General features: G+C 43.1%; 3 protein-coding genes across 4 annotated transcripts; 2 read left to right on the forward strand and 1 right to left on the reverse strand.

Moving 5' to 3' along the window:
* Positions 1-68732: 68732 nt before the first annotated feature.
* trpm5 (transient receptor potential cation channel, subfamily M, member 5) lies at positions 68733-139273 on the forward strand. Its single transcript, XM_078415613.1, has 26 exons — positions 68733-69059; positions 75464-75531; positions 84164-84338; positions 87525-87705; positions 88854-89020; positions 90686-90857; positions 94059-94123; positions 95247-95432; positions 96210-96312; positions 96431-96549; positions 99412-99780; positions 102490-102630; positions 104891-105014; positions 107060-107205; positions 108990-109102; positions 110620-110718; positions 116445-116697; positions 119198-119316; positions 122780-122912; positions 125441-125615; positions 126713-126887; positions 130747-130925; positions 132432-132564; positions 134168-134240; positions 135268-135358; positions 139170-139273. Exons 1-26 carry the CDS (start codon positions 68733-68735, stop codon positions 139271-139273), a joined length of 3990 nt encoding a protein of 1329 aa, XP_078271739.1.
* Positions 139274-144307: 5034 nt separating this feature from the next.
* ptdss2 (phosphatidylserine synthase 2) lies at positions 144308-200089 on the reverse strand. 2 transcript variants are annotated; one of them, XM_078415129.1, is made up of 12 exons: positions 199707-200089; positions 186451-186552; positions 179054-179136; positions 174059-174126; positions 160114-160248; positions 157083-157133; positions 155820-155933; positions 154175-154293; positions 150603-150717; positions 149644-149789; positions 148857-149042; positions 144308-147452 (listed from the first exon to the last, which is right to left on the reverse strand). In XM_078415129.1, the coding sequence occupies exons 1-12, from the start codon at positions 200057-200059 to the stop codon at positions 147311-147313; spliced, it is 1614 nt and encodes a 537-aa protein (XP_078271255.1). In that variant the 5' UTR covers positions 200060-200089; the 3' UTR covers positions 144308-147310. The 2 variants fall into 2 exon arrangements, with proteins under 2 accessions (XP_078271255.1, XP_078271256.1); XM_078415130.1 differs by lacking the exon at positions 179054-179136 and having other exon boundaries at positions 199707-199844.
* On the forward strand, positions 199734-234324 carry LOC144602257 (testis-specific serine kinase substrate-like). Its single transcript, XM_078415131.1, has 10 exons — positions 199734-200196; positions 205153-205326; positions 206882-207014; positions 207753-207836; positions 211070-211416; positions 222718-222912; positions 226589-226747; positions 229884-230019; positions 231753-231877; positions 234178-234324. The coding sequence occupies exons 3-10, from the start codon at positions 206928-206930 to the stop codon at positions 234317-234319; spliced, it is 1275 nt and encodes a 424-aa protein (XP_078271257.1). The 5' UTR covers positions 199734-200196; positions 205153-205326; positions 206882-206927; the 3' UTR covers positions 234320-234324.
* The last annotated feature ends 38176 nt before the right edge of the window (positions 234325-272500 follow it).

Consider the following 272500-nt stretch of genomic DNA (forward strand, 5'->3'; position numbering starts at 1 on the left):
TTTCTCCCTGCGATTTAATGGGATTCAGCGTCACAGCCGAGACTGTGGTTTCCTTCCTCGCGACTGGGTGGATGGATGTACATAAAGTTCAAACACAAAAGTCCTGCTTGCTTTCTCAAGGAATCTCGGTCCGCTACAACCGGACAGTCAAACGTCGCAGTGGTCTGTTAATTGAAATTGATTTACGTTCAAACAACGTGGCCTGTCCATGATATCCCACAAGCTTTCGTTCCGTTTATTGTCGCGTGTACCGTGCATAGATAGGTACAGTGGAAGCTTTTGTGGCGTGCTCACCTGTCAGCGGAAAGACAATAAATACATGATTACAGTCGAGTTGTCTGGAGTCTACAGATACTTGATAAAGGGAATAACGTTTCGTGCAAGATAAAGTCCGATCAAAGATAGTCTGAGGGTCTCTGATGAGACAGATAGTAGCTCAGGACTGCGCCTGAGTTGATGTTGGGATGGGTCGGCTGCCTGATAACAGCTGGGAAGAAACTGTCCCTGGATCTGGAGGTGTGCATTTTCACACTTCCATATCTTTTGCCCGATGGGAGAGGAGAGTAGTAGGAATGCCTGGGGTGTGTTTCATCCTTGGTTATGCTGGTGGCCTTGCTGAGGCAGCGTGAGGGATAAATGGAGTCAGTGGAAGGGAGGAGGTTGGTTTATGTGATGGGCTGGGCTGCCACCAATGGAAGAGACTGTGATTGCCCGCATTTATATGGCACCTTTGTAACTTGACGTTTTATTTTACGTTGTGCTTTCATCTTCGAGGGCGGTCCCTCAGATGACTTGTTGCGCAATATTTCTGTGGTTTCTGAGGGGCTTGAGGCCAATGTGAGCCCCAAGAGTGCAGGTAGCAGTCCCATGAAGGTGGCGACACAGGTGGACGATGAAGAAGGCGAAGGCACACGAAACTGAAGATGTCGCGAGACACTTGAGCTGAACTCAGGATGCTGGAGGATCTCAGTGGGTCAGGCAGCATCTGTGGAGGGGATGGGCAGACAATGTTTCGGGTCAGGATTCTTCCTCAGACTGAGAGTAGTAGGGGATAGAAACCCGAAAAAGAGAGATGGGGCAAGACAAAGTCTGACAAGTGATAGGTGGATACAGGTGAGGAAGGGTTTGATTGGCAGAGAGGTGGAATAAGTGATAGGCTGGAGATGAAAAAGAGACAAAAGGATGTCAGATAAGGGGAGGTGAAATATCACACTGGAGAGAGAAATTTAGGCGGCAAGGACAAAGAGAGGGTTTTGCACACTTGCCTTCATAGGTCAGTTTTGAGTACAGAGACTGGGGCATGTTTAGGGCGGCACAGTGGCACCAGGGTAGATTTGCTGTCTTACTGTGTCAGAGAACCAGGTTCAATCCTGACGATGGGTGCTGTCTGTACAATGTTTGTACGTTCTCCCTGTGACCACGTGCTCCCAGGTGCTCTTGTTCCCTCTCACACTCCAAAGACACGCAGGTTTGTAGGTTAAATTGGCTTCTGTAAATTGTAAATTGCCCCTAGTGTGTAAGATGGTGCTGGTGTGTGGGGTGATCCCTGGTCGACACAGACTCGGTGGGCTGAAGGGCCTGTTTCAGTGCTGTATCTCTAAAGTCTAAAGTTACAGCTATGCAAGAGGTCGGTAAGACGCTGTGTACAATTCTGGTTACCCTATGATTGGAAGGATGTCATTAAACTGGAAAGGGTGCAAAGCCTGAAGAAGGGTCATGAACTGAAACACTGTCTGTCCAATTATGGAGCAGATCACCAATGAGGCAGCTGATGGTTTAGAGAGATATGGCATTGAAACAGGTCCTTCAGCTCTCTGAGTCCACCCCGACCATTCATCTCTTGTTCACACTGATTCTATGTTACTCCACTTTCCCATCCATTCCATACACACCAGATGCAATTACAGAGGCAAATTAGCCTGCAAACCCACACGTCTTTGGGATGTGGCAATAAATCAGAGCACCCATAGGAAACCCATGCGTACACAGGGAGAATGTGCAAACTCCACACAGACAGCACATGGGGTTAGGATGGAACCTGGGTCTCTGGCGTTGTGAGGCAGCAACTCTACCACCCGAGCTCAACATCTATTCTAATCAGCAAGATTTGTGGGAGATTCTCTTTGATCCCAAGGAGACGAAGGACGAAAGTGGTCTATAACTACCCTGGCTAAATTCTGAAGAAGGGTCCCGACCCGAAATGTCACCCATCATTTTACTCCAGAGATACTGCCTGACCCGCTGAGTTACTCCAGCACTTTTTGTCTAATCGTCAAATTGGGTGCATCCCCAATAAATGGCACAATCGATGCACCAAATAATTGTGGAATTATGCAATGTGAAAGTGAGACATTTGGTCTTTAGCCAGTTATTTGAACAATACTTAGACTCATTCTGCACTTCCTTCCCAATAGCTTGCTATTTTACCCTTTTCAGATATGTATCCAGTTTCATTCTGAACAATATCAAAAAATTGTTTCACCAGGGGAGTGTGATTCACGTTATTAAATACTCGAACCATAACAATAAATTCTCAACTGTTTATTGTCCTTTTGTGTTAATCATAACTGGAATGTATTCATATGGACCATTAGATCAGCATCATTAGATCTGCTTTATTTGTCATGCATACAATGACAATAGATACTTGGGATCACTGAGGATTGAGTTAATTTTCAAGGCAGTGAATGATCTGGGTTGAAAAACTAAGAGCTTTGCACGTCAGGCAGCATCTCGGGAGAGAAGGAATGGGTGACGTTTCGGGTCGAGACCCTTCTTCAGACTGAAGAAGGGTCTCGACCCGAAACATCACCCATTCCTTCTCTCCCGAGATGCTGCCTGACCTGCTGAGTTACTCCAGCATTTTGTGAATAAATCGATTTGTACCAGCATCTGCAGTTATTTTCTTATATATATATATAAGAGCTTTGCAACGTGGCGGCACGGTGGTGCTGTGGATGAGTTGCTGCCTTGCAGCGCCAAAGCCCCGGGATTGATCCTGACCACGGATGCTGCCTGTACAAAGTTTGTACATTCTCCCCGTGACCATGTGGGTTTTCTCCGGGTGCTCCTGTTTCCTCACACACTCCAAAGACGTACAGATTTGTACGTTAATTGTCTTCGGTAAATATTATAAACTGTCCCTGGTGTGTAGGATAGTGCTAGTGTACGAGGATCGTTGGACGCTGTGGACAAAGGGCCTATTTTCACGGTGTATCTCTAAACTAAATAAACAAAACTAAATATATATTTAGGAAATGGTTGCTGTGATTTCAAAGAATGACAACAAAAAAAGCAGAAAAGGGTCAGCTTTAGAATATTGATAATTTGTCTCGTATATCACATCAGTTATGAAGATTGTTAAATTGATGATCAAATTTGAAATCAGGAACCAAAATAAACAGATGCTTCTCCCTGGCCATACACTCATTGCTGGGACATCTAGACAAAAAGGAGACCTACATCAGACTTCTATTTATTGACTATACATCTGTCTTCAGTACCATAACCCCAACCAAACCTCTCTCTTAGTAGTCAGCACACCAGTCTGCAACTGGATCCTTGACTTCCTGACCCATAGACCACGATCATTGAGGATAAGCGGCAAAACATGGTCCACGATAATTCTCGATGCCAGTGAGCTGCAGGGATCTGTCTCAGTCCCTCACTATACTCCCAACACACTCACAGCTATACGGCCAGATTCTGCTCTAACTCCATTTGTAAGTTTGCAGATGACCCTATCACAGTGAGTTAGATCTCTAACAATGACGAGAAAGAGTACAGGAAGGAGATGGAGAGCCAAGTAAACTGGTGTCAAGCCAGCAACCTCTCCCTCGAGACACAGGAGCTAGTTGATGACCAGGAGATTAAGAGGCGATCATGCCCCAGTCAGAATCAGTGGTGCTGAGGTGGGGATGGTTGAGAGCTTCATGTTTTGAGGAATAATTATCCTCAATAATATGTCTTGGTCCAACCACATCAATGTCATGGCCAAGAAAGCACACCTATGCCTATACCTCCTAGAAGACTATGGCAGTTTGGCATGTCTCCAATGACTTACCAACTTCGACAGAGGCACTGTAGAAAGCATCCAAGTGGGAAGCATCACAACTTGGTTTGGCAACAGCTCTGCTGAAGACCACCAGAAATTACAAAGAGTTGTGGATACAGCCCAGTTCATTACACAAACTAGCCTCCCCTCACCCATTGAACCCCTCTGCATTTCACACAGCCTCAGAAAAGTAGTAAACGTAATCAAGGTCCATTTACACCCCAGTCATTCCTTCTTCTCTATCTCAATGTGGGGAGAAGATACGAAATCTTGAGACCACTTACCACTGGATTCAGGAACGAGTTATTCCCCGCCGACTAACTTTCGGACCTCTCTTAATCGAGACGTGTCCTCCCGATCTCCCAACCTACCTTATTGCGGCCTGTGCACTTTTTCTTTTTTGATCTGCACTTTCACTATAGCTGTAACACCGTAGCACTATATATTTTGTACTCTGGTTATTTTTCTTCTGGCGGAAGAACCTGCTGTATTTGTGCATAGCTTCATTGCATTTGTGTTTGGTATGGTTTGACTGGATAGCACGTAAAACAAGTTTTTCACAATACACAGGTATTGCTGTACACGTGACAAAATAAACCAATAGTAATATTTAAGTAAGGAAGTAAATATGTTGGAAGCAATTCAGAAAAAAAGCTTACTAGATTGATTCCAGAAATGATAAGTAAACTTTACAGTGGAAAGTTGAATGGACAAGCTTGTGCCTGATAAAGCACAGACTCACCACACGCTGCCTCGGCAAGGCCAGCAGCATAAGCACGGACAAGTTGCACACTGGCTACTCCCTCTTCTCTCCTCTTCCATCAGGCAAAAGGTATAGAAGTGTGAAAACGCACACCTTCACATTCAGCTGTTATCAGGCAACTGAACCAACAACTAGAGAGCAGTCCTGAGCTGCTATCTACCTCATTTGAGAGTCCTCGGATTAACTTTGATCAGACTTTCCTGGACTTTATCTTGCACTAAACGTTATTCACGTTATTCCCTTTATCCTGTATGTGCACTGTGGATGGGTTGACTGCAATAATGTATTGTCTTTCTGCTGACTGGTTATCATGCAAAAAAAAGCATTTCAGTGTACCTCGGTATATGTGACAATAAACGAAACGATTTCATTTTCAGTCAGAAGAATGAGAGAGAAAATGTGAATATATAAGATTCTGAGGGTTCTTGATAGAGTAGATGTGGAGAAGATGTGGAACTAGGGATAACTGTTTGAGCAGAGGTGATTTCCCGTTTAAAGTAGAGATGAGAGAAGTGGAGTCAACACCAACATTTCTTCAAACAAATTGTTGATAAGAATAGATCATGACTCTGGGCCATGGTGTCATGCATTGAATTTTGCTATAAGTCATCAAACAGTATTGCATTTACATTTCAAGGATTGTCCAGCATGCCAAAACGATCAATTGGTAATCAATGGCCTGTGGCAAAAATATTTTCCAATGCAATATATGTTTTGTTCTCTTGGTTTATTTAAGACAATTTCAGAAATCACATGCTTACCAAGGTTTCTAATTGGGGAACATTTTTGGAATGCATTCCTCCACACACTCTCACTGAAGTCTGTGATGGCAAAGGCTTATTCATTCAGATTGGCCACAGTGACTGAATATGAAGCAGTCCACCGACTCAAAGCAGACGCAAAGGATCTCATCTGTTTCTCTATAACCTTCTGTACTGGATCTTCCTGCTTTAGTTTTTGCATGTAACAGGGAGTAGAGGCTCAGTCAGATGGTCAGATTTTCGAGGGTTGGTGCAGTTAGGTGTCTTTGACGTGTAGGAAGGAATTGCAGATGCTGGTTTAAACTGAAGATGGACACAAAATGCTGGAGTAACTCAGCGGGACAGGCAGCATCTCAGGAGAGAAGGAATGGGTGATGTTGCGGGTCGAGACCCTTCTTCAGACCAGGGTCTCGACCCGAGACGTCACCCATTCTTTCTATCCAGAGATGCTGCCTGTCCCGCTGAGTTACTTCAGCATTTTGATGCCTAAACAGCACAGGGATTTGATTAGGAAGCAAATACTTCTGCCCCTAAACTTGTCCGAGAACACTGTATGGTGGATCTGGTGAAGTGAGAAGCCCTCTGGTTGTGAGGCACAGCCAAGTGAAGCAGGTGTGAGCCATGTCTCTGTAAAACAGAGCACGTAGCTATCTCTCAGCTCTCTAAGTTGGGTGAGTTTAGCATTAAGCTCATCAAGCTTGCTTTCAATAGCTTGAATATTTGCCAGGGGTATGCTCAGAGTGGGGACCGAAGCATAAGCTCCTTATTTTCTATACTCAATTTCTTTCACAATAAACAGTAGCATTCTGTGAGTATTCCTCATTACTTGCTGTACCTGCATCCTAACCTTTTAAGAACAGTTCACTAGGATACTCCAATCCCTCTGCATCTCAGAGGTCTGTCATCTCTCACCAATGAACTGTATGCAACTGGCTGACTATTTTCTCAGGTCTACCTGTTACAACATTACTGAACTATAATTGGACCATGAGGCTGCGATTGATGCTGCATTGGACTTTTTGTTGAGATTAAATTTTGTCCGTTCATTTACTGCGTTGACTTCACTCATTTGACATCAATGGAACAGAATTTTCGGAAATAGTGCAATGTGTTATTGAAACCACCTTGTGTGTACAGTCAGAGGATGAATTTCTCCAGAAACTTCTTTTATTCATTCAGATTGATGTGGGGAACCCATAGACATTGTCTTTATTGACTTCAGTAAAGCTTTTAGTTTAGTTTTGAGATCCAGCATGGAAACTGGCACATTGGCCCACTGAGTCCACACCGACCAGTGATCCTCGTACACTAGCATTATCCCACACACTAGGAACAATTTGCATTTTTTACCGAAGCTGTACAAACCTGTACATGAATGGAATGTGGAAGGAAAGCAGAGCACCCAAGAAAAACCCCTTGCGCTCACGGGGAGAACATACAAACTCCATACAGACAGCACCTGCAGTCAAAAACGAACCCGGGTCTCTAACGCTGTAAGCAGCAACTCTACTGCTGTGCCACTGTGCCGCCCTACAAAGTTCTGTGTGGTAGGCTGCTGTGGAATGTTAGGGATGCGATCCAGAGCTATCTGACTGTACAGAGAATTGGCTCAATGGAAGGAAATGGTAATGGTGGAAGTTTGTTTTATGGGCTGGAGGCCTGTGACTAGTAGGGTGCCTCAGCAGGGATTGGGTTTGGACCTTTGCTGTTTGTGATGGACACCGATGATTTGGATAAGAATATAAATGGCATGATTAAATGTAAGATAAGAAAATAACTGCAGATGCTGGTACAAATCGAAGGTATTTATTCACAAAATGCTGGAGTAACTTAGCAGGTCAGGCAGCATCTCAGGAGAGAAGGAATGGGCGACGTTTCGGGTCGAGACCCTTCTTCAGACTGATGTCAGGGGGGCGGGACAAAGGAAGGATATAGGTGGAGACAGGAAGATAGAGGGAGAACTGGGAAGGGGGAGGGGAAGGGAGGGACAGAGGAACTATCTAAAGTTGGAGAAGTCGATGTTCATACCACTGGGCTGCAAGCTGTCCAGGCGAAATATGAGGTACTGTTCCTCCAATTTCCGGTGGGCCTCACTATGGCACTGGAGGAGGCCCATGACAGAAAGATCAGACTGGGAATGGGAGGGGGAGTTGAAGTGCTCAGCCACAGGGAGATCAGATTGGCCAACACGGACCGAGCGCAGGTGTTGAGCGAAGCGATCGGCGAGCCTGCGTTTGGTCTCGCCATCTGGAGCAGCGGATGCACCTGCACCTCCTCCAACCTCATCTATTGCATCCGCTGCTCCAGATGTCAGCTTATTTACATCGGCGAGACCAAACGCAGGCTCGGCGATCGCTTCGCTCAACACAGTGAAGGCGAAGTTGTGGAGCAGATGGTTCGAGGAGTGTCGGTACATAATTCTTTAAAAAGCAGATAGCTGACATTTTGGGTCAGAACCCTCCGTCTGAAGAAGTATCTCGACCTGAAACGTCACCTATCCATGTTCTCTAGAGATGCTGCTTAACCTGCTGAGATATTCCAGCACTTTGTGTTCTTTTGGAGTATTGAGTTCAGTTTTGATCACCCTGCTATAAGAAGGATCTTGTGAAGCTGGAGAGAGCACAGAGAAGATTTACAAGGACCTTGCCAAGACATGAAGGCCTGAGCTATTAGGAGAGGTTGGGCCGACTTAGACTTTTTTCCTTGGAGTACTGGGGGTGATCTTATAGCAAATAGGATCATGAGGAGAAGAGATAGGGTGAATCCACAGTCTTTTACCCCATGTAGGATAATCAAGGACCAGAGGACAAAGGTTGAAGGTGAGAAGAGAAAGATTTAATATGAACCTGAGGGGCAACTTTTACACACAGATAGTGGTGGGTACATGGAACAAGCTGTCAGAGGAGATCGTTGAGACAGGTACTATAACAATATGTAAAACATATTTAGACAGGCACATGAATAGGGAAGGTTTATAGGGAAGTGCAAATGGCGTAGATGGGGCATCTTGGTCGGCATAGACAATAGACAATAGGTGCAGGAGTAGGCCATTTGGCCCTTCGAGCCAGCACCACCATTCAATGTGATCATGGCTGATCATTCTCAATCAGTACCCCGTTCCTGCCTTCTCTCCATACCCCCTGACTCTGCTATCCTTAAGAGCTCTATCTAGCTCTCTCTTGAATGCATTCAGAGAATTGGCCTCCACTGCCTTCTGAAGCAGTGAATTCCACAGATTTACAACTCTCTGACTGAAAAAGTTTTTCCTCATCTCTGTTCTAAATGGCCTACCCCTTATTCTTAAAATGTGGCCCCTGGTTCACTGCATCGCCCACTCACACAACCTGTCCAAGTCACCCTGCAACCTCATAGCATCTTCCTCACAGCTCACACTACCACTCAGCTTTGTATCATCTGCAAATTTGCTAATGGTACTTTTAATCCCTTCATCAAAGTCATTAATGTATATTGTAAATAGCTGCGGTCCCAGCACCGAGCCTTGCGGTACCCCACTAGCCACTGCCTGCCATTCTGAAAGGGACCCATTTATCCCCACTCTTTGTTTTCTGTCTGTCAACCAAGTCAGGTCATCCAGGTCAGTACCCTTCCCCCAATACCATGTGCTCTAATTTTGCCCACTAATCTCCTATGTGGGAAAAGGCTTTCTGAAAGTCGAGGTACACCACATCCACCGGCTCTCCCCTGTCAATTTTCCTAGTTACATCCTCAAAAAATTCCAGAAGATGAGTCAAGCATGATTTCCCCTTCGTAAATCCATGCTGGGCCGAAGGGCTCGTTTCTGTTCTGCGTGCCTTTATAATTCTATTATGGGTGTCTATTTATTGCTGGTCTCAGATTGTCCTGATTACAACATGGTAGGAAAAAATCAAGACTAAATCAAATAACATAAAGTACAAACAGTATGGAAACAAACCACTGGGATTCAGTCAAATCTCTCAGAGTTGCCGTTAAATCGATTAGTATTGCAGACAATAAACTGGATATTTTCAGATAGGCACAAAGTGCTGGAGTAACTCAGTGGGTCAAGCAGCATATCTGGAGAGAAAGGAATAGGTGATGTTTTGGGTTGGAATCCTTCTTCAGAAGGGTGACCCATCCAGAGATGCTGCCTGCCCCGCTGACTTACTCTGACACTTTGTGTCTATCTTTGGTAAAAAACAGCATCTGCAGTTCCTTTCTACGCACCGAATGTCCTCATCAACTGTTACTAAACCATTATTTAAAAACAACACATCGTAAACAGCTCGTTCAAAATGATCAGGTATCAAAACAGAAGTTAAGCCCAAGGCACCAAGTTTACAAAAACTCAGAAAATAAACTGAAAGCAAATCTTTGAAGTGTGACAAATGCATTTTGAAAACATTTAAATGGTGGGACAAAACTATATTGGGTGGGGTTAACAGTAATCTTATGACAATAAGCTGATCACATTGTCCTGGGCAATTAGTGACTTTCAAATTTAACACAAATTAAACGGGGCTTGGTATACTAAGGAGAAGTGCACACAGGGCACACCTCTATGGGAATATAAACCAGCTACTCAAATTTCCATCAGTTTATAGGTTAGTTTAATTTAATTTAGAGATATGGTGAAGAAACTGGCCCTTCGGCTCACCGAGTCCGCGCAAACCAGCGATCACCTCGTACACTAGCACTATCCTATACACTAGGGACAATTTACCATCTTTTTTTTAACCGAAGCTAATTAACCAACAAACCTGTACGTCTTTGGAGTGTGGGGGTAAACCGGAGCACTCGGGGAAAACCCATGCGGTCACGAGATACGAACTCCGTACATCAGCACCCGTGGTCAGGATCGAACCGGGGTCTCTGGTGCTGTAAGGCAGCAACTCTACCGCTGCGCCACCGTGCCGTCCCTCTCTTAAAAGGTCTACATCAGAAGCCCAAGTACTGACTATTTTTTGAGCAGTAGGTTCAATGTTCAATGCCAGTGGTAATTAATTATCGTAGGTTCAAGATGAATAATTATAATTAGAGTTATAAAGTTATGAAAAGATGCCAATCGGCCCATCACTTCCATCAGTGGGCATTGTAATCCCATGTTCCAGTGCCTCGCCGGTAGCCTTCTATGCTTAGATGATTTAAATGCTCATCTAAACGCTTCTTAAATACTGTCAGCGACTCTGCTTACAGCATTCTCTCTGCCAGTGCATTCCAAGTACTGGCCACTCTGTGAGTGGAATCAATCCCCTCTTGGAAAGCTTCTAAACATTTTACCCTTATCCTAAACCTATGTCCTTTGGTATAAGTCACCTCTGAACATTTCCTCCAGTCTACTGAGTAAAGAAGTTGAGAGGTCATGTTGTTGTTGAACTGAGTAAAGAAGTTGGGAGGTCATGTTGCAGTTGTACAAGACGTAGGTGAAGCCACATTTAGAGTATTGTGTTCAGATTTGTGCACCATGTTATAGGAAAGATGTTGTCAAGCTGGAAAGGGTGCAGAGAAGATTTATGAGGATATTGCCAGGGCACGAGGGCCTGAGCTACAGGGAGTGGTTGAGCAGGCTGGGACTCTATACCTTGGAGTGCTGGAGGATGAGGAGTGATCATATAGAAGTGTACAAAATCATGAGAGGAATCGATCAGGTAGATGCACAGAGCCTCTTGCCCAGTTGGGAAATCAAGAACCAGAGGACATAGTTTTAAGGTGAGGGGGGAAAGATTTAAGAGGAAGCTCTTTTTCACACAAAGAGTGGTGGGTGTATAGAACGAGCTGTCGGAGGAGGTAATCGAGGCAGGTACAATTGCAACAGTTAAGTAACATTTAGACAGGTACATGGATAGGTCAGGTTAAGAGGGTTGTGGGCCAAATACAGGCAGGTGGGACTAGTGTAGATGAGGCATGTTGGCTGGTGTGGGCAAGTTGGGCCGAAGGTTTCCATGCTGTAAGACTCTTTGACTCACACCCTTCATCATTTTATATATCTCAACCTCCTCATCCTTCGGGGCAGCACAGTGTTGCCTTACAGAGTTGCTGCCTTACAGCACCAGAGACCCGGGTTCAATCCCAACTACGAGTGTTGTCTGTACGGAGTTTGGACGTTCTACCTATGACCACGTGGGATTTCTCCAGATGCTCAGGTTTCATCCCACACTCCAAAGATGTATAGGTTTGGAGGTTAATTTGGCTTTGGTAAAAACAATTGTAAATTGTCCCCAGTGCGTAGGATATTGCTAGGGTATGGGGTGATCATTGGTCGATGCGGACTTGGTGGGCCAAAGAGCCTGTTTCCGTGCTGTATCTCGAAAGTCTAAATCTCCAAGGACAACGGATCTGGCTTCTCCAGTCTTGCTTCATAACTGAAACACTCTATCCCAGGCAACAACCTGGTGAATCTCCTCTTTATCTTCTCCATGCTTTTATTTCTGCCCGCTAATGAGTTATAAAGTCAGAGTACAACCTCCCCATCTCTTTACATGAAGGCTATTGCCAGAGAATTATATAGACATTAACTGGGATTCAAGGTCATTAGGGTTAGACCAATAATTCACCAGATCCATTCATGTACAGTCACAAGGATGGAGTGATATTAATTCACACATTTTATTTTGAAGAACATTTTCTCTTATCCATGAAATGTTTTGGATGTGGAATTCATTAACACAATGGCCTAGCATATATGGAAGGCCAGAAGCAATGACAAGGGAATAAAGGTGGAGAAGGTTATGCTGATAGAATCAGATGAGGAAATAGAGGAGGAAGACCAAGTGGAATGTATAAAAGATCTTATGGTACTATTTTGAAGAGGACAAGAGGAGTTGTGCCCTGTGACCTAGTCAACTCTCTCGTTGAACTAATATAATTGAAACAGATTGTTGCTTGTGAGAAGATAGACACAAAATGCTAGAGTAACTCAGCGGGTCAGACAGCATCTCTGGATAAAAGGAATAGGTGACGTTTCAGGTCGAGACACTTCTTCAGACTTGTGAGATTTTGTATGCCAAATGGATATTATCTTGTGACTATTGCAGTGACTACATGGCAAAATCAGATGCAGCTTCTCATAAAATAATCGCAAGTTTAAGGTGTCTTAATTTTTCCCCACACGTTGCAGAAATCCCTGGGTTCTGTGGCCTATGGATGTCTGAGACACTAAGGCATAGGAGTGAAATTCGGATCTCGTGTCCCTCCATGTCAATGGGAGTTGACTTTATCGTAATCAGTGCTTCTGCACTTTTGTCAGATTAATCTTTTTTTTCCCCCTATAGGAAAAAAATCATGGACATTTCTCTAAACACATAAGGCTGATTAAATGACATAAAAGAGAAGAGTGCAAGCTCTCTATCTGGAGTGACAACACCTCTTATTTGTGAATGATGATTCTTCAGTGTCAACATACCAGGACTGTTCCTGTTGCTTCATTCAGGGCTGTTGCTTATTCGAGCTATCAGCAAGTGTCTAACAGTGGAAAGTGATAACAGTATATTATTTTTGGAGATGTGTTATCAGTGGCCTTATTCTTCCCAATTAATTTAATTGTGGACGACTAGCATTGGACAGATTAAACTAAGTTAGACTTTAGACTTTACACTTTAGAGATATAGCGTGGAAACAGGCCCTACGGCCCACCGGGTCCACGCCGACCAGCGATCGTCCCATACACTTGCACTATCCCACACACTAGTAATAACTTACAATTTAAAATTTCTGATTTTTAATTGCTCTCTAACAACCAATTATGAGACCCAATTAATATTTGGTTAAAGTGAAAATCTGAATGAGCTGGTCCAACTAAAATTAAAGGGATCAGTTGACCAGCATTCATCAATGGTCAGGGATGTGGAGAAATGATCAGAAGCCTGAAATATTGCTGCAATTCATGTGCAATTAACATGCTTAACTATGACTACAAATATTGTGTTCTGAATTTAGCAAAAATCACAGTGGCGCAGCAGTATAGTTAATGCATTGCAGCGCTAGAGACCCAGAATCGATCCTGACTATGGGTGCTGCCTTTACGGAGTTTGTATGTTCTCCCTGTGACCGCGTATGTTTTCTCTGGGTGCTCCAGCTTCCTTCCACACTCCAAAAATGTACAGGTTTGTAGTTTAATTGGCTTTGGTAAAATTGTAAATTTCCCCCAAAGTGTCGGACAATGCTAGAGTGATCGCTGGTGGGCTGCATTTCTAAAGTCTAAAGTCTAAAACAGTACTAGACACAATTCGTGGTAAGCCAATGTCTCATACATCAAGTTAGCAAGAAAGATGCATTGCTTCCATTGCAGAGATACGGCAAACATTTAAAAAAAAGTAGATTCTTATTTAGTTTTGAGGAATGCGGAGAAACATGGATGATTTTTTAAATGTTGTATTATTTTGTCTACGGCACTGCTTTGTGTGTCAATTCTCATTCGGTCTCCATTGCCTCTTTATTCCCTGTGCTAATTTCCCATTGTTTTATTCCAACCTTTGCTCCCTTGGTCTCATTCAGAAGAATCAAAATGGAAAAGATTAGATCAGCCATACTGTCACACTTGACATTGCGTTTATCTCCATATATCTGAGCTTTATCTGTAGAGTTTGTTATTTTTTGCTTCTGTGTCCTGAGTCAGCCTTGCAAGTGATAGGGGAAGTGAAAGCGACCTACTGGATTTTATTAAAGACCAACATTGTCAAAGTTGTGACCTGGGGCTATGGAATTGGGGCTTAGTGTTGAGTTATTCAGACTTTAAACAGCTACAAATGGAGGAAATGTGACAAATGTATTTAAGAAATATAAGCTTCCTGTCATATTAAAATAGTCCAATGTTTTACAGTCAATTTCACAATTTGTAGGCACTATTGCTATGTACGGAAAGCAGACTATTTTCTCCATAGCAAAATGCCACAAGCACAAATGTAAGTAAACTACCTCAGTAGTATTGAGTAGGAAGGAACTGCAGATGCTGGTTTACGCCGAAGATAGGCACAAAATGCTGGAGTAACTCAGCGGGTCAGGCAACATCTCTGGGGAAAGGGTCTCGACCCGAAACATCACCTATTCCAGGGATGCTGCCTGACCCACTGAGTTACTTCAGCATTTTGTGTCTACCTCAGTAGTATTGGTTGAGGGAGAAATGTTGACCAGGAAATCAGCTGAACCTCCCCCCTTTTCTTCAGATAGTTGCAAAAATCTTCAGGCAGACGGCCTACATTCTTAATCGACAACGAATGGTCTGGAAAACCTCGTAAGTTTATTCCTGACTCCCAACAATGCACCCTCTGAGAATGAGCTCTGGCTCCCTTGTTCAATGTGTGGACAATGGAACAATCAGGCATTTGCAGTCATGCCAATGATACGTGCGGTTTTGACTTAGGTGCAAAATTCTTACATGGAAATAAACCTGGAACTGTACACCTGACCAGACATTAACCAGAAGGTTGAGATCTAATTTGGCATTAGTTCTAGGACTTATGCCTTTAGAGATAAGGCATAAAGGACGAGAGACTTATGCCTTTAGAAACAGGCCCTTCGGCCACCTAGTCTGTACTGACCAGCAATCACACCGTACACTAACACTTTCCGACACATTAGGGACAATTTACAATTTTTGACGAAGCCAAATAACCTACAAAACTGTATGTCTTTGGAGTGTGGGGGGGAAGCAGAGCACTCAGGGAGAACACACGCGATCATAGGGAGAACATACAAACTCAGTATATACAGCACCTGTAGTCAGGATGGAACCCGTGTCTCTGGTGCTGTGAGACAGCAGCTCTACCACAATGCCACTGTGCCACCCAACTGCTGTTAACCTTGACTGCTCTTTGGGCAACCTCCAATTAATTCTCTGGAAGAAGATACAGGAGCCTGAATACCGTGACCTCCAGGTTCAAGAACAGCTTCTTCCCAGCAACCATCAGGCTCTTAAACACTGCACAACGCCAAACACTATCTCAGCAACTTTGTTCTGGTTACACTACGAACCTCAGTTTTGCACTATTATGGTCTGGTTATCTAGTATTACCGAATATTAACTTATTGTATTATTGATTATTATATATCTATTTGTGTGTTATCGCATTGGTGGACTTGTAAAGCTGCAGCAAGCAAGAACTTCATTATTCCATTGCCGGTACACATGACAATGAAACATTCTTGACTCATGATATGGAGACAACCTTGTTAAAATAATTCAAATGTAAGTGGCAATTGTGATCAGTCTTGGAATCACTTGAAGGAAGTTGCTAACCACAAAGTCTAATCTCTGGGAACATAATTAACGGAGTTGCTGAAAACCTGTTTGTGTGACCAACGTATGAACCTTAACCACTAAAACTCACCACAGATGCCAACTGTGTCCAATGCCTCCATACAAACTGCAATTAAGCATGGTAGCGGACTATCTTGTACAACCACTCAGTCACCAATGCACAATTAGTTGACGCTCGGCACAACTGAAGAAGGGTCTTGACCCAAAACGTCACCCATTCCTTCTTTCCAGAGATGCTGCCAGAGATTGCTGAGTTACTCCAGCATTTTGTGTCTATCTTCAGTTTAAACCAGCATCTGCAGTTCCTTCTGAAACAACAGCAGAGGTTTTGCTTGAGCTATGATAAATGCTGCCCAATCTTTCTTCTTATGGTTTTGAGGTAATGCTGTGGTAGCAAGGCTACCATATGAGTGTCCCAGACTTCTCTTTATTCCCTGCATACCTCATCCACCTCACTTTACATTTTCAATGCCAGTTATTTCATCATCCATCTGCCCTGATTCTCTGTCCAATCCCACCCCCATCCTCTGCCTGTGAACCCTTTCCAATTATCTATTTAACTTACTTTGACCAGACGCCTGGCCATCTCCCAATCACTGAACCCAACGAAGAATACACAGAAACTTTAAGTCCACCATTGCACAATTTCCCCCAGGCGTCCTTCAATATGCCTTCAGAATGAGTTCATCTTACTGAGAGGACACAAAGCGCTGGAGTAATTCAGCAGGTCAGGCATCATCTCCGGAGAACATGACAGGTGACATTTCCGGTCGGAACCTTTATTCCGGAAACGTCACATATCCATGTTCTCTAGAGATGCTGCCTGACCTTCTGAGTTACTCCAGCACTTTGTGTCCATTGAGTAAACCAGCATCTGGAGTTCATTGTTTCTATATTTTCACTGAGAGATGCAAATATTGACACTTTATTTCGAAGATTCTATAGTTGTGCTACAATGGCATCCTTTAAATAGATTAAACCATTAAACGATAGCCACAAACACCTGAGAAGAGGAAGAATAATGGTAAGATGAATATACACATTGGACAGGAGTTTGTATCAGTACACTGTGCAGCCCAGCGGTATGAACATCGATTTCTCCAACTTTAGATAGTTCCTCTGCCCCTCTCTTCCCCCCCCCCATCCCAGATCTCCCACTGTCTTCCTGTCTCCACCTATATCCTTCCTTTGTCCCGCCCCCCTGACATCAGTCTGAAGAAGGGTCTCGACCCGAAACGTCGCCCATTCCTTCTCTCCTGAGATGCTGCCTGACCTGCTGAGTTACTCCAACATTTTGTGAATAAATACCTTTGATTGTAACCATGTGTTGTCTTTCCACTGACTGGATCGCACGCAACAAAAACGTTTCACTGTACCTGTACCTGTAAGCGTTTCATTGTCACTCTACGTGACAATAAACTAAACTCAACTGGTCAGAAATAAAAAAGCCTGGACTGAAATGCTTCATACAATGATCAGTGGAAAAGGGATCTTGCAGATGTCTTTAATATTGAGAACAGTAGCTATAATAGTTTCAGTGAGGCCAGTCATGGGGCTCATGAAAGCACTGTACCTCAAATCCTTCTGCATCTGCAGCCCATAAAGTATTTACTTCTGGAACCTGGATCACAGTAAACAATGTGTGCCTGGCCTCTCTGGGGACCCAAGTAATCCGAAGGGACACCACTATCTCATGCAACTAAGACAATGAGATTTGAATGTATAGTTCTGCTCCTTATTTTTACTTTATATTATCTGAATTTCCATCCATTAATACTGTGAACAGTTTACAACAAAAAGTGATGTAGGACGACAGAATCATAGCAAAGCGCAACCTGACCATCTCCTTACATGATTGCAACTTCATCAGTTCATCTACTGATGGGTTTACATTTTGATGTAAACAAATTGTTTGGAAACCTCGGACAATCTGCAGACCTTGAGAGGGTAGCTTTAACCAACCTACCATTGGTGACTGATGGAAACAGATGCTTTAACAGCGCATCCCATTTCACTCTCCGCTGAAGTCAACAGAGAAAGATATTGGGAGGTGTTTAAGTGAACTCTTCCACCTGGTCCCTTGAGCTGCTGAGGAGCTGGGTTACAGAGTCACAGTCAGTGTTGTAGAGCATAGACACAGGTCCTTTAGCACACCGTGTCCATGCCGATCATTATGCCTATCTATTGTAATCCCACTTGCCTGCATTAATTTCACGTCTCGCTAGGCCTTGCTCATTCAAACACCTGTAAAATGCCTCTTAAATGTTACTATTCCTGCCTGCAACACTCCCTCTGGCAGGCCATTCTAGATACCGACTACTCTGTGTGGAAGAATTTACTCCTCAGATCTCCTTTTACACTCCCCACTTTTACTTTAAACTTGTGTTATAGATTTAGCCAATCTCATCATGGGACACAGACATGAGCTATCTACCCTGTCTATGCCTCTCATAATTGTATACACATCAGTCTGAAGAAGGTCCCGACCCGAAACGTCACCCATTCCTTCTCTCCAGAGATGCTGCCTATCCCGATGAGATTTACACCTCTATTATGTCACCTCTCAGTCTCCTTTGCTCCAGGGAAAACAATCCCAGCCTATCCCATCTCTCCTGATAACTCGAACGGCCCAATCCCGGTAACATCCTTGTGAATCTTTTCTGAACCTTCCCCAGATTATGTCCACACTCTCTTCCTATACTGTGGTGACCAAAACTGCACATGATACTGCAAGTGCAGACTAACCAACAGTTTTGACAACATGGCATTCCAATGCTCATGATCAATGCCCAGGTTGATGATGGTAAATGTGTCGTACGCCTTTCTCACCACCCTGTCTACCTGAGTTTCCATTTTCAGGGAGCTATGTACTTCTACTCCAATGTCTCCCTGTTCAATAAGACTCCCTGGGGCTCTACCATTCACTGCGTATGTCCGACCCTTGTTTAACTTACCAAAATGCACCAGTTCACACTTATCTGAGTTAAATTCATCTGCCGATCCCTTGCGGACTTTCCCAATCGATCTGTATGTTGTAATTTCAGACAAGCTTTTTCACTATCCACTGTACGAGCAATTTTGGTGTCGCCTACAAACTTACCAATCATGCTATCCACATTCACATCCAAATGATGAATTAAAACTTTCTCAATAGAATGTCACACTGCCTACAATGGCCACTGCTACAGCCACAGAGCACAAATCGCAGCCAGGGTCAAATAAAATGATTGCCTGGACTGTTTTCCTCCTATTTCTTAAATCAGGTCTCTCCTGTTGTGTAGTCACACTTTGAAAGCAGACGATGAATCCCGACGGACAATCTCAGCTTTTGAATCAGCCTCAACATAAATCGCCACAGAGAAATGCAGCTAACAGTAAACTGAACTTTGGTGAACAAATAATCCTCCCTGTTTCTTAGAGGTACGAAGAACCGCAGACGCTGGTTTACAACAAAAAAAGCCATAAAATGCTGGAGTATCTCAAGGGATCAGGCTGAAGAACAAGGTCAGGTGATGTTTTGGGTTGGGATCCTTCAGACTATTCGTAGTTGGGGGAAGAAAGCTGGAAGAGAGGGAATAAGCTTGGGGGAATAAGCTTGTCAAGTGATAGGAGGATTCAGGTGAGGTGGGGGGGGGGGGGGGGGAGGGGAGGGTGTTGATTGGCAGATTGTTGGACAAAGGCCAGAGACATCTCTGCCTTTTCATCTCCAGCTTAAGTTGAACCATGTGCCAATCAAACCCACCTCTTCACCTGCATCCATCTATCACTTGATAGACTTTGTTCCACCCCCACCTCGCTTCCAGCTTTCTTCCCCCTTGCTACAATCAGTTTGAAGAAATGTCCCACCCCAAAACGTTGCCAATCCACATTCACCTGCCTGCATTTGGTATGTATCCCTCTAAACCAGTCCTATCCATGTACCTGCCTAAATGTTTCTTAAACATTGCAATAGCACTTGCCTCATTTACCTCTTTTGGCAGCTCGTTCCATACACCTACCTCCCTTTGTGTAATAAGATTATCCCTATTAAATCTTTCCCCCCTCACCTTAAACCTGACCTCTGGTTCTCGATACCCCTTCTCCAGGCAAGAGACTATGCGTCTACCCGAAATATTCCTCTAATGATTTTGTACACCTCGATAAGAACACCCCTCATCCTCCTGTGTTCCAAGGAATAAAGTCCTAGCCTGCTCAACCTCTTCCTATAGCTCAGGCACTCGAGACCTAGCAATCTCCTCATAAATCTTCTCTGTACACATTCCAGTTTCTGATATTCAGCTGAGAACAGGATCATGGATGGGCATAAGAAGGACGTGTGATGGGGTTGAGGGAGCTGTGAGAACAGGTGAGAAGGATCATTCTCATGACCATTCAAGGGTCATTGTGAGGGTCCACGAATCACAGCTTAGGGCAAGGCGCCTGATAGGTGGGGGTGTTGTTGGAAATCATGGCCTACATCAAGGGCCTTCTGAGATTGAGGGATTAGATACTAGGGCAGCACAGTGGAGCAGCGGTAGATTTGGTGCCTGACAGCGCCAGAGACCCGTGTTTGATCCTGACTCCGGGTGCTGCCTGTATGAAGTTTGTACGTTCTCCCCGTGACCGCGTAGGTTTTCTGTGGGCGCTCCAGTTTCCTCCCACACTCCAAAGACGTACAGGTTTGTAGGTTGATTGGTTTCAGTAAAATTGTAAATTGTCCCTAGTGTGTAGGTTAGTGCTAGTGAACGGGGTGATCGCTGGTCAGCGGGGCCTGTTTCTGCGCTGTGGAAGTGCAAAGGAAATGTTTGTCTTGACAGTGTAAGCTTTGAAATGATTAAGTATGCTTGTTTGAATTGCCAGTTATTCTTTGGTATCTTAGGGAAAGACACCGAGGAAAAGATTGGATGTTGAAATGTTGAAATTCAGAAACTGTGCTCCAATGACAGACCGCATAGAATGCATGCTAAGATAACTAGCTGTACAATTCGGCTGCAATAGTCCAAACAAAGCACCCAAACTCCAGGATTTCTCAGTCGTGTCGCACAGGAGTAGGTCCTTCGGCCCACAATGTCCATGCTGACCATGAAGCACACACCTGCTTTTCATCTTTCCAGTTAAATACTCTGTCAAAACTGTGCACGGAAGAGTTCACACTCTATATCAAGGGCATAAACGGCAGATAAGCCAAAACCGACTAACGTAAAGACGGGTAGAGATACAATGCGGAAGCATTCGGTCCACCGTGTCCTCGCCGACCAACGATCACCTCTTACACTAGCACTGTCCTGTACACTAGGGGCAATTTTACAATTCACAACCTGGAAACCTGTACGTGTTTGGAGTGGAGGAGGAAACTGGAGCACCCAGAGAAACCCCACGTGGTCACGGGGAGAACGTACAAACTCCGTACCGACAGCACCCGTGGTCAGGATCCGAACATCAAACCTCAAACCTTTCCAGTCACCTTGTCAAGAACCATGTAAAGAATCCGGACAATGGACTACTGATTCATTTCTAGTCAAAAATCATTCTAGTTTTGTAGATTGGTACGATTCATTCATCAGAGATCAAATCGTTTACTGGAATCCGGATGTTCAGTCTGAATGACAGAGTAAACTCCAGCAATGTTCATACATTGATGTGAAACTTAAGAGCCAGCCATACCCAGGCCAAAAATGTTGGATGGTGAAAATTGGGTTTTCACATATTGCAGGTGTACGTACTTGCCTGCAGCAAGAGCACATTTAACTCAAATTAAACAACATTAAAAGGATCAGAAGGTAGTTTTCTGTCCTACGTACAAATATTAGGTGGAATGCATGCGTGACTCATGCCCAGAGATGCCCCATTACATTTCCAGAGTGAAATGTGAGGAGTAGACCTGCATGTTCTTGTGTTTCATTCTGGAGCAGAACTTTTTTAAATAGCATAATACTGAAGAAAGCATTGAATTTCCCAGTGAATTTCCCTACAGAAATTTGTTATGTGGATTAGTTTACTACATTAATCATGACACTTAGTAATTCATTTAGTCTTACTATAATGAATGCTACTATTCATTAGGTTTCTGAATATGTTCAATTTATAGACCATTCCCCAAGGGAAGCCTTCTTTGTCCTTGACCCACAATGAGTCTTTATTGCTCTTCATCTCGATAATTTCTAAAAGAATCGGCAATTGGACAGGAAATCCTCATTGGTGTAGTCCAATTCACAGATTAGTTATTTCCTTTCAGGAACTTGTGAAATAGCTATTTACTTGGTTTGTAGTTTAGCTGATCAATGTCAAGCAAATATATGAATGAGTTTATGGATAAACATAGAAACATAGAAAATAGCTGCAGGAGTAGGCCATTCGACCCTTCGAGCCTGCACCGCCATTCAATATGATCATGGCTGATCATCCAACTCAGTATCCTGTACCTGCCTTCTCTCCATACCCCCTGAGAGGAATCAATAACATGAGACCTAGAGTTACAATATGGCTAACTCACTCTTGAAAGAAGATAGACATAGACATTTACGTAGACCTAGACATAGAATTTTACAGCACTGGGATGGGTCCTCCAGCCCACAGTGTTTGTGCCGAACATAATGCCTAGCTGAACTGATCTCATCTGCCTGCATACAATCCATATCCCTCCATTCCCTGCCTTTCCATCTGCCTATCCAAAGCATCTTAAATGCCACTAATATCTGCCTCCACCACCACCCCTGGCAATGCGTTCCAGGCCCCCACCACCCTCTGTGTAAAAACCTTGCCCAGCACATCTCCATTAAACTTTCCCCCTCTCAGCTTATACCAATGCCCCCTAGTGTTGGACATTTCCACCCCGGGAAAAAGATTCTGAATGTCTACCGTATTTATGCCTCTCATAATTTTATATACTTCTATCGAGTCTCCCCTCAACCTCTGATGTTCCAGTGAAAACAATCTGAGTCTATCCAACCTCTCCCTGTAGCTGAACCCCTCTAATCCAGGCAGCATTCTGGTGAGCCTCCTCTGCCCCCTCTCCAAAGCTCCCACGTCCTCCCTGTAATGGGGCGACAGGAACTGCATGTAATACTCCAAATGCGGCCTAACCAATGTTCTACAGAGCTGCATCATGACTTCCTGACTCTTGTACTCAATGCTCCCAGCAATGAAGGCAAGCATACCGTATGCCTTCTTTACCACCCGATCTACTTGTGTTGCCATCTTTAGTGACCTACGAACTTGGACTCCTACATCCCTCTGCACTTCAATGCTGTTAAGGGTCTTAACAATATGAATGATATCCAGCAGTTACTTATTCACAAAATGCTGGAGTAACTCAGCAGGTCAGGCAGCATCTCAGGAGAGAAGGAATGGGCGACGTTTCGGGTCGAGACCCGGAACGTCGCCCATTCCTTCTCTCCTGAGATGCTGCCTGACCTGCTGAGTTACTCCAGCATTTTGTGAATAAATACCTTCGATTTGTACCAGCATCTGCAGTTATTTTCTTACTCCAGCAGTTACTCGCACTGAACAAAACTCTCATGTGACTCAGAATTCCAAACTGATTATTCATAGATTTGCAGAATTATGCAGCATAACTGTGGGCAGCACGGTGGCGCAGCGGTAGAGTTGCTTCATTACAGCGCCAGAGACCCGGGTTCGATCCTGACAATGGGTGCTGTCCGTACGGAGTTTGTACGTTCTCCCTGTGACCACGTGAGTTTTCTCCGAGTACTCCGGTTTCCTCCCACACACCAAAGACATACAGGTTTGTAGGTTAATTGGCTTCAGTAAAATTGTAAATTGTCCCTAGTGTGTCGGATAGCGTAAGGGTGCACGGGGACCGCTGGTCGACGCGGACACGGTGGGTCGAGGGGCCTGTTTCCGCGCTACACCTCTAAAGTCTAAAACGTCTAAAGGATGAATAATAAAGAACAGTCCCATGGTTAGCATGTGCACAAAGTTATAATGTTCCAGTGGTTAATCTGTGAACCAATTAGCATATTTTGTCTACTCTATTTTCATCTTCCTGCTGCGTGTTTGTGTGTGCGTGCGTGCGTATATGTGCTGTGTGTCTGCGTTTTTTGCTGTTGAAATCAATTTCTTCATGAAAAATGGCTCAGCTTGTTTTATCATGTGCAATTCCATGGATTTAACTGTTACATTATTTAATTAGAATAGAAAAAAATGACAGGACACATTGACCATAAGAGATGTACCCTTATTTCTCCTTGGCGGTAATATTTTGCAATTTGTCTAAAACTGATCAGACCATCTAAAACTATTTAAAAACCCTGTACACTGTACACCCTGTACAATGCTGACTTCAGGCACAGCTCTGCAGACTCCTCTCTACAGAAGTTCTCTGACGACTCTGCCATCGTCGGCCTCATCACGGGCGACGAGGACAGGGCGTACAGAGAACTGGTTAAGGAGTTTGTGGACTGGTGCCAGTGGAACAGCCTCCGGATCAACGCGGGGAAAACTAGGGAGATGGTGGTAGATTTCCGCAGGCGCAGCCAGGTCCCCCCGACACCGGTGAACTTCCAGGGAATGGGCATCGAAAGGGTGGATTCTTATAAGTACCTGGGTGTCTACCTCAACAATAAACTGGACTGGACTGAAAACACCGATGCGCTATACAGAAAGGGCCAGAGCAGACTTTATCTGCTAAGGAGACTCAGGTCCTTTAGAGTGCAGGGGGCACTCCTAAGGACCTTCTACAACACGGTGGTTGCATCGGCCATTTTCTATGGAGTGGTCTGCTGGAGCAGCAGCATCTCAGCGGCAGAAGGGAAGAGACTCGACAAGCTGATCAGGAAGGCCAGCTCTGCCCTGGGTTGCCCCCTCGACTCAGTGCAGGTGGTGGGAGAGAGGAGGATGATGGCAAAGCTAACATCGCTGCTGGACAACGACTCCCACCCCTTGCAGGACACTGTCACTGCACTGAGTAGCTCCTTCAGTGACAGACTCCTTCACCCCAAGTGCGTGAAGGAGAGATATAGGAGGTCCTTCCTTCCCGCTGCTGTGAGATTGCACAACCAGCACTGCTCCCAGCAGACGAGACAACAATAACAGCTAAGGACACACAGAAATCTGATGACAATTTATGTATCTTTTATTTATAATGAATGATCTCTTGCTCTCTTGCTATCCACTTTGCTGCTGCAACACTGTAAATTTCCCCGGTGTGGGACGAATAAAGGAATATATTATTATTTAAAAATATAGCAACTCTACCGCTGCGCCACCGTGCTGCCCACAGTTATGTTGCATAACTCTGCAAACCTATGAATAATCAGTTTGGAATTTTGAGTCACAGGAGCTTTTGTGTTTTGTGCATCTCTGTGCTCAGCTACTTCTGCCTTTCATGGAGGGTGAAAGCCATCCTGTCATGGTGCACTTCACAGCCCAAAGCAGACTCTCGACTCTGCACTCCGTCACAGCAAGGGATTGTCAGGTAGACAGGGCGTAAGTTTCAGTATTTTCCCAAAGCTGCCTTGAAAAATGGCCACATCTTGACTGTATCCTGGGAATCCCTGGCACATGACGGCTCGAAGTGGATGAGAGGCATCCAGGATGGGGTGTAGAACACGGAAAAATACAGCACAGAGACAGGCCCTTCTGCCCACAATGTCTGTGCTGAACTGCAAGTCAATGCACAAGGTGTACAGAGAAGCCTTGCTCCCCACACAACTCCACCCCAGCCATTATGCACCTCCTGCCCCATCTGTAGAAGCACTTGTAGTTCCCATATTGGCTTTATCAGCCACCCCAGAACCCACAAAACTGGGTCACGATGAGCTGCCTGAAGGCCAGAGAGACATTTCAAGGTTACAGATAGAGACTTCAGGCAAAAGGTATTAGTTCCCTTAATCATCATGCTGAGAATCCAAAGTCAATTTTCTATTCTTAGTGAATGACATGAATGAACAAATATGGGATTGGTATAGATGGGTGCTGGATGGCCAGCAGGGGATTTGGTGGGCCAAAGAGCCCATAACTGTGCTGAATAACTCTTTATCTCTGATAAGTAGGAAAATATTAAGTTGAATTACCTACAACAATATACAAACTGTGTTAGTGAAACACTAAGACGGTGATTGGGATACCACGTGGACTTTCACCTCTCTTTTCCTTCTTCGGATAGAACTAAAAATGGAATTTGAGTTTCTACGAAGTCAATGGCAGAAAAAGCTTGGTTGCAGAATCATAGAGAGACACAGCATGGAAATAAGATCCATGGCTTGCCAAATCGTCCATCCCATTAGATCCTCAAATGCTGCACGAGCAATGAATGGAGTTGGCACTGTAAGCCTACGTCAACATTATTCTCCCCATATTGCCCTCAACTCCCTTCTGATCCTGCCACTCACTGACACACCAGGGACAATCTACAGTGGCCAGACTTGCCAGATGTTAGTTAATCAAATAGAGTCACAGAGTCATACAGCAAGACAACAGGCCCTTCGGACCAACTTGCCCATGCTGAAACAAGATGCCCCATCTACATGAGTCCCACCTACCCACGTTTGGCCCATAAACCCTCCAAACATTTCCTATCCATGTACCTGTCCAAATGTACTTTAAATGTTGTCATAGTACATACCTCAACTATCTCCACTGGCAGCTTGTTCCATATGCCCACCACCCTCTTGTGAAAAAGTTGTTCCTCTGGTTCTTATTAAATCTTTCGCCTCTCACCTTAAAGTTATGTCGAAGATACAGACAAAATGATGGAATAACTTAGCGGTTCAGGTTGCATCTCTGGATAAAAGGAATGTGTGACGTTTCGGGTCGAGACCCTTCTTCAGACTGGTGAGGGAAACTAGAGGTATGACAAGGTTCAAAACAATACAGACCCGAAACATCACCAACTCTTTTTCTCCAGAGATGCTGCCTGACCTGCTGAGTTACTTCATCCAGCACTTTGTGTCTATCTTCATTGTAAACCAGCATCTGCAGTTCCTTCCTACACATTAAACCTGTGTCCTTTGGTTCTTGATTGCCCTAGTCTGGGTAAAAGACTATGCATCTACCACATCTATTCCCATCATGATCTTATACACTCTGCAAGATCACCCCTCATCCTCCTATGTTCATACCGATTAATCAAGAGTAGGCCCAGCTGATTCCTCAATCAGCCCTCCATAGAACTAGTTGTTGGAGCATGCCAGTTCGTAGAAGTATCAGACAACCAAGCTTTTACTGTATTCATTTTGTGTAGGAAGGAACTGCAGATGCTGGTTTACACCGAAGATAGACATAAAATGCTGGAGTAACTCAGCGGAACAGGCAGCATTTCTGGATAGAAAGAATGAGGGACGTTTCGGATCGAGGCACTTCTTCAGACGTTTGCTGTATTAATGTATGTTGGACATTTTGCTCATTTTGTGCATTGCATCAGATGTTGGTCTCCCTCAGACAACATAACCAAAACTGATTTGGTTATTCATCCCATTTTTACAGGAGCTGCTGTTCATTAAATGAGGGCTGCGTTTCCTCCATGACACCAGGGATGGCTCGGTGCAAAGTGATTCATTGCCCTGTGAAGCATTTGAGGAATGTTGGAAGTAGGAATAAAGGCGTTGACTATTTTCTAAATGGGGTGAGAATCCAGAAATCGGAGGTGCAAAGGGACTTTGGGAGTGCTGGTGCAGGATGCACAAAAAGTTCATCTGCAAGTTGAATCGGTAGTAAACAAAGCAAACTCAATGATTTTGCATTGATTTCAAGAGGACTTGTATACAAAAACAGGGACGCAGTGTTGAGGCTCCATAAGGCGCTGCTAAGGCCGCATTTGGAATATTGTGAGCAATTTTGGGCACCATATCTGATGAAGGATGTGCTGGCTCTGGAGAGGGTCCAGAGGAGGTTTACAAGAATGATCCCAGGTATGATTAGGTTAACCTATGATGGGCGTTTGTCCGCACTGGGCCTGTACTCGCTGGAGTTTAGGAGAATGAGTGGGGACCTCATTGAAACATATGGAATAGTGAAAGGCTTGGATAGTGGATGTGGAGAGGATGTTTTCACCAGTGGGAGAGTCTAGGACTAGAGGTCATAGCCTCAGAATTAAAGGACGTTCTTTTAGGAAGGAGATGATGAAAAATTTCTTTAGTTAGAGGGTGGTGAATCTGTGGAATTCTTTGCCACAGAAGGCTGCGGAGGACGTCAGTGGATATTTTTAAGGCAGAGATAGATAGATCCTTGATTAGTACAGGTGTCAGAGGTAATACGGAGAAGGCAGGAGAATGAGGTTAGGAGGGAGAGATAGATCAGCCATGATGGAATGGTGGAGTAGACTTGATGGGCCGAATGGCCTAATTCTACTCCTAGTCCTTATAACTTTATGAGGTTGTGAATGACAGAATGTACATGCAAGCAAGTGTGTCATGGATTTGAAAGGTCCACACTACAGGCATTTTCTTAAGGTGTACTTCACATCATCTGGCGATGTCAGCCTGGGATACTGTCTTTGATGAAGGGCCTCGACCCGAAATGTCACCTGTTGCTATTCTCCAGAGATGTTGCCTGGCCCGCTGAGTTACTCCAGTATTTTGTGTCTATCTTCGGTGTAAACCAGCATCTGCATTTGGGGAAAATGGTATGTTGGCCTTTATTATGAGAGGGGATGAGTACAAGTGTAAACAGTCTTTACACAACAATAATAATAATAATAATAATACATTTTATTTGTCATATGTAGGTATGCACAGGGTCAACGGTACAATGAAATGTATTTGACAAGACAACGGGTCACCTCAGCAGTAATATTACAAGGATAAATAAGAAAGTGGAAAGTCTTCAGTGAAGTCTGAAGAAGGGTCTCGACCCGAAACATCACCCATTCCTTCTCTCCAGAGATGCTGACTGTCCCGCTGTTTACGATCAGTATTTGGTTACAAGGGGAGAGGTGGACCGTGGCCTGCAGGAGGAAGCCACCGAGTCAGTCCCCTGCTCGATGGACCCGGCGGACCACCGGCGGAAGGGGGAATCCGCCAGGCCGAGCCCTGCTCGTTCCCCGGAGACCAGGTGGATGGAGCCAGTGACGACGGACGCGACAGGTGGGGTGCAAGAACTGGGATCCGGCCTGGTGCGCCTTCATGGTCGGCAGCGTGAGGTACCTCTGGGGAACAAAGATGGACGGGCGAGGAGAGGGTCATGGTGTCCATGAACAGGGATGGCTGGAGGCCCGCAACAGTCTGGGACTTGTCTGGAGCGATAACTTTGTAAATGGCGCAAAAAACATGGCGCCTCTTGCATGCGGGCTCAGTAAACTATTGCTAATCGGGGATCAAGGGAATGGCAATACTTTACTGGACTGTTTATAAGATAAAGAATTTCACTGTGTTAGTAATTTGCTCATGTGACCATGAAAAGCACCATCGAACCATTGAATTGTTCCACGTTATAGACCTTCCAATGAGACCCTGCAGAATGCATTACAAGTACACTGCAATCTTCCTGGAAATTAAATAGCTGACTTTTGCAAGTTATTTACCCACAAGCGGGAAGAATCTTTTGATGTTTCCTTAATAGAACCAGGTTATTTAGCAATAAATTGTGGTTTAGCAGGCTTGAAGGACTGGCTTGTCAGAGTTTGGACTATTTGTGGAACACAGGAGTCCAGCCTGAGGGAACAGCTATTACGTGAGACGGAATTAAGCGCACAAGACAGAATTAACCCTAGATTAAACCCTCTGCTGGGCGGGGGCTTCAATGTCGGGAGCCACGACCGCCCCGACGTGCAGCGGCAGCGTGTTCGCCCGCCCCGGATCGAGGGGCTTGGGTCGGCCCGATGCGGACCTTTCACCGTCCGGCGCGGCCTGCAACCACAACAGCCTGACCGCGGGAGAAGACGGCAGGGGAAGGGAAACGACATTCTGGCCTTCCATCACAGTGAGGAGGTGACTGGAGGAGACTCACTATGATGGATGTTTCTATTGTTTGGGTGTTGGTTGGGGTTGTGTAATTTGCTTATTTTATTGCTTTTATTGTTGAATCTTGTTGAATCTTGTTGAATCTTGAATCTTGAATGAAAAAAAAAAAGTCAGAACACAAGCAAAGTTGCATAGCTACCCAAAAACCACGTGACAAATGGACAACAACGTGAAACGAAGCAGTCGATGAAAAACAGTCAAAGACACACGCTGACATGGGAGCTAGCATTCAAGCATTGCTGATCAGTGTCATTTCACTCTGTGAGTTGAGAGGAAAGGAAAAAAAGCTTGAACAATGTAGACTGGCAAATTGCTTCTACAAGGCATACACATTGAAGAGAACTCGAATGGATTTCACAAATAATCGAATCTCGGAAGACCCCGATCTTCAGGTCTGCCAAACTACAATTATCTGCAAAAATGCCAAGCTCCATTAAGGAAGAATCTAAAGATTCACTCCCCCCCCCCCCCCACTTTCTGTTTTTGTGTAAATAACTTTGAAACAGTCAACTTTTTCATGGTACTTGCAATGCATTCTTCGTGGCCTCATTGGGAGGTTTATGACATGGTACAGTAAGTACAATAAGGTATTATTAAAGTGGAGATTGACAGGTTTTTGATTAGGAAAGGTATCAAAGATTATGGGGAGAAGGCAACAGAATGGGGTTGACAAGGAAAGACAGATCAGACATGATTGAATGGCGGAGTAGACTTGATGAGGTGAATGGCCCACTGCTGCTATGACCTATGAACTTACCATGGCAACAACTCATCATCAGTAGCATAAAACTACCATGTCTCACGTCAGTCTAAATAATATATTCCTTTATTTGTCCCACACCAGGGAAATTTACAAATTTAGCTCATGTTCCCTAATAGAAATATTCTGGCCACTGCATCCTGAATAACAATGTCTGGAGCATTTCATATTACACGTTTGGCTTGACTACTGTGTTTTAATGATCACTCATAAGCACCTCCTATGAACTCGTTCAACCATGATCGAATGACAGAGTGGACTGGATGGGCAAAATGGCCTAATTCTGCTCATATGACTTATGAGGAAGTTCAGATGCTAGTTTACAAAAAAGGACACAAAGTGCTGGAGTAACTCAGCAGGTCAGGCAACATCTCTGGATAACATGGATATGAAACGTTTTGGGTCGGAACTTTCTTTAGACTGGTACAATAAGCCTTGGTGGGACAAAATCAAGGGTCAGATCCAGTTGATAACAATGTACTTGGTACCAATTATCCTCTAGTCCTTAATGAGAGGAAGAAACCAAAGCATGTTCCAGTGGCTCTCAATGATATACTTAGTCAAACTGAAGAGACTGATTATGACAAAAATAAATGTCCTCGTAAACATGCTTATCCCCTGGGTATCCAGTTGTGTGTGCACTGACAAATCAAGCAGCAAGCTGAGAAAGTGTAATGGAACTCTGAAGAGCCCTACCCCAAAAAGATGATAGATGTTTTGCCAGATCTAAGTAGAAAAAACATTTTCAGCACATTGGATACAAAGAACTAGTTCTGGCAAGTAGAGTTTGATAAGGAGAGTTCACTTTTAACCTGTTACCACACATCATTTAACAGATATTTCTGGAGATGAATATTAGGTAGAACTGGTAGAGCTGCTGCCTCACAGCATTAGAGACCCTGGTTCAATCCTAACCTAGGATAATGTCTGTGTGGAATTTGCAAGATCTCATTGTGATGGTGTGGGTTTTCTTCAGATGCTCCAGTTTCATCCCACATCCCAAAGACGTGTGGGTTGGTTGGTTAACTGACCTCTGAAAATTGCCCCGTGTGTATTGAGTCGATGCAAAAGTAGGATGACAGAATTAATATGAACAAGTGAGTCATGGTCAGCTTAGACTCGGTGGGCCGAAGGGCCTGTATCGTCCAATAAATCAATCATTTGGAATCAACACAATGGCAAGGCTTACAAGCTGCACGTGTAATGTTTCAGTGGAGAAAGACCAGAGCAGGTTGGTCTTATGTACAGGGAAAACTATTGAAAAGTGTTTAGATGTCCCGTGACCATAATTGATATCCCTGATGAGCAGATGCACAAAAATGCTTCTGAAGTTAAAGCAGAAATAAAAATTCAATATAACGTAAATGTCCGTCATTGACTAGTCGATGATCACCTGGGATGATCTGAGGCTGGAACCAGCTAATGTCAAAGCAATGGAGAAGGTGCTAAACCCAACAGATGTTACAGGAGTATAACACCGTTGTTTATAGAGACAAAATGTTGGAGTAACTCAACGGGACAGGCAGCATCTCTGGATAGAAGGAAGGGTGACGTTTCATGGTGAGACCCTTCTTCATACTGTTTATTTACAGTGTACTATGTTTACATGTCTGTTGTGCTGCTGCAAGTAAGAATTTCAGTGTTCACTTTCAGGACATCAACATACTCAACCTCTTGTTTGTTTGTTCCTGAACTACAGCCAAAACAGTACACGAGAGGGCGACAATTTTAGGCCCACCTTACTCACCGTCGTCCCTTTGGTGCTAATGGAAAAAGTTTCATTGAAACCGGTGTTATATTTTTAAAGTTATTCACATATTAAAGTTTAAATCTATCTCCTAGGGAGGGAGGGGGGGGGGGGAAGGGGGGGAGGGAGGGAGGTAGGAGGAGGATAAAGGGGGATGGAGTAGGGGGGAGGGGAAGGGGAGGAGGAGGGGGGAGTGGGAGGGGAGGGGGGGAGGGAGGGGAGAGGGGGGTAGAGGAGAGGGGAGGGGGGAGAGGGTGCTGCACCAATGTAGGAGAGGTTTAGGCCCAACAGGTCCATTTGGTCTAATATGACAATAAAACACGACTATTGACTACTGTTAGATAGAGCTCTTAAAGATAGCGGAGTCAAGGGATGTGTGGAGAAGGCAGGAACGGGGCACTGATTGTAGATGATCAGCCATGAACACAGTGTATGACGATGCTGGCGCAAAGGGCTGAATGGCCAACTCCTGCACCTATTGTCTATTATCTACTACAAAGCCAGCGACTCCCACAGTTATCTGAACCACACCTCCTCCCACCCTGCTGCTTGCAAAAACACTATCCCCATTTATTCCGCCATCTCATTTTTTCCCTCCGCCACATCTGCTCCCAAGAAGAGGCTTTCCATTCTTGGATATCGGAGATTTCCTCTTTCATTATTAAACGCAGTCTTCTGCCTGCTGTCATAGATGGATCACTCACCCGCATGTCCTCTGTGTCCCATTGTTCTGATCCCACTCCCCCTCACCCCCAACGGAACAAGAATAGAGTTCCCCTGGCCCTCAGCTATCACCCCACTTGCCTCCACACCCAACACATCTTTCTCCAATAATTCCACACCTTCAACGTGATCCCACTATTGGTCACATCTTCCCATCTCTACCTCTTTCCACCTTCTGCAGAGATCGCTCCCTCCGCCATTCCTTGGCTCACATCCTTTCCCACCCAAACCACCTCCTCCCCAGGTACTTTCCCTTGCAACCGCAGGAGATGTAACACCTATCAATATACCTCCTTCACAGCCATCCAGGGACCCCAGTAGTCCTTCCAGATGAGACAGAGGTTCAGATGCACCTCCTCTAACGTCATCTTCTGCAACCCGTGTTCCTGGTGTGAGCTCCTTTACATTGGTGAGACCGAACATAGACACTGCGACCTTTTTGCCGAACACTTGCACTCGGTCCACCAAGGCCTGCTAGATCTCCCAGCTGCTAACCATTTTAACTCCCCTTCCTATTCCCATACTGACCATATCTGTCCTGGGCCTCCTGCATTGCCAGAATAAGGCGACATGCAAACTTGAGGAACAGCATCTCATATTCCACTTGGCTAGCTTACAGCCTAATGGTATGAACATTGAATTCTCCAATTTTATGTAACTAACCTACAAAAGCCTTCTCTCCCCCCATTCCCTCCCCCTTCCCTGTGCCCCACCTTATTTCTCCCATCCACCTGCCCTTCCTCCTAGATCCCTTCATCTGTCTTCACAATTCGTATCTGTTCTACCCTTATCTATTGTCTTTTCATCTCTGGCTATATTCCAACTTTCTGCCAATTAACCCCCCCCCCCCCCCCCTCTCACCAGTATCCACCTATCACTCGCTAGGCTCTGCTCCTCTTCCTGCTTTCTTCTCCCCCCTCCCACCACGATCAGTGTGAAGAAGGGTCCCCACCCAAAACGCCACCTATCCATGTTCTCTAGCGATGCTGCCTGACTCGCTAGTTACTCCAGTACTTTACTCCAGGTCGGCCACAGTGGCGCAGCGGTAGAGTTGCTGCCTTACAGCACTTGCAGTCCCAGGTTCGGTCCCAACTACAGGGTGTTTGTCTGTACGGAGTTTATACATTCTCCCTGCATGGGTTTTCTCCGAGATCTTCTGTTCCCTCCCACACTCCAAAGACCTACAGGTTTTTAGGTTAATTGGCTTGGTGTAAGTGTAAATTGTCCCTAGTGTATGTAGGAGAGTGTTAATGTGCGGGGATCGCTCGTCAGTGCGGACCCAGTGGGCCGAATGGGTCCGTTTCCCGCGCTGTATCACAAAACTAAACTACAGTTCCTTGTTTCTTCAGTCGCCGTGATAGGTGAGTTGAGGCAACTTTATTTTACTTTCGGGTGGTTTTGCATCTTGGAACTCTCTTCCCCCTAAGGGGTGGAGGAAGCAGAGACTCTGAGCAGTTTAAGCAGAGCTAAATATATCTCGATGAGCGAGCGGGTGAAAGGTTACTCGGGATTATAAAAATGTGCAGCTGAGGTTACAATCAAATCAGACGGGAATTTATTGAATGGTGGAGGAGCAGGTTTGTGGAGACACGAGGCCTTCTTTGTTCCCAATTTGTATCTGTAATATAGGTTGGGAACAATCATCGTCTCTCCAATGTTTTGGCTCAGTGTCAACTTGTTGTCTGATTACTATTTTTGGAATGTTTTACTGCTAATGATGATACATGGAAACAAGTTTACTTGGATGATGAATGTTCTTCACGCCCTGTAACACTGCCAGGGACGTTGAACCTTGCAGGTGAGAATGATTAGGTAATTCCTGGGACACATTGCTTTTATTTGCTGTTGGATGTACCTAATGGGTGGTTGAGAAGACAGCTTGCAATGCAGTCTCTTAACTGTGCACACAGCTACATGCATGATTCCACTGATGATATCTACTTTTTTCACTGTTTCACATGATGCACTGAGATGAAATGATTTTACAACCAATGGCACAGCTGCTGCCTCACAGCACCAAAGACCCGGGTTTAACCCTGACCTCGGGTGCTGTCTGTGTGGAGTTTGCACGTTCTCTCTTCGTGACCCGTGTGGCACAGCTGCTGCCTCACAGCACCAGAGACCTGGCTTCAACACAGACCTGGGGTGCTGTCGGTGTGAAGTTTGTACGTTCTCCCATGTGGATTCTCCTCTGGGTGCTCCGTTTCCTCCCACATCCCAAAAACGTGTGGGTTTGTAAGTTAACTGGCCCTCTCGCAAATTTCCCCTACTGTGTAGGAAGTGGATGTAAAAGTGGGATAACATGGAATTAGTGGAATTAGTGTGAGCGCGTGATCGATAATCAGCATGGACTCGGTGGCAGAAAGACCTGTTTCCTCAATGTATCTTGGCATCAATCAATGAAAGGAACATGAACAATGTCTTCTTCTTCACCCCCCACCTCCGATTCGTCTTTTCTTCTTTTTTCAATCCCCTCCTCTCTATCACCAATTTCCATTGTACTTCTGCTTGTGCTCTCCACTCCACTCTCCTCATTGTACCTCTCCTCATTGTACCTCTCCACTACACTACACTCTCCTCTCCAACTAAAGGCATTAAGTTTCCATTGTACCTCTGCTTGTGCTCTCCACTCCACTCTCCTCTCCAACTAAACGCATTAAGTTTCCATTGTACCTCTGCTTGTGCTCTCCACTCCACTTTCCTCTCCAACTAAACGCATTAAGCCACATTTTTATGAAATGATTCTGTAACCTCCATAACTTTGCAGTAAAGCATTGAAATTATTGCTATACTCTGTTGGAGTCAAAGTGATCAGTGCAAGCAGTCTGTTCAACTTCAAAAGGCATCACGGTAAAGCATGATCCTCTTCTCAACATAACATACGCACGTACTTGATTGCTTGATTAACATTGTACCAGGCAGATTTTTAACTTAACTGATGCCACCAACTCCATTTGTGGCATCCATAATGATTCCCTAACCTAATGAGAAATAACATACTGCAGATAGGGGAAGTCTGAAAATAAGAACAGAAAATAGTGTTCATTTTACCGACTCTCCCAATGACAGTCAATGTCAACTTCTATAGTTCAGGTAACTGAATGAGCCGCGCCTGTGGAAATCAGCAAGTTCACTAAGGTGCTCAGGTAAACGAAAAGACACAAAAGTGCATGGGTATTTCAACACGTCAGGCAACATCTCTGGAGGATATGAATAGGCTACGTTTTGGATTAGGACCCTTCTTCAAGATTCAAGATTCAAGATTCAATTTAATTATCACATGTACCAATTAAGGTACAGTGAAATTTGAGTTACCATACAGCCATACTAAGTAAAAAGCAACAAGACACACAGCAACATAAAATAAAATTTAACCTAAACATCCTCCACAGTGGACTCCACATTCTTCACTGTGATGGAAGGTAATAAAGTTCAATTATCATCCTCTTTGTCGGGGCTGTTGAACCATCCGCAGTCAGCGCTGCCGACTGTCCAAGCCCTCACGTCAGGATGATCGAATTCCCGCATCGGGATGGTTGACAAACTCTCCGCGGCATTGAGCTCTCGAGTCGGCCTCTTCTTACCAGAGGACTGTGGGCTTCCCGATGTTAAAGTCCACAGGCCCTGCAGTTAGAGCTCTCCAGAGTCAATCCTCGGCAAAGGATCGCAGCTCCTGATGTTAAAGTCCGCGCTGTGCCCGCGGCTTGATGCGCCGGGCCGGTCTCCAGGAAAGGCCCGCCAACTCCTTGATGTTAGGCCGCAGTGGGGACGGGAATCCAATACGGAGAAAAATCACATCGCCATCGAGGTAAGAGAGTGAAAATAATTTTTTGCCCAATTCCCCCGACCCGCCCCCCCGCCCCAAAAACAAACCAAGAAACACTAAAACATACTTATATCACATGCTTAAAATAACAAAAACAGAATAAAGGACAGACTGTTGGCGAGGCAGCCAGTGCTGGTGGGCCACCCAGTGTTGTTCAGGCTGATTGTAGTAGGGGGGGGGGGGGGAAGCTGGAAGAGAGGTGGTGGCTGGAAAGAGCCTGGTGAGTGATAGGTGGGATACAGGTGAGGGGTGTGCCTTTGGCAGAGGGTTGGACAAAGGCCAGAGATGAAAAGACAAAAGGTATAAGATAAGAAGTGTGTCAAGGGAAAATTTTTTGTTTTGGAACCTGAGCCAAAGTTAATTTGAAAACAAAACAAATTTAAAATGGTGGCTGAGAAACCAAACATAATTTTTTAAATATTGAAAACAATTTATAACCAAGTTTAATTAAAATTAAAAGATTGAATCATTCATCAGTTCTAATATATGATATCCTGTGTGTATTTTCATTTGCTTGAACAAATGCAAGAAAGAATTGTTATATGGCATCTATCGCATGTACCAGATAGGGTCACCTTGCAATATTTTGAAATTGTTTTTTAATCAGGAGTCTGTGAATCAGATATTCACTCTCCCACATTCACAACACACAAAACCATTCACAGCACACAGACACATATAAAATCTCATTCACTTAGAGGGAGAAAAAATGTTTTCTGTTAAGCTAATTATCTATTCATTAGCACATTGCATTTTGTAGGAGTCTGCTGTGTTTGAATTGAATGCCAAATTTTCTATATTATAATAGCAATTATTTTAAAAATCCTTCAATAGTTTTAAAACACTTGGGAATGTCTGAAAGGAATGTGATAGATGCAATATAGCATCAGCAGATGCCAACACATACAGGTTTTCATGTATCAAAACTGCCAAATAATTAAACCTAATTAACACTGGTTTTAATTCCATCTTTAATTGTTTTCCTTATGGTTAATTTTGTGAGTAGTTGTCTTATCCTCATGACATTTCCAGTAATTTTGTTTTGATAGTCGTGGTGACAGAAAAAGTTTAGCCATGTGATTGGAGAGAACTTGTGAATGGAAATCATCATTCTTCACTCAGGACAACAGAGGCGCAGCAGTAGAGTTGTTGCCTTACAGTGCCAGAGACCCAGCATCGATCCTGACCTCGGGTGCTGTCTGTGCGGAGTTTGCACGTTCCTCCCTGTGATCACGTGGGTTTTCTCTGGGTGCTCCACTTTCCTCGAACATTCCAAAGACCTGCTGGCTTGTAGGTTAATTGGCTTCTGTAAATTGTCCACAGTGTGTAGGATAGAACTAGTGTACGGGTGATTGTTGGTCGGTGCGGTCTCGGTGGGCCGAAGGGCCTGTTTCCACGCTGTATCTCTAAACAAAACTAAACTACGAAAATGACAAACACAGGTGTGAATTTACAAGATCCTGGTTTCACGGTCCTCATACAGGATTTAATGATTTGGCAGCCAGAACCCAGCTATCATAACATTAACCTTCTACATTAGAAAATTACGCAGGGAATCTATACCGTGTTGGATATGTACATACACTTAGCAAACTATTGATGCTTCTTGAGCTGCTAATCGAGACCTGGGTGTCGTGGTACACCAGTCATTTAAAGTAGGCATGCAGGTGCAGCAGGCAGTGAAGAAAGCGAATGGTATGTTGGCATTCATAGCGAGGGGATTTGAGTATAGGAGCAGGGAGGTTCTGCTGCAGTTGTACAGGGCATTGGTGAGACTACACCTGGAGTATTGCGTACAGTTTTGGTCTCCTAATCTGAGGAAAGGCATTCTTGCCATAGAGGGAGTACAGAGAAGGTTCACCAGATTGATTCCTGGGATGACAGGACTTTCATATGAAGAAAGACTGGATAACGCTTGTACTCGCTGGAATTTAGAAGATTGAGGGGGGATCTTATAGAAACTTACAAAATTCTTAAGGGGTTGGACAGGCTAGATGCAGGAAGATTGTTCCCGATGTTGGGGAAGTCCAGAACAAGGGGTCACAGTTTAAGGATAAGGGGAAGTCTTTTGAATCTGAGATGAGAAAGTTATTTTTCACACAGAGAGTGGTGAATCTGTGGAATTCTCTGCCACAGAAGGTAGTTGAGGCCAGTTCATTGGCTATATTTAAGAGGGAGTTAGATGTGGCCCTTGTGGCTAAAGGGATCAGGGGGTATGGAGAGAAGGCAGGTACGGGATTCTGAGTTGGATGATCAGCCATGATCATATTGAATGGCGGTGCAGGCTCGAAGGGCCGAATGGCCTACTCCTGCACCTATTTTCTATGTTTCTATGTTTCTAATCCAGCATTGTAGGCTGCTCCAAGATTCTTACAAACTCCAGCATATTCCCCCAGCTCTGTCAGAAGCAGGTCAGGGGCTGCTCAGTACAGAATCAAAATCTCTTACACTATTCAGGATACAGGACTACTGCTGTACCCATTACTGGAGTGCAATGTGATGAGATATTTCAAAAGCTTACTCCCATCTTGTTGCAATTGTATCTTGTCATCAGTGGTAGAGATGTTCTTAATAGGTGATAAAAGGAGCGTACGATGGGTCAAAGTGAAAACCTTGCGATTTAAAAAAATGTTTAGGAGGGAAAATTACATTTTGTTGGTGTCAGAAACTCAATCGAATGACAAAGTAAAAGGGGAGGCCAAAGTAAAAGTGGAATGTTCTGCTAACGCTGCATTTGAAGTGACTTTGACTGACTGGAATCAACACTGATAAATGCTCGAATACTCTCCATTCTTAGTCTTGTCCAAAGGAGTAAGAATGGCTCTGTCGTCTCTTATCGGGCATGACCATATGGAAAATGTCACTGATTACAGTGACATTACAGTCATGGTGCGTTAAAAGGATGGTCCAGTGATGAGAAGAGCTACTTCTTGTGATGTTTATTTGTGGTACTCTTAAAGGGTGCAAATATTTTAGGAATTTCTCTTGCCGAAGTACAGTTTGACGCATTGATATTCCTGACATGAACTTGGCAACAACTCACACTCTGCAAGTGACCTTTAGAGAAACAGCCAGTAGGATTTATCTCTTGACTTTTTCTTTTTTACCCTTATCAAGCTTCTTTAACAGACTGCGTACAAAGCTCTACAAAGTATTTCAGGCCTTGCAACAATTATAAACAAGGGCAGGCTTAGAGAGAGGATTCTATCTGAGACCATGGCTGTCTTCTTCACGACAGCACGGTGGTGCAGCGGTAGAGTTGTTGCCTTACAGTGCTTGCAACACCGGAGACCCGGGTTCGATCCCGACTATGGGTGCTATCTGTACGGAGTTTGTACGTTCTCCCCGTAACCTGCGTGGGTTTTCTCCGAAATCTTCGGTTTCCTCCCACACTCGAAAGACATACAGGTTTGTAGGTAAATTGGCTTGGTAGATGTGTAGATTGTCCCAGTGTGTGTAGGATTGTGTTAATGTGCGGGGATCGCTGGTCGGTGGGGACTCCAGTGGTGCCGGAGGGCCTGTTTCCGCGCTGTATCTCTAAACTAAATTAAGATGCAAAGGCACAACCCCTCCATCTGATGTTGTCAGCTGGGAGATGTGATTACAGTGAGGACATCTTGGATTAACTTTGCAATCATTCACATCTGCTTGAATGGACAGAATGCCACGGATACGAGAACGAACCTGCATTTAAATGGCGTCTTTAACAACCTCAGCTGAGCTGGAGTAACCATGGAATACTTTTTATCACCAAAAGGAACTGCAGATACTAGTTTACAAAAAAAAAACCCACAAAGTACTGGAGTAACTCAGCAGGTCTAGCTGAGTTTATAGATACTGCGTGGAAACTGCCCCTTCGGCCCACCGAGTCTGCGCCGACCAGCGATCTCTCTATAGACTAGTTCGATCCTGCACCAAGGACAATTTACAGAAGAAAATCAACCCACACAAACCCGCACGTCTTTGGAATGTGGGAGAAAATCAGAGCACCTGGCGAAAACCCATGTGCTCACAGGGAGAATATGCAAACTCCGTACAGACAGCACCTGAGGTCAGGAATGAACCTGGGTTTCTGGCGCTGTAAGGCAACAACTGTACCACTCACTGCGCGCTGTGCCGATCACTAGGCAGGCAGGGTTAGGCATCGTCTCTGTAGGGCATGAATAGGTGACCGTGCTAGTTAGGACACTTCCTCAGACTGAGTGTAGTAAAGAGGGAGGAAGCTGTAAAAACAGCTGGGGGTGGACAAAGCTTGGCAAGTGATAGTTGGATACAGATGAGGGGGAGGGGGATTGATTGGTAAATGGACAAACAAAGGCCAAAGATGTAAAGGGGAAAAAAAAGGATGCAAGATAAGGAGAGAAATGGAGTGAAATGTAAAGCCAGAGGAAGGGATACAGATGGAAGGGGACGTGGGCAAGGGGAAAGCAGGGGCAGGACAGTGGGAGAAATAGGTGCCGGGTGAATACATTTTATAGTTACTGTTGCAAAGAAGGGAATGCAATGAGCAACTGGATTCCCTGAGAGACAAGCACTGCACCCAAAGACTGCACCTGGGTGGACTATCTTACAAATTAAATATATTAATATGGATCACAGAAAAGGTGCAAATTAATTAATGTCAATGGCAATAAAGAGAGGTCAATGCAGACTGCCAACTCTCTATCCTGTTTTACAAGATCTATTCTAAATCAACATCAGCCAACTCCTTCAAATATTCTGAAAAAAGAGCTTGTTTTGATTTGTAGATTGCAGTCGATGTTTGACATAACTTTATTTCAACATCCAATGTTGTGGTGCAGTGCATTTGGACGATTTATTGTGTCACTTGCCCAGCGAGTGCTCACTCACTCCCATTGTTATACCCTCACTGTGAGTGATGTTCATCTTCATCCTTTACGCAATCAGACTCAAATGCTGCACGTTAGACAGCTTTAAAATGGGCAGGAAGGAGCTGGTGGGAACAAAAATGTCAGACTTCTCTCGAGGCAGTGGTAGAGACAGAAGCGGATGTATGAAATATGAGCCCTCAAATCTTCCTCACCATTCGATAAGATCATGGCTGATCCTTCACACTGATACTTTCCTCTCTTATCCCTATATTCCATGTTTCTCCTGGATTCCAATCTCTCATCCTTCCTACATTAGGCAACTGAGCATTCACAGCCCGCAGTTCAACGTATTTCCCAGAGTGAGGAAATTCCTCCTCCATCCATCCCTTATCCTCATATTTTTACACTTGTTCTTTGAATCTCCACAGGATGGCAAGCAAACCTCACTAAATGAACTGTAGGAAAATAACTCCAGATGCTGGTACAAATCAAAGGTATCACAAAATGCTGGAGTAACTCAGCGGGCCAGGCATCAATGCTGTATGAACTGTATGAACTGCTCATCTTCTTTCAGAATGATAGGTGTTTTAATGTTTGCCTCTCATTCCTCCCAGCATCATGAGCCCACTCAACACTCGATCTTTGGACAACCCCTTATGTTTGCAATCAGTCAAGATTACATGGGAGGATTTAAACCTTATTTGACCGTGACCACCTAGAAGGACATCAGCTTCTGATGCCCAATATCACCTTTATCTCCAAGTTATCTTGTATGTCACAAACCATATGGACCTCATCACCAATGGATCAAAGTTCTGGAATTGCCCACCAAGCAGAATGTGAGAATATCTTCACGACACCGATTGTAGCTTATCCCCAAACCATCAAACAGTGACCTTGTCAGAAAAACCCACATCACAGACTTTTAAAGAGTACTAGACCAAGTGGACCCGTTGGACCCAAAGCTCTCCTGCATTGGTGCAGCACCCTCTTCTCCCCCACTCCCCCCTCCCCTCCCCCACTCCCCCCTCCCCTCCCCCACTCCCCCCTCCCCTCTTCCCCCCCTCCCCTCCCCCTCCTCTCCCCCCTCCCCTCCCCCTCCTCTCCCCTACCCCAATCTCTGTCCCACCCACTCCCCTGACATTAGTGTGAAGAAGGGTCTCAACCCGAAACGTCACCTCTCCAGAGATGCTGCCTGTCCCGCTGAGTAACTCCAGCATTTTGTGTCTACTAAGATTTCAAAGTTCTCAACCACAAGACCCACTTTTATTCCCTGGCCTGATTCTCTGCAAAGATGTAATATTTGAAACCAAGAGTTAAAAGTCATGGAGAACTAAGGAACTGCAGATGCTGGTTTACCAAAAATAAAAGATACCGAGTGCTGGAGTAACTCAGCGAGTCAGGCAGTATTTCTGGAGAACATGAATAGAGTGGATGTGGAGAGGATGTTTCCACTAGTGCGAGAGTCTATGACTAGAGGTCGTAGCCTCAGAATTAAAGGACGTTCTTTTAGGAAGGAGATGAGGAGGAATTTCTTTAGTCAGAGGGTGGAGAATTCTTTGCCACTGAAGGCTGTGGAGGCCAACTCAATGGATATTTTTAAGGCAGGGGTGGATAGACTTGATTAGTACGGGTTTCAGAGGTTATGGGGAGGAGGCAGGAGAATGGAGTTTAGATGGAGAGATAGATCAGTCATGGTTGGTGGATTAATAGGCCAAATGGCCTAATTCTGCTCCTACCACATATGATCTTATGAATAGGTAATGTTTCAAATTGGGACCCATCTTGAGACTTTTCGTCTTTTCATCTCTGGTCAATGTCCAACCATCTGTCTATGAAACCCCCACCCACTTCATCTGTATCAACCTATCATTTGCCTGGCTTTGACCCATCCCTCCTCTTTTCCCGCAATCTCCCCCACTCCCTCCCCCCAACCACAACAATCGGATGAGATACTGGTTTATGTCAAAACACTGATCAGCCCCATAGTACTGAAAAATCAGGAGCTGCATGCTGGTTTAAAATAAGCAAACTTTCCCCTGCTGAACAAACATGAACCATACAGGGTCCCAATTAACCTGCTGATTAACCTGCTGAGAGACTTTGTTTCGATATTGTACAGTGAATACACAAAATATTTCATTGGGGCAGTAATTTGTAGTGCTGATGAATAAGTCCCCCCATTTCCTTGCCCACCACAAATATACTGGAGTGAGTTCACGATCTGAGCCCATGGTATGGGAGGTTCGGTTAGATAAAAATATTCTTGGGAATCTTGCAACAGTTACAGAGCCGGTGTGCAAGTGATCTGGGATTAGTTCTGATCCCGTTCACAGAATAGAAGGAAGACAACAGGAAGGGTCTGGAAATGCAAAATAAAAAATGAAGAAAACAGAATTAATCTTTTAGTTAATTGCAAAATATCTTACTATTTGCAAACGCAAAAGGAAGTAAGATCTATTTCAATCAGACTACACGCACAGCTTCAGGCTCTGCTGTTGAGAATCCATGTGCCTAACTCCATTGATACATTGCATAATGCCGAATAGATTATTGAAGGCAGTGCCAGAAATAGAGGCTTCTCAGATTACAGGAACTCATTTAAACTGCACTGTCACTTCTGTAACCTTAAGGAAAATTCCTATCATGAATGCACTTTATAATTGCTGGAAAAATAGGGTAGTTCAGAATATAGGTTCATGTGACAAAACAAGTATAACTGGTAACATAACATGGTTTTGTTTTTGAAGCACATATTAAATGTTACTGAAATTGCCATATAACAAGAAGTCCTAACGCTTCGATTTGTATTAGACCATGGGCCGAGGTGCCTTTTCATTTCATGTCGTGACCCACATCCCATATCTACCTGTATTTATAACATAAAGTGTGAAAATATTATAGAAATTATATCTGAAACTCGTCGAGAACAAAACCCGCACATATTTTTAAAACATGGAAAAAAACACCAAGATCTTGTCAATTTTCCGAGTAGTATTTGTCCAATCAAAGCATGTTTGTCATTGAGTCGGACGCCAATTGACCAATCACGCGCTTTGTTTCAGGCTAGCTAGGCAGGGAGCCCACTGGGATCACGGCAGAGAGTATTTTGTCTATCTTCGGTTTAAACTAGCATCTGCACTTCCTTCCTACACACTAGCACAAAGGAAGATGGTTGTGGTGATGGGAGGTCATCTCAGCCACAGAACATCTCTGCAGGAGTTCCTCAGCTTCGTGTCCAGGCCTCAGCCACATTCAGCTGTTTCATCAATTACCTTTCTTCAGTCGTGAGGTCAGAAGGAGGGATGTGCGCTGATGATTGCACAACGTTCAGTACTATTTATGACTCCACAGATACTGAAGCCATTCCACGTCCAAATGCCGAAAGACCTGAACCATGTCTAACAATAGGCTGATAGGCGGCAAGTAAGATTCACCCGCACAAGTGCCCGGCTGTGACAATAACAAACGAGAAAATCCAACTATCATCTCCTGACATTCACTGGGATTTACTTAACCGAATCCGCAACATAGATATCTGGGGATTATAATTAACCAGAAACTGAACTAGATTAGCTGTTTACACAAAGTGGCTAAAAGAACAGGTTAGGGGCTAGTAATCTTGCAGCAAGCAGGGTGGCATGGTGGCGCAGCAGTAGAGTTGCTGCCTTACAGCACTTGCACTGCCAGAGACCCCGACTACGGGTACTGTCTGTACCGGGTTTGTATGTACTCCCCGTGACCTGCGTAGGTTTTCTCCGAGATCTTTGGTTCCTTCCCACTCTCCAAAGACGTACAGGTTTGTAGGTTAATTGGCTTGGTATAAATGTAAATTGTCCCTAGTGTGTGTAGGATAGTGTTAATGGTTTGGTATAAATGTAAATGTAAATTGTCCCTCATGTGCGTTGGATGGCGTGGAGGAGCGGGGATCGCTGGGTCGGTGCGGACTCGATGGGCCAAAAAGCCTGTTTCCACACTGTATCTCTAAACTAAACTAAACTAAAGCAAGCAACTCCCCTCCTAACTCCCCAAAACCTGTCCCCCATCGATAAAGCTCAAGTCAGGGGCGTGATGGAATACTCTCCATTTGTCCAGATGAGCCCATCTTCAACAATACTCAAGAGCCTTGATACCAAACATGACACAGTAGCTCTCTTAATTGACACCCATTCACATTCATCCACTCACCCCACCCCTGACACAGAGTGGCAGCAGTTAGCGCCATCTCTTGAGAAGGCACCTTCCAAATCCATAAGAAAGACTCGGGCAGCCAAAGCCTGGGGCCACCACCACCTGGACGTTGCCCTGCGAGCCAGACACCATCCCCACTTGGAAACGTGTCGCTGTTCCTTCACTGTTGATGGGTCAAAGTCCTGGAACTGACTCGCTCACGAACAACACAAGGATTGCAGCGATTCAAGAAGGCAGCTCACCTGCACCTTCTCAAGAGCATCCAGAGATGGGTAATTCAATGCTGGCACAGCCTGTGATGCTCACATCCCTAGAATGAATGTTTTAAATAAAGAGTGCATTCACCGATACCAATTTAAGAACGCAAATTCACAGATTAAGAAGTTCTCTGTCCAATTTAGTTTTCATATCAACACAAACAGAATATCTCTGCATAAATCCTGGCAAAACCCTGCAGTGCGTGTTCAGAATTCTCTCTCTGAGCGCCCGGAAAGCCACAGAGAAGCCGGGACCGGAGCAGGCCAGAGCGGGATCTCGCGGATCGACAGAGCCCGGCGCTGACTTTTTCTAATTAGTTTAATTAATTAGTGTGCAACCTTTTGCACTGACGAGTTAGGAATTCCGTCTCAATGATTTTTAATCTAAATCTGTGCTAAATTTCAGAATCAGAATCAGAATAACCTTTATTGTCATCCAAAAAAAACAAGTCTTTTGGATGAGATTTTGTCACCCACAGTCCAACAATAAGAGAAATAAAAATAAGCAATTACACACACAATCACAAACCAACACAAAAGTAGATTTCAAGTAGATACCAGAGATGGGTCACGAAAGTTAAAATTTAGACACATTTTCAATGTTCGGAACATTCTTGGAATGCACTTCAGCCACAATACTGAATGTCCCTACAATCTTCCAAAAGCAATCCAAATTCTCTGCCTCAGAAGGCAGTGGAGGCCAATTCTCTGAATGCTTTCAAGAGAGAGCTCGATAGAGCTCTTAAGGATGGCGGAGTCAGGGGGTATGGGGAGAAGGCAGGAACGGGGTACTGATTGAGAATGATCAGCCATGATCACATTGAATGATGTTGCTGGCTCGAAGGGCTGAATGGCCTACTCCTGCACCTATTGTCTATTGTCAAATGCACACAGGTAGACAGAGTGATGAAGAAGGCGTTTGGCACACTTGCCTTCATTGGTCAGGATAATGAGCACAGGAGTTGGGACATCATGCTGCAGCTGTTCAAGATGTTGGTGAGGCCACATTAATGGTAGTGTACAGTTCTGGTTCTGGGTGGTCTTTTGCAGGAAGGATGTCATTAAACTGTAAAGCGTGTAAAAAGATTTATGAGGATCTTAATGAGACTGGAGTGCTCGAGTTATAATGAAAGGCAGGATAGGCTCTGACTTTTTTCCTGAAGCTTAGGAAGCCGAGGGGTAACTTAGTTGAGGTTTATAAAATGTTGAGGGTCATAGAAGAAAGTGAATAGCCACAGTCTTTTCTCCAGGGTAGGGGAGTTTATAACCATAAGGCCATGCGAAAGTGTGAGGCGAAAGATTTAAGAACAACTTTCTTTCAAAACACAAGCTGAGTTAATGGGCCTGTTTACATGTCGAAACAAGGAACTACAGATGCTGGTTAATGCAAAAGGACACGGAGCTGGAGTAACTCAATGGGTCAATCGGCATCTGTGGAGAAAATGGGTAGGTGATGTTTATATGCTATCTAGCTCTATGACAATGATATATTATCAGAAGAGCATTCTTCACAATGCTCATCTTGGATGTTTTTATAGTCAACCTTCGCGTAAATTTATCCGTTGTGTTATTGGGAGATACAATGTAAACCCATCATGCATTTGGGGAATTTAAATCCAAACAATAAAATAACAGCCAGAGGGTGGTGAATCTGTGGGACTCATTACCACAGAAGGCTGTGGAGGCCAAGTCAATGGATATCTTTAAGGCGGAGATTGACAGATTCTTGATTAGTATGGGTGTCACGGGTTATGGGGAGAAGGCAGAAGAATGGGGTTGAGAGGGAAAGATATATTAGCCATGATTGAATGGCAGAGTAGACACGATGGGCCAAATGACCTAATTCTGCTCCTACAACTTTTAATCCGTGATCTACAACTGGTCTGACCTACTTGTTATCTGAGGTGCAAAATAATGTGGTTGAATTTTAACTTTCCTTAAACCTGGAACACCTCTGATAAGTATTCAGCTCACAATAACCTTCTCAAGGGCAACAGGTAGATAACAAATCCTGATGCCAGTGATACCCACATCAATGAAAATGAGTGAAAATGTTTGGGCCAGAGCCTTGTACATTGCAAGTATGAACTCATCTTTTGGGGATTCATTGTTATGACCATGTTCTGATCTAATAAGACCCCCATAATAGCAGTCTTGCCATCATAGGTGGGGTAGGAGGATGGAGAGGGTAAGACTAGCCCTGCCCACAATACAGCTGGATATACTTTTGGCATCCATCCAAATTACATGCCCAGTTTAATTGACTGTCAAGCCAGCCAAGGTCTACGATTGAAAATAATCTTAAGGTTTTATGGGTCATATATCGACTTCTGAGAAAGATTCCAATGGCTTCTTGAAATATCGATTGGGGAGGTGTTGCAAGGTAGTTTAGTTTAGTTTGGAGATACGGCATGGAAACAGGTGATTATGACCACCGAGTCTACGCCCACCATCAATCGCACCATTGCTAAGTTATCCCACTTTCTCATCCACTCCCTACACACTAGGGACAATTTCACTGAGGCCAATTAACCTACAAATCCGTACGTCTTTGGTATGTGGGAGGAAACCGGAGCACCCAGAGAAAACCCACATTGTCACAAAGAGAACATGCAAACTCCGCACAGACAGCACTCGAGGTCAGCATTGAAGTCGGGTCTCTGGCACTGTGAGGCAATAACTCTACCAACTATGCCTCAAGTTTCAATTAAGGTGGAGGTCAGTGAATCATGGCCTTTGGTAGCTACTGATCATAAAATCCTAGTTCACCTAGTCTGTCAGGTAGTTCGTAGGCAAGAGGTACCCAATAGATGGAACAGGGAACTATGATGGTTGTAGGCTTGGATCAGGAAAATTACATATATGTGTGTATGTGCCTATGTATAATCCAAATGTGTACTCCTAATCTTTGGGACACCATACTACATTAAAGATGCTATATAAATGCAATTTGCAGTTCATTATTACGATGAAAGGTCATACAAATATCACAAAATTCTTCCATTGGAATAATTTGCAATACAAGGTTGTAGCAGTATTTACCCAGGACCATTTGTGTTAGCGAGCCAAGAGATTTGATTGTGTACCTCAGTTATGATTTGTAATGTTGGATTTGGCACGTGGCCTTCTGAACGTTACATCTTTTGACTTCAACGTTGATTCCGAGTGGAAAGAAAATAAAGTTATCAGCAATGACTTACGCAACTCCTGTCCCATGACATAGGAAAGTTCACGTAGTTTTTCCAGTCAATCAGAAACATTTCCCGCACGATAAGCCGACTGTTACAGTCAACACTTAATTATGATGACAAGTCTCCATCACCAACCCAAAGCTATGCAGCCCTGTGGTTCTCTTATGCCCCTCACAGGAGGTAAGTAAGATTGCAATTACCCAAGGTTAAACTCGTCACGGGGAAGGAGGATTACTTTAGATGCAGAAGCATCTGTGAGGAAACCAAACGATTAATGCATCACCAGGTTTCCCAGAAGATAGACACAAAATGCTGGAGTAGCTCTGTGGGACAGGCAGCATCTCTGAATAGGAATAGGGGACGTTTCGGGTCGAGACCCTTCTTCATACCCGACGTCACCCATTCCTTCTATCCACAGATGCTGCCTGTCCCGCTGAGATGCTCCAGCATTTGATGTCTATCTTCGGTGTAAAGCAGCATCTGTAGTTCAAGATTTCAAGATCAATTTATTGTCACATGTACCATTTAAGGTACGGTGAAATTTGAGTTACCATACAGCCATACTAAGTGAAAAACAACAAGAGACACAGCTACATAAAATAAAATATAACATGAACAATCACCACAGCGCATTCCACATTCCTCACTGTGATGGAAGGTAATAAAGTTCAATCAACTTCCTCTTTGTTCACCCGCGGTCGGGGCTGTTGAACCGTCCGCAGTCGCCGCTGCCGACTGTCCAAGGCCCTCGCGCCGGGATGATCAAAACTCCCGTCGGGACGTTTGAAAAACTCTCCGCGGCATGGAGCTCCCGAGTCGGCCTCTTCTTACCAGAGACCGCGGGCTTCACGATGTTAAAGTCCACAGGCCCCGCAGTTGGAGCTCGCCACAGTCGATCCTCGGCAAAGGATCGCAGCTCCGCGATGTTAAAGTCCGCGCCTCGCCCGCGGCATGAAGCGCCGGGCCGGTCTCCAGGAAAGGCCGCCAACTCCTCGATATTAGGCCGCAGTTCCCTCCCACACACCAGCTTTCCCAATTAAATATGCTGGGTGGAAGTGATAATTTCAACCCCAATGCAATTCCAGTTGTATCATTTCAAGGCATGTCGCAGCTCTGAAATTTCATGGTCTGGAGTTGCCCGCATTGCAAAAGAGAAGATAATGTAAAGTATTGAGCGTGTTTCTCGTTGGCCAATGCTTCATTGATGCCGTCACAAACTGGGAGGAAGAAGCCCGTAGGCGACTCGAACAAGGCATGGCTGGAGGTGACCAGACAAATTGGCAACAATGCTGTGTTCCCCATCTCCTGGATTAAATGCCATACTGCACTTAAGGACCTCATCAAAATGAGGAAAAGTGAATAAGGTGGCACTTCCACTATATTCCGTTGTGAATTCTCATCCTCCCATAACTTTATTGTAATATAAGAAAATAACTGCAGATGCTGGTACAAATCGAAGGTATTTATTCACAAAATGCTGGAGTAACTCAGCAGGTCAGGCAGCATCTCGGGAGAGAAGGAATGGGCGACGTTTCGGGTCGAGACCCTTCTTCAGACTGAAGAAGGGTCTCGACCCGAAACGTCGCCCATTCCTTCTCTCCCGAGATGCTGCCTGACCTGCTGAGTTACTCCAGCATTTTGTGAATAAATAACTTTATTGTAGCACTGAAGTTGCATTCACAGACCTTGCATGCATCTTGATCGTTTTAATCAGCACACAGAACATAGAACAATACAGGAGCTGGCCCGATGGCACACAATGTTTGTGCTAAACATGATGCCAAGTTGAACTGATCTCACCTGCCCGTACATGGTCCACATCCCTCCATTCCCTTCACTTCCATATGGCCATCTAAAAGTTTCTTAAACGCCACTATCGTATCTGCCTCCACTCTACCACACAGAACGTCATGTATCCCTGTTCCCCAGCGATGCTGCCTAACCTGCTGAGTTGTCAAGCAGGATCTGCAGTTCCTTGTGTCTATATTGCTTTACATTTCTGTTTGGACTCAAAATATATTTTTTTCACAACACTTTCTGGTTGAAGCAATTACGATTGTTGAATGGAAAGTGGAACACCATGAACTCATGCTGCAGGGAGGAGAGTGGATGGTATGTAAAAATGTTTATAGGACGCTGATTTGGCAGAAGGGGGCCAGGTGAAGTAGGTATTCCTAAATGTTAGATGATGACAATCCTACGGGTGAACTTGACCTCACAATTATGATGTTGCTCAAGCACCTGAACTGCATCCCGTGACATTCCTTGCATCTTCCTTCTTCAACCCCTTCCTCCTGTCCCCAATCGAAAGGGGATCATCATCTTTGGTATCTGCATCCAAACCTTGCAGCCATTTTATAAATACCCAATAACTTGGCCTCCACAGTCATTCGTGGCAATGGATTCCACAGATTCACCACCCTCTGGCTAAATAAGTTCCTCCTCATCTCCTTTCTAAAGATACGTCCTTTTATTCTGAGGCTGTGCCTTTTGGTCCTAGACTCTCCCACTAGTGGAAACATCTTCTCCACATTAACCCTGTCCAGGCTTTTCATTGTTCAATAAATTTCAATGAGCCCCCCCCTCATCCTACAGACCCCAGAGCTTAACTTGCGTTAACCCAATCATCCCCGGGATCATTCTCGTAAACCTCCTCTGGACCTCTCTCCAACACCAGCACATCCCTCTTCAGATATGGGGCCCAAACCTGCTTACGATACGGGGTCCATAATTGCTCACAATATATAGAACTGCAGATGCTGGAATCTAAAACAAAAAAAACCCCAGAAATGCTGGAAGAATTCATCCAGTCTAGCAGTATCTGAGGAAAGGGAAACCTGTCAACATTTCGGATCCTTCGTCAGAACAGGGGTGAGAGTGAAGGGTTTACAGTTATCAAAGTAGAGCTGGGGTAAGGTAGAAGACATAAGACCACATGGGGATGGATTAAGACAAGTCAAGTGATAAGGAGCACTAGCACTGACCACTAGCAAGCCTTTTTAATGAAATGGGATGAGAAAGCACGATCATAGGAATTGATAAGAAAGTAGATTACCTGAAGTAGGAAAACTCAGTGTTTATTCCAGAAGATTGCTAAATGCCTATACAGAAGCCAATATATCTCTTAGAGGTTGATACGATCGTGAGACTTTAAGAAGTGTAAGAAAATAACTGCAGATGCTGGTACAAATCGAAGGTATTTATTCAAAAAAAGCTGGAGTAACTCAGCGGGTCAGGCAGCATCTCAGGAGAGAAGGAATGGGTGACGTTTTGGGTCGAGACCCTTCTTCAGACTGATGTCAGGGGGGGGGCGGGACAAAGGAAGCATAAAGGTGGAGACAGGAAGACAGTGGGAGATCTGGGAAGGGAGAGTGGGAGAGGGGAAGAGAGGGACAGAGGAATTATCTAAAGTTGGAGAAGTCGATGTTCATGCCACTGGGCTGCAAGCTGCCCAGGCGAAATATGAGGTGCTGTTCCTCCAATTTCTGGTGGGCCTCACTATGGCACTGGAGGAGGCCCATGACAGAAAGGTCAGACTGGGAATGGGAGGGGGAGTTGAAGTGCTCAGCCACCGGGAGATCGGCAGCATTTCAGGAGAGAAGAGATTTTTGGATAGGTACATGGATATGCAGGGAATAGAGGAATATGGATTATGTGCAGGCAGATAGGAGTTGGACTTGGCATCATATTCAACACAGACATAGTGGGCCAAAGGGCCTGTTTCTCTGCTGCATTGTTCTATGTTCTGGTTTACCTTCAACCACACGACGGCTGCAGACAGACATCGGAATGGGAGTGGGATTGAGAATTAACGTGGTGCGCAGCGAGAAGCTCAGGATCAGCCCTGCAAACTGAGCGTGGGTGCAACACGAAGCAAGGGGGAGGGGAGGGGAGGGGGTGAGGGCAGGGGGGGAGGGGGGGAAGGGGGGTAGGGGAGAGAGGTGGGGAGGGGGAGGAGAGGGTGCTGCACCAATGCAGGAGAGGCTTGGGCCCAACGGGTCCACTTGGTCTAGTGGGAATATAACATTGGGCCAATAACTAGCATGGAGCTCAAAAAAGGGCAGTATTAGGTATAGAGCATTTTTGATTTTACCTTAATTGTGGTCACACCAAGGGTTCATTGATGAGTTTCTGGAAGCTGAGGAAATCCCTGAATTCACAAACTGCTGCTGAACCCATTCCTAGTGAACATTTAATGCATTTATACTGCCAACCTGGCCCTCACTGAAGGGGTTCCCTACACCGGGGGCCCAGAGTTAAAACCAGAAGTTGGTAGATTCACAATGGGTTGCCATTTTTCGACGTGTAATCCCTTTTCTCTGACAAAATCTTCTTGAGTGGGAGGGTTAAGCTACACCTTGCCTGGAAGGGGGAAAACGCAAACTCTAATCCATTTGAGAATCATTGGCTTGAAAAAGATCTCTGTGAAATCTTTGCCAGGGCCAAGCATAAACAAACTGAAGCATGTGAGAGATGTAAATAAGTCACAAGTCAGAGAGTAACAAGGTATTTTTAAACCCTGGCAGATTTTTGTTTCTTGTGATACTGGTGCAAAACATTCCGAGATACAGTATTCACTGTTTACAACATGTAAACAGTTTTTTATCAGAACTAAATAGTTCACATGATCTCTATAAATAGCAATGCTGATGCAGATTCTAATCTATTGGAAATTCCCCTGTGGGTGGGTGAAAGTGTATGGGGGAGTCCTTTGCATCAGGGATCTTCCCATGTTTTGCACCAAGGTTACCTAAATCCCTGCTGATTCCTACAAATCCCTCGCACCTGCCTTGCTGTGATGGGAGACTTCAATAATTTATATAATGAAGGGGAAAGCAATGTGTAAAGCAGAGCAATGAAACAATAATGAAGATTACACAGGCAGGCATGTCAACCCAAGCAAACAGCTGTATGTTTAGATGGTTTAGTTCAGTTTAGTTTAGTTTAGCTGAGACACACAGCAGGGACACAGGCTCCTTTGCGCACCAAGTCCACACCGATCAGCGATCACTTGTTGAGTGTAGGAAGGAACTACAGATGCTGGTTTAAACTCAAGATGGACACAAAAAGGTGGAGTAACTCAGTGGGCGGGACAGGCAACATCTCTGGAGAGAAGGAATGGGCGACGTTTCGGGTTGAGACCCTTCTTCAGACTGGTTAGGGATAAGGAAAACTAGAGATATAGGCGATGATGTAGAGAGATAAAGAACAATGAATGAAAGATATGCAAAAAAAGTATCGACGATAAAAGAAACAGGCCACTGTTAGCTGTTTGTAGGGTGAAAGCGAAAAGCTAGTGCGACTTGGGTGGGGGAGGGATAGAGAGAGAGGGAATGCCGGGGCTACCTGACAGTTAGAGAAATCAATATTCATACCACTGGGCTGCAAGCTGCCCAAGCGAAATATGAGATGCAGTTCCTCCAATTTGTATTTAGCCTCACTCTGACAATGGAGGAGACCTAGGACAGAAAGGTCTGTGTAGGAATGGGAAGGAGAATTAAAGTGTCTGGCAACTGGGAGATCAGGTTGGCTCACACAGGCTGAGTGAAGGTGTTCCGCGAAACGACCGCCCAGTCTACGTTTGATCTCGCCGATGTACAAGAGTCCACATCTGGAACAATGGATACAGTAGATGAGGTTGGAGGAGGTGCAAGTGAACCTCTGCCTAACCTGAAAGGACTGCCGCGGTCCATGGACAGGGTCAAGGAAGAAGATATGGGGACAGCTGTTGCATCTTCTGCAGTTGCAGGGGAAGGTACCTGGGGAGGGGGTGGTTTGGGTGGGAAGGAATGAGTTAACCAGGGTGTTGCGGAGGGAACGGTCTCTGCAGAAGGCGGAAAGGTGTGGAGACAGGGCCGTTTTTACAGCATTATGGGCCCCCGGGCAAAGCAGTGTACTGGGGCCCCTACCGTTACTCTCCCCCACCCCCCTTTCCCCCTGTCGTGCCGGCGAAAAGCACTTACCGAAAAGCACTTAGCGATGGACTTAGGGTGCTACATTGTTGCGAAAAGCACTTACAGATCGCTGTGAGAAGCACTTAGGGACCGAAAATGTTGCGAAAAAAGCACTTATTGAACCTACATTTTTAAAGTAGTATTTATTTATTGCAAGTCACTTAACATACACAGATCAGCATGGGGCCCCTATGCTCGTGGGGCCCCGGGCAAGTGCCCATCAGGCCCATGCGTTAAGTCGGCCCTGTGTGGAGATGGGAAAATGTGGCTAGTGGTGGGATTCTGTTGGAGGTGGCAAAAGTTTCAGAGGATTATGTGTTGTATGCGACGACTGATAGGGTGAAAGGTAAGGACTAGGGGGACTCTGTCTCTGTTGCAACTAGGGGGAGGAGGAGCAAGGGCGGAGCTGCGAGGTACTGAGGAGACACGAGTGAGGGCCTCATTTATGATGGGAGAGGGGAACCATTATTCCCTAAAGACTGAGGACATCTCGGATGTTCTAGTATGGAACATCTAACCTTGGGCGCAGATGCGGCGTAGACGGAGGAATTGGAAGTAGGGGATTGAGTCTTTGCAGGAAGCAGGGTGAGAAGAAGTGTAATCGAGATAGTTGTGGAGGTCAGGGTTTGTAATAGATGTCAGTCGATTGTCTGTTTCCTGTGATGGAGACTGTGAGATCAAGAAAGGGGAGGGAAGTGTCGGAGATGGTCCAAGTAGATTTGAGTGCAGGATAGAAATTGGTGGTGAAGTTGATGAAGTGCATGGGTGCAGGAGGTAGCACCGATACAGTCATCAATATAATGGAGATATTGTTGGGGGATAGGGCCAGTACGCCTGGAACAGGAATTGTTCAACGTACCCTACAAAGAGGCAGGCATAGCTGGTGCCCATGCGGGTGCCCATGGCCACGCCTTGGACTTAGAGGAAGTGGGAGGAGTCAAAGGAGAGTTTATTAAGGGTGAGGATTAGCTGTGCAAGGTGGAGTGGAGTGTTAGTAGAGGGGAATTGGATGCTTCTGTGGTCGAGGAAGAAACGGAGGACTTTAAGGCCTTCCTGGTGGGGGGATGGAGGTGTAGAATGACTGAACATCCATCGTAAAGATGAGGGTGTGGGGGCTCGGAAAGCAGAAGCTATTAAAGAGACGAAAGGCATGTGAGGTATCTTGGACATAGGTTGGGAGAGATTTGACCAGGGGTGATAGGATGGAGTCGAGGTATGTGAAAATCATTTCTTGGGACAGGAGCAGGCGGAAACAATGGGTCTGCCAGGGCAGTTGTGCTTATGGATTTTGACTTTTTCAGTCAGAGAGTTGTGAATCTGTGGAATTCTCTGCCTCAGAAGGCAGTGGAGGCCAATTCTCTGAATGCATTCAAGAGAGACCTAGATAGAGCTCTTAAGGATAGCGGAGTCAGGGGGTATGGGGAGAAGGCAGGAACGGGGTACTGATTGAGAATGATCAGCTATGATCACATGGTGGTGCTGGCTCGAAGGGCCGAATGGCCTCCTCCTGCACCTATTGTCTATTGTCTATTGACAGTGGCAGGCAGAAACAATGGGTCTGCCAGGGCACTTCTTCATACTAATTATATGTCCTACACACGAGGGGCAGTTTAAAGAAGCCAATTAACGTACAAACCTTCACGCCTTTGGAACATGGGAGGAAATTGGAGCACCCGGATAAAACCCACGCAGTCACTGGAAGGCCATGCAAACACAGCACAGACAGCACCTGAGGTCAGGATCGAACCCGGGTCTCTGACGTTGTGGGGCAGCAGCTCCACCACTGTGCCACTGTGCCGCCATTGTTGTGATCATGCTCGTGAACAGTTAAAGTCTCCATCTGAGCAATCTTTAATTTTATCCTCAGCTAATATCTTTATATTCAGCAAATTAGGGAGAGAGCCTGTAGGTGTCACCCTTTCCTCAATACTTGGGGTTTCATTTACATTGCACTAAGCCTCATCGTACACTTGTTTATAAGGTGCAGCTCAGGCAAGCAATGAAGCACCCTCCACTTGGTTTTTATGAGTACATCTCAACAGGATTTTAGAAGCTTGGTACCATCCAGAAAGCCACTCCATTGGCCCCCTGAGCTCTTACCTCCTCCACCCCCAGCAGGCAACAGTGTGGACCATCTACAGCACCGTAGTTACCTACAAAGACTTCTTCAACACCTCTTCCCAACCCCATGACCTTCACAACCTACAATATAGGTGGCAGCAGGTACTGGGGTAAAGCATGTTACCTCCTAGTTATGCAACATCATATTGTGGATGTAAATCACTATTCATCACTGGTCAAAATTATGGACTTTCTACATGACAGCACACTGATGTACTTTCAACAGCATTTCAAGAAGGTACAGGCCAGCACTTTTGGGTATACACTGTAAGGTATAACTGAGCTTCATTCTCTCAACCTCTTCTTTGGGTGTTTATAAAATCTTATCCGACACCAGGTTGCCATTTTTACCCTTTTCTATCTCTGTTTTTCCTACTTTACCTGATTTTCTTTGGTATTCTACATCTAGAGATATCATGTAAAGTGCACAGTTCACTTAGTTAACATCTAGAAAATACATCTTCACTGAGCATAACTCTTGTTGAACATTGTACAATTGACAGACCAACGTTCTTCATTTTGGGGGCTTTCCTATAATTATCTTGTCCGCCATTTTCTCCAATTTATCTGAAATAGTGCTCTTTTTTCTGATTGAACTAATTTTTCCTCAGTCAATTACTTTTATGTTTTTTTCCTCTTCCCTCACTTTATTTTACGTCCTGTAGCACCGTGTGAAGGATGAATATCTGGCTGTACTACACTACCTACACTAATGGTACTGAGCCCTTTCAGTCTGAAGAAGGATTTCGACCCCAAAATGTCACCTATTCCTTTTCTCCAGAGATGTCGCCTGACCCGCTGAGTTACCAGCATGCAGAGAGTCGCCATCTTGTGCGAAATATGTACGGTCTTGGAAAATCAGCCAATAAACATACACCAAACAAGACCCACAATAAGCAGGAAAGGACACAAAACACATGATACTTTCAACATCGTGAGACCATGAATTTGGTCTTTTGTTCCTGATACAAACGGATGCTTCGGTTACAACAGATTTTGTCCACTATAACCAAAATCCATTATAAAGAGGTCCATAATAATGAAGGTAGACTGTAGTCTGTTGCTCATGAACTCGGGCATTGATAATTATGGCACGATCTATGTTATTGTGAGCCATCGTGCTCAGAGAGGATGTTTTCCTCTGAAACAACAGGTGTCAACTGTTTTTCACTTTGACTTCCATTGTTCCATCACTTATTTCAAAACTTCCTCACAAACAGTTTACCGGTGTGGCCACGAGAACAAGTCATGAGACTTATCGAGAGTCACGAATTCAAGACTGAGGAAGGACATTCTTGCTATTGAGGGCGTGCAGCGTAGGTTCACTGGGTTAATTCCCGGAATGGTGGAACAATTGAAAGCAAAAAGATGGCGGAGAAGTTGGATGCCTTGGAAAATTATAGCAGGAGAAATAATGTTAAAATTGTTGGTTTGCCAGAGGGAGTGGAGGGGGAAGACCCAATTAACTTTTTTCAAGATTGGATAGTGACCATTCTGGGAATAGATAAACAAGGTCGGATGGAAATAGAAAGAGCACATAGGGCTCTAAGACCGAAACCCTCGGCTAATCAAAAGCCAAGATCTGTGTTGATTAAATTTTTAAGATACCAAGATCGAGAATTGGTTTTCAAAACAGTCGGGAATAATATAAGAGAGGGAAAACCAATAGAACATGAAGGCACTAAAATAATCTTTAACCCAGACATCAGTAATGCCTTGTTGAGCAGAAAAAAATAAGTTAATAAGGCAAAAAATATTCTATGGAAGAAAGGCTATAAGTTTATTTTACTGCATCCGGCTACTTTGAAGATTATGATCAACACTGGAGAAAATAATTTTTTTAAAGACTTTGTCAAAGCAGAAGAGTATACGGAAGAATTGCCATCGAGATATGCTTAAGAAGATTCATGAATGAATGATTATTAATAAGATCTCTATACTATAGAGGGGATTAACTGTATTAAGGATTGTTAATTTTTAGAAGTACTTGATATATCGGGGGGGTTGGAGAATGTGGATGCTCCACCATAATCATGAGCACAAATGTGGTGCGGACCACACCTCGTATAATAGAGGGGGGTAATAGACAATAGACAATAGACAATAGGTGCAGGAGTAGGCCATTCAGCCCTTCGAGCCAGCACCGCCATTCAATGCGATCATGGCTGATCACTCTCAATCAGTACCCCGTTCCTGCCTTCTATTTATTAACAACATTAGAGGGAGGGTCTATTTCTCTATCTTTCTTATTTCTTTTCTGTTTTTATACCTGGACTATGGAGGGGAGCACACTGAAATACGGCACAATGTAAATACCGGAAGAGGTATCAAGGTAAGGAAAAAGGAAAAAAAAATAAGGAATGAATGGATAACACATAAAAAAATTTAAGCTATAATGTGAATGGGTTAAATGGACCGATAAAAAGGAAGAGAATTTTAACACAGATGAAAAAATTGGAAGTAGTTATAGCTTTCTTGCAAGAAACACATCTAATGGAAAAAGAGCATCAAAAGTTAGAGAGATTGGGTAGGAAGTATGGTCGCATCTTCTTTTAACTCAAAAGCAAGAGGGGTTGCTATCCTATTTAAGAAAACGCTACCAATTAAGATACAAAATATTGTAAGTGACCCAGTAGGTAGATTTGTAATGGTACATTGTCAAATTTTCTCAGAATTGTGGACCTTAATGAATATATATGCACCAAATATAGATGATGAGAAGTTTGTGCAGGGTACCTTTTTAAATCTGGCGGAAGCACATGAAAATATATTGATAGGGGGAGATTTCAATTTTTGTTAGATCCAGTAATGGATAGATCATCAAGGACAACGACAAGGACAAGAGCAGCGAAGACAACCTTGAATTTAATGGAAAATTTAAATTTAATAGATGTTTGGAGGAAAAGCCGTCCCAGGGAAAGAGACTACTCCTTTTATTCCAATAGACATGATACATATTCTAGAATAGATCTATTTTTGATTTCAGCTCAATTAAGGGGTAGAATAATACAAATAGATTACAAGGCTAGATTGTTATCGGATCACTCACCATTATTAATGAAAATTACGATGCCAGATAAAGAACAGTCAGTCTATAGATGGAGACTCAACTCTTTACTATTGAAAAGACATATAAGATTATTAAGGGGTTGGACACGTTAGAGGCAGGAAACATGTTCCCAATGTTAGGGGAGTCCAGAACCAGGGACTACAGTTTAAGAATAAGGGGTAGGTCATTTAGAATGGAGATGAGGGAAAACATTTTCAGTCAGAGAGTTGTAAATCTGTGGAATTATCTGCCTCAGAAGGCAGTGGAGGCCAAGTCTCTGAATGCTTTCAAGAGAAAGCTACATAGAGCTCTTAAGGATAGCGGAGTCAGGGGCTATGGGGAGAGGGCAGGAATGGGGTACTGATTGAGAATGATCAGCCATGATCACATTGAATGGCGGTGCTGGATCGAAGGGCCGAATGGCCTCCTCCTGCACCTATTGTCTCTTGTCTATTGTCTTCTCCATCTTGTCACTTCAGCAATATCCGATTGTGAATAAGACAATTAGAGAGGATGTATTTGAACAAAACAACAGATACCAACTGTTTTTGATCTTGCGTTCCATTGTTCCACTCTGTACTTCGAAACCGCCTTGATCCTTAACTGTTTAACGGTGCGGCAATGAAAACTGGTGACACCAACCTTAGACATTCCAAACATCCAGATGAAAGCATTCACCATTCTCCACCAAATCCCCCCCTCCCCACTCCACCTCATCTTATCCAACCAAACCGTACAGCTCTCTGGGAATAAACCACTATCCACAATGATAATGTAAAAGAAAACAAAACCCCTCAATTACTTGAGATTAAACCAAACTCTAATCATATAGTTCATAGCCAGGTTATCTTTTTGCAGGATATCCCAAAGCACCTTACAAACAACTTCCCTAGGAAGTTTGGTCAATGTTATTCTGTGAAAAATACAACATCTACATTGGTTAAACCATGGTTCCAACAAACAATAAAGAGATAATTACCAGTCTCCACCCCTGTCATGGTTATTTCTAGACAAAAGGCAAATGTTTATAATCATTTACTATTGCATTTTATTATTTATTTCACATGTGCCAATTTATCAGTGGCCAATCTTTTGGAGGAACAGTCCCATTTTTAATCCAAGTTTATTTCTACAGGCCAATCACAAAAGAAACATTTTATTTTAACCTGATATAATCTGAAATTGATGTTCATCATTATGTTCAAAGACAAATGCCAGAGTACTCTTGCTTCATGTTGTTGCCTCTCTGCTCCATTTGTTATCCTCCCAATGAGTCTCTTTTCGACATCTCCATTGCTCCTTCCTGCCTTGCCAGATGGGTACCTATCTGTGCTGTATCCCAGTGAAAGTGTTCCACCTATGCCTAGTGTTGTATAGTGGCAAACCTTTGTCTGTACTGTACCCCACCTTGTACTCTCACAGACACGTGCCACCAGTACCGTCAACCAGTTTTGTACCATCTTCACCAGTATTACCAGTACTCTACCTCGATGATTGTAAATGACAACTCTGTACTGATGGCACAATGGTGCTGTTTGTAGAGCTCTTGCCTCACAGCGCCAGCGATCCAGGTTCAATCCTGACCTCAGATTCTGTCTGAGTGGAGTTTGCACGTTCTTCCTGTGACCTTGTGGGTTTCCTCCGGGTGCTCCGGTTTTCTCCCACATCCCAAAGAGGCGCAGGTTTGTAGGTTAATGCAAATTCCCCTTGTTCCCCAGTGTTAGGTGAATGGAGGAGAATGCGGAATAAAATAGAATGTGTGGGAATGGGAGATTGAAGATCAGCATGGACTCGATGGGGTGGTGAGCCGAAGGGCCTGTTACCATGCTGTATTTTTCAGTGATTCTGTCCTCAAACTTGATTATCAACAACATTTTTACATAACAGTTGAATCAACATTTAATCAATGTCAACTGCAATGTCATCACGATTACCCATAGTATCATGTCTTTACTCCCATAATTAAAACATTGTATTAATGATCAGACAATTTCTAGTCACCCCTCCCCACCTTCAAAATAGATTTTCTCAAATTGCCCCAAGTGTGTAGGGTTGAATGAGTAAGCGGCAAAACATAAAACTAATGTGAACTGGTGATCGATGGTCAGCGTGGACTCGGTGGGACAAAAGGTACGTTTCTATGCTGCATGTTTCAATGAATTAATCACTAGTCTACCCCACCATTATACTGTACATAGACAAACATATTCATCAGTCTGCAGAAGGGTCTTGACCCAAAACGTCACCCATTCCTTCCATACAGAGATGCTGCCTGTCCCGCTGAGTTACTCCATCATTTTGTGTCCATCTTTGGTGTAAACTGGCATCTGCAGTTCCTTCCTACACATATTCATCAGTACTGTACCTTGTTATTATAACCTTTCAGACCTGGACTCAACCAGTACTTTATCTATGTTTTACTACAGCAGACAAGAGCCCATCGTTACTTTATAGTGATGGACCTACACCTTCCAGCACTGTTCTTCAGTGCTACCGAGTGACAAACCAATACCCACCAGTACTATTCCCCAGTGTTAAACAGTGACAAACCTGTACCCGCCAGTACTATGCCTTAATGTTAAAACAATGGCAGACCTGTGCCCACTGGTACTATATGTACCCTGGTGTTATACATTGAGAACCTATAATTACACACATGCCTGATGATGTCAAGGGCGTCTCCTTATGTCCAGGTGTCCAGGAAATTCGCAGGAACTGTTGCAGGGCAGCAGCAAGGCAAAATGGCAGGTGGGATGAAGTGGAGATGGTGAGTTCAGTTTGGAGGGAGCCATCCTTCCGTTGGTACAGCGCAGGTCTATAACCATATTAACAGCGTCATCATTTGTACAATATTGCCCACAAAATTGAATCTTTTTTTTATTACCCACTAATAAGTGCTTCTTATTGCCCACGTCTAGATTGCTCACGTCGATTGCCCACGTCTAGATTGCCCACGTCTACATTGCCCACGTCTAGATTGCTCACGTCTAGATTGCCCACGTCTAGATTGCCCACGTCTACATTGCCCACGTCTACATTGCCCACATCTAGATTGCCCACGTCTAGATTGCCCACGTCTAGATTGCCTACGTCTAGATTGCCCACGTCTAGATTGCCCACATCGATTGCCCACGTCTAGATAGCCCATGTCTAGATTGCCCACTTCTACATTGCCCACGTCTAGATTGCCCACATCTAGACTACCCACGTCTAGACTGCCCACGTCTACATTGCCCACGTCTAGATTGCCCACGTCTAGATTGCCCACGTCTAGATTGCCCACCAAATTGCAACTTAACAGCATCATGATAATAGTGTATGTACATATTGCCCAGTAAATTGCATATTTTTGGCTTTGCCCCAGCAGTCTCTCGTAACACAGAGTACCATAGATACCGGGAATCTGAAATAGAAAATGCCGGAAACACTCAGCAGGACAGATTGCTTCTGCGGAGCGAGGAACAGAGTTAACATCTCAGATCAACTCATCTAATAGTGGAACCCTGAGGATTTGGTATGTTTGTCCCTGCATTAGATAAAACAATACCTCCCTCCTGAGGAATTGATGAGTACTACAATTGTGAAATTCATAGCGGAGTCATACAGCATTGAAACGGGCCCTTCGGCCCAACTTGCCCACGTCGACCAAGATGCTCCATCTTAGCTATTTCCAGTTGTCCACGTTTGACCCATATCCCACTCAGTCTTTCTTATCCATGTACCTGTCCAAAAGAAGGCAAGGGCAATGATGGTCACCAGGGTGGCCACAAGAACAAGTCATGAGACATTTATTTCAAGAGGGCCAGAATACAAAAACAGGGATGTAATACTGGCTCTATAAGGTGCTGGTCAGGCCGCATTTGAAGTATCGTGAGCAATTTTGGGCACCATATCTGAGGAAGGATGTGCTGGCTCTGGAGAGGGTCCAGAGGAGGTTTACGAAAATGACCCCAGGAATGAGTGGGTTTACATATAATGGGCTTTTGACGGTGCTGGGCCTGTACCCACTGGAGTTTAGAAGAGTGAGGGGGGGGGAGGGGATCTTATGAGTTATGAACTAAACCATGTTCTCCAGAGATGTTGACTGACTGAGTTACCCCTGCACTTTGTGTCTTTTGTTTTTGGTAAACCACCATATACACTTGCCTCTGTACTTTAACACAGCAAGCTGAGTATTTCCAGATTTTTGTTTTTTTATTTCAGATTTCCAGCATCTGCATTTTGTTTCCCCCCTCAGGTACTTAAAAGGGATCAAGATATTCCCGAACGTGAACCCTTCAGGAACCTGATGAAAGGATTCTTGTTGTACAGATTAATGCCCAGTCTCACCCCGCAGCCTCGTACACCTAGTTCAGGGCGGCTGTCGGTGTTTCCTCTCTCTCTCTCCCCCTCTCCCTCCCTCCCTCCCTCTCTCCCCCCCTCCCTCCCTCTCTCCCCCCCTCCCTCCCTCTCTCCCCCCCTCTCCCTCTCTCCCCCCTCTCCCTCTCCCCCCCTCCCCCTCCCCCTCTCTCTCCCCCTCCCCCTCTTCTCCCCCTCCCCCTCCCTCCCCCTCCCCCTCCCTCCCCCTTCCCCTCTCCCCACCCCTCTCTCTCCCCCTCCCCTTCCCCTCTCCCCACCCCTCTCTCCCTACCCCTCTCTCCCCCCTCCCTCTCTCCTCCCCCCTCCCTCTCTCCCCCCTCCCTCTCTCCCCCCTCCCTCTCTCCCTCCCCCCTCCCTCTCTCCTCCCCCCTCCCCCTCTCTCTCTCTCCCTCTCCCCCTCCCTCTCCCTGTCAAGGTGAGTGCCGGTGGACCAGTGTGCCGAGGCGGTGACAAAGCAGGAGGAGGAGGAGGGCTGGGAGCCGTGGAGTTTGCTCTTGTGCCGCACAGTCCAGACCAGGGGGCAGAGCTACTGACATCACTCCCAAGGCAGGGCCGCCACAACTCACCGACCTCCAGCGCACATTGTGGAGAGAAGTTGTCAAAGAGGCGAGATGACCAGCCTGGAGCATTTACACCCGGTGAGAAATGTTCACAATGTTTCATTGTAAACACTTAGCAATATTGAACGTATCAAGCATTTTGTTTTGTATTTTGTGCTGACCTGAATTTAAAAGAAATATTCAAATTGTTTCCCCCCCCCCCCACTCAAAAGCAAATCTCTGGAAGAAGAGGTTACCAGTTGCTACTTGTGTGAAGTGAGACTGTGGGAAAGGGATTATCTTTGAAAAAAAAATGTTTTCCCACTTCGAATCAAAACTCTCGAACAGAAGGCCATCAATTAATTACTTGTGTGAAGCGAGACTGTGGGAAAGGGATTATTTATGAAAAAAAAATGTTTTACCACTCAAAAACAAATCTATTGAATTGGTAACTTGTGGAAATTGAGTTTAGTTCGGTTTATTGGCACGTGAACTGAGGCACAGAGAAAAACGTGTTGCATGCTCACCAGCCAGTGGAAAGACTTAGTGATTACAATCGAACCATCCACAGTGTACAGATACATGATAAAGTGAATAACGTGAATAGCGCAAGACAAAGTCCAGTAAAGTCTGATCCCATGTATCTCCAATGAGAGCTCGGGACTGCTCTCTAGTTGTTATTAGGGTGGTTCAGTTGCCTGATAACAGCTGGGAAGAAACTGTCCCTGAATCTGGAGGTGTACCTTTTCACACTTCTATGCCTTTTTTCCCAATGGGAGAGGGGTGCGAATGAACCTTGGTTATGCTGGCGGCCTTGCCGAGGCAGCGTGAGGTGTAGATGGAGTCAATGGAAGGGAGGTTGGTTTGTGTGATGGTCTGGGCTGCATCCATAATTCTCTGCAATTTCTTGTGGCCTTGGGATACAGTTGTTCCCAAACCACGCTGCGATGCATCCCGATAAAATGCTTTCTAAGGCGTGTCTGTAGATGTTGGTGAGAGTTGTGGGGGACATGCCGAACTACCCAAGTTCTCTGGAGGAAGTAGAGACGACACGGTTGGAAACTGAAGAAGTGATATTGTGGGAATGGGAAACTTTCTTGCCTTGTCGACAGGAGGAATAAATAGAACAGCTCCAAGAATTTGTTGAAATCCACTTGTACAAACTCTCATTTCAGATTAAATGATTTAATAAGGGGTGGTTGCATGTTTCACAATCACTATTGCAGCTCATTCAATGTAAATATTATTAGTATGATTAGTTTGCCAAGTAGGTATTGTACAGCCCTTTGGATGGAACCAAGGTCCAGCTATGTTCAACATAAATCTATATGTACAGATTTATTTCAGACTGACAGACCCAAAGAACCTGGGGAGTTAAGGCAACTTGTTACATAGTTATGGCAATTAAGTTTGTATTGCAGTGGTATAATGGACAAACAACAAGGGGCTAAAAGTATTTCACAGATAAGCAACAAAGCATTGGTTGAAAGGTCTAAAATCTGAATCTATTACTTTCTGACTATTAGCACATTGTTTGGAGGCGGTGTAGGAGATCGAGATTAAAGTTTAGGAGACATCAGAAACTGCAGATACTGAAATGGTGTGCAAAATACAAATTGCTGAAGGAACTCGGTGGATCAGGCAGCATCTGTGGAGGGAAATGGACTGAGAATGCTTCAAGTCACCACCCTTCTTCAGACTGATGGAATAGGAGGGAGAAAGCTGGAAAGCTGGAAAAGAGTGGTGCCTTAGCCAATAAAGTGAAGCAAGCTGTTGGCCTTTTGACTGATCTGTTCACCAGACCCATTATCTTTCAGGATCTAATGGCATATATTCCATTGCCCACCTGTTTCTCTGCACCTCCCAATATCCTATGTGTTCTATATTCACTTGCCTTAATGCAATTGCCCAAATACATAGCCTTATGCTTCTCTGAATTAAACTCCATTTGCTTTTCTTCTGTCCAACTGATCAGATCACCATCATATTCCTGCAGTTTAAAGCTTTTCTCCTTAGCGTCAATTACATTACCGTTTTTTAAAAATCATCGGCAGACTTCTTTATCATGTTCTGCACATTTAACTCTTAAGTTATTGTGTACAGTTTTGGTCTCCTAATTTGAGGAAGGACATCCTTGTAATTGAGGCAGTGCAGCGTAGGTTCACGAGATTGATCCCTGGGATGGCGGGACTGTCATATGAGGAAAGATTGCAAAGACTAGGCTTGTATTCACTGGAGTTTAGAAGGATGAGAGGGGATCTTATAGAGACATATAAAATTATAAAAGGACTGGACAAGCTAGATGCAGGAAAAATGTTCCCAATGTTGGGCGAGTCCTGAACCAGGGGCCACAGTCTTAAAATAAAGGGGAGGCCATTTAAAACTGAGGTGAGAAAAAACTTTTTCACCCAGAGAGTTGTGAATTTGTGGAATTCTCTGCCACAGAGGGCAGTGGAAGCCAAATCACTGGATGGATTTAAGAGAGAGTTAGATAGAGCTCTAGGGGCTAGTGGAATCAAGGGATATGGGGAGAAGGCAGGCACGGGATATTAATTGGGGATGATCACAATGAATGGCGGTGCTGGCTCGAAGGGCCAAATGGCCTCCTCCTGCACCTATTTTCTATGTTTCTAAGTCATTAACATGCATTACAAAAATCAAGAGATCAAATACGAAGCCCTGCAAATAGTCTTCTGGCCTTTAGAACACTCTTCAAACCTTTGCTTCAAAACTGGATTGGTTTTGGATGCAGTTTGCCACTCTTCCTTGAATCTCATCAGCTCCCATTTCCTGACCACCTTAATATGTTTGACTTCATCAAAACACCATTGTTAAATTGCATCAAATGCACTGTCCTCATTGACCTTTCTTGTTATCTCCATTCCTCAACAAATACATGATGACTATTCTTGATTAACCCTTCGTTTATAGATATAGATTATACTATTCCTGAAGAAGGGTCTTGACCCAGGACATCACCTATTCCTTTTCTCCAGAGATGCTGTCTGACCCGCTGAGTTACTCCAGCTTTTTGTGTCTATCTTCCTATTCCTGAGTGGAGCGTAATAATCCAGTCCATGGATTGTAATAATTTGCCTGCCATTGAAATGTAACTGACTTTTTAATTAACTAATTTCACGTGAGTTTTGAAGTCTGCATGTTCTCCCTGTCATTGTGTGGGATGCCCCCTTCTTCTGATTTCCATCCACATCCCATCGATGTGCAGCTTGGTAGGCTCATCAATTATCTGTAGCGTAGGAGAGAAGGAGGACATTCACGTGGGATTGTTGAGCATTTGTGGGAGGTTGGGTTAAACGGGAAATACATTGGAGGGAGTAGGATGGATGGGATCACCCTGAAAGCCAGCCTAGATTCCATGGGCTGAGTGACCACCTTCAATAGTGGAATGAAAAAGAGAATTTCTAAGTCATGCCATACCAACGTCCATTACCTGGCCAGTGGAAACTGTGTTGATGGCCAATGGAGAGTACTGTGAGGGGTCTGGTGGAATGGCCCTGATCGCCTCTGGACCAAGGGCATCAGGTTTTGGCATTCACCATCTCGGAGTTATCGGCAGCAGCCTGTTCTACCTGTTTAACTGGCAGCTGATGGGATTGTGGCTGTCTCCCATCATGAGGGTTTGTACTCAACAGATCACTGTTACTCCTCCAGGGCAGTGGCTCATCGATTCATCGTGCAGGGTCACTCAGAGCTTGTCCAGAGCCATGTTGACAGTAGTTGAGCAAAGGTTTGCCCTTGAGCCGGTCATTCCTTATTCTCTCTTTCCCATCCAGCCGAAGGTACAGAGGCTTAAAAGCTCACACCACCTTACTCGAAACAGCTTCTTCCCCTCTATCAGGCTTCAGAATGGTTGTTCTGGCTGATTCACCTCGACCCCATTGAAAACATTGGACTGTGTCTGTGGAGCTGATGTGCTGTAATGCTGTGAACTATATTCTGTACTCTGTACCTTCTTCCCCTTTGCTCAATCTATTACACTTGAATTTGAACTGATTGTATCTATGCATGATATATCTAGTCAGTTTGAATAACATGCAAAACAAAGCTTTCCACAGTACCTCGGTACGTGTGTCAATAATAAACGTAAACCTAAAGTTGATGCTTCGACTGCAGAACTCAGACATTGCGGAGCTTCTACTTACGCTCCAGTGGTAGCTGACTGGCCAATCATCAGAGATTAATTGATGGTTGAGACCTTGAGTGTTGACTTCATATTGGACAGGATAACTTCTAAGCTCTGCAGGAAGCCCAGTTGATGTGGTACTCCTTCCATGTTCCTTGACATTGATAGTAGGTTTCCAGCAGATTTGGCAAAGTATCTTGCGTTTCATTGCACACTATTGAAGTCCTTATCTAAGTCTTTCCGGCAATTTTCTCAAGTGACCAGGCACCTCTGTCATCTCGTGTAGGATGGAACTGCAGATGCTGGTTTAAACCGAAGATAGACCCGAAATGTCACCCATTCCTTCTCTCCAGTGGATGCTGCCTGTCCCGCCGAGATACTCCAGCTTTTTGTGTCTAAACTCTGTCATCTGACTACACATAGTGTCCATCTGTAAACCAACATCTAGAGCATGGCAAGTGCTCATACCCAAGGTGGCGGCTACAAATGCCCTGTTATGATTTCCTCCTGCCCCTCTGCCACTGTTTGCCCAGGATACTTTATTTGGTGATATGATCGATAAGGAAAAGGGGATGGCATTATGGTGGGAGAATGTTTAGACATGTTTAAGGAAGAGGCACATGTTTGTATGTTCAACTGTTTCCAAATGGACTGTGGGATGAGAATGCGGCATACAAGAGAAAAGGTACCAGCATATCATCAACTACCATCAGTTCCATTGCTAACCATGGATCGCATAATGGCCAGTGATGCTGTGCACCTATGATCTCTGGCAGTTAGCTGCTTCTGCTAATACTTTGGTATTGCCTTGGCCAACAAGAGAATGGGCAAGACTCAGTGCTGTATGTGTTTTTGTTTGATGTTCCTGATATGAGTGCATTGAGTGAAGTACGTGAAAACTGCAGGATGTAATGTTTAAAATAGTGTATGGGGATGTCAAGGGTCACTGAATGTTGGGTCAGAGTTCAGTGTGACAAAGACTGTAGCGTGGCTGCATTAATTGAGCAGCATTTGAAGCTAGTGCTGTAGGTGAAGGGGTATTCTATTTGGAGCTGTATCCATTGACCACAACCCCATAAGCAACCCGACTGCTTAATGATTCTCGGATCCTGACTGTTGGATCTTGCTGCCTTTTGAGCATCTCCTGCCTCCTCTGTTCATACAGGTCACCTCTTCATCTTCACCACCAAGGCTTCCAGCACAGTGTCTGAACTGAGCAGCCCACAATTATCTTCCTCACCTCCTTAGTGTGTCTTCTCCTTCATGAGGGACAGGCCTTGTTTCAAGGTCTAACTGAGATTGATCACTTGGGGGAAATGGAGCATTGATGATGGGCAACCAACAAAAATATGAAATTACTTCCCTTTATATATGGTCCATTGCAATCCTTTCTGACAATCCCAAAGTATTTTGAACAGAGCTCCTTCCACTGTGCCGAACATTTAACAGCCAATCTGTGAACAATGATTTGCCAGAAAGATGTGCTATTGACCAAATACTGTTTTTTTGTGCTTGTGATGTTGGTGGAGGGAAGAACTATAGCCTGATCAATGGAAGTCCGCTCACGCCATCAATTGAACACCTCATTGAGCAGTGTCAGCATTATGGCACTCCCACGGGACTGCACTGAAGAGTCAGGCTGGATTTTGTACTTAATCGATGGGGTGCAATCTGATCTAGGAAGCATACGGCTCTGTTGTATTGATTGTTTAGTCTTTATTTAATGGCTGTTTATGTGATCTTGATACGTGCAAATTGTCTAAAAGCAGCATTAAAACTGGTAGCCAGGCTTCATTACATGAACAAGAGAGTTCAATTCCCTCTACCATTGCAACGTTATTCTCTCTACCGCCAACACACAGTGGCTACAGAGTGTTCCAGTTACAAAATGCACCAGTTACTCCGATAGCACTTTCCCAAGGCCTACAACCTCGAGCACTAGAAGGAATAAAGCAACAGGAAGAAACAAGGAAATGCTAGGAATACTCAGCAGATCAGGCAGCATCCATGGAGGGGAAAAGAGACTTCACATTTTTGGTTGATATCCTTTTATGAAAAGCTGGTAACGGGCACATGTGAAACTCCATCACCTCTAGGTTCCCATCCATGTTGGACATTTTTCTGACTCAAATATGTTGCCGCTCCCCCTCCATCGCTGGGTCTAAGACCTGTTACACCCCAACAGCACCTTCCCCATGATCTCTGCAATGTTTCATCACTGAACTTGCTGCTTAAAAGGTGATTTGGGATAGGCAATAAATATTGAACTTGCCTCCAACAACTTTAATGAATGAATGAATGAATGAATGAATAAGTTTATTGGCCAAGTACGTGCATATTACAAGGAATGTGCCTTGGTGCTCCGCTCACAAATGACATCACAAACATGGAAGTTAGAGGATTAAACTCCTGTGGTTTTGTGTTCCAGGAAGGAGAGCTCCCTTCCTTAAGTGGCTTGGCTTGCCATTTTTAAAAATCAAATTTAGGTGAAATATTGTAGATCAGTGACCACGAGAAACTATAGGGGTATATTGATAAATTTAGATTGGTCCCCCATATAGAAACGGTGACTATATATATATATATATATATATATATATATCCATAAGAGAAACTATATGGGTATATTGATTACATTGGACTCTGTTTATTTTCTGGTTTGTAATATAACATAGAAACACATAAAAGATGTATTATTGGTGCAAACACTTAGGGGAATTTTTACTTTGTTAGAGGTGCTGTATAAATACAAATTGTTGACGTTTTTAGTTGCACATGCGAATCAAACAAACGGCAAGTGTGATTCCAATCGAACGGCAGTGCATTAGAGACTCACGTCTGTGAATGCAAATGCAGTCAGTCATTTGGTTAGATGACAACCGGAATTATTATGTATAGTAAAATCCAACCCCATCAATGTCAGTGAGGATTAGTACTATTCAAATATCAGAGCGCAAAAATAAACAATAAATAAACAGATGGCGGAAATCTGAAACAAAAATGAACACTGAGAATCCTCTGCCTCTGCAGAGAGTTGGACAGGAGTAGTAAACACAAATAGAGAACAGGGAAACTAATGTGGAAAAGGAACATCAATGCAGATAGTTGTGACCCAGGCACCCTGCAACCTAGTCCGTATGCTGACTGCTAGAATTTCAGACATCTTTCAATGCTCATTCTCAGTTGGATTAGTTTTGTGAGGGAGATGCTGAGTCTCCAGTCTCGCACTGCATAGCATGAGGGGTGCCAACCCTGGTTTCATTCCTGGAGGCTTCATTACTTAACCTCAGTAGACTCAATGACCCTTTGTTGCCCCGATTTGCAAATGTTTTTGTAATAAACCACAAGCCTAAATGGCTTTTCTCTTTAGCAATACATAAAATTGAGGGAGAGTTAGGGGCAGCACAGTGGCGCAGCAGTAGAGTTGCTGCTTCACGGCGCCAGAGACCCGGGTTGGATCCTGACTACGGATGCTGTCTGTATGGAGTTTGTACGTTCTCCCTGTGACTGTGTGAGTTTTCTCCGGGTGCTCCTGTTATCTCCCACACTCCAAAGATGTACGGGTGTTTGTAGGTTAATTGGCTTTGGTAATTGTAAAATTGTTCCTTGTGTGTAGGACGATGCCAATGTACAGGGTGATCGCTGGTCAGCATGGGCTGAAGGGCCTGTTTCCGTGCTGTATCTCTACACTAAATAAGCTAAGTTCAATAGAGGCTTCTTGTAATCCTGAAGGTTTGGCAAACCTATTTATCTCCTCTGACAACACTGACCAGATCCATACACCTCATTATCCTCAGGAGTCCAAACTCACGGCCATGAATCCACGTTATGCTTCACAACAACTGCCCGCCATGTTCCATTCTGCCTTCAGTAACGGTCCTAGCAAGCTTGAGGACCAGTACAATATCTTTCCATGAGATCGTCTTCTTGTAGAGTGGTTGATTCGTAGTGACGGAGGGAGGTGACTAGCCTATCCCTAGCTCTAGGAAAAGATGTCCTGATTCTGTTGAATGGGTGGGACCACGCTCGAGGGTGGAGGAGCTGAGGAAAAGCAGGAGGTTGGTGTCCGGTTTCCAGGCATGGTATTGTGAAGGGAAGGGGACCCTCTCAGATGGGGTGCAGGGTGGCAACAGGCTAGGGGAGGTCAGAGGGAGAGCTGCTCCAAGGGATACAGTATGCTTTAAGTTTAAGTGGACCTGACTCCGGCCATTCCCCAGTGCTGAACTCTCCCAGACTGAAACCTACTCCCTCGAACTCTCATGTAAGCAATGTATCGTGGATAGGCACAAATTGCTGGAGTAACTCAGCATTTCAGGCAGCATTTCTGGAGAAAAAGGATGGGTGACGTTTTGGGTTGGAACCCTTCTTCAGACTGGGTTAATCTTCATGTAAGATTGTCCACCAATGCTGGCATCTGCAGTTCCTTTCTACGCGGTGCATTGTGGAAGTCTACTTCCTCTTGAGCAGTCTGCACAAGCAGACCACCAAAATCACCGAGGTGCTGTCAAAACCTTGGATAGGACAAAGTAATATACGATCTAAACTTAAAAAAAAAACTATTTCAGGAATGATAGACATTTCAATGTTTCAAAGCAGTCAAACACAGAAACTGTGGTTGACTTTCATCTGCCCTCTCAGACCTCAGTGGGTCAGGCAGCATCTCTGGAGAAAAAGGATGGGGTGACATTTCGGGTCTGGATTTCTATGGAAACATTTGGAGCTTGCACACCCCATGTCACACTATGGCCACAGTTGGAACTTCATTCATCTGGTGCACAGAAGATCTGGAAAGAAAGCCTCTGGCTTTGAGGACCTACATTGTTCTGCTAAAGAAGTGGTGTGGTGCTGCACGATGGAATATCTCTTATTTTAAGCTTGTTTTCAGCTTCCTTGATGGTTTGAGGAAAAGAATGATTTTCCACAGTGGTTCCACCACTGGAAGAGCTTCGTGGGTCGGGCAACAGCCATGGTGGGAAATGGAGAGACGATGTTTCATGTCCTGACCCTTCTACAAGCCTGAGTAGAATCTGGGTAGAATAGCTGGTCGAATCTGCAGTTGGGGGTTCACCCTCTGAACAGGCCTTTTGCCCACAACATCATTGCTGACCATGATACATGTTTAAACTGCACACATTGCCTGCAACGGGTCTCTATCCTGAGTTTCCTGCCTCATTGTCTCAGCTCCTATAGACAATAGACAATAGGTGCAGGAGTAGGCCATTCAGCCCTTCGAGCCAGCACCGCCATTCAATGCGATCATGGCTGATCACTCTCAATCAGTACCCCGTTCCTGCCTTCTCCCCATACCCCCTCACTCCGCTATCCTTAAGAGCTCTATCCAGCTCTCTCTTGAAAGCATCCAACGAACTGGCCTCCACTGCCTTCTGAGGCAGAGAATTCCACACCTTCACCACTCTCTGACTGAAAAAGTTCTTCCTCATCTCCGTTCTAAATGGCCTACCCCTTATTCTTAAACTGTGGCCCCTTGTTCTGGACTCCCCCAACATTGGGAACATGTTTCCTGCCTCTAATGTGTCCAATCCCCTAATTATCTTATATGTTTCAATAAGATCCCCCCTCATCCTTCTAGATTCCAGTGTATACAATAGACAATAGACAATAGACAATAGACAATAGGTGCAGGAGTAGGCCATTCAGCCCTTCGAGCCAGCACCGCCATTCAATGCGATCATGGCTGATCACTATCAGCCTAATTGCTCCAGCCTTTCAACATACGACAGTCCCGCCATTCCGGGAATTAACCAAGTGAACCTACGCTGCACGCCCTCCATAGCAAGAATATCCTTCCTCAAATTTGGAGACCAAAACTGCACACAGTACTCCAGGTGCGGTCTCACCAGGGCCCGGTACAACTGTAGAAGGACCTCTTTGCTCCTATAAAACCCTTCTTCAGACTGTTTAAGAATGTCTATTTTCCGTCCTTACCCTAGAGTGGTTAATATAACTTTGATGTTCTTATCAGGAATACATACTTACGTGATGATAGACCCGTGATCTTAGGTTGCCACTGTTCAATGCTATTTTTGTTTCTCTTCACAGACCTCTATTGTTAATAAAGAAGAATGTAATACAGGTGAGAAGAGGTTAAAGTCACAATTCAGCATGATGTAAGTAAAATATTATATTTCCTAGTATTTTTTAGCACTGCTAAAAGATGTGGCAATTATACTGACATTGTTCAGTGTCAGCTGCTGAAACCACTATTTATCCTTCCATATTTAGTGGAAGGGAATTCCATATTTATTGGCTTTAAGAGAAATGTATCTCATTGTTAAAGAATTCTAACCTTGAGATGTTAGACTGACTGAACTAATTTCACCTGGTCTTTAGACTTTAGAGATACAGCGCGGAAACAGGCTCTTTGTCCACTAAGTCCGTGCGGACCAGCGACCACCCCATACACTAGCACTATCCTACACACCAGGGAGAATTTACAATTTTTATTGAAGCCAATTAAACTACAAACCTGTACGTCTTTGGAGTGTGGGAGAAAATAAGAGCACTTGGAGAAAATCCATGTGGTCACAGGGAGTACAAACTCTGTACAGACAGCACCCATAGTCAGGATCGAAACTGGATCTCTGGCGCTGTAAGGCAACAACTCTACCACTGCACCACCGTGCTGCCCTATTGTGATGACCTTTGCTGTGATGTGGCATGCATGCATTCTAATTTATTAGCACATAGAAATTCTAGCATTACTATATAATATTTATATTTCTCCTGCATCAATGATGTAACCTTGATGTAACCTTGATGTATTCTTGCTATTGAGGGCGTGCAGCGTAGGTTTACTAGGTTAATTCCCGGAATGGCGGGACTGTCATATGTTGAAAGACTGGAGCGACTAGGCTTGTATACACTGGAATTTAGAAGGATGAGAGGAGATCTTATCGAAACATATAAGATTATTAAGGGGTTGGACACGTTAGAGGCAGGAAACATGTTCCCAATGTTGGGGGAGTCCAGAACAAGGGGCCACAGTTTAAGAATAAGGGGTAGGCCATTTAGAACTGAGATGAGGAAAAACTTTTTCAGTCAGAGAGTTGTGAATCTGTGGAATTCTCTGCCTCAGAAGGCAGTGGAGGCCAATTCTCTGAATGCATTCAAGAGAGAGCTAGATAGAGCTCTTAAGGATAGCGGAGTCAGAGGGTATGGGGAGAAGGCAGGAACGGGGTACTGATTGAGAATGATCAGCCATGATCACATTGAATGGCGGTGCTGGCTCGAAGGGCTGAATGGCCTCCTCCTGCACCTATTGTCTATTGTCTATAACCTATCTTTCTTTTCCCCAGGGAACCGATTTTTGTTTCAAGTTTTCCTCTCAGTAAGCTTATCATTAACATGGCCAAAGGATTAAAAAAAAATTCAAAAACAAGATTTTAAAATTAAAATGTATTCATCAAAGGTGCGATGCGATTAGTAATTGAAAGCTGCACACTGCTATAATTAAGTTGCTCAAATTCAAGATTTAGTGTGGAGATCTGGACACCCTGTTACAGGAACGATGTGGAGGCAAAGAGAAAGAGCAGAAGAAATTTACCAAGATGTTGCCTGATTGACATGGTATCAGCTATATGGAGAAGTTAGACAAACTTAGATTGTTTTGGCATTGGAGGCCTGACAGAAGTATATAACATTATGAGAAGCAGTGGTAGGGTAGACAGTCAGAACCTTTCTCCCAGAGCGGAAATGTTAAAGACTAGAAGGCATAACTTTAAGGTGAGAGCGGCAAAGTTGATTCTGACCTCAGGTGCTGACTGTGTGGAGTTTGCTCGTTCTCCCCATGACCGTGTGGATTTACCCCGGGTGCTCCAGGATGTTCCCACTTCTCAAAGACGTGCAGGTTTGTAGGTTAATTGGCCTCTGTAAATTGTACCCGGTGCATAGGAAGTGGATGCGAAAATAGAAACTAGTGTGAACGGGTGATCGCTGGTCGGCGTGGACTCAGTGGGCCGAATGGCATGTTTCGATGCTGCATCTTTAAACCAATCAATTGCGATTCACGATAAAGTGATTAGATTACCAGGGGTGGCACAGCTGTAGAGTTGCTGCCTTATAGCGCAAGAGGCCCAGATTCAATCCTGACCTCGGGTGTTGTCTTTACTGAGTTTGTACTTTGTTCCTGTGACTGGGTTTTCTCCGAGTGCTGTGATATCCTCCCACACTCCAAAGATGTGCAGGTTTGTAAGTTAATTGGCACATGTTTTTTTAAAATGTCGCTAGTGTTATGTACCGTCCGGAACAATAACATCTACAGAGTAAGTAATTAAATAGTCATTTACCAATTATCTTCGAACATGGTACATCACCCGAACACATTAAATGGCTGCAGCTTTACAAACTGTGTCCCGCGCAAGTCCCGCGTCACTGTCCTCTGGACAGTTTTCCTAATCTACCGCGCACCCATGACATTCCTGGCCGGCAGGGATGCCGGCGAGACTGCGCAGCAGTTAACCGATCAGGACGGGTCATCCAGTGTGTAGGATCGGACTACTGTACAGGTGTTCGGAGCGGACTTGGTGGGTCGAAGGGCCTGTTTCTACACTGTATCTCTAATCTAAACGACACTGTTTCTCCCAATGCACAACATTAAAAATGGCACCTTATCTTGCATTGGCCTGCGTGTAATTTAGCGCAGATATGTGGATGGTGTTTGTTTGAGGTGGATTCATCGTTCTGATTATAATCGGTGACGTGTGGAAAACAAACAGTTACTCAAGACTACGTAACATATGTACATGCAACACTTCTTCAATGGTTACATTTAGCAGCTTTTCGTGAAGGGAAGGAGTGGTTAAGTCCAGAATATCTTGAACATTTCCATCGAGTGATGCATTTTAAAATATCCCTTTTTTGGGTGTGATTCTTATTGATGAAGCTTTTTGTCAGCCGACTCGAGTTGGCGTTTTCAAAACAGTTGGTTAACATGCTTGATCAGATAGTAATGTAGTAGTTTAAGACTGGAGTTAAACAGAGGGCTGACCAAGCAAGGGTGGCATTTGTGATTCAGTTGTATTTTCTCAGTCTGCTCTTTATTTCCACATGCAACGTGTTAATCATTTTTAAATGGCCATGGAGGGAGCTGAACTTGTTTCTTGATTTACTGAGCCCAAAGGACGAGTATTGTGGATTCACATCATTGCAACATCCTGGTACTCCTTTTCCTGTTTTCCAACCTGTTTCAAGCCGGCATTCCACTTTCACTCGTTCACATCGGCCTCTATTCCCGTCCTGGTTCCACTGCTTCCATGGTCTACCCTTTCCCTCTCCTCCTCCATCTTCTCAGCTTCCCTTACTTCTTCACAGCTGTTCTCTATTCTCTTGGTTCCATGCCTTATTTGAGCTCTGCGACTGATGTTAGAGGGGTGATTCATTACCTCTCCGTGATATTAGAAACATAGAAACATAGAAAATAGGTGCAGGAGTAGGCCATTCGGCCCTTCGAGCCTGCACCGCCATTCAATATGATCATGGCTGATCATCCAGCTCAGTAACCTGTACCTGCCTTCTCTCCATGCCCCCTGATCCCTTTAGCCACAAGGGCCACATCTAACTCCCTCTTAAATATAGCCAATGAACTGGCCTCAACTACCTTCTGTGGCAGAGAATTCCACAGACTCACCACTCTCTGTGTGAAGAAATGTTTTCTCATCTCGGTCCTAAAAGACCCCCCTTATCCTTAAGCTGTGACCCCTGGTTCTGGACTTCCCCAACATCGGGAACAATCTTCCCGCATCTAGCCTCTCCAACCCCTTAAGAATTTTATATGTTTCTATAAGATCCCCCCTCAGTCTTCTAAATTCCAGCGAGTATAAGCCGAGTCTATCCAGTCTTTCTTCATATGAAAGTCCTGCCATCCCAGGGATCAATCTGGTATCAATATCGCTGTTACTCGTTGGATATGTGTCGGCAAAGAATGCTTTCCATTAACCACATAAGCGGCATATATGGGGCAGGACCAGTAAGCTCCTTCATTGATAACACTATTCCACATTGAGGGAAAGGGAACACAGTCTAAATTAATCTTTGCTAGTAAAGGTCAAGGCACTGGCCATTGCCCAAAGTCTGCAGTAGATGGGCAAGCCCTCCAGTCCATTAGGCTTGTGCATAAGATCCTTTGCATTGGATTTTCACTCCCTCCTGTGCCTGTGCCTGTACCTGAGATAGGGTATTTTATTTGATTAGCCCTATGTGTAGAAATGTGAATATCTGATCATGCTTTGTTCTTTCAGTGACCTTCTGATGTCCTTAATTTAAAAAAAAATACTTTACATCAGTGAAACCCCTCAATATTTTGATTGCGTCTATCAAAGTCTTTAGTACAACTAAAAAGTGTTTAATTGTCATATGTACCAAAAATGGAACAATGAAATTATAACTTGCAGCACCAAACAGCTCCATAAACACAGTGCTCATAGATAATACGATAAATAAAATTCAGTAACTCCAATAAGTCCGTAGTGCAACCAAGAAAGTTAGTAGTTTGTAGTATTCAAGAGCCGGATGGTTATTGGGAAGAAGCTACTCTTGAAACTGGAGGTGACAGTATTCAGACTCCTGTACCTTCTTCCCAATGGCAGGAGTGAAACGAGAGTGTGGTGTGGGTCTTCGATGAAGCTTGGTGTCTTTTTGAGACAGCATCTCCTATACATCCCCACATTGGTGGGGAGGTCAGTACCCGTGATGGACTGCACAGTGCCCTCCACTTTTTATGATCTCCTTCGTTCCTTGGCGTTCATGTTGCCCGACTAGGCCGGGATGCAGCCAGTCAATATGCTCTCCACTGTACACCTGTAGAAGTTCAAGAGAGTATATATCGACATACCAAACCTCCTAAATCCTCTAAGGAAGTATAGATAACCCTCATTATAGTCGATCATGGGGGTGGAGGTTCTGTTATTGCCTATTGTCCACTGTAACCGAGTAAGGGTTAGTTGCCCCATTGACATCAAGGCCCGAGCACCGGGTCAAAGTCCTGGAACCACATCACTGAGAGCACAGTGGGACCTCCCTCACCACACGGTTCGGCGGCCCATGAAGGTCGCCTTGACGCTCACCACTGCCATCCCATTGATGAAGACAGGTTGATGGATCTTATGCTTTCCCTATCTGAAGTCAACAATCTGCTTCTTAATCTTGCTGACATTGAGAGCAAGATTGCACCATGAGTAACTTGTGAATCAACTTTTTCTTATTTGAAAATATGAAAGGTTTCTTCTTTTGAAATCCCTTACTTGGTTATAGTAGACAATGAGCAATAATGTACACCATTACCCCCCTCCCCCATGGTCCATTAAAACAAGGATTATAAAATATTTGCAAGCAACCTCCACATTATGTCAGGTAATGGAAATTTGTCCTTCTGGAATTCACAAATCGACACATAGACCAGTAATAAATACACAATAGTAAATACATTTTTTTTTAAAATTTCAACTCTCATTTCTTAACGGGCACAGCTTTGCTTTACTGAAAATCACAACAAGGACTATTTCCAGGAATGCAACCCCCAGCTCCAATAAGACAGGAGTCACCTGCACAAGAAATACAAAATGCCCTCTGCTCCAATTTCCTTGTGAAAACGAGGTGGCAAAACCTAGGTATTCTAATTATCAACAAAGCGTATTGCTTCCACAATTTTTTGAGTGTAATCCGTTTCCTAGTAAATGCAATTGGATTTTCAAAACATGGGTTCCAGAAAAATTATGAAACCACTGGGCTCTATTGTCAGAACATTGCGGGAAGTGACAGCAAAGGGCAAACAAAATGGATGCAAATTTATTTCCCCAGGCAGTGGTCAGCTGTGCAATTTATCAGAATCGCACAACAAAATGCAAATCCTTGGGTACTTTTTCTTTTTGCATCTCATATGCATAGGTTCATAATACAATGATGGTCTTATTGCATGCACTTTCCTGCGTGCATAAGGGTGTGTTTGCTTGTGTGAGATCACGCTAATTCCACAAACGCATTTGAAAGTCAGCTTCCGAAGCAGGGGTTGGGCATATGGATATGCGGGGAATGGAGAGATATGGATCACGTGCAGGGAGAGGATTTAGTTTAATTTGGCATCACGTTCGGCATGGACAATGTGGGCTGAAGGGCCTGCTACAGTGCTGCAGCTGACCTATATCCCACTGTATACTTTAACACCCTTCCTCATTGTCCGAAACTCCATCAATTTTGGTGTCATAGTCATACAGCATGTAAACATGCCCTTTGGCACCGCTTCCCCATGCCAACCAATGTGCCCCATCTACACTCGTCCCGCTTGCCTGCATTTGCCCATATCCCTCAATCTTTGGCTGCAAACCAGCCAATCTACATTTACGCCCAAGTCGCTGAGATCCATCACAAACAACAGAGGTTCCAGCGCTGGTCCCTATGGAAATCCACTGGTCATAAACTTCCAGCAAGAGCAAAGATTAACAGAGAGATAATCATCCCCTGATACTCACCAAAGCCAACATCCTCCTGCTGTTGCTTAGCCACTAAGCCACATCACTATCTCAGCCTATTCACCAGTCATTATTCCCATCCAGCACAATCCTCCATCCCAAGCAAGCAGGAAGTGGCACCCTGAGATTCTGTTAATGCTGTGTATACATGCTGATACATTACACCCTTTGGCTATCAGGAAAAGATAAAGTAGCAATGCCAAGCACTTTGCGGAGGCTTCGCCCATTGTTGATCAAAAGGGATGGGTGTGCAGCATTTCCTACATGAAAGGAGAAAACAAGCAACACACACACACACAACCATTTAACATTAGTCAGTGAAATAAGCAACGATTCATTGTGCAGTTTATTCGGGCTACTGAAGGGACTGCATCACAGATGGCAGTGAACGTAGAACTAGGACACAGGCAAAGATAATAGAGCAGAGGAAGATAGACCACTCGGCCCTAAAAAACATAGTATCTCACGGAGCCATTTTAGTTGGCAGAAACTTGCAGAAACATTTTAAAAGAAAAATAACAAAAATCTGTGAATTGATAGACGAGATATATTCTGCATTTTAATGGTATCATCACACATACTGTTCCCCCAAAACACTGATTACACTGCGAGAGGCATAACGGACGGCAGGGTTTGCCTACTAAAATGGCTCCTTTGCGTACTACACTTCAGTATAGGTGGTTTTGACGGAGTGGTCTATCTTGCTCTGCTCTATTATCCTTGGACACAAGTCTATGGGCTCCTCCAGTGACTGTTAGTACAATAGACAACAACACATCATTCCACTCAAGGGAAACACAGTGGTCCTCCTTGATTTCAGATAATCACTTAAAGCGTTTCTGCAGAATATCGGGGATTCAACAGATAACAGAGACCTGTTAGAAGCCTCTGGGGTGGGGGGATAAATGACTACATTGTTTTTTGAGAATGTATCGATTGGTATTGGTTTATTGTCAGTGAAATGCAGTGGAGAAACCTTCTTTGCGCTTCTTTGAAACCGTAGAATAAACACGAGTGCAATCCATACACAAGGACAAAGAGAAAAACACCAGAGTGCAGAATATAGTGTTACAGCATTATAGTACTAGTTACAGAGACAAAGTCAACAGTCCACGGGGTGATGTCGGATGGAAGAACGGGACTACACCCTGGCTTAAGGGAGGATCATTCAGTAGGCCGATAACAGTGGGGAAGGAGCTGTTCCTGAATGTGGTGTTATGTGCTCTCAAGCTTTTGTGTCTTCCGGCTGAGAAGAGGGGAGAAGAGGGAATGACAAAAGAGTGGACAAGGTCCTTGATTATGTTGGCTGCTTTCCCGAGGCAGCGGGAAATGCAGGTGGGGTCAATAGTGGGGAGGCTGGTCTGTGTGAGGGACTGGACACCAACCACAACTCTCTGCAATTCCTTGCGGCCTTGGACAGAGCCATTCCCAAACCAAGCTGCGATGCATCTATACATTTTTATAGAACTTGAAATAAATGCAAACAGAACAACATCATGTTAGATGCCAAGTTGGAACCCAGAGAGGTTGATCCATCAGTGGAGGGTGTACCTATTCTCTTCTTCCCACTTGGCTGTGGACAGCACTGCCCCAGGTGATAAGGAACGGAGATAAGGAAAAACGTTTTCACTCAGAGAGTTGTAAATCTGTGGAATTCTCTGCCTCAGAAGGCAGTGGAGGCCAATTCTCTGGATGCTTTCAAGAGAGAGCTAGATAGCTCAATGATGGCGGAGTCAGGGGGTATGGAGAGAGGGCAGGAATGGGGTACTGATTGTGAATGAACAGCCATGATCACATTGAATGACGGTGCTGGCTCAAAGGGCCGAATGGCCTACTCCTGCACCTATTGTCTATTGAGATGGTCGGCATCTCTGTTTTTTGTTTTGACGCACATTACACAGAGTGATGGCTCAAAGTGAACATCAGACATCCATCTGATCAGAATCAAAAACATTCTAGGTTCCAGGCTGAAAATTAAAAGCAGTCTTCAAAATGTTTTCATTTGGGCTCAGATAAACGCGTGGTTGACACACTCTCTGGTATGTGCCGTTGTCATGGGAGTTAAAATGACAATGTCAAATGAAGCAACCTAGGCGTATGAGGTAGTCTTGTAGTAGGTGTCTGAGGATGTAATGTAATGTAATGGTCTGTAATGTAATGGAAGGCTCTCGACCCGAAACGTCACCCATTCCTTCTATCCGAAGATGCTGCCTGTCCCGCTGAGTTACACCAGCATTTTGTGTCTATCTTTAATGTAATGGTCCATTGTATCTTTCAGTGGAGACAGCGCATATCAATGTCTACAGTCTGGACTGGAAGAAATAGACACAGGACAGGAACTAACAAGAAAGAACATCTACAATGGTTGCAGTGTTGAAGAGCCAGTTGAAAGGGAATCCACCTTTAGTACCGGAGAAATTGAGTTTTTTGGATTTGGCAAGAAGTATGGCAAGGTATGGAAAAAGAACAATCTGAAATGGAGACGTTTGGGTCAACCTTTAAAATCTCATCAGATGACTTCTGTTAGTAGTGGTACTGGTTTACTATTGTCAGCTGTACCGAGATGCACTGAAAAACTTTATTTGTTTGCTATCCTGTCAAATCATTCTCTACATGAGTACAATCAAGGCATTGCACAAGTACAGCCAGTAGCGCAAAGCGATAAATACCAGCGTGCAGGGTATAGCGTTCAAGCTACAGAGAAAGGGCAGATAAAAGAAAAGTTCCAAGGGGCGGATTGGGGTAGGTTGGGAGATCAGATCTATACTTTTAGTTTATGAGAAGACTGTTCAGTCTGATCACAGCAGGGGAAGAAGCTCTTCCTGAATGTGGTGGTATGTGCTGTCAAGCTTACCTATCTTGTGCCCAACGCGAGAGGGGAGAGGGAGGAATGACCAAGGTGTAAATGGTGCTTGGTTATGTTGCCTGATTTCCAGAGGCAGTCTGAATTGTAGATGGAGTCGATAGGGATGAGGGGGAAGGCTGGTTAGTGGGCTACATTCACAGCTCTCTGCAATTCCTTGCAGTCTTGGACCGAGCTGTTGCCAAACCAAGCTGTGATGCATCCCAGAGGTAGTCACAAAATGCTGGAGTAACTCAGTGGGTCAGGCAGCATCTCTGGAGAAAAGGAAGAGGGAGGTTTCTGGTCGAGACCCTTCTTCAGACTTTTCCTCACGTTAAAGATAGTATGTGAACGTAAGTGATTTGGCTGCTGCATTTTTGCCATTTAACTGATTAGTATTTAATGAATCTGAAGAAAGGTTTTGGCCTGAAATGTCCCTATTCCTTTTCTTCAGAGGTGCTGCCTGACCCACTGAGTTACTCCAGCATTTTTTATCTATCTTCGGTGTAAACCAGCATCGGCAGTTCCTCCCTACATGTGTAATTTAACCTTAACAGGCTAATGATTCTTTTAAAGAGTGCATGGTGGAATGTCATCTGCCCATTCAGTTCAACATCAAGGCCATACTCCGCTTATAACCCATGTGGCTTCCCAATCTATCAAGATTTCTTCAGTGGGTAGTTTGAGATAAGAAAAGATATAAAGATGTCACATGGCCGTTTGGCACAGGTTTCCAGTGACAACCTTGTTACTTTTAGACAATAGACAATAGGTGCAGGAGGAGGCCATTCGGCCCTTCGAGCCAGCACCGCCATTCAATGTGATCATGGCTGATCATTCCCAATCAGTACCCCGTTCCTGCCTTCTCCCCATACTCTGCTATCCTTAAGAGCTCTATCTAGCTCTCTCTTGAATGCATTCAGAGAATTGGCCTCCACTGCCTTCTGAGGCAGAGAATTCCACAGATTCACAACTCTCTGACTGAAAAGGTTTTTCCGCGTCTCAGTTCTAAATGGCCTACCCCTTATTCTTAAACCATGGCTTTCTGGTAAAAGAAACTCAGTTTAGTTTATTGTCACATGTACGAAGTACTGTGAAAAACTGGTTGCGTGCTAACCAGGGAACGGAAAGACAACACGTGATTACAATCGAGCCATTCGCAGTGTACAGATACATGATAAGGGAATAACGTTTAGTGAAAGATAAACCCAGTATTATTTTAAATTGTATTAAGGAATGTCTAGATTACATTATTCGAAGATGAAATTAAATAGGATTTTTCCTAGTATCTCTCCTATTTGTGATAAATGTCAATTTCAAGAAGCTAATTTAACTCATATTTTCGTAACTTGCATAAAAATGCAAAATTTCTGGTTGGATATTTTTTAAATAGTTTCTAAAGTTATCGACAAGCAATTGGATATGGATCCAAAATTAATTATATTAGGATTATCAGAACATACTACAAATTTTACAACAAGTCAGGTACATTTTCTTGATTACAGTTTAATAACTGCGAAAAAATTAATACTTAAATTTTGGAAAAAAACAATAACCCCCACTATTAAAATGTGGACTACGGAAATGACAGAGACCCTGCATTTGGAAAAAATAAGATTTGCCTTAATTGACAAACCTGATTTATTTTTTTAAATATGGTCTCCATTTATTGAATTTTTAGAAAAGTAAATGGGTTTGACACAGGACTAAAATAAAAAAAATTAATTAAAAGTTGAAACTTGAGTTTAGGGTTGGATGTACAACTGTGGTTATTGTCTCCCGGATCTACCCCCTTTAATTTTTATAGTTATACCTTTTTTTAAAAAAAATTAAATTCTCTATTTCCAATAGTTTATAGTTTTTTTTCTTTCTTCTTTATTTTTTATTTTCTCTCTTTAAAAATTTAAAAATTGAAGCTATGTAAGAACTTTGTAACAAATTTGTCTTTTATTTCTATCTGTACATATGCTTTTCAAAAAAAAAGAAGAAAAAAAAAAAAAAAAAAAAAAAAGAAAGATAAACCCAGTAAAGTCTGATCAAGATAGCCGAGAGTCACCAATGAGGTAGATACTAGATCAGCACTGCTCTCTAGTTGTTGGTATGATGGTCCGGAGGTGGTGAAATGAGCAAAGATAGTATTTCACTGTATGTTGTGTTTCATGTACCAGCTCTGAACAGGTAAACCAATCCTATTAAGGTTCTTGGTGTCAAATAGATCCTACTATTTGAATGAGGGCCAATGCCAAATTTAACTGTCCCAGGAACATTTCACAATCGATCAACACCACACTCACGACGACAGAACTATGATAAAGCTCCTACATAAATACAGAAAATATAGGTCAAGGTAATGAGGTTTAGTGGCCTGGATTCTGGAATTGTCATATGATTTTCCAGCTTCAAAAATGATCTTCTTGCTTACCTTTTTAATAAAGTACATTCTGGTGTTTTGCTTTTTATTGGCCCATGCCTTCAGTAATCTAAGCCAACCCACTGAATTCCCTCCACCACCTACTGCCATCTCCATTTAGTCTCTCCATCTTCATGCCCGTCCCTCTCCTTCAAGTTTGCAGTAACCAATCTAGTTCTCAAACTGACTGCATGTTTTGGGTTAAATCAGTCTGAAGAAGGGTCCCGATCTGTTTTCTCCAGATGTGCCGCATGGCCCCCTGAATTACTCCAGCACTTTGTGTCTGTCTTTGCTTTGGGATCTTTTGCCACTTTAGAGATACTGTGTGAATATAAGTGCTTTGGCTGTTGTGTTTTTGCCAATTAACTGAGTAGTATTTAATTGCAGTTTGTGCAGGTGTCTTCCAACACACCCCCACGTGCCATATTTGAGTTGCTGACCAGGGAATGGAATGTGCCCGTCCCAAACCTCGTTGTATCGATCGTTGGAGGAGAGGATAATATTTTGTTAAAGCCATGGCTTCGGAATGCTATTCGGAAAGGTCTGGTGAAAGCTGCTCAAAGCACAGGTAAATTTACTCCTATGTGTCACGGAAAAAGGGGCAGCACGGTAGAGTTGCTGCCTTACAGCGCCAGAGACCCAGGTTCGATCCTGACTACGGGTTTGTTGGTTAATTGGCTTCGATAAAGGTTATAAATTGTCCCAAGTGTGACCATAGATAGTAGTCCGAAGGAAGAATGTATTCAACGGGTCATAGAAACATAGAAAATAGGTGCAGGAGTAGGCCATTCGGCCCTTCGAGCCTGCACCGCCATTCAATATGATCATGGCTGATCATACAGCTCAGTAGCCTGTACCTGCCTTCTCTCCATACCCCCTGATCCCTTTAGCAAAAAGGGCCACATCTAACTCCCTCTTAAATATAGCCAATGAACTGGCCTCAACTACCTTCTGTGGCAGAGAATTCCACAGACTCACCACTCTCTGTGTGAAGAAATGTTTTCTCATCTCGAGGTCAAGCAGCATCTATTAGATCCGTTGATTATTTCCAGACTTTTCTGCTCTTATTTCAGATTTTCAGCCTCTGCACTTTGTTTTTGCTCTTTATCATTATAGACCACACTCATGGACACTAAGGCAATGTTAATTCTCTTGGAGCAGCTTCCATTTGTTAATCAAACTGACTGACATGATCATGTTATTTAATGTTGCATGCTAGGATTTCCAAAGACACTTGATATTGTGCTACACAACAGACACATGGTATTAAAGGGTCTGTGGGAACATGACTATGGCTGAGTGATAGAAACCAAAACCTCCACCATCCCCACCCACCAAAACGTGGAAGTCACCTGTATGTGTAATTGTGGTAGAATCTGATTGTGTTGTAGCCTCCATATTTCAATTGCACATGTTTGAAGAGGGCTAATCAACAGCCTTAATGGGAAAAATCTAAACAAGAGCCAGCATAGACACAAAGGGCTGAATGAGTTTCTGCACAATGAGGTTTGACAGTTCTCTGCTTTGAGGGGAACCACATGGTGAGGGGTCACACAGGTGTAGAGAGAGGTTAAAGTGGGAGGGTGGGGCCGGGGGGGGGGGGGGGGTGGGGGGAGGTGAAAATCCTTCCAGTTGTGAACCTGTGGGTTCTTCAATAATGAAAATAATTTTGCTGCTTGAAGATTGATGTCATTATTTCCTATGATTCCCATACAGGGGCCTGGATTATTACAAGTGGCCTGCGGGCAGGGATCACCAAACTCATCGGGGAAGCAGTCCGTGACCATGCCTTTGCCAGCACTTCCACCAAAATCAAAGTCTTCGCCATTGGAATCTCGCCATTGGGAATCATTTCTGACTGTGAAGCCTTAGACGACGTTAAGGTTAATTCTCAAATCGTAAACCTTCTTTCCCCTATCCTTGGCTTTTCAGTTTTTAAGGAACTCATTTCTAGTTGTGAAAGATGTTCGTACATTTATGTTGACTTCTCTGTTTGAATCAGGAAGGCAGGTGTGATTTAGGGCTGGGCATTGATTTGTGTTCACCCATGTCATGCCCCGGCCTTGCTATCTTGGTACTTGGGCATTCAAGCCTGTCACAAATGGGGTCATCCACACCAATAGTGAGTGTCCAGTGGAGGCAGCTCCCGTGCTGGGAGATTGCTCAGAACGTGCCTTGAACCATCCTAGTGAAAGCACTCTGACTTGTTTGTCGACTTAGCTTAAGCTGTGAAAAAGGAATGGTTTATTGCTGCAAGGCTTCACTCAAATGGGAACGAGGATTGGTTTGATGAGCAGGCTGGAACATGAAGCCCCTTCCATATTTTCTAACCCTTCCCTCAACCCCTGACCAAACATGCCTGGTGGTCAAGGTTTGCCAATACTGGTGAGACCACAATTGTACATGTGTTGGCAACGTCACTGCTGGAGGGTCCAAGCAGTCGAATCACTACACTTTTAGTCAGACTTTGCAGAGAGTATTCAGGGCAAACTTTGATATTTGTTCTTCTGCAAGTACACTTAAAATTCAAAAATACTCGGTGCCTTGCTTTGTTTGAAGAAAATATTTATTTCCTAATTACAGTATCAGGTAATAAATGTGAGCAAGATGTTGGAACCCGCTGTCAACTGGATCTTCAAGAGGCACTCTCGCATCTGCTCCCCGAGCCTCCTCCCCACGTCAGCTTACAGTCTCGGTTATTTGGAGCAGAGCCGATAAATGGAGATGGAAGTTGGCCTATCCTCCCTCACAACTATTGCTGTTCTTCAATGCGAGATAACATAGGAAATGGATCACATTCCCTCTTCCTCAGATGGGAGATGGAACATGGTTCCAAACTTTAAAAAAGGACGGCACAGTGGAGCAGCGATAGAGTTGCTGCCTTACAGCACCTGAGACCCAGCTTAGATCCTCCCTACGGGTGCTGTCTGTACGGAGTTTGTACATTCTCCCTATGACCGCACAGGTTTTCCCCCGAGTGCTCCGGTTTCCTCCCACACTCCAAAGACTTATGGGTTTGTAGGTTAATTGGCTTTGGGAAATATCGTAAATTGTCCCTTGTGTGTAGGATAGTGCTAGTGTACGGGGATTGCCGGTCGGCTTAGACTCGGTGGTTGATGGGCCTGTTTCCGCGCTGTATCTCTAAACTAAACTAAACAAAATGTTTACATTGAAAGAAAACATTGCAGTACCTTAGGACATGCCACAACAGTTATAACCGTTATAAATGTATACACCACCAGTTTTACACCACCAATTTTACAGCACCTTTTTGAAGTGTGTAACGAAGAAAGTATCTAATTTGTGCATAGCAAAAAAATCCAGAAATAATAATAGGGTTCAGTACATTGATGCAGGATTTATATATTGGTAAGGATACTCTAGGGCAGTGGGAAATGCGTACGTGTGTGATAATCTTCTGACCCAAAGATAAGAGTGTTGTCAACTGAGCCATGGTGGACAAAAAATGCAACTGCAACAGGCGAGGTTTTGGCCTGCTTTTTCTCTCGGACTTCATCTATAATTACATTGTATACGTCTTTAATTAGAAGCACAGTCCAGCAGTCTACCGGGTTGATGACACAGCACAAGGTCCTCTCTACTCCTTGGACAACAACCACTCCCACTTCATACTGGTGGATGAAAGGACTCCCAATGGCACCACGGAGCTTTGGCTGAAACTGATGAATCATATTTCAGAACAGCGAACAGGCTACGCAGGTAAGTGCCAGAAGAACATGGCTAAGAGTGGGATCTCCATCGTGACCACAGGTTAATGAACAGTTCCCATAGAAGGCCATAAGCCATAATCACAAGTGAGAGTACTCGCACAGCCCAGCTTGTGACAACAGGTAGGGCGGCACAGTGGGCGCAGTGGTAGAGTTGCTGCCTTATAACGCCCGAGACCTGGGTTTGACCCTGTCTGTACGGGTGCTGTCCGTATGCAGTTTGTACCTTTTTCCTGTGACCATGTGAGTTTTCTCCGGGTGCTCTGGTTTCCTCCCACCCTCCAAAGACATGCAGGTTTGTATGTTAATTGGCTTCTGTAATTTGTTAGTTGTCCCTGGAGTATAGGATAGTAGGGGGTGATTGCTGGTCAGCACGGACTTGGTGGGCCGAAGGGCCTTTTTCCACGCTGTATCTCTAAAGTCTAATGTTAGAGGACTGTATAGTCCCCACAAATCTTGCATGGGAATCCATTGTCATTTTGATCAAGATAGTTGAACAGTGTTAAAACATGGGAACATTTTTGTTTATTTGTCCTGCCAGTTATTTAAAGTTCACGGGCCAAACAAGAGGGCAATGAGGGATAGATTTTAAAATACCACCTCCAACCCTGCTAATTTTCTTTTTCCTCAGGTTTGTTTTCAATAAATACATGGAAAAATTCAATTTCTAAAATGACCCCATTATTGTGAGTGGAGTTTATCACCTTGCGATTGCATGGGTTGCCTTGAATGTCTGATTTTCTCCCACATTCCAACTACATGCTGGATAGCGGGTTAATTGACCATTATTAATTTCCCCTTGTATTGCTGGCTGGTGGGAGAGTCAGGAATAGTTGAATGGCGTGTGAGAAGAAATAATTTGTAGTGAGAAAAGCAGGAGGGATGAGATTGATGGGACTGATTTCAGTGCAGCTATAATAATAATAATAATAATAATAATAAGCATTTATTTTATATAGCGCCTTATCGGGTGCTCAAAGCGCTTTACAAAAACAATCAACATAAAAACAAACAGACAAACTATCCTAACGGAAAAGCGGCGAATAAACAATGCCAGCGTCCTCTCACGTCAGGGTCCGGCAGTAGACAACAAAAAGCACAGGACACACAGATACAATTTTTACACAAACAGCCATCACAGTGATTGCTCTAGGCACATCCTCACTGTGATGGAAGGCAAAGTCTTATCTCCTCCTCATTCTTCTCCCGTGGTGCCACGAGGTGATCGAGGCTCCCAACTTTTTGAAGCCCCCACCGGGCGATGGAAAGTCCCAGGGCCGAGCTGAGCAGGCCGATGAAAGTCCTGAGCCCCCACTGGGCGATGGAAAGTCCCAGGGCCGAGCCGAGCAGGCCGATGAAAGTCCTGAGCCCCCACCGGGCGAAGGAAAGTGCTGCGGCCGAGCCACGCAGGGTGATGAAGGGCCTGCGAGCGGGTCGATCGTACCTCGCGCTTCGGGGCGGTCGAAGCTGCTACGGCTGGAGCTCCCAAAAACCGGTCGCCAGCCAGGGACCTGCGAACGGGTCTGCAGGGCCCACGGCCGAAGCCTCCGAGATGGTAAGTCCAGGCCCTGCGACCGGAGTCTTCAAGGTCGATCCCAGCTGGAGGCCGCCGACTCCACGATGTTAGGCCGTAGCGCGAACGGAGTTACGACACGGTAAAGGTCGCATCTCCGTTGAGGAAGAGATTAGAAAAAAGGTTTCCCCCAACCCCCCCACCACCCCCCCCCCACATATACAGAGTTAAAAATAGAACAAAACATACATTAAACGATGACAATAGACAAAAAACAAAAAAAAGACAGAGAGACTGCCGGTGAGCCGCAGCTGCAGAACACAGCCACGCCCCCTCCCTATAGAATCTATAGCTATAGATTCAATGGTCCAAATAGACTCCATCTATGTTGTTAGGATTTATGAAAAATGAAACACTCCCTTATTTATCTAAATGACAAAGTACTATTGTCTGCAGATTTAGTTCACCATACATTTTCACACACCAAAGGGAGATACTTCAGAATGATACATTTTCGGGCTCTTGCTCTTCAGCGGAATACTTTTCATTTTCCCAGCATGAAACATGGTGTTATATATCTGCTGCACATTACAGGAACCATTTAACTATTCATGTGTTTCGCATAATTTAATGGTGGTACTCTTGTCTGAATGAGGAGTTTGTGGGTTCATTCTAACTTTGGTCTGAACAAGGGTCCCGACCCAAAACATCACCTATCCATTTTCTCCAGAGATGCTGCCTGAACTGCTGAGTTACCCCATCACTTTGTGTCTAACCTTGGTTAATTTTGCCACTCCTGTATGGTGCTGAGGGAAAACAGCCCCTCATGTTGGAAGACTGGCGATCTTCAGGCAGATCCCAGGGCATTTTCACCTAGTTGACTGCAGTTGGAGTTTGTCTTGATGCGTGACCCTGGTTTATAAGGAGTGGCCATTTTGCAATGTTGGTTTTAGAACATGGATACAAGTTGAAAATCGAACTGTCTGAAAAGTATTCCAGTATCAAGTTCTACTCATCAATTTTAACAAATTGAAAGGTATTTTGTTCTCACTACAAGCCACCCTTGCGGCCTCACTTTGTCAACTAAATGGGAGACACATTGCCATATGTGCTCTCTTCCCCATGATGTTCATTTAAAAATTACAACAAATTGCCTTTCCTAGTCTCCTTCAGCAGGGAGAAAGGACAACTTGGTCAACATTCCTAAGTTGTTTCTTGTACACCCGCCTTTTGCAATACAAAATACATAATAGCAAACCTTCAAATTGTTACATAACTTTGAAAACTATGTCAGCCCAGATCTACAATCTGTTGACCAATTCTCTGAATACATTCAAGAGAGAGCTAGATAGAGCTCTTAAGGATAGCGGAGTCAGGGGGTATGGGGAGAAAGCAGGAACGGGGTACTGATTGAGAATGATCAGCCATGATCACGTTGAATGGCGGTGCTGGCTCGAAGGGCCGAATGGCCTACTCCTGCACCTATTGTCTATTGTCTATATAAAATAGATAGCCAAGTTGTCCAGTTTCACCAACCATTAAATAGAATGGAGCAGATATTCTTATCTGAAAGGCACTATCTCCCGAATCATCTTTTACAAGTCCAACTGATGTCCTTGTCATTAGAAACATAACTTTCAAAATTGTAGTTTGCTTTAATTCTGCTTTTATCTTTTGCAGGGACTGGCAGCATTGAAATACCTGTGCTTTGTGTTCTTGTATGTGGCCACCCAGAACTGTTGCAGGTAACGGCCATCTTTCTTGACTGGGCAAAATAAAATTAATCTGTAAAATTAAAGGAGAAATTATTTTAAAAGACATTTTCTCTATCCAAATGTGAGGAACTCATTATATTGAATCGTGTGGAGACCTAATTGCCCCTCAGATTGATGTCTGGATGAGGAAATAGTGTATAAAACAGGAGGCTTCATTGATGCACATTAGTTTTTTTTAGTTTAGTTGACAGATACAACGTGGAAACAGGCCCTTCGGCCCACTGAGTCTGCACCGATCCCCACACTTATACTATCCTACACACACACTAGGGACAATTTTATAATGAACTGAAGCCAATTAACCTACAAACCTGTAGGTGTTTGGAGTGTGGGGGGAAACTGGAGATCCCAGAGAAAACCCATGCAGGTCAATGGGAGAACACGCAAACTCCACACAGACAGCACCATAATCAGGATCGAACCTGGGTCTCTGGCGCTGTAAGGCAGCAACTCTCCCGTTGCGCCACCATGCTGCCCACGTGTGAAGAATAGAGATGCACGCATGCATATGCATCTGCGATTGAAAAGGTTGATGCTGCTCCTGGCGGGAGGTGTGCGTGTGTGTATGTGTTTTGTCTTCAGGTCAGCGCCGTGCTGTTGGCTCACAGTTCCCTCAACATGGATTAGATGCTGCCTGTGTGGAGTTTGCACGTTCTCCTTGTGACTGCTTGAGTTCCCCCTGTGTGCACCAGTTTCCTCACACATCCCAAAAACTTGTTGGTTTGCAGGTTAATTGGCTACCAAAGGTTAACAACGAGGGTAGATGGATAGAAGAGCATCACGGGGAGGTTAATGGGTATGTGTGAGAGAGCATAGTTGTTTACCGGGGAAAACTGGTGAAATGGGACTAATCTGAGAGCCAGCAGAGACTCAATTCTACGTTGTAAGGGAATTATGAAAAATATGAAACATGGAAGAACTGATAAAGATATGTAAAGCACAGGAAAAAAAAGATAATTTTCTCTGATATTTCTGTTGGCACAGGACCTTTTTTTCTGGTTCCTCGCCTCAGCAGTAGTTCAAGGTGGACATTCCTGAGTGTTGTTAACACATCATTAATGGGTTGATAAGGATGCTCTGATTTATGTTACAGAAAGTGCACCAGGGGATAGAAAATTCTGTCCCATGGTTAATCTTGGCCGGATCAGGGGGCATTGCTGATGTCATTGCTTCATTGATGCATGGACCCGTGGTACCCGAAACTGTGGAAGAGCAGCTTAACGAAAAATTCCCCAGAAAAACCTTTACCAGAGAAAATATTCTCGAATGGACCAAACTGGTAAAAACAATAACACACTCATAACCTTGCAATTTACACTGATACAATTTATCTGGACCAAGGGGTTTATCCTCATTTACTTTGGTTAATTTATAAATTAGCTTCTCCTTTCTGTCACTTTTACGATCTTGTCTTCTAAAGGCCGCTCATTATGTTAGTCTTCCTTACTGAGGCAATAATTACTTCTGTCATTTTCCAATCATAACCTGTTGAGTTTATAATATCATTTCATTAGCGACCTTAACCCTATCCTAATATTTTTTGATGTTCGATGAGAATTTAATTGTCAGGATTCTGTCCATCTAACCACCTTTTTGACTTTCCTAACCGTTAGTGCTTCCATTGTCTCTGTACTTAAAATGCCTTGTGCTTTAATCTCACTTTTGCATTCATATCTTTTATCGTATGTTTTATTGTATATTGGCTCTTCTCCTGGAGATGGTGACATCTTCCACAGTATCAAAGTATTTGAATTCTCCCTTTTACAGAACACCAAAACTTTAAAATTTTCCACAAATCCTATTCTACTTATTTTTCTTTACATCAGCTTTTTGCATTACCTGATCTTCATGGATTATTTTGTTTAGCACTATCCTACACAGACTAGGGACATTTTTTACATTTATCAAGCCAATTTACCGACATACCCGTATGTCTTTGGAGTGACGTGACCGACATAAACCTTTGATGTGACCTACCTAAACTCTGACTTGCAGGCTTTCATTATTTTTGGCACCTTAATCAAAAACAAAAAAGGCAGTGACTTTTCTTTTTTAGATTCAAAATATTATGGCCAAAGAGCATATCTTAACAGTGCATAACTCAGAGCAGGAGAACTCGGAGGAGTTGGATACCATTATCCTGAAAGCCCTTGTCAAAGGTAGGGAGGTTTTCCCATTTATTTTGGTTACATTTGGGCATCGATGTGGAGAAGCTACGCGTCACTTCTGGAATTGCACATTTCATATTCAGGACAATTTTCTTCCTTCTCCTCACAGCCAGCAAAAGTCAAACCAATGAAGCGCAGGAGTACCTGGATGAACTAAAACTCGCTGTTGCCTGGAACAGGGTTGATATTGCCAAGAGTGAGATCTTCAACGGTGATGTGGTGTGGAAGGTACATTTAATTTCTCTAATTTAAAATTTGTCAAGTTGGAAATAGCAGCTGGATTTCCTCCTTAGTGTTAGTAATAAAATAGGATCAATATTAAAAGTATTGCAAAATGCTGGATCAAGCAGCATCTCAGGAGAGAAGGAATGGGTGACGTTTCGGGTCAAGACCCTTCTTCAGACTGATGTCAGGAGAGGGGGCAGGACAAAGATAGGATGTAGTTGGAGACAGGAAGACAGTGGGGAACTGGGAAGGGGGAGGGGAAAGAGACGGACAGAGGAACTATCTGAAGTTAGAGAAATCAATGTTCATACCGCTGGGGTGTAAGCTGCCCAAGCGAAATATGAGATGCTGTTCCTCCAATTTGCAGTGAGCCTCACTATGACAATGGAGGAGGCCCAAGACAGAAAGGTCACACTGGGAGTGGCAGGGGGAGTTGAAGTATTGCCATCTTTTGGGCATATCTTTAGCCATTGACCTTCCTTCCTCTACGCACACCTTGGGCGAGATTGGAAGTGCGACAATGACCAAGACAAATATTAGCATGCCATTTGTGTAAGAAGGAACTGCAGATGCTGGTTTAAACCGGATAGACACAAAAAGCTGGAGTAACTCAGCGGGACAGGCAGCATCTCTGGAGAGAAGGAATGGGTGACGTTTCGAGTCGAGACATTTCTTCGAACCCTTGTTCAGCATTAGCATGCCTTTGCCACGCCAGTTTAGCTAACCTATTTGTTGCACTTGAATTTCCAGACACACATCATAATGTTCCTGGCCATAGTCAAAATCATTTCCCCATGGTAGACGTAGGAAAAACAAGAGGAATAATGTGAGGGAAAGAAATTTTATCAAAATTTGACGTGTAATTATTTTACATAGAGAATGGTTGGAACACAACGCCAGAGGATGTGGTGGATTCAGATACAATCATAATGTTTAAGAGCCATTTAGGCACCTACATAGAAAAATGCAGGCGAATAAGATTGTAGATGCGCAGAAAAGGTCAGCATCTGTGTAGTGGTCCAAACTCTGTGACCCTGTGTTCCCAGAGAAGGAAAAAAACGCAATTATTTCAGAATTCCTCACCCTGTCTTTTGGACACATCTGGAAGATTTACACGACAGGAAATCTACCACTTATGGACTTCAGTTGGAACAGATCTTCAATTGGCAATCACAATATCAGCTGTCCTATGGTTCCACAAGCTTACAATGGGGAAAAAAGAACCAGTAAATAGTCAAGATGATGGCAAAATGGTCACCACAAGAGACTGGGAATACTTGGAAGGTCAGATGATATCCACCCAGAGAGCTGCCGGTCAACTGCGGGCAATTGGTGTTCCATCAGAGTGGAAGAATGTAACAAATGTAGGCTCAGGATGGGAGGAAAGAACAATGGGTCGGGTCTGTTACAGGGTTAAATAGCAAAAGGGATAACGGTGCAAATGTGGCATTAAAACGATCAGAGTCAAAAAGTCCAACAGCACAGAAACAGGTCCTTCAGCTCAAGGAGTGTCCACTGACCATCAAGCTCCCATTTGCACTAATCCCATTATAGTCTCCTTATAATGCCATTGACTCCATCTGCATGAATAACGCAGCAGGAGATAACTAGTACTGTAACAGAAGGTTCATTACCAATATCTTCTGTCATTTAAAAAAAAAACCATTGGCAGCACTAGTTTTGATCTGAAATGTTTAACTGCTGCGGAGTCCAAGCAGCTGAAAAGTACTTTATTGGCAAGAGATGCCAATCCTGGAGCTCGCGATGGTCTTCCAGATTCAGAATCAGAAACAACCTTTATTGTCATCCAAAAAAACAAGTCTTTTGGACAAAATTCCGTTACCCACAGTCCAACAATAAGAGCAATAAAAATAAACCAATAACACACACACACAATCACAAACCAACACAAAACAAAAAAAAGAGACATCCATCACAGTGAGTCTCCTCCAGTCACCTCCTCACTGTGGTGGAAGGCCAGAATGTCTTTTCTCTTCCCCTGCCGCCTTCTCCCGCGGTCAGGGTGTTTGAAGTTGCCACGTCGGGGCGGTCGTGGCTCCCGACACTGAAGCCCCCGCCGGGCGGAGAAAAATCCCGCGGCCTATTCCAGGCTGCGCCGGACGGTGTAGGTCCACAGCGAGCCGACCCAAGCCCTGCGATTCAGGGACGGGCGAAGACGCTGCTGCTCCGATGTCGGCCCCCACCCAGGGGCCTGCGGGCATCCGATATCCACGCGGCCCGCGGCCGAAGCCTCCGGAGCCTCCGCAGGCGAGTCACAGCCGCACTTGCAGCGCCACCACAGCCTCCGAAGGCAGCCAGCTCCGCAGGTGGTGAGTACAGTGCGGTCCGCGGGCTCTGCGAACCAGAGCCCCAGTTGGTCCCAGCTGGAGGCCGCCAGCTCCAGGTGTTTGGCCGATGGTAGGCCGCAGCCTGAACGGAGACACGACCCAGAAAAAAGGTCGCGTCTCTGTTCGGAAGAGACAATTTTTACAGGTCCCCCCCCCTCCCACACGTAGTACACAACCACAACAAACACTACATCACATCTAAACACTACAAGTAAGATAAAAAACACAAAAGACAAACGGACTGCAGGTGAGCCGCAGCTGCTGCGCAGTACTGCCACTTCCTAATATTCCAAGAACATTATTGCTGATGCAATTTATCTGGTGATGACCACATTGTTGTGTGTTAATCTGGCATTTGCGTGCAACGTTAAGCATTATAGGCATTATAAATTTGCTACAGTAGTTGTAAAGCTCTTTGGGGCGAGCTAAGATGGGTAATAGAAAGAGAAGAATTTGTTTTATTATTATTCATATCAAGGACTTGCACAGCGGTACAATAACGTGCTCTTCTCTGCAGTCTTGTGACCTGGAAGATGTAATGATGGATGCCTTGGTGAATGACAAACCGCAGTTTGTTCGGCTGTTCATTGATAATGGGATGAACATGTACGACTTCCTCACTTATGGCCGGCTCCAAGACCTTTATCGTTCCATCTCACAGAAGTGCCTTCTCTACGAGCTCTTGCTGAGAAAGCTGGAGGAGCACAGGCTCACGATAACAGGCATCAACACGCCTTCGCTTCGGGACTTCCCAGAAAATAGACCCAAGTTCACCCTGTGTGAAGTGTCCAAGGTTCTGAAAGATTTCCTGCACGATGCCTGTAAGGGAATTTTCCAGGCATCCAACACCTCTCGCAAGCACACCGGCGTTAAAAAGTCAATAGCAGTAAGTACAACCAAATAACTGAGGGAAATAATTACTGTAAAAGAAAATCATTTCATTTTCAAATGTGGGGCGGCACAGTGGTGCAGTGGTACGTTTAGCTGCCTTACAGCGCCAGAGACCCGGGTTTGGTTACGGGCAGGGCCGTTTTTACAGCATTATGGGCCCCTGGGCAAAGCAGTGTACTGGGGCCCCTACCGTTACTCTCCCCCACCCCCCTATCCCTACCAGCCCTCCCCTGTCGTGCCGGTGAAAAGCACTTACCGAAAAGCACTTAGCGATGGACTTAGGGTGCTACATTGTTGCGAAAAGCACTTACAGATCGTTGTGAGAAGCACTTAGTGACCGAAAATGTTGCGAAAAAAGCACTTATTGAACCTACATTTTTAAAGTAGTATTTATTTATTGCAAGTCACTTAACATACACAGATCAGAATGGGGTCCCTATGCTCGCGGGCCCCCGGGCAAGTGCACATCAGGCCCATGCGTTAAGACGGCCCTGGTTACGTGTGCCATCTTTCTACGTCTGTACGTTCTCCCTGTGAACCCGTGGGTTTTCTCCGGGTGCTCCGGTTTCCTCCCACACTTCAAAGACGTACAGGTTTGTAGGTTAATTGGCTTCAGAAAAATTGTAAAATTGTCGCTAGTGTGTAGGATAGTGTTGGTGTATGGGGCGTTTAGTTCAGAGATAGTTTAGAGATGCAGCGCAGAAATAAGCCCATCGGCCCACCGAGTCTACTCCAACCAACGATCCCCACACGCTAACACTATCCCACACACCAGGGACAATTTACAATTTTACCAAGCCAATTAGCCTACAAACCGGTTCGCCTTTGGAGTGTCGGAGAAAACTGGAGCACTCGGGGGGAAAAAAAGGGTCTCGGGGAGAATGTACAAACTCCGTACAGACAGCATCTGTAGTCAGTATTAAACTCAGATCTCAGGGGCTGTCAGGCAGCAACTCTACCTCTGTGCCACTGTACCATGCCTTCCAGGTGATTGCTGCTCGGTGTGGACTTGGTGGGCCAAAGTTGCCTGTTTCCATGCTGTGTTTCTAAAACTAAAGTAAAGTCTAAAGTGCTTACAGCTGCTAATGCCAAGAATGTAACCAAATAGGAGAGGTGAAAGGCCATTCGGCCACTCAAATCTGCCGTGCCATTCAATATGATCATGGCTGATCTACCCAGGTTTCTGTTCTATAAGAAAATAACTGCAGATGCTGGTACAAATCGACGGTATTTATTCACAAAATGCTGGAGTAACTCAGCAGGTCAGGCAGCATCTCGGGAGAGAAGGAATGGGCGACGTTTCGGGTCGAGACCCTTCTTCAGACTGATGTCAGGGGGGGCGGGACAAAGGAAGGATATAGGTGGAGACAGGAAGATCGAGGGAGATCTGGGAAGGGGGAGGGTAAGAGAGGGACAGAGGAACTATCTAAAGTTGGAGAAGTCGATGTTCATACCACTGGGCTGCAAGCTGCCCAGGCGAAATATGAGGTGCTGTTGCTCCAATTTCCAGTGGGCCTCACTTTTCTGTTCTGTTCTGTTCTAGTTCCCCATAACCTTTTACTTTCTATCCTTTTAAAAATCCACTTCCACTATAAATACCCCCCAAAATTTGGGGCTTAATGCACTGATTGCTCATCCCAAGATTCCCCAAATAAGAACAAACGAAACAAAAGCATTAGCAGGCCTTTCATCTCCTCATGAATGCTCACAGCTTATCCTTTACCTCTGCCACATTCTAGCACAAACTACACATTCCTTGATTCATTTTATTGTCCAATAAAGTATATTGTCTAATAAAATTATATTCAGTTGAACTAAATCTGCATTGTTTTCCACAGCACAAACACCAGGCAGCTTCTAATCTATTAATCTCAACGTTATTAAATATAATTGCGATCAGTTAAATGTTTCTAAAAAAAAGGGTTATTTATGATAATAAATGTAAAGATTTCCAAAGAAAGTCACAAGGAACTGCAAATGCTGGTTTAGAAAAAAGTGCTGGACTAACTCAGCAGGTCAGGCAGCATCTCTAGCGAACATGGATAAGTGACGTTTTTGTCACAGTCTGTCCTGTTCACTCACCTGCCAGCCACGCCCACCACGTTAAGCCAACTCCCCTCACCTGTTCACTCACCTGCTCCAGATCACCAATCAAGCCAGCATATAAACCCTTCCTGCACACGCGGCGCGGACACGATGGGCCGAAGGGCCTCTTTCTGTGCTGTAGGACTCTATGACTCTATGACACACACACTCTTTGCCAGATTGTTCTTAGCCCTCACGCAAGACTCTCCAGCATTCTCTCGGACTGATTTCCCGTTGCCGACCTTGCCTGCTCCCGACCTTCATGCTCTTCGTCGCCCTGGTGAACGCCTCAGTCTTCTGTCCCTGACCACGAGCAGGTAGAAATAAAGCTCATTCTAAAACTATTTCCTTGGTTCCGTGTGCTGCATTTGGGTCTACCTGCGGTCCGTTACAGTTTTGGGTCAAGACCCTTATTCAGACTGATTGTAGTAGAGGGGAGGCGGCTGGAAGAGAGGTGGGGGCAGGGCTAAGCCTGGCAAGTGATGGATACATACAGGTGAGAGGGGTATCTCAATATTGATTAGCAGATGGTTGGGTATCTGTTCTACAAAGGTAGTTTAACTTCCGTTGGACTGGCAGTTAACTTGTTTAGATGTTCTAATGTAAATGATTCTTTCAGGAACTAAACAACAAGTTACGTGGTCAAAGACCTTTCACAATGCCTGCCCTAAGCCAAACCTTTGAAAATCCCTGGCGGGACCTCTTCTTGTGGGCTGTACTACAGAACCGACAGGAGATGGCCAACTATTTCTGGGAAATGGTGAGTACCGTTCCAGAGGAACCTAGATCTTCACACCATTGCGTTCAGGGAAGGATTGTTAATATTATTACTTTACAAATTTAGTTGAATTTAAAGATACACTAACCGAGTCTATGCCGACGAGAGCACCTGGAGAAACCCCACGCAGGTCATGGGGTGAAAGTATAAACTCCGTATAGACAGCGTCCGTAGTCTGGATCGAACCCGGGTCTCTAACGCAGTAAGGCAGCAACTAAAATCATAAGATCATAAGTGATAGGAGCAGAATTAGGCCATTTGGCCCATCAAGTCTACTCCATCATTCAATCATGGCAGATCTATCTCTCCCTCCTAACCCCATTCTCCTGCCTTCTCTCTATAACCTCTGACACCTGTATTTAACAACTCTACCTCTAGGCCACCATGTCACCCCATTTGTTTAATTATTTTGTATATTACTGGACTGGTTGCAAGTACATTGACATCCTAGTTAGAAACTGTGTTTTCTGTTGTCAGCATTTCATGGTGACTTCTTGCGTAAACCTGTCAGAGAGTAATTCAATCCTTGGGCATTGTTAGGTATACGGTTTTGAGTCTCCCTATTTGCCACTAAACTCTAATGTTTCAAACCAACTCTGCCTTTCAAATTAGCACCAATTTTTCCATTTGACCACAGCACTATATACACAAGGCAACAAGACCGACGGGATGAATTTCTTGGCGTTCATCACTTCACTGGTGCAACCCCACTGTCAAGCAAATATGTGGGACGCCATTTGTCAGAGGAGGCCATGGTAGCCCAGTCTTGGATCCCCATTTCCAAATTCCACCCACCAGACAATTTTGATGAGCTCCCATTCACCAACAAAGTAGTTCAAGTTAACAATGATAAGTGGCCTTCTGAAGATGTGCACAGCCAAAGTAAAAAGATCGGAAGCATTTTCTACTTGAAGAAATCATTATAATTGGCAGACAGTGCAAAACTCTTTGCATTTCATTGAACAAGTACTGGTTAACCATGCGTTGTGATCTAAGTATTTGCTTTTAGAGGCTATCCAATTTAGTTCACTGTCTGTGAGAAAATAAATGTGTAGTTGCAAGTTGCGTACATGTGTTCTGCAGAAACATTGGATGTTTGGGGCAAGGCATTTTAACATAAGCTGATTCAAATTTTAACTAAATCTTCTCGCATCACAGAGCGGTTGGTCATCATCATCGTGTGTTGGTCAATATTTTTGGTTAGAGCAAAATATTATGCAAAATGGGAGGAGGAGTAAGTAGGTCAAGCAGCCAATTGATCTTGCTCCACCATCCAATAATGTAACCTTGGCCTTCACTCAACTTTCCTGCCTGCTTCTCATTACACCCCGGGTAACTCTTCAGACCAACATCTTTTTATATCAGCCTGGAATATCAGCACTGTTCATGCTTCAAACCTTTAGGGTAGAAATTTTCAAACATTTGTGATTCTAGATTCCTCCTCGATGGCCCAACCGCCCAGTGAAGAAACAAAAGGAAATGTTAATTAGTGCCATATTTTCTTTTTAAATCTGTAGGAACATTTTCCAAATCGTTTTCCCAATCCCTGCAGGCTTTTCGATCTTCCTAACGGATTTCCTCCTTGCTCGCTACGATTTGTATGCCACATAAATGTAAACAGTAGACACAAAGAACTGCAGGTGCTGAGCAAGAAAAAACACAAAGTGCTATGGTAACTAAGTGGGTATGCTAAGTGGGTCAGGCAGCATCTTTGGGGAACACGGATAGGTGATGTTTCATAGACCATGAAGCAATACAGCACAGGGACGGGCCCTTCAGCCCACAATGTTTGTGCTGAACATGATAAACTAAACTAAAGTTAAACCGATCTCATCTGTCTACATGTGATCCATACCCTCTATTCCCTGTATTTCCACGCGCCCATCCAAAAGCCTCCACATCTTTCCTATAATGGGGCAACCACAGAATTGCACTTTTCAGTTCAGGACACCCTCAAAATCAAGTGTCGGTCTGAAGAAGGATCCCTGCATGAAATGTTGCCTATCTCTTTTCCCCAGAGATGCTGCCTGACCCGCTGAGTTACACGAGCACTTTGTATGTTTTGCTACCTGAATGTACGTTGAAAGTGGCTTACGTCTCCATTAGCATGTTACATTTCTGGTTCAATCTGCGCCTATGTTTAACGAGATGATCTTTGAAATGACAGAATCAACCTGTGGCCCAGTGGTTGACAGTCGCACAAATGACTGATTCCCGTTACCCCCCCCCCCCCATCCTCCAGGGTCCAGAAGCCGTGCCCGCAGCTCTGGCAGCATGCAAGATTTTTAAAGAAATGGCTCGGCTGGAGTCGGACACCGAGACCGCTCGGAGCATGAAGAGGGCGAAATTCGATCAACTGGCAATAAGTACGGATTAGAGATAAAATGCACAAACTCGCCCTTCACCCCACCGAGTCCGCGCCCACCAGCGATCCCCGTACACGTAACACAATCCTACACACTAGGGACAATTCACAATTTTTACCAAAGCCAATTAACCTACAAACCTACACGTCTGGAGTGTGGGAGAAAAACGGCGCTCCTGGAGAAACCCCACGCCGGTCACGGGGAGAGCTTACAAACTCCGTACAGACAGCACCCGTAGTCAAGATCAAACCCGAGTCTCTGGCGCTGTAAGGCAGCAACTCTACCGCTGCGCCACCGTGCATTTCGAAAAATCTCAAACCTCGACTCTCAGGCAGAAATTAAATTAAACGCATTTTAAAACATAGAGCAACATTCACGCATTGAGCTTTCTTCCAAGGTTGCATTCAATAGAATCAAACTCTGGGAGTGGAGTTCAATGCTTATATCGGTGCAGTGTAGGTTCACCAGGTTAATTCCTGGGATGGTGGGACTGACATATAATGAAAGAATGCAGGACAAAGGAAGGATATAGGTGGAGATAGGAAGTTAGAGGGAGAACAGGGAAGGGGGAGGGGGGGAAGAGAGAGACAGAAGAACTATCTAAAGTTGGAGAAGTCAATGTTCATACCGCTGGGCTGCAAGCTGCCCAAGCGAAATATGAGGTGCTGTTCCTCCAATTTCCGGTGGGCCTCACTATGGCACTGGAGGAGGCCCATGACAGAAAGGTCAGACTGGGAGTGGGAGTTGAAGTGCTCAGCCACCGGGAGATCAGGTTGGTTAAGGCGGACTGAGCGAAGGTGTTGAACGAAACGATCACCGAGTCTGCGTTTGGTTTCGCCGATGTAAAGAAGTTGACATCTAGAGCAGCAGATACAATAGATGAGGTTGGAAGAGGTGCACCTGGAAAGACTGTTTGGGTCCTTGGATGGGGTTGAGGGGGGAGGTAAAGGGACAGGTGTTGCATCTCCTGCGGTTGCAGGGGAAAGTGCCCGGGGATGGGGTGGTTTGGGTAGGAAGGGACGAGTGGACCAGGGAGGTACGGAGGGAACGGTCTCTGCGGAACGCATAAAGGGGAGGGGATGGGAAGATGTGGCCAGTAATGGGGTCCCGTTGTAGGTGACGGAAATGTTGGAGGATGATTTGTTGGATACGCTGGCTGATGGGGTGGAAGGTGAGAACGAGGGGGATTCTGTCCTTGTTACGAATGGGGGGAGAGAGAGCAAGAGCGGAGCTGCGGGATGTAGAAGAGACCTTTCCCTTCCCCCTTCCCAGTTCTCCCTCTAACTTCCTGTCTCCACCTATATACTTCCTTTGTCCCGCCCCTTGACATCAGTCTGAAGAAGGGTCTCAACCCGAAACGTCACCCATTCCTTCCCTCCTGAGATGCTGCCTGACCTGCTGAGTTACTCCAGCATTTTGTGAATAAATACCTTCGATTTGTACCAGCATCTGCAGTTATTTTCTTATACTATGATGAAAGAATGGATCGACTGGGCTTATATTCACTAGAATGTAGAAGGATGAGAGGGGATCTAATAGAAACATATAAAATTCTGAAGGGATTGGACAGGCTGGATGCAAGAAAAATGTTCCCCATGTTGGGGAAGTACAGAACCAGGGGTGAGAGTTTGTGAATAAGGGGTAGGCCATTTAGGACTGAGATGAGGAAAAACCTTTTCACCCAGAGAGTTGTGAATCAGTGGAATTCTCTGCCGCAGAACGCAGTGGAGGCCAATTCACTGGATGTTTTCAACAGAGAGTTAGATATATCTCTTAGGGCTAAAGGAATCAAGGGATATGGGGAGAAAGCAGGAACGGGGTACTGATTTTGGATGATCAGCCATGATCATATTGAATGGCGTGCTAGCTCGAAGGGCCAAATGGCCTATTCCTGGACTGATTTTCTATGTTTCTATATTTCCATCGTACATTTAAAGCATACACTGCAGGAGGAATTTCCACCTTTTGTTAAATCATGCCAGTGAGATGGCTGTTCGCTTACATTGTGGCGTTCTGAAGTGGTATGTTGTTTTCTCTTATTCTAGACCTGTTCAGCGAGTGTTATGCCAACAGTGAAGACAGAGCATTTAACTTGCTGATTCGGGAGACTAAATACTGGGGCAAGATCACCTGCCTGCAGTTAGCCACAGAAGCAGACGCCAAATCTTTCTTTGCACACGATGGAGTTCAGGTATCAATTTGAGACGTTTCAAAATGTATCTTTTATCTTGTGGATGCAGCCCAGGCCATCACGCAAACAAACCTCCCTTCCATTGACTCCATCTACACTTCACACTGCCTCGGCAAGGCCACCAGCATAACCAAGGACCAGTCTCACCCCGGTCACCCCCTCTTCTTCTCTCTCCCATCAGGCAAGAGGCACAAGCATGTGAAAACGCACACCTTCATATTCAAGGACAGTTTCTTCCCAGCTGTTATTAGGCAACTGAACCATCCTATCACCAGCGAGAGAGTGGTCCTACTCTACCATCTACCACATTGAAGAGACTATCTTTAATCAGACTTTACTAGACTTTATCTTGCACTGAACGTTATTCCCTTTATCATGTATCTGTACACTGTGGACGGCTCGATTGTGATTACAGCTATCTGCTGACTGATAGCATGCAACAAAAAGCTTTTCACTGCACCTCGGTACACGTACCAATAAACTAAACTAAAGCCTAATAGAGTTGACAAAATAAATGTCATCTCCAGGAAAACAAGCAGCAGATTGTGTTGGGTTGTTTTTCTGATTTTGTGGTAATTGATTGGTGCCATCACCCCCTTCCCCTATAAAACTTGTTTTCTCTGAGCACAGGACATCTGCTACAACCTTCTCTGAGCCACAGTATACCATCCTTTATTTCCCCACCCCCACTTTTTTCCCTCTCTCTTCCCGGGGACCCACTCAGGTGCACACCCAATTCTCCCACAATCCTACCCTCCCTCCATTCCCCCCCCCCCCCCCTCACACCTTCCTCCCTGCCCCCTTCCGCCTGTGTCCTTTCCACTGGCTTCACATTACACCCCTCTTTTCTCCTTATCTGACACCCCTTTGTCTCTAATGTAGAAACAAAATACTGGAGTAACTCAGCAGGTCAGGCAGCATCTCTGGAGAGAAGGAAAGGGTGACGTTTCGGGTTGAGACCCTACTTTTTTCTCTTTTCATCTCTAGCCTTTACCACCCACCTGTCAATAAAACTGGTTGACCACACATTGTGATCTTTGCATTTGCTTCCAGAAGCTATCCAATTGAGTTTGTGAGAGAAAAAAAAATAAATGTGCAGCTGCATGTTGTGCACTTGTGTACTGCAAAAGCATCGGGATGTTTGGTGCAAGATATCTTAACATGTAAAGCAGAGATTGATAGGTTCTTGATTAGCAAGGATGTCAACATTTACAGGGAGAAGGCAGGAGAATGGGGTTGAGAGGGGAAAACAGAGCCTGTATAAAACCACCCATCACCCAAATCCACCTATCACTTGCCAGGTTTTGCCTTGCCCGCGCCTTCTTTCTAGCTTTCTCCCCCCTACTAGTATAGGTCTGAAGAAGGGTCCCAACCCAAAATGTCACCTACTCATGTCCTCTAGAGATGCTGCCTGACCCGCTGAGTTACTTCAGCACATGGTGTTCTTTCTTGTATATCAGCATCGGCAGTTCCTTGTTTCTCTGTATCATTGTTTCTGCTCCTCAGTCACCCCCCTCCATCCACCATTTGCTGTGGCAGGCCACACTGTCCTGATTCATCACCGGCAACTTGAACAATTGTTCAACTGGAAGAACTGTTCAACTTGAAGAACGGCCCATCGCTCCCGTGCCATCTTCAATTCTTCAACATCATCTTTTCTATCAGGCGGCTGATCCAATGTCCAAGCTTAAGGAAACCACAACCATAGATTTTCATGTTCTCCCTAAAGTGGGCGTAGACCTGTTCATTTTAGAAACTGACCAATTTTCACTTCATCGTTTTAGGCTCTACTGACTAAAATCTGGTGGGGCGATATGTCTACAGATACTCCATTCTGGAAGTTGCTCTCAGGATTCTTTTGTCCTCCACTAATATTTACAAACCTTATCACGTTCAGGTAAGAAAATGCTGAGCAAACCTTCCTAAAAAACGATGGTCTTTTAATTTTATGATTCTTCAGCCAGCATGTCTCACATTATAAATTACTCTTGTAAAGAAAGGCAGTGCACTGCTGCAGCTTCGGTCACAGTGGTAGGATTTACTTACTTTTCGGCAATTCTGGATGAGGGCCGAATGCTTGTCCTGAAGAACTTAACAAGTCGATCTTCATGCTGTTTAGATTTTAGAGATACAGCATGAAAACAGGCCATTCGGCCCACCGAGTCCACGCCCCATTTACTAGCAGTATCCTACACATTAGGAACAATTTAGGGCACTACAGTAGCACAGCAGTAGATTTGCTGCCTAATAGCGCCAGAGACGCAGGTTTGATCCTGACCATAGATGCTGTCTGATTGTACTTATTCACAAAATGCTGGAGTAACTCAGCAGGTCAGGCAGCATCTCGGGAGAGAAGGAATGGGTGACGTTTCGGGTCGAGACCCTTCTTCAGACTGAGGCATCAGTCTGAAGAAGGGTCTCGACCCGAAACGTCACCCATTCCTTCTCTCCCGAGATGCTGCCTGACCTGCTGAGTTACTCCAGCATTTTGTGAATAAATCGATTTGTACCAACATCTGCAGTTATTTTCTTATACTGTCTGATTGTACGTTTGCCCTGTGATCACGTGGGTTTTCTCCGGGTGCTCCGGTTTCTTCCCACACTCCAAAGATGTACAGGTTTGTGGGTTAATTGGCTCAAGTAAATTGTAAAATTGTCCCTATTGTGACTCGGTGGGCCGAAGGGCCTGTGTCTGTACTGTATCTCCGAAGTCGAAAGTCTAATTTACAATTTACAGAAGCCAACTAACCAGTATGTATGAGGAAACCGGAGCACCCAGAGAAAACCCACATGGTCACAGAGAGAACGTACAAACCCCATACATACAGCACTTCAAACATTTCCGAATTGATCGTAACACCTGACATCCATATAAAAGAAATTAACAATATGTTTTTCATGACCTCAGCTTCAAATGAATTGCTTTTCAGTGTAGTTGCCATGGTGACATGAAACTGCTAATATGTGAACAGTATGATCCCATAAATGACCATGGACATAGAACAGAACAGCACAGGACGGCACAGCAATAGAGCTGCTGCTTTACAGCGCCAGAGACCCAGGTTCAATCCTGACTACGGGTGCTGTCTGTGTGGAGTTTTTAATGTTCTCCTTGTGAATGTGTGTGTTTTCTCCGGTTTCCTCCCACAATCCAAAAATGTACGGGTTTGTAGGCTAATTGGCTTCTGTAAATTGTAAATTTTCCTTAGTGTGCAGGATAGTGCTAGTGACAGGGGTGAACGCTTGTCAGCGCGGACTCAGTGGGCCAAAGGACCTGTTTCTGCAAAGTATCTCTAAACTAAACTAAAGGAACAGGCCCTTTATCCCATAATGTCCATGGTGAACATGATGCCTCGTTAAACTAATCTCCTGTGCATGCATGTGATGTAATCCTCTTTTATTTTGCCCCAGCAGTGCCTATGACCACATGTCCACAGAGGAATCTGACCAGACAAGAGAGCAGAACAGTTTTGACATGGAAAGGACTTTACTGCTCCAAGACGAGGCCAGCAGGTTTGCCCATTTAGAACATTTGTAGGGCAAAAAGGGTGAAGAGTGGAACAGGGCTAAACAAATACAGATTCCAGTGATACAAAAGATTACAGTAATGAATCCAAGATGGCTTATCTTTGCAGTGCAAGGCAAAAGCTAAACCTGCCAGGCAAAGTCGCTATCAGATTAATTACGTTGCATCCCTGCGTAACAATGCATTTATAATCTATTTTTAATGTCGTGAAGGGTGACTCAAGGTAACGGGAGTGGTTTGAAACAAGATTTGGCTCTAAAGCCGTATGGGAAGATGTTACGTCAGATAACAAAAAGCTAGGTCAAGTGGTGGGATTTAAGGTGTAGGGAAGAACTGCAGATGCTGGTTTACAGTGAAGATAGACACAAAAAGCTGGGGTAACTCAGCGGGTCAGGCAGCATCTCTGGAGTAAAGGAATAGGTCATTTAAGGATCATCTCAAAGGAAAAGGGGAATGGAGAGGTAGTGATCCATTTCAGGGTTTCCAGAGTACAAGACCTAAACAGCTGGTAGTGCGGATGCCAATGGTGGAATGATTACCAGAAGGGACAGGCAAAAGACGACAATCAGAGATATGTTGAGAATGGCCGACTGGCTGGGAACTGGCAAATCCTGAGGTAGTGAGGAGGCTTCCAGCAGCAGAGGAGCTGAAGCAAGAGGTATCGGTCAAGAGTGAGAAAGAAACAGTTATTAGGATAAGACATTTAAAAAATGAGGTTGTGAAGATCAATGAGTGAAAGGCAACTGGCCGAAAAGGACTTGCAGTGTATTAGGGAACCAGGCTGGAGAGTTTTGAATGATCTGTAATTCCTGGAGGGTTGAAGCGGTTTAAGTTAACAGGCTGTGTGATGTTACCCATTTAGGTCAAGGATAGATCCTGGTCTTACTTCAATAGTGAAAAACTATCATTAATACGAGTTCATAGGAGGTGTATATGAGAGATCACACAGTAGTCAAGCTGAACGTGTGATGTGAAATGTTAAAGATATTTTTATTGAGGATGCAGTGCCTAGAACATTTCTAATAGGGAACATGAGCTAAGTTTAGACTGGCGAGAGACATGTTAGTTCTGTGCTGCTGATGTTGTGTTGCTGTGTTGTTACATTCGGCCCATCAAGTCTACCCAGTCACTCAATCATGGCTGACCTATCTTTCCTTCTCAACCTCATTCTCCTGCCTTCTCCCCATAACCCTTTACACCCTTACTAATCAAGAAATTGTTAATCTCCACCTTAAAAATACCCAATGACGGCCTCCACAGCCATCCAGGGCAATGAATTCCACAGATTCACCACCCTCTGATGAAAGAAATTCCTCCCTATCTCCATTCTAAAGGTACGTCCTTATATTCTGAGGCTGTGCCCTCTGGTCCTAGACTCTCCCGCTGGTGGAAACATCCTCTCCACATCCACTCCATCCAGGCCTTTCACTATTCAGTAAGTTTCAATGAAGTCTCCCTTCATCCTTCTACACGCTTGCTCTTAAAATCTGTGGAATTCTCTGCCACAGAAGGCAGTGGAGGCCAATTCACTGGATGTATTCAAGAGAGAGTTGCAAAAGGAACCACAGGTTTGGACAGTTGCCTGAGGAACTAATGGTGCGAAGCTACACTCATGGGACTATGATGTGAGCATCTCTTTAGTACTCAAAGACTAAAATGGAGATATTATTTGCATAAAGGTTCTCATTTGGACAACAACGATAGCGGAGTGAACGGTTCTGGATGCTGTATCTTACTAACAACAATATAACATCACAGAAGGAGTGCAGTGCACCAAAGCTCACGTGATGAGTAGACGTTGCATAATCTGGGTAGACTTTCCTTTTAATATAAAATGTTAAGAGATACCATGATTGAGGTTTTGATGATTTAGCGATAGATTAGATAGAAACTTTCCCACAGGACAGATGGATATCACTTTAAAATCGGAAACAATTTTAAGAGAGAAGAGAGAAGTTATAAAATACTTTGTTTGAAACCTAATGGGACTCTCACACTAAAAGCAGCTGCTGATTGCTCAATCAATGTTATTTTTGCATTCTTTAAAAAAAATAAATTATATAGGACATAGAAACACAGAAATATAGAAAATCGGTGCAGGAGTAGGCCATTCGAGTCAGCACCGCCTTTCAATATGATCATGACTGATTATCCAGAATCCCATTCCTGCTTTCTCCCCATATCCCTTGATTCCATTAGCCCTAAGAGCTGTATCTAACGCTCTCTTGAATACATCCAGTGAATTGGCCTCCACTGCCTTCTGTGGCAGAGAATTCCACAGATTCACAACTCTCTGGGTGACTGTACTAACACAGCGGGTGGAATTGATTCAAAGACGTACAGGTATGTAGGTAAATTGGCTGGGTAAATGTAAAAATTGTCCCTAGTGGGTATAGGATAGTGTTAGTGTACGGGGATCGCTGGGCGGCACGGACTTGGTGGGCCAAAAAGGCCTGTTTCCGGCTGTATATATATGATATGATATGATATGATATGATTCAGAACAGCCATGGTGTCAGTGAATGGCCGGAAAGGCGAGGGTGACTGAACTACCTAGTCTGGGAATGCACGTCCTTCTCTTGGTGGGGAGACTTCACCACAGTGAGGGTCGAGAGCAAAACCATGCATTCTACATTGCGATCATGCGTGTTGGCATTCTAGCTTTCTGAACCTAGTTAAATGTGACTAGAATATTATTGCTCTGCAAAACCGAGCAGTAAAGATGATGATCAATGGTGGAGGATAAAAATATTGATGACAATGAGACGAACGACAGAGGAAAGGGAACCCAAACCGGACCAACCTTGTATAGTGTAGGAAGGAACTGCAGATGCTGGTTTAAACCAAAGATTGACACAAAAAGCTGGAGTGACTCAGCTGGACAGACAGCGTCTCTGGAGAAGGAATGGGTGACGTTTCTGGTCGAGACCCTTCTTCAGTCTGAAGATGGGTCTGGACCTGAAACGTCACCCATTCCTTCTCTCCAGAGATGCTGCCTGTCCCGCTAAGTTACACCAGCTTTTTGTGTCAATCTTTAGCCTTCAGGAAGTCAAAATTATTAAATAATATTTAAACTTTCAGCTACTCGTGTGTAAAAATCAAAACTAAAACCCTGCAGCCTGTTCCTCAACAAAGACCACTGATTCTTCCAAATCCCTTGCTTATTTGTTCAAATTATTTCTTCAATCATACACTCTGCTTTTATTCTATCTAAGTGGATAATGGATCCCATTATGAATTGAAGCTGGGTCACAGAGAGCATTTGAGAAGTACTTAGATGAGCACTTGAATTGTTTAGGCATGGAATGCTATGGACCAAGAGATGGGAGAATAAGGAAAGGTTTAGCATGGATGAGTTGGGGTGAATGGCCTGTTTCCACTCTGACCAATGTCTTGACTCTAAATTGAGTGAAATGTTAATGGGTCGGAGTGGGAGGAGCTGGTGGTGATGCCTGGGCACCTGTTGGTTTTCCATTTCCATATTTCTAGTCTTTTGTACTCTCTCTCCTCTCCCACAGCACTCCTGGTGAGTAACTGACTACAGAATGGGGACCATATGTCACCAATATTCAATGGGCAAAGGCAGAGAGAAACCACACACCTGTTTAGAGCATCTGGTGTCTCTGGCAGGAATGTGTATGGCACAGTGGCAGAGTTGCTGCCTTACAGCACCAGAGACCCGGGTTAGATCCTGACTACGGGTGGTGTCTGTACAGAGTTTGTACGTTCTTCCCTTGACCGGGTGGGTTTTCTCCGAGTGTTCCGGTTTCCTCCCACACTCCAAAGACATGCAGGTTTGTAGGTTAATTGGATTTGGGTAAAATAAAAATTATTAATTGTCCCTAGTGTGTCGGTTAGTGCTAATGTGATCGCTGGTCGGCGCGGACACGGTGGACAGGAGGGCATGGTTCCGCCCTGTTTCTCTGAAGTCTGAAGTCTGATCGAGTGGAGAACAGTTGGCTGTGGGGCCAGCCACTCTATCCAGGCAAATATTCCCACGACTACCTGTGAAAATAGTTCCACTCGAGTTGCAACCGGAATGTTCTTGCGCCACGGTGCGGACTACATCGCCCATTTTCCGATGCCTCGTAATCTTACCTGTGGCCCTCCACCTCAGTTGTAGTCCCGGAGTTTAGCATCAGGGTCCTGCTGAGCCTCTTCCTCATTGGAAAGCTATGGATGAAATCAGGATGCTCTGGATATGAATCTGGTTGCTAAACACTTTAATTCTCCTTCCCATTCCCACACTGACCTTTCTGTCCTAGGTCCCCTTCATTGTCAGAGTGAGGCTAAACGCAAATTGGGGGAACAGCATTTTTCGCTTAGGCAGCTTATAGCCCAGTGGTATGAATATTGATTTCTCTAACTTCAGGTAGCCCCTACATTCCCTCTCTCTCTATCCCTCCCCCACCCAAGTCACACCAGCTTCTCGTTTTCACCCAACAAACAGCTTACAGTGGCCTGTTTCCTTTATCATTGTTACTTTTTTGCGTATCTTTCATTCATTGTTCTCTATCTCTCTACATCATCGCCTATATCTCTCGTTTCCCTTTCCCCTGACTTTCAATCTGAAGAAGGGTCTCGACGTGAAAGGTCATCCATTCCTTCTCTCCAGAGATGCTGCCTGTCCCGCTGAGTTACTCCAGCTTTTTCTGTCTATGCTTTGTCTTGAAGGTTGCTGTGTTTGGATCCTGACGTGGATTATATTCACAAATCACAACATTTTCAGTTAAGGCCTGGATAGGTTTTGGGATTTGGGATCTTTCCAGTAGAGGAAGAGCCAAGGACCATACTGCACAGCCTCAGAATAAAAGGGTGCACCTTTAGAATGGAGATGAGGAGGAATTTCTTTAGCCAGTGGAGGCCGAGTCATTGTGTATTTTTAAGGTGGAGGTTGACAGGTTCTTGATTTGTAAGGGCGTCAAAGGTTACAGGGAGAAGGGAGCAGAATGGGGTTGGGAGGGAAAAGTAGATCAGCCACGATTGAATGGCAGAGCAGACTTGATGTGACCAAATAGCGTCGTTCTGCACCTATGTCTTATGGTTCCCTTGATCCAGTGCAGAAATGCTGAGAATGTTCAACAAACCCAGAAAATGCTGGAAACACAGCACGTCAGGCAGCATCTGTGGGGGACGGAAGTGGGGCTAATGTTTCAGGTGAGACCCTTATCAGAAATGGGAAAGGGAGAAGAAAAAGGTGGTTGTAAGTTGGGGAGATGGTAACGGGAGGAATGGTCGGGACAGGAATATCGGTGGTAGGGTGAGACTAGATTTGTCTCACCAGCGATGGGCCAGATAGGGGAGGATTTATGGACGAAGGGTGACTGGTTCATTATTGCAGACAGTATTAAAAAAATGTGGACTTGTGCACCAACATCTCTTGGGGGCACCAAGTAAGTCTTGACCATCCAGAGGCTAACCATAAGACACACACCCAGGTCTGATCACCCTGCATTGGGCCTGCCTCGACTGAGGGAGTCTTGTGATAAAAGACCGAAACACCCAGTGACGTTGAGGTACGCAACTGAAGATGTGTCTGAATGGTAGCAACATCCCCTAGTGGTCATCCCCAAGAACAACACCATGCAAGTCAATTGTAGTGCAAAACTTCAGTGATTATAACAGCCAGTCCTACTAATCAATCTGAAAGCAGCCTTGATTCATGCTCCTGATGTTTAAAATTGTAACCACTTGTTATTATATCATTTGACAGCATTGAGGCGGATGGAAAAAGACTTTGCCAAGGAAACGAATACTGGGAATTTATTATACGAAGATGGATGAAATTCTGGGGTGCCCCTGTAACTGTGTTCCTGGGGAATGTGATTCTGTATTTTGCATTTCTGTCCCTTTTTGCGTATGTTTTGCTGGTGGATTTCCAGCCTCCACCGCCCGTCGGTCCTTCTATGGCAGAGATAACACTCTACTTCTGGGTCTTCACCCTGGCCCTGGAGGAGCTGAGGCAGGTGAGCACGACAGGCCTATGTACCTTTGTGCGGCACAGTGGCGCAGCGGTAGAGTTGCTGTCTTACAGCGCCTACAGTGCGCGGGTTCGATCCCAACTGCGAATGCTGTATGTACGGAGTGTGTACGTTCTCCCCGTGACAGCGTGGGTTTTCTCCGAGATCATCGCTTTCCTCCTACAGTCCAAAGATGTACAACTTTGTAGGTTAATTGCCTTGGGTTTGGATACTTGGTTTAAGTGTAAATTGTCCCGAGTATGTGTAGGCTTGTGTTAGTGTGCGGGGATTGCTGGTCAGTGCGGCCTCGGTGGGCCTGTTTCCAAGCTATATCTCTAAACTAAACTGGACAGATATATTTCAACTACGTTGCCATCTAACCGTGGGATGTGGAAATGGGCACACAGAGTGGAGTGAGGAGGGGATGGAGACTGATGACCGTTCAGTGGTACTGACGTATATGAGCACAGGTGTTGAGCTGTCGACACTGAAAACAAAATGGCAGATTTGGGGAATTCGTAGCCAGTAACAAAATCAAAACTCCACACTGCGTTTTCTGTAAAACATCATATTTTCAGTGGCAGATGCTGTAAAGTAATGCAGCCCTAGGTTCATGTTGGTGACTGCATGGAGCAGTGATTCTCCTGTGGATCCCATCTCTGTCAGCGCAAGAGACATCTCTATCTGCAGAGGGCTGATAAATAAAAAGTATGACGATTTTTAGTTTAGTTCAGAGAAACAGTGCGAAACGACCCCACGCTGACCAGCGTTCCCTGCACGCTAACAGTATCCTACACACTAGGGACAATTTACCAAGTCAATTAAGCTACCAACCTGTACGTCTTTGGAGTGTGGGAGGAAACCGGAGATCGCTTGTTGCCTGACAGCGCCAGAGACCCGAGTTTGATCCTGACTTAGGGTGCTGTCTGTACGGAGTTTGTACGTTCTCACCGTGACTGCGTGAGTTTTCACCGGGCCCTCCGGTTTCCTCCCACGTTCCAATGACATACAGGTTTGTAGATTGTAAATTGTCCCTAGTGTGTAGGATAGTGCTAGTGTGTGGGGATCGCTGGTCGGCAAGAACTTGATGGGCCATATCCTGTTGCCTGTTTCTGTGCTGTATCTGTAAACTAAACAAATTAGTGCAAAGATGTAACTTTGAAGTCTAATAAAGTCCGATTTAACAATAGTACAAAGGTCTCCAATGATGTAGACAGGGGTTCAAGACCTTTTTGAATAGAGTGATATTAAATAAAATGAATCTTTAACTGCAGAGCAAGCTATACCAATTCATCCATCGCATTAATACCATCAAATTTGCATATTATTGACTGTGCCACAAGACTGCATCATTCACCACATGCTATCTTATCCAGCACTATCAATACCACCATATTAAAACTACCACAACAGCTCATAGTTTCAATTCCTGGTGCCAGCAGAATAAAGCAGTACAGAAACCCTCGCAAAATAAGAGCAAGGGTCAAGCACGAGCTCAAGAACTTTGAAATAAACATAATTTTAACATTACCTTATAAAAGTTCCCAAGTAACTAATACAGTGAATAACATCCACAATAAATGATCACAGGGGCAGGCAGCCGACTGGCACAACTATTAGAGCTGCTGCCTTACAACTCCAGCGACCCATATTGAATTCTGACCTTCAGTGCTGCCTGCGTGGAGTTTGCATATTGTCCCTGTGTTTACACCAGATTCTTATAAGCGCTCCAGTTTCCTCAAAGATCTCCAGGACATTTGGATTGTGAGGTTAAGTGGTTGAAGATAGAGTTAATGAAAATGTGAGACGAGATACCAGGAGAAATTAGGGGAGAAATGGTATTGCTCTGAACTGGCAGTCTTTATGAGTTGAAAAGCCTCATTTTGTGTCATAAGGAAATTAGAACTAAACTTCACACTGACTTGCACACTGACATCATTTTGTTTTGACACTGGAGGAGTGGTGTGAGTTCAGTCGAACTCATATCCAGGAAAATTCAACTGTAATACCCACAACCGCCACGAGATGGAGTTGGTCACTTGTTTTTAATAGTGAATAAAGTTATAGACAATAGGTTCAGAAGGAGGCCATTCGGCCCTTCGAGCCAGCACCGCCATTCAATGTGATCATGGCTGATCATTCTCAATCAGTACCCCGTACCTGCCTTCTCCCCATACCCCCTGACTCCGCTATCCTTAAGAGCTCTTAAAGAGCTAAGAGTTAAAAGACAACATGCTCTACAAGGGCTATAAAATGGGCAGTTCCAGCATCACTTAATTACACATACTTTGTGCACAACCTCTACCCAATACACGTCCTTAATTTTCTCATGACTTGCTATAGTTTTCAAAGCAGTGCGTTGATACGGCAAAAGCTGCTCTAGGGAGAAACTTCAACACACCGCCAACCCTGTCACGGCAGCTGAAATGAATGCACAGTTTAAATGTAATCAGTGTGATCGCACCATTCACTTCCTATAACTAACTGCTTTCTACTCTCGTCCCAGAGCTTTTTCACTGAAGGAAACACTAACATTGTGAAGAAATTTAAACTGTACGTGGAGGATTCGTGGAATAAGTGTGACATGGTGGCCCTGGTATTGTTCATAGTGGCAGTCACGTGCAGGTCAGTGCTGGGATCCCTGAAACATCCTCGTCCCTCTGTCCTTTTCAATCATTATCTCAAATCTTTTGCTGCAATCCACCCCGGAGAGAATGCGGATCCAGAACAGTTTTAACAGAAATGTGAAAGGATTTAGGCAAAGGGGGCCTATTGATTTGAGCCAGAAAGGAAACAAAGGGTTAAATGGCCTCATTTCATTTGAAAATCATTCTAAATTTGTGTCCGGAGAAGGGTCTCGACCGGAAACGTCACCCATTCCTTCTCTTCAGAGACGCTGCCTGTTACTCCAGCATTTTTTGTCTATCTAATCTGTACTTCCTCAGGAATTCCCCCTCCTCCCCTTGCAGTCATTTTGTTACTTCAAATTCACTTGTATTTAACTGCATAACTAGGAACTACTTCAATAAATGTTCATAGTTGAGTTGAGTTTATTGTCACGTTGCCGATGTACAGTGAAACGCTTTTGTTGTGCCCTAAGCAGTCAGTGGAAAGGCAATACATTGATTACAATTGAGCCAATCACTGTATACAAGTACATGATGAAGGGAATAATGTGAGTAATGTTTAGTGCAGTTTAGTTTGGGGTTCAGGCTTGTAAGTAAGCATGCCTTGTATATGTACACCCCTTATCTAATCCCAGGATTCCAATCTGGCCACCGGCCCAATTCCAGGGAGCAGGCCACCAGCATTCTTTAGTTTACTTAATTATGCATCTCTTGGTGCCTATTCATGTCTGGAATGCACAGGAAGACAAAGTGAAGTGGTTTTCGTTTTTCTGTTCGTATTGTTGTAGCAGCTTCATGAACTTCTTCATGCTTGTTCAGTCACCGTCTACTTCGGATAATAGCTATCTCTGTGTTTAAGGCTGGTAGAGCAAGACACATTAATGTTGAGTCTCGAAAGATACAAAATACTTGTGTTTCACTTTCACGAGGATAGAAATTACTCCTCTAACTGGTTTCACCTCTTGGGTGTTATCCTGGCTGTTGGTTATCACAGTGCCATCTGCTCTTTAAAGTAAATTCAAACTAGTTGTTGGGCTCCTGCATTTCCTTACTTCCCAAGCTGTCTCTGCGGAGTTCAATCCTGACCTCCCAAGCTGTCTCTGTGGAGTTGTCTTCTCCCTGCAACCGTGTGGATTTTCCCAGAGATGCTCCAGTTTTCTCTCAGATATCAAAGGCCCGTAGTTGGCAGCTTAATTGTGCACTGTAAATTACCCCTTGTACAGTGAACAGGTAGGGTGTGTCGTAGAGCAGAGAGATCTAGGAGTGCCGGTACATAGTTTGTTGAAAGTGGCGCCACAGGTAAATAGGGTGGTCAAAAAGGCTTTTGGCACGTTGGCCTTCATCAGTCAGAGAACTGAGTAAGTATAGATGTTGAAAGGTCATATTGCAGCTGTATAAGATGTTGGTAAGGCTGCATTTCGAGTATTGTGCTCAGTTTTGGGCACCATGTTATAGGAAAGATGTTGGCAAGCTGGAAAGGGTGCAGAGAGGATTTACCAGGATGTTGCCAGGACCCGATGATATATAGGGAAAGGTTGAGCAGGCTGGGACTCCATTCCTTGGAGTGCAGGAGGATGTGGGGTGATCTTATAGAGGTGTACAAAATCATGACAGGAATAGATCAGGTAGACAATAAGTTAATGTGATAGGAGCAGAATTAGGCCATTCAGCCCATCAAGTCTACTCTGCCATTTAATCTTGGCTGATCTATCTCTCCCTCTCAACCCCATTCTCCTGCCTTCTTTCCATAACACCTCACCCTAGTGGAAACATCCTCTTCACATCCACTCTATCCAAGCCTTTCACTATTCTGTAAGTTTCAATGAGGCCTCCCCACATCCTTCTAAACTCCAGCGAGTACAGGCCCAGCACTGTAAAATGCTCATCATATGTTAACCCACTGATTCCTGGGATCATTCTCGTAAACCTCTTCTGGTCCCTCTCTAGCGCCTACACACCCCTTCCTCAGATATGGGCGCCAAAATTGCTCACAATATTCCAAATGCGATCTGACCAGCACCTTATAAAGTTTCAGCATTACATCCATATTTTTGTATTCAAGTCCTCTCGAAATAAATGCTCACAAATAAGTTTGATAATACTTTCTCTTATCGTGTAGAGGTGTATACGATCATGAGGGGAATAGGTAGGGGGAATGCACCATCGTAGGGGAATCACGAACCAGGAGACATAGGTTCCTATTAAATTTTTCCCCCTCACCTTAAACCTGAGGGGTAACTTTTTCACACAAAGGATATGAAACGAGCTGTCAGAGGAGGTAGTTGAGGCAGGTTGTACGGCAATGTTTAGGAAACAATTCGACAGGTACATGGCAAGGACAGGTTTAGAGGGCAATGGGCCTAACTTTTGTACACAGAGTGGTGGGTGCTGGGAACTTGCTGCCAGAGGTGGGGGTGCAAGCAGGTTCGAGAGTAGCATTTAAGGGGCTTTGATATGCAGGAAAGCAGGGAAATGGTCAAATGCAGGCAGAGGAGAATGACTTAGCATTATGTTGAACACAAATATTGTAGGCTGAGGGGCCCTTTTCCGCGCTATGGCTTTCTAAGAGTCACGCTGCAATTTTGTAAAGCATCAGTTAGTTAGGTGACAGTTAACGGTATATAGTTCTCAAACTAGAGGGAAGAGGCAACAGAAAATTGAGGGGAAAGGTTGACAGGCTGAACAGTTGAGGTGCCCTGCCTGGAACGCACTGCTTTACACGTGAAAAGCTGCAACCCTTGACTACAGACTGAGAGCTATGTGTCATTTAATGGACAGTAGTTTTGGTTGGGATGGGCTGTATCTACATGTTAGGCTGAATGGCCTCTGTTTGCTGCAAATTTGAATCATTATTTCAATCGTAAATTTCAAAGATGCCATGATTTGTTATGATTGATGAGTTGCTGGTGGATCTACGATTATTTTGAGGTTGAATGGTTGTCTAAATTATTCTCATGACTAATAGAATCACACGTGTTGTGCGATGTTTATAGTCTCAATATTCAACTGAAATAGCTAAATTGTGTAGGAAAACTCCTACCTTGGGTAGGTTTGCGAAATGTCCCGTATTAGCCGGGACATCCCGTATATTGGGCTAAATTGGTTTGTCCTGTACGGGATCGCCCTTGTCCCGTATTCAGCCCGGGGGGCGCTGTTGGCCCTTTAGGCCTGGACAGTGTAGGCCCGGAGGCCTGTGCGCTGCCTAGCAACCTGCCTCCCGGCCCGGGCAGCCGCCATTGGTGGAGCGGGAGCATGTGGCCGCTGGCTGGGTGAGGTCACGTGGGGCGGTGACGTCACATTTTGTCCCTTATTTGGGAGTGAGAAAGTTGGCACCCTAACTTTGGGCAACTTGAAGATGTGTTGTGGTGGGCCAGTGCAGACCGTACTCCACATTATGTGGGCCTGTGGCCTTTTCTGCAGCGGTGCTTTTATAACCAGGGGCGTGTTCCTTTCTCTTACAGAATGTTTTCCGTTACGTATGATGCTGGCCGCACAACATTGTGTCTGGATTTCATGGTGTTTGCTCTGCGACTGATTCACATCTTTGCCATCAATAAGCAGCTGGGGCCGAAGATTATTATCGTGGAACGAATGGTAGGTGTTTGAGACCAACAATGTATCTCACAACCAGAGTTAGTATCAGAAGGCTATGCTATTTATGTTTCTATTTCTCTTTATTGAAATATGAAATGGCCAGTTTACAATGGACAAGAACTCGAGGCTTGAATTACTGAACTTCTACACAATGCCTTGGATAGTTCCGGACTTGTTGCCCTTTCAATGTATCAGGGCGTGTTATTAGATGCATGTGCACAACAGCTGAGTGAAAGCAGGATTGGGCATGGTTGCTAGCTTGTCCTTGTACATTCATGTGTCTATCTAAAAGCCTCTTAAACACCACTATTGTACATGGCCTGGCAGCGCTTTTTCCAGGCACCTATTACATTTCCTTTCAAACTTTCTTTATTGTCTACTCAAATGAGATCCCCAGTTACAGTATTTAAATGTGGCGCCTCTGGCAAGGCAATGCCAGAGGTAATTAGACTCTCTTATTGGATATGGTCCTAATACTTGTGCGGTGCATGTAGGAGCCATTTACACTTAAATTAGTTACTGTCATTATATTATGGTCATGTTTAATATTTCTAGTTTTTGTCTTTTTTGCATGCCTGTGGGTGTGATTTGATACGTAATGGGGAGTGTCTACATCTGAGGAGGCTAACGTAGCGAAGGAGAGTCATAGGTAGTGTAGCCACGGGGTCAGTTTAGACGGAGGATGGAGAGAATAGCTTTTCACCACGACCACACAGTAACGACCACAAGGTCTCAACTGTATTGTTTGAAGAAGAAACAGTTGATAAGAACAAAAAGTTATGAATTACTCTTTTAGACAATAGACAATAGACAATAGGTGCAGGAGGAGGCCATTCAGCCCTTCGAGCCAGCACCGCCATTCAATGCGATCATGGCTGATCACTCTCAATCAGTACCCCGTTCCTGCCTTCTCCCCATACCCCCTCACTCCGCTATCCTTAAGAGCTCTATCCAGCTCTCTCTTGAAAGCATCCAACGAACTGGCCTCCACTGCCTTCTGAGGCAGAGAATTCCACACCTTCACCACTCTCTGACTGAAAAAGTTCTTCCTCATCTCCGTTCTAAATGGCCTACCCCTTATTCTTAAACTGTGGCCCCTTGTTCTGGACTCCCCCAACATTGGGAACATGTTTCCTGCCTCTAATGTGTCCAATCCCCTAATTATCTTATATGTTTCAATAAGATCCCCCCTCATCCTTCTAAATTCCAGTGTATACAAGCCCAATCGCTCCAGCCTTTCAACATATGACAGTCCCGCCATTCCGGGAATTAACCTAGTGAACCTACACTGTACGCCCTCCATAGCAAGAATATCCTTCCTCAAATTTGGAGACCAAAACTGCACACAGTACTCCAGGTGCGGTCTCACCAGGGCCCGGTACAACTGTAGAAGGACCTCTTTGCTCCTATACTCAACTCCTCTTGTTACGAAGGCCAACATTCCATTGGCTTTCTTCACTGCCTGCTGTACCTGCATGCTTCCTTTCATTGACTGATGCACTAGGACACCCAGATCTCGTTGAACTCCCCCTCCTCCTAACTTGACACCATTCAGATAATAATCTGCCTTTCTATTCTTACTTCCAAAGTGAATAACCTCACACTTATCTACATTAAACTGCATCTGCCATGTATCCGCCCACTCACACAACCTGTCCAAGTCACCCTGCAGCCTTATTGCATCTTCCTCACAATTCACACTACCCCCCAGCTTAGTATCATCTGCAAATTTGCTAATGTCATCTGCAAATTTCCTAATGCTACTTTGTGCTACTTTAATAAAGGCCAATTAATCAAGAAACAGCATTTGGAAGATTTGTTTTTGTTATCCCAGAGTGCGGTGTGTGTGTAAGCTATACCTCCACCACATTCCCGAGCAGTAATGGCTATTGAAGTTGGACTTTGAGAAGGTATCGAAACTGCCATTACAGTGCAGATAGACACGAAGTGCTGGAGTAACTCAGTGGGTCAGGCAGCATCTCTGGAGAAGAAGAATGGGTGATGTTTCAGGTCAGAACCCTTCTTCAGACTGAAAGATAGAGAAGTGGAGAAGGAATGATCACTGATTACAGGCAAGTGTTAGGTTCTATTTGGAACTCTTCTGAAAATGAAGCAATCTATACTCATGTATTCATCCAAGAAATTGAATGGTGTAAATAGTTCTTGAATGAAGAAGTCTGAAGAAGGGTCTCGACCCGAAACGTCACGCATTCCCTCTATCCAGAGATGCTGCCTGCCCTGCTGAGTTACTCCAGCATTTTGCTATCTTCCGTGTAAACCAGCATCTGCAGTTCCTTCCTACACATTCAGTTAATTCAGCAATGATTAGCGAATGAATAATAGTCTCCCACATGTGAGAGGTTGATGTTGCTCATAGAGCTATACCAAGGGAGAAATGCATGTCCACAAACCATTCATGCCTGCAGCGACACCATAAAACACTCAGCAAGCAGTGGACATTTTAAGGTTTTGTGTGTTGAGTCGGGTCCAACTGACACCTGTCTCCTTTCCTCCATCTCGACCACCAGATGAAAGATGTCTTCTTCTTCCTCTTTTTCCTGAGTGTTTGGCTTGTTGCCTATGGGGTGGCCACTCAGGCACTGCTGCACCCCAACGAGACTCGTGTGGATTGGATCTTCAGGAACGTTCTCTACAGGCCTTACCTTCAGATATTTGGCCAGATCCCACTGGATGAAATAGATGGTAGGTAACTAAATTCTGGTTGCGTCATCAATGAAGCCTAGCAGTGAGAGTGTACGCTGATTCAGTTGTAACTTGCCAAAACGGAAATGATGCACATGAGGGGGGGGGGGGGGAAATAAAGTACTGGAGAGGCAGGGAAAGATTACTACTTGGACCATTCCTTCGAGGAACTGGTACACACATTTACAGACAAAACTGAATCATAAGCGATTTCTGCTGCCCAGCCCACTTTTTTAAAGTTCTTTTGAAAACAAAGTTGAGGGGTAACTCAGCAGGTCTGGCAGCATATCTGGAGAACATAAGGGAACATAGGATATCTTATTCATCCCCAATTCAGAATGGATTCCTTACGATTCAGTGGAAATACAGGGAGCTGAAGATGATGGAGCCTGATGCAGAGTCCTGACTCAAAACATCACTTGACCTGCTGAATGACTCCAGTACTTTGTGTTCTCCACCAGTTTCCAGCATTCGCTGTTCCTTGCACCTCCACTGAATCATAAGGAACATTCAGAACTGGGGCTTTGCAAGAGATCTCAAAATGTACGCTGCAAAACAGAAATCACTCTTACATTTGAAAATCCTTGTCCAGAAATTGATCTGGCATTAAGGTTGCTTGCCCTTCCTTCCAGATGGCACGCTGTCCAGAATCAAAGGGTTTTCAGGCTACCGTGCTTCATATCTGACCTGTATAGTCAAAGCAGAAATGAAGCTTTTCAAATAGTTTTTTCAGCATTAAATTTAAGGAACCTTTCTTTTAACCTACTACTCGTCCTACTAGTTCCACTGTTTGCCTCCTTGTACCCCTCAGTTATCACCTCTCCCCCAGCCAACAATGGGCCATTATGGGCTCAACCCGTCCTTGGTCATCTGTTGCCGGTCCTGCTTTGCTCTGGCCTTTTCTTACCTCCAATTCCCTCGCCTCTACTTTCAGTCTGAAGAACAGTCCCAACCCAAAGCGTCACCCATCCTTTTTCTCCAGAGACGTTGCCAGACCCACTGAATTACTCCAGCACTTTGTGTCTATCTTCTCTTTTAATCAACCTCATTTCCAGTTTTGGGCATCAATAGCGACAATGATTTCTATGTCATTTTAGAAATTCGGATGGTTAATCGAACATGTATCGGCAACGACGCCAACGTAACAATGACAGGAGTTAACTTGCCCCACTGCATTAATCGCTATGCAAACTGGCTGGTCATCATGCTTCTAGTCATCTTTCTGCTGGTCGCTAATGTACTGCTGCTGAACCTTTTGATTGCAATGTTCAGGTAACATAAAAGAACACGCTCTTCACAAGTTTCAAGGTGCGCTGTTCTGGTTCGGGAGCTTTTGAGGATTTGGGGAGCAAATGTAGAAAAGCATAAATGATCAAGTTTATCTGCAAGAGAATGGGAGGACCCAATGGGATAATGATCGTTTATGAGCCGTGTTAGCTCTCAAGTATTTTCATGAAACACTCTTAACAAAATCCTCCTTTTCGAGTCAACCACATGAAGTTGGTCTACACTTTTTCCGAGGCCAGAGACAGACAACCTTACCGAATGTACATTAAAGAGGGGCGGCACGGTGGCACAGAGGCCCGAGTTCATTCCTGACTATGGGTGCTTGTCTGAAAGGAGATTGTCCATTCTCCCCATGAGCTGCTTGGGTTTTCTCCGGTTTCCTCCCACACACCAAAGACGTACAGCTTTGTAAGCTAATTGGCTTGGTGTAATTGTAAATTGTCCCAGGTGTGTGTAGGATAGTGTTAGTGTGCGGGGATCGCTGGTCGGCACAGACACGGTGGACCGAAGGGCCTGTTTCCGCGCTGTATCTCAAACTAAAACTAAATTGGTTTACACAGGATATACGGTGCCCTCCATAATGTTTGGGACAAAGACCCATCATTTATTTATTTGCCTCTGTATTCCACAATTTGTGATTTGTAATAGAAAAAAAATCACATGTGGTTAAAGTGTACATTGTCAGATTTTAATAAAGGCCATTTTTATACATTTTGGTTTCACCATATAGAAATTACAGCAGTGTTTATACATAGTCCCCCTCATTTCAGGGCACCAGAATATTTGGGACACAGCAGTGTCATGTAAATTAAAGTAGTCATGTTTAGTATTTTGTTGCATATCCTTTGCATGCAATGACTGCTTGGAGTCTGCGATTCATGGACATCACCAGTTCTTGGATGTCTTCTCTGGTGATGCTCTGACAGGCCTGTATTGCAGCCATCTTTAGCTTATGCTTGTTTTGGGGGTTAGTCCCCTTCAATTTTCTCTTCATCATATAAAAGGCATGCTCAATTGGGTTCAGATTGGGTGATTGACTTGACCACTCAAGAATAGAACATTTTTTAGCTTTGAAAAATGCCTTCGTTGCTTTAGCAGTATGTTTGGGGTCAATGTCTTGCTGTAGAATGAACCGCTGGCCAATGAGTTTTGAAGCATTTGTTTGAACTTGAGCAGATAGGATGTGTCTATACACTTCAGAATTCATTATGCTACTACCATCAGCAGTTGTATCATCAATGAAGATAAGTGAGCCAGTACCTTCAGCAGCCATACATGCCCAGGCCAGAACACCCCCACCACCGTGTTTCACAGATGAGGCAGTTCCTTCTCTCCTCCATACTTTGCTCTTGCCATCACTCTGATATAAGTTAATCTTCTTCTCATCTGTCCACAAGACCTTTTTCCAGAACTGTGGTTGCTCTTTTAAGTAGAAGTACTTCTTGGCAAACTATAACCTGGCCATCCTATTTTTGCAGCAAACCAGTGGTTTGCATGTTGCAGTGTAGCCTCTGTATTTCTGTTCATGAAGTCTTCTGCGGACAGTGGTCATTGACAAATCCACACCTGACTCCTGATGAATATTTCCGATCTGTCGGACAGGTGTTTGGGGATTTTTCTTTATTATAGAGTAATTCTTCTGTCATCAGCTGTGGAGGTCTTCCTTGGCCTGCCAGTCCCTTTGCGATTAGTAAGCTCTCCAATGCTCTCTTCCTTCATAATGATGTTCCAAACAGTTGATTTTGGTAAGCCTAAGGTTTGGCTGATGTCTCTAACAGTTTTATTCTTGTTTCTCAGTCTCATAATGGCTTCTTTGACTTTCATTGGCACAAATTCTGTCCTCATGTTGATAAACAGCAATAAAAGTTTCCAAAGGTGATGGAAAGACTGGAGGAAAGACAAGGTGCTGATTGCTCTCTTATACCTGCATTAAGGAGGCAATTAAACACACCTGAGCAATTACAAACGCCTGTGAATCCATGTGTCCCAAACATTATGGTGCCCTGAAATGGGGGAGACTATGTATAAACACAGCTGTAATTTCTAAATGGTGAAACCAAAATGTTAAAAAATGGCCTTTAATAAAATCTGACAGTGCACTTTAACCACATGTGATTTTTTCTATTACAAATCTCAAATTGTTGAGTACAGAGGCAAATAAATAAATGATGGGTCTTTGTCCCAAACATTATGGAGGGCACCCGAAGTGCTTATGTACAGTGATACCTACATTGAATTGCTTACATAATGAATTTCAGTGTATTTCAGTACAATGAAGTACCATTGAACCATGGATTAGTTGAAATTGTTACAAATTATCAACAGAATCAATACAAACAAAAATACCAATCACCATTTCCTGTCCCCTTTCATCCATCTTCTTCACCTCACATTCCCATTACTTGAGCGATCTAAAGATAAACACAAATGGCTGGAGTAACTCAGGGCAGGCAGCATCTCTGGAGAGGATTCCTTCTCTCCAGAGATGCTGCCTGACCCGCTGAGTTACTCCAGCTTTTTGAGTCTATCTTCGGTTTAAACCAGTTCCTTCTTACACACTTGAGTGACCTTTTGAACGGAGATGAGGAAAAACCTTTTCACTGAGAGTTGTAAATCTGTGAAATTCTCTGCCTCAGAAGGCAGTGGAGGCCAATTCTCTGGATGCTCTCAAGAGAGTTAAATAGAGCTCAATGATAGTGGAGTCAGGGGGTATGGGGAGAGGGCAGGAAGAGGGTTCTGATTGTGGATGATCAGCCATGATCACATTGAATGGAGGTGCTGGCTCGGAGGGCTGAATGGCCTATTCCTGCACCTATTGTCTATTGTCTTGATCCTGTGTTAGAAGAATGAGCGTTTCTGTTCTCCCACACTGAGACCAGTACATGAACGAGCACGAGGTCCAGGTCCACTGCTGAGTATTCAAGTGCATGTCAGACTTAATGGAATAATATCATTCATGGTTTTGTCACAAGAAGCCATTTTGGCAATCCACCAAGTCCCAAAACGTCACCCATTCCTTCTCTCCAGAGATGTTGCCTGCCCCGCTGAGTTACTCCGGCTTTTTGTGTCTATCTTTGGCAATCCACCTGTCAACTTGCCCTCTTATGGTAGCTTTACGAAGGAGCAGGAACAGTCACTTTGCAAACCAACGCAACTCGTTGTCAGTCAAAGCCGACACCTCTTAAGCAAAGGTACAGCCAAGTTTCCAACTAACATGGCTGCAGCTGTGTAAGTGTGCATCTGAAACGCTCCCTTCACTTGTTTGCCCCATGCCAATGAGATTCTCCCCCCCGCACACACATCAAACGCCGACAGCAGTCTACTAGCTCATGCGGTCACTTAGAAGCGCTGGAGTCAGAACGCAAGCAAATTCATGGCTTGATGTTTAGTTGGGCATGCCACCGAATGTGCCCAATGCTACAAACTGATAACAATTTAACAGGTGGCACAGTGGTTGCTGCCCGACAGTGCCAGATACCTGGGTTTGATCCTGACTATGGGTGCTGTCTGTACAGTTTGTACGTTCTCCCTCTGACCACGTGGGTTTTCTCATGGTGCTCTGGTTTCCTCCTACACTCCAAAGACGTACAGGTTTGTAGGTTAATTGGCTTTGGTAAAATAAATTGTCCCTAGTGCGTAGGATAGTGTTAGTGTACAAGGTAATCACTGGTCGGCATAGACTTGGTGCGCTGAAGCCTGTTCCCAAGCTGTATCTCTAAAGTCTAAAGATTCAATAGAAATGATTTGTGACAGTCAAAATATGTAAGCTTGAATAATATGCAGGAGAATTAATCTGCACTGTTACATTTCATTGATCTGCTTCTTCCTAACCTTTTTTCCCCAGTTATACCTTCCAGGTGGTGCAAGGAAACACAGACATATTTTGGAAATTCCAGCGCTATAATCTGATCGTCGAGTATCACAGCCGGCCAGCTCTGGCACCGCCCTTCATCATCATCAGTCACCTCAATCTTTTCATTAGATCAATTATTAAGGAACCGCAACACAAGCGAGAGCATTTTGGTAAGTAACCCTCCTCCCTGTTTGTGCATCAATACCAGACCAGGTATGGGGCGGCACAGTGGGACCCAGGTTCGATCCTGACTACGGGTGCTGTCTGTATGGAGTTTGTACGTTCTCCCTGTGACTGTATGAGTTTTCCCCGGGTGCTCCGGTTTCCTCCCACACTCCAAAGGTCTGTACAGGTTTGTAGGTTAATTAGCTTCGGTAAAATTGTAAATGGTCCTGAGTGTGTAGGATTGTGTCAGTATATGCGGTGATCGCTGGTTGGCAAGGACTCGATGGGCCAAAAGGCCGGTTTCCGTGCTGTTTTTCCCAAAAGATAACGATAAGATTGAATAGCATCAGCTTTTCTGGACAGACCCGCAGTATTAAGCAACTGCCGCTGCTGGAATCTTCAACAAAACACAAAGGATATACAGTGGCAAAACACCAGGAAGTGGAGTAACTCAGTGGCCAGGCAGCATCTCTGGAGGGAATGGATAGTAACGTTTTGTGTTTGGAATCTTCTTCAAACTGCTGTAGGCGACCTTTCGGTCTGAACAAAGATCCCAACCCAAAACATTCCCTCCATGGATGCAGCACTTTGTGTTTTGATCTTGTATACCCTTGTGTGAGGTTCATGTTCATTTGAAGCCTACACACAGAGTGACAATTTGTAGCAACCAATTACAAATAGCATGTTTTTGGGGGGATGCGGAACGTAACTGGAGCATCCAAGGGGAATGCATGAGATTACATTCCCGGAATGGCGGGACTGTCGTATGTTGAAAGGCTGGAGCAATTAGGCTTGTATACACTGGAATTTAGAAGGATGAGGGGGGATCTTATTGAAACATAAGATAATTAGGGGATTGGACACATTAGAGGCAGGAAACATGTTCCCAATGTTGGGGGAGTCCAGAACAAGGGGCCACAGTTTAAGAATAGGGGGTAGGCCATTTAGAACGGAGATGAGGAAGAACTTTTTCAGTCAGAGAGTGGTGAAGGTGTGGAATTCTCTGCCTCAGAAGGCAGTGGAGGCCAGTTCGTTGGATGCTTTCAAGAGAGAGCTGGATAGAGCTCTTAAGGATAGCAGAGTGAGGGGGTATGGGGAGAAGGCAGGAACGGGGTACTGATTGAGAGTGATCAGCCATGATCGCATTGAATGGCAGTGCTGGCTCGAAGGGCTGAATGGCCTACTCCTGCACCTATTGTCTATTGTCTACAGGGAGAACGTGTGAACTCTACAAAACCTGCAACGGAGGTCAGGACTGAACCGCGGATTTCCGGAACTGGGAAGCAGCAGCTCTATCAGCTGTGCCAATGTAGTCTGTCGCCTGTGGATCCTTCGAACTTCATTGCATCTCTCACTATGATCCTGTACTTTGTTCTGTGATTCAGCCCTTCAAGGGAAGAGAGAGGGGGAATGCAAATTATGCCTGGACAACGGCCCAATGCTTTTAATTTTAACATATAAATTATCCCAGCACCACTCTTCAAATGTTTTGTTTCGTGCATCTCTTCCAGAAAAGAAATTACCCGAGAGCTTGGACCAGAAAATCAGGATCTGGGAATCTGTACAAAAAGAAAATTACCTCGCCAACTTGGAAAAGGGGAAGAGAGAAAGCAGCACCGAAAGACTGAAGAAAACCTACACCAAGTAAGTGTAATGAAAAGAAAACTAATTTCATAACCAGAAGCAGTTTGTCCAGAACATCGACAGAAAAGATTATCGCAAGAACGCGCCAACAAGCACCAAGACTTAATCTGGATGGCAGTGAGGGCCCCCCCTAGACAGATCCATGCTGAATAGCCAGGATCTCACTCCCAATGCCCTTTGCCTTTGGACAGCTGCAGCCAAGATGAGAAAACCAGCCACCTCTTTGTGGACAATGCGTTTGCAAAGAATGTGTGGAAAAGAACGCAAAGTTCCTTATCGTAGTTCCTTATCGAAGGTCACAAAGTGTTCGAATAACTCAGTGGGTCAGGCAGCCTCTCTGGAGAACATGGATAGGTGACTTTTCGGGTCAGGAACCTTCTCACAAAGTGCTGTAGTAACTCAGCAGGTCCATATTCTCCAGAGATGCTGCCTGATCCACCAAGTTACTGCAGCTGTGTGTCCTTTTGTGTAAACCAGCATCTGCAGTCTGAATGAGGGCCTCAACCCGAAATGTCACGCATTCCTACTATCCAGAGATGCCACCTGCCCCGCTGTCACTCCAGCATTTTGTGCCTATCTTCAGTATAAACCAGCATCCAAGGAATGTGATTCCAAGGCTGTTCCCAGAAGTGCATACAATGGCACACACCGAACGCTGCTGGGAAATGCATACAATGGCACACAACAAACTCTGCTGGGAAATCATCAACCATTCAGTTTGCCCAAAACCTACTGGCCTTCCAATACACCCATTTGTCCATGAGGGAATGCTGCCAACTGCCACATTCCAGGCTGTAGAATAATGTGTGCAGAAGATGCACTGAATGAACATAGACCAGGGAGTGTGATGGCAAATTGATTGAGCTGCTGCATCACATCTCCAGTCATCCAGGCTCATTCTTCCCTCTTGCTGTGTGGAGTTTGCATGCTTTCCCTGTGACAGCATGGGCTTCCTCCTCCAGATGCTCCAGTCTCCTCCCACATCCATGGGCTGGTAGGATAATTGGCTTCGATCAATGTAAACTGAGTCTGTTCAGAAATGGAAACTAGCCACTCACTGAGCTGGGTGGCAGCCATTACATCTTCAAATTAATTTACATGATCTGTTCAAAATCTAATCCACTTCAAGCGGCTCATTAGCAAGGTGAACATTCTGTTCCTTGAAATGGCCTAGATACCATTTTTAACATATAACAACTACAGCATGGAAACAGGCCTGTCCGGCCCTACCAGTCCACGCCGACCATTCTCCCTGACCTAGTCTCATCTACCTGCACTCAGACCATAACCCTCTAATCCCCTCTTATCCATATACCTATCCAATTTACTCTTAAATAATAAAATCGAGCCAGCCTCCACCACTTCCACCGGAAGCCCATTCCATACAGCCACAACCCTCTGAGTAAAGAAGTTCCCCCTCATGTTACCCCTAAACCTTTGTCCCTCAATTCTGAAGCTATGTCCCCTTGTTGGAATCTTCCCCACTCTCAAAGGGAAAAGCCTACCCTTTTGGGCTAACTGTACCTTCCTTAAACCCTGATAAGCTCTTAATCACCATGGAGATCATATCCTTTAACATAATGGGACTGTTTGTTTCTTTTAGGGTAGATTCATTACTTAAATCCGTAAGTGGACTTCAAGAGAGGGAAAAACGCCTTGAAAGCCTTGAGACAAAGGTAGGTCTAAAATAATTCTGAGCTAATGGCATGCCTTTCCAATGTTCTCTTGTTATTTTAACGTTTTGTTGAATAAGCAAATAGTGGGGAATACAGCTACTGTGCCAATGATTGCTTTGGTAATGAACACATTGATATCTAAGCAACAATCAGCTGGGAACTACTTAACGGGTCGCTAACCAAATGTTCATTTAGTGGAGCAGACCGTCACCATTTGTCACACGGCAGTGTGCGAGATGGGAAGAAAATGTTACTTTTGATTTCTGACATCACTTGGCATCACTTTACTCAGCAGGGTAACTACCATCAATCAGAAACACACCCAACAAATTAACCTAGTTTCAAAAATGTGAAAATCAATTAGTGAAACCTTAAATCAGTACTAATATGAGATTAAACATAACATGACCTGATGTTCCATATCTGCCCCAACAGATAATACCAGTTCCATTTTGGTACAAGTGAGCTCTTAACTACACCCAGCACCATCTCAGTTTTATATTTGCGGTTAACCTCTTGATGTGATGCTAGTCACTGTTAGTATGGTAGTGATGCCAAAGACACACTTCAAAAGGTGGATAAGTAAAATAAAGTCTGAAGGGCCCCAACCCGAAACGTCACCTATTTGTGTCTTGCAGAGATGCTGCCTGATCCGCTGAGATATTCCAGCACTGTTTTTTTTTGTTGTAAACCAGCATCTACAGTTCCTTATGTTTACAAATTCTGTAGCTGCTGGAAATCTGAAATTAGAATAAGAAAATACTGTAGGGCAGTCAGCATTCATAGAAAGGAAAAAAAAGTTAATGTTTCAATTTCTTTGTCTCTCCACAAATACTGTCTGGACTCTCAGCAGTTTCTATTTGTTGCGTTTCTAACCCATGACTCGTGTTCCATTAACCCATCCGAAAATTTTCAGTTGCAGCTCCTTAATCAAAATCCCCGATGATTAATTTTTATAGTCGCACTAATGCTTTTAAATGTAGCTTCAATAATAGTTGCACTTGTTTATTTCTTGGTATTTTTGCAGATTAAATATTGCAGTGATGTTCTAGCCTGGATGACTGAATCCTTTATTCAACAAAACCTACACTGCAACAGGCCTCCTCCAATCGGGGCAGGTACTGCTATTTAATCAGACGCTACATTTGTGTGCCCACAAATGTGCTTCCAATTTAATTTTCGAGTTTACATGATCAGCGATTTTAAAATCAACCATTGCTTGTGTGCATCATTTGGTGTATAAAGAGAGAGATGTTTGATCAGGGAATCAAGGGTCGTGGGGAACTGAGTTAAGGCCTGAGGCAGTTCAGCCTCGATATGACATGCTTGACTTTCAATAAGAGTGCTCAACTGTAAGATATGAAAGCATGAGAATCCCAAAGTGAAAAGAACACCAGGTTCATCATATTAATTGTTGCTTAAACAAAGTGTTCTTCAATTAGTCCGATTCAGAGAGGATAGAAAGAGATCGCTACGGGAAGTGGTGGGAAATGCTGCAAAGGCAAATGCTTCCTGAAAAATCATGTGTGTGGTTGGCATGGTTGTGCCACAGTATTGTTCCTTATAGCACCAGCGAAGCAGGTTCGATCCTGCCTACAGGTGGTGTAAGGAGTTTATACATTCTTCCTGTGACCGTGTGGGTTTTCTCCAGGTGCTCGGCTTTCCTCCCACATTCCAAAGATGTGCAGGTTTGTAGGTCAATTGGCCTCTGTAAACTGTTCCTAGTGTGTAGTTTAGAACTGGTGTATGGGTGATCTTTGGTCGATGTGGACTCCGTGGAGCGAATGGCCAGTTTCCACGCTGTATCTCTAAATTAACTTCACTCCATATATTTCAGGCCTCTTGCAGAGGATGCAGTAATCTACTTTACATTTGGACGACTTTATACAAATTGAAACGTTTTATTTTTAAAACACACTGGGAATATATGAAATAAAATTAAAAATGAAGATTTTCGGCCGTTCAGGCAGCGAAAGAGTTAAATATTTAAGGTCTATGACCTGATCAGAACTGGGCAGGGTGGGGAGACAAATTGAATTACTGGATGCACTGGGGTGTTATGAAGCTGTGGAATTCTCTGCTTCAGAAGGCAGTGGAGGCCAATTCTCTGGATGCTTTCAAGAGAGAGTTAGATAGAGCTCTTAATGACAGCGGTCAAGGGATATGGGGAGAAGGCAGGAACGGGGTACTGATTGAGTGATCAGCCATGATCGCGGTGCTGGCTCGAATGGCCGACTCCTGCACCTATTGTCTATTGAAAGTGTTGTCATCCAAATGAATGCAATGGAATCGGAAGAAGTGGAAGGCTGAGTGGGAGATGGTGTGATCAAAGTCGCTGAGGGTGTTTCTGGGGGACTGTATAGTTACTGCCAAACCATTGCTCAGACAGAAATAGAAAATGGGACAAAGTACTGTGAGACATGGAAGGCAGTAACATAAGGGATGAAAACATTAAACAATTCTGACACTGTCATCATGTGCCAACACATGACACTCACTAAGCATTTATCTCAGGACGTGATGAGGGCAGCAATTCAAGAAACGCTGAATAGATTTGAACAGACCTACTTAATATACTGATAGTGATCTGCAGCTCCATATAGGACACAGAACTAAAAACGACTTGCAAACCAAACGCTTACAGGCAATTGAATAAGTAAGCCCTCGAATATACACTTAATGCAGGCAAATTGGATTAGTGCAGATGGGTTAAAAGGTTGGGGAATGGGCATGTTGGGCTAAAAGGCCTGTTTCTGTGCTGTACAACATTGAGTGTTTGTTTCAGTGGATAGTACACTGACAAACACTTTACTGATGTTTGTTTCTCAACATGGAACAATGGATCTTCTGTGTTTATACAAACCTATGGATTTTAGGCCCAGAATTTTGGATATAGATATTTACAACCTCTGATACATAGAAACATAGAAAATAGGTGCAGGAGGAGGCCATTCGGCCCTTCGAACCAGCACCGCCATTCATTGTGATCATGGCTGATCGTCCATAATCAATAACCCGTGCCTGCCTTCTCCCCATATCCCTTGATTCCACTAGCCCCTACAGCTCTATCTAACTTGCTCTTAAATCCTTCCAGTGATTTGGCCTCCACTGCCCTCTGTGGCAGAAAATTCCACAAATTCACAACTCTGGGTGAAAAAGTTTCTTCTCACCTCAGTTTTAAATGGCCTCCCCTTTATTCTAAGACTGTGGCCCCTGGTTCTGGACTCGCCCAACATTGGGAACATTTTTCCTGCATCTAGCTTGTCCAGTCCTTTTATAATTTTATGTGTTTCTATAATATCCCCTCTCATCCTTCTAAACTCCAGTGAATACAAGCCTAGTCTTTTCAATCTTTCCTCGTATGACAGTCCCGCCAACCCCAGGGATCAATCTCGTGAACCTACACTGCACTGCCTCAATTACAAGGATGTCCTTCCTCAAATTAGGAGACCAAAACTGTACACAATTCTCCAGATGTGGTCTTAACAGGCCCTATACAACTGCAGAAGAACCTCTTTACTCCTATACTGAAGTCCTCTTATTATGAAGGCCAACATGCCATTAGCTTTCTTCACTGCCTGCTGTACCTACATGCCAACTTTCAGTGACCGATGTACAAGGACACCCAGATCTCGCTGCACCTCCCCCTTACCTAAACTAACACCATTGAGATTATATTCTGCCTCCTTGTTTTTGCCGCCAAATTGGATAACCTCACATTTATCTGTATTACACTGCATCTGCCCACTCACTCAACCTGTTCAGGTCACCCTGCAACCTCCTAACATCCTCTTCACAGTTTACACTGCCACCCAGCTTTGTGTCATCCGCAAACTTGCTAGTGTTGCTTCTAATTCCCTCTTCCAAATCATTAACATATATGGTAAACAGTTGTGGCCCCAACACTGAGCTTTGCGGCATTCCACTCGCCATTGCCTGCCATTCTGAAAAGGATCCACTGGCTCCTCTTCATCCATTTTACTTGTCACATCCTCAAAAAAACCCAGATTAGTCAAGCATGATTTCCCTTTCATAAATCCATGCTGACATGCTGACTTGGACTTATCCTTTTACTGCTATCCAAATGCACTGCTATTACCTCTTTAATAATTGACTCCAGCATCTTTCCCACCACCGAAGTCAGGCTAACTGGTCTGTAATTCCCCGTTTTCTCTCTCGCTCCTTTCTTGAAAAGTGGGATATTAGCTATCCTTCAATCCACAGGAACTGATCCTGAATCTATTGAACATTGGAAAATGATCACCAATTCGTCCGCTATTTCTAGAGCCACTTCCCTGAGGACCCTGGGATGCAGACCATCAGGCCTAGGGGATTTATCATCCTTCAGTCCCATTAGTCTACCCAATATTATTTTTCGCCTAATGAAAATTTCTTTCAGTTCCTCTACCCCACTAGATCCTCTGTCCTCTAGTACATCTGGGAGATTGTTTGTGACTTCCTTAGTGAAGACAGATCCGAAGTACCTGTTCAACTCTTCTGCCATTTCCTTGTTACCCATAATAATTTCACCCGTGTCTGCCTTCAAGGGACCCACATTTAACTTTGCTACTCTTTTTCTCTTAATGTGTAGGAAGGAACTCCAGATGCAGGTTTAAACCGAATATACACAAAATGCTGGACTAACTTAGTGGGACAGACAGCGTCTCTGGAGAGGAATGGGTGACGTTTCGGGTCACCCATTCCTTCTCTCCAGAGACCCTGCCTGTCCCGCTGAGTTAGTCCAGCATTTTGTGTCTATATACAACCTCTGATGTTATGGTTTAATTATCTATATACATTAATTTGAAATCAAACAGTCCTATATCTTTCCATTTTGACTGTTAACAATCATTTAAAACTCATTGTTCCAGCTAAACGGTATGTCATAGAAATTAGAGTAAACAACTTTTCTCTTGTCCCGCTTTCCAGCCCCTGCTGATTCTCCAATTCCAGTCGACAAGAAACAACCAGCAGATGTTACTGACTGTCCAGTGGACACTGAAGCAATGGCTATGCCCTACATCGACAACTAAGGAAACCGCTCTGGTACAGAGAATAATAATGAATATTTCACGAGCATTAATCTTTGCCCGCTTTGGCAACAACTGCATCAAAAAAAAAAAAGTACACATTTTAAACTTGAATTTTAATCTGGGAAACTCAGTTGTAGCTTTGTGGATAAGTAAAGGAAAGTGAAGAGCAAACAATCATATCTTTCAGCAGTGACTGGCATACATATCACATCATTGATATCTTTGCTTGATACACTCAGTCAGGTCTGAGGCTCACTGGTCAAAATGTAATCTGGATGACACAACAAAAAGAATTTACTATCGTTTTCAACTTGTGCAACAGTAAATATTTATTTTGGGCTTTGTTAATTAAGCAAGGGCAAAGTGAGAATCTGCAAATATGCACAAGCGAACCTCTCACACAAAGGCTATATAAAGTACTTTAACACATTAAAACGTTAATACCTCATGTTGATTCATCTTAGAAAACTCCAGTACATCTCCCCATGGCAGGACTTGAATACCTAGGCCAACTCTACAGGACAGTACTGCCATTGTGCTAAGCTGGCAATTTTTTTTTCTAAAAAGAGAAATTAAAGATAGTGGCAGTTCATGGCAGGCCCATTGTTTCTGCCTGCTCCTGCCCCACACAGCCTCCAACCTTATCATTCCCCAGCACCACACAACCCATTTTTACCTTCTCCCCAAAATCCTTAAGCAGAACTGCCCTGGCAGACCCATTGTTTCTTCTGGGTCCAGCCCCAAACGTTCCTCATTAACAAAAACAGGCAATCCGGTTTGCCTTGCATGCCGACTTCAAGCAACTAAATTGCTTATTATTTTCAGGGTTATTTCTGGGAACTTGCTGTGTGTAATTATGCTGGTCTTATTTAAGAACATAATTAGGAGGGCACAGGCAGCCCTTCAAAGCCTGTTCCACCACATGACAAATTTGTGCCTGTTCCTCTGCCTCTTCCACATTCCCTCCCAACCATTATATCACCCTAACACTCAAATGCACTTCCAAGTAATATTGTAGGACACAAACTGATTTGTCATTTATCAAATACAAAGGTGGTGCTAGCTAGATTATTGCCCGGAAGTGATGAAAATCTATGCCATTCCATTAAATGTTGTTTGACGGCACTGGGCCTGTACTCGCTGGAGTTTAGAAGGATGTGAGGGGGACCTCATTGAAACTTACCAAATAGTGAAAGGCTTGGATAGAGTGGATGTGGAGAGGATGTTTCCACTAATGGGAGTCTTGGACCAGAGGTCATAGCCTCAGAATTAAAGGATGTTCCTTAAGGAAGGAGATGAGGAGGAATTTCTTTAGTAAGAGGGCGGTGAATCTGTGGAATTCTTTGCCAAACAGCCGTGGAGGCCGTCAATCGATATTTTTAAGGCAGGGATAGGTTCTTGATTAGTACGGGTGTCAGGGGTTATGGGGAAAAGGCAGGAGAATGGGGTTAGGAGGGAGAGATAGATTAGCCATAATTGAATGGCAGAGTAGACTTGATGGGTCAAATGGCCTAATTCTGCTATCACTTATGACCTTAAATTGCAAATTTGCACCTGCATTACTACATCTGTCAATTACGTTTGTACACATTGTTTACTGTTACATTGTAGGATTGAGTTATATTGTAATCTTGTCCAGTATATTGAAATAAAAGTTTGCTTGTACTGATAATCCAATAATGTATTGTGCATTTTTTTAAATTAAAAAAGAACAAATTAAGAGCAAACGTGTAACTAGGGAATATGGTGTCACAAGTAGACGGGAGGTGGTGGTGATTTTTGGCATGCTGCCCTTCATCACTGAATATAGGACACTGAATATAGAAGCTGGGATGTTATGTTGCTGTTTTAGTTGTCCTGCTATCAGAAAGACACATTAAGCTGAAAAGAAAGCAAAGGGGATTATGATGTCAGGACTCAAGGGCCTGAGTTATAGGGCAAGGCTGGGCAGACAGACTTTATTTTTGGAGAGTAGGAGGCTGAGGGGCAACCTTACAGGAGTGTATAAAATCATGAGTGGCAAAGATAAGGTGAACGCACAGGGAAAGAGACAGAATCAAGAACTAGAGGGCATATATTTAAATTGAGAGGGGAAAGATTTAAAAAGGGACCTGTCGGGCAACATCTTCGCACAGGATGGCACGTATTTCAAATGAGAAAATGTGGGCGAGGCAGATAAAATAACATTTAAAAGCCATTTGGACAACTACATGGACTGGAAAGGTTTGAACTTGGGCCTAATGGGATTCAAATGGGATTAGATTAGATGGGCTTTTTGGTCAGCGTGGAAGAGTTGGGCCAATGGACCCACGTTGTGTTTCTCAATGACACTGCACCTTTTGAGTTGTTTGAATAGAGAACTAATTTTTCCAATTTCTTTTGTATTTTTATCCCATCACGCCATGTAGAATCCTAATATTGTCATATTGTACTTCTCCAGTCTCATTAGCATTCCCCTAAGATTTTCATAAACCAACATCAAATGTAGGTGTGACCTTGAGAGCCTCGCACTGAATCTCTCTGCTATGTGCCAGTAACTCAGTATTCTGAAGCTTACATTTTGTAACTAAATTGGAACACTCGTCAAAACGGCATTCTGGACCAAGTACAACATTGTTCAGTTTCCCAGAGATATAACAGAACCTTTAAACTTGCAAAATAATTCAAGATCCAGGTCCTGTGAAATCCACCTTTGAACTTGAGAATGTATATTGAAGGCAAAGGTGACATGCAAAAGGAATGATCTGGAAACCTGTACATCTAACATGACCAACTTTGCCTTTTAAAGCCAAAGGTAGATAAGGTGTCACCATTATGAGCCAGAGCAAGAGCTAGATGGTATAAACACATTTAATCTAAGACTCAAACTTATTATGAAAAATTCTGATTTGACAGGTGAGGCAGAACTCAGTCATATTGATTGTGACATTATACCCATTCCACTAACACACTTGAGGGGAGGGCAGGACTGGCAGCGCAATGTTCCAGGGTAGAGATACTTACAGACATGATCAAAGTGAGAGCAAGAGAGGAGGGGGGTAATTGTGATTTTGATCACGGAGAATATGAGAGTAAAAGGATATGCCTGGGGAACATCCAGTGAGGCTACATGGAGATAAGGGGTGGGTGATTACTTTGATGGGATTACACTAGAGGCTTCCCAACAGCCAGTGGAATTAGAGCAAATGTAAGGAGATAATTTTTGGAATAGTCGGGTCGTAATACTTGATGATATTAAATTTCCCAACATCCACTGAGACTGCCACAGTGCTCAGGGATTAGATAGGACAGAAAGATGGGCACAAAATGCTGGAGTAACTCAGCAGGACAAGGCTGTATCTCTGGAGAGAAGGAATGGTTGATGTTTTGGGTTGAGATCCTTCTTCAGACCGAGAGTCCGGGGAAAGGAAGATTAGAGATATGGAAGGGCTAAGTATGAAAACGACAGATCAAAACAGACGATGTTCAGGAAAATGTAGAATGGTTCATAGTTAGCTGAAAACTGGAGGGTGGCTAATGTGGTACCTTTATTTAACTGCAAGGACAAGGGAGGGACGGAAAGGCCAGTGAATTACCCAGAGGAGACAGCAATAAATAGGGAAGGCCAAAGATTATTTGACCTAAAGCATCCTCCGCGATAGATCTTTTGAAATTTCATATTTACAATTTGCAAGTAGCACACCACAACCTAGATAGATTGCAGTACCTTAATTTATATAATTGTATAAGTTAACTGAAAGAAACACTTCACCAGAAGAGTGCCAAATCCACACAGTGAATGTTAGGAAACAGGTAGCTATTTTGCACAAGCCTCAATCAATCATTGAACCTGTAGTGAAGATTATACCATGTTCCATCAGTTGAACTGCTTGGCAAGCTTGACTGGCAGGAAAAGAGCGACTATTTCATATAATACACTGCTTATAATATGGTGCTATGATTTCAGCTGTCAAATCATCATTATCCAGTGTTGTGACATGAAAAGACTTCTGATTACAAGCTGGTTTCAAGTGGTTTATTCCAGTTTCAGAATGCTCCAAAGCATTAAATTGACCTCGTCACTAGGCAATGAAACGGCTAGTACGTAAGGCATGACCGTAATTCAGTCTTCCATGACGTCTTGTACTTGGAAACAGACCACCTCTAGTCTTTAGCTGTGACACATTGATTAGAACCCGTATAAATGCAAGAACACTGATTCTACATTAATAAATATATTATGTTCACATAAAACGCATTTCACTATTTTTGGATGTGCCAAGAACCTGGATCTTCTCCTGTGATCTTGGAACTGAAGCACTTAATTTGCACACTAGGTCCCACAGTCAGCACCTAGATAAATTATCAAATCACTTGCAGAGTAATTAGTGATCAGAATAATATAAGCCCCCTTGCTCTTCTACAAATAAACCTACATTAGCTCTTCTCCCCACCAAAGAGAGGGGTTCAAAAGTGTTTTGGTTTAATGGCTCATCTAAAAGGTGTACACCTTTTACAACAGTTCTCCACCAATTCCTTTCACAAATGCCAGTCCCTGGAGATGGTGCATTAAACTACAATAAGATGGGCGAATCAGCCTGGCACAGCACCCTAACAAGTGCCACAGTACGTACAAATTGACGCAATTGGCAATGTTAGTGACACGACAGTGCTAGTAAAAAAAAAAAAAAAGTTAATTTAATCCCCACAACAAATTATTTTGATCCTTCACGGGAGCAGAGTAGACACCAACAGCAATGCAGAAGCACACTGGTGACACAGTATCGCAACACACTTGGTTTATAGAACTAGCAGCAAATGTAATCGGGGCTGACCAACAGAGAGAATACAAACTCGTTAACAGCACTTGAGGTATTAACATACTCTGTTCAGAGGTCAATCGAATAACACTTGCAAGAAACTGACTTTGAAACAGAAAAGTGAAACAGCTGTTAATAAATATATCCAGTAAGCTTTTCAAAACAAAATTTCAGTAACTGCAACAGAAGCAAAGTGAATCTAATATATTCCAGTTTATTTAGAATATATTGCCACAATCAATTCTTCAGACCAGTTGAGATGAGCATCACTATGTAAAAATATTCATAAAACTATCCATGTTTTCAAGAGATTATACATTAGTAATAAGGATATCATTAATAATGGGAAAATTACATAAAGGATCAGGATTAAGTTTGTACCTCAAAATGATTTAAAGTGTAAGTATAATAATATAAATCAAAACAGCCCATTAATAGTGCAGCTTAGTAAATGGGTACGATGTACTTCTGTGCACATGTGGAAAGAGTACTGAAGGTGTGTTTTAAGGGCCAAGAGGGACAGTGGCTCCATTTAGGCACTTTGTCCAGCATCCCAACACACCTGCATCCCTAATATGGCACCTTATGGTCAGTACTGTTTCACTCCATATTGCATGGGCAGGCTAAGTTGTTCACTTTTTGAGGACTGCAGCAGCATTTTTGTAACCAAACCATTTGCCAATTGGTAGAGGATGCAAGTGCTCCACAGCCAAATGAGGTGGAGCGGGAGAGGACTGTCAATGAACACAATTATGCTTTCCTATTGTATTCCCAGTTCTGATTAATCTAATTGGATACCCAATATTTTCTGACTTTAAACTCGATATTCCTTTACTAAGATTTGAAAACTATGAAATTCTAGTCCTCAATGGCTAATTTAACTACCCCTCTTCAACTCCCTTGATCTACACAATCTTCAAGCATTAGCATTATATCTGAAAGATGGTCCCCAATATTTATACCTGCCTGTACCATTAAAAATATGATTTTCATGAATTCCCAAACTCAAGAAACCCACCTACTATTGGAAAACTGAAAAGAACATTATGTACAAACTTCGAATTTGAAGTTTACCATACTGTCAAAGAAGATTTTCACATTTATCAATATAACAATGGACATTATTAGCAATTAGATTAAATGCAAGATATTTTCCAGGAAGGAATATTCAGTGCTCAGAAACAATGTAAATGCAAATCAAGTCGACTGAAGTTGTAATTGCAAACATTAGCAATTCAACAGATATGACGATACAGTTACAAAAGCTTAGAAAACAAAAGTGGATTTCCTGAGAATTGGAATTGATGTCAATAACATTCAGGTTCAACTAGTACATCATTATGAAGTCATAGAAGCATGGACAAGCTTAATTCAGAGCAAGATAATCTGTCCATTCACTGCCTAAACGAGGCAATCTTCAAAGGTAAGTGAGGTAGCCTCAACTGTTTACATCACAACGGGATCATCTCAGGGAAGACCAACTTCTCAGAATATTGATATCAAAAAGGTATATATTTTGTAGTGGGGAGAAGGGTAATATAATGATGATCACCTGAAAAGCAGTTTACATTACATGGGGGCAGGGATACCAGCCAAGGGATCGGCTTGGTAGCATGTATTTTCTTCAGGAATAAGATTACCTTCCAGCCATGGGTTGCAATAAAATATTTTAATACCACTTTGACTGTGGGTTTATTTTACAACTGAGGGAAGTTGGATAGCACAGCCTGAAGATATACATTTCACCAGTGAAGGGTTACTTTTCTACTTCAGTGTCCTATTTATTACAGGCAATGGAGGAAAGGGGAAATAATATCAAGAAGGTGATACCTCTGAATGAGAGGTGATACAGCTAGCAAACCAATACACTCACATTAAGTAGCAAGTTGTTCAGGAAATTGAAGGCTAAAGTAGGTTATTTTCTTTGAAAACACATTCTTATTGCTCAGATTCCTATGATTTTGTGAGTCATACAAAATCTAGGGATCTACACTTCATTTAATTCAGAACAGAATGAATCCACCATGGCTATAAAATCTAACAGTAATATGCACCCTCCAAGTATTTCACTGTACACAGAGCACTACTCTAAAGTGAGCATGTCCAACACTTCATTTAACCATATTCTTCCCACAAGGCCTCTTAGCTTATAAAACCAAATATAATTTTCATAATCTATAGACAAAACACAACAGTCTTGATATTTCAAAACAAAATGCTTCAGATAACTTTAGTCAACTCAAAATTTAGCACTGTACATTTTTTTGCTTTGTTCGACAAATTAAATTCTCACTCCATCCTGTACCCATTGTTCAGAGAAAAAAAATCACCAGCTTTTAAACAAAAATGGCATAAGGAAGCATACTAAAAAAAAAACATACTATTTTATAAGTTAACTCCAAGTATAAAAACATGTGATTCCAATTCCTGGATGAAATGACAGTGTATATATGACATATATATAACCATGGCTTTAAGAATTCAAAACCATGGTCACTATTGCTGAAGGATTTGAAAGCCGTAATTTCATGAAAACAAATATGTTTTTTACAAAGATGCCAAAATTTTCAATGCATTATAAGGAAGAAGTTTTCTTACAAAACACTGGCCAGCAGTGTTAGATGCAGCCAGGTATCCAACTGCATAATTGGATACTTAGGGATCAAAGGTTGAACAAATTTAACAGCTTGCAATAAAGCTAAAAATATTTGCTGTTTCAGTGCAATTCTACCACTAAATAACCAGCAACATTCAGAATTACATCAGGTTGCCAGGGCATTCTAGGTTGAATGCAATTTTTTCGATAAGTATTAGGCATGGAAGCCTGAACTGTCTCCTAGATCCAACAGTGCTGGCCACTTCAAAATTCCACTAAAGGAATAAATCCTTCGCAAGAGATAACCAAGTTAGTGATTAGATCATAATCCATATCCACATGCTATTTTAGAGCTTAAACAACCCTCTGGGTGATTAGAACTAGTCTGTACAACTGTACGTTGGCAAGTAGTGTAAGAAACATTGATCCAAAATATTGTACATTGGCCAGGTTTAGTTTCATGAAATTATGATAATATAGTTAGCTTAATATATTGACTTTGTAGCACTAAACACCCAGTGAATGTAACAAATGTATATATCAGCCAACAACTGGAGTGTCATTGTTGTTACCCAATGGAGAAACTAGTTCTTGCAGTTCTGTCGATGGTACATAGTTGTCAGTGTTCCTACTTCACAACATTCAACATTTCCTTTGCCTTGTATCATTGGCATTATGCTTGCTTTTTATAAAAGGGTTTGCATTGCCATTGCCCACTTTTTCCTTTTCATACGCCTTGTCTTGTTTTTGAAGCCTGGTTTCCTTCCATCGCAGCGTGATATTCCTGTTGGAAATAGCATGGTTACATTTATTATACACATGGGTCATCTTCTGCTGTGATAACTCTAGTGTCACTGACATATGTGAACTATAAGACCATTTACAGGGGTGGGAGAACTGGGAAGGGGGAGGGGAAAGAGAGGGAAAGCAGGGACTATCTGAAGTTAGAGAAGTCAATGTTCATACCGCTGGGGTGTAAACTACCCAAGCGAAATATGAGGTGCTGTTCCTCCAATTTGCGCTGGGCCTCACTCTGACAATGGAGGAGGCCCAGGACAGAAAGGTCAGACTGGGAATGGGAGGGGGAGTTGAAGTGCTGAGCCACCGGGAGATCAGGTTGGATAAGACGGACTGAGCGGAGATGTTGAGCGAAACGATCACCGAGCCTGCACTTGGTCTCACAGATGTAGAGAGGTTGACATCTGGAACAGCGGATACAATAGATGAGGTACGCTTGGTCTCACCAATTTAGCAACATTCTGCCGTGTGGGAATAATTTGCGGCATTATCTGAATGGTTCTCAGGAACCTATGATGTATTCAAGTGATAAGCTCTGTGCCTACATTGTATCTGAGCATGGATCTGGTCTCTGGTCCTGAGGATTGAACTGACCCCTGACCATCTTATCCCCAAATCCCTGCCAGTTATGTCCTCCAATTTATTTTTCTTAAATTTCAGTTCGCCTCAGTAAGACAGTTCTCATGAAGCTCTTTCTCGGATGCAGATTGTTAAAAATCTAATTAGATTCACTTTGATGGCTGTTTGTAAGTTTCAGATTTATGACTTGCATATTTTTATACAAAGTACAGAAAGGCAAACCATTTTGATACCATTCTATGTGTTCCATGTCACAACTTGGTGCAATGTTTAACTGTGTATATGTTAGCATAGATTAGTAATAAATGATAACATTTCGTAATGAAGTAAAACCAGAATTGGCCTTTGACTGAAGTTAACTTTTTCTCATTCATCAGATGCTCCCTAAACTACACAGTGTTACAGTATTGTGTTTTTATTTCAGATTTCCAGGACCCGGAAGTCTTCTGATTGCAATGGAAATTAGAAATCTGTACAATTTGAATATTTCCAATATTTAATAAGAATATACCTTCATGCCTAATATACGAGAATCACTGCATGTGATTCCTTTCCTAAACTTGATAGATCTATATCATATCGGTTAAGAATGCAAAAAAAGAAAGCAACCTTTTACCTGACTGAAAACAATGCCTGGAATTTGAGGCCACTGGCAAAATATTCAAATTGCTGAGAAAGCTCTGGTAAAGCTACAGGTACATGGTTAGGAATTAGGCGTATGATGTTGAAATCTCTAACGAACAGACAAATTATTCATATTTTACATGGCAAATCATTCATAGATCCCAAAAATCTTTTGAATAAAGCTTACCGTATAAAGAAACGCCATATTGTCCAAGACAGGACCAGTATTAAACCAAGGATCCAGCACTGGGTAACGTAGAAAGGAATTGGAAGTGTAAGTGTATGTGGATCGTATTTCAGCACAATTAGGAATTCTGTCACTGTGATCGCAGCTACCAACCAAGCCTGTTGACCGAGCTTTTTATGGAAATGCCTGCAAAAATGGTTAAAGAGATTAAAAAATAGACTTGAAATTTACTTTCTGATCTGGTTAGCAAGCTGGAAACAATGTCAGCTTTGCAGTGTGCTACATGGGTATAATCATGACAATTACTTTATAGGAACATGGATTCAGTTTTTGGTTAACCAATATCTCCTTATTTAAGAGGAATTAGTTAAATAAATTTGGACTGTTATACTACATTTTGCAATTTACACGACTGCATCAGAAGGTGCAGATGTCTGTTTAGTGTCTAATTTGATCGTGATAAGTTTATTAAAAATGAAAATTCTTATTCATTTTTTTTAACAAATCAAAAAGGCATGACATAAATGCCAAGTGCAGGTAATCATAAATATACATAATTTGTACAAATTAGTATGTCAGTAATGAAGAAAGGGAAAAATATCTACTGAATAGGTGGATGCACACAATATACTTTAGAGATTAAAAACCCATTTGGGATCAATGTCACCAAAATGACTGAACATTGGCAACATATTTCCACAGAGTTTATTATCTTAGGTAGGCAATTGTCTCTAATAACGTGATGATATCACTTTTAACTTGTTTCTCTTTTCCAACAAATACTTACAGGTCATCCATGAAGTCATAAATCTCACGCATTGCTACACCTCCGACATGCACAAAGAAAACTAGACGTAGCAAGACGAGATAATGTTCGGGAGGCATCCAGAGGACAAACTTCAAGTAAAATGTATTTAACTCCGCAAGCAAGAACTGCAAAATATGGACAAAGGGTCCTTAGTTCTCGGAGCAATTTGACATAACGAGTCTCAAATATACATAATAATACTTTCTCTGGCGTATAAATTAAATTATTTTTTCCTTTTCTTGCTGGAAATACAAATGCCACATATTACCCAATTTGTTTATGTCAATGTACAAGGCCAACAAAGTTCAAAAAACGAGAAAACCATTTTTATTACAAAGCTGTGAAAATGGAAATAGATCAAAAGAGAGGATTTCAAACTTCCTTCTCTGACTGAAGTGTTATACAGCTCATTGGCGGCAAGGTTGAGATGTGGTTGGGCACAACTAGGTTGAAGCAACACCTTTTTTCTAGTCAATCATTAAACATTTGTAGCAACCAGGTGGAAACATAGAACTGCAGATGCTTTTTACACCAAAGATAGTCACAAAGTGCTGGGGTAACTCAGCAGGTCAGGGGCATCACCCATCCAGAGCTGCTGCCTGCCCTGCTGAGTTACTCCAGCACTTTGTGTCTATTATTTGTACCAACCAACATTGTGCTCAACTTCCCAGATTGTCCCATTTTTTAGTTGCTGAGGTTTTGAACTAGTTTCCACATCAATAATCTGGACCTTGGTAATGCTCAATGTATAATTCTCTACACTGGCATATGTCCAAGTACTATTTAACAGTTCCTGAAATTTGCAGGTGAATAACATGTTTATTTGTGTCCTTTTCCAACCAAGCAGTGAGTAGTTCAATACATTTTAGAAAACTGAAAATCAAAATTCTTAGATGGATGTTCTCATCCAAATGTAACATCATATTCCACTTCCTTACCATGAAAATAATTCCACAAACTGCCAGCCACCTGCGAAGATTTGAGGCTGGTTTCCATTCAAACTTCACCCAGCTGTATGGTGTAAACTGGAAGGCAATGCGCTTGATTTTCCCTCTGGAGAAGCAGAATATCAGATTAAAAATCAGAAATGGCCATCTTTACATGCCTGTTTTACAGCAGGAACATGCTTTTAATTGGATTTCAACATTGACGTTTATATGAACAGTTCTATTAAGACCAAAAGATAGAAAATACATTTTGCTTAGTGGGTTCAAGGGCACAATTTTACATCATCTTCCTTTTATTTTGAAGGAAGCCTTTGACAGTAGATGTGCACTGTTAAGAGATTATCCACTGTTAAGTGATAGCATGAATCAATAATTACATGGATCTAATACGTCTTCTGTCATTCGAAAAAGACCAGGGGTTAAATTGCCTGGATGAAGGCAGCTCATCAACATCCTGTATAAAGGTACCAGCATGATTGTCTCACAGAAAAAAATAAATCGACCCATTTAAAAATGAAAACCCCAGGTCTCTAAATCTGATTAGAGAACGTGTCCTGGGATTGTATTTTCAATTTAATGTTACCAGGGCACATATTTCAACAAGCAATATATTATATTAAATAATGATATGCAATATTCTATGGTGGAATTTGAAAATGCTTCCCTAAAGATGAATACAAGGAATAGTTCCTACTTATTTTAAACCCAGTGTGTTGTGCAATTAGTCCATCCATTGTTTCTGAATACTTCACAGATATTACATGTGCCATCACATGTACACACATGCTTAATGATAACTGCAATGTAACTTTCTACAAAATGCATTCTGCTTCATAAGATACAACTTAAGAGGCCAACATCTATATTTCTTTTGAGCTCAAAATTAAGGATGTTAGTCCCATTTCAGATATTCTGATGCAGCACTGGAAACCTTTGGACAAGAATGATACCATTTGCAACAATAACTCCCGATTTTGTCAATTATTAGTTTAATATTATTGATGAAAAACGACAATATAATGAAACCAATGAGAAAAAAGTCAAGCTACAGGAGAAACTCAGTGGACCAAGCAGCATATGTGGTGGGAAGGAATTACCAATGTTTCAGGCTGAGGTCTTATGATGGTGAAACAGATGCTGCTCGACCCACTGAGTTCCTCCAGAAGTTCTCTACTCCAAATTCCAGCATTTGCAGTCTCTTGTGTCTCCTTTAAACTAATGAGACTTTGTTTATATTCTGGGTAACCTAATCAACCACTGAAAAGATATGCAAGTATGACCAGCATTTGTTTACTGCTCAATCTTAGACATTCATTACTTTCTTGTTTGTGGCTGCAAGGCCAAGGCAGTCCAAATCTGCTTTTTCATCAATTAGATCATAGACATTTACCATGACAATTTGAAGTATTCAATCCATCTAAATGTATATGTTCGAGTTTTAAAGATGTCACGTGTACTTGGCCACGGATGATTCAGAATGAGAATATTTCCTCCAAAAAACTATGCCAGAAGGCTGATGGGGAGAACTAATTAGATTGTCGCAAATAATTGACCCCTGGAAAAAAACTATTGGTGACAGGCAAGCCTTTGTTTTATTCCTACAATGAAGAATTGTTTGGACATGCCACAACTGTTATAGAAGACAAGAAACATTTTTTAGGCTTCAACATGGTCTTAAGATGTGAATTTAGAATACTCCCTTGATCCATATAAAGCACCATACCACTGTCTATCTTTGGTTTAAACCAGCATCTGCAGTTCCTTCATACACATACCACAACTGGGGCTCTTACCAACCCCTTCATTTGATTTTTATATTTTCAAGATATTGACACGGCTTCAGTGAACTTTCAGGTGAACAACAAGAAGTACTGCACATTTCACAAAATGACACATGGGCCTCCCTGATGAAACTAACACAGCATTTCCAAAGCCACATAAATCGTGCTCCACTCTTCTTACCAGAGAGAATTAATAACACTGGAATGAACCTACTTTCCTAAAACTTCCAGCTCTTTTAAGTCAAAAAGACACCAGGTCCAAAGACTTAATTATTCTGCAAAGATAAATTTAGAGTTTGTGGGCATTGCTGACAAGGCCAGAATTTATTGCCCATCTCTAAATGGCCTTGAGATGTTTGAGTGGTGATGGTGATTTGATCCACTGCAGTTCTTTACGTTACCAAGATCCAGATTTAATTTTTGAATGCAATGGAAACCTATTAATAAATATGTATTGGGAATATATACAAAGCCTTGGAGTCAACATACATATTTTATGTTTTTAACCGCAGACAAATATACTACAGATTTGGAAATTTGTTTTTATTGGCTCAATTTTATATTTGACTGACACCCATCCAGACTTACTTTCTCAAGATATCCATCAAATCATAAACAATAAATTCAAACACAGTAAAAATAATTTAAAAGCTCCAAATTACATGGACATGGAAGAAATGTTTAATGTTTTTAATTCAGGCATGTGAGTGAGGTCAAAAAAGAGGAAAAGAGCCGAGCGCTTGCGCGAGGCATACAACAGGGGTCAAAAAATTGTTCCACACTGTTTTTGATCCAGTTCCATTTCCTAGTGTGCGTAAAGCATAATACTGTATTTTATTCACTAGTTATTAAATTTCATGACCTATTAACAAAAAACATTGCCAATTTATTTCCTACAATCATCACTGCCAGATAATGTTGAATTTACAGTGGTCAATGCACATTTTGGAGCCTACTATTGCAAGTGGCAATCTAAAAGAAGCAAGAAACATCACACTTGGCATATTGTCCATTCTTGATATCCCAGAGAAGTTTCCCAATTTCAGAGAAGTTAAACCTAAAACCTATTAATGAATGCCTAACAAGGTGCGCCTACCTGAAAAACAAACAGATAGAACTACTATTGCAAGAAATTAAACCAGTATAAATAAATAAAAAGGCATGCCCCAGAGAGCTTTTCTTAAAAGAAATATGTACTTTAGGAAATGATTTTACAGTTTTATTCTGGTGAGAAACATTACAAGTGGGATTTTCAGAAAGCAGTTAAAATGTTCTACCTTGTAAGCAACAATCAATGGGAGAAAGCACCATTGGCTCCACTCTCACTTTTGAAGATAAAATTAAACCCAGCAAAAGCTAATCTCTTTGTAAAATGCTGACGAGCACTGGGCTGAAATGTTGATCGCACACTTCAAATGTTAATGGTTGGCACACTGTCAGATCCCAGCATCTACCTCACCGAAAGCAGCAGCATTCAGCAGATGGAAAATTCCCAAACTCTGAATTCACAAGGCTGTCAGTTCCTCATACAGTTTCGACTCGAGCAAAAGTATGAGAAATATTAGCAACAATGGTTTCACTCCTGTCGTATGAAGACATCAACTTTCATATCTGTGTGACCACAGCTGTAAATCTATATGGTTTTATACTGCAGGAATAATTCTGGATTTTCACCAAAAATGCTCTTTCCTGTGCTTGATTAGCATTGTGCATTCGGCAATAGGATGATACAATAGCACAGAACGATCCACCCACTGTTCAATCACAAGCAGACGGACTTACTTGTAGCTGTGAATATTCCAGAGCCCTTGCCAGTGGTAAGGCTTCATTGAAAGCCAATGCAATGTCTTCATGGCACAATAGATTCCAAATCCATTGCAGAGAACCACATCCATTATCCACTGTAAACAAAAGCACAATTTTACAGATCTTTCACAGGACAAGGGATATTGTGTTCCAGGTGGATAGAATGGAAGTTTGCAATGTATTATGTACACCCAGAGAAATTTAACTCAAGTGCAGCTATAACAAGTTTCAGAAGGTAAAAATAATTTGTCAATTTGATAATAAAGACCACAGGGCTTGAATAAGATGACTAAATTCAACTTCCTCACATTAATAATTTTCCTCAGCATAACCCTACTGACACCCGGATTAACACACATGACAACATGATCAATGTCACTTTCTTAAAAAACACACACATGTATGATCCCCATTATCAACAAGGATGTCACCGCCACCTTTGCTGTTCCCCTTGCCCATTTTGTGCATTACAAAAGTAAATACACATACTACAATGCAACAAAACTGTTTAGTTCAATGTATTTTTTAGCTCAGGGCACATCTGGTATTCAGTGGCCTAAATGTTTGTTCTTAGATTTCATTGGATCACTTAATTTATATTAGATGATTTTCTTGATCAAAATGTATTTATTATTGTAGGAATTATTGACCAGCAGACACCAGTATTTTACAACATTTTTCTCAACCACAAATTTCCTCTAAACACCATAGCAATTTTAAAAAACAGACCAAAAGGCCAGACACCCTTCAATGAAATCATGACTCAGCTAATGATCCAAGTCTATTCTCTCTAATAACCAATGTCCCCTTCGAACATCCAAAAATCTATCCCAGCCATCAAAATTCTCAAAGTTAGAGTGGCGCAGCGGTAGAGTTGTTGTCTTACTAAACAAGAGACTACGGGTTCGATCCCGACTACGGGTGCTGTCTGTAGAGTTTGGACATTCTCCCTGTGACTACATTGGTTTTCTCTGAGTGCTTCGGTTTCCTCCCACATTCCAAAGACATGCAGGTTTGTAGGTTAATTGGTTTCTGTAAATTGTCCTTAGTGTGTAGGAGAGTGCTAGTGTATGGGGCGATCGCTAGTCGGCGCGGACACAGTGGGCTGAAGGGCCTGTTTTCAATGCTGTATCTCCAAAGTTAAAGAGTCTAAAGTAGATCTCAAGAGGTAAAGAATGTTTTACAGCTGCTATTGCCTACTGATGGCAGCGTCAACTTCTCACCTGCTGTAGTTATTCATATTAATCATATTCTCTACCGTTTCACCCCGGATCTTCCCCCTCATCCAGAAACCCGCCATTTGTACACATCATTACCCTCCTTCAGCAGTTCTCCATTTCCACCCTTTCATTCACTTACTCAGGATCTACTTTTTAATTTCCACCGTAAAAAAAGTGGGGTGCTTTTTTCCCCCACTACATGCAAGCATTGTTATGGACACATGGACCACAAACCAGAGTTTATCTTCATGAGAAAAATTGCAGACAATTTTTTCTCCACAGTTCAAATATAAAAACCATGGAGCAAATCCAATGAACCAAAGACACTTGTGTCAAGAAATAGTTATAATATTGCTTAGTTTTCTCCAGTGTACAACACCTGTACTTTACTAGATACATACATGGTCCCACCAGCATTCACTGAAGTTAGGTAGCTGATGCTCCAAACTGTACTCCAGAAACTCGAACATCACACTGATTATCATACACATCCACCAGTCACGAATCATTAGTGTCTACACAGAGGATAAAAAGGTAATTAGCCACAGAGAGGACTAATATCAAAAAGGAACGAACAGCAAGCTCCATTTCAAAGGAGCCATATCTCTGTTACTTTCACAGAATTAAAACACTTCTTTTCTCCACAGCCTGGAGAATAAAATTCAGATTAGAAATTGGAAGACTGTACAATGGCTGGTGATAAACACAAAGTGTTGTTGTAACTCAGAGGGTCAAGCAATATCTCTGGAAAAAAAGAATGGGTGACCCTTCTTCCGCAACCAGACCCGAATCGTCACCCACCCTTCTCCAGAGATGCTACCTGACCCGCTGAGCTACTCCAGCACTGTGTCGATCTTCGATATAAATCAGCATCTGCGGTTCCTTTCTGCACAATAACTGTTGTTTACAGCTTTAGGATACCAACACTTTACGGGATGTGCACAATTATTTTACACAGGATTTGGCAGTCCTCCTATTTCAGGTGTTTCACTGAAAGCAAACGGTGGGCCTTGGAAAAAGTGCCTCATAGATTTACCAGAGATCCAAGGGTTCGATTATCAAGAGGCTATGCAATCAAAACTAGCGTGTTTTGAAAGGCATTAGAAGTGAAAAGGTGTGGATTTGAGTTGATGGACAGATCAGGAAACAGGGAAAGAACTTGAAAATTAAACCCAGGCCATTAACGTAGAAGTTAGGAAACACTTTTCATGGAGTAATTGGTAAAAATCTGGAATTCTTCTACAACTGGCAATTGATATTGAACACAAGTTTAAACTAAAGTCTGTAATTTAAGAAAAGGCATAACAGATAAAGAACAACTAGTTTATATTTATCTGCACTTTACACATGTGCTCATTGGTATCTGTATAGTAACTGTGCACCAAAAAAATCATCAAGACAGAAAAAGCCAGTCATCTATCATCTTGATGTTAACTCCTCTGCAAGTTCTTCAATAGGCAAGGTTATCTCTGGGTATTGTGTTTACAGTCCTGTTATGCTGCCGCAAGAAATAATTTTATTGTTCCGCTTTTGGTACACATGACAATTAAACACTCTTGATTGTTGAAATTCCCAAACAATATCTTATCACAATGGATAATTAATTGCATCTAACTTTATTTGTAAAAGAGTCAGAGGAAATGCTAACCCAGTTCTCATCTTACCTTAAGGTACCAGCCCAGGAAATGAGCCGGGACAAATCCATCCAATTTGTCCTAAAATACAACAAATACAGCAAATTTCAGATTTAAAAATTACTTATAATTTCATTTTTATTGTACAAAATACTTTCCTCTTCATCAATTAGCTGAAAACTACCTTTTTTACACTTTGCTCAATGTGGTGTTTAACAGCTGCTTTGCCTTACTGATTGATTTTGGAAGAGAAAACGATTATTAATTATATTTAATATATTACATAAATGTCTACAAACAACTATCCAACCTGTAATCTTTTTACATAAAGACTACAGATATGGAAAAAGACAATGCCAAAAATCTTTAAACAAGCTTAACAATGGCAACAAAGTATAATATGGATTGAATGGAGGATAAATCGGTTTTGGTACAGCCATTCTGACCATCCTCAGTAAATGGTTCTACCTGGATTTGTAAGGGGTGAACAACAATTGTTTAGAGATGGGCAGTTCCACTTTAAAATCACGCTTCACTCTACGTCTCACTGATCCCAACTACTAAAATAACTACCAAAAAAATGTGCACAATCTTCCTGCCTCAGTTTGGACTCAGATAAAATGTTTAAAAACCTGGCAGCAATTTGGAAGTTCAAATAGGTCATAAATAAAAGCTTCAAACAACATTCAATGTTGAAAGTTAAATCATTTAATTTTCCTGTTGCAAAGCTTCAAAGCCAAAGAGAACCAAAGTCAGTTGGACTGTTCAAAGCTTTGATGCTATGCTACATTGATGATCAAATAAGCCAGTGCCTCCAGGCAACCTTCACTGATTGAAAAGCTGGCATGCAGACCAAACGTTGTGCACATGAATTGTGGACATGTAAACCCCACTGAAAAAAGGAAGGCCTGTAGTCCATTGAAAGATTACTTCAATGTGCAAGTACAAAATGATATCCCAATGGATGCAGCTTTCTCCTGTATGAATTACAAATCAGATAAATTATGCACTGAAATTATATGCCAGAAATTTTTCCAACAGGTAAGAAAGACTATCAATAAATAACTTGCCCTCTACATATAACATTTCATGGTGGAAATTATCTCCATGGTACTTTAACTAAAGGGATTGGTAAAAAGGTGCTAACTACCCTCCACTATTTTGTGAAAGTATATAGAAACAGGCAGTGTAAAAGGAATAACTTTCTGTCTAAAAAAACCTTGATTAATGAAGAATAGTTGTGGTATCGAAAGCAAGTATTGAGAGGCACGACTAGACAGTAAAATAGTTGATGTGGCCCCATGAGAGATTAATGAGAAAATAGTATTTTGAGAGATGATATATCATTAATCAGCTCTCACATAGGGAATCCTTAACTTTAGAAAAGGCAGACACAAACTGTGCCTAAAAAGGAAGTCATTTTATTTTTTCACCATGAAAATGCTCATGTGCAAAAGCAAAGGTTACTTTAATGAAAGAGCAGATCTTAACCAAGGTTATTCAATCGGAGTTCATGAATGTAGTTCATATCTGTTTCAAAATTAAGCACATCACAGACTTCACGTGAGCCAGCACACGTTGATTAATAGTCATTGATTCAAATAACGCACAATAAATGAGACTACAACGTCCCTCGGTGTAGCACACACAGAACGATCACATAAACTGCTCCAGGACCAAGCCATTTGACCCAGTCAACTTTGGTGGTAATCCTGTCTAGTTCTGGGTCCCACCTTTTATTCATCTGTCCTTCACCTACTTGAATGTTCTGCTTCAATTAGCATTCCGCTGACTCTTCAATGTAAGCAAAGGTTCAAAAAAAGATTCTAGATAATGACCATGTGCAGCAGTTGAGTGAGGTAGGTTGTGGAATCTAGGCTGATTTATATTCCGAGAAGCTAATATTTATTTTACAGGTTAAGCTGTTCAAAGCTGCAACTGAAAATACAATTACATTTAGTTCTTTTGTAATTGCATGGTGACTTCTGATACAAAATTTCTCTTTGTTTCATGCGGACACTGATATAGAACTAGATCGGCAAGGGGAAAATAGCAAACCAAAAAATCTACAGTGCACTTCCAACTGTAAGAGCAGGTAAATTTTAAATGGAAGCACATGACATTTGACCATAGGGAGAAATACTGCCAACCTCAGGACAAGCCATTTTAAAACACCATCGCCAACCTTCTCCACGCTCATTTTCAACAAGTATAAGCAGCATATAATGATTATGCCGAAGATTAATACCATTCTCTCGTCCCTGCCGCTCCTTCACTTTAGTTGTTGGGCCAAACCTCCCTGTACACCCCCAGTCCTGAGATTTCATCTTTCTCTAGATCACTTGACTAACCCATTTGGCTTTCACAGAGTTTATCTTATTTACAAGACCCAGTTTCTGTTCAATTATTTTTATTCAAACCAAACTGTTATCAGTTTCTCTTTCTGGCTTAATGCTGGTTGAAACAATTAACCTCTTCTCAGACATTGCACTTCATGTTTTCCCTTCTGCTGTCATTATGCTCTCAGCTCAAAAGAGACCTCTGACCTCACTATCATTGGAAATAACTGCATGCACCTCAGCTTTGGTAAAGAAAAAGTCCCCAACGTAAAATATTAACTGTTTTGCACAAATGCTGATCTGGGCATTTTCTACTTCAAATCTCCTGCTTCTGCAGTACTTCATTTTTCCTTATCCTTCCCTATCCACATTCCTTAAAACTGTTGCCACCTTAAAATCCATGACTTTGTTCCTTTAGATCACCTCAAACTTGAGGATCACACCTCAATAATGATAAAGCACTTACTGAAGTCACAATAAATTCTTTTGGACATGATAATCATAAACAGTTCCTCATTCTTCTTAAACCAGTCAGGCAAAATTGACTGCCTCTACTGCCTGTGATTTTTTTTCATTTGAGAGGCAAAGCATTTGCTTGGTGCTGTTCTGCTGGAGAAGTCAGATTTCAGGTAAGGAAGTACTCTTAATTATTTAAGTGTCATTGGATTATTTCTACTATTGGTGAAGAAATATAGCAGTTTAGAAATGCAAACCAATCTCACCCAAATGTTGTGATATGGATCAGTCTTATTTCCTGGGTCAAAAATAAGACAATTCCCACCATAGTCCCTCTCAGGCAATGGCACCCCCAATTTTGAATCGATGAATTTCATGAACTGACGACCATCCTGAACAGTCTGTGGGAACAAAAAAACAGTACTAAAAATAATGCTGCACAAACATGGCAGGAGTCATTATTGCTCCATTAAACCCATTTAGTTTGGGGACCTGAACTCATGCCAGGACCTAGGCTTGGGTACAACTGAAGATAAAAGTTGACCATAAAACACACTTTCTCCAAGCATTTAAGCGCAAGGACACAGAGTTAAAATTGAATAATGTTATGTACATCTCCCTCTCCCAACTAATCTATAATAAAACTGGTTATATCAATCCCCCCTTCAAACAGCACTTTCAGCAAAATTCACTGGCACTACTGCCATTTAAGTAAACCAGCGCATGCACTCTCAAGGGTCGTCAAGTCAATGGCATTTCAGATCCCCAGCCCTAAAGAGCTCTGGTGTGAAAAATAAGTACCAGCACCTTGGTTGTAATCTTCAGCATGCAGTCTGCCCAAGGGAAGACTTTATCAGCACACTTTCAGATGCAAGTATTACAAAATCTACTTATCCAGAGCCATAGTCACCATTGCAATTCTTCACCATCAACACATAAATGGAACAGCCACCATATTCGCACTAGAGTTAAGTGAGCTAGATGTTTTCAAGTCTAACAAAATAACAATGGCCTTAAAGAAAAAGTCACAGATTCAGAGTGGTGCAGCACAGGAACAGTCCCTTTCGCCACCAGGTTTTCACTAACAAGCACCCAATTACATTTAGTTTCTCCGCATTCCCACAAAGTCCCCATAGATTTTACTGTTCACCTGCACACTAGGTGCAATTTAGAGTGTCCAATTAATACAGGTACAGAGATACAGCATGGAAACAGACCATTTGGCTCACCATATCCGTGCCAACCTGCGATCCCTATACACTAGCACTATCCTACACATTAGAGACAATTTACAATTTTATCAAAGCCAAATGACCTACAATCCTCTACGTCCTTGGAGTGTGGGGGGAAACCGGAGATCTCAGAGAAAATCCACGTCATCACAGGGAGAAGGTACACACTCCATACAGACGGCACCCTCAGTCAGGATAGAACCTGGGTCTCCGAGGCTGTTCGGCAGCAACCCCTGCGCCACTCTGCCGCCCTCTATGCCCCAAAAATCTAGTTTTGGGAATGTGTATGGGAACTGGAGGAATCACATGTGGTTACAAGGAAAATATGTAAGTTTTACACAGACGTAACCAAAGCCTGAACTGAATCAGGGTTAGTCGAGTTGTAAGGCACAAGCTCCACTAAATATGCCACCCTAACATTTCTCGTTCACCAAAGTAACAGTTTTGAGGGGATGGCGGGAGCAGGAAGCAGGAAGCAGAGAAATAAAAGTATGCCATACTGAGTCATCTTTAAAAATACACATTGACTTGGCCTCCACCACCATCTGGGGCCATGAATTCCACAGATTCATCACCTTTCCTCCTCATCTCCATTCTAAAGGAACAATCTTTTAATCTGAGGCTGTGCCCTCTGGTGCTAGACTTTCCCCATTAGTGGAAACATCTTCTCCACATTCATTCTATCTAGACCTTTCATTATTCGGTAGGTTTTCAGATCCCCCCCACCCCCTCTTCATCCTTCTAATCTCAGGCCCAGAGCTATCAAACGCTCATGTTTTCTTTTTGAACTAGCTGATGTATTCTTATATGGTACGATTTACCTGGATAGCATGCGTAATAAGAAGTGTTTCACTGTATATCAGGAACGTGACAACAACAATAATAAACCACACTATCTTTTTCACCATTCACACTAATCTTATTTGTCCACATCCTTCAACGGCCTACCTCTTCAAGTGCCTGTGCAAGTCTGCTTGTTATTATATGGAGAAAATACTGCTATGCACAGAGGCTCATTGTATGCTCAGCCTCAGAAGCTAAAAAAAAAAATCACAGTTCCAAGGAGAAAAACAGCTTTGCGGTTCATAACCAGAAATGAAGGGCGCCAACTGTCCATTTCTTCCCCTCTGTCCCACAACTAAACAAAAGACATTACTGATGTTCAGGCAAATTCATCAACAACAAATGGATGGCTAAGCAAGACACAATTGAATGATTGTGTTATTTTAATAGATACTGCTAGCAACATTCACCAGGCAAATGCAATGGTCTTGCTCATAATGGGGTGTGGAAGAGGCAGGAGCAAGCCGGAAATTTGCTTGAGAAATCAAAGGCAAGTAAGAAAAGGCTAAGTAAAGGACACTCACTGTTAGAATAGTTTAGTTTATTGTCACATGTACCAAGGTGCATACATACATACCGAGCCATAATGTAATTTGGTGCAGGACAAACAAGAAGAAAAAAGGTGTCAGCATCCAGCTTTCTTCCACTATCTCATGGAAACATTGTGCTTTATAGACGGGTGCAGTTATACTTTCTGCTTACTCAAAGCGTAGTAGGTAATACGTCTTTTAAATATTGTAAACTGTAATCTAATACAGATATTTTATTACCTTTATATAAATATAACACTAACAAATGAGGCGATAACATTTGATAAGGAATATCTGTCTCACTTCAAAATAACATCTAGCAACGACATTTCTTTTCTACATGATTATCCTTTCTACAACACCATGTGCTTTTAACTTACATCTTGTTGAAATCCGAATATTACATCTTAGTATACATAAAAAATAGCTGAAAAGCGAATTCTTTTTTTGTGTAAAAATGTGTAGGCATAGACATGTGAACACATTAACTATATTCTTCCTTAAAATTCAGGTCAGCAGCAAATAAGGATTCTTTAGTTAAGTTTAGATACATTGTGGAAACAGAAAAAGGACAATTTACATTTTACCAAGCCAATTAGCCTATAAACCTGTAGGTGTTTGGAATGTGGGAGGAACCCGAAGATCACAGAGAAAACCCGCGCAGGTCACGGGGAGAACATATAAGATCTGTACAGACAGCACCTTAGTCGGGATCAAAACCAGGTCTCTGGCGCTGTAAGGCAGCAACTCTACCGCTGCGCCACTGTGCCGTCCTATGACACGGAAGTACACAGGTCCGTGACCCAAATCATGGAATCGCATAGTCTTTCAGCACAAAAAATGTGATTATCAGCTAACTGGGGAAGTATAACTTAAGTACATATGTGATCACAAGTAACGGCCAGGGTAGTTAACATATGCAAATGCTCGCAACAACCTCTTAATCCTTAACAAAGTTATACATATTTTATAGAGTTCACTGGCATTTATTATATATCATGGCTGCCCTTAAGATAATGAGGAAAATCATAGCATCTTGCTGAGAACACTGCTAAAATTTCAATTCAAAGCTTAATTATGAAATGCACGTGGGATTCTTTTAATAGATTTATGGAAGATCAATTAATTTTAGTCCAAGAGAAACAATATTGATCTGTTTAACTGAAAAAATACATCTCAAGTTGCAAAGAAATGTACAAGAAATATAAAAATGCAAAAGTTTTTACAAGTATATGAAGAGGAAAAGACTCGGGCATCTTGCACACATGAAATGTGCCATGTTTATGGAAGTCTGCTTTCTATGGCTTTTCAAAGACCGTTTGTGAAGCCAAAGGACCAAAGATCTTGAATGTTTCATAAGTATTATTTTGATTGAAACATGCAAGATCCCACAGGTATATATGGAAAAGATGTTGCAAGATATGGGAGAAACGTGAACAAAAGTCTGATTAAAAATAAGCCATTATAAGGCAAGGTGAAAAAATCTCTCAAAACTACAAAATCCTCTTTTCAAAGAGCAATCAACATAGTATTTGAAGAGATAGAGGTAGATAGAAATTTGATAAATCAAAAAGGAAAATTTACCGCAGATGGACAGGAATACGGAGTTAGGATAACTATCCAATTAACTTTGACCATATTGAAGATTGGGGCATGTTTGAAGGATTGGATGTCGTATTCTTGCGCCAATCTGAATGCATGTTTTTTGGCCAACCACCTTCAAAGACCCTGTGCTTCTCCATTGTAATGAAGAGTCCCAGTGATTTACATTTGACAATTTAATTCATTCATCCCCGAAAACACTTAGTTGAACTCCTCAATGGTCAGAGATGAAAAGCATAGAGCTACCAGCATATAGCGAGTAAAGTGCCCGCAAGTTTTGGATTTTGGGTCTGAATGAAGTCCATAGTGATATCCCAAATCAGCTCTGCCACATGGGAGTCCTCATGAACAATAGGGGTTTGCTAGAAATCCCCAACACTTGCACTTTCAATGTTACAACTCAAATGAATCATGAGTAACATTCATTTGAAGGGTAATTGCAAAGAAGAAAGGCAAGAATCTGGTCCAAGTGAATTATTTTGAACATCTTTGGGTTTTTTTATGCTTACAGAATATAAGTTCTTCATTTTATTTTTAATTGGTGTCTTTCCAAATTCAGGGGCACATTCAGAAGCGCTGATAAAACTTCCTTTGATAAGCAGCAAAGCTAGAATCCCAAATGTAGCCAGTCAAACTAACGTAGATTAGTCACCTGTGGCTTACTGATGAGCATTCTTACCTCCAAAGCCAAATATTACAATTTCACGTCCCATTGCAGAATTAATTAAACTTTCTTTTAGTGGAGGCACCAAAGCAGAATGATCACCAAGATCCATAAAACCTTTGCTGGCCATACAATGATAGCTTCATGATTCCAACAGTGAAATAAATACTTGGCCATTGGGGTATCGTTTTTTTAAGGAGACAGTTTTATGGAGATAATCAAAATCTATTTCAAACTAAATCTTCAGAAAATAACTAGTTTGTTGTACAATACCTACAAGACACAGTAATGAGTGCAATACAAAAACAATCTACCTTTTTAGCAGAAATAAGGAACTGCAGATAGACAGAAAGTGCTGGAGTATCTCAGCGGGACAGGCAGCATCCCTGGAGAAGGAATGGGTGACGTTTCAGGTCCAGACCCTTCTTCAGACTGAGAGTCAGGGGAAAGGGAAACGAGAGATATAAACGGTGATGTAGAGAGATATAGAACAAATGAATGAAAGATATGCAAAAAAGTAGCGATGATGAAGGAAACAGGCCGTTGTTAGCTGTTTGTTAGGTGAGAACGTGAAGCTGGTGCAACTTGGGCAAGGGAGGGATGGAGAGAGAGGGAATGCAGGGGTTACTTGAAGTTAGCGAAAACAATATTCACACCACTGAGCTGCAAGCTGCCCAAACGAAATGAGATGCTGTTCCTACAATTTGCATTTAGCCTCACTCTGACAAAGGAGGAGGCCTAGGACAGAAAGGTCAATGTGGGAATGGGAATTAAAGTGTTTGGCAACCGGGAGATCAGGTAGGTCCAGGCGGACTGAGCAAAGATGTTCAGCGAAACTAGCGCCCAATCTACGTTTGGTCTCGCCGATGTATAATCCACATCTTGAACAACAAATACAGCAGGAGGTTGGAGGAGGTGCAAGTGAACCTCCGCCTAACCTGAAAGGACGGTCGGGTTCCCTGGACAGTCGAGGGAGGAGATATAGGGACAAGTGTTGCATCTCCTGCAATTGCAGGGCAAAGAATTACAGATGTTGGTTTACAAAAAAAGTGCTGGAGTGACTTAGCTGGTCATGGATAGATGGTGTTTCAGGTCAGGTCTTATTCAGACTGATTGTTGGTCCGCCTAGCCTGTTGGATATCCCATTTAGAACGGAGATGAGGAAGAACTTTTTCAGTCAGAGAGTGGTGAAGGTGTGGAATTCTCTGCCTCAGAAGGCAGTGGAGGCCAGTTCGTTGGATGCTTTCAAGAGAGAGCTGGATAGATCTCTTAAGGATAGCGGAGTGAGGGGGTATGGGGAGAAGGCAGGAACGGGGTACTGATTGAGAGTGATCAGCCATGATCGCATTGAATGGCGGTGCTGGCTCGAAGGGCTGAATGGCCTACTCCTGCACCTATTGTCTATTGTCTAATTGTGAATCATTTTAACTCCCCCTTCCCAAACTGACCTTTCTGTTCTGGGCCTCATCCATTGCCAGAGTGAGACCACATGCAAACTAGAGGAACAACACACATATTCCATTTGGGTGCTAAACAATCCAATGGCAAGAACATTGAACTCTCCACTTTTAACTAACTATATAAACCTACCCCCTCTCCTTTCTGCCCCAAAATACCCCCACAATTTGCAACTTGTCAATCCTTTTATCTCACACTTGTGGCTTTTCATCTCTGACCTTTGCCCAAACATCTGACTAACAAAAAAAAAACCTCACTTGCATCAACCTGTGACCTGCTAGGCTTTGTCCTGCCCCTCCTCTCTTCCAGCTTTCTCTCCCCCCACCCCCCCCCCCAAATCAGTCTGAAGAAGTCCCAACCCTTAATATCACCTATCCATGTGTTTTCCAGAGATGTGGCCTGACCTGCTGAGTTGCTCCAGCACTTTGTGCCTTTTTAGCAAGTATTATGTGCAAATAATAATCAGGATGAAGGACATGCCTAAGGACATCATGCGGTGATGTTCCCAATGAATAATCCAAATGTCATAGGTGACTATATCTCCAATGAGCTATGAAATGAGCATTGCCCCATATTAATAAATAATATAGCCCAAGGTTGTTTGAGCAAACCTGGTTTTAAAAAATCAGTAAAAATATTGCATAGGATGCTCGTGGATACCTTGCCAACTTCACGACGATTATTAAATTAGAATGCACAGAGAATAGTTCTTTCCAATTTTCAGCCTAAATATTAGGTGCCACAGGTAAAGAACAAACAGGCACCCATAAAAAGCAATTGTTTCTTCTCTTCTTTCTTTTTAATGTTTTGTTAAATGTCAGAAATTTCTACAGTTTAATTTAGAGATACAACGTAAAAACAGGCCCTACGGCCCACCGAGTCCGCACTGACCAGTGATCCCTGTACACTAGCACTATCCCACACACTAGGTCCAAATTACAATTTTTTTTGTAGAATCCAATTAACTTACAAACCTGTACGTCATTGGAGTGTGGGAGGAAACCGGAGCACCCAGGGAAAACCCACGCGGCCATGAAGGGAACGTACAAACTCCTTACAGCCAGCACCCGCAGTCAGGACCAAAGTCGGGATCGAACCCAGGTGCACTACGGTAGCAAGTCTATCACTGCACCACCATCGATGGATGTGCATTTGATACACAAAATGTTTTATTTATTATCACGTGCTGCTTCTCACGTCAAATTTTGTTTACCCAAGCATTCATTAGTTTCCTGCAACAAAACTTGGTATTTTACATGAAGTAATAAAACCCATCAAAACTGCTGAGAGTAATAAACTCGGTGTCAATGATAAGGATCATTTGATAATCAACCGTCTCAATTGTCCCACATTTCGATTCCCTTGGCTGTCTACTTAGGTTTAATGAGAAAGTGAACAAATATAGATTTAAAATCAAATGCTTTCATTTGCTTGCACCTGTCGCCTTTGAAAATTAACTGTTGGGGGTCCTGCAATAGTTTAAACAACTTGCAAGGTCTTTAAATATTTGGCCACCTCCTTTTTGCCTCATTTTACTGGATGAAGACGGAAAAGCTGACATTTTCAGTGAGAAAGACTAAAATATGTAAAAGCAGTTTTTGATTCCATAACAAGCCACATACAAAACCTTGAAACAGAATATGTTAGCTCAACATTGATTCACAGCTAATGAAATATCTTATAATTGTAGTGACTGCTTTAATATTTTATAACTTATTTGTTCATTGAATGTGTAACCTTGCTGCACAAGGCTTCTGTTTAAAAGCATGAACAAATATATAATAGTTAGAACACATTAAAATATATATCTGAATGACAAGGAAATAGAAGGTACAATGTTCCATTAGCACAATAACAGATAGGAAGAATGTTAATTGAGAGCTGAAATAACTGGAGATCTTTTCATTGCACCAGTGAAATAGAGTGCCTTTGAAGATGGACGGACAAATAAGGCTGCTATCGCTAACAGAATCCTTGGCCTTATGAATAGTTTCACTGTCTGCAAAAGCAGAAAAATGCTAAGCCTCAATGATTCACCAGTTAAAGCTCAATTGTATTATTGTCCATCTGGGCACCACAATTTAAGGTGAATGTCAAAGTCATGGTAGCGCAGCGGTAGAGTTGCTGCTTTACAGCGAATGCAGCGCCGGAGACTCAGGTTCGATCCTGACTACGGGTGCTGCACTGTAAGGAGTTTGTACGTTCTCCCCGTGACCTGCGTGGGTTTTCTCCGAGATCTTCGGTTTCCTCCCACACTCCAAAGACGTACAGGTATGTAGGTTAATTGGCTGGGTAAATGTAAAAATTGTCCCTAGTGGGTGTAGGATAGTGTTAATGTACGGGGATCACTGGGCGGCACGGACTTGGAGGGCCGAAAAGGCCTGTTTCCGGCTGTAGATATATGATGATGATGATGGAGAGGATGATGAGGAACTTTACATGATTGTTGAACAAAATGCAGGAAATTAGTTATTTGAAAGTATTGCTCAAATTTGAAATTGTTCTTCTTGGAGAATAGAAAGTTAAACAGAGATTTTGCAGCAGTTAAAATGATTGGAAAAATGTGAGAAACTGTTACCAGTAGAAGTGTTGGTAACTTGAAGTCATAGATCTGAAGTAATGAGTTGAAGGACAGAAACAGAATGAAGACAAATCTTTTCATGCAGCAAGTCAAGATGGAGACAACATTGCTGGAGAAGTTTTAAAAGCAATGCTTCGACATTAAAGGTTTTTGAAAATACCACGTTTAACTAAGACATTATAAATTGAAAAACACTGGGCATTTGGGGTAGAAGTGGTGACAACATTGGGGGTAGGAGTTAGTTTATCCATTTAATTACACCCATGCACTTCCAATAGTCTGAAGAAGGGTCCTGATCCAAAATGTCACAATGTTCTCCAAAGATGCTGCCTGACCTGCTGAGTTACTCCGGCACTGTGTCTTTTTTTTGTAAACCAGCATCTACAGTTCTTTATTTCTATACCTCCAATGAGGTGGTTCTCCATTAAATTGTGCTAACTTGGAGAAACCACATTGAAGATCTTACCAGAGGAAATGAGTTTGACTTGGCTTCAATCGATGCTCAACATTATTGAAGGGTTCAAAATATTGCTGTAACAATTAGCCATCTGGCCAGATCATGGACCAGACTTTGAGATGTGTCACAAAATTGAATACATCACGGTATGGGCCCTTCAACCCACTGATTCCACAAAAACCAAGCACACATTTACTCCTACACTTAGATCAGTCTGAAGAAGGGTCTCGACCCGAAATGTCACCCATTCCTTCTCTCCTGAGATGCTGCCTGACCTGCTGAGTTACTCCAGCATTTTGTGAATAATTTACTCCTACACTACTCCCATTCTATTCTCCCACACTCCCTTCAACTGTCCCCAAATTCTTCCAATCACATATAAACTAGGGGTAACTTAGTGATCAATCAACCTACCAATCCTCAATTTTTTGGAATGTGGCAAGAACCCAAAGAAAACCCACATATTCACAGGCAAATTCCACAGACATCACCGGAGGTCAATACTGAACCCAGGTGGCTGGTACTGCAAGGCAGCACCATTACTAGCTGTGCCATCGTGTCCCAGTGCTTTCAACAGCAACCTGGTTAATTCCCATTTGATCACGAAACCTGGTTAATCTGATTTTATTAACAATTTTCACTTTCATTCACGAAAAGCTACTGAAAGTTCAGCCAGGAAAACATTTCCACAATTAAATGAAGCTCTCCGGAAACAAAAGGATTTTTATTTCCTCAGATAAAGGTCAATGCATCCTCTACTTGCAGTTGTAGGGCAGTAGAGGTTTGTGGAACCACAGCTCTTCACTGCCATGATGAATCAATTGGTCAGATCACACAAACCACAAAGTTACCCTAACTACAGTACACTATCCCCAGTGTTCAAGTAGCAATTTAACCCTTGAGCAGACAGACCAAGGTCAATCTAGTTTTGATATTAAAGTTCAGAACAATTAATTTTATACTAAAGGATTAAAAAAAACATTAATAAAGCTTTATAAATCACCATTTGAATTAATACTCACGATAACAGTATGATGGCAATGGGAAAACAACACTCGTCTCCTTTCCAATGTCCAATGTAAACCACTCTCGGGTCAAATGCAGCACAAATGACCAGATATAAAGTGACGGGACTACAATGCAATTAAATACCATTATTTGCTTCACTAAACCAAGCTAACGCACAGAACCATCTTTAGTCTTTCAAATCTGCCTATAATAGAATATACATTACTTCTAAATAAACAGTTTTGCCTGCAATCACTTTTTTTGGCCATACTAGATGGAGGCGTCAATCATAAAATGGAATTTTAAATCATCTAAATTGTTCAGGACAGCTTAGATAATTCACTCCCTATAAATTGGCTAAATATATTTGGTGAAATAAAGTTGCAAAACATATGAAATTGTTTTGGACTACAAGTCAAGACTCTCGAAACCTGCACTCTTAGGAATTGATTGGAGGCGGAACACAACAAATTTGGATCACAGAAATTACCCTGAGTCATGCTTCTCTGAGGAGGAGAAAGCTTCTTTTTAAATATAGATGCTCCCTCGATCATGTAATGACTCAGAGAACTGTCTGCAACCCAAAGTTTGTGTTACGTCACAAATGTGTCGACCAAGATTGCAAAGGTTGCACAGGTAGGTTAATTAGCTACGGATTAGTACAGATCATAGTTAATTTTAGATCTTAATTGGAATTATCCAACTAGTATAGCTGGCCCAGAGTTCAGGACCAGTTTGTTCCAGTAAACAAACTGCAAACGGATGACAAGGTAAGGGAACCCACGATGAGTTGTAAATTTGGATAAAAAGAAAAAGGAAGTGGCACAAAGTTTAGGAAGATGGAATTAGATGGGGCCATTAAGGAATATAAAGCAAGCAGGAAAATCAAGCAGGGAACTTGAAGGGACGAAGGGAGCCATGAGATGTTGTTGGCAAGTCAGATTAAAGAAATTCTAAAAGGGTTTTCAAACATACATTAAAAACAAGAAGATAACTAGGGAGAAAGTGGGACAACTGAAGGATAAAGGAAGGAATTTATGCTTGAGGTCAGAATATTTGGGCAAGGTACTAAACGAGTGTGATGCATCTGTACTCATTAAGGAGAGATGCAGAGGACACTAGAAACAGTCTGGGGTATACTAATTTGAGATCAAGGAGCTGGTGTTGTGACTCCTGAAAAACATCAAGGTGGATAAATCCTCAGGGCCTGGTGTGATCTACTCCAGGTGATTTAAAGAGGCTAGAGAGGAGATTGCAGGGGCCTCAATGAAGATCTTTGGGTCCCCTCTAGCCACGGGTGAGGTCTCGGAGTCCGAAGGGTAGTCAATGCCGTTTCTGTGTTTAAGTAGAGCAAATCCAAAATCACATCAGTCGTACGGAAGCTAGAGGAGATGATTTGAAATAGGAATTAATCATATTTGGAAGAGAATGGGTTAATTAGGGAGTCAGCATGGTGCTCTCCATGGCAGTTCACGGCTTACCAACTTGATTGAGTTATCTTTGAGAAAGTGACAAAGGTGATTAATGAGGATAAGGCAGTGGATGTTGTCTTCATGGATTTTAGTAAGGCATCTGATAAAGTCCCTCATGATCGGCTGATCCAGAAGATTAAGATGCACAGGATCCACGGTGATTTAGTAGTTTGGATTCAGAACTGGCTTACGCATAGAAAACGGTGGGTTGTGGTGGAAGGGTGTTATACTGGCTGGAGGTCTGTAACAAGTGGCGTTCTGCAGGGATCTGTGTTGCAACCCGTGTTGTTTGTGACTTAAACAAATGACTTAGACATAAATATAGAATGGTTGGTTAGTAACTTTTTAGAGAATACCAAAATGAGCAGCGTTACAGACAGCGAGGAAGGCTGTCACAGGATATAGCAGATATAAATCAGATACATATGTGGGCAGATCAATGGCAGATGGAGTTTAATCTGAGCAAGTGTGAGGTGTTGCACTTTGGGAGGTTGAATGTAGGAAGAAAATAAACAGTGCATGGCAAGATCCTTAACAGCATTGGTGTATAGAGGGATCTTTGGGATCCAAATCAATAGCTCCCAGAGAGTGGCACTGATGAAGACAAGCATGCCATATACCTCCTTTACCACTCGATGGATAGTGGTAAAGCAGGCATATTGTACGCCTCCTTCATCAATCGCAGCATTGAGTATCAGAGTCAGGAAGTCATGTTGCAGCTATATAAAACATTGGTAATGTCACATTTGGAGTATTGTGTGCAGTTCTGGGCGCCATATTAGAGGAAGGTTGTGAAGGCATTGGAGAGAGTGCAGTAGAGGTTCACCAGAACACTGCCTGGATTAGAAGGTATTAGCTATCTGGTGAGGTTGGACAAACTTGGATTGTTTGCTCTTGCAACGGCGGAGGTTGATGAGGTGTTTGTTTAATATTGTGAGAGGCATGAAGAGGTGAGCCGTCAGAATCTTTCTCCCCAGGGTGGAAGTTTCAAAGACGAGAAGGCATCCTTGTAAATCAGAGGGGAGGAAGTTTAAAGGAGAAGTTTTTGAGTGCAGTGGATGCCTAGAATGTGTTGCTATCGGTGCAGATGGAGCAGATAATCATAAGCAGATAGTCTGAAGAAGGGTCTCGACCCGAAACGTCACCCATTCCTTCTCTCCCGAGATGCTGCCTGACCTGCTGAGTTACTCCAGCATTTTGTGAATAAATCGATTTGTACCAGCATCTGCAGTTATTTTCTTATACGAGCAGATAATCATAGCGCTTAAGAGGCTTTTACATAAACAAATGGATTATGCAGGGAATGGGGGGAGATGGATCATATATAGGCCAAAGATTAGTTTAACTTGGCATCATGTTCGCCACAGACATTGTGGGATGAAGGGCCTGCTCCTCTGCTGTATTGTTCTATGTTTGTATAGATTAGGACTACAGATGCAAAACATGCTATGGGTGTTGCCAGATCATGGAATTTTGACTTATATACCATTCCCTGATTTAATATTGATAGGAATGGTTGTTAATGATAACACTCAATCCTTAACCTAAATGTGCATCCACCCAGATGCATTTAGCAGTATGATTATTTACACATTTGCTCAGATTTTTAAAAAATCTCCTGTGTAAAAGTACATGTGGAGGCTTGAATGTGCAGTTATTCGCTTGCACAAATAAAAGATAGCAATCCTGATTTTAAGGAATGAGAAATAAAGAATTCAATAAAGATATACACATCACATAAGTGACGTGTCAAATAAAGCAAGATTCAATATTGTAGCCAATATTGTTACTGAAGGCCAGATTTGAAGCTTAATGGAATTCAACATTAAAGAGCAAGGTAACCACAGAAAAACAGCCAAATTTCAGAAACAAATGTCAGTTTTGCGCTAATTCAAATAGCGAGAGTGGCACACTGAATTACAATGACCCCAGCAATAAAGACACATGGATGAAATGGAGAAAAAAAAATGTGGTGCAAAAATGTTGAGGCCAAACAAAACGTGGAACCTGGAATAAAGCAAACCAGGCGAAGCAATGCCTAATCAGTCACTCCCTTGATTACAGTGCCAAGCTTCTTAAAAGCTTAATGATTGAGCAGTTGAAAACATTTCAAGGATATATGTATATTTGCTAGAATCAACAGATTGATTGCAGTGTTCATAAATCTGCGCCATTCAAATCGGCATTTAAACTATTTTAAAGGCACAATGTCAACACTCACACTGGCACGCCCCAACAGAAAACTTCTTAACTAGACATTATCAATACAATATTGACCATGATTGCCCTGATTACATCTGAACTGAAATATGTCTACCTAGAATGCTTCAACCTCATGTGAAGAAATAAGGATTTTTCTCTTACCTGAAAAAGTATGAAGATGAGAAACAGCTCATATACGACACTGACACACAACCAGAATCTCCAGTATGCTGCAAGAGAGAATACCCAAATTCAGAAAAGAGATTGGCAAACTGGATACTGTTAGACAGCCTTACTATAATAGACTCATACTTCCACGTGTAGAACATCTTCCTAATCCTCCAGAAAGGCAAAACTTTCATTGGGACTAATAATAATTGGTGTGTTAAAAAATGCTGATAAACCAGCATTACACCCAGAATTTTAAGCCTCTGGACATCAAGCAGCAACTAATTGGGAAAGCTGTTTCAAACGTTTCCAGGAAATTTGCTGCCATCCCATGCCTTTATAGAGAACAAATGGATCCAAAGGCAAACGCTGTTTATTAAAATTAATCTGTTTTTGTAAACAAGCAAGCTTTGAAAATCAGGAATTTTCTTTAAACAGGAAAAGCATTGAGGATTTCCATAGCACAACAGGAAGAGCAACTATGCCTTCTCGGAAAGCGCAGTTTTTGATTTTATTTCATTATGCTTATGAAAGCTGCATATTTCAGCAAGGTCACATGCCAGTGCAAAAATGTGCTTCGATTTGCAATTTGTTTCACATACACAGAGTCCAAGGGCTTAACTAAAAGGCTTCAAATCTGTTATCCAGACATTAACCAAAGCAATACAAAATTCATTTGAGCTGCAAATGGGAATTCAACTTTAATACACAGGTGTAAGCTCTGGGTACCAATCAAAATAATCTTTGAACTACATCTCATGGCATGGTTCTTTTTATTTAACCCTTGCTGATGCATCTGCTTGCATGTGTAGCACAGCAGCAGAAGTCACCCAGTACAAAGACATTGTATTCTAGTCTGTGCTAAGCAGAGAGATGTTAGGGCCCAGCAAGTGAGAGCTAAAGAAAAGACTCAATCAGTTAGAAACACTGAATGGATGGTCTATCTCGACTTCACCAAAGATCCCATCATCAGAGAAGCTAGCCTTCTACCAGACATGGTTCACTCCATAAGATATCAAGAAACAGCTGGGAGTCTGGATGTTGTAAAGGCCAGAGAATTAGACAACATACTGCCTGCTGCACTGAATACTCATTCCCCCCACCATGGACACAACTATTGTGCGCTATTGATAAAATGTAATACAGTGCACTGCTAGAAAACTTGGGCATCTCCTAAACCACAGCCCTTAACACCAAGAAGGACAAGGCCAAGAGGTTCATGGGAACATCAGCATGTAGATTCAACTCTTATCACTGCTCCTTCCTCGTGACTGGGTGGACATCCTGGAACTCCCTACCCATCAGAATTGTGGAAGTACGTATTCTAGATGGACTGTAATGATTCCAGCTGGTGACATACCAACAACCTCACTTGGGCAATAATAAACAGGCAATAGACTTTACCAACGTCTGTTCGAAATTTTTTTGTTTTTTGCTGGAATGATGCAGGTATATATCACTTCCTTAACCGTGCTTCTGGTAACAATCTTTGGCATTACGTTGTCGGCCACATGGCACTCCAGAACCAAGTGCAGAAGAGCATTCCAAAATGGATTATGCCTGCTCAATTGGAGAAATCGGGGATGGCCAAACACAATGTGTAGGAAGGAACTGCAGATGCTGGTTTAAACCGAAGAGACACAAAATGCTGGAGTAACTCAGCGGGACAGGCAGCATCTCTGGAGAAAAGGAATGAGTGACGTTTCGGGTCGAAATCCATCTTCAGACTGAAGTGTGGGGAGAGGGCGATACATAAAGAAACGTAAGGTGTGAAAACAGGACAAAGGGAATGTAGATCAAGGAAAACGTAGAATAGATCATTGTTAGCTGGGAGAAGGTAACAACAAAGTAAACAGATAAAATGTAGTCAGAGACAGTAAGACTGGTCAGAGAACTGGGAAGGGGAGGGATGGAGAGAGAGGGAAACCCAGGGTTACTTGAAGTTAGAGAAGTCAATGTTCATACTGCTGGGGTGTAAGCCACCCAAGCAAAATAAGAGGTGCTGCTCCTCCAATTTGCACTGGACCTCACTCTGATAATGGAGGAGGCCCAGGACAGAAAGGTCAGTGTGGGAATGGGAGGGGGAATTAAAATGTTGAGCAACCGGAAGATCAGGTAGGTTTAGGCGGACTGACCGGAGGTGTTCAGCGAAACGATCGCCAAGCCCTCACCAAGCCACCAATATATAGGGGTCCACAGCTGGAACAGCGGATACAGTAGATGAGATTGGAGGAGGTGCAAGTGAACCTTTGTCTCCCCTGAAAAGACTGTCCGGGTCCTTGGATGGAGTCGAGGGGGGAGGTATTGGGACAGGTGTTGCATCTCCTGCGGTTGCAGGGGAAAGTGCCTGGGGAGGGGGTGGTTTGGGTGGGAAGAGTTGACCAGAGGGTTGCAGATGGGACGGTCTCTGCGGAAAGCGGAAAGGGGTGGAGATGGGAAGATGTGGCTCGTGGTGGGATCCCTTTGGAGGTGGCAAAAATGTCGGATTATGTGCTGTATGTGACGGCTAAACACATGCTGGGGTGGATTTATATAAGAGGAAGGCCAAGGGAATGACAGCTTTTTCAAAACAAAGATTTGCACCAACGTAAATTTTCAAAGTATGCAAGTGAGATGCAACCTTGGTTATGGCAGATTACTTTTAATGAAGTATCACTGTGCACCATCTGAATACTGCATCAATTAATAGGCAAGGAGTTGGGGTGAAAACTAAAGAGCAAACCCCAAGACACTGATCAGAAACTGACAATTCTGTTGATAGGAGTGTTCTGCAATAATAATCATTTTCAATGACTCTCATTAGCTACTGAGCATATCTATTGTTTTCTCAATTTATTCTACATTTCCTTTCTTCACGTGTTTCACTAAGATGAAAAATTAATGGGACATTTAAGTCGGAGAAATGTGTTGCATGAATGGAAAACCAGAGAGGTCCTTCAGGGATGCAGTCAGGTGCATCTGGCAGGAACTGCTCGTGAGATTTCTGTTAGGAATAAATTATGTCAGCACAGTCTATAAATGTCTGTCATTTGGGAAAGTGTGTACATCCTCCTGCCCAGCCTGTTTTATCCTCTAAGTTGAAGAAAACTAGGTGGCTGTAATATCGCGGAGCTCGCAGTCTCGGGTTGAGACCGATCGGGAACTCCAAAAGCCGCACGATGTTCGATAGCCCAGACCCGGGGTACGATGGTCTGGCACAGGGGAACTGAAATCCCCCCCCCCCCCCTCCCCCGATGCAGGAGCTGGGTCGCCCCAACGAGGAAGGCCCGCCACCAGCTACAGGAGTCAAGATCGTCCCGTCAACGGAAGGTTAGAGGCCCCCCAACGCTGGAGGACAAAGAAGGGAGAGATTGAACTTTTTTCGCCTTCCATCACAGTGAGGAATGTGGAGGAGTCACTGTGGTGGATGTTCATATTAAAATGTATTTTGTGTGTCCTGTTTCTTTTTATCGTTATGACTGTATGGCAAATGAAGTTCCTCGTGTGTTGCAAAACATACTTGGCCAATAAAGTATTATTGTGATTGTGTGATTGTGAGTTTTGGTCAGTGATCATAGAGTCTGGATGTCCTCGCTAATGCTGCAGTGAGGTATCAGCAGAGCCTGGATGAACAGCAGGAATCTGGAATCACCCGAGCCTGTGAAGCTGAGAGTGACCACGACCTTAACCTCAATTGGGTGAGCAGTAATGAGGCTATAGATCAGAGTGTCTTGATGAGAATTACATTACTGAAGAGTGTCCCATGTTGAAATATTTCTCAGGTAAGTCCAGGTATGAGTGCAAGTCCATATAATTCTGGAGTTTGGTAATGTTCTATGTGATGAGCCCTTCTATGTCACCTGCCATATCATCTCTGCAGTGCCTCCAACACCAACATTCTATCACAGTGTCAATGAGAATAAGGGCGGCATAGTAGCGAGCGGTTTATTTGCTGCCTTACAGCGCCAGATAACCGGGTTTGATCCTGCATATGGGTGCTATCTGGATGGAATTTGTACGTTCTTCCTGTGACCGCGTGGGTTTTTGCCGGGTGCTCCGGATTCACACATTCCAAAGATGTACAGGTTTGTAGGTTAATTGGCTATTTTAAATTGGTCCCTGTGCGTAGGATAGTGTTAGTGTACGGGGTGATCACTGGCCAGCGTGGACGCTGGCCGAAGGGCCTGTTTCCACGCTGTATTGCTAAAGTCTAACAAGAAAAAAGCATGCTAGCTCATTGAAAATTAGGACTGATTGCAGAAACGTCATTGCAAAGGAAAGTTCATCAGTAAAGTAACCAATGAGGCTGCAGAGACTGTAGAGCAACCTGGTAAAGAAGATAGACACAAAATGCTGGAGTAACTCAGCAGGGCAGGCAGCATCTCCGGAGAGAAGGAATGGGTGACGTTTTGGCTTGAGGCCCTTCTTCAGACTGGTATAGAATATTGTCGAACTGGCCTTTTATATACCAGGAATATACAAGAAATGCTGAACATGATTCTTAGGTTGGACATTCCACTGTCTTGAAGGTGCTGACCATTCCTGAAATAAGGCATGAACGGGTTAAGGCTCATGAAATAGTGAAATAGAATTATTACCAGTACATGATACAAATGTCCTACAACTACACGTCCAAAATATCAATTTGACTCAAGAGATACGACATCAGTTATGCAAAGATAAAAGCTATGTAAATTTAGCAAGATAATCAGTTAAATTCAAGCAACCAAAGCAAGTGTTACAACACTTTTACAGATTCTCTTCCAAAAGATTCCTGGGTTGCACAAGAGACTGCAGATGCTGTAATTGGAACAAAAAAAAGACTATTGGCAGAACTCAGCAGTTCACACAGCATCTGTGAAAGCAGAGGGATGGTCAAAGTTTCAGGTCGAGACCCTGCTTCAGTATTCATGGGTTATATGCATAAATTAACCATTTTGAATATTTCTTTAAAATTGGTAAACAGTTTTAAAATTAGAATGTTTGAGACAGAACTGGCAAGAACCATACCTGGGTGAGGTCTGGAAAATGGCCCATCTTTTGCTTGGGTGACTCCAAAACACAAGAACACTAGAATGCTGGCAACAATTCCTCTGCAAGTCAAACAGTAAAATGAGAAATCTGCTCAAGGGTGCAGTTGATCACATTTGAAATCTGAGGTATTTAACATCCTTGCAAGTGTTCAAGGTTCTGAACCCAAATACATCTCGAAGGGAAAAAGATGTTCAAAATCAATCCCTCCCATCACAAGGCACTCAAAATTCCAAACACGTAAACATGTATTAATGCTCCCTCTGTAAGACATGATTGTTAATGTCTAGAAAGGAGAGTACTCCAATGTATCCTGAAGTGATTTTGTTGTTGCCAGTGGTGACAGGTGCATGGAAGAACGGAGACATGATAAATGAGTGAGAGCGAGAGCAGTTTCAAAAACTCAAGACAACAGATTGAGAAATTTTGATTCCTCCATGGTTTTGTTTCCTAAGATTAACAGTTGTTCCTCAAACCAATCTGAAAGCCTGAGCATCCCTGGAACTCAGGCTGAATCAATAGCACATTAACAACACTGATGTACTTCATCGCACCGAGAAAGTAGAAGAATTCATGAACTTCTTAACACTCGTGAATAACCAACTCATTGCTCTGGAAAGACAGGTTTCATATTCCATTGCTGGGGTTCAGACATCATTACATTTTAATAACTTTATAATTAAATGTGAACTCTGAATTCCAAGTGAAGGCCACTTATTTCCAGTTCTAGTAAAATGCAATCTTAATCAATGCTTTCTATTCATGTCTGACACTATGTCAGTTTGATTGTTAGGCGAGATCATTAGACTATTCCATTTGCAAATGGATCTTGTACATGAAATAACAGCTTACAAGCATGCAGCTGCACCCCAAATAAGATGGGAAAGTTCCCACATCAGGGTCAATGTTACAGACCATATCGTGCCAAGCAATTCTTGCGCATGTCTCAAATCAGCAAAGTTTTATCCAATTCCTCACCTTATCCCATCCCTTGTGCATACTCCTGTAGTTTCTGATCCTCCCTGTAGTCGCTAAAGAATACATAATATTGTAAAGAAAAATCTCCTTGTATGTAGGTATGATTTTAATAGTCAAAATCACGCTGAAATACAGGCATAAAGCAGGAAAAGGCAAAGATCAGCCATTAGAAATGAACAGAGGTGGAAAAACTAGAATATTCCATGCAAGATAGACGTTTTTAATAAACACACTTAAAACTGCTTATACATTGAGTCCTCTATAGGAAGCTTCTGCCCGAATGTCAGCAGCCCGATTCTTCAAGAACTTAATGTAAAGCTAGGCATGGAGACATTGAACCACTTGGATATATTTGGATCATAAGCAATCCAGATTGATTCCTGGCATGAAAGTATGAATAGCAAAATCTGTATTCTCTAAGTATAGAAGAATGAGATGCACCTACATTGAAATATTAAAAAATTCCAGTCGCATGTTTCTCTCTTCTTTCGGCATTTCAAAGGGATTACTCCCCTCAGACTGCCAGGTCACTTCTCATATACACACCAACTACTCCTCATGTATGGCACTACCTGTGCAACAATATCTTTTCACCTCTTCCTTTCCCAACATCCAAAGACCCAAATAGTCGTTCAAGGCAAAATGACGATTCACGTACTTCTGCACTGTTACGAGAAGACCAAATGGATTTTTGTGGATGGAGTAATTGGAGGGGGGTGGGAGGGGTGAGGAAAGAAGGCTACGAATAACAACAGAAGCTTGGTGTGATTGATAGAGGTAACCAGGGGTTGAGGAAGATGGAAAATTATGGGATAGGAAGCATGGGACCTGTGGAAAGGACATCAGGTGTTTTCAGTGTCTCAATTTGCTGCAGTACTCTGATTATTATTGTCCTTGCTAAATAATCCTACATTAATGGTTTTACAACACCATGCAATGATAACATGTATCATTGTGCACTTCAAAAGGGACCTAAAAATTCATTATGGTAGTTCGGTTTATTTTAACTTGACTTAACTGAAATTGCATTATGGATGGCAAGAATATAAGAACAATTATTTGTGGTCATTTGCTTCAACCCAGAAATTTGACTGGGCACTCTCAGAGCATGTAATATCAGGCGTTTGTTAAATAATACCATTCCCAGCCCAATGCTCCTTTTGGCAGCCTTGACCATGTTATACCATAGTTTGTTGGTCAGCACAACCATGGTTTCATGTCAGATTAATATTCAACTAAATAGCCATTTAACTTTTTTGCATTCACATCACCTACTAATTTCACTAAATATATCAACTAAACTCCTTCAAAGTCCTAAACACTCTGACCATATCCCCTCTCAATCCCCTGATACCCTGAAAGTTCAAAGCCCCAGTGAAGACCACAACAGAGGCCCAATTCCTGGCCCAAATAATCTCTACTCTTGGGCATTTTTCCTGATTTCCTTTAGATTTGCTCAATCATGTTGGACAGTGGTCAAATTGTAGGACTATAATCCAGTGGTCTGCATCAACAATCCACATCTTATAATGGCCGCTGGAGAATTTACATTTAGTGAATTCAGTAACCTGGACAGAAGGATGGAGTCTACAATGGTGATCATAAAATGAAAGACCCAGCTGTTTCATTAATGCCTTTTAGGAAAGGAAAACTGGCATCCTTTCCCAGTCTGGCTGACAACATGGATGTTAACTAGTCTTCTGAAATTGCCTATCAATCCTTTCAGTTCAAAGGCAACCAGCCTAATCAATTCTTGCCAGCCTAGTCACAACAGCCCATTTCCCATGAATATTTTTTTGTTAAAGTGCAAGTGTATATATAATATTATTTTCTACAATTATAGAGCACCAAAGTGCAACATGGAGTTCAAGGTTATACAGAATAACCGCACAAAAAGAACACCCATAATCAAACAGATAAGTCCCAGTGAAAAGGGTTTCAATCTGGTTGAAAATAAACATTGAAATGATTACTGTACTGCAAGTCAAATACAGAATCATCAACAAAAGAGAACACTCTATCAAGCTACTAATACAAAAGGAAAAAATATTTTGTGGCACTTAAACCTGAATCAATCTGCCTGGTTGTCAATTTGACCTGAAAGGAACACAGGAGAAAATGCTTCACTGTACAGGTGCATGTTTTTGTTTGCATTTTACCAATTTGTTCAGTATAAATGGACACAGATTTCAGTGCAAACATAGCCTATGATCAAGTCAACAATTGGGAAACAAACAAAATAAAATGGTATTGCCTTTTTAAATAGAAGATGCGTGCAAGCAAAAGAATGCCAAGCCAATAAATTCTTCAAATAAAGCATCACCCACCCATTACACTCAAATAAGCAGTTGATATTCTGTGAATTGCTGAACAAAGCTCTGTTCATTCTACAAAGTAAAAATATATTTTCTATTTCTCCAAAGGAATAGATTGTGAACTAATTATATCCTACATTTAAGATGCAGCTCAATCAAGCTTAATTTAATTGTTGGTGTGCAAGCTTGTTAGATTCACTAATTAAATGCCTTCAACAAGGCACAAAATCAATTGCACAACTCCACATGGCAAAGGTGGGTGTGTGGCTGGAAGAGGGTCAATGGTGGAGGAATAAAGCACCACACACAACAAGGCATTTGTGGAATGTGCAGTTCATGAAACTGATATCCTGAAAGGAATGTTATGCAAAAATTCTAAACAGAATTGTTTCTACATAATTTGAATCCATAATTTGTGTTATGTAACACAATTCAATTAATCTTGTTACAATTAAAATACACCCTGGTTTGACATTGATAATTAAACTCTAACTTAATTATCCAATTTATTAAACAAACCTTACTAAATCAGTAAAGCAAATAAAGGTACACAACACAGAAACCAAAATGAACTGGAGTCCTAAATCTAAGCAATGGAAGCGATGAAGGTGAGGGTAGAGGGGAATTAAATTTGGAGTTTCACCAAGCCTTGATTTTTCAGTACATATATCAATACATCAAGATCTGGTATTTAACATGTCGATTCTTTTGCACGTTACGGGAAAACAAATAACACTTACCTCTATTACTAAACTTAATGAGATACATAAAAATGACATGAATTTCATTCTAGTTATCAACATTAAGGTGAGTTCTTAGAAATTATAAATCTGAACACAAGATACTTGCCCTTCCTTGCATTGGTATATTATTGTCCTGTGTACCAAGATACTGTGAAAATCTTGGTTTTGTATGCTATCTGGGCAGATCATACCATAATGAGTACAATCAAGTTGTACACAAGTACAACAGGTAGTGCAGAGTGTGAAATATAGCGTTACAGCTCAAAGAATGTGCAGATACAAAAGGACAAGTGCAGGTGGTAGATTGAGAATGCATCCTAAGTAAACAACAGGTTCATTCAAGAAGCTGAAACGGGGGGAAGGTGGTGTTTTCGAAACTGGTGGTACATATTTAGTGCACTGATTTGTCGATGTCCCTTATGTAAACTTGCATAAATGTACAGAATACAGAAAATAAATAAACCAGGTGGGGTCTTAAATCTAAAGGAAACCATGAAACTGATGGTTGATCAGGAAAGTAGATGGAAACATGGATTCCAGTCGCCACAAAAATAAAGTGACCCCTCTCAATGACTACTGCCCAGTAGTTCTAACATCAACTATAAAAGTGCTTTGAAACAATGGTAACGGTCCACATTTTTACCAGTTTTCCAGACAATTTGTGTACAGAAGAAATAGACCTATGGAAAACACCATCTCTCTTGAACTACCATTCAGCCTGAGATTACCTTGAAAATATGAACATCTATATCAGGATGCTTATCACTGACTATAGCTCAGCTTTCAATACCATAATCCTGAATAAGCTTATCCCTCAACTTCTAGACCTTGGCTTTGGGGCCTTCAAGTGAAAATGATTTCTGGGTTTTTTGACCAGCAGACCTCATTCAGTAAGAGAAACACATAATGCTGGAGAAACTCAGCGGGACAGGCAGGATCTCTGGATAGAAGGAATGGGTGACGTTTCAGGTCAAGACCCTTCTTCAGACTCCACAACTATCTTTGGTGTAAGCCAGCATCTGCATTTCCTTCCTACTCATTGAGTAAAGAATCAGTCAAAATGCTTCCTCCACTCTGACACTCACCACTGGTGTCCCTGAAAGATGTATTCAGCAACCTGCTCTCCTCCCTGTAAATCCTATTGTGACCAAATACAACCCTCAAGTGTGTAAAATTATGAGGTATTATTAGCATAGATATAATTTTTTTCCAGGGTGAAAATGTCAAATACCAGACAACATAGCTTTAAAGCAAGAAGGGCAAAGTGTAAAAGGAGATTCATGAGGCAGGTTTATTAGCCTGGAGTGATGGGTGTCTGGAATGTGCTACCTGGGGAAGTGGCGGAGACACATACGATAGCAACATTTAATAGGCACTTAGACAAACAAGTGTACATTAGTGAATGGAGGGATAAAACCATTTACATGCAGATGTGCAATTTAAAATGGCATCATGAGCGGTTTAGACATCATGGGCCAAAGGTGCCAGTTTCTGTGCTGTGCTGTTATATATTCTAACTGAACATAGTACCAGTAAACAAAAAGCATTGAGAAAAGAGTGAAAATATGGGAATTAACGAGCCCAACGTTAAAAAGGAAAACACTGGAATCTATAATAAAGGATGTATTAACAGAACACCTTGAACAGAATAATAGGATTGGGAGGAGTCAGTGTAGATTTATTAAATGAAGCTCGTGTGACCAGTCGACCAGAGTGCTCTGAAGAGACGAGTAGTGAGAGGGTTTTGGATTTTTGGAAGCATTTCAATAACATCCCACGCAGATTGTTCACTAAGTATACAGTACAAATGGTTGACGTGGCTGAGGACTATTATTGGACTGAGAGTTGGATATTGGAGAGGAAGCCAGAGGCAGGAATGAAAGAATCTTATCTTGGCAAGCTGTGGCAAATGGGTTATTGCAGATATCAGTAGGCAGACCTGAAGACCAGTGTACATCAACAATTTAACATTGAAACAGACAGTGCAGCACAAGAACAGGCCCTTCAGCCCACAACGTCTTTGCTGAATATGATGCCATGAGCAACTCTGATTTGCCTTCACATAATCCATATTCATTCAATCCCTGCATATTCATTTGGCTGTAAAAAAAAGCTTCAAGGGGTATAAGCAAACTGAAGGTGTGTACTCTGGTGGGATAGGCAAAATAACGTGGAGTAATGTGAGGTTATGCAATTTGGTGCACATAACTGAGTTTGGTTTGCTTTCAAATAAATTATGTTGCCCCACACAATTCAAGGAAAGTCAACATGAATGTGAAAGAAGCAATTGAGAGGTTAAATTATATTATTACAAAAAGGTTGAGTATTATTTTAAAATAAATATATAAAACAAACATATACTGCTTTGGTGAGACCACACCTGGAGTACTGTATATCACTTTGATATTCATACCTGGAAATTAATATATGTTGTAGAGGGAATGCATCAGAAAAATCTCCAACCTTATCAGGTTATGCCTAACTAACCTATTCACTATTCTAGAGCTACTACGAAAATATAATTGTTCAAATGACAACAGTACAATATTGTACGTTTTTTTGGGGCTGGAAATTGACTGGTACTATTGAAATGAATGATAATGGATGGTTTGTAGCGGGCCAACAGAAGATGCGTTGGAAGCCACACCACTACCAAACAAATAATACACAAAGCCCAAACCCTGCTGAACAGGCCTTGCATTTCATTTGTGTACTGCGTCACTGAGGACTGCATGAGGGAAATCAAACAAGTCCGAGTACAGCTGACCTGAACACGGGTTGGTTGGATGGATGCCCCATGAAGAGCTGACCCAATGGGTAAATATATTATTCAAGGAACAGCTACCCGAGTAAGGCTCCCAACACATAAACCGCAGGCTAGGAATTGCTTGGACAATTTTCTTTTATGATTCTGAAGTAGACCTAAAGACCGTGTAGGCCTGCCTCTGTATGAGTTGGGTTACTGAGGAGGTCGAAAGTTATCACAAAATATGGTTACAATTCAAGGCAATAACAAGGATGCAAGTGATGTGCAAGTGGATCTTGATGTGCAATAGAACAACACCAGCAGTTCATGAGGAGGTTTTCTTTATTCTAAGATATCTTGGTCTTCCAAATTGAATGCTCCAATAGTCCATCTCCTTCCCCAAAATGAAGACTGTCATCGATATTGGTTGAACTTGTTTTGTGGGTAGCAAACGAATGTGAAGGAAGAACCAGGCTTTAGCATCACACCTCTCAATATTGTTGAGGGATTTGAAAAAAGCAGGGCATACAAGACAAAGTATACTTCAGTAATGAAAAAGGATTCAGCAAGCTATTTGGAAAAGTCATTATTTACCTTTTAATATTATAGGCTGTGTCCTGGGGAGTTTCTTCCAACAGGGTAACATAAACCAGTGCACAAGTGAGGATGAATAATACGGTCAAAGTGTGAGCTCTCCTGTAAATAGAAATAAAATTACTGGTTCAATACTGTAATACACTGAACAAACCCAAATGATTATATCTGTAGGGGTGCATGGCTACTGGGAAATGTTTTTAAACTGTTAAAAAATATCCAGCTCAGAACAATGCCTAATTCGATATTAGAAAGCAGATTTTAAATCGGTTACTTTTACAACTATCCCCTTGTTAACTTTTGCTTAACAATTGCCTCTATGTCAAAACTCAATGCCTTTAGTCTAATGTTCACCTATTATGACTGAACTCTTCAGTAATCTCAAACAATTTGCTAATATCCAGCCAACACCCTCTCCCCTTTGTATCCACCCTTCCTATTGCTAGTGTTTCAGTGTCTGATTTTGTTTTTCACCTGCACCATTTTTAAGCATTCAAATTGGAAGGAATTTAATCTGAGCTGTTGGAGAGCAGGATGCAAGAATCTGAACCAGATCCCTTGACAGCTGCCAAAGATCTGTACTAATCTTAAACTGTCATGTAAAGTTAATCAAGAATGACACAAGAGGGGAAAATCTAATTTTTTTTCAGGCACTCTAAATGAATATATATTCTCACTGGAATCCAAAGAATCTTGCCCTGGATACATACAGGGCAAGATTAGCAAGTTTGCTGATGTTACAAAGTTAGTGGTTTCGCAGATAGTGAAGATGGTCGTGAACGATTGCAGCAGGATCTGGATCAATTGGCCAGGTGGGCGGTGGAATGGTTGATGGAATTTAGTATAGAGAAGTGTGAGGTGTTGTATTTTGGGACGTCGAACAAGGGCAGGACCTACACAGTAAATGGTAGGCCACTGGGTAGTGTTGTAGAGCAGAGGGATCTAGGAGTACAGATGCATGGTTCCTTGAAGGTCGAGTCACAGGTAGATAAGGTGGTCAAAAAGGCTTTTGGCATTTGGGCCATCATCAGTCAGAGTATTGAGTATAGAAGTTGGGAGGTCATGTTGCAGTTGGTGAGACCGCATTTAGAATATTGTGTTCAGTTCTGGGCACCATGTTATAGGAAAGATATTGTCAAGCTTGAAAGGGTTCAGAAAAGATTTATGAGGATGTTGCCAGGACTAGAGGGTGTGAGCTATATGGAGAGGTTGAGTAGGCTAGGTCTCTATTCCATGGAGCGCAGGAGGATGAGGGGAGATCTTATAGAGATATACAAAACCATGAGAGGAATAGATCGGTTGATGCACAGTCTTTTGGCCAGAGTAGGGGAATCGAGGACCAGAGCACAAAGGTTCAAGGTGAAGGGGAAAAGATTTAATAGGAATCCGAGGGGCAACTTTTTCACACAAAGGGTGGTGGGTGTTTGGAACAAGCTGCCAGAGGAGGTAGTTAAGGCTGGGACTATCCCATCATTTAAGAAATTGTTGGACAGGTACATGGATAGGACAGATTTGGAGGGATATGGACCAAGCGCAGGCAAGTGGGACTAGGGTAGCTGGGACATTGTTGAGCGAGTTGGGCCGAAAGGCCTGTTTCCACACTGTATCACTCTATGACTCTAAATCTAATAAAGGACTCGCAAAAGCATTAATTAAAATAAACACAAAAGGCTTGGTGTCATCAAAAAAACATGATTTGTTTTAAAGACACAACTAATCAGGCATTAAATTATAAATCATAGGAAACTTCTCAACTCTAGTCTCTGCATGGCCACTTTCATACAAGCATTCAAACAATGAGAATCAGGCATGATGTTTATTGTCCTGCTGTGTCCCCAATGAACAATCATAATACTAACAGAAACTAAAACTCCTCACTTTAAATCCAATTCACATTGGAACCATAAACATGTACTTCGCGTCTGACCAGCTAATCAATCTGCCAACATTTTTAAAAAAAAGACTAACAAGCTATTTGTCATAGCTGCAGCAAACAAGTCTTGCATTGTAGATAAGTGGTTCGACCCAAAGGATAGTCTCAGCATTGACAACCAGAGAGACACAATAGATGACATTAATTTACTAAAAGAGATTTCACTATGGCAACGGAGCTCCAACTAGCAAGACTATCACCACCACCCACCCTCCCTCCCTGGATAGAATTTGAAGTATGGAGAGCAAGGAAATGTCACATTTTGTACCTGCATCTCATTTAATAAAACCTCAAAGCAAAACAAAATAGTGGAATAAAGAGTAGTTAAAATCACAGAATTCTTCTACATTACAGGTGGCCTCCTCTTGTAATATATAATGGAAATGTTGCAATTTGAATCAGACTTTCCACTGACAGCAATCTGACTTAGCCCAGACTTGAGTGTGTCATGTTCATTTGTTGGGAAGTGGGTCCACATGACAGAAAAACACAAAATAGTGCAAGGCTTCTCCAATCAAACTTGATAGTCCAAACACCCAAAATGCGTTGACTTTGTTAAACCCTATTTCCTGGAATTACCACTTGTCAAAGAGGTGATTGGGATCAAATTTGCCTCTCAAATGCACAAACATTAAAATACAAGGACAGCATTAAATTATTATATCGTCAAAAAGATTACCTTGCTACGTTAGCTTTTGACGGCATCCATTTCTTCAATTAAAAATGTTTGCTCGACATCACACCAGGTTAGCCCAGTGCAGCTTCAGTGGGCAAATATCCCAACCCAAGTGCTGAGAAATTGGTGAACATTTGTGCTCACCCAGCTGACAGTCTATCACCAGAGTGTAGATGCCCACGGATCCAAACAAAACTTGTTGGCGATTTTATATGGAAGACCAAGCCTTGCCTAGACTGATTATGGTAGGGGTTAGAAAGCTGGAAACAAGATGGGAGACAAAGTGACTGGTGGGTACAGATGAGAGGGTATCCATCTATCACTTGCCAGGCTTTGCCCTGCCCCATTTCTTTACCAGCTTTCTCCCTCCAACTACAATCAGTCAGAAGGGCCCCAGGTCCATTGATGCTGCTTGACACACTGAGTTACTCCAACACTTTGTTTTGCTCAAGATTACTGGCACAGCTGGTAGAACTGCTGCCTCACAGTGCCAAAGACCCAAGTTCAATCCTGCACTTGGGTACTGACTATGTGGAGTTTGTATGTTCTCCTTGTGACTGCGTGCGTTTCCTCCGGTTGCTCCGATATTCCCCAACATCCCAAAGATGTCAGGGTTTGTAGGTTAAGTGACCTTTGTAAAACTGTTCCGAGCGTGGATGAGAAAATGGGATAACATTGAAAAGGTGATTGATGGTCAGCCTGAATTGAAGGCCCTGTTTCCAGAATGTATCTCTAAAACAAAACAAAAACATTCCATCATCTGTAGTTCCTTGTGCCTCTGTTGTACTCGTGTATGGCTTGATTGCATTCATGTATCGTATGAATTGACTGAATAGCACAAAAACAAAGCTTTTCACCGTATCTCAGTACACGTGACAAAATAAACCAAAACCAATACTACTAATAACTTAATATTGGAGCTAGGCTAGTCAGGTAATAAGAAGCACTTTTTACCCCATGCAATAGCTAATGGAAACTAGGTTTTAGGGACAAAATCTGTCGAAAATTTCATAAAATATGCTGCTAGTTAATGATATTCATGATTATAAGGTATGTAAAGATACAAATCAGCTATAATCCATAGTACAAATTCAAAGGTTAAATGACCATGCTCATTCTAAGTGCACTGCCTCTTTGTGAAATGTAAATGCTGTTCATCATGTTGAGACTTTCATATTATATATTGCCATGTTCCATACTTACAGTGCCCTCCATAATGTTTGGGACAAAGACCCACAATTTATTTATTTGCGTCTATACTCCACAATTTGAGATGTGTAATAGAAAAAAATCAAATGTGGTTAGAGTGCACATTGTCAGATTTTATTAAAGGGTATTTTTATACATTTTGGTTTCACCATGTAGAAATTACAGCTGTGTTTATACATAGTCCCCCCCATTTCAGGGCACCATAATGTTTGGGACATGGCTTCACAGGTGTTTGTAATTGCTCAGGTGTGTTTAAATGCCGCCTTAATGAAGGTATAAGAGAGCTCTAAGTACTTAGTCTTTCCTCCAGTCTTTCCATAACCTTTGAAAGCTTTCATTGCTACTTATCAACATGAGGACCAAAGTAGTGCCAATGAAAGTCAAAGAAGCCATTATAGTCTCATAATGACTATAAGAAACAAGAATAAAACTGTTAGAGACATCAGCCAAACCTGCGGCTTACCAAAATCAACTGTTTGGAACATTAAGAAAGAGAGCACTGGTGAGCTTACTAATCGCAAAGGGACTGGTAGGCCAAGGAAGACCTCCACAGCTGATGACAGAAGAATTCTCTCTATAATAATGAAAAATCCCCAAACACCTGTCCGACAGATCAAACACTCTTCAGGAGTCAGATGTGGATTTGTCAATGACCACTGTCCGCAGAAGACTTCATGAACAGAAATACAGAGGCCACACTGTAAGATGCAAACCATTGGTTACCCGCATAAATAGGATGGCCAGGTTAGTTTGCCAAGAAGGACTTAAAACAACAACCACAGTTCTGGAAAAAGGTCTTGTGGACAGATGAGACGAAGATTAACTTATATCAGAGTGATGGCAAGAGCAAAGTATGGAGGAGAGAAGGAACCACAAAGAAACCATTGAACCATTTACTTAATGATTATTGACTGGAGCAGAAAGTTACCCCTGGAAATGCATCATGAGTTATGAAGGACAGAGATTTTATAGTGAAGAGAACGGAAAAAGGGTTCAGCATACAGAATGATCAGAATCAATTGTAGTTTGATGATCCATGAAGAATTGAGGTCATTATGACATCTTGGAAGAAAGCAAGAATCTTCTGAAAGTGCCTATACATTCAATGCTTGTCTTGGTTGATTCAAGCGTATCAAGAAACAGGCAAACCTGCATTTTATTCATCTTATAGGGGAGGCAGCAATTGTAGATACTGCGATTGCAGAAAATGGCTCCAAGGAGCTGAAACGAATAATCGGGGAAGGTGGCTATCATCCTAAGCTATGATGCGAATGAAATGGGTACTTTTGCAATAGGATGACAAATAGCACATTCATCTTCAAGGATGAGAAACTACTCCAGACTTCAAGCAGCCAAAGATTGCCTTTCTATTCTCCCTGGAGGCCAATGGCAAAAGTGATGGCAAACTTGCATCTCCCTTAATTTACCCGCTCTGAAGAAATATTCAAATGTAACTTGTCCAGTGATGCAGTGATTTAATTTAAAAAGCCTGGATGGCAGCTCTGGTCCTCCAAGATTATATAATGTAATTTCCTACCCCCAGCCATTCATCAAGATATTGCGCAAGGAAAAACCTGAACAATAGTGCCTTGTTCATTGGTGTATTGCATGGACATGACTGAAAACATCCTTGTAGAGCTTGTGTCACCCCCAAATCTTGCTATGGGAACATCATGAGGCATGTCATTTGAATTAGTGGCATTGATTAACCCTCTACACTGTGATTTTAGGATGATATAACAATGCAGCACAATGGAAAGCCCAATGCCCAACCTTCCGACTGAGGCATAATTATCAAAGGATGTATATTAAGCTACAAACTAAAACTGAAACATAGAAACTGTAATTAATGTTCTCTAATTTGAAATGGATGTTTTGTGATTTGAAATTAATATAAGTATTTTTTCCAAATACTAACCACTGCACACCACGCTACTGTACACTTAAAGCAGATGAGAGAATAAAAACATCTGGCAGCAAATCTAATCAGATGTCAAATGACAAGAGAGTAGTTCCTCATTTGCTGAATCCATCAATTATGTTACAGAATTGTAATCACTCCATGATATAATAATAAACATAAACATTTATGGAAAATGGAGTAATGGGCAAGACTTTAGAGGGAATAAAGACTGCAGTTGTGACATGTCACCACTAGTCATTGCTACTTTAACAGGCAATCTACACCATGGTTTTAAAGCAGAATCATGTTCTTAGATTGTCTTTGTAATAACTAAATTCAGAAATCATTCAAATTCAGATTTAAATACCAGGTATGGCAAATGAACCAGTGATTTGGAAATATCCAATCCAAAGAAACAATCTATTAATATTATAAACCGCACTACTTGGATACAGATGGGTCTGTTACAAAGCGATAGTTGTGATCCTAAGAAACATTATATTTTTATAACATTGCATTATAAAAATAACGTTACAAAACCAATTGCGTCAATGGGAAAAAGGGCATTAGGGGGTAAAGCTTCAGACTCACAACAACAAAATATTTCCCCCCCCCCTCTCCCCCCCTAGGATTTTCATATGTTTTTTCTCATCGTTATAAGTTTATTTTTGCTACTGTAAACTAAAACTACTGAATGCTGCATGTCACTTTGTTTAATAGAGTATCCTTGCACAAGTGTCAATGGAAGCAATTTCTTGTCAGTTTCAATGATCATCTGCAGTGAATATGCCAAACCGTGTTCTTAAGAGTGTTGTCTGTAACTGTGGGAGGTTGTATGGAAAGTATTCACCCCTCAGCTTTATTTTCCAAGATAGGTTTTATCTGCTTGTCAATTCCAAAGTAACTTTTAAATGGTTCGCCCATTCCTGATCAAAATCACATTATATCTAATTGGTGTTAGGAAATTATGTGTCTTTCTTAAAGTTATATTGTCCTATTGGGTCTGCAATCTATCTGCAACTGCCTTTTTGACTGCCTGGCCTCAGCCATTTAGAACAGGTCACAAAATTTCCTCCATCATGATCACCCACACTGGAGCCCCGAAGGGTTGCATGCTCATTCCCTGTGCACCGTGGCAGCATAGCCAATTGCAGTACCAACTCACCAAAGATGAGACAAACTGCAGGAAATAAATAGAGATACTTATGTCATGGTGTCAGGACATCAACACCTAGCCCTTAATGCCAGCAAGGCAAAAGAGTTGGTTGTTCACCTCAGGAAGCAAAGAGGTGAACACAATAACCTCATCACAGAGTTGTTGTAGAGGCAGTTTTGACTGCATCAAGTTCCTGGGCATCCGCAGCCACTAACCTAGTACCCTTCACACTGATGTGTTGATCAACAAATCACGTCAGCATATTTACTTACTTATGCCTGTTAAAAATTTGGCTTCTCCACAATGATTCTTTTGAACATCTACAGATACACTATAGAAAGCGTTTGAAAAGGTTGCTTTTCAGCCTGATACAGCAACTGCTTTGCTCGTGGCCATGTGAACATGCAGAGAGTGGTGAACACACCCCAGAGCATCACAAACTTGCAACTTCTTTCCATCAGTCCAGCGTTCACATGCAACAGAAAGGCTGGAAGTATCAAAGATCCCTATCACCCCTGGCCATTCTCTTTAATCTCTTCTACTTTCTGGGGAAAGATACTGGAGCTTGAAACCCTGACTAAGACCAGCTTCTTCCCCACTGTTACCAGACTCCTGAACCAATTGACCTCATTCATACCCCATTCCTGGAAGTGCTAGCCCTGCATTCTTACTCTACCTCATCCGGTTGTTCTGTTTTTGGACTAGTCTGCTCTACTTTGGACTGCACTACAATACTGTTTTGTCTGGGAGCTTCATGCGAATAAGGTGTATAAACTAGTTTGAGTCCGAATCCAAATATTACACTGACCAACAGATTTTGGATTTGAGACTATTTTCAAATTGACTGCTTTCAGTCAACATACCACCTGAAGTAGCAGCACTGATTATACTAATCCTGACTATTTCCCCCGACTGTTCATGAGCTTTGATAGGACCATTTACCAAATGTCTTGCAACAGCTCGCCAAAATTTCATTGACAAGACTTCACAAATTCACAGACCAACCAACCACATTACAGGCATTATAATTGTGACAGAATGAAAGACAGTATTAAACAGACCAAAATAAATGCAGATCTCTCGTGGAAGATAATTTAGAACAAATAGTCAACATTTACTGGTTGTGGCACTGTTACATAAGCCAAAAAAAAGTTTAAATCACATTTCTTGCTAACTATCGAAATTCCTTAAACAAGAACGTTTCATCTGTAACTGCATCATTTCATCATCTTTGTAACTATGACTCTCAACCCAAGCAAATCATAACTGTGGCAAATTATGTTGCAAGATGAAATCTGCTTTAGACATTCATTATGCAGAAAGAAGACTAGACCAATGTTGCAGAATACATGTAACTAGCCACCATAAAACAAACATCACTGCAGTTCCTTTACTTGGCAAAGTGAACAAACAACATTTTTATTAACAACCTCAAAAGTGGTGGGTGCTTTGATTGTAGGGTTCTGGACAAAACACAATTAGTCTATTGTAAAAATGCATAAAAGATTAAAAATTTGCTGCAGGAGATAATCAGAGCAAGCGTGTTTCAAAAGAATCAACCACCTGTACTCAGACATGAACTGAGAATTTAAAACACCATTTCCACCAGAACATGTTCAGCACCGGTCATGGTACAAGTTTTAATTTTCTACCCCTTATAGACGAAACAATCTTGTGAAGAAAATTATGACTCAGCGGAGTTATAATGAGATTTCTGCATCAGCCTTTTAATAACTCAGGTAATGAAACGCAGCCTTTGAATAAGTCAAGGTGACTTTTACACTACGTGTACAACTACTACTTTTAACAATAAATCTTCAATGGGTTCGATGATCCATGGTTTTCATGGGTTAATAATATCTATTGCTAGATGGCTTAACCAAAAAAACTGAGCAAATTAATCTGGAATTTATGTGACAAAAGGGTGACACATTATACAGCATGTAACGCGGCAGGAATAACATCTGTCAAGGGAATCTGAAGTGTGCTTTCACCCAATAGAATGATAATTAATTTGCTAGTTCCAAATTGCAAGTCTGAGGAAGGGTCTCGACCCGAAACGTCGCCCATTCCTTCTCTCCTGAGATGCTGCCCGACCTGCTGAGTTACTCCAGCATTTTGTGAATAAGTGCCAAATTGCAAGGAGTCTGTCGCAGCTTTTAGAAACATAAGATTGGAGTGATCAGTGCCCTATCATTGTGGACAATTGATGCTTCCAGTTTCTCAACTTCATAACATGTCGGGACCGTTTTACAAACTGCATGCATGCAGACATCTTTGGCATTATACAGGTTTTGGAAGATAAAAAGCAGATGACCTCCTTTTGCAAATCAATGAACTGCAGCTACTGGAAATCTGAAATAAATAAAAGCTGAGTCTGCTGCTATTTGTTCTATGCATTAACGATTTGTTTGACAATGTAATTAACATTGTTTGCAAATTTGCAAATAACACCAAATCGGTGGTGTAGTAAACAGTGAGGAAGAATATCTAAGTTAACAGTGGGGAAGGTGGGCCAAGGATGGGAAATGCAATTTTAACTCTGACAAATATGAGATGTTGCACTTTGATATGTCAGACCAAGGCAGGAATTGCACAGTAAATGTTTGACCTGGAGAGTGTTGCAAAACATGACATCTGGGAGTACAGGTGCATGGTTCCCTTAAAGTGGTGAGTCTGATGGACCATGTGGTGGAGGCACACTTGCCTTCATTGGGAGGGGTATTGAGCCCAAAAATGGGGACATCATAGCGCAGCTGTACAAATCGTTGGTGCGACCACACTTGAAATGCTGTGTGTAGTTCTGGCCACCCAGCTATAAGAAGGATATCATTAAGTTAGACGGGCGAGGAAGAGATTCACAAAGATGTTGCCTGGGCTTGCGAGTAATATAGAGAGGTTGGAACATTTTTCTTTGGAGGACAGGAGGCTGAGGGGTGACCTTACTGAGATGTCCAAGATCATGACAGACATGGATAAAGTGAGCGCTCACAATCTTTTTCCCAGGGTAGAAGATTCTAAAAGATAGAGGGCATAGACACGAGGTGAGAGGGAGGGATATTTAAGAGGTATTTCAGGGGCAGCTTTTTCACTCAGAGTCATGTCAGGAATGAGCTGTCAAAGGTAGCCACAGTATAGGCTGCAATTAAACCTCAATTGTCAGTGGAGACCAGCCCAATAGGCCAACTTGGACAAGGTGGACCAAACAGCCCGTTTCTACGCTGTACAGCCTTATGACTAAAATAGTAGAAATGTTACTTAGGCCAAGGAGTATTTGGAAAAAAGGAGTTGACGCTAGTTCTGACAATGGGTCTTGACCTGAAATATCCTTCCTATTTCCACAGAGGCTATCTGACCTGAGTGTTTCCAGCATTCCCTTTTTAATTTAGTTATGTTCAAAGGCTGTAGAGGAAGGCCATTATATCTGATAGAAATCAGATTTTCAGTGCAGGTGTAGTAAATTCAGCCACAACTATACCTTATGCCTATTCCTCCCTCCCCTCATTATCTTCCCTTCCAACCCTGCCCCCTCCCACCCTCTCCTCATCTTCATCCCCAACTGTCGCCTCCCTCATCACCATCTCCTATAGTTCCTCTCTCCCTATCTCTGCCACCTTCCCCAAACCCTCTCCCACATCCCTTCCCCATTAGGGGCTTGACCTGAAATGTCACCCATTCATAGTCATAGAGTGATACAGTGTGGAAAAAGGTCCTTCGGTCCAACATGTCCCAGCTACAATAGTCCCACCTGCCAGCATTAGGTCCATATCTCTCCAAACCTGTCCTATCCATGTATCAGTCTCATCATTTCTTAAATGTTGGGGTAGTTCTACCTCCTGTGGCAGCTCGTTCCATACATCCACCACCTTTTGTGTCAAAAAGTTACCCCTCAGATTACCATTAAGTATTTTCCCCTTCACCTCAAACCTTTGTCCTCTGGTCCTCGATTCACCTCCTCTGAACAAGAGACTCTGCATCCACCCGATCTATTCCTCTCATGATCTTATACACCTCTATAAGTCCACCGGGTGGCGCCGTACATGGCAGCCGTGCCAACAGCCGGTCTCGTCTTTTTCTTCTTTTGTTGTTTTGGCAGGTGTTTACTTGTATGTTTTTAGTGTACTTTTAGTTTTTGTATTACGTGGGGAGGGGAAGGGGGAAACCTTTTTTTATCTCTTTCCTCGACGGTGGCTTTAACATCGTGGAACTGGCGGTCCCTTTGTTAGGGATCGACGGCGGGAGCTCCAACCGCAGTAACTTCGACCGCCCCGATCGCGGGAGCTTCGATTGCCGACTGCAGGAGCTTCGATCGCCCCGACTGCAGAAGTTTCGATTGCCCCGACCGCAGGAGAAAAGGTGCAAGTTATTTGGCTTCCATCACAGTGGGGAATGAGGTATCACCGAAAAAGCAAGATGGATGTGCTGCCTGCCCTGGTGAGGACTCGGAGGGAGTGCCGTGAATGCAGTGGACTCGGTGTTTTGTGGGGACATGGCTCCATGGGGGTATCCCGGAGTCTGGTGACAGCGTGGACGGCTTTCTGACTGTTTGGGCAGACAGGGACTGCAGGGAGAGTGACAGTAGCCGGTACAACTCTGGTCACATCACGGTGAAGGAGCGTGTGTGTGGCCCGGACATTGAACTGATGGCTGTGGGTCTCCGCTTATGCTGTGTGCCTTGGGGATTCTCACACGCCATTGTGGTGGCTGTTTAAGTCTATGTTTAATTTTTATGTGGTTATGTATCTTTGTTGTTTATTTGTATGACAGTTGGCAAAACAAATTCATTGAATATTTACATAATTGGCTAATACATTAATTACAATCATCCCTCATCCTCCTATGCTCCAAGGAATAGAGTCCCAGCTTACTCAACCTCTGCCTACAGATCAAACCCTTTAGTCCGGGCAACATCCTCGTAAATCTTCTCTGTACCCTTTCCAACTTGACAACATCGTTTCTATATCACAGTACCCAGAAATGAACTGAATACAATACTCTAAATGTGGCCTCACCAACGTCTTACACAACTGGAACATGACTTCCCAAATTCTACACTATTCCTTTTCTCCAGAGATGCTGCTTGACCAGCTAAGTTACTCCAGCATTTTGTGCCTATCTTCGGTGTTAACCAACATCTGCAGTTCCTTCCTGCACATTTCGTTTCTCCCTCCCTTGTCTCCCACTCCCACCTCCCCCCGACTCTCCCTCCCTCGGGTGCTCTGACTCCTTCCCTCCCCCTTGCCTCGTGTCCTTCCTCCCCCTTTCTACAACTCTCCGGCCCATAAAGCCAACTTAAACACCCCTTCCCCCGGCTCCTTCTTTCCTTCCTACCCCCACCACCCACCCCGCTCTTTCCCCTCCCACCATCCCTCCCCCCCCCCAAACGATCTCAACACCACTGCACCGCACCGGCTCTCACCCTCCTCAGGCTCCCCCCCACCCCCTCTCCCACGCAGCTCAACCCCCACCCACCCCACCGGATCTCACACCCCTCTCCCCAGCCTCTTCTCCCCCACATCCACCCACCCCACCAGCTCTCACACCCTCCTCGCCCCCTCTCCAGGCTCAGAAGTCATGTTCCAGGTTAATTCCCGGAATGGCGGGACTGTCGTATGTTGAAAGGCTGGAGCAATTAGGCTTGTATACACTGGAATTTAGAAGGATGAGGGGGGATCTTATTGAAACATATAAGATAATTAGGGGATTGGACACATTAGAGGCAGGAAACATGTTCCCAATGTTGGGGGAGTCCAGAACAAGGGGCCACAGTTTAAGAATAAGGGGTAGGCCATTTAGAACGGAGATGAGGAAGAACTTTTTCCAGTCAGAGAGTTGTGAAGGTGTGGAATTCTCTGCCTCAGAAGGCAGTGGAGGCCAGTTCGTTGGATGCTTTCAAGAGAGAGCTGGATAGAGCTCTTAAGGATAGCGGAGTGAGGGGGTATGGGGAGAAGGCAGGAACGGGGTACTGATTGGGAGTGATCAGCCATGATCACATTGAATGGCGGTGCTGGCTCGAAGGGCTAAATGGCCTACTCCTGCACCTATTGTCTATTGACTCTCGCCCCCTGCCCAGGCTCAGGCCCCCCCCCCCCCTCATGCGAAGGCTCTCACCCCCTGCCCAGGCACTCGCCCCCTCCCCAGGTTTCCCCCACCTCCCCAGGCTTAGACCCTCGCCCCCACCCCAGGCTCAGTTCCCCCCCTCCCCATGCTCCCCCCCTCCCCATGCTCCCCCCCTCCCCATGCTCCCCCCCTCCCCATGCTCCCCCCCTCCCCATGCTCCCCCCCTCCCCATGCTCCTACCCTCCCCCCTCTGCTCCGCCATGTCTCTCCCCATCACCACGCTGTCCAATGCGCCTCTCGCTCACACCCCGTTGCTCACCAGAAGAAAGTGACGGTGCCGTCGTCAAACACCACGGACTCGGTGCTGCGCCGGGCCTCGTCCACCTTGACCCGCCTGCCGCCGCCGCCCGCCTCCCCGCGCTGCATTCGTCCTCCCGGCGGAGGAGGCGGCGGCGACTCGGGCTCACTCCACAAGCCGTTGGGCTCTCCGCCGCCCGGCCTCCTCACCGCGCAGCGATCGGCGCTGGCCCCGCGGATCATGCTGGCGCTGGAGCGGAGCAGGGCAAGGCAGCGTCTCTCTCTCTCTCTCCTTCTGGCGGGACTGCGCTCCACGGGACGGGTCGCCACTGGTCCCTGCTCCTCAGACCCAGCTCCCGCCGCACCAGTGCGCATGCGCTCACCCGGCCCGGCCCAGCCGGGAGAGGGAGGGGGCGGGGCTGACCTGGCGCCACCAAAGATACTAGAGGAGCAAGACGGACCACTCCGTCGATATCGTCCATACACAAAGGAGCAGGACGTCCGTCATTTTAGTAAGCAAAATCCGCCGCTCGCTATGCCTCTCGCAGTGTAATCAGTGTTGTTGGGGAACAGTATGTGTGACGATACCATAGAAAAGGCAGAATATATCTCATCTATCAATTCACATTTTTGTTATTTTTCTTTTTAAATGTTTCTGCAAGTTTCTGCCTACTGAAATGGCGCCGCGACATACTACGGTTTTTAGGGTCGAGTGGTCTATCTTGGTCCTCTAGTATCTTTGCTTGCGGGGCACCGGGGGCACGTGACCTGGATGGGCAACCGACGCGGCACGTGACCCAGAAGGGCATTGGACACAGCACGTGGCCTGGTGGGACATTGGATACAGCACGTGGCCTAGAGGGGCATTGGACTCAGCATGTGGCCTGGAGGGGCATTGGGATCAACATGTGTCCTAGAGGGGCATTGGACGCGGTACGTGGCCTGGTGGGGCATTGGACGCGGTACGTGGCCTGGTGGGGCATTGGACTCAGCATGTGGCCTGGTGGGGCATTGGACACCACGTGGTCTGGAGGGGCATTGGACTCAACATGTGTCCTAGAGGGGCATTGGACGCGGTACGTGGCCTGGTGGGGCATTGGACGCAGCACGTGGCCTGGTGGGGCATTGGACGCAGCACGTAGCAAGGTGGGGCATTGGACGCAGCATGTGGCCTCGAGGGGCAACCAATGCAGCACATGGCCTAGAGGGGCATTGGACGCAGCACGTGGCCTCCAGGGGCAACCGATGCAGCACGTGACCTCGAGGGGCCTTGGAGGTCTGGATAAGGGGCCCCTTTTCCAGTACTACCTCAAAACTAGAGGGGCATTGGATATAGCACATCACTAGGGGTGCCAACTATCTCACTCAAATACGGGACAAGGTGACGCCCCGCGCCCCACGTGACCTCACCCAGCCAGCGACCACTTGTTCCCGCTCCACCAATGGTGGCTGCCTGGGCCGGGTGGCAGGTCGCTAAGCAACCTCTGCTAAGCGGCGCCCGGGTCTCCGGACCTAGAGCTAAATCGGGACCTAAACTGTCGGTACCTACAGCGTCGGTGCCCACAGTGTCAGGGCCTACAGCGCCCCCTTCCCCCCCCCCCCCCCCCCCCGGCCTAATACAGGACAAGGGCGGTCCCTTACGGGACAAACTAATTTAGCCCAAAATACGGGATGTCCCGGCTAATACGGGACAATTGGCAACCCCACGCTTCACCGAGAGGGGCCTTCTTCTGGTACGACAGCAAAGCTGTGGGTGTACCACAGTGAAGCTAGAGGGGCATTGGATATAGCACGTGACTTCAGGCTGCCCCTCTTCTGGTATCATAGCAAGGTTGGCAGGGCATCCCTTGTATCAGGGCAACTTTTGTGGGAACAGCACCTCATATTTCGCTTGGGCAACTTACAACCCAACGGTATGAATATTGATTTCTATAATTTCAAGTGAGCCTTGCATTCCCTCTCTCTCCATCCCTCTCCCGCCCTAGATAGACACAAAATGCTGGTAACTCAGTAGGACAGGCAGCATATCTGGATGGAAGGAATGGGTGACTTTTCATATCAAGTCGCTTCTTCAGAATGAGAGTCAGGGGAGACAGATATGGAAGGGTAAGGTGTGAAAATGATATATCAAAGGAGATGAGATCAAGGAAAATGTATAGATCATTGTTAGCTAGGAGAAGGTGACAATGAAGTATACAGAGATAAAATGTGATCAGGATGACAGTCAAACTGGTCGGAGAACTAGGAAGGGGGAGGGTGGAGAGAGGGAAAGCAAGGGTTACTTAGTCGTCCTACTGGTTTCACTGTTCATATCACTTTGTTATCATGTCCACAGCCAACAATGGACCATTGTGGACTCTGATTTGTTCTGTAGTTTTCAAACCTCTAATTTGACTCTCAGTCTGATGAAGGTCTCGACCTATTGCTTTTCTGCAAAGATGCTGCCTGATCAGCTGAGTTACTCCAGCATTTTGTGTCTATCTTCAGTGCAAACCAGTATCTGCAGTTCCTTCCTGCACAACGTTCGTGGGTCGAGTTGCGCTAGCTAGAACATGGCACGATGAGGTGAATTTGCTTTGTCATGTGATATAAACTCCAGTAGTCCTTTCTCAAGTCAGAATAATGCCAAACGGGACAAATCAGTGACTAATTTAAAAAAATCATAACTTAACATTTAAAAGAAATAAAAAATAGAATGGGCAATATGTTATGTTTATTGGTATGAATGTATTTGTGTGTAGAAACAAGCAACTGCAGATGCTGATTAATACACAAAAGGACACAAAGTGCTGGGGTAACTCAGCAGGTCAGGCAGCATCTCTGGAGAATGTGGACAGGTGACGTTTTGGGTCGAGACCCTTCTTCAGACTTCAATCCATCTTCAATCCTTCAGTACTCGTGTATGTTAGTTTGTGGAGATGAAAAGAAGCAACAGACCAGGCAGCATGTGTGGAAAGGGCAGCAGAATTAATGTTTCAGGCAAAGAACTTAAAATTGGTTTAACAAAACGTTAGTTGCAGAGCGGGATGAATAGATCAAAGGATTATCTGTCAAAAGGGAGGCCACTGTTCCTGAGGGGATTCGGATGTTTAAGGAACTGTAATGACTAATAAATGAATGAGGGAAATTAGAGAGAGACGACGAACTAAGGGATGTTTATGTTAACTTTTATGTGGTTGTGTGTCTTGTTGCTTTTCACTTAGTATGGCTGTATAGTAACTCAAATTTCACTGTACCTTGTGACAATAAACTGACCTTGAAACCATTAAACCTGAAATTCAGATCAAGAATGTTTGAAATGAAAAGGAATAGGTTGGATCAGGCAATGTCTGCAGAGCAAATAAACCCGAGCTTAAAAACACTGATGAGCAGCCTCACAAGAGAATTACCCAGTTCTAATACAAAAAGAAAATGCAAGTTATCTGAAATTGTTGAATTCTTTATTGGGTTTAGAAAGAGGCAATATGTTCAGATGGAACATAAGGTCTGTTCGCCCTCATAGGAACAGTGCAGGAGCCACAGTCAGATAAAAAAAGAGCATTAAATGAGAGGCAACTGGAAGCTCAGTGTTACCTCTCTAGACTGAATGGAGGTTTTCCACAAGGCATTCCCCCAATCACGACTTGGTTACTTCAATGTCTTGCTCCATTGGTATTGAATGTTTTCAGAGGCTAGTTATGGAACGCATTAATTCCCTTCTACCCAGTGACCTTGACCCACGGCAGTTCACCAACCACCACAACAGGTCCATCGAGAAGAAGGTACAGGAGCCTGAAAACTGTAACGTCCAGGTTCAGGAATAGCTTCTTCCCTACAGCCATCAGGCTATTAAACACTACAACCTCAAAAAAGCTCTAAACTTCATTAGAATATTATTATTATTGCACTACTATTGTTTGTGTTTTGAGTATGTGTGTACTGTATGTGTACATATACACACTGAACTTTTTTTTCCTCTCGTTTATCATATCGTTTACAGTGTACTATGTTTACATATTCTGATGTGCTGCAGCAAGTAAGAATTTCATTGTTCAATCTGGGACATGACAATAAAACACTCTTGACGATGCCATCGCCCTAGCCCTACATTTATTTCTAAAACACCTGAATAAGAGGGACACCTACGTCAGACTCCTATACATAGACTACAGCTCTGCCTTTAGTACCATTATACCATCCAGGTTTATCACCAAACTCACGGGACATGATGTCAGCACTCATCTCTGCAACTGGATTCTCAATCAGTGAGGTTAGAGAACAAATCATCCTCCATGGTAATCCTCAACCCAGGTGCTCCACAAGGACGTGTTCTCAGCCCCCTTCTTTACTCCTTGTACACCTGCGACTGTGCAGCCATGTACAATTCTAATTCCATTTTCAAATTCGCAGACGACACCACCATTGTGGGCCAGATATTAAATAATGATGAGATGGAAAATAGGAGACAACAACCTTTCTCTCAATGTCAGCACAACTAAGGAGATAGTGATTAAATTCAGGAAGCGAAGCAGTTCACAGGAGGCCCAGGACAGAAAGGTCAGTATGGAAATGGGAAAGGGAATTAAAGTATTTGGCAACCGGGAGATCAGGTTGGTCCAGGCGGACGGAGCGAAGGTGTTTAGCAAAACCATTGCCCAGTCTACGTTTGGTCTCGCCGATGTATAAGAGTCCACATCTTGAAAAACGGATACAGTAGATGAGGTTGGAAGAGGTGCAAGTGAACCTGAAAGGACCAGTCCCACCCTGTCCTAGGTCTCCTCCATGGTCAGAGCGAGGCTAAATGCAAATTGGGGAACAGCATCTCATATTTTGCTTGGACAGCTTACAGCCCTGTGGTATGAGCATTGATTCTTCTATCTTAAGCAACCCCTGCATTCCATCTCTCTGCATCCTTCCCCCACCTAAGTCATATTAGCTTCTCGTTTTCACCTAGCAAACAGCTAACAATGGCCTGTTTCCTTTATCATCATTACTTTTTTGCATATCTTTCATTCATTTGTTCTTCGTGTATATCTCTCTACATCACCGTCCACACCTCTCGTTTCCCTTTCCCCTTCTGAAGAAGGGTCTCGACCCGAAACGTCACCCACTCCTTTTCTCCAAAGATAGTGCCTGTCCCGTTGTTACTCCAGCATTTTGTGTCCATCTTCAGTTTTAACCAGCATCTGCAGTTCTTTCCTACACTCAACAAAATATTTATAGCAAGTGGGGGCAAAAAGGAAGGAAATAATTAATCTGTGTTTTCTTCAATAAAAAAAATTTAAATGGCTAATCATTTCACTATATTCCAGCAACATAGAATCACAGTGTGATACAACATAGGAGGCCAGTCAATCCATCATAATTGCGCCAACCTTTTACAGAACTATCCAGTTGCTCCCACAATCCTATTTATTTTTCTACACTTCAAGTTGTTTTCATTTTCAACTAAATTCCAGCTATTGAATTTGCTTCCACCTTTCTTTCAGTAGTGAATCCCAGATTCAGCAGTGAATCCCACTGCAGAACGCAGCGCTAGTGCAGAAGGGAGCCCCTGGCAAGCGCTGCACAGCCATGCTGGAGGCGGTCTCGGCCGCGGGCCGAGCGAGGAAGGCCACCGGGGATTGAGGAAGGACCTCGGCCACTGCAGAACCGTCGCCCACGTGAGTGCCGGCGGTCGGTTGGTCAAGGACGCGCCACCGTGAACAAAAGAGGGACCCAGTATGGGGACGCTGCAGGGAACAAAGAAGGGCCCGGCAGGGGGGGGGGCATCGAGAACAAAGAAGAGCCTGGCATGGGTGGGCCGTCGAGAACAAAGAAGAGCCCGGCGTGGGTGGGCCGCCGAGAACAGAGGGTGAGGGGAGGGTGGGTAGAGAGCCCATCGGGACTATATTGAATACTTTTGTAACTTTGTTGCCGCCCCAATATGTGGCAACTCTTTGACACATGATAATAAAGTGTCAATCAATCAATGATAACAACCAGTGGGATTAAAAATAATTCTACTCAAATCCAGCCTTTGGCAATTTGTCAATTTAATTATCTCAAAGTGGGCAAATTTTGACAAGACTATCCAGCTCTGATTATTACAGCGGAGTTCATCACTGGAATTCTGCAGGTTCTGTGACATCACAAAATATGATTTTAGAACTGTACTTGTCTAAGTTCTGGCAACGTGCCTTTCAAACAACTTTTGTTTGAATGTAGCCCGAATGTGATCCACAGTCTTCTTAGTTGTAAACTAGAAGAGAGATGAGTGAGACGATCCTAAGACCAACCTTAACATTTTTACTGCCAATATCCTGCTAAGTTTTGTTTTGGTTACTTACATGAACAAAAGTTTTTTTAGTTAAAATGAACACTTGGCAATGAGGACTTTTTTTTAAGTCTATCAAAATGGAAATTATGTTCAAGACTATTTGGCAGTCCCTAGAGTTTGAGAATGGTGAAGTTGAAGAAACATGTATATATCCCGAGGGCCAACAAATATCTCCTGAGGAGTTTGATGAAACACAAAGTGCTTTGAACTGGTAATGAAAGTCTTCAGAGAAATTACGAATAAGATTTGTTACACAAGTCATGAATTACTGTTATAATCTGATGTGTCCCAATTGTTTTAACAAGAGCTGCAAGAACAGCGCTTTGGCGGCATGGCGGCACAGCGGTAGAGTTGCTGCCTTACAGCGCTTACAGTGCCAGAGACCCGGGTTCGATCCCGACTACTGGTGCTGTATGTATGGAGTTGTACGTTCTCCCTGTGACCGCCTGGGTTTTCTCCGAGATCTTCGGTTTCCTCTCACACTCCAAAAATGTACAGGTTTGTAAGTTAATTGGCTTGGTATAAATGTAAATTGCCCCTAGTTTGTTGAGGATGGTGTTATCATGCAGGGATCGCTGGTTAGTGCAGACTCGGTGGGCTGAAGGGCCTGTTTCTGCGCTGTATCTCTAAAACTAAAACTAAAAACTAATTTAGCTGCTCTCAATGACAGTGTTAATGACAGATAAAGTTGTTTACTCTCCCCCTCCCAGCTTTGCAAATAAATGCAAGCATCTCAAATTGAACTTATGATGGAAGATTTAGCTCAGAGGGATCAGAAGAACTTTATAATGGTGTAGCTGGATCTCTTTCTATATTTATTTGTAAAATAACTGAAAAAATCTGAAACAATTTGTTTTTTTATGTCTTTTTTATAACATTACTATCTTCTTGCTTTGCAGGCTGTACAATTATACAGTTGGTTCTCCACCTGACCCTTTGGACATCATGTGGGTTGGGTTGAAACGAACTTATGGATGCTCAGATATTTCAGTCAAAAGTCTTATCAATAATGCCAAAAAGATAAACCAAGAGGTACATGCAACTGAATAGGGTTTGCAGCCTTGGTACAGTCTTTAATTTATATAACAATTTAAAAAATCTAAAAAAAGAATCAAAGTGCTGGAGTAACTCAGCGGGTCAGGCACATTCTTGGAGAGCATGGATAGGTGATGTTTCAGGTCGGGACCCTTCTTCAGATTGATTGTGGTAGGGTGGGGCCAGGACAAAGCCTAACAAGTGAAACGTGGATACAGATGAGGAGGGGGTGGGGAGGTTTTGGTAGATCATTGGATAAAGGCCAGAGATGAAAAGACAAAATGCGTAAGATAGTGATAGAAGAGAGGGGGTGAACTGTGAAGCCAGAGGAAGGAGTATAGGTAGGAGAGGAGGGGGAAGGAGAGAAATGGATGCGAGTCCACGTGAGGGACAGGGAAGAGATGGGGAAGTGGGGATGTTTGTAAGTTATTTAGGTAAACTGAAGAATCCAGTGTTCATACCGTTAGGTTGTAAGCTGCTCAAGCGTAGGCTGTAAGCTAGCCATGTAAATGTCCAGTCAATTTGACTTCTGTGGTGTTTCATGTAACAATGATCACTTTACTTCCTTTTTTGGTCCTTTTCACTACTTTTGTACCTTAGATACATTTCTGCATGAAGAATAATAAATTCGAATAAAATTAAACCTAACTAATGATGGGCCCACCGATTCTCTCTATATGTTGCAATATCAACTGATTAGTTTGCCAGTACATTGACATCTCTTGTTCCTTTTAGTATGAATGCGAAGCAGTTGAAGCCTCAGTAGATAGCTTACAGCGGAAAGCAGCAGCTGTGAGGGAAAACTCCTCTCTACTGGAGGTAACTACTTAGTATTCAATGAAATATATTTGCAGCAAGTTCGTAGATCCAATGCAGGAAATGCAGTGGCGAATGTTGCATTAATCAAGCTACCCCACACAGCAACACAACATCCTCCAAAGCCAGAGAGCGTACCATCTTCTCTGGAAAACAGTGCAATAGTCCCTTAGTACTATTCCAGAACATCCAATGGCTAATTTCATAGAAACATAGAACATAGAAAATAGGTGCAGGAGTAGGCCATTCGGCCCTTCGAGCCTGCACCGCCATTCAATATGATCATGGCTGATCATCCAGCTCAGTAACCTGTACCTGCCTTCTCTCCATACCCCCTGATCCCTTTAGCCACAAGGGCCACATCTAACTCCCTCTTAAATATAGCCAATGAACTGGCCTCAACTACCTTCTGTGGCAGAGAATTCCACAGACTCACCACTCTCTGTGTGAAGAAATGTTTTCTCATCTCGGTCCTAAAAGACTTCCCCCTTATCCTTAAGCTGTGACCCCTGGTTCTGGACTTCCCCAACATCGGGAACAATCTTCCCGCATCTAGCCTCTCCAACCCCTTAAGAATTTTATATGTTTCTATAAGATCCCCCCTCAGTCTTCTAAATTCCAGCGAGTATAAGCCTAGTCTATCCAGTCTTTCTTCATATGAAAGTCCTGCCATCCCAGGGATCAATCTGGTGAACCTTCTCTGTACTCCCTCTAAGGCTAGAATGTCTTTCCTCAGATTAGGAGACCAACACTGTACACAATACTCCAGATGCGGTTTCACCAAGGCCCTGTACAACTGCAGCAGAACCTCCCTGCTCCTATACTCAAATCCTCTTGCTATGAATGCTAACATACCATTCGCTTTCTTCACTGCCTGCTGCACCTGCATGCTTGCTTTCAATGACTGGTGCACCATGACACCCAGGTCAGGTTGCATTTCCTACTTGGCCACCATTCAGGTAATACTCTGCTTTCCTGTTCTTGCCGTCAAAGTGGATAACCTAACATTTATTCACATTATATTGAATCTGCCATGCATTTGCCCACTCTCCTAATCTATCCAAGTCACTCTGCAGCCTCCTAGCATCCTCCTCGCAGCTAACACTTCCACCCAGCTTCGTGTCATCCGCAAACTTAGAGATATTGCATTCAATTCCCTCGTCCAAATCATTAATATATATTGTAAATAACTGGGGTCCCAGCACTGAGCCTTGCGGTACCCCACTAGTCACTGCCTGCCATTCCAAAAAGGACACGTTTATTCCTACTCTTTGCTTCCTGTCCACCATCCAATTCTCTATCCACCTCAACACTGAACCCCCAATACCGTGTGCTTTAAGTTTGTACCCCAATCTATGTGGGACCTTGTCGAAGGCCTTCTGAAAGTCCAGATATAACACATCGACTGGTTCTCCCTTATCCACTCTACTAGTTACATCCTCGAAAAATTCTATAAGATTCGTCAGGCATGATTTGCCTTTCATAAATCCATGCTGACTTTGTCCGATGATTTCACCACTTTCCAAATGTGATGCTATCACATCTTTAATAACTGACTTTAGCATTTTCCCCACTCCCGTTGTTAGGCTAACTGGTCTATAATTCCCCGTTTTCTCTCTCCCTCCCTTTTTAAAAAGTGGGGTTACATTAGCTACCCTCCAATCCTCAGGAACAAATCCAGAATCTAAAGAGTTTTGAAAAATTATCACTAATGTATCCACTATTTCTGAGGCTACTTCCTTAAGCACTCTGGGATGCAGCCTATCTGGCCCTGGGGATTTATCGGCCTTTAATCCATTTAATTTACCTAACACCACTTCCCGACTAACCTGGATTACCCTCAGTTCCTCCATCTCGTTAGACCCCCGGTCCCCTGCTATTTCCGGCAGATTGTTTATGTCTTCCCTAGTGAAGACAGAAGCAAAGTAGTTGTTCAATTGGTCTGCCATCTCCTTGTTCCCAATGATCAATTCACCTGTTTCTGACTGCAAGGGATCTACATTTGTCTTAACTAGTCTTTTTCTCTTATTTCGGTAGCCTTTAAAGTATCAATGCATGCCACGTTATTTGATGAAGTTTTTACCAATGTCAATAAAAGAGATACCTTTGTCAGTTTCCAAAGCAAATCTCTTCAGTGGCCATCCGCTGTAAACTCTCAGCCGTAAATGTTTTACAGAGGTATCTATTTGACTACCTTTGGGGACGTTACATGTAAATCTCTATGGTTGGACGTGAACGCACAATCTTGTGACTGAAAATGGAGAGTGCTTCAGCAGCCAACACGTCAATTGTATGAAGAGTAATTCTAATTAATGTTTTTCTTTTGGTGCCTTATTTTAACAAACAACTAAATAAGAGAGAAACAACTCAAATATGGGAGATCTTTTTCACATCCACAACTGGTTTCAATTGGTCTTTCAGCAAATTGGTTCACAAAGATTCATATTTAATATTCAGACTGGCTGGCAGATCAGGTGGATGATCCAGAATGGCCCAGTTGGACATTTCCTTTATCTCCAACCAAAAATGCAGCCACTCTGGTCATTTTAAATAAGACAGATCCCAGGTTGCATAAGAGTTCTGTTTCTGAGAACTCTCCGCAAACTGTTGTTTCCATAACAAAATTTTCAATGAGAGTTGATTAATGTGAACATTTATTAATGTCTTCCCCTGGTAGTCAATATGTATGGATTCAGAAAGTCCCACATCCAATTTTGATAGCCTTAAAGTATCAATGGATGTTACATAGTTTGATGAAATAGTTTACACGTGTCAATAGAAGAGATTTACAGTTTCCAAAGCAAATCTCTTAAGTAGTCTTCTGCTATAAACCAGCCATCTTGCGCTCTTAGCGCAAACAATGTCTAACTGGTTACTTGTGTGGAAGCTACGTATAAACTTTTTTTGATGATTGGTTGTCTTTTGAATTAACTAGCTGCTACCCCACTTCCATAACTTTTAAAGATGTTTGCATTTCTGTAACTGACTTTCTTACCTTGAGAAATTGTTTTAAATTTATGGGAGAGTTTGCATAAAGTTGGATTTCTGGAAATCAGGAATTCTGTAATCTGGGGAGCTCCTGTTTAAGTGAATTTAATGCAGACTTTCTTCAAACAGTTATAAATTGCCATAACTGGAAGGTCAGATAAATGTTAGTAGCAAGTGCATCATTGCTATCAGTGCTTGAAATATCGGGGTGAAAGATCCACCACAATCTTATTTCATCCCCGTAACAGTTAAAATTGCGACAACTCTGCAGACGTATTAAAGAGGACACCATGAAGAAACACAAAAAGATTAAAGTCGATCTGAGCAAGAGACTCAGAAAGCGGAGTCTTACTGATGAGATTGGGTCATCAAGCTATCACAACCCCAATGAGAGTTTATGCCAGACACTTGAATATGTGGTTGCCACTATGTCTGACCTGGAGGTGATGATGACAGACATTATAAACACCATTGAGGAGGACCCCGACACTGACAGAATGCCTGCGAAGGATCCCATGACATCCAGGAAAGAGTCTGAAACTCGAAACATGCCACACAAGCCCAAATCTCTATCATCGGTGTTGGAGGAAGTCAGGTAACCACACAATATACAACCATATTTCTTCATTCCTATCTTCCCACCATAATCTTTAATTTCCTTGTTTATCAAGTATCTATTTCACTCTGCTGTAAAATTATTTAAAAAACTGTGTCGATTGCCCTCTGCATCAGTGATGGAAATGGGTTTTAGGAACTAGGGGTACTCTAACGTCCGTGAGGCTGAGGTTGGGAAGGAAGGGGGGGGGGGATTTTTTTATGTGCGGTCATACCCATGTAAGAGTACAAGAATGCAGAACTTGTTTATTGTGTATTTATAATATAGTTTATTGTGTATTATTTGTCATAGCTGCTTTCTGGCATCTCTCTCTCTCTCTGTTTACATTACAAAATGTTCCATAATGGTATATAATCTCCATTTTTTTCTGTCACCTCCTCTTTCTTTCTGCATGCCGTTTCTTCAGTACGCCTTCTGCCACTAAGAAGCCATGTCCTCACATATTCTTCGGGGTTCAATTTTGACAGGAGGTCCCACCAACTTAATAAATAGAAGAGTTGAGAGATGATCAGTTTGAAGTCTTGCACGTTGTGGTGACATGCAGAAATTCATGCCACTGAAGCTTCTTTCACGTTCTGCTGTTGACACCGGAATTGTATTTACAGCCGTTACCAGCTGCTGAAAATCTGCAGAAACTATCTTCCCTTTAGATTCCTTGAATTCTCTGAAGGCTCTGACACAAAGCCGACCATTTAAGCCAAATTGTTCTGCCATTTCTTGTACATCATTATCCCCAAAGGTAAAAAGTGAATCTTCTGGAATATTGTTAATATCTAAATATTTTGACTTGTTAATTAACTTTTTATACTTATCATTGGAAGCTGTTGTAGATTCAAGCAGCCTGGATTTCATATTATTGACCAAACTCCTCAAAAACTGTTGTCTATGTATAGTAGGTACTTTACCAGCTCTCAAATTTATTCCATTAAATATCATCTGGCTTGTTGCTTTCTCCACTTGAGTATAACATTTTCCTGGCTTCTCTATTTGACATTCAAAAACCTTGACAGTCCGTTTAATTTCCTCATGTGCTTTACTAAGTGTACAATTTTGGTTCTGCAGTTCAAGTGACAGTTCAGACAACTCTAGCAAACTGTCGATCAACAAGCCCAAATTATTTACGACAGCTGATAACTCTAATACTTTTTTCAGCCCCTCGTACTTTGCTCTCTCTCTGCACTAGATCTTGAAGCATCACAGCGTGCTTTTCCAAAATGCTCCCCAAATAGCTTTATAAGACTGCCACATTGCCTTTACAGTTTGGTAAGACGAAGCAACCCATCTCACACTGAAAACACGACCAATTTTCAACAGTTGACAGTGAAGAGCCTCAGCACATGCAGTTAACATCCTGATTCTTGGGAGACCTATGATATAAGGAATACAATTTATCAGAAAATATCTGAAAATGATTCAAACCTGCAACTTCATTTATAGCATCATCTACACTGAGTTCAAGCCTGTGACTGGCACAGTGCCAAACAGTTGCATTAGGGAAATCATCGAGAAATAGTTTTGCAACCCCTGCATTTCATCCTAACATTACTGATACACCATCAGTTACAAGTTATATCACATTTTCTTTTAGGTACTGTATTGAAAAACCACCTCTTTGTAAGCAACTTAGAAGCCCATCATATATAGATTTTGCATTTGCACCAAGGTTCATATGTTCTAAGTCAAAATAGAATGGTATAGGTTGGGAAGATTCACCAACTGCTGCTCTGAAGCAGATTACTAGAACAGTTTCCCCATTAATAGTAGTAGATTCATCAATCATAATAGACATTTTAGATTGTTTTGAAATTATATTTTCCACCACTGTCTTTCACATCTGGTTCCCTGTGTGGTGAGAAACATCTGCACATGACTTACGAGAGTGTAGAACGTACCCTAAGTCGATGCCGTTTCTTTCTTGCAGTTCAATATTAGAAGACATATCTGTGACACATCTTTGTGTACAATATTATATACAGTTCTAAAAACTCAACCTGTTTTTGCTTCGTCCTTTTATTCACAAAATGCTGGAGAAGGGTCTCGACCCGAAACGTCACCCATTCCTTCTCTCCCGAGATGCTGCCTGACCTGCTGAGTTACTCCAGCATTTTGTGAATAAATCGATTTGTACCAGCATCTGCAGTTATTTTCTTATACTATCTTTTGCTTCGTCCTTTTTCAGTGACATATACACTACATTTTCGATTGCTTTTTTTTCAGCTGTTTCATTGATTTTTTGGCATCTGATATGAGCTTCACTATTTTGTGTGCTTAATCTTTTTTCTTAAACTCATTAACTGTTTTGCTTTATCATCACTCACTCCTACTACATTAACACTGCACCACTCACAAGAAAACTGAATTTCTTGTGTTCATTCAAGTCCAAGATGACACTTGCTGCATACACTACATCCTAGTTTCTGTTTTTAACAATTAGCCAGGGATATTCTTTCTTTTTGTTTAAGTACATTTCTTGTGTCCAACAGTCTGGAAGATCACATTTTTCAATATCTTTTGAAATGTCTTCACATGCAGCAGCATCAGGCAAAACAGCTGCATCAGTTACATTATCATTTTCAAGTAATTTTGCCTTCTTTTCTGGCTGAGTGTTTTCATTATCATTTATTTCTTCATCGATCTGAAGACGCTGTCTTTCAAAGTATCTCAGGATGCTCATTTTCGCAGGGGTACACAAATCTGAAATTTACAGATATTTGATAGTGATTTGATAGTGATATATAATAAAATTTGATAGTAATATATAATAAAATATTTCTGCTTGCACTATTGTTTTGCTAAATAAAACCACCCACAATAAAATATTCACCACTCACGATTTAGGCTGGAAAAAACTATTGGTACTACTTATTTAATTTTCTCCCCATCCATTCTAATTTAACTGAAACAACTGAGGCACAGCGGCAGAGAGGCACAGTGGCAGAGCGGCAAATAAAATAACGTGGAATAATAAAATAACGTGACTTTACCTAACCCCGTGCTCGCGGTCCGGTAGCCCTGACAGTGAGTTTAAGAAATTCTCCCTTGAATTTTATTCAAAGGAACGCGGTGTCATTAATACATGGTCAAAACACAATTACATTTACTGAGGAATGTGGATCGATGTATTGATGACACATTGTATAACTACTACCTATTAACTACTGGCTGTTAACAAGTGCTAACAGTGGCAGTTAACAAATGGTTTTCGGCTGAGTTGAATAAAGTGATAAACGACTCGAATCTTTCTGCAGTACTCATTAAACCCGAGCTGGAAATTGAAAACTAGGGGAACGCCGTCCCCCTGTGTACTCCCCCATTTCCATCACTGCTCTGCATCCTCTCCACTCTTTTAAGACCCAAAAGAATCCGATATGTTTCAATCAGAGGAGCATGGTGACACAGTGGTCGAGTTGCTGCCTTGCAGTACCAGCGACCTGGATTCGATCCTGACTACGGGTGCTGTCTGTACAGTGTTTGTATGTTCCATGTGGATTTTCTCCGGTGTGCCGGTTTCCTCCCACATTCCAAAGACGTACAGGTTTGTAGTTAATTGGCTTTAGTAAAAACTGTAAATTGTCCCCAGTGTGTAGGATAGCGCTAGTGTGTGGGGATTGCTGGTCGGTGCAGACTCAGTGGACTGAGGAGCCTGCTTCCGTGTTGTATCTCTCAACTAAACTAAACATATTCAGTTCCACTCTTCTAAATTCCAACGGAAGCAACGCTATCCTGTCCAACTAGCCATTCCAGGTATTAGTCTAGTAAACCTCTCTCAACAGCTTCCGGTGATTTCAGGAAGCCAATAATGTAAATTGAGCTCCATGTAACCCAAGCATAATCCATCTGGTTTTGTATTCAGTGCCTCAGCAATAAACAATAACATCTGTTAGCTTCCCTAATTATTTGATATACCTGAATGCAAGTCCTTTGCGAATGATGTACCAAGACATTCAGATCCCTCTTCATCGCATTAATATGTTAAATCAGCGTTGAGTAATTATACAGAATAGTATGTTTGGGACAAATGGTCCATGCCATTAATGTTTCATACAAGCCTTTTCCCCACTCTTGTTTACTTTAGCATTTGCTTGCAGTCCTTTCTCCCTGAAGTATTTGTCCAGTTATTCTTTACAGCAATGCAATTCAACAAAACGATCTTGTGTGGGTGTTAATGCCACTTTCTAGTCGAGAATCTGGATAAAAAAGCAGATGCTTCTGAATTTATTATTAGATTTATTAGTGACACCTTTGTATTAATGTCTCCAAGTTTCTAAAAGAAGAGATATTTTCCCTGTCTTTACTGTATCAAACCCTTTCCTAATTTTAAAAGGCCTCTGCAGCTTTTTCCAGCTTATCCTTCTAATTATAACCTCATGGTTCCAGTATTACCTGCATAAAATGTTGTTGTACTGTTTGTTGCTCCATTATATCTTTTTTTATAAGGCAGGGATCATGACCCTAGTGCTACCCAAGTGTGGTATAACCTTGTAAAAGTTCTTTACAACTTTAACCCAATTTGTTTACTGTTTTGTTTCTTCACTTAAGGGAACCAAGTGATGGATTTGAAACACTTGATTGCAGAACTGCTAGGGAATGCAGATATTGAGTACTCCTATACTTTTATGTAGAAATCCTCAGATATTTATGTAAAGCAGCTGCCTAAATTGTACAAATGGCATTAACCATGTTTCATTATTAGGATCAATGACATGGGTTCTGCATATATAATATTAAGTGCTTTAGATATTTTGAATGACACTAGATACATAAACATTGCTATCTTAACATTTGCAACTTTAGTTTAGTTTAGAAATAAAGTGCAGAACCAGGCCCTCCAGCCCATTGACCAGCAATTCCCGCACACGAATACCATCCTACACACTAGGGACAATTTACAATTTTACCAAGCCAATTAACCTACAAACCTCTACGTCTTTGGAGTGTGGGAGGAAACCCGAACCCCAGAGAAAACCTACGCAGGTCATGGGGAGAACGTACAAACTCCGTACAGACAGTACCCGTAGTCAGGATCGAACCTGGGTCTCTGCCGCTGTAAGGCAGCAAATCTACCACAGCGCCACCGTGCTGCCCACTTAACCTTAAACATAAGCCAACTTAAACCCCATCTTTCATAATATTCATGGAGTATCTCTCTACCAAAGAAACATAATACTAACTGAAAGGACCCAGTGTTTGCTAACTGAAAAATGATTTTGCACAGCACTCCAGTGCAACTAGGTGAACCATAGTAATCCAATAATAATTTATATTTAAGTATATTTAATGAATCACGCATGATGGCTTCGTTGGAGCACAATAAAGAAGGGAGCAATAGGACGTGCTGAGTGTCTGAAAATAAGATATACAACCACAATTTCTACAGAATTGAAGACATGAGTAAATCCAAGGGTTCAATTCTATAAATATTTCACAGCATTACCTGATAGCTGGTGAATTATTGCCCAGTGACATGCTCCCACGGCGCAATGTTTACGCAGTTTAAGAGAGATATCAGCAATGGCAAATTGGATCACTTTCCACTTTGGCTGCAATTGTCCTCAAATCAAGCTCAGGGTGAGGTTTATTCCTCTTTTCACCAGCAACCAGAGTTCTATCTGTGCATTTGAGTGAAGCCCAGCTTTTCCAACAATGGCTGGAGTAAAGTGACAATGGATTTCATCATTGAATAACTTTAAAACTAGACTGATAGGTGAAAAAATTGAGTTGCACTGCATTGATTTCAGTGGAGTGATATTCTGAGTTTGGATCGATATGTGTTGGTATTTGTGACAACTCCATTGTACATCATTTGTATGTGATATCCTGACGAGGAACCTGTGCCAAATTCATTCCACCATATATTCTATTAGAATCAGAGACAAAAGATAACCCTTGGTGGGAAAAATTAAATGAATAATTATGCTTCATCCATTATGTGTGCTATATCATGCCATCTTTGCCTTCCGCTTGCCACGGACATAGTTTCTGATTTTGTGCTGTTAAATCAGATAAATTATATTCCCTGATAAAACAGCTTGGCCAAACTAACGGGACTTCGGTGGGCCAGGTAACTACTCAGTAGATAGTGCCTCTGCTGTGAAACCAGAGACATTGTTTGAAAATTCAAAGCAAATGCAGATGTTGAAATGAGCAAAATATAAAATTAGAACTACTCACCAGATTACAATATAAAGAGAGAAATAGGGTTAACGTTTCAGGACCCTGATTTTCTTACATTTCCATCTTCTACAGTATTTCTAAATGGAAGATACTTGCTGGGAGGTGGGTTTCAAATGTAACCCTTCTAATAACGTTTTGTCTTTTCCTCTTTAAAGTTCCTTCAATGCCGCTGATATGCCAGATGTCTTATTCCTTCCATCGCACATTTTTCATCTAAAAGCAGGGAACATTAATGCAGGAATGAATAAGTGCTAAGTTTCCCAACTTCACCTCTCAGGCCAATTCAAGTCATCTCCCACTAAATTGTGCCATTTTTTAATATACAATACAATACAATATATCTTTATTGTAATTGTACAGGGGTACAACGAGATTGGGAATGCGACTTCCATTCGATGCAATAAATTAATTAGCTAATCAACAGAAATTTAGACAGCCCAGAGAAACAAAATTAGAAACAGTTAAAACAGTACAAAGTGCAAATAGGTCTGTGCCGGGTCGATGTACGACGTGACCATCCGAAAGAGACAGTTCATGGGGGGGGGCACTCAGCCGCACCAGTTCAGAGCAGCTATAGCTCTGGGGATGAAGCTGTTCCTAAGTCTGGAGGTGCGGGCGTAGAAGGCCTTGTAACGTCTTCCGGATAGTAGAAGTTCGAACAGACTATTGCAAGGGTGTGAGGAGTCTTTATGAATGCTGGTGGCTTTCCTGAGGCATCATGTATTGTAGATGCCCTTCAAGGCTGGAAGCTGCATCCCGATAATCTTCTGAGCTCTGTAGACTACCCGCTGAAGAGCTCTCCTCCCCGCCTCCGTGCTGCTGAGATACCACATCATATCTGATGTGATGCATTGGCTAATGTTCATAGAAGTGCTGCCTTCACTTTATTATTGCCCCACTGGTAATATTACTTCAGACTTTGAGATACAGCGTGGAAACAGGCACTTCGACCCACCCAGTCTGCGCCGACCAGCGATCCCCACACAGTAGCACTATCCTCCAAAGGACGATTTTACAAATTTACCAAAGCCAATTAACTTACAAACCTGTATGTCTTTGGAGTGTGGGAGGAAACCGAAGTACCCAGAGAAATCCCATGCGTTCACAGGGAGATTGTACAAACTCCGTTCAGACAGCACCCATAGTCAGGATTGAATCTGGGCCTCTGGTGCTGTAAGGCAGCAATTCCACCATTGCTCCACTACACCGCCCTATTATGTGGTCATTGATGGAGGGTTTTCACATTTGCTCCATCTGAGTAAGGGGAAAATCGCAAATAATATTGAAACAGTGTTATTTTTGCCTCTGTATATTTAATTTTAGTTGAGTTTAGAGATACAGCGCGGAAACAGGCCCTTCGGCCCACCGGGTCCGTGCCGACCAGCGATCCCCACACATTAACCCTATCCTACACACACTAGGGGCAGTTTACACTTATACCAAACCAATTAATCTACATACCTGTACGTCTTTGGAGTGTGGGAGGAAATCGAAGATCTCGGAGAAAACCCACGCAGTTACGGGGAGAAGGTACAAACTCCGTACAGACAGCACCCGTAGTCAGGAACGAATCTGATTGCCATTAATACTAAGGCAGCAACTCTACTGCTGCACCCCCATGCCGTCCAGCATTTATTCGATAGAAATAAATTAAAAGCAACAGAAAGCTCACACCAACTTAGTAAGGATATTTATAAATGCTCAAAAGACTGCAATTAGAAACCAGACAACTAACTGGTTCTTACTGTGCTTTAAAGCCGTATAATGCTGACTGAGCTGAACTAGAACAACTAAAGGGGTCTGTGTGAAGGTTGGAATGGATGCTTGCCAATTTTGTGCATGGAGATTTGCATGGTGTATGTAAAAAAGCTCTGATCATATACAATGTGTGAATACAAAAATCCCTAATCGTGCCTGGGGATTGCCATTACGACCAAAAAAAAGTTGATGGTGTACCTAACTGCATGCGGGATACTGAAGCATGAACTTCTCTGGCTTCAGAACATTTAAGAGAACATAGAACAGTACAGTACAGGAACAAGCCAGGAACAATGTCTGTGCCAAATGTGTTGTCAACTTAAACTAATCTCTTCTGCCTGAATGTGATCCATATCATTCCATTTCCTAAATATCCAAAAGCCTCTCAAATACCACGATTTTATCTACCTCAAACCACCACCGCTGTTAACACATTCCAATCACTCTGTCCAAAAACTTTTGTCACACATCTCCTTAAAATTCTGCCCTTCTCATCTTAAAGCGTTGCCCTCTAATCTTTGAGATTTCCACATTTGAAAAAAGGTTCTGACTGTCTACCCTATCTATGCCTTTCACAATTTTATATACTTCTGACGAGTCTCCACTCAACCACCAGAGAAAACAGTTCAAGTTCGTCAAACAACTTCTAATACCTTTTAATCTAAGCAAACTTTTTTGCATCTCCTCCAAAGCCTTCACATCCTTCCTGTAATAGAGCTGCTCACAGTACTCCAAATATGGTCTCACACGAGTCTCATAAAGCTACATCATGACCCCCCTGACTCATATACTCAATGCATCGATTGATGAAGACAAGCATACCTTACTTCTTCTTTACCACTCTATCTACTTGTGTTGCCACTTTCATGGAGCTATGGACTTGGCGCCATTTCTGGCTTCAAAGAAACTGGAATCAAACATATACTCCTACTGCTCTAAAAAGTCATGTAATTCCAACAGCTTTGCTGTGCCAGAGAAGAAGAATATTGCTCAATGAATACATGTTATCCATTAGCAGAAAGTTTTTCCTACAACATCATCCTAGATCATGACTTTTCCCTGCCAGGTTCTGCCAAGTTTTCCCCATTTTTGGGACAGAATGTTTGTCTATATTTTCTGTATAATATTGTTCACAGATGGAAGTGTGACAGGAAAATGAAAATGGCTACATAACAACACCAACTTAACAACACCAAGCATAAGCACTTAGCACAAAGGCTTGGAGATAGCAGAGGATCGTTGCTCTTTTGCTAACATCAGGGCATTCAATGCGTAGCATTGGATGGATGGAAAATCCCAACTTTTGCTGGATTACATTGCCTTTCGGCCTATTTAGATCCAATTTTAAAGGTCACTAAACCGTGACCTTGGGCCCAAACCTCTCCTGCATTTGTGCAGCACCCTCTCCTCCCCCCTCCCTCCCTCCTCCCCATCCCTCCCTCCTCCCCTTCCCCTCCCCCCACTCCAACCCCCCTTATCCTCCCTCCCCACTCCCTCCCTAGGAGATAGATTTAAACTTTAAAATGTGAATAACTTAAAAAATATAACGCAGATTTCAATGAAACTTCTTCCATTAGCACCAAAGGGACGACGGTGAGTAAGGTGGGCCTAAAATTGTTGCGCTATCGTGTATCATTTTGGCTGTCGTCAGGAACAAACAAAGCAAACAAACGAGAATTTTAGTATATAGATGTTCCAATTTGTTATCCTTCATCTCTTATCCTGATTATTCAATAGATTTCTTTCAAGATATGGCTCCCTTTCAAGACCATCATTTCAACAATAAAATTCCCTCTGGTTTTATGCCCCTCAAGTTGGTGCATACTCAACTGTTTTATTTTACAAAAAGTCCTGTTGTTTTTGCCCATGATTGAATTCCTGTTGTAACTAATAGAGTCATACAGCATGGAAACAGGCCCTTTGGTCAACTTGCCCACACTGCTCAACATGTCCCATCTACACTAGCCCCATCTGCCTGTGTTTGGCCCATATCTCTCTAAACCTCTAAGTCAAGATCCTGCTACAATTTTTGACAACCATCTTCACTATCTACAATAACACCCACTTTAGTGTCAGCTGCAAACTTGCTAATCATGCCATGTACGTTCTCATTCAAATCATTGATATAGATGACAAACACCAATGGGCTCAACACCGAACCCTGAGGCACACCACTAGTCACAGGCCTTCAGTCCGAAAAGCAACCTTCCACCATCACCCTCTGCTTCCTTCCATGAAGTCAATTTTCTGCCTACTCAGCTATCTCTCCTTGAATCCCATGGGATCTAAACTTCCAGAGCTACCTACCATGTGGAACCTTATCGAATGCCATGCTGAAATCCATATATATATATATATATATATATATAACGTCTCCAGCTCTACCTTCACCAACCTCTTTGGTCACATCATTGAAAACTCAATCAGATTCTGATCAATATGATCAGAGCTTTTTTACATAAACCATCTATGCACAAATTTGGCAAGTCTACTTTCATACAAACTCTTTAATTTGTTCTTACTCAGTTCTGTCAGCATTAGACGGTTTTAAAGAACAGGAGGAAACAGTCAGTTGTCTGGTTTCTAATTGCAATCTTTTGAGCATTTATAAATATCCTTTGGTGTGAGCTTTCTGTTGCTTTTAATTTATTTCTATCGAATAAATATAATTCACTGAAAAAATTACAAGTCCTCACAGTACAAAAACAAAAATGTAAACACAGTTTGGCTGATGTGGATGAATGGTGGTGAATGGAGTTAAAAGTTTATTTTTAAAACAAAAAAATGAAATATAGTCATAGTTTCAAAATTTTCCTTTGCTTTGGAGCATGAGAGTCTGCAGATGTGAAGGGAAATGAATAGTTGACATTTTGGGTCGGGACTCTTCATCTCGACCGAAGGAATAGAAGGGACATAGCTAGTGGAAGAGTAGGGAGGGGGGTGGATACAAAGCCTCAGGTGCTTGAGGTCCAGGCTGAGTACCAGCAGGGTTGACCTGGAGCCTGTCCAAAGGGTGCAGGGGCAAGGGGGCTCCCTCATGTGTTCACCCAGCTGGGTGAACATGGTTCCAAACATTTCATTGCTGGTCGCCGATTCCAGTCTACCACAGAGCGTCCCAAGGCTTAGCAATACGTGGGCCGTGGGCACTTGAACCCGACACCCAGTGTGCCACAAGAACCCAAGGATGGGCTGGATGGACACAACCCTAGGTCGGATGGAGCCTACAGACCATTGCGTACAACAGCTCAATATTATTCATGAAGGTTAGAAATGGGAAGGGCTAAGGAGAGAGAAGGAATTTTTCAGACTCTCCATATGCCAACTACCAAATCTATGTGATTGTTTCAGGAAGACGCTGGTGGATTTTAACTCGGAATATCATGAAGATGTTGTCCTGACAGAAGAAGTGTCCAAGCAGACTGACAAAATCAAAGAGAAGATGAGCAGTTTATTGAACCAGTGGGAGGCCAGTCAAGAGCAAGAGTCCAGTTTGCATAAAATGCTCGGAGACTTCAGAAACGAAACAAATGACATTTCTATCAGGTAACTCAATGAGAAGAATGAACTTTTAGACTACTGTACAACTGACCTGTGATCATTTGATTTGATGGGATGGGTAGGTGATGTGGGAGATGGAGATCATGTTATGATCCTGGTGTCTCCCTGCTGCCATTCTTGCCCAGCAAAAGCAGGAAGGCCGAGAATACTGGGGGCCCCATTGGGATGGGGACACTGTTTTAACCAAGATCCCAGCTAAGGAGCACGTGGCCGCCAACCTATCAAGTGTCCATTTTTACAATTGAAGTTTAAGTCAGCAACATGGAAGATGAAGTGGGTTATGAAATGTGTTCCCACCCTCAGTCTCCCCAAGTCCCTGATTTGCAATTCCCTTAATTGCATGGATGTCACACTGAGACAGCGCTGAGTGATATATTTAGTGAATGGTGCAACAGGGTGTAATTAGCACCTAAAGTTGATTGTTATCATTTGAAAGTGAGTCATCTAAATTATGGTCCTTTCACTGATCAATCTTCCATTTTGTTTTATTCTGTCTAGAGTTAGTAAGTCTACAGAGTTATTCAACATTTTTCTGAACCGTCATTGGAACGAATCTCCATATGGGGGTTATATGCAAGTTAACAAGAAATTGATACAAATTTTAAAACTGAGCCAAGTGAAGTATTTTCTGCCAATCATGTAAGACAAATCCAAAAGCCGGAATCTGCCTGAATAACCTGGCCTGACTGGCTGGAGTGTCTCAGATTATATATTAAACAGTGCAGCTCTGAGTGCAGTATACTGATCTTGAAATGAATGGGATGAAAATGAACCAGTTAACTATAAGAACCAGTGCTCATTGTTGTGATAATCACCTTGAATGTAGAAAGCAATATGTAGTTTGCAGCCACATCTGTGCTCATTTCAAGGTTTTGGTCATCAGAGCTGTCTTGAAATTGCCGGTTATTCTTCCTTTTTTTTCTACCATTTTTGCTATTTTAAGTACATACTCAGGATGCATCACAGCATGGTTTGGGAACAGTGGGAACAGCTCCATCCAAGATAGCAAGAAATTGCAGAGAATTGTGGACGTAGCCCAGACCATCACACAAACCAACCTCCCTTCCATTTACTCCATTTACACCTCACGCTGCCTCGGCAAGGCCAGCAGCATAATCAAGGACAAATCACACCCCGGCCACTCCCTCTTCTCCCCTCTCCCATTGGGCAAAAGATATAGAGGTGTGAAAACGCACATCTCCAGATTCAGGAATAGTTTCTTCCCAGTTGTTATTAGGCAACTGAACCATCCTACCAACAATTAGAGAGTAGTCCTGAACTACTATTTACCTTATAGACCCTTAGGCTATCTTTGATCGGACTTTATTGGACTTGCACTAAACGTTATTCACGTTATTCCCTTTATCGTGTATCTGTACACTGGATGGCTCGATTGTAATCATGTATTATCTTTCAGCTGACTGGTTAGTATGCAACAAAAGCTATTCACTGTACACATGACAATAAACTAAACTCAGAACGACACAGTGGAAGCTGATTCCTAAAAAGGTGAAGAGTTGGGAAACCATTTCAGTGAAACCGTTGAAATGCAGTTCTACGGTCAGTTTGATCAAGCACGATCCAGAGGTCTTTGAGAGCAATAAATGTGGCATTTGCAGCCTGAAGCCTGAAGAAATGATCAATAATTATATAACTAAATTTACGAATTAGTGCTGACACTGTACGTTTGGGTGATCCCAGACAGTGCCCGAGGGAATTCATGTTTCCGTGAGCATGCAAATAAGTATTTCCATGCAAAACTCTTCAATGTACACAATCTCACTTTTGACCGTTGCCACGGAAACGTCATCTATAAATGCACCAGTGTTTCCATCAGTTCAGGATATAAATACACATGTTTAACATCTTCCTGCAAGTAATAGCAGCATTTCCTTCATCAGGCCTGATTCAATAGATAGCGCGGGTGGTTTTAGAGGAAAGATTTGCCAACATTGTCAGCCATTCAGCTCTCTGCATCTGTTTAGCACCACATGTGGTACTAATCGCATGACAATGGGACTCACAGTGTCTTGCTACAAAACAAGAAAATGATTCATGTTTTCGACAAAATCAGCGCATAGATGTCCCAGCAGCAAGACAAGGCATCTAATAAGCAATCAGAGAGAGGTACTTGATGCATCTTGAAGTAAATGAGGACCACAAAGTATGTACTTAAAATAGCAAAAAATGGTAGGAAAAAAAGGAAGAATAACCGGCAATTTCAAGACAGCTCTGATGATCAAAACCTTGAAATTAGCACAGATGTGGCTGCAAACTGCATATTGTTATTATGTGAAAAGGGAAATATGCCACATAGAGACAGCAAAATCTCATTAATGAGCAGCAACGTAGTGCGATACACTTCTTCAGATAAAGCAATAGAAATATTGGAGCAAATCTTCACACTGATTGTGCCACCAAGATTGTAGATGATTACATACCTATCAGGCAGAACTTGGTAGAAGGTACTCAAGCTTGACATCAAACATTGTTCAGCTTCAATGCCCAGTTTTGAGGAGGCTCTTGTTGTAGAACACAGATTTCTTCAAACATTCCTACAGTGGCTTTGAGGGGAATATTTGCATTCAGGACTGTTGTTTGAATTTGAAAAGAAAGAGAGAGGAAACAATTACAATGAACCAGCTATACCAGATTTACAAGTCCAATCACTTCATCAATCTCCAAATTCCCTGGAACCTCTTCATTAATGATTGCATAGCTTGTGTAGTTCTCAAGTCATCGTTAGTTATCGATGGATGGTCATCTGGTGCACAGTTCACTCGTGTGATCACAGTTCACTCGTGTGATCACATTTGCACTGTTGGTCACTGATTGCACATTCATTTGTTATGTTCTCTTCCACTGTATTTTCTATCCCACTAGCTTTAGACTTTAGAGATACAGTGCGGAAACAGGCCCTTCGGCCCACCGAGTTTGCGCCAACCAGTGATTACCCTGTACACTGGCACTATCCTGCACACTCGGACCAATAATGGCAGAAAACCCAAGCACCCGGAGAGAGCCCATAGAGAAATCACAGGGAGAACGTACAATCTCTGCACAGACAGCACCCGTAGTCGGGATCGAACCAGGATCTCTGGTGCCATTAGACAGTACCTCTACTGCCGCGCCACTGTGTAGGTTAATTGGCCACTGTAATATTGTCCCGAGTGTGTTGGGACTGGACGCAAAAGTAGGATAACATAGAACAGGGTTGAAGGGCCTGTTTCTATGCTGTATCTCTAAACTAAGCTAAACGAAACGAAACTAAATTATCCTCAATGTACTTGCCTAACATAACCAAACCTTTCTACCTCTTGCAGCTTCAACAAACCTTTCTACCTCTGTTACAGCTTCAGAATTGGGGAGTTCCCATTCTTTGGAGAGAGTATTTCTACCATCTAGCTTGAATGACCGACCTTGAGCTTTACGATAATGTTCCCTCTTCCTGGACTCCTCTGTGGGCTTTCTATTTGCTGCTTCCAGCTGAAATTAAAATGTTCTCCCTCCCTGCAAATGAGATTAGAACTTTATTAAATCTTTGCAGCCTCTGTGCTAACAGGGTACATCAGAAACACTAAGTCCAGTATACTCTTTAGTACACTCCCATGTACGTCGGAACCAGAAGCTAACCAAGTGCTTTCAACCAATTTTCTTTCAGCATGAATGAATCTTCTGATGCTATATCAAAAATTGCATCGGACACCAATGACCTCACGGGAATTCAATCACTTTTAGAAGCTATTTTGGTTGAACTACACAGAGCCAATGACCTGAGTCAGAAAAGTAGTTACTTACTGACCAAGCCACAGAGTGGAAAGTAAGTATGAACGTAAGGGTACAAAGCAGAGCAATTGAAATGCACTATGTCTTGATTTTCTGCAAAATATTAATAATGTTACCCAAATTATACCTGGAGGAATTTTGATTGGTATCAATACACAATGTGTTTGATTCATGGCAATCTCTAAGTGGAGAAACATAGGTGTGTAGGTACAAAGATAATTGAAAGTGGTGACACAGGGAAACAGAATGGGGAAGATATTAATCAAGCATGCCTTCATCAGTCAGTGTATTGAGAACAGGAGTTGGGAAGTCACGTTGCAACTGTACACATCAATAGTGAACACCACATTTGCAGTACTGTTCTGCTTGCCTAGTTATAGGAAGGATGTCATTCAGCTGGAAATGGTACGGAAAAAAGCCTGGGAATGATTCTGGGACAGGAGGAACCCTACTGTGCCAGACGACCACCCTTCTTCCCACGCTGCCTCTTGCATAGACTCTATCCCTCCTCCCAATTCCTCCATCTCCACTGCATCTGCTCCCAAGATGAGGTGCTCCACACCAGGACATCTTGAGATGCCCTCATTCTTTAGGGAATGAGGTGTCCCCTCTTCTATCACAAATGAGGCCCTCATATGTGTCTCTGTATCCTATAGTTCTGTTGTTGCTCCCCCTCCCCCAGTTGCAACAGGGAGAGACTCCCCCTAGTCCTCACCTTTCACCCCATCAGCCATCACGTATGACACCATCCCCAACATTTTCACCACCTCCAATGGGATCCCACCACTAGTCACATCTTCCCATCTCCACCCCTTTCTGCAGAGACCGTTCCCTCTGCAACTCCCATGTTTACACATCCCTTCCCACCCAAACAAACCCCTCCCCAGGAACGTTTTCCTGCAACCGCAGGAGATACAACACCTGTCCCTATACCTCCTCCCTCCACTCCATCCAGGGACCCCAACAGTCTTTTCAGGTGAGGCAGAGGTTCACCTGCAGAATCCATCAACCTCATCTCCTGTATCCATTGTTCTCGATTTGGGCTCCTATATAGCGGCGAGACCAAGCGCAGACTGGGCGATCATTTCGCTGAACACATGCTCCGTCTGCCTAGGCCTACACGATTTCCCGGTTGCCAAACATTTTGACACCCCTTCCCATTCCCATGCTGACCTTTCTGTCCTGGGCCACCTCCACTGCCGGAGTTAGGCCACATGCAAATTGGAGGAACAGCACCTCATATTTTGGGCAGCTTACAATGCAGCAGTATGAACGTTGATTTTTTTCTAATCTCCAGTAACCCCTGCATTTCTTTACTCCCCCCTCCCCCCCCTCCCCCTCCCCCTCCCCTCCTCCACCCAAGTTGCACTGTTCGCATCCCTGTATCCTTTAGTTATCACCTCTTCCCCAGCCAACAATGATCCAATATTGGCTTTACCCTTCCTTGGTCATCTGTTGCCAGCCCTGATTTGTTCTGGCCTTTTCCTACCTCCCATTCCATTCCACCCCCCCCCCCCCTTACCTTCAGTCTAAAGAAGGGTTCTGATCTGAAACATCATCTATTCCTTTTCTCCAGAGATGCTGCCTGACCCGCTGAGTTGCTCCAGTATTTTGTGCCTATCTTTCTTCCAGACCCTTGACAGAGATGTTTCATAAATCGCAACAAAGGTGTATTCTGATGGGAAAGAATGGCTCTACAGAAGTATGTACAGTCCAGGCAAACTAAGGGATTTTAGGGATGACATCAAACTGAAATTAAAAAAACATAAAAAGCTGCAGGATTGGGAAACTTTTAAAGAGGAAATTGAGAGGAAAATAATATGAAATATGCAGAAGAAAGAGTTTCAGGGTAAACTGGCAAATAATGTAAGAATATATAGTAGGAGCTTCTTCAGGTGTATAAAATAAGAGAATAGCTCAGGTTGGTTCCTTGGAGGATGAGAGTGAGGAATTAATAACAGAAGGTAGTGAAATGAAAGCAGTTCTAAATAAGTAGTATGTAGTATAATTAGTTACAGTACAACACCAAAGCATTGCAATAATAATTAATTAATGGCTATAAGAAAGGAGAATCTTAAAGCCATCTCTATCACTGAGGAAAATGTACAAAGAAAACTATTGGGGCTGATGATTGGTTGATAAGTCCACTGGATTTGTTGGCCTACGTTTTAACATGTGTGGCTGCAGTCAAAATGGATGCATTCATTACTATCATCCCAAATTCCCTGGTTCATGGAAAAGTTCCACAGAATTGGAAAGGTAGTATCACTCTTAAAGAAAGGAGTGGGACAGAAAGCAGGAAACCATAGGCCATAGCCTTATCCCTGACAGGGCTTAAGATCATAAGGTCATAAGTGATAGGAGTAGAATTAGAATTAGGCCATTCGGCCCATCAAGTCTATTCCTCCATTCAATCATGGCTGATCTATTTCTCCCTCCTACCCCCATTCTCCTGCCTTCTCCCCATAACCTCCGACACCTGTACGAATCAAGAATCTATCTCTCTCCCTTAAAAATATATACTGACCGCCTCCACAGCCTTCTGTGGCAAAGAATTTCATAGATTCACTACCCTCTGACTAAATAAATTTCTCCTCATCTCCTTCCTAAAAGAACGTCTTTTAATTCTGAGGCTCTGACCTCCAGTCCTAGACTCTCCCACTTGTGTTAACATCCTCTCCACATCCACTCTATTCAAGCCTTTCACTATTCTGTATGTTTCAATTTGGTCTCCCCCTCATTCTTCTAAACTCCAGCAAGTACAGGCCCAATGCTGACAAACACACTTCATAGGTTAACCTAATCATTCCTGGGATCATTCTTGTAAACCTCCTCTGGACCCTCTCCAGAGCCAGCACATCCGTCCTCAGATTTGGTGCCCAAATTGCTCACAATATTCTAAATGCGGCCTTACCAGCGCCTTATCGGGACTCAGCATTACATCTCTCTTAGATGGGCATCGGGGTTAGCATGGACAAGTCGGTCCGAAGGGCCTGTTTCTCTTGTGTGACTCTGAGACCCTTCCGTTGTTAATTGTTTTTATATCACTATTGCCTTTCTATCATTTTAATTCTGTAATTCTATCATGTTTTTCTGAGCTTTTGGACCGAGGGCACATCTTCCAAGCCAGCCCTTGTTTACATTGGTTCCATTCTCCCCTGTCTTGCTAGTGTCCTTGAATGCTGTTTCAGTGCAGAGGCGGTGCAGCAGGTTCTGAAAAAGTCGACATCCTCGATAGCAGAGGAAATTCACCGCATGGAGGACAGTACCTATAAGGAAGTGAAGAGCTGGAGGCAAAAAGTTGAGGTAGGAATAGCAGGGGTGGCAGGAGAGAGAGACAATTCTGCCCCTTGAGCCTTTCCCACCATTCAGTTTTAGTTTTACAGACATAGCATGGAAACAGGCCCCTTGGCCCACCGAGTCCACCCCAACCAACGATCACCCATTTACACTAGTTTCGTGTTATCCCACTTTCTCTTGCACTATGGACAACAATTTAGAGGCCAATTAACCTGTGAACCCATATGTCTTTGGGTTGTGGGAGGAAACTGGAGCATCCGGAGCAGACCTATGTGGTAACAGGGAGAACGTGCAAACTCCGCACAGACAGCAGCCAAGGTCAGGATTGAACGCGGGTTTCTGGTGCTGTGAGTTAGCTCATGACTGACCTATACATTCATCCAAAGATAGACACAAAATGCAGGAGTAACTCGTGTGAAAATAGACAATAGACAAAAATGAGACAATAGAGATCAAGAAAAATAGAAAAAAGATCAATTGTCCAGGTAGGTCTGGCCATGGCTCTAAATACTGAAGCTTTTCTTTCTTATTTATTAAAGACAAAATAGTCTATAAATTATGAACACGGAAGCTTGCTTAAGGCTGGTGAATGGCCAAAGTACAAATCAAATGTGTTGAATTAAATCAGCCAGAAAGGTTTTGTCATGAGCATTATTTAAATCATTTTCTTTTGTCTTTACAATTGGCAAATCAAACCAATTCCAAGTACAATAGGTAGAGCGAAGGAAAGGGAACAGAGTGTAGAATATAGTTCTCAGCATTGCAGCATAACAGTTCCATAGACAAAGTCTTATGTCCACAATAAGGTAGAAGAGAATTAGGCTGTACCCGAGCCTATGCAAGGACCGTGTAGAAGCCTGATAACGGAGGGGAAGAAATTGTTCTTCCCCTGTTCTGACGACACATGTTTTCAAGCTTCTGTATCTTCTGCCCAACGAGAGCAGGGAGAAGAAGGAACGACTGGGGTTGGAAAGGTCCTTGATTATGCTGGCTGCCTTCCCGAGGCAGATGCAGTCAACAATGGGGTGTCTAGTCCGTGAGTTGGGCTGGACTACATTTACAACTCTCTGCGATTTCATGTGGTTTATAGAACATGTAGAAAATGATGAGGGGTCCCAGTGGATGAGAAGTTGTTCCTTTTGGTGAGGAGTTGATGACTACAGGTCACAGGATTAAATGAAAGAATTAAGAACAGCATGAGGAAAGATCTATATATAGGAAGGAACTGCAGATGCTGGTTTAAACTGAAGATGGACACAAAATGCTGGAGTAACTCAGCAGAAGGAATGGGTGAAGTTTTGGGTCGAGACCCTTCTTCAGACTGAGTCAGGGGGAGAGGGAGATACATAGATAAGGAAGTGCAAGGTGTGAAAATGAGACAATAGAGATCAAGGAAAATAGAATAGACCATTGTTAGCTGGGAGAAGGTAACAACAAAGCAAACAAGAGATAAAATGTAATCGGAGACAGTCAGACTGGTCGGAGAACTGGAGAGAGAGGAAAAGGAAGGGCTATCTGTGCAGTGTGTGGAATGCACGCCCCCCCCCCCAGTTGTGGAGGTGGGTTCCACAGTGCCCTTGGAACTGGTACAAGGATAGACATATGGAGAAGGAAAGCTTGATAGGCTGTGGAGAAGAGTTTATGGAGAGTTGCTCTTGTAAATGGCTGGCAGGGTCATGAGGGCCCAAATAGCCTTCTTCTGTGCAATAACCATTCTCTGATTCTGTGATCACCCATAGGACTTGCGTCACCAGCTGCACCAGGAACATTTTCGCTGCTGCAGCATGGAATATGAAACTCGTCTCATCAGAGATGAAATAATGCAGCTACAGACGCATTTGTTCGGTGAACAGTCATCTGAAAGGTATGCACCATGGAGTGTGGTCAGGCAATCGATCGTTATCCTGAACGCTCTAGCTACCTATAGGTTCTAGGTTACTTCATACCTGCTGCTTACTGTTAACAAAAAATGGTTTCGTTTTCTCACACCCTTCTTTGATGAAATACAATCTCAACACAATACCTGTTCTTCATATTTGTGAACCAACTCAAGGGGTATTGGTCAGCAGGAAACTGACCAAGTCCACAACCAAGTCTTGTCTCCAAATACTCCCTTTTCGAGATCCTCTGTTGGGGACCCTCTCCTGATGCAGAATACCGACGCAAAGCGTTGAGCGTTCCTCTGTCTGCACGGGTGCTGGCTAACCCGCTGAATTCCTCCAGCAGTTTGCTTTTTTGCTCCAGATTCCAGCATCTGCAGGCTCCTGTGCCACAATTCACCTCATCTGGTTCAATGGTTGCAAAATCGCCCCCTTCTGCACAGGTCTGCCCCCTTGTGGATGGATCAAGCAGGGTTTGATAATGTCGGCTGAGGCACATTAGTATAATTAATTAGCTCCTAAAAGAAAAGCATTTGTGCATTTCATTCATTGACTTTACGATATTAAACCGCTCACTGATTACGAAGAGAATATGGGGAAGACAGAATTGATAAGGGGTAGGCCATTTAGAACGGAGATGAGGAAAAACTTTTTCAGTCAGAGAGTTGTGAATCTGTAGAATTCTCTGCCTCAGAAGGCAGTGGAGGCCAATTCTCTGAATGCATTCAAGAGAGAGCTAGATAGAGCTCTTAAGGATAGCGGAGTCAGGGGGTATGGGGAGAAGGCAGGAACGGGGTACTGATTGAGAATGATCAGCCATGATCATATTGAATGGCGGTGCTGGCTCGAAGGGCCAAATGGCCTACTCCTGCACCTATTGTCTATTGTCTATTGTCTATTGATAGGTAGAGTTCTATTCAGTTACAATTTACCGTGTCATATTCTTCTGCAGATGTATAATTAGTTCTCCATTTAGCCACTCGAGGGCAGGTTGCCAGCTTGAGACCAAAATATTACGGCATTTAATCAGAACACAGTTGGGTATTCTCCTGCTAAATTCTGCACATTTTGGAAACCGCTTACATATTGTATTATCCATGGGTTTCTTTGTGTTGCTGTAAGCACACGTGACTTGGCGGAGAGGGATCTGTACAGAACATCCTTTATTTACAGCAGTAACCCCCAACTAAACAGCAGTGTCAGGAGCAACAATGTGCCAAGATCATACCGTGTGGTGCATTCATTACATTGGAGTCTGAAGAAGGATTGGCAAACTGGAGGAACAGCAGCATATATTCCGCTTGGGGAGATTACAACCCAACGGTATGAACATTGAATTTTCCAATTTTAGGCCATCTCCAACATCCCCCCACCCCCCCCAACCAACCCCTTTCTCCCCCACATCCCCAGTTCCCCACCTGGACTCACACCTATTTCTCGCCTCTCTATCTCCCTCCTCCTACATTCCTTCCTCTGGCTACACATTTTGCAACACTTCAATCCACCTGCCTCACACCTTCTGCTGTAACAGCTGGCCTTTGTTTCAACCAGCTTTTTTAAAAAAATGTTTCAAGGGTGTTATATTTGTCACAAATGCAGCTGCACAGTAAAATCCGTTTTGCATAGATTACACATGCTGATGTATTGCACATGGCATATTTTTGGCACCATTATTCAAAATACAAAGTACGGTCAGCCCGCACACTCGATGTACTGGAGCAGTTCCCGTGAGCGAAGTCCCACTCCTCATCTGCCCATCTTTATGTCCCGTAGCACCTCCTGCAGTAGACCTTGCAGACGCTGGAAGCATTACCCTGTTTCACCCTCCCCACCGGCCCTTGTTCCTCTTGTCCAACGTGTTCGGCTCCCTCTCAGTTACACTGTGCGATGAGCCTTTGGGCCATCTGCCCATTAGAACCCCCCCTCGCCTGCGTTTACCTATTCCCTGCCAAATGTTATCCAGACTCCTCCCTCCCAGCTTTCTTTCCCCCAACTCCACCTTACAATTAGTTTGAGGAAGGCTCCTGACGTGCGACGTCACCTATCCATGTTCTCCAGAGATGCTGTCTGACCCGCGGAGTTACTCCAGCACTTTGAGTCTTTTTTTCTCGGGTGCCAATATAATGCTGTAAATGAGCATTCTCAATGCTGAACACCTAGATATGTCCTAGAAATAAAAACTGGGCTAATGTTTTCTGTTGTTTTATTTATAACAGTACCTAGCCGCCATTAATCTTAAACCTCTGCTCTCTCCTCCCGCTTTCCCATCCCTTATTCAACCAAGTTTTAAAAAGTCCAACACCGAAGACATCTTCCGTAAAATTTGTGAAATATGTGATCGCGTCCAAGAGCTCAGCCAGGGGACTAGTCATCCTTTACAAGATAAAAAAAGCAGCTTCACCGTGTCCTCAGTGCAGAGGAGCTGACTGCTGAACCCTCGGGAGATTAATAAGCCCACTGGAAATAAACCTCAACAAGGAAATCTAGGATTTCTGTCTCCATCCCGCAGATTGAAGCCTGCTTGTGTAAAATCCACTGGACGGCATTGAAGTATCATTGCTCTTTATAGTTTAATTTCCAAGGTCAGATAATTACCTGCAATAAATTCTGTCATAGATAACCGGCTTAATTGATGCGTTTTATAATAATGGTAACATTAATTGCTTAGTTTAGTCTAGTTCAGAGATACAGCATGGAAACAGGCCTGTCGGCCCACCATGGCCATGCCGACCAGCGATCCCCCTACACTAACACTAGGGAAACTTTACCATTTTACCAAAGCCAGTTAACCTACAAACCGATACATATTTGGAGTGTGGGAGGAAACCACAGCAGCGGTAGAGTTGCTGCCTTACAGCGCCAGAGACCCGGGTTCGATCCAAATTATGGGTGCTGTCTGTACGGAGTTTGTACATTCTCCCTGTGACCATGTGCGTTTTCTCCGGGTGCTCTGGGTTCCTTCCACAACTCAAAGATGTACAGGTTTGTAAGTTAATTGGCTTCAGTAAAGATTGTAAATGATCCCTAGTGTGTAGGGAATTACTGGTCGGTGCGGACTCGGTGGGCGGAAGGGTCTGTTTCCGTGCTATATCTCTAAACAAAATGAAAATAAACCAAAAAGTCTTAGATACCACATTTAACTGCTTCATTGTTCAATAAATTCTGAATGTAATGGGTGGGCTTGATGAAGTGATACCAGTTTCACAATGTTTGGTTTAAAGTCATTTTGCATAATTGAGAGCATTGACTTTAACTTTATTCACTACATTAACAACCGTGTGTAATGACTTGTGCATGCGATCACTGAAGTTTACTGCCACCATATATTGGCAATGAATGGCACAGTGAATGATAAGGACATCTGCCACTGTTTCTTTCAAGTAGGCAACACACCCACAGTAGCAACCAGTCATTGATGGTGCTCCATCAGAAGCAATATGTGAGTAAGCAGAATTTCCTTCTCTTTGAAGAACTGTTCAACGACACAAAATATTGACTCCCCTTTCGTATCTTTAGTATGCTAAGATTGAGCAGGTCAGGACCCTATCCCTTGGAGCACAGGAGGATGGGGGGTGATCTTAGAAAGGTGTATAAAATCATGAGAGGAATAGAACGAGTAGATGCACAGAGTCTCTTGCCCAGAGTAGGGGAACCGAGAACCAGAGGACATCGGTTTAAGATGAAGGGGGAAAGATTTAACAGGAATCTGGGAGGTAACTTTTTCACACAAAGGATGTACGGAACCAGACGCCAGAGGAGGTAGTTGAGGCAGGGACTATTGCAATGTTTAAGAAACATTTAGACAGGTACAGGTTTAAAGGGATATGGGGCAAGCGCAGGCAGATGGGACAAGTGTAGATGGGACATGTTGGTCGGCGTGGGCAAGTTGGGCCGAAGAGCCAGTTTCTACGCAGTATGATTCTATGATTCTATCTGTTTCTAGTTGCCTTGCAAATAACAGCTCTTGAGGTCAGTGGGGTGTGCGGCAGAACAGCCGAACAATGTGAGCATGTCAAGCGTCTACTGACACCTCTCTAGCCCAATGCCCCGTCCACCTTCAGCACCATCCTGTCACCCCCATGTCTCTTGGCGCCCCCCAGGGTAATCCTACAGATTAGGCAGTACACATAGAGTGGGCAGTACCGCCCACCTGGGGAAACCACTGGTCTATAGCATGAAACCAATGAAAACATGGTTAAAGCAGAAGCAATGTGGGAACTCTGCAGGTCAGGGAGCATTTGTGAAGAGAAAAGTGAGGTCAATTATGAAGACAAAGGAGGCAAGGATACTTTCTTCCACAGAGGAGTTATGATTAATGTTTTTAAAATGATGAAAGACTTTGTTCACTATTCCTGGTAATTTCATTTGGGACAGATGGGAGGACCAGTGTGCGTTTATAAATAGTCTAAACATAGAATGCATGGGTAAAATATTACCCATGTTTACTTTTTCCTTTTTTTGCATCTTTCATGTGAACAATTGCTGTCTCCAAAACGCTGAACGATTCTTGTCTAGTTTTTAAATAGGATTTGAAAGACCTACGTTTCTGCAACATTACGGACTGCTAATTTATCAGTTACAATCTGTCAAAGGCGAGGGTGTCTGAATTGCCACTCCTCGTCAAGTAGGATATTTGATGGTGCACATGGATGCACTATCTGAAAGCATGGTGGAAGCAGATTCAAAGGTAACTTTTGAAAGATAATGGGGTAAAGAATCAACAAAATAAAATATTGCAAGAGTCCAGAGAAACCCTTCCTGTATGGTTGAGGGAACACCTCGCTGGGATAAAGATCCTCCTACAGTTGTAGGGAAAATAACTTTTGCTAGATATTAGGGCAGCACGGCAGTAAAGTTGCTGCCTTACAGCGCCAGAGATGCTGACCACGGGTGCTGTCTGTATGGAGTTTGTACGTTCTTTCCGTGACTGTGGGTTTTCTCCAGGTGCTCCGGTTTCCTCCCACACTCCAAAGAAGTACAGGTTTGTTGGCTAATTGGTTTCGGTAAAGGGTGTAAATTGTGCCATGTGTGCAGGATAGTGCTAGTGTACGGGAATCGCTGGTTGGTGCTGACTCGGTTGGCCAAAGGACCTGTTTCCACACTGTATCTCCAAACTAAAATAAATTTAATTTAATATTGCCTTCAGTCAAAAGTTGAAAGGCAAAAATAAATATGCTTTTGCGGTAATACCAGTTCTAACCAAGAGATGGTGATGTTGCACTCTTATCAGCTTTTTTTTGTTGCAAGTACCAAAGTCTGCGAGAGGAAGAATTACCCTACAAACAAAAGCAGCAACCGTCCAACAGTTCTAGGAATCTCTTAATTTCCAAAGACAAAACAGAAGGGTGTATGATGGTGGATTTCTGTCCCTTCCTGGTGTCCTGAGACGTCTGAGCTTTCTCCAAGGTGTGAGGGTCCTGCTCCCTTACATAACTGTGCCCCACTCCACCTACACCCTCCTTCCACATCCACACACCTAGGAAAGCTAGAGTGAAGCCAAGGAACCTCAAACTAAACAAACAATGCAGAGACACAGGGAGTTGCAGATAGATGGTGATTTACAAAAAAAGATACAAAGTGCAGGAATAACTCAGCCGGTCAGACAGCATCGTTAAAAGACATGAACAGGTGAAGAATGACAGAAAATTTTGACTGCACTGGATGTTGAAAAGTTGAATACAATTTCCATTGAAGTTCAGTGTTAGGATAGATCTCATTTCTTAATGTCAAAGAATCCTAATGCTCCTCGTCAGCTTATAATGTGGCCTCTCTCTTGCTTGGGTTCATTTGTCCAATTGATGGATCTGCAGGGCAAGTTATTTCATTGCAAATCTCCACATGTGGCAGCATGCTGGGGCAGTGGTAGAGTTGCTGCTTACAGCTCCAGAGACACAGGTTCAATCCTGATTAAGGGGGTCTGTCTGTACGTAGTTTGTCCATTCTCCCCGTGACCTCCGTGAGTTTTCTTCGGGTGCTCTGGTTTCCTCCCACACTCCAAAGATGTACAGGTTTGTTGGCTAAATGGCTTGGTGATATTCTAAATTGTAAATTGTCACTAGTGTGTAGGGTAGTGTTTGTGTGAGGGGATTGATGGTAGGCTCGCACTCGGTGGGCTGAAGGGCTTGTTTCCGCGCTGTATCTCCAAACTAAATCAGTGATACACTGCAATTCCATGTAAATAGATCCTTTGGGATTTGTTAATATTGGCCTCAACCTCATGAAAAGCTGCTGTGTATTAAAATCCAGGAAATATTTATATCGGTTATTTCCTTTTTAGGGGTAGATTAATACAGTCATTGAATGCAGTAAATTCCGTCTATAAAAGAAAATAAATCTTGAGTCACAACGTAGGTTGTGCTCTCTCACAGTGTGATTTCAGGTTTGAAACATTCATTAGGAAAAATGTTCTCACCTGATCTTTCCTTTTCCGACTATAACAGTAATTAAGGGGTGATTTAATGCAACCTTGCAGAGTAATCAAGGAGTGAGAGTAGTTAAAATTGTCCAGGTTACTAATCTGATTTTTTTAAAAAAAAGAATTCTCATGGTTCTCAATTGTTTTACTGCATAGAAGGAGGTCATTTGGCCCATCAGGTTTATGCTGGCTCTCAGTCTCTTTCCCTATTATCGACTGTAACTACATATCCAACTCCAATTATCATGCGTTCCTTGTTCAGTAACCATCTGAGGTTTCAAACTGCTAACTGCAAACTGCTCTACACACCTGGCCTGGCCAAAATGTGACCTTAGACCCACCAGTGTGGTTAGTTTTTACTGGCCCTTCAAATGGCCTAATTAAGGATAAAATGCTGGTTTTGCCAGGAATGTTCACTCAGAAAGCTGGTGGATTTATGGATACTGGGAGGGTTTTTTAATGTGTAGATATACAGTCTTGCTTCAGAATGGAGCTGTGGATTCCAAGCACTCCCTTTTCATGATACACTGCATTCATTGCTAACCACGTTGCCTCTCCTGCATTGGGGACACCAAAAACAAATTCTGCAGCTTAACATGATGCCAAAATAAACTAATCTCCTCCATTCCCTGCATATCCGTGTGCCCATCTGAAAGCCTCTGAAATTCCTCTATCGTATCGGCCTCCACTGCTATCTCTGGCAGTGCGTTCCAGGCAACCACCACCCTCTGTGTAAAAAAACTTGCCCCACACGTCTCCTTTGAATCTTTGCCCCTCTCACCTTTCGGCTATGCTCTCGAGTCTTGGATATTTCCACTCTGGGATAAAAGTTCTAACTGTTCACCCTATCAATGACTCTCATAATTTTATGTACTTCAACCATGTTGAACAGTGCAGCACAGGGACGGGCTCTTCGGCCCACAATGATCTCCGCTCATCCTTTAGCGTTCCTCTGTGGAGCAGCTCATTCAGCCTTCCATTGTGAACTTCAGCCTCCATTCATCCGCCATCTTAAAGCTCCCGTCACTCCTTTGTGACTTTGCTATCCTTAGCCCCCTTCAACGTTCCAATAAAACTCAATATAAACTTAAGCAACAGCTCTTTCATCCTATGATTAGGCACGTTACCACCTTCAGGACCCAACATAAGTGACAATTTCTGATCGTAAACCCTTCCCCATCAAACTGAATCTGTTGACCAGGTAGCCCCGGCATTCCCTCTCTCTCTGACCCAAGTCGCACCAGCATCTCGTTTTCATCGAACAAACAGCCTGTTTCCTTTAACATCGTTACTTTTTTGCATATCTTGCATTCATTGTTCTTTATCTCTCTACATCATTGCCTATATCTCTCGTTTCCCTTATCCCCAACCAGTCTGAAGAAGGGTCTCGACCCGAAATGTCACCCATTCCTTCTCTCCAGAAATGTTGCCTCTCCCGCTGAGTTACCCCAGCTTTTTGTGACTGTCTTCTGTTGATAAAGATTCGGATTTCCATAGCAACATCTCTTCTGTGCCAATGTTTTGTTCATTTGTCTCCTTCATCCTCTTGCGTTGTGTGTGGCATCATCACGTTTGTCAGTCCCACCTTTCACCATCCGACTGCCTTCTCTCTATTTCTCCTCCCTCCCCTTCTCCCTTTCCCTCTCTAAAAAGATGTACCATAAACAAGTGGCCAGAGGTTTTGGGTAGGATGTAAAAGGTTTGGAGAGGCAATGAGAAAGAACTTTGAGGTAGGCTGGAAGCAGAAACTCAACATTCAAGGCATATCCAGACAAACACTTGACCCCCAAGACAAAATGATAACTGGTAAATGGGATTAGTGCAGATACATACTTGATGGTCAGCATGGATGTGTTAGTCCAAAGGGCCTCTTTCAGTGCCACATGACTCTATAACTTAAAACAGTTTACATCTCTTAATGCTTTACAGTTCTGATGAGAGATTGTTGATCTGAAACATTGGCCCTGTTTCACTCTCTGCGGAGGTTGCCTGACCTGCTGAATATTGCAATTCATTCATGGTGTTTGGTGATATCTGTAGAGCCAACGTGACCTGGCAAGCAGGTGAAATAGACAAAGTAATGAATGTGAAGGAGATGATCATATTTTGACAAGGATCTTCAACACGCGGTGGATGGGAGGAGAATCTGGAGAAGAGATTCCTGGAGTAAGGAAAAACAGACTTCATTTTCCCACAACATAAAAAAGCATGGGAATCCATTCCTCTGGGATTGCGCACTAGGTACTCAACTTTAAGCTGGAAGGGCATAAGGATAACACGACTGACCTCCTGATTTAGACGACACATACTAATCTAATTACCTAGAAGGCAGAGTTAAATATACTGCTTAATTCAGTAGGGGAATGGAAAACCTAAAGGTGCGTGAAGGATGATTGAAAGTAAATATTGTCCTGTACAACTGACAATTCTATACCAGCTCTCAAACAACATGCAGAACACAAGCATACAATCCACAGAGTGTAACATTTGGATTATTCTCCTTCCAAGGGTGTTTGCAACAGAAGGCAGCGAGACTGAACAGAAGGCAGGAAACGTCAGATCCAAGCCACTCAATCGCACTGAGTGTAGGCCATTGATTGGGAAGCTGCATATAGCTTAGTTACTGGGCAAACTGAGGCGAGGAATATGCTTTCCAATTTCTACAACTGTAGGCACACTGCTGATCTATGCCTGTGTATTTCAGTCAACATTGTAGCATATGAAGTGTGCTGCTGTTTCGTGCCAGAGGATTCATTTTAACGAATTGGGCTAATATCTTCTTGCTACAATTATGCCAAAAGGCTGGAGCAATGCGCAAAGTCGAACACGCAATCACAGACACGGCCAACTCTTGAAGATGGCACAAGTGCGAGTGCAAAAGACATAACGCAGATTGAGTCATTTCCCAACGTGTGGGTGGACAGAGGGTAGAAGCTGAAGTGTGGCAGCTGCCGTGTGCTTGCTTCCAAAGTCTGAAATGAACGGCAATTCATGCAGATGATTTCATGCACCAGCACAAAAGACAACGTGGAGTGATTATTCTGCAATCACTTTCTAATTGGCTGTAGTCACTTAGCAAGGGTGCAGTCCTTTCCAATTGACTTCATAGATTCTAGGAGCAGAATTAGGCCGTTCGGCCCATCAACTCTACTCCGCCATTCAATCATGGCTGATCTATCTTTCCCTCTCAAACCCATTATCATATCATATATATACAGCCGGAAACAGGCCTTTTCGGCCCTCCAAGTCCGTGCCGCCCAGCGATCCCCGTACATTAACACTATCCTACACCCACTAGGGACAATTTTTACATTTTACCCAGCCAATTAACCTACATACCTGTACGTCTTTGGAGTGTGGGAGGAAACCGAAGATCTCGGAGAAAACCCACGCAGGTCACGGGGAGAACGTACAAACTCCTTACAGTGCAGCACCCGTAGTCAGGATCGAACCTGAGTCTCCGGCGCTGCATTCGCTGTAAAGCAGCAACTCTACCGCTGCGCTACCATTCTTCTGCCTTCTCCCCATAACCCCTGACACCCTTACTAATCAATATGTCAATCTCTGTCTTAAACTGATACAATGCCACCTGTGTTTTCTCCCCAACAGTGTCCTATTCTAGGAGATCTCTCCTTTACGCCGGTTTTGTTATATACACCTAATGGTGTTTGCTCCAAGAATAGTGTACTGCTCCACAAACGTAGGTTGCCATACAAAAGGGGGACTCCCTTCTGCAGGTGTGTGTTGTCGCACTGAGGGGGTGCATTCTGCTCTGTGTGAGAGAGGTCATGTTCAAAGGGCTCTTGCACAGTGCGCAGCATGAGATGAAGGGGCAGGATTTTGTACTTTTCTTGTGTTTGTTGGTGGCAAGAGCAAAGTATGGAGGAGAGAAGGAACTGCCCAAGATCCAAAGCATACCACCTCATCTGTGAAACATGGTGGTGGGGGTGATATGGCCTGGGCATGTATGGCTGCAGAAGGTACTGGCTCACTTATCTTCATTGATGATACAACTGCTGATGATAGTAGCATAATGAATTCTGAAGTGTATCGACACATCCTATCTGCTCAAGTTCAAACAAATGACTCAAAACTCATTGGCCGGTGGTTCATTCTACAGTAAGACAAGATCCCAAACGTAAGGGCGGCACGGTAGCGCAGCGGTAGAGTTGCTGCTTTACAGCGAATGCAGCGCCGGAGACTCAGGTTCGATCCTGACTACGGGTGCTGCACTGTAAGGAGTTTGTACGTTCTCCCCGTGACCTGCGTGGGGTTTTCTCCGAGATCTTCGGTTTCCTCCCACACTCCAAAGACGTACAGGTATGTAGGTTAATTGGCTGGGTAAATGTAAAAATTGTCCCTAGTGGGTGTAGGATAGTGTTAATGTACGGGGATCGTTGGGCGGCACGGACTTGGTGGGCCGAAAAGGCCTGTTTCCGGCTGTATATATATGATATGATATGATATGATACTGCTAAAGCAACTAAGGAGTTTTTCAAAGCTATAAAAGGTAAATTCTTGAGTGGCTAAGTCAATCACCCAATCTGAACGTACCATTAGCAAATTTGCAGATGATACAAAGCTGGGTGGTAGTGTGAACTGTGAGGAAGATGCTATGACGTTGCAGGGTGACTTGGACAGGTTGTGTGAGTGGGCGGATGCATGGCAGATGCAGTTTAATGTGGATAAGTGTGAGGTTATCCACTTTCGTGGTAAGAATAGGAAGGCAGATTATTATTTGAATAGTGTCAAGTTAGGAAAAGGGGACGTACATCAAGATCTGGGTGTCCTCGTGCATCAGTCACTGAAAGGAAGCATGCAGGTACAGCAGGCAGTGAAGAAAGCCAATGGAATGTTGGCCTTCATAACAAGAGGAGTTGAGTTTCGGAGCAAAGAGGTCCTTCTGCAGTTGTACAGGGCCCTAGTGAGACTGCACCTGGAGTACTGTCTGCAGATTTGGTCTCCAAATTTGAGGAAGGATATTCTTGGTATTGAGGGCGTGCAGCGTAGGTTTACTAGGTTAATTCCCGGAATGGCGGGACTGTCATATGTTGAAAGACTGGAGCGACTAAGCTTATATACACTGGAATTTAGAAAGATGAGAGGGGATCTTATCGAAACATATAAGATTATTAAGGGGTTGGACACGTTAGAGGCAGGAAACATGTTCCCAATGTTGGGGGAGTCAAGAACCAGGGGCCACAGTTTAAGAATAAGGGGTAGGCCATTTAGAACGGAGATGAGGAAAAACATTTTCAGTCAGAGAGTTGTGAATCTGTGGAATTCTCTGCCTCAGAAGGCAGTGGAGGCCAATACTGAATGCATTCAAGAGAGAGCTAGATAGAGCTCTTAAGGATAGCGGAGTGAGGGGGTATGGGGAGAAGGCAGGAACGGGGTACTGATTGATAGTGATCAGCCATGATCGCATTGAATGGCGGTGCTGGCTCGAAGGGCTGAATGGCCTACTCCTGCACCTATTGTCTATTGTCATAAGGATAGCGGAATCAGGGGGTATGGGGAGAAGGCAGGAAGGGGGTACTGATTGAGAAGATCAGCCACGATCACATTGAATGGTGGTGCTGGCTCGAATGGCCGAATGGCCTACTCCTGCACCTATTGTCTATTGAACCCAAATGAGCATGCCTTTTATATGCTGATAAGGAAAACTGAAGGGGACTAGCCCCCAAAACAAGCATAAGCTAAAGATGGCTGCAATACAGGCCTGGCAGAGCATCACCAGAGAAGGCACGAATCACGGACTTCAAGCAGTCATTGCATGCAAAGGATATGCAACAAAATACTTAACATGACTACTTTCATTTACATGACATTGCTGTGTCCCAAACATTATGGGTGCCCTGAAATGGGGGGACTATGTATAAACACTGCCGTAATTTCTACATGGTGAAAGCAAAATGTAGAAAAATACTGCAGACGCTAGAAATCTGAAATAAAAACAGAAAATGCTGGAAACTCAGCATCTCTGGAAAGGGAAACAGAGATCGGAAACAATTTTTATTGCAGTATTTAGGAGTCATTTCTGGGATTAGCAACCCATGCTGAGGAATTGAATATAAATGAAAAATCAGGTAAAAGGTATCACTGACAACTAATCATATATCACATATTTTACATTTTACATTTAAATGCATAATCATTCCACCCCCTCCACACACTGCAGTTGAATTATGAAATAGATTTGATTAAAAGATTAAACATAGAACCATCAGCACCAAAACCTTTCACTCAATAAAAGCATCAACACATGTGTCCTTCACATTTACAAAGATCACATTATCAAATTAGCTGCTGTTATACTATATGCTTTGACCTACAATGTTTATTGCACACTTACCTCCATGATTTCAACAGGATCCCTGAAGTGATGAAGGGCATTGAGCAGAGCCAGATAGATAGACACCAATTACACAACAACAACAAAATCAAATTGCTGGGGGTTGAAGATAATTTTGTAAAATTGCCTGGCCCCAAAGAAAGAAGTCATCTAATATGATATTGTCTCCTCTGAAAATTGAAATGAGTCTCTTCTCAGTTATATCAATGATAATCCAGAATATTTTCTTGTTACTGCCACAGATAGTTCACAGTCCCTTCAACGGCCCTCGGCATTAAACCACTATCCAGGGAGTGTTATTTTGTTATTTGTAAACATGTAGAATACTCAGTTATAAATCCCCATCATAAATCATGAACATCAGAAAACAATCTGCTGGAGGAACTCAGCGAGCCAGGCAGCACATGTGGAAGGAAATGGTTGTGATGATTTTCCTGCTCGTTGATCACATCATGATGATGTGAGTCACAGAATAGCGAAGGGTCTTGCGAATTGGCATGCTGCTCCTGCAGATGGTTGTTGAAGGTAGTTTAGTTTAGTTTAGAGATGCAGCGCGAAACAGGCCCTTTGGCCCACCGAGCCCGCGCTGACCAGCGATTCTCGCACATTAACACACACTCGGGACAATTTACATTTATACCAAGCCAATTAACCTACAAACCTGTACGTCTTTGGAGTGTGGGAGGAAACTGAAGATCTAAGAGAAAACTCGGTTACAGGAAAACGTACAAACTCCATTCATACAGCATCCGTAGTCAGGATTGAATCCTGGTCTCTGACATTGTAAGTACTGTAAGGCAATAACACTACTGTTGAGCCACCATAGTAGTTAGGTAAAGTTAATGAATCTTTACATCTGGTCCAGTCTCCCACCTGCCTCACGACTGATCGGATCCCGTCCCTCCCCATCACCTGTTTGAAGCCTCCCTTGTAGCACTAGCAAACCTGCCCACCAGGATATTGGACCCTCTCTAGTTTGGGTGCAAACCATCCCTCTGAAAAGGTCACAGAATAAATCCCAATGGTCCAAGACTCTGTCTCCCTGCCTACTGCACCAACACCATAGCCTAGCGTTCACCTGTCATAATTTCCTATTTCTAACCTCACTAGCTCATAGCATTGAGAATAATCTGGAGATTACTACCCTTGAGGTCCAGCTATTTAACCTTTTGTTTAACTCCCAGTATTCACTCTGCAGGACCTCATCCTATTTCCTACCTATATCATTTGTGTCAACGTGCAAAATGACCTCAGGTGCTCAACACCCATTGTGAGAATGTTTTGCAGCCGCTCTGAGACATCCTGGACACTAGCACCAGGGTCAGGGTCAACACACCTTCCTGAAGTCTTACCGCCACAGAATCTCCTATCTAACCCCTAACTATCGTGTCTCCTAACAGACTAGACTTCCCACCATTGTCACTCCTTTGGAAATGCAGCCAAGATAATCAAAGACTTGTCTCACCCCGGTCAATTCTTCTTCTCCTTGCTCTCATCTGGCAGAAGCCACAGAAGTGATCACCCTGTACACTAGCCCAGTCCTCCACACTAGGGAAAATGTACAGAAGTCAATTTACAGAGCAGTTGACACAGCGGTAGTGATGCTGCCTTACAACACCTGCAGCGCCAGAGACCCAGGTTCGATCCCGACTACGGGTGCTGTCTGTACGAAGTTTGTACGTTCTCCCCATGACCGCTTGGGTTTTCTCCGAGATCTTCGGTTTCCTCCCACACTCCAAAAACGTACAGGTTTGTAGGTTAATTGGCTTGGTATAAGTGTAAATTGTCCCTAGTGTAGGATAGTGTTAATGTACGGGGATCTCTGGTCAGTGCAGACTCTGTGAGCAGAAGGGCCTGTTTCTGGGCTGCATCCCGAAACTAAACTAAACAAAAAAAATGTACCTACAAACCTGCACGTCTTTGGAGTGTAGGAGGAAACCAGAGCAGGCGGGCAAAACCCACATGGTCACAGGAAGAACGTACAAACTCCGTACAGACAGCTTCCGTAGTCAGGATGGAACTCGGATCCAAGTCTCTGGCATTGTAAGGCAGCAACTCAACCACTGCGCCATTAGTTCATGGGTGATATTGAATGGCAGGGCAGTCTGGATGGGTCCCAGAGCTTATGCCCATATCTATATTTGATGGTCCGTTCCACTAATTCAGACAAGTAATTTATCTCTTTATTTAGCTCTTTATACTCTTTGTTTCATGCTCCAAGAAGAAATAAATATATATCACGATTCTGTAAAGACATTAACCAGCAGATTTCTCTTATTCTCATGTTTACTGATCTTGTTAGATTAATTTATAGAACTAATTGATCAGCACCATTTAAATGCATCTTACTTTAACTCCCAAGTATATCATGATCAGTTGATCCAGGGATTTTGGCTGATGCTTCATATTGCTCACAACACAAACGGTTTTCTGCACCACGCAATGCCACATTACATTAAATCACCCTTCATTTTGGAAACAAGCGCAATTAATGTTGAATGTAAACTAGACCAATGGATCTAGAGACTGGAAGCATGTTGAATAAAGAGAGAAAGAACACAAAACAATGCCATCTACCTTCATCAAATTAGCCATCAAACTCACACTACAGCTCCATTTAAAAGCTTGCATTTATATTGAGCCCTGCAGACAATGAGCTAAATATTTTAAAATCAGCTAAATATTTTTTGAAGTGTAGTCAATGTTGTATTAATGGAAACACTGCAATCAGGTCATACGCAACAGGCTCTTACAAGCCTCAATGCAAAATTGACCAATTAATCTGTTTTAGTAACTATCCGCCCAGTGACACTTATGTTCACAGAATGAATATGTTTTAAAAAAATGAGCCAACCGTATATAATTACACATGACCAATTGCCTTGGAAAAACCTTTTGCCACATATTGCATAACTCATTGCGACAACAGTTTGTAGAGACCAGTGACTAGGGATTATTCCCTTGTTGGCACATCTAATTACGCTACAAAGACCTGTCAACCACTCAACGTCACTCTCCTGCCTTCCCCCAGGAGTCATTGAAGCCCTTACTAATCAAGAACCCATGAATTACGGCTTTAAAAATACCCAATGACTTGGCCTCCACAGTCATCTGGGGCAATGAATTCCACAGATTCACCAACCTCTGGCTAAAGAAATTCCTCCTCATCTCCATTCTAAAGGGACACCCATTTACTCTGCGCCCTCATTTAGGCTATGCCCTTGGGTCCTAAACTCTCCCACTACTGGAAACTGGGGAAGAAGGGCGTCAGTGAGGGCAATGTTTTCACTCAGATCTGGAACGAGCTACCAGAGAAAACTGTAGAAGTTGATACAATTGTGACTTTTAAAAGGCATTTGGACAGACATATAGATAGGAAGAGTGAGGAGGGCCATGAGCCAAATGCAGGCAAATGGGATTAGTCCAGTATGCCAACTTGGTTAGCCTGGACAAGGTAGGCCGAAGCCCCTTTTCCTGTGCTGTATAGCACTATAACTATGACTCTTTGGCTGATAGAATGAACTGAGGCTGAGTACAATGCACTTACTTACACAGCCACATGCCACATTGTGTGGAAATGACTGGGTCTGAATGTCTCACGTAACTCACATGGTCAATTTTACGAGGCCTTTTCCTCAGGCTGTTGAACATCCAAGTAAGAGGTAGAGTACCAGGATAAGAGGTAATCATTCTAATAACATTGAAGGGGGCATTCTGCCCATCGAATCCATGCTAATTCTCAGAGCAATACCATTCCTCCACTTTTCTCTGGAACATATTCTCTCTCAACTCCAATGTAGATAACAAGAAACTGCGGATGCTGGTTTACTAAGGAAAGACACAAAATGCTGGAGTCAACTGGTCAGGGATTATCCCTGGAGAACATGGATAGGCAACTTTTCAGATCAGGACCCATTTTGAGACCGATGGTCCCAACTCGAAACGTCACCTATCCATATTCTCCAGAGATGCTGCCTGACCCTCTGAGTAACTGAGTTACTGCTGCATTTTGTGCTTCTCTCAACTCCATGATCCTGATTCTCCTACCACCGGCCTACAACAGGGGCAACTTCTAGTGTCTGATCAACACAAATTAGTTATATCTAAGATAAGGAGAAATTTCTATACAGAGAGGATCGTAAATATTAGAGTTTACCATGCTGTGGTTGTGCATGCTGGGTCTGGCATAATTTTAGGATTGAGATTGATTATTATTTTAAACACTCATTGGATAAATGAATTGGGAGGAATGTGAGTTGCAGGATTATCAATGATTTTAATGAAGAGAGGAGCGGGTTTGAGGGGGCTTGGAGCTTAGTACAACTCTCGGCTTCTCTCTGTAACTTTTCTCTCTCTTTGGTGAAGACTATCCAATGGAAGATCTCATGTGTTCATCAACAGGAGCATTTGCTTCACCAACACTTGGTGTCTGATTCCACCTTCTGCTTCATGATCCCTAACATCATGGGGCAAACTAGAGATTATGATCTTCTCGAAGGGACATCGACCTTCTTGATCTTCTCGAAGGGACGTGTTCTCGAAGGGACATGTTTCCTGCCATAAATCACCTGTTAACAAATATTTTCACAGGGATATGTGTACCAACAATAATGACCCCCCCCCGTACTTTTCAAATTCTGACCACATGGAAAAATTGTCCAGAGAGTCAAGAATGTTTTATTGTCATCTGCCCAAAGCACAACAATGGGATTCCTACTTTCCAATATATTCCAACATATATATATATATATCCTATATATTCCAACATATATATAAACATTGTACTCTGTAAAACCCATAATGACAAGAAAAAAGGTTCAGTTTAATATGTGTATATTAAAAAAACAGACAAATAAATAAACAATAATAGTGCAAGGTAAAAAAAGATAGCCAGCATCATCATTAAAAAAAACCTCCCCCCCCAATCTAGATAGTTCAGAGCCTATTGGCAGGTTATAGTGTTTAACAACCTGATGGTTATTGGGAAGAGATTGCTCCTGAACCTGGACAATGCCATTTTCATGCTCCTGTACTTTTGTTTCGATTTCAGGAGTAAATGAGAGTTTAGGTGGTGTGGGTCTCTGATGATGCTGGCTGTCTTTTTGAGGCAGCGACTCCTGTAGATCTCTTCGATGGTTGGGAGGTCAGTGCATGTGATGGACTGGGCAGTGTTCACCAATTTTTTGCAATCTTCTTCGTTTCTTGGGCATTCAAGTTGCCGAACCAGGCCGTGATGCAACCAGTTAATGTGCTCTCTACTTACACGTGTCGAAGCTGAAGAGCGTAATCGTTGGCATTGCAATGCCCTCTTGCATTACCTCCCTGCATCTTGTGTCTGGGGAAAGCAATAAAGCAGCTTCCCTGCAAAGCAAGGAGCTTACAATCTGTTACATGCATCTGCTGATGAGCAATCTTACTTACATCCCCTGCTGCTATTGAAAAGTATGTCCACAGTATGTACATTCGAGGCTGTGAGAATCTTGTCAGCCACCAACAGAGTAGTCGCTGTAAATAGGTCTCTCATGATGAGAGAAGTTAACTCTATGAATGGCTTTCTGGTTAAATTGTTTTAACGCAGGCAGATCTTGTTATTCACTATCCAGGTGGCTGCCTTTGCATCTGTGGGCGGTTGTGTTGGGTCACGTACAATCTGTACCATTTATTTCTGAAACCGTCCTTTAAAATGTTCTGTATTCTGATCGTAACACATTAAATAGCCATGGGACAAAAGACCCACCCCCCCCCCCCCCCCCACCCCCACTCCCCCGGCTTAAAAATATGAATAATGCACATCAAAGACTTCTCCAGAAACCTAGCCAAGACTTGTGACTGTGGTCACAGTTCACATTAAAATACCGAGCTGTTTTTATAAATAGGTTGATGCTTAAGCACTTGTTTAAAACGCAAGTCAGGGGTCTGGAGAGTTTAATTGTCATATGTGCTGGCAACAGTACAACAAAATTCTTATTTACAGCAGCTTTACAGGCCTTTAACACAATACTCAAGGGTACCAGATAATAAACAAAAACGAAATCAATAAATCAATAACCACAATAAATCAATAACTAGTGCAAAAAAGCCCAATGTTCCTCATAAGGTCATGAGGAATAGGAGTAGAATTAGGCCATCAAGTCTACTCCGCCATTCAATCATGGCTAATCCATCTCTCCCTCCTATCCCCATTCTCCTGCCTTCTCCCCATAACCTCTGATAACCATACTGATCAAGAATGTATCTCTGCCTTAAAAATATCAACTGACGGCCTCTGCAGCATTCTGTGGCAAAGAATTCCACAGATTCACCACCCTCTGACTAAATAGATTTCTCCTCATCTCCTTCCGAAAAGAACGTCCTTTAATTCTAGACTCTCCCACTAATGGAAACATCCTCTCCACATCCACTCTATCCAAGCCTTTCACTAATCTGTACATTTCAATGAGACTGTGACTGTGCCCTAGTGCAAACTTTAAGCATTTTGGTGGTGGGTGTGCAGATTTATTTATTCGACTCATCACACAACTGTTTGCCAATAGCGAGCAAATTTTAGTGCCACGTCGTTGGCCTCTGCAAGATCCTTTACAGTGCGTGTGTCATGCACCAAGTCACAGCTCAGGAGATGTTCCATAGTCTGGAGACCCTGCCCGCACTAGCAGTCTGCCGCATCTTCAGTATATCCCCACTTCAGCATGTTCGATTTGCATCTCCCCACGCCTGTCTGCAGTCTGTTGAGACTGCACCAGGTTATCCACAGTTGGTCGGAACTTGGTGGGAGTTTCTCAGAAGGATCGATTGCCATGTGAATGCCTTCCGGAGATTTCTCTAGTCACTCTTCCCAGAGTTTGAGCCTTCTGGACGATGCGCTGCAGTCCAAGGGATGGATAGAAGAGAGGAAAGTTCTGCGTGATTTTAAACGCTGAGGTAGGAAAGGGTGGTCATGTAGGGGGTGCCTTTCAACCCCCCGATACATGACCACCCTTTTGCTACCTCAGCGTTTGAAATCACGCAGATAGTGCATGAAGTAAATCATTGCCCTTCATGCATGATATAGGTCCTTTACTATCAACAAAGTCAGGCCAATTAAAAGAAGGAAAACTCGGTTTGTAATTTTAGCAACAATTAAATGTTGCATAATCGAGCTTTGCCAAATAGAGAACCAAGTCCGTAATTAAGGCCATGAGAATATGAGAAATAGGAAGTAGAAGGAGAATAATGCAAAATGGATGAGAATAAATCAGGCAGACATCATACACCTTCCTTGATTTTTCTTTCTTTCAAGACCATTGGAAACAAAACTCAGGTAGGTTTTGTAATGGTGCTATTACAAAGTACTGTTACTTTCTTTGTAATTGTAGGTTCAGGTTTATTATTGACAAATACAGTGAAAAGCTTTGTCGTGCGTGCTACCAATGCATGGTGGCAATACTTTGTGCGCTTCTCCCAGAGAGAGAGGCAGAGTGGTGCAGCGGTAGGGTCAGAGACCCAGGTTCAACCCTGACTACGGGTGCTGTCTGTGCGGAGCTTGTACGTTCTCCCTGTGACCACATGGGTTTCCTCCTGGTGCTCCGGTTTCCTCCCACATTTCAACGACGTCCAGTTTTGTAGGTTAATTGGCTTCCGTAAATTGTCCCTGGTGTATAGAATAGTCTACGGTGATCATTGGTTGGCATGGACTCGTTGGGCCAAAGAGCCTATTTCCAAGCTGTATCTCTGAAAAACTAAATCTACTACCATCCACCACAATTGCTCTACTATTTGCTTTGTACTCATGTGTAGTTGTCATTTTTCCCCCTCCTCATGCTGCACACACTGGCTTTTCTATCTTAATAATCTTTGAACCCATCTCACTTATTTCCCTCAGTATTTCAATACCATGCAACTTAGTTTCTTAAACTGTCTCTTTCTTCGGCAAACTGCAGCCTTAAGAAAACTCAAAACAGTGGCGCAGCGGCAATTAATTGACCCTTTTAAAGTTCTTTTTCATCTTTATGAATATTCAATAAATAAGAATAAGTTACAAATCAATTGCTCGTTGGTCACTCACGTAAAGTATTTATGGAGCTAATTTGCTGAAGTTTAGTATCTGCTAGACCAAGTGGACCCGTTGGGCCCAAACCTCTCCTGCATTGGTGCAGCACTTTCATCTCCCCCCTTCTCTCTCCCTCCATCCCCCTCCATCCCCCTCCCCCTCCCCCTTCCCCTCGACGGTGAGTAAGGTGGGCCTAAAATTGTCGTGCTATCGTGTACCGTTTTGGCTGTAGTTCAGGAACAAACAAACAAACAAACGAGAGTTTTAGTATATAGATGAGATCCAAGCTCCTTGGATTTCTATGCATCTAGGAGTGTCAGGGGTTATGGAGAGGAGGAGAAAGCAGGAGAATGGGGTTGAGAGGAAAACATTGATCAGCTATGATTGAATGGCGGAGTAGACTTCATGGGCTGAATGGCTGAATTCTGCTCCCAAAACCGATGAACATGAACTTATGATAGATTTTCTGAGCTAAATGAAGCACGTTGTGCCTTCCCATTGCTGTTTCGTGAAGAAGTGACGTGGTCGATTTGCAGTCCTCGAGGGATTCAACACAGGGAGGCAATGTGACAAAAAAACTGCACATTGAACATTCAAGAATCTTTATGAGCCATTTTGAAACAGCAAAACATTGCAATGGGAACTGCTTTATCTGTCCTTGAGATACTCTGATTTAAATTAATAAAATTTCAAAGATGTTGGTGCTTTGCACAATCAGATTCAAAAAGCAGCATTGTTTGGCTGAAAATCAAACCAAATCATTCCTTATCAGTCTGCTGTCATAAAATGTTCACATTTTTATGAGCTGCTTCGCTGCTTTCTCATTTTGTGTGAGACTCGGATCGACAGAATGACAGAGAGTGTTTAGTGAATCCCCCAAAGACACGGCAGATTGCAGTAAATTCAAAGTGAAGGCATGACACCACTGGGAACACCAGGCTTCCAGGGCTTTGCAGAAATTGTGGATATCTGCCTGGGCTTGCTTCAAGCCTCCCTGGAGAAACGTCATCTAGCCATATCTTTTCCCACTTATTATGAGCAAAAATAACGGAGATTCAGAAAAATGAAAGAACTGTTCTGATCGCATGTAAAAAAAAATACTGCTACACATTAATAAAAATAGGGTAGATTAGGTCCTGACCCAAAACATACCTGTCAATTTCCCACTAGCTCACCGAGTCCCTCCAGTGCTAGTTCAGTCTCTTACTCTATTTTTGTTTTCTTTCTTTGTCAATTTCTTAGACATCTTTTATTGAATTTTAAAACTTCCAATATGAGGCTGAATTAAATGTTTGACAACTTCACATGCCTTTCCCCATACATTTAATCTCGCTCTTAATTTCTGCTGCAATCCACAGTTGGATTATCGTTGCCTATCCTGAGTTTATGTCTTGGAGGAATGCGTATTTGTTGCCTGCCTCCTAGTTTCCAGTCTCCCGCTGTCATCCTGCACTTTATACCTTAATTGTTTAAAATTAAATTAACCATTTGAAGTCAACTCTACCCTATGGTCACTGATTGCCAGGGTCCCTTCACAGCAAAATTATCAATTAACCCTTTGTTGCTCATACATAAATCCCCAGTTAGTTTCTCAACTTTCTGATACTGGAATAACATTTTGTATATGTTCCAGGGATTTATCATCTGCATTGGTAATGCTAACTTGATTTATCCAGGATTAAGGTTCCCCATGTTTACCTTTATGCAAACACCCAACTTTTGTTGACAGCTGAACTTTCAGCTACCTGGGCTCTGGAACACTCTCACCCTCCCTCTCTTTTTTTCCCCAAAAAGGAACTTTATTCAGAATAAAAATAAATACAAAACAAGAACAGTGCAAAACTCTTCTGACGTTCTCAGCGTCTATACATTCATTAGTGTTATGTGGCTATACATTCGTTAGTGTCATGTGTCTAAACATTCATTAGTGTTCGTAACTCCTTAAACCAAGCATCCTTGCCACTCTTGTGTCCCCTGGGTGATGTCCTTTCTTTTGTTTGAAGGCAGTCCCAATTGGACTCTGCTCCTCAATGTCCCTCTCTGTCTCTATCTCTGCCTCTGTCTCTGTCCCTGTCTCTGTCTCTGTCTCTGTCTCTGTCTCTCTCTCCTCCCGTATTTCTCTCCGCTCTCCCTCTCTCCCCATCTCTCTCTCCCTCTCTCTGTCACGCCTCACTTTCATCCCACTCTCCCTCTCCCTCTCCCTCTCTCCCTCTCTCCCTCCCCCTCTCTCCCTCCCTCCCTCCCCCTCTCTCCGTCCCTCCCTCTCCCCCTCCCTCCCTCCCTCCCTCTCCCTCCCTCTCCCTCCCTTTGTCAGTGTCCTACTTTAATAATACTATTCAGGAGCTTATAAACAACTCCCTCTCATGTCTTTGGTCCCCTGTTGCTTCTTAGCTCCACCTAAAATAACCCCACATTAATACCATCAGAGAATTAACTATTGTTTGATCCTTTATTAATGTTGTCACCCCATATATATTGCAATACCCTTTCCTCATAACGACAAGGAAAGTCGTTATGCCATCAGAATAAGGATGAATATTTAAATAGGCTTGCCTTCATCAATTCCTTTATTCAAAACAATAATTATTCTAGTGTATATGTCATTGGGGATATGAATGCAGATATCTCAGACAGGAACTCATTATTTGCCAATCATAGGGCTCAGTTCTGTCAAGATAATAATTTTATATTGTCAAACAAAGTGCTTTTACCTACAGATAGTTATACTTATATTAGTGAGGCCTAGCACACCACAGTCATGGCTGAACCATTGTATTAGTGCAGCTGATGCACATGCCTCATTGGGGTGTATGGGCATTCTGCATGGGGCAGCAATGACTGATCATATACTTGTTGCTATGTCAATAAATGTTGAACATCTACCTGTGGTATCCAGAGATGGAAATAGTGTTAACACAGAAAAACTGGACTCACAAAGGAAGTCATCTTAGCCTATTGTGCTCATACAGATAAATCTTTAAGCAATATTCATCTACCTAAAGATGCAATTATGTGTCATAGTGTTAATTGTAAGGATGAGAGGCATAGGAGAGATATCTGCTCCATGGATGATGATATAGTAAGCACTTTATATGTAGGCAGTAAGCCCTGCTACAAGCATAAAAATAAGACACATAATATCAGGCCTGGCTGGAATAAGTATGCAGCTGAGTATCATGCTGAAGCCCGTGAAGCCACTAAATCATGGCCTATGGCAGGTAGACCCAGACAAGGGCCTGTGCTTGAATACAAGAAGCACACTAATGCAAGATATCAGTATGCTGTTCACTTCATCTGTAAAAATGAGCAAGCCATGAGGGCTGATTCCATGGCTATGAAGCTGCTAAGTAACAATGCGACTGGTTTTTGGAAAGAAGTGAGAGTTCTTAACAACTACCATGATCATATTGAATGGCGGTGCAGGCTCGAAGGGCCGAATGGCCTACTCCTGCACCTATTTTCTATGTTTCTAACTGCAAAACATCTCTAACATGCACTGTAGATGGAATCTCCGGAACAGACAATATTGCGGAGTTATGGCGACAGCACTATAGTACTTTATTCAACTATGTCCAAAGTGATTTATATAGGGTGGACAATGTTGAGAGTCATGAATCAATGGTGATTATGTCACATGAGCTATAAACAAGCTGTCTGACAACAAAGCAAGTGGCTTAGATCATATTTCTGCTAAACATCTTAAATATGCCAGTATGAGGATAGCTCCTCTCCTTGCTATTTGTTTTACTGGCTTTAAGATCCATGGGTCGTTACCAGACTCAATGTTGTCTGTTCTGTTAGTGCCAGCCATAAAAGGACAAAGCTGGGAAAGTGGGCAGCCTAGATAATTACAGGCCCATAGCTTTAGCCAGCATACTGTCAAAAGTCCTAGAAAGAATTCTGCTGGATAGATTAAATGAGTTTGTTAACTCCACGGATAACCAGTTTGGTTTTAAAGCTAAACATGGCACTGACTTGTGTATATATGCTTTAAAGGAAATTGTAAACAAGTATAGAGGTAAAAACTCATCAGTTCTTATCTGCTTTTTTGATGCTTCCAAAGCCTTAGATCGTGTTAATCATAGAAAGTTGTTTGTTAAATTGAGTCAAAGAGGGGTGCCCAAATACATTGTGAGAATTCTGGCTTACTGGTATCCCCACCAGACTATGCAAGTGAAATGGGGCAATAGGGCCTCAGCCCCATTTGGAGTTAGCAATGGTGTCAGACAAGGGGGAGTTTTGTCCCCAGTTCTTTTTAATCCCTATATTGATGATAGAAACATAGAAACATAGAAAATAGGTGCAGGAGTAGGCCATTCGGCCCTTCGAGCTTGCACCGCCATTCAATATGATCATGGCTGATCATCCAGCTCAGTAACCTGTACCTGCCTTCTCTCCATACCCCCTGATCCCTTTAGCCATAAGGGCCACATCTAACTCGCTCTTAAATATAGCCAATGAACTGGCCTCAATTACCTTCTGCGGCAGAGAATTCCATAGACTCACCACTCTCTGTGTGAAGAAATGTTTTCTCATCTCAGTCCTAAAAGACTTCCCCCTTATCCTTAAGCTGTGACCCCTGGTTCTGGACTTCCCCAACATCGGGAACAATCTTCCCGCATGTAGCCTCTCCAACCTCTTAAGAATTTTATATGTTTCAATAAGATCCCCCCTCAGTCTTCTAAATTCCAGCGAGTTATAAGCCCAGTCTATCCAGTCTTTCTTCTTATGAAAGTCCTGCCATCCCAGGGATCAATCTGGTGAACCTTCTCTGTACTCCCTCTAAGGCTAGAATGTCTTTCCTCAGATTAGGAGACCAAAACTGTACACAATACTCCAGGTGCGGTCTCACCAAGGCCCTGTACAGCTGCAGCAGAACCTCCCTGCTCCTATACTCAAATCCTCTGTCCAAGCAATTGAAAACCTGTAATACTGGGTGCATGATTGGTAATACTCTAGTGAACCATATTATGTATGCAGGTGATCTTGTAGTCCTTAGTCCATCTAGCGCTGGTGTCCAGCAGCTCCTTCTGGACACTGTCACTGCGCTGAGCAGCTCTTTCAGTGACAGACTTCTTCACCCCAAGTGTGTGAAGGAGAGATATTGAAGGTCCTTCCTTCCTGCTGCAGTCAGACTGCACAATCAGCACTGCTCCCATCAGACCAGTAAATAAAGATAATTACCGTTATTTTTATTTTTTTAATGAATGCTTATTTATTTTTGCTATCCACTTTGCTGCTGTAACCCTGCAAATTTCCCCGTTGTGGGATGAATAAAGGATTATTAAAGGATTATTATTACTATATGTTCTGTGTATGGTATGGAACATGATATCAAATATAATGTCGTTGTTATGATCTGTAGAACCAAAGAGGATTAATGTCTAAACTTTCCTGATTTTAAATTGTCTGATAATAATCTTAGTGTCTGTAATAAGGTAAAATATCTTCAACATTTTACGACAGAACAAATGACAGATGATGAGGATATTTATAGGCAACGCTGCATGATGTATGCACAAGTAAACATTCTCTTAAGCAGGTTTAGTGCGTGTGAAGATGGAGTGAAGATGTCTCTGTTCAGAGCATATTGTACACCACTCTATACTGCACACGTGGTTAAATTACAGAAAAGCAAGCTTACAGAGACTTCAAGTAGCTTATAATGATGCCATGAGAATATTACTTAAGAGACTTAGATAGTGTAGTGCAAGTGAAATGTTTGTGGCTGCAGGGAGTCAATACCTTACAAACTGTCTTAAGAAATCTTATGTATAAATTTATTTGCCGGATTAATTACGCTGAAAATGAAATCATCTTGGCCTTATCAATCATAAGGTTTAGCACTGCACGCTACCAATCCTTGCTGTGGAGACACTGGTATAGTTGTTGCGTTGTAGGACACCAATTATTTTTTATTCTTGGTTTTAAACCATGTATTGTGTTTTTGTATGTAATTTATTGTTCTTTTGTATATAATTTATTGTGCTTTTGTAAGTAATTTATTGTACTTTTGTATGTAATTTATTGTGCCTCTGTATGTAATTTATTCTATGTAATGTCTTGTCTTTTATCTGGAACCTGAGTCTGTAATAAAGGATTGATTGATTGATTGATTGATTGATATATAGACTCACACATGCATGCACACACACACACACACATGTACATAAACACAGAGAAATGTATATATATATATATATACATTTCTCTGTGTGTTTATGTACATGTGTGTGTGTGTCTGTGTGTGTGTGTCCGTGTGTGTGTGTCTGTGTGTGTGTGTGTGTGTGTGTGTGCATGCATGTGTGAGTCTATATGTCAATCAATCAATCAATCAATACTTTATTACAGACTCAGGTTCCAGATAACAATTTGTTTTTAAATCAGTATATATAATTTTCTACACACACACACACACATACACATATTTATATACATTTCTCTGTGTGTTTATGTACATGTGTGTGTGTGTAGAAAATTATATATACTGATTTAAAAACAAATTGTTATACTGTTTGCAGAGCACTATGTTTACATATTCTGTTGTGCTGCTGCAAGTAAGAATGTCATTGTTCTGTTTGGGACATATGGCAATAAAACATTCTTGTCTCCGTTTGGAAGAGAAAATGAAGTGACATATTTGAGGAGCCTTGGATAAGATGGCACAGCAACACCCATTGTACTCATCATAATGACTAGAGTTGCACATTTGGGAAGCTGCCATCAAAATAGCCTTGGTGAGCTGCTTTGGTCCATCCTCAAAGACCCCACCCCAACCAATGTTAAGGATGATTTTTTAATGTCTTGAGCAGCAAGCACGAGCAATGAAAAGATATAGTTCCAAAATGATCACTAAAACCCTTCAGGATAAAATGAGGGGAGAGTTTGGCATGGACTTGGAGACAACAAATTGAAGATCAATTGATACATTAAATATGAGTTCTGAAATATCATATAATATTACAGAACAAAAAATAAATGCATGTGAACAACAAATTCAGAACTTTAAAGTTGCAGGAAGATCAATGATATGAGTCATATCCGTTCCCTTGTGGGAACAGATTTGAAACAAAAATTATCGATCCTACATCTTTCCAGCTGGCATTTAAAAGAGAAAAGCTTGAATCAGGGGTCAATTTTAACGACCAATACAGCAAATTTTAGTTCATTTCAAATGTATTAATAATCCTGTTATATGGAAGTCAGGATGTTGTGGTGAGCAACATTTAGGGAAAGACAGCTGGCTGTTTGTCCGAATCTGGAATACTCTGGCATTACACTAACCTGCAGAACATCCCTGAGAAATGAAGAATGGAAAATATTTGCAGAGAATTTACAGAGGGCTAATTAACCTACAAACCCACACGTCTTTGGGATGTGGGAGGAAACTGGAGCAGCCAGAAGAAACCCATGTGATCAGAGGGAGAACATGCAAACTCCTTATAGACAGCACCCGAGGTCAGGATTGAACCCGGGTCTCTGGCACTGAGGCAGCTGCCCTGCCAGCTGCGCCACTGTACCACTGAGCTGTCATGTAATGCTGAGGCAGGGTTTTTTTTAGAGATACAGCGCGGAAACAGGCCCTTCGGCCCACCGGGTCCGCGCCGCCCAGCGATCCCCGCACATTAACACTATCCTACACACACTAGGGACAATTTTTTATTTTTTATTTTCTTTTACATTTGCCCAGCCAATTAACCTACATACCTGTACGTCTTTGGAGTGTGGGAGGAAACCGAAGATCTCGGAGAAAACCCACGCAGGTCACGGGGAGAACGTACAAACTCCGTACAGACGGCGCCAGGAGACGTAGTCAGGATCGAACCTGAGTCTCCGGCGCTGCATTCGCTGTAAGGCAGCAACTCTACCGCTGCGCCACCGTGCCGCCCTGGGTTGTAATGCTGAGACTTTATAAGGCACTGGTCAGATCACATTTGAAATATTTTGAGCCATTTTAGGCCCCGTAGCTGAGGAAGGATATGCTGGCATTGGAGAGGGTCCAAGAAGAATGCCAGGAACGATTGGGTTAACATATGATGAGCGTTTAAAGGCACTGGGCCTGCACTCGCTGGAGTTTAGAAGGATGATGGGTCCTCATTGAAACTTACCGAATAGTGAAGGGTCTGGATGGAGTGGATGTGGAGGGGATATTACCACTAGTGGGAGTCTAGGATCAGAGGCCATAGTTTAGAATAAAAGGACATACCTTTAGAAAAGAGATGTGGAGGGATTTCTTTAGTCAGAGGGTGGTGAATCTGTGGAATTATTTGCCACAGAAGGCTGTGGAGGCCATCAATGGATATTTTTAAGGCAGAGATTGATAGATTCTTGATTAGTACAGGTGTCAGGGGTTATTGGGAGAAGGCAGGTGAACGGAGTTGAGAGGGAAAGATAGATCAGCCATGATTAAATGGCAGAGTAGACGATGGGCCAAATGGCCTAATTCTGCTCTTGTAACTTATGAATTTATGAACTTATGTAAAGTTCACTAACTTGCAAGCAAGTTGTAACTTGCTTGCAAGTTAGTGAACTTTACATAAGTTCATAAATTCATAAGTAGTTTAGTTTAGTTTAGTTTAGAGATACAGTGTGGAAATAAGCCCTTTGGCCCACCGAGTCACAGGTTCACAAGTTCACGTTATAGATGGTGAATTAGGCCGTTCAGCCCATCGGGTCTACTCTGCCATTCAATCATGGCTGTTCTCTGCCTCCTAATCCCCTTTTCCTGCCTTCTCCCCATAACCCTTGACACATATTCTAATCAAGAATTTGTCTGTGACTGCCTTAAGAATATCCACTGACGGCCTCCACAGCCCTCTGTGGCAATGAGTTCCACAGATTAACTATCCTCTGACTAAAGAAGTTCCTCCTCACCTCCTTTCTAAAAGAGCGCCCTTTAATTCTGAGGCAATGACCTCTGGTCCTAGACTCTCCCACCAGTGGAAACATCCTTTCCACATCCACTCTATCTATGCCTTTCATTATTCTGTAGGTTTCAATGAGGTCCCCCCTCAACCTTCTAAACTCCAGCGACTAGAGGCCCAGTGCTGTCAAGCGCTCATCATATGCTAACCCACTCATTCCTAGAATCATTCCTGTAAACCTCCTCTGGACCCTCTCCAGAGCCAACATATCCCTCCTCAGATATGGGGCCCAAATTTGCTCACAGTACTCCAAATGCGGCCTGACCAGGGCCTTATAAAGGTTCAGCATTACATCTCTGTTTTTGTATTCCAGTCCTCCTGATATAAATGCTAGCTATAAATGTCAATCAGAGATCCCTGCACACTAATGCTATCCAACACACTAGAGACAATTCACAATTTTTTTTCCAAGATAATTAACCTACAAACCTGTACATCTTTGGAGTGTGGGAGGAAACTGGAGCTCCTGGAGAAAACCCACACAGGTCATGGGGAGTACGTACAAACTCTGTACTGAGAGCACCCGCACTCAGGATCGAACCTGGGTTTCTGGCGCCGTAAGGCAGCAACTCTACCGCTGCGCCACTGTGCCGCCTTTAATTGGTGTTGGATTTCCACACCGCCAACACCCACGGTCAGGATCGAACCCTATTCTCTGTGGCTGTACAAGTTGCTTCACGGTTTCGAATTTCACTTTTCCTACATCTGCAGCCTTTTGAGCTTTTCAATTATTTTTTTCCTTGTTTTCTTTGACGTACAGCACATTATCCGGTTATAAGCTCCCCTGGATGGTGTCACCCTTTAAAGCACATTGGCAGAGCTAACTCATCGAGCATGGTTGACGATAATAAGGCAATCCATCAGAGAGAGCAAATAAAACTCCAGCAATGCAGTCTGAGACTATAAGAAAGGTGTGTGAGTAAACTTCCCTCCAGCCACTGAAATTTTCAGTAAACAATGATAACCTAAAATGGCTCCGTCTGGAGTCTCTTCATAAATTTCTGTATGAGGAATTCCAGAGACTATAAAATATGAATTGACCTGATTTAATCATTGTAAATCATGACTGTGTTCTAGTGCCCCATAGAGTGTTAAATCAGCAGATCTTATAACTCCTCCAGCACTATGTCCATGCCCGCTGTTTACCTTTTTCCATTATTTACCATTTTATGTGTGCCTCGGTCAATTGGTATATGTGCCTCGTTCAATAGGTCGTTGCCCCCTATTTCCATTTGAATCCTATTATTTCTTTCTCTTTTTTTTAAACTTTACCACTCAACCTCCTACTCTCTGTTCCTTCTTCCCTTTACCTTTACCATAAAACACCATGCCCCAATGGACAAAAGGACACAAAGTGCCGGAGTAACTCAGCAGGTCGGGCAGCATCCCTGGAGAACATGGACAGGTGATCTATTGAGTCGAGACCCTTCTTCAGACTGCTTAAGTTCTACATCATGTTGGGCCTGGATCCCGTTGAGGTGGGGGGGGAGGGGGAATGGTACAAAGGTAAGGCTTCTGTTGAGGACCGACCATTCAGAATAGGAAAGAGGGAGGTCAGGGGGGCACGGTCCCAATAGAAATACTAACTTTATAATCTCAGCAATACTTACATTGGTGTCAGTTCACCCAAATCCTTACAAACAGCTCCTGGCTCATCTTATTTCCTCTGAGTGCCCATTAACAATCTAACACGTGTGCCCAAAACCTGGCCCTCCTATCCTGTCTGTAGAAGGATTCCAACCTGAAATGTCACCTATTCGTTTTCTCCAGAGATGCTGCCTGACCCCCTGAGTTACTCCAGCAATTTGTGTCTATCCTCCTATCCAATTCCTCATTCTTCTACCCAGCTCTTCCCTCCTCCAGCAACTCCATCATTCATTACATAGTGCCTCACTAATTGGCACCTCATTAATCCTCGTTTCTTTCAGTCTGCCCATTCAATTCTCATTACCAACATTGCTCTTTGCACCATTGCACTCCCTGGCATTCTCAGCAACTGCTTGCAGAAGACACTGATCAAATATATCCATGGAAATAAAAACCATCCCATTTCATTTTCCTGCAGTTTGCTCAGTGGGATATTCTTTAGTAAGTCTTTATCCTCACTATTCATTGCACCGTCTCAAATACATCTCCGTCCGCTAAATCTTAACGGCTAAATCTTCAATCCTTTTTTTTCAAGCTCATCAATACCTCTTACTTTCTCTCCCCAATTCATGTAACAATTTCATACTATTAAATAATCAACACGCTTTCTGAAAAGCATTCAGTTGCACTCAATATAATGAAACCGCACTGATTCGGAGACACAAGGAAATGCACATTCTGGAATCTTGATCAAATCAGGACAGATAGACACAAAAAGCTGCAGGAGAGAAGGAATGGGTGACATTTCGGGTTGAGAAGTCTTCAGTCTGAAGAAGGGTCTCGACCCAAAACGTCACCCATTCCTTCTCTCCAGAGAAGCTGCCTGTCCCGTTGAGTTACTCCAGCTTTTTGTGTCGTTTTTCAGTTTGAACCAGCATCTGCAGTTCCTTCCTCCACAGATCTTTAGAGGCATTCATGCCCAGGAACTTGAAACTGGTGGCTCTTTCTCTGCCATCCCTCCAGAAGATAGATTTATGGTTCCTTGGCTTTCTCATCTTGAAGTCAACAATCAGCACCTTGGGCTTGCTGGTATTGTTTGTTCTGGCACCACTCAACTAGATTACGGATCTCCCTCCTGTACCTGTTACACATCATTACCCGTTACCTTCTCGTCCAATATCAGTGTGTCTGGCAACGTAGTCATGAGGCCAGGTACACCATCTGAGTCAGATACGTTCTGAGGATACTCTGAAGACTCACACCATGATCTCAGTCTTTAAGGCAGAGAAGGGGAATGTTGGGGCTCGTGAAGGTATGGAAAGGTAGGTGTGGAAACAGTGGCATGGGTAAATCCCCACCCCTCCGACACCTTATACATTTATAGTGTGGCTAAGTTTGTATCATCTAATGGACATATAAGTACCATTGTTTTATTCACTAATCAATACTACATGGATGTTTATTCACAAAATGCTGGAGTAACTCAGCAGGTTAGGCAGCATCTCGGGAGAGAAGGAATGGGTGACATTTCGGGTCGAGGCCCTTCAGACTGAAGAAGGGTCTCGACCCGAAACGTCACCCATTCCTTCTCTCCCGAGATGCTGCCTGACCTGCTGAGTTACTCCAGCATTTTGTGAATAAATCGATTTGTACCAGCATCTGCAGTTATTTTCTTATACTACATGGATGTTTGTTCTATTGCATCATTGGCTTTTACTTAGAAAAGCTTGGGCTGTTCTGCATTTTTTATATTTCCTTCAAGATAGAAATTTAACCAACACGTTGATCTAATTCAATTCCAACCCTGGTGTTTCATTACAATAGATTTCAGCTATTACATTTTTCATGCTGTCTCAGAATGTACTCTGCATAACTGTAGGAGTTAAATGAAATAAATGAAAATGAAATAAGCGAAGGCCAAGCTGACGTACGACTGTTTCAAAGGTTGACATAGCTACAGATCAGCTTTGGAGAGTGGGTATGCTGCAAAGCCCAGCTCCAGACCTTGTGTTCAGTCAGTGAGCGGAGGCACAACATGACAAATAAAGCTATGGCAGAGCAATGTGATTGCTCATCAGGTCCAATCCCTGACATCAACCAGCCTGTCATAACAATTGGTATGCAGGTGATGTGATATCAAAGGGTAGGGTGGATAAAACGACAGCATTGGTTTCACTTCTGATTTAAACCAATTTTCAAACCATGATGCAGAATGATGTAGTGAACATTCGAGGAGAGCAATTTTGTTGAGAGAATTGAATGACTAAATGAGGTCGGTGGTGGACTGCAGTGGTAGAGTTGCTGCTTTACAGCGCCAGAGACCCAGGTTCCATCCTGACTAAGGGTGCTGTCTGTACGAAGTTTGCACATTCTCCCCGTGACCACGTGGGTTTTCTCCAGGTGCTCCAGTTTCCTCCCACACTCCAAAGACGTACAGGTTTGTGGGTTAATTGGCTTCATTAAAAATTGTAAATTCTCCCCAGGGTGTAGTGTAAGGGATGATCGATCGTTGGGTGGTGCAGACTCGGTGGGCTGAGGGGCCTGTTTTCGTGCTGTATCTCTGAAGTCTAAAGTAAAGTCTAAACAGAAGCATGATCACAGATTCATAGAGAGGCACAGCACAGAAACAGACCATTCGGCCCATTGAATCGATGCTGACCATTAACTAGCCATTTACACTAGTCCTGTATTAATCACATTTTTTTTAGGTCCCCCGCTTTCTCATCAACTCCCTGAGATTCCACTACTCACTTACACACTAGGGGCAATTTACAGAGGCCAGTTACTCTACCAACCCGCATATATTTGAGACGTGGGGGAAAAAAAGGAGCAGCAGGAGGAAACCCACACAAGCACAAGATCATGCAAACTCCACATAGATTGTGCCCAAAGTCAGGATTGAACCCAGGTGTCTGGCGCTGAGAGATAGTAACTGCATCACAGGCTGTCCTGGGAGGCAGAATAAGAATTTGGATGGAAGGGATAAGATGTTTTCAACATTTCTTGATCATGATTAGCAAAGGATCATGAAAGAAGAGGTAACAAATGAACAATGGAAATAAACAATAATTACAATGATGCAGGTATGGTCCCAATGCCTGACAGCAATGGAGACCTGGGCTCTACCCTAACCTTGGTTGCTGTTTGTGTGGAGTTTGCACTTTCTACCTTTGACTGCGTGGATTTTCTCCAGGTGCTTTGCTCTCCCCCCCATTATCTCAAGTACATGCAGGTTGGCAGGTTAATTGCCCACTGTAAATTATTTACAATGTGCAGGTAAGTGGTAGAATCTGGTGTGAGTCAATGGTGGTGAGAATAAAAATAGGATTTATGTTATTCAGTAGAGTAAATAAGTGGTTGATGCTCAACACCAACATGGTGGGCCGAAGGGCCTGTTTCCATGCTTTCTCTCTCCAAGATTCTGTTGTAGCAAGTTGGCACAGTGGTGTAATTGGCAGAGCTATTACCTCTGTGCCAGAGACCTGGATGCCAACCTGACCTTGGGTGCTGTCTGTGTGGGGTTTGGGAGTTTGCCCATTTTCCTTGTGACCGCGTGGGTTTCCTCCGGGCACTCTGGCTTCCTCCCACTTCCCAAAGATATGCTGGTGTGAAGGTTATCTGGCCTCTGTGAATTCCCTCCAGTGTGTCGGGAATGAATGAGAAAGTGGGATTATATAGTGTGTGAGCGGACGATTGATGGTCGATAAGGACTCGGTGGGCCAAAGGACCTGATTTCAATCTGTTTCTCTGAACTAAACTAAACCTGCTAATATGAAAGCACAAACCAACCAATTTGTTCTTATGTTTCTGTGTTTTTTCTCTGCTAAAATCCCTTTGGGATCTCTCCTCCTTTTGTGACTTTAATTAGCCCACTTTAATTTAATGCTCCATTGTTTAATTTGTTTTGTGTTACCATTAGTCAGGAATATACATTGCCAGACTGTTGATCGGCAAAAGTCCCAGATGTACCAAAGATCCCTTTGTGCACAATCAGCAAGTTACATTGCAAAACAAAAATCAAGGCCATTTTGGAAAAAAATCTAGTCTTTGGATTTGTTGAATTGAATACAAGTTTTAATTACAAGGGTGGCATGGTGGTAGAGTTGCTGCCTTAGAACAGAGATCCGGATGTAGTTCCTGACAGTTCCTGTCCGTATGGTGTTTGTACGTTCTCCCCGTGACCTGCGTGGGTTTTCTCCGTGAGCTCCGGTTTTCTCCCACACTCCAAAGACATATAGGCTTGTATGCTAATTGGCTTGGTAAACTTGTAAATTTGTCCCTAGTGTGTGCTGGATAGTATTAGCGTGCGGGGATCGCTGGTCAGCTTGCACTCAGTGGACCAAAGGGTCTGTTTCCACGCTGTATCTCTAAACTAAACTAATGTTCATAAGTTGCTCCAGTGCTCACCACAATATTCAACCTCTCCTTGGCAAAGTCCGTGGTCCCTGCATGCTTCAAAAGATCCATCATTGTACCGGTGCCAAAGAATGCCTCTCCAGCGAGTTTAAATGACTACCGACCGGTGGCCCTCACCTCGGTTGTCATGAAATGCTTTGAGAGGCTAGTCAAGAAGCACATCTGCGCCCTCCTTCCTCGCAACATGGACCCACTACAGTTCGCATACCGTCCGAACAGGTCCACGGATGATGCGGTCTCCCAGGTTCTACACACCGCGCTCTCTCATCTGGACAGCCAGGGGGGCTATGTGAGGATGCTGTTCATTGACTTTAGTTCAGCATTCAACACAATAGTCCCCAGCAGACTGGTTGAGAAGCTGCTGGAACTGGGGCTTAGCACCCCTCTGTGTGCCTGGGTCCTGGACTTTCTCACTGCTAGGCCCCAAGTGGTCAGCATGGGGGAACACACATCTAGCTCCCTCACCCTGAACATAGGATCCCCCCCAGGGCTGCGTCCTTAGCCCCCTACTGTACTCCCTGTACACACATGACTGTGGGGCCAGGTTCAGCTCAAACTCCATCATCAAGTTTGCTGATGACACTGTGGTGGTGGGCCGGATCTCCAACAACGATGAGAAGGCCTACCGGGAGGAGGTGGCTGATCTGGCACTCTGGTGTAAGGACAATAGCCTCCTCTTGAATGTCACTAAAACAAAGGAGCTGATTGTGGACTTCAGAAGGGCTAAACATCCAAGGACGTACATGCCACTGGAGATAAATGGGTCTATTGTGGATAGGGTGAGCAGTTTTAAATACTTGGGAGTCCGCATCGCAGAGGATCTGACGTGGGCAACGCACATTGCCGCACTGGTGGGTAAGGCTAAGCAGCGCCTTTACCACCTTAGACAACTGAGGAAATTCAGAGTGTCTCTGAGGATCCTTCATTGCTTCTACTCTGGGGCTGTAGAGAGCATCCTGTCCGGCAACATTACAGTCTGGTTTGGGAACAGCTCTGCCCAGGACAGGATGGCCCTGCAGAGAGTAGTGAGTTCGGCAGAACGCACCATGGGAACTACACTCGTCCCCCTGCAGGACCTATACATCAGGAGGTGCAGATCCAGAGCAAGCAAGATCATGAGGGACCCCTGCCACCCCAGTAACGGACTGTTCCAGATGCTACGATCAGGCAAACGCCTCCGCTGTCACGCTGTGAAAACGGAGAGGATGAGACGGAGCTTATTCCCACAGGCCATCAGGACTGTCAACTTTTATAACCCCAGAGACTAAATTTTTGTCGACACTAATAGTAACTTATTAACTTTATTTATATGCTGTAACTGTAATTCTTTTTGTGCACTACCCGCAGGCATTGCCACTTTCATTTCACTGCACATCGTGTATGTGTATGTGACAAATAAATTTGACTTGACTTGACTTATAGGAGCAGAATTAGGCCATTCGGATGATCAAGTCTACTGCACCCATTCAATCATGGCTGACCGATCTTTCCCTCTCAACCCCATTCTCCTGCCTTCGCCCCATAACCCCTGACACCCGTACTAATCTAGAATCCGTCACTCTCTGCCTTAAAAATATCCATTAACTTGGCCCCCACAGATTCACCACCCTCTGACCCTCGAAGAAATCCCTCCTCATTTCCTTTCGAAAGGTACATCCTTTTATTTTGAGGCTATGGCCTCTGGTCATTCTCCCACTCCCCCACTGGTGGAAAGATTACATCCACTCTCTCCAGGCCTTTTACAATTCGGTAAGTTTCAATGAGGTTCATGAATGTGTCGAAAGATAGTTGACTATATTTGCCAGACCATATGTCAGATGGGAGATGGGTGGTCCTGAATGACAGTTTGATGAACCAGGGATGTCAGTAACGTGCACTGTAGTTGCAATGGACAGTTAGCTCAATTTGAGACTTGGATTCCAACAGGAATTTAAAGACACTAATCAAAACAATGAGCGATGATCCAGGCTGTGAATCTGGCCTATAAATGACTAACTGTTTTGCAGTAAAAACCAAGTAACTACAACCCTGAGCATTGACGCCTGGCTTACACTCGACTGTTTTTTTAAAAAAAATGGTTCGAAGCTGCTCACATGACAGAGATAAACTGCTTTATAATTAGGCTGATCTTTTATTAATTTCTGAGGCATATTCCGGTTGTCTGACCAACAAAAAAATAAGGAAGATAGATAGAAATAGCTGGAGTAGCTCAGCAGATCAGGCAGCATCTCTGGAGAAAAGGAATGGGTGACAATTCGGATCGAGACCCTTCTTCAGACTGAGAGTCAGGGGAGAGGGAAATGGGAGATATGAAAAGGTACAGAGAACAAATGAATGAAAGTTATGCAAAAGGACAAATCAAGGCTTGCAACCATGATCAAGGAAAGGTGGAGCCCACAATGGTCCAACGTTGGCTGTGGAGAAGGTGATAACGAGTGATACAAACAGTGAAACTCAGCAGGACGACAATGAAACTCGTGAACAGACAAAAAGTGCTGGAGTAACTCAGCAGGTCATGCTGCATTTCTGAAGAAAAAAGTAGGGTGGTGTTTTGGGTCGGGACCATTCTTCAGACTTCCGAAAAAAATAAGGACTCATGTTTCCGTTGTAAACTGATGGTAATTTCAGTATAAAATTAACAGTACCATAGCCATTTATTTAGACAAAGACGTTTTGTCATTATACAGTAATTACATTGCGGGCTAAGCATCAGTCTATCTGGTGCATGGAGTTACTGTATCACAGGTCACTAAAAGTTCAGTGGAAGCAACATCCCAATGTTTTATTTAATAGAAGTGGACTTGTACTACATTTGCTGTGGACAGATGATCACCAGCAGCAGAATTTCAGCAAGTTCTCTGCATTACCAATGAATGGAATTCTTTTATTATCAAAAAATACTTTATTCAAGAAACAAACATATGCAAAACATGTTCCTTCCAAAACTCCATGGAATTCTAATGACTTAATGCGGCATTGTTCAAGGCGCAAGTAGCACAGCAAAGTAAATACCTGTCTTACAGACACAAACAGCTGGAGTGACTCAGGGGTCAGACAGCATCTCTGGAGAAAAGGAACAGGTAACATTTCGGGTCAAGACCCAGAGTCTGAAAAAGGATCTCCACCCAAAATATCACCCAATCCTTTTTTTTCCAGAGCTGCTGCCTGACCTGCTGAGTTACTCCAGCATTTTGTGTCTATCTTCGGTGTAAACCAGCATCTGCAGTTCCTCCCTACACTTAAATTACCGTATTGTTTAGTAGTGCAAAAGAAATGTCATTGTTGTTTTGAGTTTTAGAGATATAGTGTGAAAACAGGCCCTTCGGCCCACCGAGTCCAAACCAACCGACGATCACCTTTATGCTAATTCTATCCTACATACGAGAGACAATTTACAGAAGCCAATTAACCTACAAACTTGCACACCTTTGGAGCGTGAAAGGAAACCGGAGCACCCGGGGAAAACCCACATGGTCGCAGGGAAAACGTACAAGCTGCGTACAGACAGCACCTGCAGTCAGGATCAAAACCTGGGTCTCTGGCGCTGTAAGGTAGCAACACTACTGCTGCACCACCGTGTCACCTTGTAACTGTGAACTTGTTCTACTCTAACTGATGATGAAGGGAGAGGAGGTCAAAGTCATACCAATACATTAAACGGACACCTGCCCTTTCAGACAGTGGTAGATTTAGGCTGAGGTTTGTTATTGTCACGTGTACTGAGGTACTGTGAAAGGCTTTGTTTTGTGTGCTATCCAGTGAAATCAGTTAATACTGTACATAAATACAATCAAGACAAACGCCAGCACCTTCTCTTTATGATCCTTAAAAAAAGACGGTGCTGGAAGGGTCTCGACCCGAAACGTCACAATAGACAATAGACAATGTCACAATAGACAATAGGTGCAGGAGGAGGCCATTCAGCCCTTCGAGCCAGCACCGCCATTCAATGTGATCATGGCTGATCATTCTCAATCAGTGCCCCGTTCCTGCCTTCTCCCCATACCCCCTGACTCCGCTATCCTTAAGAGCTCCATCTACCTCTCTCTTGAATGCATTCAGAGAATTGGCCTCCACTGCCTTCTGAGGCAGCGAATTCCACGGCGGGCGGGCCAGGGTTGTTGTGGAGGTATGGCCGTGGCTCACCGGGAGCTTCTGCCTCTTAAATACCACTATCGCATCTGCCTCCACTACCACCCCTGGCACTCCAGTACACCCCAGGCACCCACCCTCTGTATAAAATAACTTGCCCCGCTCATCTCCTTTAAACTTTTGTCTTCTCACCTTAAAGTTATGCCCTCCAGTGCTTGACATTTCCAACCCAGGACAAAAGTTCTGTCTACCCTATCTATACCTCTCATAATACTCATATTGCAGCCAAACCCAAGTCCTAAAGGGCTGCATCGTGTCTAATGTAAAAACTTCCATGGTATCTATTCCTCAAGACTCGTCTGAGTCTTTTGCCCAGTGTAGGGAATCGAGAACCAGGGGACATAATTTTAAGATGAGGGGGGGAAAGAATCAATGGGAACCTGAGGGGTAACCTTCCCACAAAAAAGATTGGTGGGTGTATGGAACGAGCTGTCACCCATCCCTTCTCTCCAGAGATGCTGCCTGTCCTGCTGAGTTACTCCAGCATTTTGTGTCTGTCGCTGGAATAACTCGGCGAGTCAAGCAGCATCTCTGGAGATCATGAATCAGTGACATTTCGGGTCGAGACCCCTCTTCACGTCACCTATCCCCTTTCTCCAGGGATGCTGCCTGTCCCGCTGAGTTACTCCAGCACTTTGCTTCTTTTTTTGGGGGTTTATAAACCAGCACCTGCCGTTCCGTGTCCCTGTTTTTGATCCTGTTGAGTTTCAGATTGTTGTGGGCGGTGTTTCG

This window comes from Rhinoraja longicauda, chromosome 18 (genome assembly GCF_053455715.1).
Source record: "Rhinoraja longicauda isolate Sanriku21f chromosome 18, sRhiLon1.1, whole genome shotgun sequence".
NCBI classification, from domain to species: domain Eukaryota; kingdom Metazoa; phylum Chordata; class Chondrichthyes; order Rajiformes; family Arhynchobatidae; genus Rhinoraja; species Rhinoraja longicauda.

Bases quoted from the DNA above. Each gene is read 5' to 3' on its own strand.
- trpm5 (XM_078415613.1), top strand. From the start codon at position 68,733: ATGGCCAATGGAGAGTACTGTGAGGGGTCTGGTGGAATGGCCCTGATC. The intron at 119,317-122,779 runs GTCAGTGCTGGG...TTTCTCTTACAG, and splicing joins ATAGTGGCAGTCACGTGCAG to AATGTTTTCCGTTACGTATG. The intron at 132,565-134,167 runs GTAAGTGTAATG...TGTTTCTTTTAG, and splicing joins CTGAAGAAAACCTACACCAA to GGTAGATTCATTACTTAAAT.
- ptdss2 (XM_078415129.1), bottom strand. From the start codon at position 200,059: ATGCGCACTGGTGCGGCGGGAGCTGGGTCTGAGGAGCAGGGACCAGTG. The intron at 154,294-155,819 runs GTATGTATCTAG...TTTTGTTTACAG, and splicing joins GTGAATGCTGGTGGGACCAT to TGGATAATGGATGTGGTTCT. The intron at 150,718-154,174 runs GTAAGTCCGTCT...CTGCTTCTCCAG, and splicing joins TGGAATATTCACAGCTACAA to AGGGAAAATCAAGCGCATTG.
- LOC144602257 (XM_078415131.1), top strand. From the start codon at position 206,928: ATGTGGGTTGGGTTGAAACGAACTTATGGATGCTCAGATATTTCAGTC. The intron at 211,417-222,717 runs GTAACCACACAA...TGATTGTTTCAG, and splicing joins TCGGTGTTGGAGGAAGTCAG to GAAGACGCTGGTGGATTTTA. The intron at 222,913-226,588 runs GTAACTCAATGA...ATTTTCTTTCAG, and splicing joins ACAAATGACATTTCTATCAG to CATGAATGAATCTTCTGATG.